Raw genomic sequence first — 288,358 nt, 5'->3', positions numbered from 1 at the left:
GAAGCAATACTCCAGAGAAGCTGCAGAATTTACTGGCTACGCTCTTCCAGTGTGTAACTTTTCACTCTGGCAAAGATACAGAAAGCGCATTCTGCACAAACTTAATGAAGGTCAGGCTAAAAAAGCTTACATCAGTCCCAGAGGGAAAATTCACAATGAAATATGAACAAAAATTGGTAAGTTACCCATCCATTCTGATTAGGAGTGCAGTGATTTTTCTAATCACACAGCTTATCATTCCAGAGGAACTCTATATTCAGGGCACGAAAACTAAGGTAGAAATTAGCAGAAACACAAGATTTGACGGTACTTGATTATCTGGACAGAAAGCACCAGAAACAAAACATTAGGAAACTGAAGCCATTTTGTGATTATAGCAGTTATTTAATGAAGATGCAAAAAGCAGCCATTACACACACCAAAAAAACCCCATCTATTTTTGGTTTCTTTTAAAGAAGTCCCTTGTTTAGTGCTAAACAGGAGTCCTCACTCAGCTCAAAATAGAATAGGAGCTTTGTAAAGAACCTTTGAACCAGGATTATTTCAACACCATCACACAATCCAGGTCCCCTCCCAGAAGAAAGCAGTTGCTTTTAACTCAGAAGCAAGTCCCTGTTGTCATCCTGCTACTCACTCCCAGTTCTGACCTGTGCAGGCATCCCACCACAGACCAGTGGGGGACTCAGGCTCAGCTGCACTGCATCCATACCTTACAGTCCCCAGCCTCACTTCCACTGAGAAGCCAGAGCATCCCCCTTCCAGCTCAGTTGCCATCAAGGTCCCATTCATATCCTCTTTTCTCAGGATCTTTCAACCACCTGAGCACTTCACCAGCCTCTCCCTGTGTGTGCTTACAGACCCCCATTTCCACACTCACATACTCTCTGAACTTCTGCTGCACTCATCAGTTGAACCCTCTGCTCTTCCCACTTGCCCTCCGCCTGTGCCGATTCCCTTTCAAGTTTCTCTCCCAAGCATACAGGCAGCCAGAACCACGCCGGATCACGATTCCTCCCGCCTTCCTGGAAGTGCCTTGCAAGAGGCACACCGAGATTTTAATTTGCCTTTGCGCTACCCACATCCCACCAGCAGAGCACAAGGCCTCTGCCATCAGGCGAGACACCCGACTCTCTCCATAGTGAGGCACTGCACTGCTGCTTTTTAAACCCTGCAGCCCAGCAGCGATCCAACAGGGCGCCTGCTGAAGCTGTAAGTGCTAGTGCCGGCAACCAAAAGCCTCCCCACAAAGACAGCAAGTTAACCCCACCAGCCTTACTTCTGCACGCTCATCCATGAAACTCAGTTGCCACTAACACGAGCCTTTCCATAGAGTTCAGAAAGCTTCGACAAAGCTGAAACTCCACCCTCTCAGCGGTTGCCGTTCTGTAACTCAGCACAGCACTGCTTTGAAAACATCTTTCTGGTGCTGTTGTCCTGCAAACAGCATAATGAAGAATAATAAGCAGGTGCTTCTGAACACAAACCCAGAACACCAGGAGTATAAAACTACTATAGATGAAGCAATTAAGAAACCACACTGTTCACTGTTTATTGACAATCTTTATTAGAGCTGACTTTGCACGTTTCCTAGTAAGTACAAATATGAATCAAAGTGCTACCCCCCACAGTAAGAAATCGTTATTTCCACAAAAAAGATAAAAACAACCAGTATTTCAAATTTTATGCTATTTAATACACATAATACCAAAGAGGCAAAAAATAAAAATGAAAGACTAGCAGCAAAAAAGAATTCTATTTCTCTTTCAACAGTCTGTGTGCTTCCACATTTCTCTAGCAAATAAAGAGAATTCAATCAATTTATATATGAAATACCCTGCCAAAAATATAACACTGTGTAAAGAAAGTTAACAGTAGAAAGTTGGGGGAGAAGGAGAAAAAAAAAAAAAAAAGGAAAAAATAGTAGCTGTAACATTAAAAATCTCAAGTGTAAACTTTGCTGCTACTTTAAAATCAAAAACAACAAAAGTCACATGAGTATTTCCGTTTGGCTTAGGAGCCAGGAAAATAAGAAAAGCTGATTTTTTTTTTTTAAAGTGCTTAACCACCATATCCAAAAGTAATGACTTCAGACCTACTTAACATGAATGTGCTCAAAAAGCCACTGCTTACAGTATAAAAGCTGTCATTCTGAAATGCTGCACATACAAACTGGCTTTATCTGCACGAATGAAAGATTCCTTTGAACAGCTCTCAATCATATGATGTCCCAAATCAATGTAATGCTATTAGAGCAGGCAGCTGAATAAGTACCAGAAAGTTGAAGTTAAACAATAATAGACGTAAAAAATAATTTTTTTTTCTTAAAAGGCAGCATGTGTCTCCCAGCCGAACGGAAGCACTGTTATGCAATAAGCGAGGGAAACACAGTTTTATACCATTGTTGTAAACTACCTAACACAAAGTGACTGCTGATCTAGTAATCCACATGTTAAACACAGGGACATAGATATTTCTTTCTGATAAAACACAAAAAGGCAATCATGTGGGTGGGACCAATTGCTAACACCGTATTTTACTTACTATTAAACATACTGTGTAATGAACTTGTTAAACTTGACTTCAAAACCAACAGTATGTCCCAACAGAAAAAAAAAAAACACAAGAAAACCAATGATTTGAAGAGCTTTAGGACTGTTTTGTTACACTGTTATATATTTATTTGAGCCTTAGTGCAAAGGAAAAATTCAACATTATAGGCTCCAAAGCAAATCCAATAATTACAACTATTTCATGGGATATTTTATGGACATCAGACACAGATTCCAAGAGAAATTTAATTTTTTTTAGCTGTAATGACCATTTTTTTATATCTCAAGGTTAGAAAATACATTTAAAAATTGGAGCAAAGACTCTGGCATTCATTAACTTCAGGTATAGCTACAAATAATTTCAACCCCACCACTCTCCCAAATCAGAAATACAATAAACAAACTGAACTGCCACTATTGCTACAGCCATTAAATTGTGCCCACAGCCTGACAGCAGCACCACCCATCCCCACAGTTATTGCACTAATTTCTCCATCAGCTTTGGAGTTCTGCAAGTTTGAATTTGTTTACATCCATCTATTTCACAGGAATAATATTTTTAAACTATTTCTTGGAAGTCATCAATTCCCAACACAGTATATTCATGTTCTTCAGAACAGTTTTTAAGTTAGTGAACCAGCACGTTCTCTTACTGCTAAAACACATTGCCTAGAAAACACAACTTTTACCATACAAAGTTCCTGTAAACACTGCATTAAGCCACAGCAAGCTCCAGACCAGGATATTCAGCATCTCCAGTGACTTGACTTTACCTCATTTCTCCTCTACAAAAACATAAAAACCCCCAAAACATTAGAATTAAAAAGGACAGGAAATGGCATAAATAAACAGGGAGTGAAACCTTGTTACCCAAGCAGACATGTAAAATTAGCCTCTGAAAATGTAAGATTTGAAAAGCAATTATTTTAGTGGTTAAAGTGTGGATAAGACTAAATAATAACAACAATACCAGTTTCAGAGAGAACAGAATACTGTAGCCATCAATGATTACTATTCAAGTCCAGCACTGGCAGTTGTGCTGCTTTTGTTGCCATTTTAAACACTATATATTACCACTTTCTCTGCATATTTCATGCCTCTTTTTTAACAGATGCCAGCAGCATGACTTTTCAGTGCTATAGGAAAGATGGGAACTTTTTTAAAGGGTTCCTTCCATCTCAAGTCTTAATATTATGTGGAATTAAAAATAATGTTTTAAGCAGAAACATCAAACATTATTTCAAATCTTGTCTATCAAAATCACCTCAAAAATACTCAAAATCTCAGGTTTTTGTGGAACAAATATAGGAAAATACCATGCAAGAAAAGTGTAGCTATTCTATTGATGTGAAGTACAAAAGCTTAGAAACAGAAAAACACCAGCTTCAGTCTGAGACTGGAAAAAAAACACCACAGATTTTTCAAAACCAGAGTCCATACAGTGTCACACAGCCCTGCCTTGTCATGTTTGTTAATATCCTCGCTTAGAAGTCAGACAGCATTTTGTTTAACTTGTGTTGCTCTGTATCATTACACTAAACCATAATTAACTCCTCTTTTGTGCCGGCCTCATTCCAACACAATTGTACCCACTGTATACCAGCAGCAGTTCTCAGGTTTTGTTTTGCAGCTCAGCTGTATTTTTCTTGGATGTTCACAAGACTGGCATTTGACTGGATGCGCTTGGCTAGAAAGGGAAAAATTATATGAAAATTAAACACAAAGAATTCCACAAAACTAGTCTCTCCACTCCCTCTATTTATCCGACACAGACTTGCAAACAGCTTTCTGTTCACGTCCAGAAACTTTAATGAAAAGATATGGCTGAAGCTCTTTACTACCCTTCTTCAGGGGACAGCAGCAGACTAATAGTTGCTATTAGCGCCGTCAGCACAGCTGCAGGCAGATCTGGCTGGGCCCCTCTCCCACAAGAGCCAAGCAAATCCCTGGCACCTCCCAACGCCAACAGTGAAATGCAAACACCACCACTTACGCAAAATGAGTATCCGTTTCTTCTGCTTTGAGTGAAGGAAGCTACTAAGATAAAAAACAATAGGTAGGAAGAGAATAAAGGATGAAACTGCAATCACTGGGACTGTATCACTGCAGGGAAGAGAACAGTTGAAAGTCCTGCTCCAAAGCTTCCGAGTGATGTTCATCTAAAAGGAAAACATAAGCAACCCATGAAAGCAAGCACGTGCATTTTTTCTGTGCAGCATGGCATGGCAAACACTCGGGCCTCAAGACATGCAAGTGTTCAAATATCACCTCAGGAAATTGCACTTGAACAGATCTCCCCCCAAAAGCAAGCAAATCCCTGGAAATGTTGAAACAGACTATTTAGATGGAGCCAAGATTTCACATCAAAACTTTTACAAGCTTCAAGAACATAACTATACTCAGATACATGTAGACATTGCCATATGCCTGTTTCCCAGAGAGCTCACTGACAGTCTGTGGAGACAGGGCTAATCCCATGCTTTTGACGAGCACTCCTTCAGCCCGGCCACTTAAACCCCACAATATACCAAAGCTTTTCCCAAACATATGTTGTCAATGCTGAGGATCCCTACAAACAGGATCCCTTATTCCTGCTGTAATAAGGAATCAATTAATACACCAGCTAGAACAATAGCAGTAAATCCTCACATTAAAAGCCAGAAGATTAAGAGATTTATTTTTTTTAAATCCATCTCCTTCACAGTAACAAGAAATGAAAGTGCAGCTACTCAAACTGGAATGCGCTCGGGAGATCAGGAGCTTCAGTCACGCTCCTGCGGCACTGTCTGAGGACAGGGCCCAGCAAGACAGCCCCACCAAGCACCTCCCACCACGGGACACCAGCCTGCCAAAGGCACGGCTGCCCCTACTGCCCCCTGCCCAAAGGAAAAGGCAATCCCTAGTAAGACAAGCACAAATGGCTCAGATTAATAAAGTGTATTAACAAACACTTACTGCATCTTCCACGTCGATACACAAATGTGCAGAGTGTGCAGATTCGCCACCTTGCCTGTTCATCCTCTGCAGGTGGTTATACAGATCATTCAATTTTGTGTAGGTTTCGTTGCAGTTTTTACACACTTCCGTGTAGTTATTTGGTGACAGATCAATGGCTTGCCCCTAGGGTTATAAAACTCTGAGTGAATGACAGTTTAAGGCATTACAAAAAAAAAAAAATTGGTTTGATTTGTTAGGCTGCTACTGCTGAGCTACATTGACAGGAACAGGCTGTACCATGCTAAGCAATCCTTTCCATTTGTGGCCTTCAGCACTCCATGAATGCAATACAGGACATCTGAAAACAAAACTACCATCTCTGAAGATATTTCAGCCCAGTAATGGCTGTACCAGCTACCCACTGACCACTGGGTTAAGTTCTAGTTTAATCACCCTAAGTTTTCAATAGATCAGTCCACACTGCTCCTGACCAAGGCCTATAAAGACACATTTCCTAGAAAGCATTAAGAAAGAAGCAGACAGTTTCCTCAGAGATTGTCCCATGCCCATTGAAGTAAACCCAATTTACTACTGAATGATCCTGAAATCTGACCAGTTTCTGACTGAAATGGAATATGCAGTTTCTTAGGCTATATAGGGCATTTTCTCTGAGGACAATTACTACATTTATTTCACTAAGGAAGTTATATTGTCTTTGCAATATGGCCAACCTTTAACTACAAGTAATTTTAACAGTCAAAAGAAATGTTACAAGAATTTAAGGCAGCTGGTCCTTCTGAGCTAGTCCATATTATCAAAAGGATATTTAAAGACTGAATTTCTATGTAAAAAAGACAACAATTCTACAAAGCAAGAGAGACCTACAGCATTCAGACATGCTGGTTTTTACTATGTAATTATCAACTATTGTGAATTCAGAAATTTTGATGTGAAGTAGCATTGCAATTACATACAAAATGAAGTCAAGGTGAGTATCAATTACAATTAATTTTAGGCACTCAGTCTGTAAACAACTGCATTTTACTGATCATGGATTTATCTGCCTACAATTCACAAACTCAGCAGCAGTTTATTTGCCTAGTCTGCATCTGCAGTTTATTCAACATAAATAAAATTTTTGTAGCAGTTAGAGGATTTAGTGCTTCTCTTAGGTACACAGCATAAATACCTGGAGGTTATGTTCAAAACATGTCAAAGATTTATTGAATAAATCCAGGAATTCTTCAGTAGAATTTGATAATCCCTCACTGTTATTCTTTAAACAATCTGTTGGAAAGAAAGAAATACATCAGGGTATTTTAATTTCTAACATTTCCACAGCCAGCAAGCCCCAGACACTCCACTCCTGCTAAAAGAGCTCTCAACTATAAAGGACAGGTCTAGTCAACACTGCAGTTTCCTTATCTGCCTGCCATTGATATCTCAGACCTGCTGACCTAATGCTTCATCGAGAACACATTTCAGAATTAATTGGCCTTGATTAAGTGAAAGATGAAGACTATCATCAAGTGCTTTCTGAAGAGGGGGACTGAATTATCTTTGGACTTCGAGATAAAACAAGACATTACTTTTATTTCCTAGCCCACAAATCTGGCTTTGCCCAGCAACAGTAACAGCCATTTTGTAGAAGCAGAAGCACCAGCAGAGGAGACGAAATGGAGAGCACCCAGGAAACAGCTAGACCATGAACACACCAGTAGAAATCACAGCGTAATTATTATTCTTTAAGAAAAGAGCTGAGCTTTTTACCAGCTTTGAGGGAACTCTGGAGCTTTCCTCCCAGTCATGGGCTCAACCCCATGTTACTGCTTCCATCCGTCCTACCCTACTTCAGGTGCTCTAATCAGACAGACCTTTAAAAACAACAGTATTTGGGGAATTTAGGAGCTCAGCAACAGCACTGTGAGAGCAAGCCAACATCCTATAAAATTCTCCTGAAAGTAGTAAGCACCGTCAGTAGTTTTCCAACAGACTACTGCCCTCAGATTTTGGCCCTTACAAAAGAAAACACTCTCAGGGTGGCTATAGTTCAGGATTTGTGTGTCATCTACTGGCTGCATTCAAATAAACACATACAATTCTGATCTGTGCACATTTTAGGGGCTACGTCATCACAGTAGCACGAGAGCTACAGAATGAGTCACGTACTTGCGCAGTTGGCTGCCTCCCAGGTTTCATTGAAGAACTCCGAAAGGGTCACAACTATCTGCAGCCTGTCTGAGGTCAAGATGCTTTTGGCACAATTGTGGCTCTCAGAGGAATTCTAGAAATAAAAGGAAACCAGAAAGGAAGCAAACAAGTGTTAAAAATACAAACGGAAATTTCTGAAATGTATTTTACACAAGCGCATCTAAAACAATCACAACACATCACATGGATATTTCTAGAAAAGGTAGAACAGAAGTGATGGAACAAAAATCTTTTGATCCTCCAATTCATACTGTGAGCAACGCAGCTTACTGCACATAATCTCTGCAGATCTACTAGGGCTACATGCAAGTCAGTCAAAAATACATGGCAAATAAAAAAAAACCAAAAAACCACCAAGCACACAGACAGGACTTTCTCTGCCAGGTGGCTTACATTCATCCATTCCTGGGCCTGGGAGCCAGCTCAAGGCATGTGCAGTCAGAGGAGAGGACAGAGTTGTTCTCATTAGACAGAAGGGATAGTAGAAGGAACTGAACCAGCAGACTGGCCTCAAACGAACCAAACCCAAGCAGAAACAGCCTCCAAAACCACTGCACCAACGTAGCCTATCAGCAGCAAACTTCCCCCCAGTGTAGCAACACCAGGAACAGAGTGCTCTGTGGAGCAGCGCCCATGCTCACTCTCCCAAGCATTTGACCAGGCCAGGCTCTCACCCTCCCCAGACACAGGTACCAAGCTCATCTGTCTTAGTGAGCCATTCAATGTACCCCATCCTCAAAGCAGGCTCTGCCACAACTCTTAGAGCAATTTTTTCTCTGGACCAAGCTCATAAAAAAATGCACAGTGACTGTAAAAGCAGTTGCAGAATCAACAGGAAGTATTCTGATCAGAATTCAGATACAGAACCATGACCTCCAGTCAGCTGACTCCTGTGCTCTAGCTCCTGGTGTCTGGCTGCCAAATTGACTTAAGCACTTCTCAAAATTGCCAAAGCTGCCAAAAGCCTCTTTGATAAGTGACGTGGGACATAGAAAAAAAAAATAATCTCTTTAATGAGAAACTTGTTCCTTACAGTGCTTTACAAGAGATCCAGTTTCTGCCTCTCTTTGTTAAAATAGGGAGAGGGGGTTAAATAAGAACTTTCCTTTGGAGGCTCAACTGCAGAAGTCAAATATTGCCACACCTGGTAACTCCCACGTTCATCCACTTTCATTTCTACTAAATTACAGATATGCAAGAATGTTGTTTATGCAGGAAACTCTGGTTGCTTTACAAAGGCTGTGACGCTTCCCCACCACCTGGGCTCATGAGTAGGAAAAAGCACTTTACCAAAACTCAATCACATAGACCTAAATCATTCCTTAAATAAAGTTTGCCTAATTGATTCTTTAATCAGCCTGGTGAGGAGGATTTTGTATTTCAGAGATGTCCAAAACTTAAACTGGCTGCTCCCATAACATTGCACTCTAACTAGTTAAGATAGAAACATCAGATACCTGATTAATTGTAATCATGGACTCAGGTTGCAAGAGGCCACCTCTTTATTTACCTAGTTAGTTAATCCACACACAGAAGTAAAGCCAACAGATGTGTCTTCCAGACCATATAGTGGACAAGTCCTCCCAGGCTGATAGTACTCAAGCACAGCAGCTGCAATGAGTTCATAAATATTCTAAGTACTGGAATATGTTTGGCAACCTAATCCTAGCCAAAATATCATGGCAAAAGTACCCAAGAGAATTACACACTCAGTTTTTCACTTTCACACTACCTAGTCACTGGTGTGAAATAGCTTCCATAATAGAAACAAACAGAACAGACTACAAGTTTGCCAGCTAAAACATGAGACCACTGGCTGCATGTTTGCCCTGGGGAGGACAATTACCAAGGGAACATGCATGCACTCTTCCAATACAAGCACTGGGGTGGTGAGGGGAAGTAGGAAAACAACCCAAAACACTACCCAAAAGCAATACTGATACTTCTCTAATGACAGGAAACTGTACAGTGAAATGGTCTGCAGGCCACTGTGGCCCCTGTTTATCGCCTGGGCTTGAAGAGCAACAGATTTTTCTTGTCCATGGCAATTCTAAATCCTGGAATTCAGAAATCCCAGGACTGAAAGCACAATCCAGGGTACACACTGCTATAAACTTGCGCTCTGCCTGTTCTTTTACCAGGGCACCCAATTTCAGCCCTCATCACAGAACAAAGGCACTTTGGTCTGATTCACTAATGTCATCCTCACATCATCCCAGGAACTAACTTTTACAAATGGATCAACTCCATGAGAACACACAGAACAAGCCAGGAACCATGTGCAACACTAAGAAAAGGAGGGGAAAAAAAAAACAAAACAAGGCACGATCAAAGTCTGGAGGATGTAAAACAGAAGACCCAGCTTCAGTCAAAGTTCTCCCAGCAGTAGGGTGCACTGACTCCAGACAGTGCTCAGGCTTTCTACACACACTCCCATCAGCTTTGGAGCCAAGAACACTGTGACACAGCTCCTCACAAGATGATGTGCATCACTTGCCACAGCTTCGCAGAGCATCAGTTTTCCGGGAAGTGCCAGGCAGCTAAGCTCTAGAGTCCCCCATCAGTGCTAGACAACCTGTGAGCCATTGCTACATCAGCAAGAACAACTCAAGTTTTTCCACTCGCATAGCTTTCTCTGTAAGTGGAGCTCCTTGCCCCCAGCCATGCCAGGAGGTGGCTGCACGGACCGTGCTACAACAGAGCAGAAGGAGGCGGCCGTCTCTGGCAGCAGCGCTTCCCAAACACTCCCCGCCTCTGCCAAACCGCCCTGCGCGCCCCGGCGAGGCTTTCAGCCGGCCTTCCCGAGGATGCCGCCGCCACCTGACGTGCTCCGGCACCGAACTCACAGGCCTGGAAGCCTAAAGGAAAGGGGCCAAGCCCCCAGCCCGCCCCGGCAGCCGCGCACCCCCCTCGCCCCCACGGACGCACCCCGACGGCGCGGGCGATGCTGCCGTACTGTGCGAGCAGGCGGCGGTAGTGGCCGTGGCAGCCCTGGCACAGCCGCACCGGGCGGGCGCGCCGGCCCAGGCAGCCCGTCAGCGCCGCGCTGCCCTCCGCGAAGGCGGCCAGGAGGCTGCGGCACTCGGGCTCCAGCTCGGGCAGGTCGCCGGGCAGCGCCGCGTCCCACAGCTCCTCCCACAGCTCTTCCGCCAGCTCCAGCGCCGGGGTCCGGCGCGGCCCCATGGCGGCGGCGAGGCCGAGGAGGGTGAGCGCCAGCGCCGGCAGCCGCACCCGGCAGAAACACCGCGGCGGCGCCATGGCGGCCGCGCCGAGGAACCGGAAGCGCCGTGCCGGGAAAGAGCCGGCCCCCGCCGCGGGGCGCCGCCGCTCATTGGCCGAGGTGGTTCAGGGGCGGGGCAAGGGGCGGGGCAAGAGGCGGGAGGGGGCGGGGCCAAGACGGGCGGGGCCGGGGCGGGGCGGGGACTCAGCCCGGGGGCTCCTCCCGGGGCAGGGCGAGGGTGGCCGCGGCTCGTCCCGGGACACGGGCTGTGCCTGTGGGCTGTACCTGCCTCGGACACATCCTGCTCCGTGGGGAGCGCGGTTTCTGTGCCGTGCGTTTCATCCAGGTAATACTCTCTTCATCCGAGAAGGGGTTTTAAGAGTATCTGTCTTGTGGAAGTGACTTTAAAACATGCTGAAATACAGCAACAATTTAAGGAAAAAATCCCCCAAACAGAGAAAAAAATTGTGATGGAGAAATAAACTGCAGCTTCTGCAAACAAAGTATTTCCCACGTCTTATCTGAAGCTGGACACCTTTGTTGGTACCTGGCTCCAAACTTCCCCGTGGCCAACTCGGAATAAAACCACAGCCACCAAGGCAAACTCTTCTCAGACCGGAAGGAGTGAGTACAGCAGTGGGTAGCCCCTCACCGGGGGTTGAAGTGCCAGGATATCTGATAACTCTGTCTGGCAGGACCTTGACCCCGTGCCCGTTCCTTCTGACTCAAGCTCTTTTCAGCCATTTCCATGGGCTTCTCACCGAGTCTGGGGGTTGTAGCGCTCTGGTATGACACACATCAGAGAAGCAAAGCGGGGCCCTGCAATTCCATAGCATGGTGCCTTCGGGAATGGCAGAGCCAAGCAGGAATGGCCCCATCCATTTTTTGCAGCCGATTCAGTGCTGCACACACGGCAGCGGTGATGGGACACAGTACTGGCCAACAGTGCTGTGACAGTCATGCCAGCTGCTGGGAATTCAGGACTGTTTGAAGTGGCTCCCACAGCAACTGGTTGTACCCACCAGCACCGTGTCACCTGGCCCACCTGGTGCTGGCTTGTGCCAGTCATGCCGTAAACGTCATAGCATGGAACTATCCAAGACAGATTTATGAAAACACAGAAGTAAATGTGGTGATAAAGATGCCATCAACAGGCAAAGAGCATCCAACGGAGAGCATCTGACTTCTCTGAGTGTCCTGAATGCCTCAGCTCTGAAGAACTGGCTTTCAAAGCAAGGAATGAAAGAAATGAAAACCACATCATGGGTACGACACAGACAAATGCGGGAGTGTGGTCAAAAATGTACCACGTTGCCTGTACTTGCCAATGACCAGGGCGAGGGCCCTGGTTTGGGTGCCGGACCTTCGCTGAGCCCTGCTGCCCAGTCTCCAGGCGGGTCCCACCGAGGTTTTGTCCAAGGCCAGGCAATACCTTCCCACACAGCGCCTGTTGGTTTGGAGATCGCGTCTAGCAAGGCTACTACGTGGAAGCCTGAGGCTGGTTAGCAGGATGCGTGTGCCCAGGTGGCCCTGGCACCAGAAGATTGTCACCCTTCCCTGGCTCCCTAGCAGGGGTGCCGCCAAAACACCGAGAAACCCTGGGGCGGCGGCGCTGCCTGCACCAAGCCAGCACCCGCAGCCCTACGACGGGGACAGGGACCGCTTGCCGCTCCTAAGCCACCCTCGGGCCAGCCGGCATCCACAGAGCCCCGTTTGCCCGAGCCGGGAGCGGGGTGTCCCTGCAGTGCGGGGTGTCCCTGCAGTGCGGGGCGGCCCGGGGCTGGACGGGGGCGGCACGGCCGGGCTGCCCGCATGCCCCCGGGAGAGGGCAGCAGCAGTCCCGCGCATCGCCCCACCGAGGGGCCGCGGGGGCTGCAAAGGGACCTCGGGCTGTCCCACACCGCCCCGACAGCAGCTGCACCCCGGGGGAGCGGTGGAAACACGCCCCAGGCCAAGCGCTCGGCATCCTCACCGGGGTTGTCCCTCCCGTGGGTCTGCGGGCCCCGGGAGGGACCGGCTGGAGGGGCAGAGCTGCCCCTTCATCTCACGGGGATGTGCTTTCCCACGTCTTGAGAGACTCTAATATTCTCCTACGAGAATATTCCTACGTATGGAAACTGGTCTCGGGGGGTGTGGAGAGGGAAAAAAATAAAGGGAAAAGGGAGAAAGAAATTTTTTTTTAAGTAAAAAGGGGAGGGGGAAGAATAAAGAAAAAAAAAGCTCAGGAGTTTCAGGTGAGATCTCTGAGGTGGAACCAGTTGCTGCAGACCTATAAAGAAGATGTCTGGTCACTAAGTGCTTCTCCTTTTTATCAGTAATAAACATGACACTACAAAGCAAATAATAGAAAGTCACTAACTTTTTCAGCGGTGGTTCAGAACCAGGGCTTGAAGGAGGCGTGGTCCTCTTCTCTGATAATAGATAAATTTGGTTACTGAGCAGAAATAGGCATTTACACTGAGAACTCAGCTGTCAAGCTCATTCAGTTAATTTTGTTATAGACATATTGCCATTACCTTCCTGCTAAACCCCATCAAAGGGCTTGTACTCACAAGCAGGATTTGGCCTTGGCCAGCAAATCTCAGAAATACTCAAGAATGTCATAAATCTTGTGTGGGTATACCCAACTATTCTTGAAAACACATCCAAGTGTTTCAGTACCTGTCCTGACTACAGGCAAGTCCATTATTTCACAGAAAGAAAAAATCTTACCTTTAAAGTGCAGAAACACAACACAGCAAATGAGTATTGATTTCCTATGCCATCTTGCTGGATCTGAGGAAATGGCAGTGTGAGCCAGAAAAAATGAACAGTTTGAAGCTGTGAGCCTGGTTTTCCCCTCTGATTGTCTGTCTCTCTGTTTCCTTCAGTGCTCTTTCTCCTGAGTTATGCCACTGTGAGCTGAAAAACAAACTCTTTTTTCAAGTTTTCTTGTTATCTTTGAAGGATGGCTTGGATAAAACCTTTACACCAGAGGCCTGAAAAAAGAGGAACAGACCAATGTCAAGGCAGTGCCAGAAAATTAACCGATGACTAAGAGTGAAAGGAGACAGGGGTGACTGGAAGGCTGGGTGCTTGGGGAGTGCAAGGGCCTCTGTAAGGGAGACTGGGGCAGGCAGCAGCTCAGAGGGCAGGAAGAAATGGAAAAAAAGTCTCTGCCTGCTAAGCCAAAACTGCTGCACAGAAGGCAGACTACCCATCATCTGAAATAGGGGCTGGCAAGAACAGGGAGGTGTGAGGGTTGTCCACAGAGAGGTGTTTCTGTCATTGTGGAAATGGAAAAATTTCTTAATCTTAACTAATTTCATTGCAAAGGTGACAAAGCTCAATATGAACACAGGATCATTATATCTACTCCCCGCTCACAGAAAGCTTTCTTCCCTGTCTCCATCACAGTCCTTTTAATTCATGGGGCCATTGTTGTCTCCTTCATGTGCTGGTTGTGGCTGATGTCAAAGCCTAACTGTGGGTCACCCAATTAAATGACTGTTTTCCAGATTCCACAGAGCATCAGAACGTGGTCCAGGAAACAGTAGCACGTATGTAATTTATAAAGAGCACACACACATCTTCATCACACCCTTGACAATGAACTCATGAGGAAATAAATATGTTAAATAAACTGTCAGTTTATTTATGCAGTGTTGAGGCATTTTTGGTTAGTTGCAAGTCAGAACTGCCCTGGCAATACCATAGAGTTGGTCTGAGCCAATATTTATTTTCAAAAGATTATGTGAGCTTCGTTTAAAAGCGATTGGCAAACACTTGTCTAGCTGCACTTTTTCTGGCCAGCCTGAGCCACTGTGCCTGCTAGCACTGTCCATTTGGAGCATTATTTGGAGCAAAGAATATGAAAACCTTCTCACTTAGGGCAAGAAGATAGAGTCACATCTGCATTAAACCATGAAGAATGAGCAAAAGGACTCAAAAGTCAGGAAAACAAAAAGCAAATTGATTCACAATCATTTTGGCCCTTAATTCAGAAACTCACAAAATTTATCCTTGTCTTTGCAAATCAGATGCCAAATCCTGCCTGGAGCTTTCAGGAGCAATAATGTTGCATCAGCTACTTGGAAGTCAAGGGAGATCAGATGCTTGAAAAGTGAAGACACACTCAGGAGCATCATTCTCTGGGTAAGTACAAGAAACTGCTATCGCCAACTATAACTTCATCAATGTTAGACTTAGAGAAAATGTGTATCAATGCCTCTTACAGAATGCCTTTTTTAGGAATGATCTGCAAGTTGGTTTGTTCCCTGAATTGCCAAAAGAAACAAGGAAACACTAATAGCATCACAGTTTTCCAAAGAGCTGTGACTAGGTCTATTGTGCCAGGCTGTCCAACTCAACTGCAATGTGTTTGTTTTGGGCAATTGTATGGCAAATTGTGAAACAGACTCTTAGCTCACCTAAGCCAAACCACCTCATTCCCATTTTGGAGAATCACAAACCTCCTTCCCTAAGGTTTAGGGTTAGATGACACCGAGTACACCAAACTCCTCCTTTTTGCCTGCTATTCACTTGGAGAGAGGCTGGACCTGCACTTAACATCCTCAAAGGACCAGTGGTTATTTTTCTGATTATCACTGTCCACAGAGACCTGCCCAGGACCCTTTTTCCATATCCACCTGCTCCTGAAGTCTATTGTTGTAGCCTCTGGTGGATACTCAAGCCACCTTCAGCTGGAACAAGCTGGGTGGAGGAGCCCTGGACACTGTCCTGTCCCTGGGGTTGGGGTATCGGAAGGCACAGAGGTGACCTGTGGTGGTAAGCCAGAAAGCCAGCAGTAATTTTTCCATTTCTAAACAGGTATAGAGAGAATACCGAGACAGGCCATCCGTCAACTAACCCTCTTCCCTATTTAGGACCAGCACAATTCTGAAGAGAGAAAACTACCTCACGTCTTTGTATGAAGGCTTTTTTTCTATAGGCATATAACAGCATAATAACTTCAGAAATTCTATGTAGTGCCATATGATCTTTGCTTAGACCTTAAATGTTTTCATATAATCCTCTCTATGAATCCAATGCACGAAGAAATGTCATTTCCATGCACCTGTCAGAGTTTTTATTGTGGAAAGGGAAAAAAAATAGGTACATAGTATTTTTAGAATAATGACTAGAAAAACAATAATTGCCAGTGGCAATCATGCCAGCCTGTAAAGATACAGCTAGAAGTAAGTTGATGGGAATATTTTTGTCTGGATTTTTTTTTCCAGGATTCTGCACTTGAGCAACCGAACGATACCACATTTAAGGTCCTGTGTGGCATTGCCATTTCCTTACTCATACGCGTCTAATTAAGTCTTAATTGTGCTGTTCGATATGAAATGAAAGAAGAGCTTTCATTTTTCATGTCAGTAAAACAGGATGATACCAAAGAAATAGCTAATGTATAGAAAAATAAAGTATGAAAAAAGACATCTGAAGATAATGTTCAAAACCCAGCAGAAAGATTAGAAGCAGCGTAACAGCAAAATTACCACAAATAACTTCTTGATCAACACAAATAATATGAAAGCTATATTCTTTTTATAGCTCACTGCAGTGTGGATGACTGTCCATGCTCAGAGATACCCAGAGAGCCAAGTTTTGCTCTTAGTTACCCTGGGGTCGGTGTGGTATCATCCCAGTCTCTTCTCCGGCAGGAAGCAATCCAAGACTGTTCTTCATTTTCGCACAGATTGTTTCCTGCTACTCGTATATCTCCATTGAATTTTATCAAGTTCCCAAAGCACAAGCCTAAAACATGGTATAAGGGAAAATGGCTGGGCTTTGACAGACATTGGATCCACTTGTACACCTGTGAAGTTTCACTCCTTGTGTTGCAGCCCCTCTGGGACAGGCCAGTGGAGGACGCCCTCCAGAAGCAGGAGTTCTTCCCTCCATATACACGTGACCAGGACTGAAGCAGTGATGCAGGAGCTGACATGAACATCTGAACGAATCCGCTAAGGGAGAAAGAGTATTTTGACAAGTGTCTCCAAATACATTTGTCCTGGTGAATTCTTTGCTTTACGTCTCTTCTTTGAAGTGTACCTAAGTACTTCCTCTTACACATGGTAGTAGAAAGTTATCTATTGACTAATATAACTTTCCAGAAAAAGTTTTTCTTTTCTTCTCTGAGTAAAGGATCACAGCAAGATGAGTGCTAACAGAAGATAGCATAAACCTGGCAGGTTTTTTCAGTAAATGTATCGAATGTAAGCATTGATTATCCTACAGAGTTGCAATCTTACCTGAAGTACTCCCCACGTATGTTAATTCTGAGAAAAGGGGGAAAAAATTAAAAAAGAGTATTCAGCACAGTTTTAGGTTATTGTAACAACAAAGTGCCTGCTGGCAGAGAGTTGGCGGAGACATCTGTGAAGCGGAAGTCCACCATGGCTGCATCCCACTGTGCCTCGGCCAGCTACAGCCACACTGTTGTGAGATGTGAGGAACTTAGGAAGAGCCAGGCATTGTTCCCACCTGAGGTAGGTCACCAGCACTGGTCCATTGTGGTTTCCACAAAGGGCCAAATTTTCTCATTTATGACTTTTCAAGTTTGTTCAACAAAGTTCACCGAGGCTGTGTGCCTGTGAGAAAGGGAGCATGTTTTGGTCGAGAGGCTGTAAACACAAGATTGAGTACCAGATGGATAGCAGGCACCAACAGGCACTTCGAAAAGGCTGCAGGCAGCTGAAGACTCGATGGAATTTTGTAAACAGTCGCCTTCACACCTTGCAGTGTTCATCACTATGTTTCAGTTCCAGTTTGCTGCTGTGACCTGAAAGTCACTTCCCCTCTTCCAAGGATTCACACAGAATTTATATTAAAAAAGCAAACAACAAATACTGTTTCAATTGTAAATATCACATGTAGTGCTGAGATTATATTTATGGATGCTTTATTTGTAATAGCTTCTTTTCAAAATTATTTTTTCCATTTAGAGTGTTTTTATTTTTAAAAATGGTCGGTTTGCCCCCCCCCCCCCCCCCAAAAAAAAAAAGCCTAAACAACTAACCAACAGATAAAAAACCCACAACCCACTTCCAGTCTTAAAACTGATCTAATACTGTGTACTCAATCTTTCTCTGCGAGGAGGAACTGTACAAACCTAGCTTCAGGGGCAGTGCAGGCAACCTGGCCATTCTGGCCACACCATGCCCCTGAAATCCCTGACTGGCAGAATTTAGCTGTAGTCTGTATTCAAGGGGACATTTACACTGGGTTCTTCCAGGGGCAAAGGACCCCAAGCAAATTTTCAAGAAGGGAAGTTTCAGGGACAGAGGAGAGGTCAGGCTGTGAGAATCCACAAAATAATAGAATTTGACTTTCTTACCTTTCTGCACTGTATTAATTGAAGTGTTTGAAAGAGAGGACTTAATTATTCAACAGGAACCTGTCAATTTTTCAGCAGCTTGGCCAAGCCTTTCCGAGCAGCACGGGTTTGTGAATGTCTGGGACTGTCTTACATGAATTGATGTCTCACCGTCTTCCAGCTATTCAGAGCCTGCGTACCTTTGTCCACAAATGATTAAAAAAAAAATAAGAAACGGGTTATCCCGGGAATTTCCCAAGGATTTTCAACATGTTCCCTCGCAGTGAAAGCGGGGACACACACAGACCGAAGAGTCCCCAGCACCGGCTGGGGCCGGCCCCCGCTCTGTGAGAGCTCCGTCCAACAGCCGGGCACCCGCTGTCGGAACTCTCCCTGCCCGGTTCCTTGTGCGCGGTGCTGGGCCCCGCGTCGCGCGTGGAGCCCCCGCCCGTGGGAGCGCAGGCGCTCCCCCCCCAAATCCCCCCGCAGCCCTCCCGCGCACTTCGGGCACCGTGGGGCAGGCGGGGGTGGTGAGGATAGATGAGTGTCCAGACGAGTGGACAGATGGATGGACAGACTCCAGGTGCGCCCTTCCACTTGCTCACGCCTCTGTCTCGGCGAGGACAGTGCTGGGGCAGCCCCCGGCGCTCACTCCCACGCAGACCTCTGGGGAGCAGCTGTGATTTTTTTTTTCCTTCGGGGCGCAGAAATACGGAGACCAAATTTGGGGCTTTTTTTCCAAGCCAGGTGTTCCCTTACTCACAACTCCTGAACTTGCCTTAGGGGAGGCTTACACGACTCTGCAGAGGAAAGGACAAGAGCCGGTGAAACCCAGCACCTACCCAGGGGCACACGGGGCCCCCCCGCAGCCTCACGCACACGGGAGCCGGGCACACTGCCCCTGTCACAGGTGAGGTGGACACCGAGGGGCGTGGGGCTGAGCGGCTGCAGCAACCTGTTGACACCAGCGACCGGACAGGCAACCTTCCCGGGGCCGGGGGCGGCTCCCCACTCCCCCTAAAACTTCCCACCCTTTTCTCCTGGGCAGAGTAGGGCTGCAGGCGGTGGCTGGGGAAAGCCCGCTCGGTGCTGCGTCGGGGATCCGGGATACGCCCAAGCTGTCCTGCGCCCCTTGGGTAGGGGGCTTGGGGGGGTGGGGGTCCGAGAGCCGGATACAAGCCAGGGTTTTTTGACATGGGGAAGGGGTTGTTTTGGGGAGCGGCCGTGGCTGCAGCCCCGGCGGTGGCGTTGGGAGCGATGCCACCCTCCCGCCCCGCTCCCCCGGGCCCCCCGGCCCTGCCGCCCCCAGCCCCCCGGCCCGCCCCACCGCCGCCGCCGGGGTCGCCTCCCCTGCCCGGGGCCGCTCTGGGACTCGGCTTTTTGTTATTTTCACGGAGAAGATATTAATTAAAAGAAATACATGATTAAAAAGTAATGAGTTGAATAAAAATTATCTCCGCTCATTTTCTGATTATGTTAATTGTTAAAAACCCTTCAATCACGCTGTTGCAGTCAATGGGTTTTAATGTGAAATTAGTGGGCTCTTGATAACTTACAGTCCAGAATAATCCTGGAGGTTTAGTCATCATTCCTAATAACGAGATGTTACTGAGAACGGAGATTTTACATGATTTTGCCACATTCAGCCCTTCCCCCATGGAAGGGTCTGCCTTTGTGGCACACAACTTCAATTTTCATGCCTACGACTACTTTGTTAGTCTTCCCCTGTGTACTGCTCCATTATACGCCAATTACATATTTTATGTGTCTGTGTGTCGTCTGAATATTTAGAAAAAAACACCATGTGTCCGATATAAGAAACGAAAAACAATTTTGTCCCTCATGGATTTCTAATTTTTTTTTTTATCCGTCCAACCCGTTTTGGATATTGTGACTCTTCCTTTGCTCTAATTAATTATCTCCCTAAGAGATAAGAACAGGTTTATACTGAAAATATTAAAAGTAATTAAACTCTTCAGGGGGGAAAGTGTTTTCTGCAGGCGTTGCTATTCTACAGGCTTAAAGACTACGGGGGGAAATAAATATGGAGAGTTTCTCCCATGGGTGATGGCAAAGAGCCGAGGATTTGCAAACTTCAGCCCCGGGGCTCGGAAATGCCGTGAAATCCGCCTCTCAGAGAGGGACGAAATGACGGCCCCCAGACCACTCATTAGAGCCAACGTGTTTCTGCCCTAGAAATCGGTTTAAGAAAGGTTTCATTTTCATGCAGAAAACTAAATGTATCCTTTTCTGTTCGACAGCCCTAAAAATTTTCACCTAAAAACCTCTCCTCGCACCCACCTAACAATTTAGCTAAAATATCGAGCACTGGCAGCAAACTGACTCCTCGCTGGAAGGAAAGAAGGAAGGAAGGAAAGGAGCGGGGCGGAACAGAGGAGCGGCTGCGGAGCAGCGATCCGTGCTGCCAGCCCGGGATGTGCCCGAATTCCTTCGCAGGGGCTGTACCCGCCGCGGGCGAGGAGCCGCCCGGGCCGCCGGGGAGCGGGCTCTGGGAGCCCTGGGGACCCACGGGCAGCCGCCGGGCCCGTTCAGTGCCACTCCTTGAGGTTCAAAAAGGGGAGGGGGAAGAAACGGGGGGGAAGAAAAGAGGGGGAGGAAAAGGCGGCAGCAAAATTGGCGCTCTCTGTTTGTGCCTGTGTGTGTGTGCGCGCAGACCCACGTATTCCTTCCCCCGAGACAAAGTGCTGGTGCCGTGCATCCCTCTGTCACTGCAAGGATATCTAATTATTGCTGACAGATAAGAAAAGACGTTTTCGGGCGGACCAAGGGGGCTGGCGAGGAGGGCGGCTGAGTGCGGGGCGCATTCCCCGCCGGCCCTGCACAGATCAGGCTGTGGAAAAGTCTCCGCCACGGCGACTTGGGCTGCCGCTGGTTTAATATTGATCCCCTATCACCGCGGGCGAGGAGCGGGTGTTTGATGACCTTGCGGGGAGGAGGGGGTTAGGGCCGCGTCCTGCACGCTGTTTCTGGCTCCTTTGGCGTTGGGAGAGGCAGGCCAGGAGCGGGCCCTCCGTGTGCTCCCTCCACGGGAAGCCGCGGGTCAGGGCCACCTTCCCGTTTCCCACCCGTGCCTGCCCTCTCCCCGCCCCCGCCCCGAGGCAGCTCCCGAAGGCATCGGGCCTCGGGGAGGAGGGGGAAGTTTATGTCCTAGTTTGTTGTGAAGGGGAGCGCTTGAGGGGTTGTGGTTTGGTTTGTTGTTGTTTTGGTTTGGGTTTATTTTTTTTTTTTTACTCGCGCTTCTGGTAAAAAAAAAAAAAAAAGAGCCATTTGTTTACAAAGCCCCACTGCCCCCATCTGAGCCCACCCGGCGGGGCTCCATCAAGGAGCGGGAGGGGGGATCCCTCCGTGCAGGGCCCCCTCGCCGGTTCATTTCCCTATTTGCATCCGCAGTTAGCTGAAGATCATTTTAATAAATAACAATGAAAGAGAAGCGCATCTAGAGGGCTTGTCGGCAACATTCAAAAGCCAATAGAGTTTATAATTTTACTCTATCATTTCTTATTGATTAGAGTAATCAAGATAAAAAGCTAGCCGGGCTCCGAGAAGTTCAGCGGCATATCATTAAAGATAAGAGTCAGTTAATTCTGGCGCAGGGGTAATGGTGCCGGCGATGAAGAGTTCATTTGCATGAGATGCTGAGCCCCGTAACAAGAGGACAAAAATCACTAATTAGGACTGCAGAGTGTCTCGAGTTCTTCAAGCACCCTTTCGAGATGAGGGATGATGCAAAGCGACCGCGCTTTTATGTAAATTCGGGCTAGGACACCGCGACCGGGGTGCTGCTCCCCGGCAGGGATTGCCGAGCGGGGACGGGTCGGGTCCCCGGGGCCTCTCCGGGCTCCGGTGCGCGCGGCCAGCGCGGCACCGAGCCTACAGGACGCCGGCAGCCCCGAGCAGCCCGGGCAACTCGGAGAAAACACGGCCGCAGCGAGCGGCGAGTTTGCACTGAAATCTGCGGGGTGGGGGAACAGGACAAGAAGGAAAAAACAGAGGAAAAAAAAATTAAAACAGAAACAAACCCTTTGCTGAAAGGTTTATTCGTCGAGTGAAAAAAAAAATGGAGTGAAAAAAAAATCAGCCTCACACCAATGAAAAATGAAAAGTCTACACTAAGGTACCCGTGAGCCTGCAGGTTGCTGAAAGGTAGGAGAGCTTCGCGGCAACCTGCGACCAGAGTCCACATCTCTGCGGGGAATGGGGAGCGCCCGTCGCCCCCCACCTTCCAAGAGACAAGCTTGGGATCAGCCACTCCCTCCCGCTGCCCGCGGGCTCCCGGACACCTCCTTCCCCACGGAGCACGAGTGAGACCATCGCCCCCTCCTTTCACCAGAGCTACTCTCTTCCTCCGTGTTCCCCCTCTTGTCTCTCCCCTTCTCTGATCTCACAGACAGACCCAAACCCGAGCAAAGCCCCTCAGCTTCGGGCAGCCCTCCGGAGAGGAAGGACACCACAGCCGTGGGGCTTTGGGGAAGCTCCCCCCAAAAGCCGGGGGGGCAGCAGCAGGCTGGTGACTATCGAGTTGTTTACTTGCCCGAAAGGTATCAGCCGCGGGAGGCTTGGCAGCTGGCTGTCAGCGCTAACTTTGCCCCTCGCTTGGCCGGGGAGTAAAGGATTCACGGCCTTCTTTGGGCTAATTGTAGGTGTCAGCGTGGAAAGCGGCAATGTTTGCCGCCTCTCAAAAGTCTCACTGTGTCTCTCGCCCCCCAGCAGCTCCCGGCCGGCCCCGCCGCTCACCGCCCTGCACGCAGGACCAGGTGTCCCGGCTACACGCACCCCGCACAGCCAGCTCCCGCTCCCTCCCGTGTTCACACCTTTCTGTCTCCACACGTGTCCGTCCTCAGGCGCGCACACCTCCCGCGCACGCCCACGATCCATGACCTCGCATCCATGGGCGGACATCCCTCTCCCGCTCCGTCCCGTGCACACTTGAGAGCCAGCGCTCACACCCGCGCGTCGCCATCTCGAGTGCACGGATTCCTCGCGTTCCCAAAATCCCTTCTCGCACACGTGCACCTCTCGGCACCCTAGCACACTCATAAGCACATAACCTCCACCTTCCCTGCAAGTTCACCTGCTCACACGCCCTCAGACAGACAGACAGTCAGACAGACACCCCGCTTCACAAACCTCCCCCCGCCCCCGACACCCCCCGTCCTCTCGCACACCCTCTGAGCCGGGGCCCGCGGCCGGTGCAGAGGAGGGCGGCCACCCTCCTCCCGCCTCGCCTCCCCGGTCCCCGGCTCTTTGGACTTTTGTCTGGCTATGTGGTTGAAGGCTCCTTTCCCCTTGTTCTTCCCATAGAGAATAAAGTCAGTCTGTATTTAATGGTTATGGCGGATGTGAGGAGGATTTGGCAAATGAAGAGGCCTTTTGCTCTAAAATATTGTTCCTTACGTCGTGTGAGTCTACCAACCCACCACGACCCCATATTCTTCTCTGGGTGTCTGACTCGAATGACAAACGAGCTGATTTTTTCAGTACATCGCTGGGAAATGTAGTGAGTGATAATAGAGATTTCTCTTTCATTTTTTACGCTTGACTTGGTTATTGTTGCTTTTCTTTTCCCGTGATTCCTTCTGAGGATTAGCTCTGACTTCCCCACTATTGGCGGTCAAAGTGGCCCAAACTCTGGATGACAATTGATGGGGATCAGGGGATTGCCCATTCTGTGCCTGTAAGAACTGATTTGTGCCAGAGAAACTCATCAAGTATAGGCGAAGAATAAAAAGCATTTGGGGGTAAATGTATTCATTGAGAAGGGTTCTTCCAAATTGCTTCTAAGTTTTCTTAATGAAAAGTAACGCTTGCAGCAATCAACGGCTTTTTGACGGATTACAAACCTGGGTAGGACTATGGGGCTGCATTTAAAAGTGCCCTAGCCTTAGCATGAGGGCAACTTGCTCACAAAAGTGTAGGAACGAGGGTCAGGCCGCGAAATACAAAGCTGAGGTTTGATGCGTGTAGGAGTAATGAAAGGTGCATTAATTTATTAACATGGTACGCACAGGAAAAGTGAAAGAACAGCCCGGTATAAGAAGAATCATTAACTCTCTACCCCAGGGACCCACCCAAGCCTCGCCATTTACATCAAAATAGTTATTGTATCTTTAGAGAGATTAAAAAAATCCCTCAGCAGCAACAGTCCGTGTAAAAGGTGGAGGACAGGACAAAAGGAAAAGGAAAGGAAAGGAAATTGAGAGAAGGTGGAGAAGAAGAAGAAGGAGGAGAAGGAGGTGGTGTCAGCGGAGATACAGAGCCGGCGAGAAGGTGCAAGGGTGCGACAGCCCGGCCCCGGCCCCGTCGCGGCCCCGCCGAGCCCCTTCGCCCCCGCTGCCGCCGGTCTCCCCGGGACGGTGGCCGTGGGGCGGGCGGGGCCGGTCCCGCCGCGGGGCTGCGGGCAGCAGCGGAGGGACCCCGGGGTCCGGCACCCTCAGTGCCCCTCCCCCTGAAGTGTGGCTTCGGGCGTTTAAACATCGATTTTGTTAATTAGTCTAATCATTAGGGGCCGGGGACAGCGCCCGGCGAGGGGAGCGGGAGGGAGGCGGCATCTGCGGGGGGTGCGGACTTTGTCCCGGGCCGGATCAGCGCTCGCCCAGCCCGGCCCGGCCCGGCCCGGGCTGCATTTCGCTTTTCGTGGGGCTTTTTGCTTTTTTTCTGTCGTGTTTTTCTTAAGCAGTCGAAGGACACAATGAGAACGGCCCCGAAGTGAAAAGGGTAAGGCCGGGAAAGGGAGCGGGGAGGAATCTCCAGTCCTTCCCCGCATTCCCTTCAAACCCGAAAGGCCAGAATATTAACTTTTTTCCCCCTACATCTTGTCAATGCTATCATGGCTTTGATGGGAGGGTCTTCAAGGTGGCACATTTCTGAACTTAACCCCTTTTCAAACTAACTCTCTACCTCCCTTGTTAGTGCCCAGCTCTGAACTTCTGAAGAGTATTTTTGTGTGAGTCAGGGTTCATTCACTCGGGGGCTTTTGTAGGACTTTCTTCCTTTCAGCCCTCAGTGTGTTACACCAATTAAAGGACGACGTGCTGTAAATGTAATGGGCCGAGCAGTGATTGTTTTTGACAAGCAACAAAACACATAGATCCACCCCTTAGATTAGGCCGTTGAAGGGAGGTTCATGCCGGTCAGTTTACTGAATAGTTCATGAACTGTAATTCTGAGGGCTTGTGTGAAAGAAAATGTCTCTCTCCCTTTCTTTTCTTTTTTTTTTTTTTTTCTTTTCCCCTCTAAAAGAAGAAACACCAAGCATCTAGGGGGAAGGGGATGGCTTGGGAGGGTGAGGGGAGTTGGAGGAGAGCAGAGGTGGCTTTGTCTTGTCATTTAGCAAGAAAAAAAAAAAAGAAGCTAACAGTCAAGCCACTTTATGTCACTAAACATGTCAGCCTCCTTTGCAGAGATGCACCTCTCCATACATCTTTATAGGCAGCCTCGAGCTAATAACCTGCTACCTGCTCCCATCCACTCAGTATTTTTATCTGGTTCAGAGCTCCCTCACAGCTGAATGAGAAGCCTGGATAATTCCAACTTCATTTCACAGGAGGAAGAAAATGTGGATTAGAGTTGAATCTTTGAGAAGGATAAAACACAAGAAAAATTGTATAATGGGCCTGATCCTCTTCAACGCAGTGGATGGAGGGGTGGGAGAAAAGAGAAAATCCTCCATAACCTGAACAGGACTGGAGTCAATGTGGTTTGGAAAATGGAAAATGATCCTTTCTCAAATGGCCAAGGGCCAAGGGGATGCTTGACTTTTTTATTTAAGTCAAAGCAACTTGGATATTCTCAGGGAAGGGGTAGACACAGCCATAGGTTGTGGAAAGAGTGGGAATAAAGAGGTGGATGCTTCTTCTTGAAAGTAAATGAATTTCTTCAGCCTTTCCTATGAAAGATTATCCTGGCCATGTCACATTCCCTTTAATCCCAGAGGCATCTGCAGTCTTGCAGCTGCACAGGTACCACGTGCAGGTTTGTGAACGGAACCAAAATAGTTCAACTCTGTGGAGATGGGTTGGGAGCAAATACAGCACAGAAATGCCTTCAGAGCCCCTGGAGAGAGTGATATACCTCTGCCTGTGACTCCAAAAGTCAGCCTGTGGGGCCATCCCTGAAAAGTAGTCTAACTTGGGAATTCCTGATGAAGAAACACAACATGATCTGCTCTCCACTTATGCCTGAGCATCATTTCACCCCTGAACTGATAAATTAAATAAATAATCCATCTTGCATTCAGATGTGTTGTTTCTCTAAGCATTTTTTAGTGACTCCCGTGTTTTGCTAAATTCCTGTTAATTCCTGTGGGGCCCCAGCAAAGCCCCATGACACTTCTGGAAATGATGTGGGCAACTCTCACTCTGAGATCCAGAATTATTGCCGTGCAGTAACCAGATTGGAGCCATCTGAGCCTAGGTAGCAGTGCATAGCATTTTTTTCTAACCCTTCCTTCCTTCAGCTCAATACAATGGGACCTAATTCCTGCAACACTTTTTTTGGATGCAGCAAGTTGTTTACACTCGTAATAAGCTCACTGTATGCGCTGTAAAATTTGTACTTGTTACTGCAGGAGATTAATGAATATGTGAATCACAGCTGAGGGGTTTAACTCTCATTGACTTCATTATGCAGAAGGTACCAGGAAACAAAAAGACACGTGTGCTAACTCATAAACAGAAGTACATCTCTAATTCCAGTCTGCAGGCCCCACTAGAGCAGACTTTACATCTGCTCCCCCAAAAGAGCAGTGTGCTGCTCATGCTGGCACACAGACCACAGTCATCTGAGGCCGCAAATGCCATAGGAGATGGCAACGCTGTGTGGACGATGGGCACATATCAAAAGGGAGACGTCTGACTTGGAGGTGTGAGATCTGTTCCTGAGGGAGGTGAATCAGAACAGGATGGAGGTCAGCAAGTGCCTTGGCAAAGGATGAGATCACCATCTGATCTGTGTGTTTGATTAATGACAGTGCAAAATGCTGCAAAATACTATGGCATATGCAGAAGTATGTAAAAAAGGACCCTCCTCTATTTCCCACCCTTCTCAGCAGTAGCAGGAGAAAGCTCCACCTGATAAAATTAAGTGGAGGTATTTCTGCAGACAGAGGCTTCCTGGAGAATTTATTCTTCTTGTTTCTTTCTAACCAGGTCTTTCGAAAGACTTAGCTCAGGAAAGCTAAGGAAATTTTATTTTTCAGGTTGGGAGAGAATATTCTATGTAGCCAAGCAAAACAAGTTATAAATCTGTAAACATTTCTGTCATGCAAATGGCCTGTTCTGGTTGCAGTAGGGCAACTCCAATTTGGGAGAGAAAGCATAACCTGCACAGGGCTTGCCAGTTGTACGTAATGTAGCCGTCCTAAGCCCGTGCCAAACAACCTTTCTGCTATGCCAAACCATCCCAGATTTTGTGTAAATTTATTACACCAAGTACACAGCAGCTGTTTAATTGCAGAGAATTTAGGACAGGAAGTGAAGAATAAATCTGCATCCAATTGAATCTGCAGCATGTAATTATCTGGAGCACAAATGGGTAAATAACTAAAACTAATGTGTCTAGGAAAATAAAAGCACACATATAGACACATATTTGTGTGGGGAATGGAAGTGTGTTTCATTCAAGTAAAATGACTCACTAGCAGCGTTCCCTTGATCCGGCTCCAAGTGTTTGCAGTGTGCCTCTGATTCTCTCCTGAAGAGTGCCACATGACTTCAAAGCATGGTAACTTTTTTCCAGGTGTTACAGAGTACTTTACAGCAGCAGATCTCATGACCTGATGGCTCAGAATAGTAGGCAGGAGGAAAACAGCCTGTAAATTCATCACGGAAATTAACAGAGATTTGTGCTGTATGAGGCTGGCTATACTCTCTTCCAAGGGATGAAGATGAATGAGAAAAAGCACCTACTTTCACCAGTGAAGAAATGACTGTGTTTGTGGCTTCCACAGAATCAGAGAAAATGAGGACTGGGAGGGATTAATTTCTATTTATCTCCTCTCAGACAGAAGTACAATATTTTCCACTCTTTCTGCAGTTCTGTACTTTTCTCAAGGAGAACAAAGAAGAAGGAGTGTGGGTGTGTTTTTTCCAAACAGGTTTTAATTTTTTCTGATTGCTGTGAAAATTCATGTTTGAAAACGAACCAGTGGAAAAGTACACATTCAGTGAAGGTGAACAGGCTGCAGTAAGCTGCCCCGCAACCCCCAAAATAGGGGGAAAGTTTTCTGTCTTGAAGAGAGATGATTGACAAGTAATGTAATCTCCTGGGGAGATGGTTTTCAGATCTCCTCCCCGAATAGATGTCGAAAGCATCGTCCTGCTTATCCAAGTTAATACAGTGTGAATACAGCACTGGATAGCTGCATGCAGGAGGATGGCAGTAGTCTGAAAAATCTGTAACCCACATTTAAATGTGGTATCCAGGAAGAGTGCTTACTAATCTGCTCCCTGCATTTTCCCTCTTCTCCTCCATGCAATTTTCCATGGCTTGCATAACCATTTGGACACTCATGTTAATGCTGTATACCCATTCCGGAAGCTATGAGCCACTTTTGCAATCTTCTTAGCTCTCAGGGTTTCTCAAACAACTCACTGAAGGGTAAAAAAAATCTACTGAACTAATCATACACATTCTTTGGGTGGAATAGTTTATTAAAGATTTTTTTTTTTTTTAATGGAGATAGTTTTTGGAGATGAAGCAAATGGAGAGGATCAAAGCAATTTTTCATTACTGGGTGGCTGAATGATGGTTAGTGAGACTAGAGGAGATTGACTGTTTTGTAGAGAGATTAGCAGAATTCACATTGCCACTGAATGAAAGGTGGAGGAGGCAGAAACCCTAAACAAGTGAATTCAATTACTTATGAAAGGAATAGGGTAAATGAGGATTCTCTCTTTGGGTTTGCTCCAGGAAATATTTCTGAAAAGTTTGTTGAAGAATACCAGTCATCCAAACCCTAATTTTGCTATTATGTAAAAACTTGTTGCTCCATGGCAGCTTGTGATTTGGAAACGCTTCCCTTGTTTTGTGTATGCTGTTGGCGCGTCACCTCTTCATTTAATTTCGTTCTCAAATTACACCACCCAGTGCAACTTGTTTGCACATGTGGCAAGGATTTCAAAAGGAATATAAACCTGATCTCAAGCCCACCGGAGTTAAAGAACACATCCTCCTCAGCTTCCCTGGATAATAGCCCCGGCGCAGGGAGCAGTGAGCCACCTTCACAGGCTGTGGGTGTAATCGCTGCTTCTGGGAGGTTTGCTGTGCCCTGAGCTCTGGCATGCCCTGGCACAGCCTGAGACAGCCTAGAGTTCATGACCTGGGAAGTTTAGAATTTCAGTTTATCTCCTGTGTGGCAATATTGTAAGCAATACGGCATGGTAGGATGTGGTATTTTTTCCATGGGCTATTAAAGCAAGTTCTGTTAAGAAGCAGCATGTTCTCAGTGCAAGCCTCTACCTCTTTTGAGCCTCCATGGAGCAGGACAGCCCTCTCAGGTATGCAACACTCTCCCCTCTCCCCAATACATTTGAGTGGGCTAAGCACAGAGAGATCCCAACTCTCCTAGGACCTCCAGGAACTCCAGATCAAGGACTAAGAGCTGAGGCAGTAACTCCTGCAGGGCTAGGTACGGAGAAGGTTTCCCAATGGCACTACTTCGCTCATCCTGATGTACCAGAAGACATTGCTGAACAGACTCAGCATGGTGAGACATTGACCTGCAGATGTTCCTTCCAAGCAGAGATTTCTCTTTTCCACACCTGCTGGGCCCCTGCCATCCCCAGAACTGTGTCTTACTCCTGCAAACCTGACATAACCTCACTGCCTTCCCACCTCCTACCCTGCCTCAATCTGTTCCCTCCCCTGTGGGTGCCTCTGCCCCTCCCAAATTCCCCCAGCTCAAGGGACACAGTTCCATATCTTTGGGCCTATCAAAACCCCCTCCATATTTTTGGATGCCATAGAAAAGCACCACAATCTCAGCAGTCAGAGTTATTGGGCGAGGTGCTGTACAGGATGCAGGGGACAAACTGTTCTCTGCCTTTTGTTGTCTGCTGAGTCATGTCCTCAGTTTATCCTGTCCGCTCCCAGTCTTCCCTCTCACCCATTCCACTGCAGCAGGGGGGGTTACATTTTGTTCACTCTACTCCTAAGTGTGTTTTGGCTATGGGTCTGCAGGTTTAGACAGGGACTTTGATTAGAACAAGGTAACTTTTGAGGATCCATCTCAGCTTTTTTTTTCACTCTCTGGAAAAGCAAACAAAATTTTCTTCTTCCCAAGATTGATATTAAGGTCTTACACACACTGCACAGCTGGCAGGAGTCAGGAAGGCAGGTTCCTCTCTGCAGCAGAGTGTAAGAGAACTACCCCAACCAAACATGCTGGGTTGACCTCAGGTGCAGGAGAAGTTGGCAAAGGGTGGCTGTGTAAGGAGTTATCTTTCCTACTATTTCCAAAGTCCACTCTTGAAGGACACCCTCTTCTCCCAATGCCCACAGCAAAAAGCAACACCCAGAAAACCAAGTTCCTCGGAAAAACTACTCCTTTAGTGGAGCAGAAGAACAGAGGATCTGAATCTGCAGCTGTGGGGAGTGGGTGCTGTTCCATGAAAGTAAATGAAGCTGTGCTGCTCTCTTCCAGCTGAAGATGTGACCTACAGTCCCCAGCTGTATAATACATGCCATGTACAACATGTAACAGACTGTCTTCCTCATTGGGGATGTTCTTGTTTGCAGGAGAAGTTCAGGAGACTGAAAGAAAGTCTTGGGTTCCCTTTCTGCATCCCTTCACTAATAAATTGTTAGCCAGCTTCTTCCTTCCTCTGTATATCTGTTCCATCCCAACAGCCTAATTATTGCAGAGTTAATTTCTGGCCCAATTTCTTATGCCTTTTACTGGTGTTTTACTGATCACAAATCCTCTAATAGTTTGTGTGAGATTTTTTGCATTCTCCAAATATCTGGCAGTTTCAAAATTAATGTAAAACTCAGGACTGAGCTGTGAGGTATTTAGGATCATCAGCTTGTACCAGAACCATTTTGGATAAGTTTTTCCACCTTGGACATACTTTTCTCTTTAATGAGACAATGACAGTTCTCCTGTACTCAGGGATGACAGCATTTGCCAATAGATTTTCTAGTTCCTCAACATGTTACATCCAAAGCAGAGCCTTTGGGAAGTATCTACATTTCTCCAGCATGTCTGATCCTGAAGTAGTTTTCAGGACACACGCTGGAAAACTTTGAACCATGTTATGGAAGCAGAGGAAGTTCTAGTGTGCCTCTCTTCAGCAATCTGACCCAAGGAAACATTTGAAACTGACTTCCAGCAGGCAGCTGGGGCAAGTTGTATGTAGCGCCTTCCTTATTCCAGGGAGTGGGGGTGTGACTATATATTCCACTACTTCTCCCACTTGTAAGCAACCTGCCCCTCTGAACTCCTCTTTATTAAGGGTCTGGATTACTTAGACCATTGTTGATATTAGATCTTTATAAATTAAATACTGAATCTTCACACTGACATAACCTGTATATTTTTGTTTCAGAGCAGCCTGACCTCTGCAGGGCCCTTCATCTGGGCCCAGAGGGGCTACAAACCCTCTATGGGGTTTTAAAATTGGATCTGCCAAGAAAAAGGAAACCCTAATTCTGAAGTGGTTAAATCTCTCATGGCACTGCAGTTGGTGCTTTCTTACCCAGTTTATATAGTGAGTCTGCAATATTGGCAAACCCACAAATAAGGTCTCCGTAGTAAATTCAGAGCCCCACAAAACTCTGCACATCTGTGACTGCCTGGGAAATTGCCCAGTCCTGTGCACAGCCATATTTTTCTTTTTGCTAGAGAAAACTCTCTCTTGCCAGGCTGTGTGTCCATGAGAAGGAGCCCCTTTTCAGAGCAACTCTCATTTCAGGAAGCTCAAGTTCAGTGGTAGCCTTGATCTGATCCCAGGCTAGTTGTAAATGCAGCCTTTCTTACCAGCAGTCTCTGAGTGTGCCCTGAGCCATCTCAGCAGAGCAGACAGGCTGAGAGGGACCTATTTTGCAGTGACTGCTTCCAAGATCACTCAGTGTCAGCCAGAAGCCGGCACTTTCAAGTGCTGCTTACTGACGCAGTAGAAATGCTGTCTCCTGCCCTTCACCGCTGCTCTTTGCTTCCACTGCCACTTGCCAACTCTTCTTAAAACTAAGTATGGAAAGCAGACTGCAATACCCAAGGTGTTACTCTCTCACGACAGTGGCTGCACCTACAATGATGTTATTTCTTTCAACATGTTCTGCTTTGTCCTGAGGCACGCAGTGCTGCCGCCCTTCACCAGACCTGTGGATGACATCCAAGTTACCGCTGAAGGCACCTTTAGGTCTTCAGTGGTCTGTACAATGCCTTCTCCCCAGACAGTGTGGGGCAGTTTAATGGGTCATTGCCTCTAAAGATGAGCCTTGAGTCTTCATTATGAAGTAGAACAAGTGACTTCAGGACTCAGAGGAACTATCCTTGATCCCTTACCAGAGGCAGAGCTTCACAGTTTTTTTCATTAACTAGAGTCACTAAAAAGACATCTGACACAGCACTCACACTCTCTCTGTTTGCTGCCCATAACTCACAACTGCACAATCACCATATGTTCTGGCTCTGTTGGTGTTAGCGAGAATTTTGGCTCAAAGAGGACTGCAACAATTACTGGCCTCCAAATCTACACTGCCTGCAGCCTGGGGGAGTTTCCTTCACATAACATTTAGTCAGCTTCTCTCTGGCCCAAAGAGCCCCCCCCACAAGTGCTGCTGCCTGAGTGGTGTTCTCTCCCAGGAGAAGAGCTCGTGTGCGCTTCAGGAGCTCTGTCACGGAGCCAGCCTGCAGCAAGTGAGGATCATCACAGCATTAGCTTCAAACCTGCACTTCTGCTCCAAAGCAACCTGCTTATGCAGGCACCACCCGTGATGCACAGCAGCATTCACTGCCAAGATATCCCATATCTCAAGGTGCATCTTGGATCCTCCTCAGCTTTCTTCTACTAGCTCTCCTTCTACTTCCTCCTACTTTGAGGTCAATAAGCTGCACCTTTTCCTCTTCAAAGCTGGGCAAGGGCTTTCACTGGGTACCACCACTTAGTCCATTTTGGCCACACTCCAGGCTATAGTTATTGTGGCATTTCTCTACCTGCTTCCCTTAAATGAACAGTTAAGAGGGTTTAGCAAATATGTTCCCCTTCACACAAACCAACTTTATCCTTCCTTCTAATCACTCAGAAGTGCTATCAGGAGGATTCCCATCCCGTGTGCAGACTCTTGCCCATACTCACTGTGTCTGCAGCACTGAGCTCCTCTCTCTCTGCCCTGCAGCAATGTTCCCTTTCAGAACACAGCTGCAGCTGAGCCCCGTGACAAATTCCAGCACCTCTCAGAACGGCTCTGGCCTCCTTTCTCTGGTCTTTGCAGGCCAGGCCAAGTCCAGCTGAGTCCCTCTAAACTGGTCCATTGCCAAAGCATCTTGGCAGCCTTTGCTGGAGGTGTGCCAGGAGGGAAGGTTCCTCAGGTTCTTCTTAGCTTGGGTAGATTCTCCCCTTCTCTTCCCTGAGATCCCAGTGAGCCCCAGTCTACTGGGATGGTTTCTGGCTTTGGAACGTGTGCCCCAGTTTGGAAACGAAGATTTTTCTTTTTTTTTTTGCTGCAGGTAATGTTTCAGACCTATTTGGTTCCTGGGAAACACTGTTGCTGTCCATCTTCCCTGACACAAGGGTTCTGGGCAAGCCTTCTCAGATCATTCATTGACCCGGTTTCTTATGTATTGGTACAGTTTGTTTGACTTCTTTCTTTCCTGTTTCTGCAGTTGTCACAGTGTTATAAAGCTAGGCAGTAGAATCCTCTGACAGCTTTAATTGTATATCAGGTTTCTGACTTTTACAACTTTCTGATTTCCTTGTGCTGTTGGTATTTTTAGCTTTTTTAATCCTCACTGCTGTCCTGCTCAGTTAGTAACCTCCAAGCTTGCCAAAGATTCCTTGGCCTCCCCTGTCCCCGGAAAAGCTGCTGGTCCTCAGCCATCTGGTTACTGGTTCCTTATTCATTTATTTTGAACTTGTTCCAGCTTCTGCTGCCCCTAAAAAAATTTACCTCCAGTCTCAGGCCATCTCCTAAGCCTTTCAGCAAAGCCTTCAGATGTTGCTTTAATCCCTTCTGCAAGGTCTCATGCTCTTTTCTTGGGTCTTTAGACCTTATTTTAGTCACTTGTGATAGCCTCCATTTCTGCAGGTTTTGTTCATAGAATTCCACAGGAAGTCCCAGTGCATGGCAGAGCACAGCATTCCTGTTTTCCTTTCTCTACTGGAAACAGCTCATTTGATATAAACTGGAATTGCATTTGCCTACTTGGCAACCCTATAACTTTGGAGTCTCATGGTCAGAATGTGGTGAGTAAGAGAAGGAGGTACTTTTCCCCCCCCCTTTTGCATTTCTATGTAATGAATTTCTGGCTTCAAGCAGACATGCTTCCGATTCACCTTTAAGAACATTTTGCACAATTACAAACCATTTCCATCATGTTTATAAACGCCATCATCTCTTCCTAAATAGTCCAGTCCTTCTCTTTATTGCTGATGCTGCTGTATTTTGCATCCAGCTATTTATTAAAAATAGAAATCTTCTTGAGGTATTCCAGGAGTGAAATTCCCTTGCAGCATATCCCCAGTATAGCCAACTGTCTTCTCTTCTCTAGCCAAATCCTTTTCCACCTCGTAGCTCTGCAGTGGTCCTTCATTCCTCCCACAAGGTGTTTTATGCTGGAGTCCCTTCACAAGAAAATGCTTCTGCTTTAGATGAAGCTCTCTGTTTCAAGAGTGAGCCTAACTCAGATGAAGCTGTTCTCTAGATCCTTTTTATACTCCAAGGAGGGGAGTAGGCATGTTCAGGACACAGTTCACCTTATCTTGACATGGGAATCTGAAACAGGTCAAAATAGTGAGATTTACAAGTGGTCCCCTGCCCACTGTGAATAGAAAAAGACACTCAGGACACGAAAATAGGAGCAGATGACTAAAGTTAAGTGGAATTATCTAACTTCTAGATACTCAGACTTGCCCTGAAATACTCTCCATGATGCTTTTAAATATGGCAGGGGGAGAAACTACACAAGCAGCCAAAACCAGCCTCCTGGACATCCAGAGAACTTCCTCCAGTTTTGGCTGCCTTCTGTTGACTTATCTCCTGTAACTAATTCCTTCCAGTGCCATTTTAAGAAATTTGAGTTAAAAAACTCAAAGCCACTTTTACCCTTCTCAGTCACTTATAAGTGTTGCTGTATAAATATAGTTAAAAAGTAATATTAGTGTACACCTTTTACTAGCCTTCTCAAAGCTGTACTAACTGTGAAATCACTGTAAAACTGTGTTTTCACTGACTTTTGTTTGCTTTGCTCCCAGTCACAGATACCAAGGGGAAGAAAAATCACATGAAAAATGTGGTAAAATTCCATACCAAGCATACAAATTTGGTCTGCAACTCCAGGAGCATCAGCTGATAAAAAACACCTGTAAGTCATCATTTTCTCTTGTTTGGTATGTTTCTTATAGCTATAGCTACAAGAAGCTTCTCCCATGCTTGAGATTTGATCCTGCCCATACACCTTCATTAGTAATGCACTGATTACCAGGGGTTTTGTACAAATGCTGTTCAGGAGTGCCAGAAAATTCATTGCAGGAGTGCTGAAGTTAACACTGACACCAGCTCTCCATATGGAAGATATAGTGGTACAAAAATATGTCTAACCAACCCTCTGTTGCCCTACCCAAAATGATTTCCAAAGCCTCCCAGGGATGCCACCTTAAATTTAGGAACCCGCCTCTAGTCGGAGTCCAAAGCACTCAAAGCCACAGGACTGCTACTAGAAGACAAAAGGAAGTAGGAAAACATATAAAAATCCAATGTAACTCTTGAACAGCCTCTGCTGCTCCCTAATAAAAGAATAATAGTGTGTGGTCCTCTTATAGCACTTTATCTGGGGATCTCAGTGGTTACACAATGGGTGAGTTAGTTTGTCTCTTAGTCTAAACCAGAAAAATGTCCAAAACAGAGCTGTGGGAACACAGTGCTTCTCCAGTTCAAATCACAAGTCTCTGGGAGCTCTTCAACACGTGGAGAAAGCCTTGCTCGTGGAATATACCTTGTTCCATCTCCATGACATAGTTTAACTCCAGCTGGCAACTAGTACCATGCAGCCACTTGCTCACACACGCACATCCCCCAGCGGGGTGGGGAGGAGAATAGGAAAAAAAGGTGAAACCTATGAAGTGAGATAAGAACAGTTTAATATTGGAAATAAAATAATAATAATACTAATAATAGTAATAATTAAAACAATATTGATAATGAAAAGGAAGACAACAAAAAGAGAGAGATAAAGCCCAAGAGAGGCACATTATACCCAACACAGTTGCTCACCATGCACTGACCAATGCCCAGCCTGCCCCTGAAGCACAATCGGTCCCTCCCAGACAACCCCCCCAGCTTATATACTGAGCATGATGTTCTGTGGTATGGGATATCCCTTTGGCTAGTTTGGGTCAGCTGTCCTGGCTACACTCCCTCCTGGCTTCTTCTGTGCCTCCTTGTTGGCAGAGCATGAGAAACTGGAAAGTCCTTGACTTTGGGTAATCACTACTTAGCAACAACTAAAACATCAGTGTGGTACTAACATTGCTCTCATGCTGAATCCAAAACACAGCACTGTACAAGATACCAGGAAGGAAACTAACTCTGTCTCAGTCAAACCAGGACACTCTCTTCAGGCCCAGGAAGGACGCAGAAAAGCTGAGGGTCGCATGGAGCATACCAGAAGCAGCTCAGCATTTCTTTGCTACTGTTTCCGTGCTGATACTTATGACATCTTCTGCATACTCAAAATACAAAGTAAACTTGAATTATTTTATAAGAGAGCTTGATTTAATATATCTATATATATATAACATATGCATACAAATAATACATTTATTATATATACATATAAATAACGCATTGTACAGGAATCAAGGCAGATGTCCGCCCTGTAAATATAAAAACTTGCTTTTTTTCTTGGCATTTCACATGCAAATTCTTTTTGGTAGAGAAATTCATGCTAACATGAAGAAGATTTTTACCAGAATTTGAGGTGCAGGAATAAGTGCCAGATATTTTTAATGGCTTGTTAGTCTTTAACAGCCTAGAATTGTTCATAATTTATCCTGAACACCAGTCAGTTAAAGTATTGCTCATCCAATTGTTTTATTTTTAAAATCTTCCTAAGACATTTTGTGCCACATGCTGCATAAGATATAGTCCTCTAGATATCCCAACAGCTCTTGATTCCTCGTGTTTAAAACCCTCAAACCAATGGCTCCAGGCAATAGTTTCCAGCACATTAGAGCTGGAACAGCACTGTTTAAATGTAAACATCCTAGACTGCAGTAGCCCGATGTCTTTGCCTTCCTCCCCTGGAAGGTGATGGCTTCCCATGTTCAAACAAAACACTTCTTCAATGCTAGGTCACTTTTTTGGTCTCAACAGTGAACAGGCTGGACTCGCTGTAGCCACTGTCCTTGACACAGCTTGTTTCAATGGGTAGGGAAAGTTGTCTAAACTAAACCAGTAAAAAACTCCTGTCAGCCAGTTTTCCCAGTAAGTTAAAAAATATACATGTTAAAATGCCAGGACTGTCTAACATTTCATTTGAAATTCTCCATAGCAACACCACTTTGGTACTGTAGTGGGAAAAGAGAGTATAAAAAATCTAAGATCTACAAAAAAGGCCCTTCAACTTTAAAGCGAACGTATTCTTGGAGAAGTGAAGGGTCTGTTGTGCAGATGGCTGTTTGCTCTCATTGCTGGAAGCAGACACTCTTCAGTGAGGAGGAAAGGGGAGTCAGATAGCGTATTACCATGCAAAAGCAGCGAGCTCTGCCCATGATGACTGCAATATTAACTCCCAGGGCTTCCTGCGGCTGAGAGGCAGCGGCGGCAGCGGCAGCAGCGAGTTTCACTTGCCCCCTGCCCCCCACCCCCAAGCTTCCAGGTTCAATAAAGATTACATCATGGAATAAGTATGCCATGTAAGCCTGAGAATCAAAGCCGTCACAATTGGCGGCTGTTTAACTGTAATGTCGCTGAAACACACACTCCCCCTATGTGCACACACACTTTCCCCCGCACCCCTCCCAGCCCATCCCGAGCCCTCCGCGGCTCCTACGATTAAGGGTAGTGTTATTGGGGAGAGGAAAATCTGATCAAAACTGTCGACCGCAAACTGACAATTTTCTATGGATTCAATAAAGGCCACCTTAACGATTTCCCTAATTAATGGATGACATCTTTGGCTGGAGGAGAGGCGCTGTATTCTACTCTGCCATAGTCTTTGTTAACCTTCTAATTAACTTTCGTAGGTCACCCAGGTCTCCCAAACCTAAAAGTGAAGAGAGCCATTGTGCTAGAAGCAGTAAACTTACTTTTTCTGCCTGGGTACTTAAAAGGGAGAACGATTATAGGCAGGGAAAAATAACTCCATTTAAACTCTTTGTGACTGCAGAGAATGCATAGGTCCCTGCCTTAGAAAATAATTGAAACACCTTTTATACCAATATTTGCATGCATATTACACCAAATTAGCAAATATATACATCTAAATTCAGCTGCAGTTCCAAATTGATTAGGGATTTGGAGGGGTTGTTTGGTCTCTCCCTTTTTTTTTTTCCTTTTTTTTTTTTTTTTTTTTGGAATGTGAACTTCAGTGGGTCAACAAAAGGAATTGGATCTCTTGAGCAAATTGCAACTGCAACAGCCACCAGCTTTTACACGGCATGATCTCCAGCAAAGAGCCTGGGCTAATAGTACACACACACATTCTAACACTATAATATTAGGCCAGATTAATGCCTGTGGTAAGACCATTGAAGTCAATGGAATTGTATCAGAGATGAATTTGGTTCATTGCCTTTTGTGGAATCTAATATGAATTGACCATTGAGCTGGAGGCATCAAAGATGATAAATGCAGCCCTCTTTCAAACAGTCTGATGCAACCCAAAAAAGGGCAGGCAGAAGGCATTTAGGATGGGTGGCCTTTTCTTCTGTCTACAGCTTTCTCAGGGAAATTCTGCCCTCATTCACGCCCATTGACTGAAGTCAATTAAATTATTTTAATAAATTGTAATTAAAATTCACAGTGTACAATGAAAGTTTGAAACTTCATAGCACAACTTGACTAATAAACCTGAAGTTAATTGCTTCTTGAAAGTAAAGATTTAGAGTGCTTCTTTGGCTTACAGAAGAGACATGAAATTAATTGTTCCTAGTTTTCTCTACTCAGCAGAGGACAACAGGGCAGGGTAGAAGAGAGTAATAATTGTTCCCCAGTATAAACATACAGATGTACATCCCTGCACAAATATCTGACTATGCAACCCATATTCTTGGACAGAATGAACTGAGCTTAAAATTTACATTGAAAAGAAAAATATGAAACAGCATGTTTTGGAGAAATTTTTGGATTAACTGAGGAAGAAGCCTGGTATAGTGATTAAAACAGGTCTGAAAATCAGGCTATCTCCAGGCTTATCTTTCGCTGCCATTGGTTCACAGTGGAAAATGTCAGCTTTGTCCGTGATGCAATTTCTCCCTCTTTAGAGAAGTTATGTCAGTGAAGCATCATTAAAAAAAAACCAAAAGGCCTTGAACTAATCAGGTGTGAAAGCTGCAGTCATGCAAAATGCAACATGCCTGACCAAGAGTCTGAGTTCTTGAAATTCTTATTTTTATGGTTTGATTCTGCCACCATGTACATTTTTTCTAGCAGAATAATTGGCACGTACATTGACATCTACTGCTCTTTACTCTACAAACAAGTGGCACAAAGTATATTAATCATCCTCCCAAGGGTCCCTTGATTGCCCTAGAAACATCGTGGCAGTGGATAAGTAAGACCCAAATCTCTGAGGAGATTTGAATCGTTCACCTTTCAAAAATATCCTCAGTGGGACACACCTTGTATGTTTCTGCCTGCAATGACCTGAAGGAGGTTAGGCATCATGTGGGACTGATTGATGAGGAAAGACAATCAAATTACATGTATGGGATCAAGATACAGAAAAGAAGCAGTTCACCTTTCCCTCCCTCTGGAAACCTCATCTCTGGACAGCTGGAGGACTAATGGAGGCCCAGGGCTCTTCCCTGCTCCCACTGAACACCACAACCGGGCAGCATTTTACCTGACCATTCAGAGGAGAGACAAGTGATTCCACATCAATGGTTATGTATTGCCCTTTATAGCTAATGAAAACTTTCAGGGTCCCCAGCATCAGGCTCTCCATCAGGAGTGCTGGTACTAAAGCAGAGGTCTTCAGAGAAGGGGATGGTTGTTAAGGTGCTCAGGAAAACTGGGTTCGTTCTCAGACACCAACACAAACCTCCCATGTGACAGGGAGCTGGGGAAATTTATCTCACCTGACTTTTAATATACATGTGGAGTTATCTGCACCTGAGCCTTGTGAGACCAGATGCCTTGAGAGTCAATGGAAGGAAAGACATCATACAACTACTAACCAAGAAGTGCTTATTTTGGACGTCTGGTACAGCAAGGATGAACTGTCCTCCAGAAGAGTTTTCTCACAATTTAATATGAAAAGTCCACATACAAAAATTGAACATTTGCAGCTAGTAATGCAAATGTCTGTGTGTGGGCATGTGAATCCCACCTTCAGTCTCTCTACCCTTCGGTTCCCCATTTGTGAGAAGGAGATAATGATATTTCCATTTGTTAATTTTCTGCCCTTTTTTCCCTCTTAAACAGTAAGGCCCTTAAAGACCTGTCTAGGATTCACCTGGCAGGAAGTGTACAGCTACTTTTAGGGGATCTACTAAACTGGTGTCTTTATGAAGTAATAAGTTTCATCCAAATTCAAAATCTTAAACAGATCTGAGAAGTGCATCACAATTTTTTTTTTCTCAGCACAAAGGGAGATGAACATAACCAAGTCTGCAATTTGGATTTTTAAAGTCGAGTAAAATTAATCTCTTCTGTTTGTTTATACAATACCAATCACAACAGAGGGCTCTGATAAAAATAGTTTCAATTTCTTGTAACACTGTTTTAACTGCCCTTGCATCTTAAATAATCCAATGACTAATTAATTGTGAAAACCTAGTTAACACTCAGTAGAATAAAACGTAAGATGTTTTTCTCAGTGTCATAGTTTAACCCCAGCTGGCAACCACACAGCTGCTTTCACCCACAGATACACACATACACCCCTCCCATGAGTGGGATTGGGAAGCAGAATCAGAAAGAAGTTAAAACCCATGGATTGAGATAAGAGCAGTTTAATGATTGAAACAAAATATTATAATAACACTAGGATAACAACTGTAAAGAAAAGGGAGACAACAAAAAGAGAAAGAAAAATAAAACCCAAGAAAGACAAGTGATGCACAACACAATTGTTTACTCCTGCTGACCGAATCCCAACCCATTCTGGAACTATTACCAGCCCCTCCCAGACAATTTCTCCCAATTTGTATACTGAGCATGACGTTCTATGGCCTGGAATATCCCTTTGGCTGGTTCAAGTCCCCTGTCCTGGCTACACTCCCTCCCAGCTTCTTACGCACCTCCTCTTGGCAGAGCATGAGAAAGTGAAAAGTCCTTGACTTTGGGTAAGCACTACTTAGGAACAACTAAAACATCAGTGTGTTATCAGCATTATTCTCAAACTGAATCCAAACCACAGCACTGTACCAGCTGCTAGGAAGAAAATTAACTCTGTAACAGCCAAAACCCGGACACTCAGTAATGAACACAACAATTAAGACTTTTTTCAAACTAAATTAATGATCTGTGGAAATATTTCACTGCAATTGGGACACTTATTATTTACCTTCTTGACACAACACACTGGATTATGTGTACCTAGAACTGGAATTAGCTATCTGACTCTGACATTAAAGTCATTTTTCACAGTCTGTGAAAGATGCCTCCCTGCAGTTCAGCCTATCATTTTCCAGAGGAAATCAATTCTTTTTATCAGATAGTGTAGATCCTAGTAGTATGCAGGTAAATTAAGTTATGCTCAGATGTCATCTAGAAATAACAATGTCATACAAACAACCATAAAAAGGATTTACAGACAGAGAGTGTAAACCAGGGCACCTAAAGTGCATTTAATTTGTCTGTCACATCAGAAACATGATCCTTTTTAGGTCAAACTGCTAGAGAAGTCCAACATAGCTCATTGAATCCACTGCCTTGGCAAGAGTGGACCTGAGTTGAACCTGAGTTGCTGTAAATGTTCCAACTCCAGTACTGTTGCCTGGACTAGAAACTCCATCTTGCCACCTTCTCAGCCCTGAGGAGTGTGATGAGCTGGCTTCCCGGACCAGGAGGCCTGCTTGGGCTTTCTCCATCCTCTGAACTTTTCTGTGGGTGAAAAGCCCATGGACTCAACAGAAACAGAGATGTCAGTCCTTGTCCTTTGCAACTTTAGAGTGAGCTCAACTCTCAAAAGTGACCTTACACAAAGCACAGCCAGGCTGCACATTTGCTGCTTCTTGACAGTTTTCATACCAAATATGTTTCATCTACAGGAAAAAAATAATGTTTCTTTCCCTGCTTGGTGCTCTGGCAGAAACAGCCTGGGCTCTGAGAGGCAGAAGGCTCAAAAAATGTATAAAAACTCAACTCTACCCTGTTGCGTAACTTATGCCAGCAAAAACAGTGCCCATGCAGAGATCACCTTAGTAAAGTTTCAATACAGTAAGTCTGCTTCTCTTAGGAGACAATGCCCATCTATAAAGCTCTTAAGACAGAAGAAAGCACAACTCTCATTTTTATTTCTCCACAGGCCCCTGTACGGTGACAGAACTTTGTGCATGAGCTGCACTAGACTTAAATCTGAGACATAGAAAGGGTGACTGAGCTGCTCAGCATTGTCCAATAGTAGATATGTAGAAAAAGTAAAGACTTTATCCCTAAAATAAGGTTTCTTAAGTGCCTCCTGATTGATATAGGCACCTGTATGTTGATCTTGGGCACTGAAGAGAAAATGTGGAGTGAAGGGAAAACACTTTGCTCAGTCCTAATGCAAGAGCCCATTGCTGAACACTAGACTCTCTAAGTAGGAAGCAAAAATGACTGGCTCAGAAGACAGGTCCCTCTGTCCAAGATGCAAATCCAAATACCTGACAAGTTCAGAGGATTCCAAGGGTTTTATATGGATGAAAAGTAAAAAAGAGAATCCATAGAATCTTCCCTATCTGCTGCTGTTTCATTTTAAGAGTGACCTTTTTACTTCCCAACTACACCAACTGAATCAGGACCATGGGCTTTGGAAACGTTTATGGCCATACCACAGACTAGGTAAATATGCCAAAATCCCTTGTACATAATGGCACTACTGTGGCCCCAGCTCTCTTTGCCTCACTGTGAACTCCATTATGTCTGCCAGCTGTGGTACCAGTCCCTTTCTCCTGTTCTCTTATCTGCTGCCTTACACTGTAGTGTGTTCCTCGTAACCATTCCTTTTCCTCTTCACTGTTGCTGATTTGGTTTCTCCTACTGATTTTTGCAGCTCAACTTCTACATTAAGAACTCCAGGTTTCAGCTGCCAGCTCAACAGAGAGTCGCTGATGTCACTGCATAGCTGTTTCTTCTTTTAACACCTTGTGCATTCTCCAGTTACCTTTTGGCTACTCTGATTGTCATTTTTTCCCCTCCTTTTCGTCACTCCTGGTGCTAGTTATCCCCAACTCTTCTCTCAGCTTCCATTGTTGCCCTTCCCCATGCACTAACTGCTAACTCTTCTAGCCTCTACCCTGCCTTATTTCATCCAGGCACGTGGTCTGGTGAATGTCTCTAGACCCTTATGTTCATCCTTTGCATCTTTGCATTTATCCTTGGAAAAAAATCCTTTCTTCAGCCACTCCTTGCTGGGGTCCCTTCAGCCTCTCCCATTTCTACTCATTCTTTGATTAGCACTTTCTTTCCCCAGACTCACCAGCAGACTCTTTCTATGGATCACCCTCTTCGTCTGTTTTCAAATAAGCCTCTGAAGTCTCTGCAAAAACAACCCTCCTCCACATACCATTATGCCTTTCTCATCTCCTTACCTCTTATCCTTTCAAATGACCAGTTTACTCCCATTCTCTTGAACTCACCTCTCTGACACTCAGCAGTCTGGTTTCCAGCCACTTCACTCTGCAGGAATTGCGCTCTCTAAAATCACTAATGATGTCCTTCTAGTCAATTCTAACCACCTCTTCTCCAGCCCCTTTCCCTTTGATTTTTCCAACACCTTTGACATATCAGACCATTCCTTCCCTTGGAAGTTCCCCACAACTCAGCTGCTGTGCTGAAAATTGCCGCCTTTAGTTTCAGAGCTTGGTAGTTGACAGCCAGAATAGGAGCACAATGAAAAGGATAATTCTTTGTGTTTTCTTCTGCACACTAATGAAGCTCCTCTTAGGAAACCATGAAAATTTTAAGGGCATACCCAACAGTAGGGAAAACTCCAGCACAGGATCCCTTTGATTCCTATAGACCTCCATGCCATATTTAATATAATACAAGAAATTTCACTTTCATATCTTTGGAGTTTCCTCGATGGATTTTTGTAAGGAGGAAGAAAAAGGAGAATAATGCAACTAATCATTTCACCTTTCTACAGATTTGTTGATTCGTGTCTCTCTCTGTTCAGTGACAAAATGAGAGATGGATTAATTCAGAGCTATATACAGATACATAAAACAGACCAAAAGAGGATCAGCCTGGGAAGATAGTGGAGTCTTTCCAGTGTCAGGTTAGCCAAAAGTCAAAGAACGTCTAGAGGGTAAAAGCAAATGCAGTGGCATAGAGAAGGTCACAGTCAAAGGTTTGGGGGAGGGGAGTGTGTGGTGTGGTGTTAAATCCTTCAGCTCAGTAGTGAAGCCAGAGTCTCTTTTCAAGTTAAGCTATACTTGCAGAGCTACACGGATAACATGAGCAGATGTTCCTAATGTTTGGCTCTTGCTGTACCCACTTTTGCAAAGATAGTTCTACTTAAAACATAGACTGAATATAACCTGTAATCACTTTATGTGGACCTTAAAATATCAGAAGTTCATGAGCAAAGGGTACAGAGATACAACACACAAGAATTATCATTGACTTCAGATAAAACTGCTGCACTCTGTACTCCTCTACTCCAAGTTCTGTTTGCCTCCTTATAGTCTGTAGCAAAGTCCTGGATGATAAATCACACTGTGTTTTCCATTAAAGTAAGAATAAGTTGCAGAAAAGAGTGTGTAAAAAATCAAGGGAATTAACTTTAACTGTTGGATGCCCTACACCCTCCCATGTGTCAAAACAATTAGTGAGAGTTAGATCAAAGGATCCACTCTACAGAAAAGGGAGAAGTAGAATCCAGTGTGAACTATCTCCCAGCAAAGACAGAATATATGCAAGTAAATTGCAGGTAACCTGGAGATCTGATACTATACCACCTCCAGGAGGAGAGGGTCAGCAGTTACATCTGATAATAGCCTCTCTCTTTTATGTGGGATCACTATATTCCAAAAGAAAAGCTAAATATTGATTAAGTGATACCTTAAATACCACAAGATTATCAACCAATTACAGGGATTAACTTCCCAAAATGCTTCAGTATAACCTCAGCTGCAGAAACTGTGCCAGCTTGGTAATGGCTATTAAGATCTGTAAGCACAAGAGTAATCCCCTAGTTTTCTTTCTTTTTCCTCTCTCTCTCTCTCTCTGATTACTCCTATATATATTATAGTTTTTCTGAGTGCATGGGATATATCTCCTTGGAACCTCATTCTACATTTCCTTGTTTGACGTTCTTAGAGTCAGAGGAAGTCAAAGGTTATTCAAGGAGGAAACAAGAGATCTATTTGTGTTGCCCACTTCCACATGAGAAAATCTTCCCTGACAGGAGAAGGCAGGAGACTTTGCCAGTCATGAAGTCCCATATGGTCCCATATGCTGACTTTGACCATGCTGACTCAGTCTCATTCCCTGACAGGACTGTCTACCTAAGGACTGAATGTTCTGCAGACACCTTTCAGAACAGCATCTGATGGCTGAAGAAGTTTAACTCCACTAAAGAAGAGCTCCTGTTTGGTTCCCAGAGTTCAGGGTCCTTGGTAGCTTTCTATTCCCAGAGCCCACTCTCATGCTCACATTGATACGAATGGCTCACTTTTGCTTCCATTTTCCCCTCTTCACTCTTCTCTTAGGGGGAGAAGCAACTTTAAAGCATGGGAGAGACAGACAGAGAGAGCATGACGCCCTATAATCCAACAAGTCAACTTCCCGAGCTCAAACATGAACTGATTTTTTTTTCTTCCCTCGCCTTATAAAAAAGAAATTGACTTTTGTTTGGAGTTTGTGAAAAGTGGGACTCGGGGCCCAGTCAATGGGGCTCCCCGCAGCGCGGGCTGAGTGGAGCCATCTCGAACCAGTCAGCCGCGGCACCAATTAATCCGCTCTTTGTCACAGCCCCGGCCTCAGCAGCAGCGGCAGCAGTAGCAGCAACACATTTGGCCATTGTTCAGACCTTCATGCAACGGGATTTACCCTTTCAAAGAGGCAGTTTTGTCCCAAAGAGTTCGAGCGGAAGTTTCTCACTGACAATTTGCCCCAAATAGATAGATTTGTCAGCAGCAACCTTTAAAAGCAAAAAGCCATGGAAGAAAAAGGGGAGAAAAAGAAGTGTGGGGGAAGAGCAAGTGCATCCTTGTCTGTCTGTCTGTCTGGAAGCCTGTCCTGAGCAGGTGGGGTGGGCGCCAGGCTTGAGGTACAGAAGGGCGAAATGGCATTGATGGGGGCTCTTGTTCATCTCAAGGCAGATGTAGCAAGGGGAGCTAACAAGCTCCCAGGCTGTTGTATAGCAGCTCTGACTTCTGAAAGCCTTTCAGGGAACTTCTTTTACATGGCATTGCCATGCCTGCTACACAGCAATGTGCTAGGCTGGTCAGGGTTTCTCAGCCTCAAATGCTCCAACAGCAGCTCAACCCTGAGAGGGGCAGGCCTTGTTCTCTATGCTCTTGCCACCAAAATCTGCATTTAAGCCAATTCAAGATTTTTTTTGCAAACAGGCTTGTGTACATTTTGCTATGCCCAGTGCAGTGGGGCTCATATTCCAGGCAGGAAAAGGATAAACAAACACATGCGTGTTTCCCACAGTGATGCTGCTGTGCTCTTTAAGGGGCACCCTTCTTTGCACTTCAAGGCCTGTTTGCATGGACAGAGAGTCAAACCTGCTCTGCTGTAAACTGTAGCTATTCACAGGCACTGCTCTTGCTCCCATCCTCAGAGCACTGCCCAGTATCCCTGGCTCAGACATTGAACCTGCCCTTCCCCACAAAACTTCCTCCCATACTCCAAAACCAGAACAGGAAAATGTGCAGGAAACTCTCTCCACAGCTTGGATTCCAGCAGATCCACACCCATATACGGACAGCCTCTTCCAGCCTTGCTCTCACACTGGAGAGCAGCAACTGGGAAGTTCCCACTCCTGTCAGACCGATCTCTCTTAATAGCACAGTTTTGGGGCAAAATGGAAAAAATATGCCTACTCTCACCTATGACTTCACCTTCTGTTACACTGGCTGGGCAGTTGTGAGGTGGGGACTAGTAGATTCCTGTGAGCACCATGGTGCTGAAAACTAGAGCCCTGTTTTTCCCTAGGAAGGGTTGGGAAAGGTTGTTCAGCTGGACATGAATTGTCCTTTGCATGCAAGAAACCATCATCTAATCACCTAGACAGCAAGTATAGTCTGCTCTTCCCCAGAGGCCTTTGCATGGCAAAGGAGCCAAATTCACAGGAGAGCAAGTGGTTCTGCTGCAGTGTTAGTGCTTATCTGCTGCCACTCAGGCAGTTTGGCTTCCCAAAATAAGCTGAAGAAATCCAGTTCACTCATGTAGATCTGCTGCAGCCATCTGACTAAAAGGAGGGCATGAGAAATGGATGCCAGGAAGCTATGTAGCCCTAAAACTTCGAAACAAACTCTGGAAACTCCATTGCTGGGTAACAGCATGTGCAGCACCTCTGTCAGACTATTTTGTCTCACTGTATCTGAAATGGGGTTTATCTACGTTACGCAAAGAACCTCATTGTTTGAGTATTGCCCAGCCCACTGGCCTTCCCAAGGCATTTCCTGAAAGACAGAGAGAAATGAAGACCAAATTCAAACTGATGTCAAAAATGTCACCAGCCTGCTTTTTACTCACCAAGTTCCCCAAGCCTGCTTACACCTGCTCTTGGAAAGGGAAAAGGGCACAAGTAGCTGCAACCTAATCATAAATCAGCCTGAAGCAGGGGTTGTTCACCATTTGATTAGGTCTATTCCAAGTGATTTGGTTTCCAAGAGAACTAGAACTCTTTGACTTAAAACTGAAACTGAGTTAAAAGTCTTAGTTAAAACTGAAACACTGGGCTCCACACTTCAAGATACACCCACACCAGTGGGTGCCATATGTTCTAGGTGGCCTTCACCACAGGGGACAAATAGTTGCAGAGCAGCAGTGTCCTCAGCCCCAGAAGGCAGATGTAGAACCTAAGACCTTCCCCATTTGCAGAGGAGTTTTCAGAAACCATAAGGGCAGGCAAGTAAGGTTGGACACACCTTGCAAAGGCACAATGCACTGAAATGAGCTGAAGGTCAAGCAGTGAAATCGCAAATACATTCAAACACAGCTTTCTCCATATGGCATCTCTTCAGGGGAGGCCTCACTTCTTCAACTCTCCTGGAAATGCACATGTAAATCAGCATTTGTTCTTTTCTGGCATGGGAGGAACATCGATACCAGGGACAATGGTACTCCTGAGGAAGCTTAGCTGTCCCACCCTTTATTCCCTTAGCATGATTGGCCCTGGTTATCAGTCAAATTGGTGGGATTCCCAAGACCAAAACTCTTCTTCCTTTAGTAGTAATTTTGCTTATGATTTTCAATAGAAGAAAAGCTACTGGATGTGATGGAAAGTATTCTACCAGCTACAGTGTGCTTACCAGGTGCACAGTAAAAAGAACAGAAGAAGATCACATTTCCTCTGTTTGTCTGTCAGGTTGTGAATCACATCAACCTTATGCTAGCAAAAGGGCTATCTGGATTTGGGCAACATCAGGCAACACTGACTGTAATGGCAATATATAGAAAATTTAAATAAGAGTCAAACAAATGCTCCTGACATTGCAACACTGCTTTATCAAACACACAGTACATTTGAAGTAACTTCCCATGTGTATTCGCAGCCAAATTACAGTACTTGGATCACTCTTGGGATTTCCTAAGCGTCATGATTTATTATGGAGAATAATCTCTGCACTTGTAGTTGGAATAAAAACATTGTTGAACAATAATCTGTACGTTGGATTTCTACTGCTTTTGCTAAGTGGTCTGCCACACTGCTTTTCTTACCAGAGTCAGCTTCTCTACAGAAGAGAGTAATTATGAAAAGCAGTTAAGGTAAGCATTACTAGCTATTATTAATCCACAATTATCATTCCATGGTGGATTGGCATCCATGCCAATCCTCAGTGTTTTTGATTCAGTGCTTCAATACTTTGTGCTCTGTATTGCAGCATGAAGAATGAAGTCACAAGATAAAACTCTGTCCTGGGATACCCATAACACATTCCCTTGATTTATATTTCTTTAAAAGAGACATGCTTCATGAAAAAGAGGGACATAGAGATAATGGATCACATCTCACCAGAGAGATATCATCTCCTATATACAAGCACATCATTCCCTAATATTTATGGTGATAAAATGTTTTTTGTGACAATTGCAGCAAAATAGTATCTGGCAAAATCATGTGAGGGCACGAGTAAAAACATCTGAAGTCTCTTTTAAGAGGACTTAGAGCTCAGAATCCCTGGGTTGGTAGTATCTGAGTGCCCCACGCTGCAGAAAGCACTCCAGGCACCAAAATGAGTAAACCACCAAAAATGAGAGCAAACCACCAAAATGCATTGCAAGTTCAAGGATATGCATTGAATTTTAATGGTGAAATCTTAGTTGACGACTCTTCCAGTCAGATAGGCTGCCTAAAACTTTGATTGTTCACGTCATATTTTTAGCTCTTATGCATCCCAGCAATCCTGTCAAAGTTGGTTAAACTACTACTTATTTCATATTCATGAGGGAAGACTGCCGGATCAGAATCTGGCTCAGTGGTATGTTTTCACTGGACTACATTTTCTGTTCAGGCAGGACAAGTGTAAATAGCTGCTGGATTGATTCATTTTCCAAAGGAACATGGCAGACCTCTTCTTTCCACTTTTCTGAGAGGTAAGAGTGCTGGATTTTGTTACACAGGCTCAGGCCACTGTTTTCACAAGCTCACCATCTTGTTCTCATCAATGTCTGAAATCTCAAAAGGCAGAAAACCCCAACCAACCTCATAATACATTTAGCTAATTGCAGAGTGATGGATATTATGCTCTCCTCTTCTTGGACTTGCCACTAATTGCTCTACCTGCAAGGATACTTCTATGACCTATATTTTATGAAGCAAGAGATAAAGCAAGCCTGTCTATAAATTTCTTAGTCAGTCATCGAACTGTACTTATTAAAATCTCTCTGCACCAACTGACTCAATACTTTCAAGCAGCACTGAATGTGATATGCTGATTCAGTGCTGCATCTGGAAGTATTTATTTTTGTTGTTTCTAAATTCATTTCCCAAAATAGATACCATAGATCTGGTCTCCAGCCCAAATCAAGAGATATAGATAAATTGAAATCAATGGAGCTGAGCCATTACATTGCCAACCAGAAATACAGCCCTTTGTGAGAGCATTCTTTGCTGCCACTAACAGTACTTTTTGCAATTGCCTCAAAGGTCAGCTTGTTAAGAGGCTTCTGCAGCAAAATTTGGGAGGCCAGTCTACCACAGAAATTATTACATTCAAAGGACAATCAGGGTCATAGCTGAGGCAATTCTTTCCTATGCACACACAAGTACTTAGGATGTAGCCAGAGCTATTTGTTTACTACACTGATAAAATTGTTTTTAAATGTCACAGCATAGCTCCAAGATATATTTATTCCTTGTAGTCAGAATTCTTTTGCTGACAAATTAAAACTGTTAAAGTATAGACCAATCTTATTTAAAGTTTTCTTATATTTATTTGCCCTCTTATTTGGACCTTTCACTTGTTTTATACAGCTGTGTCTCTGCCGGCTTCAGTATTGATACTGTCTTTTGTGTTTGTGTCAGGAAAACTAAAATGAGGCTGTCTCTCTCTAAATTAGATTGCAGCTGTTGCTACATCATTGGCTTATTACGACACTTTGATTTATATCTAACTAGCAAACTAACAAATAAGTCAAGTTACTAACTAGAGCCTCTTTGTTAAGTGCTTGTCTGGCATTGTCTAGATGGGATCAGGTACCAATGTAGGCGTATAAGCCAAGCCTGACATATCCCTTTCAAAGGCATACGTGATTAATGGGGCATTTCATTGCTGCAAGTGAACTCAGGCTTGTTCCACCCATACAAGTACAATACAAGCATTGAGGAGAAGTGCCATGACTTACAGCAATACTCTTTCCCCAGTTATCTTTCTTAGGTATAATTTTCCCTGCTATTCTGCACAACGCTGGTGTGCAGTTATCAGACACACACGTGGAAACAGAGCTACATGGTTGCTGTTGCTTGCAGCCATTAACTAACTTAACCAAGCATGCCCACGCACAAGGGAGAAACTCACCACTTTTTCACTGGCATCTGCAGGGAACATGGGTCTTCCCCAAAGCTTTGCTGGATAAATCACCCCACATGAAGGATGGGCTGGGATCTGCTCAAGCCCAAAAGCCACTAGAGGTAACTGGTACATTCACTGTGGGACAACCCAGCATGCAGAGAGGGATCATACAGTGCCAGCAGCTCAGGGAAAGTTATCCCCAGCTGCAGCCAGAAGCTGGTTTTGCTTTACAGATGATACATGAGCACGAGGAAATCCCTCTTGCACCAGCAGAGAGAGAGTGCTCACAGGACAGACTTCACCAGGTCATCTTTCTGTGCCTTGGATTTCCACATTTTGGGAAAAAAGCCTTTTCTTGATTCACCTGGAGAAAATTCACAGCACAAAACTGTGATGTATTTTTGTTTTATTGTGGATTTTTTTAGTTGACTGGGGCTCTCAGCATGGTCCTGCAGCCCTGGAAGGTACCTGGCCCTTTGGCATCCATGGTGGCTGCCAGGGCAGCTGCCGCAAAGTATCCTCAGCCATCGGGATCAGCTACGGTGGGTGTGTGGGGAGGTTTAGCCCCAGTCAGCATCTCAGCCCCACGCAGCCACTTGCCCACTCCCACACAGTGGAACACAGGTGGGAATGGGAAGAGTAAAACTGAGAAAATTCATGGGCTGAGATAAAGACAGTTTAATAGGTGAAGCAAAAGCCATGCACGTGAGCAAAGCAAAACAAGGGATTCATTCTCTGCTTCCCATGGGCAGGCAGGTGTTCAGCCATCCCCAGGAGAGCAGGGCCGCATCACACGTAACAGTGACTTGGGAAGGCAAACGCCATCACTCCAAACATCCTCCCCTTCCTCCTTCTTTCCCAGCTTTGTGTGATGCCATATGGTCTGGAATATCCCTTTAGTCTGTTGGGGTCAACTGTCCCAGCTGTGCCCCCTCCCAACTCCTCCCACACCCCCTCTCTGGTGGGGTGGGGTGTGAGGCTGAAAAGGCCTTGACTTTGTGTAAACGCTGCTCAGCAGTAATGAAAACATCCCTGTGTTATCAACACTGTTTCCAGCACAAATCCAAAACACACATCTATGCCAGCTCCCATGAAGAAAATTACCTACCAAAACCAGCACAGTGAGATGGCCCAGGCAGGACAAGAGGAAGGCCTATGCCACTACTGCTGGTTGTACAGTGCAGGGCCCTCCCAGGAACACATCCATGGGGCAAGGGCTTTGCACGGAAAACTCAATACCACAAAGGAGCTTGTTAAGTACATTTCCAGCCAGGGAGCAGGCCGAGCTGGGCACCAAGCACAGCCATGTCACAGACTGGGAGTGTGGTGGGACAGCCAAGGAGCAGCATGGTCCCTTCAGCAGCTTTCACAGTGATGCTGCCCATCCAGCTGCCTGCAGAGGGATACAGAAAGGGATTTGTGGTGGGGCCACAAAAACATGGACTGTGACCTACAAAGAAGGGAAGGCACTTTAGATTTCTGGGGTGATTTGAAAGAACTAAACCCTGGATGTATTTATGCTGCAAGGGTGCTGCTGTACTTAGCTCCCTGCATAGGCTGCCTAGGGCACAAAGCGACATCTCTGGATCTCACCTGGCACATGCACCAAAGGAGGGGAGTGGAGATAGCTTCTCAAGTATCCCAAAGCAAGAGCAACTCCTCCTTCCAGGAGAAAATAGCTCCATCCTTTCCTTCCTTATCACATTTCCAAGAAGACAGATATGTCAGATTTTCCTGATCTTACCCACATGCTTCCCATTGAGAGAAACAGATGAAAACTTCATTTCCATATAATCTGCTGCTGTATCTGTACACCTCTGGCAGCTTAAATTTTTTCCTCACCTGACCTTCTTCACTTTTTTCTTTTGTTCACTGAAGATCTTTTGGCTCCCTATGCAAAGAGCAGAGGAGACAAGCAAGATAAAGGCAGAAGGAGTGCTGTACTTGGAGATGGGTCACACATTGAATTTTTATTGCTGCTAAGACTCCAAAAAAAGATACCTGGCAAGAGACCACGGCACAATGCTGAGAAATGTCACCATGTAACAGCAATCAGAGTCCAGAGTCGTGAAGGAGATACACTTGAAAGGGAACACGTGCCATTTCCTGTAGCAGGATTGACAACTATTTGTACTTCCAAGGCAGTACAAGGAGATGGTAAATTTCATTGCTGTATTAGCATCTTCTGTAGATGCAGGACTGCTTAATAAACAAAATCTGTTTAACCCAACAGATAGCTAAACACCATACAGCCGTTCATTCGGTGCCAGCACAGTGGAGTTGGGGAGAGAATCAAAACAAAGGGTAAAACTTGTGGCCTGAGATAAAGGCATCTAAAAGAAACAGAAAATGAAGGGAAAATAATATAATGATAGAAGAATATACAGTGAAAGGCCAATCCTCCAGCCATCTCCCCCCAGCTTTTTTGTTCAGCATGATGCCAGATGATATGGGATATACCTATGGCCAGTTTGGGTCAGTTGTCCCAGCAGCATTTCCTCCCAACTTCTTGCACATCCCCAGCCTACTCTCTGGCAGGGCAGTATGAGAAGCTGAAAAATCCTGACTTAGTGTAAGCACTGCTCAGCAACAACTAAAACATCAGTGTGTTATCAACATTATTCTCATCCTAAATCCCAAACACAGCACTATACCAGATACTATGAAGAAAATTAACTCTACTCCATCAAAACCCAGGATAATAATGGTAAATGTTAAAAGGTAATAATGGTAATCATTACAAATACTAAATGATAACTATAATTTCCCACCTTTTGGGAGCTGAACTACTTTTCCACCAAATGACCATGGAAACAGCTTTGATAGAACCTGCAGTGAAAAGCTGGAGGAGGGAGAGAACTCTTCCCTGTACTCTTGTAAGATGTATCCTGCCTTCTCTTTCAGGGCTGAGATATCTGTGTCCATCACTGAAAACACAGAAAAGGCTCTGAAGAGACAGAGGACAAACCTCAGCCAGTACAGGTTAACAAAGCAACACCAGGCACAGCCCGAGGAACAAGGAAGGGCTGATGGTTTGTTCTCTCCTCAGCAACGGCAGCCCTAGCCCTCATGCAGAGCCAGCTTTGGGTATCTGGGTTATGTTAGTGGAGTTGTGGGTGGAGAGGTGGGTTGTTTGAGCTCCTCTCTTTTTTTCTCTTGGCAGAGCCTGATGCTGTACATGGGAGGGAAAGCCCTGTTCACATTGAGAGCAGCCTCTCTCAGGTGCATCTGAAACCTGTGGATGCAGTCTGATGAGCCTTTGCAGTGTTTTTGAGGTGACTTGGAGTTTGCAACACAAACAACTGTGGCTGCTGCAGGGCCAGAGATCTGCCTCTCTAGAGCAGGTAATGCCTGGGGCCAGATTTGGGCCCTGCTGCCATTTAATCCTCTTTCTTTTGGCCTTCAGACCTTGCTAATGTAGCATCTCCTTCCCTGTTGCTTTCCACATTGCTCAAGGAGGTGAACTTTTCCCTGCCTCCCTGGAAGCAGATTTGGAGTGAATTTGTCTGCATTCCCTGATCCACCAGTTTCTTTGCTTTCTGAGATCTCCCTGAGCAACTTCCCAGTCCTCTGGACAGTGTCCCTCGGTGTTAGGCAGGACCAGGCTTGTCCTGATTCAAGGCTTCCTTCTGTGTTGTGGATGCACCGCTCTCATGGGGAGAAAAGAGCAGAAAGTCACTGGGATTCCAATGCTGCCAAGAGTCATGAAGCCCTGCAACACGGTTCGGCACAAGAGGAATTATTGGCACAAGAGGAATCACCCATAACCTGAGATAGAAAGACGCAAGGATGAAATATGAAGTGCAGGAGGACGGGCACAGTGTGTTTGGGACTGGGCTGAACACCACGTTCCCCTAGGATCACAACCAAAAAGGGGGAAGTCAGCTGTGGCGCATCAACACCTCATCCGAGCGACAGACGAAAAGAGCAGAGACCGAAGGACAGCACCTGCCGCCCCTGCTCTCTGGTGCCACTGCCCGCCCCAGCTTGCATAGGCAGGAGAAATAGTCTTTCCCTCCTCCCCAGATGCGCACCTCTCACCATTCTTCGGCTGCTCTAGCAGCTCTCACCTCACAGTTCCCAACAGGAGTGGGAGAGCTCAGCAGCCTCTCGGTGAAACGGGAGTTGAGAAAATGTCCCACCTCTGTCCCCTCGCCGCCCCTCTGCACCCTGGCTCTGGCAGCGCTCCTGGGACGCTCGGGGACGGCGAGCTGCAGAGGGGCGGCGAAGGTCGGCGGTGCCCGGGGGTCGGAGCAACTCCGCGGGGCAAGGGCGGGCTCCTCGCACGGCCGCCGTGCAACAAGTCCCGGCGCCGGGAGCGGGAGCACAGCCTGCCGTGCGCCTCCCGGAGCCGGCCGGCCCTGCTCCCCCCGACCCAGCCTCCGGCTCCGGCGGCAGGACGGCGGTCCGGCTGCCCGGCGGGAAGGCTGGAAGCTCGGCCCGGCTCGGCTCGGCCCGGCCTGGCCCGGCTCGCAGCCCCGGCTGGCCCCGCCGGCTGCCAGCACAGCCGCTGCCCGGGCCGGGGCAAGGGCAAGGGCAGGGGCGAACCGCAGGCGGGCTCCACCTCAGCACGGGAAAATGCAAAAGAAACGGGATCTTGATCCGTTCTTTCTGCTTTCCTTTTGTCTCCTGTTTTTTCTTTTCTTTTCTTTTTTTTTTTTTTTTTTTTTTTTTTTTTTTTTTTTGCGGGGGGGCGGTTGTCCCTTTTTATGACAGCGAGGGCACAAGGCGAGTGAGGAGGCGGAATCGTCTCGGCAGCCGCTGCATTTTGTGTGGAAGCCGCTCGGGGGTTCATTAATATCATTAGCATTTAACCCCCTCCCTGCCCCCTCCCCTTCCCAGCGCGGGGTGACGTCACGCGGCGGCAGGAGTTGGGGGGAACGCGAGGGAAGCTCAGTGGGCAAGGGGCGTCCCTCTCCCCTCCCCGCCGCTGCCTGTCACAGCCTCTCTGCCGATATTATAGGGGCCGAAGCCTGGAGCTCAAAGCGCGAAGTCAGCCAGTGTAATGAACTTCTGGAAACCTTTCCCTTTTTATACCATTCAGTTTCTGAGAGGCAGAGACTGCCTCCTCTGACGCCTTTTCCCCCTTTCCATTATTTTTCCAGGCTCTGATCTCCCTGCTCGCTGCACCAAGGCGCTCGGCGCAGAGCCCCGCTCCCTATCCTACCTTCTCCTTCGTCTCATTGTTGTCCTGGCTGCTGTGGCTGTCGCTTGCCTTCCAGGAGTGCGGTGGCGAGTACAGTCGCACCCCCAGCACCCTCCCAGGGTCCCGAGAGCATCTACTCGCAGAGAGGCAGCCAGGGGCTTCCGACTTTGGGTCACTTCGTTGGTTTTTTTTTTTCTTTTTTCCTTCTTTTTTTTTTTTTTTTCATTTTGCTCCACTTTTTTTTTTTCTTTTCCCCCCTTTCCGCGTCCCCGCAGCTTGCCCCCGTCCCTCGGGAGGACATCGCTGGGGGAGCGGGGCTGCGGCGAGGATGTGCCGGCCCCCGCGGCGGAGCCAGCAGTGAGCACCCAAGGGAAGCACCTGCCCCGCGGAGCAGGGGGGCCCCCGGGGGGGCCGCACCGCCTCGCCCCGGCGCCGACACTTCGCCCCGAGTTTAACGACTCACGGGGGCTTCGAGCATGAGCAAGCCGGCGGGATCAACAAGTGGGTAATAACGCGGTGGAGGCTTCGAGCAGCCTTCCCGAGGCCGGCTGCAGCCTGGCCTGGGGGGCGGGAGGTGTAGGGGAGGGAGAGGAAGGGGAGGGGGGGTTGTGGCTTGGGATTGCACCCCCCCACACCCCGCGCCCAATTGAAAAAGAAGTGTATATTTCCAACCGGAGTGGCAACGAATATATAGGCTCGGAGTTGCCCCGATGGAGTTTGGGCCTGGGGCTTACAAACAGCCTCTTTCCAGCTGCGTGCCGCGGCTTTCCGCGCTGGGAACCGGGGCAGAAGCCCGTAGGCAGCGAGCCCCCGGGAAGGCGGCTCCGCCGACGGCGGGGAGGGGGCTGGTTCCGCCGGGACGCGGGCGGTTGCGTGCGGGTCTCCGGTACTGGGGCGGAGGGGGGAAGGTTTGGGTTTAAAAGGCATTTCGGCGTTGAAATGTGCTGGTTTTCTCACGGACTTTATGCAACCTTCTGCGACATAATAATTTCTTTTTAGGAGTTTGAAACTCCGATCACTCAATTACACGGAATCGCGTAAGCAACTCAGTCGAAGGAGGATTTAAATGCAATACTTTGCACACCATTCCCAGTTACAACAAATAATCCTGCAACGAGGAAAGCAGAAACAACTTAAAAGTCACATTTTCCTTAATCCTAAATCCATGCACCTCATAACTGGGGAATTTAAAGCATGACTAACCGCTCTTACAGAATGGCTCAATCCGTATAATCCCAATGGGACTTTCGGAGTTTGTAATATGGATGGAGTCAGTAACAAAGGGGGAAAAAATACCCAATCCAATTTAATGTCTGACAAGTGATGGATCGGACAGCTATTTCCTCTGCGCTCCGACAGGCTCCCGGGGTTGCGGAGCGGCGGCAAAGGGAAGCAAAGCCGGGAGGGACCCGCTGCGGTACCTGCCACCGGCCGCCCCCCGTCAGCCCCGCGGCCTTCTCCTCGCCGCTGCCCTCCATTATTTTGACCCGAGTCCGCCCTTTGTCCGCGGGGGCCGGGAAGCCGGGGGGAGGGAGGGGGCGCGGCGGCGGGGCCCAGGGGCAGTCGGGGGCCGCGGCGCGGAGGTCGCGCGTGGAGGAGGCGGGCGGCGCGGAGCCCCCGGTGCTGCGGCCGAGCTGACGCCGCTCGGGCGTCGTTGGTTTGTCCTCCTTCCTCCGTGGGGCTGAGCGCGGCATCTTTCTGCCCCAGCCCCGCGAGGCGGGAAATAAAATTGTAGTCGATGTAATAAGGTACTAACCGGGGAAGGGGACGGGGCCAGCGGCTAAAAAACTGCGGCGGCCGGGGCTGCTTCCGCCGGCTGCGCTCCCCAGGCTGCCCGAGAAGCGCGAGGCAGCCGGAGCGGGATCGGGCCCGTGGGCAGCCGTGCCGGGACGTTATCGGGGCTCCTGGCAGGTTTCTGAGTGATAAGGAAGGGACAGGAAGGACCGGGGAGTCTTGTTCCCAAAGGACGGCGGAGCTTCTGCCGGAGACATTTTGCGGAGGTGAAAACCCGCCAGGCTGGACCGCGCCTCCGGTCTCACGGCGCTGAGCGACCCCCGGCCACTGCCGCCGCTTCCACTGATGACCCCCTGACCTCTGGGGACCTCCCGAAAGGGACCCCCAGGCCCGACTCAGTCAAATCCCACAGGGATGGGGACATGCTGCGTCTCCTCAGCGCTGGGGCCCGAGCCCAGCCGGCCTCGGCAGCGCACGCAAAAGCCCGACCAGCTGTTCCAGGGCCTGGGCGCTCCTCCCGGGGGTCCTGAGGGGCTCCCGGGAAAGGGGGCTGCATCTTGGCTTTTCTGCCCGCCGGTGGGCGCCCGGCGATGTCAGCTGCGATTTCTGCCTGGGTGGTAACAAGACCCCATCCTGCCGTCCTCCGAGCCCAGACTAACTTCTTTCAACAGCCTCTGATGGTAATTACAGTAATCGGGGCTGCCATATATCCTTTAAGCAATTATGACACACAAAAAAAGCCCCCAATGACCCCCTGTCGTGGGATGTTCAAAACGGTTTCCCTGCTGAACAGAAATCCCATTTTCTTAGCGTTAAAACTTCTGAGACGAAGCGGTACCTCGGGGAACCGGAGCGCTTTTAAACAGAGTTAATCAGTTATCGCATGACCCCGTGTCAAGCTTACATTTTTCCCTTCCCACCCCCCGCCCTGCCTCTTACCCGTCTACTTATTTCATATTTTGCCCTGCACAAAAGTTTTCTCATAACACCCCCCGCGGGGCAGGGATGGGGGTTTGGGGGGTGGAGGGGGGTGGGCAGAGCACGGCCGGGCGGACGGCGGGACGGGGCGGCCCCGCAAACGCGCAACGTGGGGGGCTCCAGCCGCTCCCTCCGCCGTGTCCCCCATCCCCGTCCACCGCCTCGCCGGGGGCCACGGAACTGAGCAGACCGGCCACGCTGCTCCGGCGGCTGGAAACGTGGTTATGTGGGTTTGGCGAGGTGCTCCAGGTGCTCGCGATTCATAGGAGAAATATAGAGACGTGTAAAGAATATATGCGCCAGATGTTTACATGCGTGCTGTGGATATGTACGTACATAGTGCATAGGGTTTTTTTTCAAAGCGGTTCCCAAACTCAAAATCCGTGTGGGAAAAACTAACACAAGTTTCTTCCGTCTCCACTGGCCGACTTTAGCACCGGAGGAGCCGAGCCGGCTGCCCCGCACCGCAGGCCGGCCGGGGAAGCGGGGACCCCGTGGCTGCCTGGTGGCCCGGGGGGTGGCGGTCACACGGCGGGCCCGGGTGGGCGGCCGCGGCCGGGGCCCGCTGCCGAGGGAAGGGGAGCGGACGTGGGTCCTGACGCCGGGAGCCGCGGCGGGACGGGGTGCGCGGGGGCAGCGCAGCAGTGCCGGGCTCAGCACCGGGATGCACCACCGCTGCACGTACCGCTTCAGTGTCTCTCCCCCCACCCCCAGCCTGCCCCTCCTCCTCCTCCTCCTCCTCCTTTGTGTGCGTGCGTGTGGATCCTCTCTCTCCCCGTGGATGCTAAGGACTGGAGAGGGAAGTCGGGCGCTTTCCCCCGTTTGCATTGTGCGATATCCGAATTCCCATGCTACACTTTTTGACGGGTCACTGGTGCCCCAATAGGCAGGTGGCAAGGAGGGCTTGTAATTACACACTCCCAGAAACCATGCCTTGGCCTCAGCCCTCTTCACGGGCACCTACCTGCACCTCCAAAGCCGCGGTTTGCTCGCAGGCAGTGGGGCGGGGGGGGCATCCTTCAGCTGCGCTCCTTATTAATTGCGCAAAAGTTTTCTATTCTTTAACCTCTCCCCCCCCCCCCCCCCGCACCTTCCCTCCCTCCGCCACCCCTCCCTCTCGCAGTCCCTAACCTAATCCCCGTCCCTCTCGCCGTGTTGTGTATAGCAGCTGTCGGGTTTCATTTAGGGGAGAAGCTGGCAGCTTGTGCTCATTGGAGGCAGTCAAACGAGTTTCAATGGGCAAAATCATTAAGTTAACACTTTATCTAATGTCCCTATTGTCTGCCAGCAGGCATTGTCTTAGAGCCTTAGCGCAGACATGTCTGAAAGTATCTCGGACTCCTAAATTCTCTAGGGAGCGAGAGGAGCCCCTGCGGCCTGTTTCCATTGCCCCCCTTCTGCCCCCCAGCACCGCTCCGCACGCTGCCACTTTTCCCCCTCCAGCCTTCATCCTCACCCACCCGTAGCCGGGGCTCTCCCTGAACTAATTCCAAACAAATATAGTGGCTCAGAGACCTGTCCATCGGAGTTTGGAGACCAAGGTTTGGTGAGAGGGACCGAATTTCTAACTTAAGTTCTGGTACGAGAGAAGGCTGTTTGAGGCAGAGGGAAGAAGAGAAGGAGAAGGAGAAGGAGAAGGAGAAGGAGAAGGAGAAGGAGAAGGAGAAGGAGAAGGAGAAGGAGAAGGAGAAGGAGAAGGAGAAGGAGAAGGAGAAGGAGAAGGAGAAGGAGAAGGAGAAGGAGAAGGAGAAGGAGAAGGAGAAGGAGAAGGAGAAGGAGAAGGAGAAGGAGAAGGAGAAGGAGAAGGAGAAGGAGAAGGAGAAGGAGAAGGAGAAGGTAGGGAAAGGAAAATGGAAATAAAAAGAAAAAATAATTAAAGGAAAAAGAAAAAGAAACAAGGTAAAGGAAAATAAAAATGAAAAGAAATAAAAAGAAAAAAATAAAGGAAAAATAAAAATGAAGGAAAAGAAAAAGAAAAAGAAAAAGAAAAAGAAAAAGAAAAAGAAAAAGAAAAAGAAAAAGAAAAAGAAAAAGAAAAAGAAAAAGAAAAAGAAAAAGAAAAAGAAAAAGAAAAAGAAAAAGAAAAAGAAAAAGAAAAAGAAAAAGAAAAAAGAAGAGAAAAAGTAAAAGAAGGAAAGAGAGAAAAATAAAAGAAAAGAGACAGCAGAGCAGAGAAGAAATAAACCAGAGAAAAGGCAGAAGCCGAGCGGGGTTTTGGCGGGTTTCTTGAGCTGGGCTGCAACAGTCTCTGTACGAGTTTTTACATCTCCCTGAGAGCGTTTGCAATTCTAGTCGAAGCGGGTGCGAAAGCAGCGCCCGGCAGAGCGGGGGCTGTGGGCGAGGCGGAGCGGAGCAGAGGGGCACTGCCCGCCAGCCAGGCTCCCGGCCCGCTGACTCCTCCGCGCACAAAACGGAGATGGAAAGTTTTGCTGCAGGTTTTGGGGTGAAGAAAATGGCACGCCTTCCCTGCGGAGGAAATCAGCCCCCTTTCACCAGGGTTGCTAGCGGGGAGAGGAGGTTACTTGGCTTCGCGGTCATTTTATTTTGTTTTGGTTTGGTTTATTCTGTCCATCGGTCTCCTGACTGCTCTCCTGCCCAGGGAAAGTGCCGTCCTCTGTTTGCCGAGCGCCAGAAAGCGAGGGAAACACACCCCCGCCTCACCAAACCCCCCGAATTCCGTCCCCTTCCCCCTCATCCTCACTTCTAGCAGGCAACACTGCTGCTCCCGCTGCTGTAATCTTCCCTTCCAAAATGGGTCTTGGCGATTATAGAAGATCCAAATAAACGTAGCGGGGCATGAATAATGCTCATTGTAGAAAACTGACACTTGCTCAAGGAAAAGAAAGTTGGCTATAAAATCACTTCATTATTTGCTTGTACTGCGGTTCTGGGGCTAATCCCTCCGGAGGTCAGATTGCTGAGCGCTCTCTCTCTCCCTCTTTCCCTTCTCTGCTTTCAGGTCGCATTTTAGACATCCCTTGCAAAGTGTGTGGGGACCGCAGCTCCGGGAAGCACTATGGGGTTTATGCCTGCGATGGGTGCTCGGGATTTTTCAAGCGGAGCATCAGGAGGAATAGGACTTATGTTTGCAAATCAGGAAATCAGGTACCAGACGCAGGCCAGCCCCCTCACCGCCTGCACCCCCTACCCTGCATTTCCCCAGGGGTCCGCATTGCCCTTGCCCCACCCACAGAGAGACACCCGCAGCAAGATGTAGCAGCCACGCAGCCTCACCTCCCTTCCCAGGGGGTCCCGGGCCGAGGCCGGGAGGTGGGTGCCCCAGCCCGCCTCCCCACGGCACTTCCCCCCGCCCCAGCCCACCCGAGAGGATGGGGGAGATGAGCAGGGAGAAGGAGGGATGCGGGCAGGGGGAGGGCACAGCCAGCACACCGCCTGGTTGTGGGCGGACAGAGAGGGGCAGCCTCTCGGTAAGCCTCAGCACTGCCAGGCGATGGACAACCGTGGGTTTACACTCCGGCGTGTCGTGCCCTCGCCCAGGCGGAGGCAGCTCCGCTTTTCCCCTTCCTGCTCCGGCCGCTCTCCCTTCCACTCCCGCACCGTCCCCGCGGGGACGTGGGGCTGGGAACGCGGAGGGATGCGCGGTGCACCCGGGCTCCCCGAGGGGGCGGCGCCGCCGTCGCTGTCTCGGGTGCTGAAGGCGGCCCGGCCCGCCCCGCCCGGCCCGCCCTGTCCCCGGGCCGAGCACCTGGCACGGCCCGGGACGGCGCACGCACGGGCGGCCCCTCCGCGCCTCCCGCAGCCGCGGGCCCGGCGCCTGCGGCCGGCGGGGTGGGCGCGCTGCTGCCCCCGGCCCGACGGCTAGCTGTGTTGCAGGGAGGTTGCCCGGTGGACAAGACGCACAGGAACCAGTGCCGAGCCTGCCGGCTGAAGAAGTGCTTGGAGGTCAACATGAACAAAGATGGTACCTGCTCCCCCTCTCCCGGGGCTGGGGTGGCGGGGCAGCAGGTGGGAGCTGCTCGGAACCGAGGAGCGCCGTGTCACTCCAGTATCTCCTTGCCCTGGCCACTAATGACCCTCCCATCCTGCGGCAGCCTCAGACACTTCTCCCCAGACGCGTCTTGGGCGGGGGGACACCGGGCTGGCCTCAGAAAATTGCAGGGAGGGAGGGAAGCCCGGTCGAGCAGTGCAGGACACCCAGTGCAGATCCCCGAGGTGACCCCCTCGTCTCTCTTTGATGCCCCACAGCGGTGCAGCACGAGCGGGGCCCTCGGACGTCGACGATACGGAAGCAGGTGGCCCTCTACTTCCGCGGGCACAAGGAGGAGAGCGGCGGAGCCCCGCACTTCCCTGCTGCCGCCCTGCCGGCACCCGCGTTCTTCACGGCCGTCTCCCAGCTGGAGCCCCATGGCCTGGAACTGGCTGCTGTCACTGGCACCCCGGAGAGACAGGCTCTCGTGGGCCTGGCACAGCCCACCCCAAAGGTCAGCCACTGCCCTGGCCCCCGGCGGGCTGCAAACCCTGCTGCTGAGGTGCCTGCAACCTGTCGGCTCCTTCCTGCCTCTGGGGTAGACACGGCAAACAACAAGGCTTAAAGCTTTGTGGGTTGTGGTGGGGACTTTTGTTACATCCCTAAAAGCTCTGAGGATATGAGGTGCAACACCCTCTGGAGAAGGGGTATGCAGCAGGACCAACTGATAACCTGGTCCACACAAACCCTGTCTCTCACACTTTCTTATACCTTCATGGCTGCAGAAATGCTCCTCCTGCCTGGAGCCTGTCCACAAGTCAGTTTTAAACCTTGTTTCACAAGGAATACAATCCCTGTGAATGAGTTTTCTTCAGCAAAATGCCAACCTCCACAGTGGTGCAGTTCAGAAAGTACTTTGTGTACTGACCAAAGCCTGCAACTTGTCCCCACAGACACAAAACCCAAACTTGGCTAAGCTGGCTCTCTGCACTTCTTGGTTGTGATATTTCCTAAGCAGCCCAGTGGAAGCACTACTGTGGCCTCGACTGCACAGGAATTAGCTGCAAGGCGATGTTTTTCATTAGCCCATTTGCAATGGCATTTTGTGTCTTCACAGCATCTAGAAAATCACAGAAGAAACTACTTAAATAGTTCTGCATTTTCAGAGCTGGTATCTTGGCAGAACCCATCATAAACGTGGTCACAACATATAGTTTTACGTGGTAATTTTGAAAAATGTTGAATCAGAAATTATTTGGCAAGAAAATGTAGCACACACTTGAAAACAATTCCATTCAAACCCTACACAGCCTCTAGATAGTTATGCTTAGCTCTATGCATCTCCTTACGCCTGTTGCAGTCAGGGAGCAAGATGAATGTTTAGGCTAAATGAATATTTACTGCTTTGCTGAGCAGGGCTGGAATGCTAAATCAGCTTCCGAAGCAAGGTTACAAACTACATACTGCTAATCAAATTTTTATTCTTGTAACTCTGCTATCAGAGGTGTGGTGTTGTGTAACCCAGTAAAGCATGACACATAATTTTGGTACATTTCACACACCCCCTCCCCTGCCCCTCGATGTAATAATTTCTCCTTTCAACCTCCTGCTCTGAACAGTTTCTTTAGCACAGCTCATCCACACGGATAAGCAGCAAAGAGAAGTTTGGAGTGAGCCCACTGCAAGCAATGCCCTCTGCTTGCAGAACAAGAGAGTGCACACTCTGTTATGGGCATGAGCAGGAGCACTGAATGTAGGGGAGAGGAAGACCAGGCTGCCTTGGTGACACTGTATGAAATGGCTTTATTTTCTTTTTGACATTAGTACCCACATGAAGTCAACGGTACCCCTATGTATCTCTATGAAGTGGCCACTGAATCCGTCTGTGAGTCAGCAGCCAGACTTCTGTTCATGAGCATCAAGTGGGCCAAAAGTGTCCCAGCCTTCTCCACCTTGTCCTTGCAAGACCAGGTAAGGCACTGGCAGTGGGAGTGGCATCAGCCTGGCCTGCCTGTTAAAGAAGGCTCAGACATCACATTGGGTCCTGAACTTACAGCCCTAGACCTTGAAATCCATAAATGGACTTCAGCAGCTCTGAAGTTCAGTGCAGAGTTTCAGTCTGTCCCTGAAAACCAGGCAGTGGTTTAGAAACTGCTTTCCTCTAACTTTTATCTCATGAAGCAAGTGAAAATCAAGCCAGGAAAAAGAAATCTAATATAAAATGAATATTATGGAAGGACAAGTGCAAAAGGAATTACCAGGCTGCAGACCAAGCTTAGCAGGCCAAAACTACTTCTTTACTTGTAGGACAATTTTCCTTCCATAAAATGGGGAACAGCATCTTACTTTGCTTTTTTGGGATGAGAAATGCTTAGTTAAACTTACGGTCTCAGGATATGGCTGAGGTGGTTTCTGAAGACCAATTCTCCTCTTCCTCCTTTACCAGCTCTTTCTCATCCTCCCCCTACCCTCCTCCTCCTCCCTCTCCTCCTGCTCCTCTTCTTCTCCTCTCCTCTCAGCTGTTTACACAGCCAACATTTTTTCCTTATTCACCTTGGCTTACAATTACATCAATATGGTGGAAACAGTATTTGGCCAGCTCCCAATATTTTTTACCATTAATTAAAATCTTCCCTAATGTGTTTTGTTTTCCTCTATGATAATTCACCTTTGCCTCAAGTAAATCATATGTAAACCATACAAGATGAAACAATTTCTTGATGACTTGATTCTTGATGAGGACTCAGTGTGCTTTGTATAATGCACCAATTTTTTAAAAAGTAATCAGATAATTGTAAAATTGAAGGGTGGATATCTACACAAAGCTCCAATCACAAAAGACATCTAATACTTTGATATGATTGAGCTAATTTACCAAAATGTTAACTAGAAAAACTGTGCCATAGACATTACATGGCAGGCATCAGAGGAACTAGTTCCTCTCCCTAGAAGCACATTGCAAGTGTTGCAGTTGATATGCAAATACGTATTTTGAACTAAAAGAAAAGAGCTTCTTGGAAAACCAATACTGTTTTCTACCTAAAGGTAAATCATGATGGCCACAATGTGTTATAAAGTATATAAAAATGTTCTATTCCTAGCACCAAACCCAAGTTTTGAAATCTTTGTTGTGAAATTAGACAAAGAGGAATGCTGCTCAGCTCCACCTGCAGTCCTGCTATACAGTGACGATGAAGGGAGCAATGAGACAGGACCTGGGAGATCACATATGCCAGGAGGAAGACAACAATCCCAGTGTGGCATCCTGCTGCTCTCTAATCCTGTCTTCTGCTGCCACTAATCCAGCAGAGCACTGGTTCTGTCACAGTGAGCAACCAAAGAAACAGGCCCAAGAGTCAGGGACAAGAAGCAGGTGTGCTGCTCCAGCAGCAGCCACAGCACACGGGAGGAGACGGGGTCTATTTCTAGACCAGTGATGTCCACAGGAGGCTCCCTAGGCAAAGGCTTTATTTGACATGATAGGGAGTGTAGTGGTTTGGTCCAAAATACTCATTACTGCTTATCTTCTGTGAGATAAGGATTAGGAGAAATGCAAAGCAGGCACCAAACTTGAAAGACTATAAAGAAGTTTATTAACAGACCTAAAAGAAGGACAAAAATTATACCACACCTTCAGAACTCTCCTCCTCCTGCCACCTTCCTCCCTTCTCCCACTGACAATGTAAAAAGACAACCCTTAAGATGTTCAGTCTGTTTACCACTTCCATAATAACCTTGTTCAGTCCATTTAGAAAGAGAAGTCTCTTCTTGCTCGTGCTATGAAAACATTATCACAATGAGACAGCCACCCACTTCCAAATATTGTTCAGTCCATTTAGGAAGAGGAGTCTCTCTGCTTGCAATGTGAGTCCCTTCCCCCGACTTGCAGCTTTTCCCGCAACTGCTTTTGAGGGTCCACTCTTGAAGTTTTTTGGGGTACAATTTTAAGGTTGAGTCGTTCAGAAACAAAAAACAGAGGCCCTTCTCCTTCCCTGGGAGCAAAGGGTCTTCCTCATCTTCATCGTTAGGACTATCTCTGGGAGCATCTCTAGGAACTGAGGTTTTCTCCTTTCCCATTTGGAGCAAAAGTCCTCATCTGGTTCATCTGGTTCATCTCTCCCTGTCCAAACTTCTCATGAAATTACAGCTGCGTCAGCATCTGCCTATCTCAGCGCAGGTGCTTCTGCTTGCGAGCTGAACACTCCACCCCCCATATCTTCATGAAATTACAATGAGATACTCTGATATATCATAGCTTCACAACAGACTTTCAGCTTTAAGCATCTCCTCTCTCTCTTCCCTCAGGTTTCCAGCTCTTCACAGCACTAAGAGGGTTAATCTCACCTCGGCCTTGCAGCTGTGTGGCTTATCGCTGTTGGTCACCTGGCCTCTGCCGGACAGCGGTGCCGCTTTGCTGAAATCTTGGCCGCAGTGGAAAGGGGAGGGGGGGTTCCGAGCCGCTCTGGCTGCCCACAGCCCTGCTGGGGGGGTCATCCTGGAGCTGTGGCCTGGCCCGGCCTGGCCCAAGCAGGGCATGGCCGGGCCCGCTGGCTCCCGCACGGGGCCTGCAGCCACCTGTCCCAGCGCCGGAAACGAGAGAGAGCTTGGGGGGGAGTTTGTCTATTCTTAAGTGTGCATCACAGAGGCGGTCACAACTTTAAGTGGCTTAAAGAATGGTCCATATTCAAACTGGCCAGCTGATAGGTTCTATCAGGTCCCAGAGGAAACTGTAAGCACCCCTTAGCAAGGACATCCCTTCCGGGACTAGGCTTGCTAACCTATAACAGGGAGGCATTTCCCACAACATCATCTCTGTTAGTGTGCAGAGGAGGAGGCAGCAGGATCTGGGAGCAGGGGAAATCTCCATGGCATGTGACCAAGTATGCCTCAAACAGCAAGGCCTGCTTATTTTACCATAGATACCACAGCGCTCCCATTAAATAACCCACTACCTCTTTCACTTTCATAGCAAGGACTAATGTTAGTGAATAACATACTAAAAACGCAACCTTTCTTTTACATCACTCTCGCTGTACCTCATTGTGAGTCAGCTTCCTCAAAACTCAGCTCAAAAGCTTTGACTTGGGTCTCTTTCTGAATGATTCCCCTGTCATATTTAGGAGAGCTGGAGAAGAAATAACTCTGATTTTAATCACCTTATTTCATGAATAATCATACAGTTGATTTTTATAACATTGCTATTGCATTATTTAATTTGACAATGGCCCAGCTGTAAATGTCTGCATTTCTCTTTTTGTATCCCTGACATCTGGCTGAGGAGAGTCTAAAATCTTTTCCTGAATTTTTCTTTTTTTTTTTTTTTGTGCTCTTCTAAAGAGGCGAGTGCACTGTTAATTTCAGGACTCTGGGACAGTTTTATCTTGAAGGCAAGGAAATAAATAGAAACCAATTTGCTGATAAAACACAAGTCTGAGCATTGCTGCATCATTTACCTCTGGTAAACCAGAGGCTGTGTCCCTTCCCTAGATTCATACCCATCTTGAACTGGAAACCACATAGCAAAAAATGTCATGCCTCTAGTTCTGCTGGCCTGCACACCTGCCCACTTTATCTGTGAGACAGGTTGGCCCAATGCAGGTGACCAACAAAAGGTCACACTAAGGATGGGGTTGATTAAGAAGCAAAACCCAGTTGTTCAGAAAGCCTGGTATTTGTTGTTTCTTTGAAGAAGAAGGGCTGAGTATGACTTCACTATGAGTTATTTTAATTGGTGGTTTTACAGACTTATGCATAGGCATGAAGAAAGCTTTAGCTATTGGAATAGTCTCTTATTTCTAAAGTCTTCTGACTTTAAAGACTTGGTGGGAAAGAAAATATGAAATTGATATCTTCCAGGAACCACCAGTCATTACCATTGTATCTGCATGAATGAATGACAAAAAAAGTTTTACAAAAGCAAATGAAAGGCTGGCCAATCATTTCCTATGTCATACAGACACCTGCACATCCATCAGGTGGGATTATCCAGAGGAGGGACTGGGTTTGCAAGCTGCAGTGGTTAGGAAACTTAAGAGCAGATTCATCTGCTCTCAGAAGAAAGCTGAGATGGGCATCACACTCTAGACACAACACCCCCTCCATGTCTCCATTTCAGACAATAATCTGGGCAGTTTTTGGTACTGTAGAATCCAATGTAAGTGTTTTGAACAGCAACTGTATGCAGAGACACAAATACGTTCCTGTCACAATTTCCTGAGGTTATGCAGAAGTTCTGCAAAGCACACAGGGCAAAAAGGCATAAAATGGACATAACCCTACAGTGACAAGTTGAGGGCAGAGACTCTGAGAATTCTTCCTTCCCTTCAGATTAGAACAGTTTAAAACTTGCAGTCATGGAATCACAGGAGGGGTCAGGTTGGAAGGGATCATATCTGATCCAACCTCCCTGCTTAAGCAGGGTCATCCTAGAGCTCATTGCACAGGATTGTGTCCAGGCAGTTCTTGAATACCTCCAGTGAGAGGTAGGTACCCCAACACAACTTCTCTGTGCAACCTGTTCCAGTGCTCAATGCACAGTAAAGAAGTTTTTCCTCTTATTCAGGTGGAATTTCCTGTGCATCAGTTTCTGCCAATTGCCTCATGTCCTAGTGGCTGGCAACAAGTAACACTGTTCTCAACAGCAATATTGTTAAGAGTTTGCACATAGATGAAGGATTCACTTGTACTGATGCTTTCTGTATCACCTACTACTTTCACATGTCTGATTCCAAGGAAATCATCATTAACTTGGTACAGCATCTTTTTTTACTTTGTTCTTCCTTACAGACTCTTTACATACTTAAAATACCCTCTTTCCTCTTTTCCTAAGAAGCTAAGCTGCTGATAGTTTCAGGGACCATAGCAACATTAATAATTGCAGGTTTGGGGGGTTTGGTTTGGTGGCTTTGTTTTTTTTCTGCCTGAGTTTTGGGCAATCTGTTTTTACTGCATGGAGCTGCTAGAAGATACCTCCTGAGCCCACTACAGTTCTCACCCCTTCAAACCTCTGCCACCCTATTGTGTGACATGAGGTCCCAGCAAGGTGTACACACCACCACATGCCCTTTGGCCATGAACTTCAGCTGAACCAGAGGTCCTCCAAACCTCTCGTAAGAGTTGGTCTGGGCTAACAATCCATAGATGCCCTCAAGCTTAAACACGTCTGTTCTGCTTGGCTTTGCCAGTCTGCATTTCCAGAAGTTTCGTCTCCTCTTCAGATGCATCACTGCCTTTTCAGGGAAATCTTAAGCATTGCCTCAGAGAAAACAGAGAAAAACACAATCTCTATATAGACATGCAGTGTGCAAAAATTGCAGAGAACTAGCAATGCTGTCAGCGTAGGTGCGTGGATATTTGCATCTCTGAAAGGCAACAGCTCTTAGTGCCTGGAATTTCTGAGTGATTTTAAGCAAAAAAAGCAGAAAAACAGGTGACACTGAGGAACTCTGCGTGTGTCCAGATGCGGTGCTTGACAGATCTGAAGACTTGCTTAGTAAGGAAGGGGTTATAAGGTGCATGTGTGCTCTAAAGCAGTGCTCCCTACACTGATGCAGGATGTTGTCCAGGCTTTCCTTCACAAAATTCTGCCTTCCCGAGGGAAATGAGTGTAATCCCCAGAGAGCAAGAGGAAAGCACTCATCCAACCTGCCCTAGAACAGTTATAAAAGTACTGAAGGAGAGGAGAAGAGAACCCATAATATGCTGAGAAAGCAAGTGTGTTCATGTTGTGAGCAAATGCTCTGGGGAAAGAGTTCTCACTCTCTCCTCCTTTTTGGTCCACAACACGGTGCACAGTGAGCCAACCCTCAGTGTTTTTCTGCAATGCATAGACTTATTTCTAGACACCTTCTCAAAAGGCTAAGAGAAGAGCTAATGAATGCTGTGGGGGAAATACCATGACAGGCATTTAAAGTAGTTTTTAAAATAACAGAAATTTACATATTTAAATTGTTTATAAATCTATAAATTATACACTATGTTATATTGTACATCTATTGTATGACAGCTGATGCTTTTGGAAGATGCTTGGAGAGAACTGTTTGTTCTAGGAATAGCACAATGGGCCATTCCAGTTGATGCTAACACTCTACTGGCTGTATCTGGTAAGAATTGCACAATTTAATGACTTTGTTACAAAAATTACCATAAAAATACATTACTGAAAAAAGAACAACATGTAAAGAATAACAAATTCCTACTGAACAATAGAGCATACCTGTCATTTATAAATCTATATTTAAATGCAAATAATGTTGTTTTGTTGTATTCATGACTGCTTGCATTGTCATTTAAATGCAAATTACTGTGTTTGTTATCATCCAAGAGAAGATTTTATATTAACTTTCATACAATATAGTCAGTTTACATGGAACCAGATAGACAAGTGTGACAATAGAGAGGACATTGATACAGAGGATTTTGTCAGAAATCAATATAAAATAAAGCAAATGCCTTTAATATTATTTATTTCATCTGTTTCTGTTTCAGGCATGAATGGTGACAATACAGATTCTCAGAAGCTGAATAAAATTATTTCAGAAATACAGGCTTTACAGGAGGTTGTGGCTAGATTTAGACAACTTCGGCTAGATGCTACTGAATTTGCCTGTCTCAAATGCATTGTCACTTTTAAAGCTGGTAAGCAGAAAGGCTCTCTTGCTCGTCTGCTCTGATAACTACGAGGTCGCTGCTTTAAAGTGCAAATGGTGTTTTAAACTAGGCATAGCTTTGTATCACCCAGTAGTTTTCCCGGTATTGAATTCCAATTCATTGCTGCATTTTGAAAGGCTGACAGTGGAGTGCTGGGGAACTAATGGGAACATTTAATTTTCATTGATAGCACTAGCTGAACTGTTTTGACCCACCCAAGAGTCAAGCTGAACTAGTAACTGATCTGCTTTCCAGTGCCCACACACAGTGGTTCTGAACTGAGGAGTTTCCGAAATGCGGCCGCCATAGCAGCCCTTCAAGACGAAGCCCAGCTCACCCTGAACAGCTACATTCATACCAGGTCAGTGGTGTCTTCTATCAGTACTTCTGGCAGGTGGAGGGGTGAAATCCTGCTCTCATTGCACAGAAGGTGGCAGTTGCACTGACTGAAATGGGGACCAGGCTGCTACAGAGTATACATTGGCTGTCAGCCTGCTGGGACTTGGCATTTCCTGATGAAATAGAACCATAGAAAATGTTGGAAAGGACCCTTAAAATCATCCAGTTCAACCATTAACACTGCCAAGTCCTTCATTAAATCATGTTCCCAAGTGCTACATCTACACGTCTTTTAAATACCTTCAGGGATGATGACTCCACCACTTCCCTGTGCAGTCTGCTCCAATGCTTGACAACATTTTTGGGAAAGAAGTTTTTCCTAGTATCCAAACTAAACCTCCATTGGTGCAACTTGAGGCTATTTCCTTTTGTCCTATTGCTTTTAACTGGGAAAAGGGACCAAAACCCACATGACTACAATTTCCTTTCAGGTAGAGAGTGATAAAGTCTCCCCTCAGCCTCCTTTTCTTCAGACTAAACAACCCCAGCTCCCTCAGCTGTTGCTCTAGACCCTTAACCAGGACTCGAGCTCGAGACCCTTACCAGCTTTGCTGCTCCTCTTTGGGTGTGCTCCAGCACTTTGGTGTTTTTAAACAAATAGAAAAGTGCTAAAAGGAGAGCTCTTCCTCTGGGAAGTGATACCAGCTGTGCAACACTTTACAGTTCAGAGGGCTACATTTTCCTCTACACTTTAATCAATCAAATACCACTAAAAGTCATGCTCAAAACATTCCATCTCAGACCAGTATGAGCTCTTTTCACCCATGATCTCCAGTTCCCATATAATCTCCTCCATTTTGCAGACATGGAAATCAGGACACAAGGAACTTAAGCGGCTCTTCCAAGATGCTGCCCTGAGTTTGTTCTCAGGTTGAAATGAAAACCCCAGAATTTGTGAATCCCATTGTGGTGCTGCAGCAAAGTCCTTTAGTTGCAGTGGAGGTCCATGAGACTTAAACAGTGGGAGATGGAGCAGTGGAAGAGGAACTTTTGTAGTATTTTTTCCTTCTGAAACTTTGATTTGCTGTCATAGTATCTCTGTCAGGCAGAAGTTCTATCAGTATCAGAGATTAGATGGTAGCAGTCTCTGAAACACTTCTATTAGTCTACAGAGAATGGCCTGCACTAGGGATGGAAGTAAAAATGCAAATTCCATCCAGTTATGGCTGCTTCGGAGCAAAAAGAGTAACTGCTGCATAGCAGCCTCTTCCTGTTCTTAGGGAAGGCCTTTTCCATGAAGATTGCTCCCTGGAGACCCTAGGTGAGACAGGGCCTTGGAGAGAGAAGCCAGGGAGGAATACATAGCCACAACTTCCCTTCCAAGCATGACAACTTTTCCACAGCATTTCTGTGTTGCTGGAAGTATTTAGATACTGTGCTACTCAGTATATGTTGTAAACAATATCCTTTTACAAGGGAAAAGTGCAGTCCACTGACAGGACTCTCACTCAGACTCCATTGTGAGGGGGCTTTCAGCCTGTGTGTTTCATCCCCAGGCTTGAATTTACCCTCCTGCCAGTGTCACAGCAGTATCACCCCTTTGATCTCAGTGGAGTCGCTCGCAACAGGATGCAGTCTGGAGAAGCAGCGTGTTTCTCCAAACAACCTACACTTTCCTGTATGGAGGTCACTGTAAGCAGAAGTTTGAGAATCACTGGTGTGTAAAGCCAGTATAAGCACAGCTAGACATGCACGTCCTATGCTGTGCTAGCTTCAAAAGCTGAGAGAAAGGATGGAAAATATCCTATACACAAACACATTACCTGGGGAAAAACACAGCTTCTTTAACAAAAACTTTCCATACAAATGTCAGTTGGTATTCGATATATCTGCCAACCAAAAGGGGGTAAAGTGATTACCATGACAATCTGGCTGGTTTTAAACTGTACTTCAAATGACAGGGTAGTTATTACAAGTCAAGCTCTTCCCTGAACTGCATCAAGAACACTGTTGTATGAGGGACACAGCAGGTCCAGTCTCAGTATTGCTATTACTCTAGGGGAATAAACAAAGGAGCTAAACAAAACTCAGAAACCTTGTCCTATATTCTGCTGATTGCCACAGAGAGTTTTCCTTGGAGTCAACCTTCTTGCTCACACAAGTACAAAACACAGGGTTTTGGCACAGGAAGCATCACCCCTGCAATTTAGAAAATACTGGTCTTTTTCTATAAAATAAAGTTCTTCCTTTGAAAAAATATTTTAAAACTTCAACAAAATTCTTTTTCTCTCTGTCTCCCAGGTATCCCACACAACCCTGTCGTTTCGGAAAACTTCTATTGCTCTTACCAGCTTTACGTTCAATTAGTCCATCCACAATAGAAGAAGTGTTTTTCAAAAAGACCATTGGGAATGTACCAATTACAAGACTGCTTTCAGATATGTACAAATCCAGTGACATATAAATTACCTTAAAATAAACAATCAGGATGGACAGTTTGAGAAGAACTTCTATCTATGGAGAATAAGCCTCAACTAACAAAATCTACAGGAAGCATAAGCCTGGGAATGTTTAGTCCTTAAACTCATTGACAAAAAATACCCCAGTAGATATGATTCTGCTGCTCTGAACAGAGTGATTTAGATCATGGAGAGAATGCTTTGTTCTACAGAAAAAGTGAAAGTGGTTGGAATTTGGCTGCTATTCCTGTTACTACAGGATGGAGGCAATTCAGATGCCAGTCATAGTTAACAAAGACTCTGCTATTCTCTCATTTAACTGGCAGATCTGAGACAAAATGTGAAAGAAGGTACTTTAGTTTGTTCAGTATTTGGAACCGGGTGACCAAACTTGGCTTCTGTTGTAACACAAGATGTGGTGGCCTTCAGAATTGTTTTAAAAGTAGCCTATGTTGGGAAAATGTTTTTAATACGATAGGCAACATTTGAGACCAAGTTACCAAAACATTGCTTCTGCTATAATAATACATCATGAAGTGGCCTTCAGAACTGATTAAAAGGTAGCTTATGACGGCAGCTCCATTCTTCCTACAAAATGAACTGGTGATCTTTGATGCGGATGTCACCACAATTTGTTCGGTTAACATCTTAAAGACAGAAAAGCTTTATACATTTCCTCCCCGACCTTCCCTCCTTCTTCTTCCACACACACAGACATACATTCACACACACACCCACCCACCCACACACACACACCTGAAAAGAGACAACACAAGAAAGGAAGACTAAAACAGCAAAACCAAATACAATGGAGATGACCGCTTCAGTGACCTGCTGGCTGTCCCGTTGGCACAGTGCTGAAACCAAAGGCAACGGTGGCCAAACTCTTTGTCGATGAGATGTGCAGAGAAATGAAATGACTATTAAAAAAAAATCAATGGAAGGAATTTTATTTCAAAGAAATAAAGGTTGTTGACTGATACAATGCTAACAATTTCCAAAAGTCTCCAATGCCTTTTTAGGAAACTCCAGGTTCTAATTTTGAAGCCTTGTTCACCTACACCCTCTCACACACAAAAACATTATAAGCTGCTTATTTGATGTATGAAAAATGTAGGAAAAAAAAAAACATTTAAAGATAGCTGCTGTACTTTTCAAAATTTGATTTGTTATTAGGAACTAGCACTGAGAAAGATCAGCACTTGGACTATCATAGAATGAGTAAAACTTTTCCTGTACAAAGTGGATTAACCGATTTGTGAAGTAAAAAAGTTGTACTCATTGTATTTACAAAGAATAAAAATATATTGAATTTAAATTACTTTCCATTGTTCTTTTAACTGTTGTCCTTTATCAGCTTCTTTCACTGTCCCCTACTTACCAGGGAACAGAAATATTCTTTACTAAAATGGATTGCCTTAGATCCTGTGGAGTGTCCATCACTGGAGGTTTTTAAAAACAGATTAGACAAACATTAAAGGAGTAGCTTAGGTGATCCTGCCTTATGAGATCCTGCATAGAGCTATTTTCTGTAATCCAAGTAAATTCCAGTTCCAACATTTCTTTCTCAAGAAGGTGACATGTAGCTTTTTCTAGGATAAAACACTAAGTGCATCCGAGGTCTACCCCAGTATGTGCATTCTGTTGCAAGTTACTGCAATTTTTAATATCGGTGAACCGTGCAGCTAACAAAAGGTGATGAGTGCAAAAGTACTGATTCAATAAAATAGACTGAGGTTTTATTAAGGTGTCTAACTGCATAATCACACCAAAGAAAGAGGGAGACAACTCCCAATCAACAGAACAAGTTGGCAATAGTAGGAGGGAAATGTATTGTTCAGATGGCAATGAGTAACCCAAGAACCATGCATGCTAAAATGACAGGTGGAAATATACTGTGTGTATTGATGGCTCACTGGTTTGCAGTGTCAAGGAATACAGGTCACAAGTGAAATCCTAGCTCTGTTGACTTCCAAGCTCAAAAATCTCACATGTTTCAGAGGTCAAACTTTTAACCCCAGCTCTCTTCCATTTGCAGTCTGTTGGGTCTCACATTCTATCTTTTCCAAGACAGCCAGACCATAAATACACAGGATGAGTCACAGGCTATGGGACCTCAAAACATCTTCTATACAAACTAGCTCAGAGCACTTAAGAATGCACTTACCACAGGACACAGCACATTCTTAGAAAGAAACCAACAAACTCTTTATAATCCATTCTTCCTGCACCTGTAAAAATCTTCAACCATTTTCTGCTCTCTACACTGAAAATAACCTGATAGGGCAGAAAAAGCAATTGTGGTTCTCCACTCTGTGACAATTCAGTTTATGAGCTAAAGAAGTAGAACTCAGTGCTGCACAGAACCCATGACAGAATATTCATTCCAGTAAGATTCATGCTGCTGTCCCAGAGCAGCAATAAACATGAACTGCATCCACCCTGCTAGGCAACCAGGCAATCACACCCTGCAGTTTGCTGTAGTCCCAGTCCCTACATCACCCAGGCTAGAGGACAAAACAGAGCGCACTGGCAAAGCAGGCAGGGCAATGGGACCACACCCATATCTCATCCTCTTACCTGCAAGAAGTAGCCCAGCTGCAGAGCAGACTCACAAGCTGGGAACAATGCACAGATCCCTATGGTTTAGGCACAGCTAATCTCAGACTACGTCCTGCTCCCACTGCTGCAGATGGCACAGAAGCAGAACCAGTTACACTACATTAGAATTAGGGTCTCTAGCTAGCCTTGAAGGACTAAAGGCCAGGTCAGATCCCACAGCCCTGTAATTCTAAGAGACTAATGCTCCAAAATCCTCACTTTGGAAATAGGAATACTTTGACATCAAGCATGCAGCTTTTCCCTCTTCAGCTTAAATATTTTGGGGTTTTTTCATGGCAAATGCTAGAGATTGTGTCATCATCTTTCAGTACAAGATGTGGCATTTACTTTGATTTCTGAAAGAAGCTTCTCTCAGAAAATAACATTTGAGAAAAGAAAAACAACAACTGACTGTATCTAAACCTACATAACAAAACTTCAATACATTTAACCCTTCTTTCCCCCTTTTCAAGAATAACTCAACTTTTAGGGGTGATGCAACAAGGACAGGGAAATTTGGAAATTATTTACATTATAAAAAACATCTTGAAAAGTGACAGCCCTGGGCTGCAAATGGACTGTCAGTTTTGGTCCTTGGTTTTGTGAATAGAATGGTTAGAGAGAATCAGCACAATCTCAGTTAAGTATGAGGTGGAAAGAGCAATTATTCAAACATCTATCTATTCAGTGTAGCTAATCACCAGTACTTTGTGTAATCCAGCCAGCCACAACTGCCTTGCCAGTTCAGTCTTTTACATTCAGATTTCCATAAGTGAGGTTAATGGTTTTAGTTAAAAGAAGCTACTAACTTTGCCAACAAGTTTGTAGGATGCTCTTTACAGAGATACCTGTCATAAGAAGGAAAAAAGCGGCAGAGCTGAGTCTAAGTCAACATGTAACTACCAAATAGCACAAAACACTAGAGCAGATTGCTACTAGAGTGTTTTGGAATCTGCTTACAAGAGCATTTGGATAGGTAACTTCCATGTCATATTTGGAAGACTAAGCTTCTCTAGCTCACTTCCTTCTTATGTAAAAGACAACTTCAGCAGTGCTGCTTGTGAATTCCCGTTCAGCCGTCCTGCACCTGCTTTGCAGAAGTGGTAAAACCAGCACAACACTACAGCTCACCCCTCCTTTAGTGTTCAGGGAAGTGGTCTATGATCACATCTTACAGCAGACTTGTATGACTTCATGTTCCCAATTCTATTTATAGAGCAGAGGTACTTTAATCTAGGACTGATGTTATAGGTTATGTAAACATTACCTTCTCTATAGGATGGCATTGTTTTCACTAGCTATTTGAAGCTAGATTGACACTTCTCATGCCAAGTAGAAAGGTACTCTTTCCCCAAAGTTATTAAAGTCACAGATCTGTTGACTGTCTACCATGAGTAGTATGCCAGCTTTGGCTCCACAGCACACAAACAGCCTTTAATACCTTTATATGTACTTTAACACTTGCAGAGTGAGTGCCAGTATCTAAGGATACTTAGTGCTGGCTGTTAGTAATACAAAACTACCTTGTGGAAGAGCATCACAGCAAGGCTGTAACACCAATTCACTTAGCATAGTCAAGCCCCTCCTCCTCAGAAAGCATGAGACACTCCACACTCAATGTCAACAGTGACAAAATATTTGAAGTGTATTTTCACTTTTATTTCAAAACTTTAGACAAGTTACTTTAGTATATAAATTCGATTTTTTTCCTCTTACAGAATATAAAGATAATTCCCTCATTACTTCAGTATAAAGTGTTTTACAAGCTTGAAGACCATTGCATAAGTGTTTCTCATACAGGATATCAGAAATAAAGCAATCTTTCTACAGATGTTCAGACAGGTGACTACCTCAGAAACAGCAGAGCAGTTTAGTCAAATACAAGTGAACACGTGACACTACAGTTGTGAAAGTTCAAGTAAGGCCAAGTCAGTAAACATTGTTAAGTCATTGCAAATAATAGTGGAAAGGTTTGTGAGACATTGCAAGGGGTGGATGGTTTCATAGCATAATACTCTTAAATCAAGGATTCAGAGGGATTTAGCTAGAAGACAAGTGAGTTCTTAAATGCTATAAAGCATATGCAAAGACCAAGCAGTGTACTGGTGTTAGTGGAGACTTTGTGCCTGTTCATCCTCAGCATGCTAAGACAAACTACAACCTCTTAAAACCAAGCATAAGGACCACTAATATTTGAGAAGATGCTTTTAGAATTCAAGTATGCCTTATTTTGGATGGTGTGTAGTTTTTATCTATTACTTCATCTTGTAAGAACATGTGAAGACAACGCTCGTTCTGTGCCAGTGGGTGGCCTGCAACCCTGGAGAGGAAAAAAACAAGCATTAGTGTGAACCAGTTGAGCCTAATTGCAGCTATCCTGCAGACCAAGGTTTTGTACCAAAAACCTATTGTTCTGCACTTGGGCATAGATTCCACTTTCACTTCACTGTTGGTGACTAGAATGCAGTGTAGCAGCAAGATTTGTCACGCTCCCCCAGATGCAGTTAGTCCATAGGAACCCTGAGGTACCTCTGATCACTTGGAAGCATGTTACATCATCATCTGTCACCTGCAATTGATGGGACTATCCAAGTAAGTGATCATTCTAGCATTAGGAAATCTAGAGCTAAGAAAGGCAAGTGGAGTTTTTTCAAAGGTCTTGACACCTTTGCCACAGGACACCCTTTTAGAGGCCACTTATCCCCTCAGTTGTCAGTGTCACTGAGCAGGGGCTCGTGCCAGCACAGCTGAAGCCTGGCTCCAGCAGGGGATGCGAAGGCTTTCCGAAGGCTCGGCACTGCTCCGGGCAGCGACTCCCCAGGGTCCGTGCCCCTGGCCTGTATGGGCAGCACTGCACACAGCCGGGGGTACCGGCCCTTCTGCTCATTGCACATGTGGTAGCTTTCAAACACAGGAGACAGAGCTTGCCTGTTCTAGCAGACACCAGCATATCTACTGTAGATTTAATTCTGTTCCACAAATAAACTGAAAAACCATCATTTTAACAGTAAAGGAGCTGAAATTAAATTAGGAGACACAAACTTGGAATAAAATCACAAGGTACTGCATTTGAACCCTTAAAATACCATGCAGACTCCTGTGTAGGTAAAAATCCAAAAGAATCAGATACCTGAAAGTTCATCACTTACAGACACAAATACCTAATGCAGTTTGGTTTGAAAAAAACTACATCCAGTTTGGTCAATTGAGACAGATTTCTTCCTTTAGGAGAGACAGTCCCCCACCATCCCAAGGGCAGCTTGTGTAAGCCTTGCAGCCTCCGTATCTGTCAGAACATTTCTACCCGAAATGAAGGCATCTGGTTGAACACATGCAATATGTACTCATCTCCAATAGCTCAGCACCATTTCCAAGCACTTCTGTGCATCTTCTCCAAATTTACCTATTAGTGTTTATTTCACCACAGAACATACTCATCACTGAGGGTGACCTATAATGAGGAAGCTGAGCTCTCCTATTCAATATTGATGGATTATTTCACGTGCAGTTATAAAACCTATCCATCTTGCCAGGTCCTAGTAAAAGGCCGACAGTCTCAAGCAGTAGTTCACAAGGATGACAGTCTAGTCATCCTAGAGTAACTAGTCATCAACTAGAGTAACTAGCTTGAGTTTCTTACCCCATCAGAATGAAGTTACTGGTGTTAAACTTCAAGGAAAAGATATATACGAGAGGAAAAGGCAGCAACGTATTTCTTCTCCCTTTCAGGAAGGCTTGAAAATTGAGTGTCTGAATTGCAAGACTAGATCTGATCTCTGATTCAGCTCTTCACAGGAATACCTCATTACACATTGGCTTTCCCTTAATATTTTTCACCAAGGTGACCCTTACACATAGCAGCTGCTACTTCAAGTATTTTTATGTGTCTCAAAATCAGGTTGAGGCAGACAAGAGTGTTGAGACGTAACCACCCTTGTGAATGTCACTGTATGTAGTACTGATGGTGGTGCCAGCAAACTGGCCCAAGAGAGCTGACTCAAGTAAGCTGCACTGTTGTGATTCAGATTTTACATCTAGAGGGACAAAGCTTCTCAACAACATCCATCTCACATTTCCAGATATCAAGAACTGGCATTGGTGCACCAAGATTTGTTTGTTCCAGTGGTATCAGTTATCTGAGGGACTCTTTAATTCTAGAAGCATAGATCAGCTTTGATTATGCAATAATGTGAATGTACAGGGCAAAGGACCTTCAGGTCTAAGTTCACTGGTGCCCAGAGTACTTGGTAGAAGCTTTAAAGCTTCTACATGGTTCAAAACTTTAGTAATACTTGCTTAATGAGTTGGTCATGCCATTAGAACTCATGAGTTAAATTGCTATGATTTGTGCCTGGAAAGCCTTATTCCAGATGTACTCAACTCTGCCACTACATCAATATCTACATTATTCTCCTTTTATTTTTCAAAGGAGGAAAAATTAACCAAGAAATTTTACACTTCCACAAAGTCAATTTATTACTCGCAGAAGGATTGGAAAATGGATATCCATAAACTGGCCATTCCATTTCTGTCAGCTATACAGAGTTTATCAGAGTTAAGGTAAAGATGACTGTGTTTCACATCAGCTGCTTCAGAACATCAAAAGCCCTCTTCCATGCTAGACTCAGCATACAAAACTTTCAGTAAGTGCACTTCTTCCCCATTTACCATAGAGTTCCAAGTCTGCATGGATAAAGGTTGTACTTTACAGTCATGACTGCCTTGATTTTACAGCATTAAAAAAACCCAAACACATTCCATCTTACTATTAGATGCCTTGGAAGTTCATTCCACTTGTCTCTGAATAGCAAAAAAAGCAATCTGAAGCATTTTACCTATTCAGAACCATGAGCAATACTTCTAAGTTGAGCTAAGAAGCAACTACATGAAGAAAAACTTCAGAGATTTCATATGGTCACGCTTAGTTGTTCAAGACAGTTTTAGTGAACTCCAAGACACATGCCTGAACTAACAGCAACTGATAAGTACATTTTCGTAAGTTCTGGCATAACTCACAGGCATCCTCTGTTCCTGTTAAACAGCATTACTATTGAACAAGATTAGAATGCCAGTGGAACTGACAGGCTTGAATTCTCTGAGGGAGCAGTCCCAAGTCCAGTTGGTCTCAACAGAACTATAGAGACCAGAAGAGCTGGTTAACTGACAACACTCCTTACCCACTGTGTGGATCCATGCTGTTAAAGAAATTAAACCAGCTATTCAGGTCAGTGTACAGACAGTGGTTAGTAGTGTCAAATGATGGAAAAAGAATTGTAACACTTTGTTACTATAATTTCTGCTCACCCTTTGAAGGCAGCAACAAAATCCAAAGTGTCTATTTCAAACTACACGTGCATGCCTCAAATAGTGTTTTTACATCTTCAGAAAGATTCTCAGGATGATTAGAGAAAATATGCATAATTACACAAACTGATAATACCTCATATCTGCAATCAAAGTAAACTGCTGTAAGCCCACTGCAAGCTCTACTGTTCACCCAACTGGAGGATACCTTTCTAGAAATTATAAAGTAGAACTATTTTGAACACTATAATTTTAGTAGCAATTTGCATAAATTAATGACAACAGTAACAGTCGTTTCAGCTGTTCAGGTAAGCACTAAGATATCCAAACTAAACACGGGATGAGTAATGTTAGTACGTCCTACTGCAAGATTTTGTGAAAGTTAGTATTCTGAACCTAGTGCAGTTACCATCCTTAAGAGGATGAGTAGCTTTAATTCAGTTTTCCAGAGCTGAGCTCCAGGTTTGTCTCTAAATAACTAGACCCAACACTTACTTGTTTATGAATTGTTCAAGAGCCTGCTTCCTTTCCTCTATAAAGGAATCATCAAATATACCATCATCTCCTCGGAAGGGGAGCTGACGGAGAAGAGCTTTTCCTGGTAGAGGTGGTACCACAACCTGAAAGATTTACAGAAGTGTCCTTAAGAGCAGCCTGTAAGCAAGTTCATCCACCTCTTCCTCCTAGAAGACCCAACTCATCAGTCACATTCCTAGTGAAGTAATAAAACAAAAGCAGAGAAGAACAGTACCTGCCCACACAGGTAAGCTGAAATCAAGTAGTTCAACTCTGAATTAACCCAAAACCATTAAAACTAAAAGCCTCTGGCACTGCAGCACTGAGGTTTGATAAAAAGACTGACACACTGGTTTATTTCTGGGCATTTTCAACCACAGTAACTGCTTGATATGATACATGCTTTATAACATAATGAAAACATTTCAGCATCATGACTCTTTGTATGTCTATGAAGACTTGTATTTACCTTTCACTTTACTCACCTTGCTTTCTCTTTCTAGTTCATTCCTTAGCCATTCAAAGTCACTATATCTTCTTCTGACTGTAGATTCTTTCAGTTTGAAGATAGGTAGATTTGTCTGAAAACAAGAACACAAGCTATTGGTTAGACAGATTAGAAGTTTTGATAAGCAGAACCAAGAACCAAGCTGTTAATTTACACATTAGTTCCATTTAAGCAACAACAGCAGTATTAAGAAACACTCAAGATACAGAAATAGAAATAAGGTTCTAAGCTAGATGAGTAAGCTGTGCCTTGAACTGCATGGCTATGAGCCTCATTTATATGGTATCCCAATCACCAGTATTTTGTCATCATATCACCCAGCAGAATATCTGATTTGCTGGCCACTTGAGATGTTTCTAAGGTTGAAGAAGCATCTGCTATTCTTACTGTCTCAGGAGCTGGATTCCCAATATACACAAAATTGGAGGTGGGGAGGGAAGGGGGAAGAAAGTCTTATTCCACACAGGCTTCTCTTACTGCATTCAAGGGAATGTTTCAGATATTAGCACAGGACATTAATCAAATCCTGTACTTTTCTACTCCCTGATACAGCAAGGCCTCCAACATCTTCAAAAGCAAAACCTTTAAGTCTTACAGTGAATCCATTCAGGACTGATGAAGATTTGGTAGCACAAGCTGCCAAGTTTGGGTAGCTCCAAAGAAGCCAACAAGGCTGAGATGCATTACAACATTCAGTGCTGAGGAGATCAGAGTGTCTGACTACAGAGCTAAACCAAGCAGAGCATGATTAGGGAGAGCTTTGCTGCACAAGGCTAGAAGGCAGCACCGAACCCCAACATCCTTGAAAGGGACATAAAATAGGAGTAAGCTATAATGCTGCACAAGACCATGTTAAATACACAGGCACCCTGATACAAGTCCTTATACTAACTTGTGTCAGAGCCTGCCTTAACTTCTGTTCATTCTTGGGGTGCCACTTTTGCAACCCAACTTGCATGTTATTTTAAAAGTAGACACTGAGAGAGTCCTCTCCTAATGACACCTTGGCTAGAACACTACAAAATTGTTTCTAGGAGTTATGACCTCCTAAAAGTAAGACCATGAGCCTGTAATTACCATACACAACCAGAAGTCACAGAATAATGCCTACTGTTGTCAGACTGCCCATTCACTAACAGTCTTCGTATACTTTTTAAGAAGACTCTCAAGGAGTACCCTAGGAAGCTGATGTTCACATGGGACTACAGTTACATCCAGCTTTCCTGTTGGCAGATGCACAGTAATCATTCTCAGCTACTGCCTTTTACGTTTTTGTTGTTTTGTTTTAATCTCATAGGCCATCTAACTCAGGATCTGGTCACAGTTTGAATGGATACCCCTGTACAATATCATTTGCAGGATGTTATGCTTAAGCTACCACTGGGGAATACTTTTGGCAGCTCAAAACAGGTTTAATTGCAGAGATATTTTCCTGCACTAGGCAGGTCTGTGACTATGGGTCATTGTATTGCTGCCAAGCCAGTAACAAGTTTCTGGCTGTCACACTAAAGTACTTGATAAGTTAGTTGTGTACTTTCACATTATGCAAGTTAGTTCATAATTTTACAAGTGATAAAGCATAGAACAGTATTTTGTTATGGTGTCTTATTGCTAAATGTTTAGAAGCATTCAAGCTCTCTTTCCCAGGTAAAATACTGTTGATTGTGCTAGCAACTAATAATAAAATTGCATTTAAGACGTACATCAGAAGTCAGGCTTTATAAATAAATACTCTTGTCTTGATGATAAGAATACTCAAGAGTGAATATAGTTAGGTCCCCCAGAGTGCATGAAGGAGATTCCCAGAAGTACTGGATTATTTTCCTCTGATTTCAGCTGTTGTTTTTTAACAAAGTTTGCCATTACACATTACAACATCAACTCTTTGTCAGTGTCTTAGGTAGAAAGCCCTTTAAAATATTTAGAATATAGGTTCTCACCTGCAGAAAATATTAATTTCTCCTCTCAAGTTACTAAAAACAGGATTAGAACTGGATAAAAGCAGCTAAAAACCAGTAAGTTCCCAGGTCTTCAGGAACTCTTTTCATTTTCTAGGCATGAAGTCTATAAAGTTAATCTCTAAACAACAGATCAGGCTTACAGATACAATGTGTGGGTAGAAGTGCCAGTCAAGATCACTTTACCTTCTACATTCCCTTTTGAACTTTTGACACGCTAGCCCAGCTAGCAAGTAGGAGAAAAGGACAGAGTCCTTTGCTTTCCCTGTGAGTTGAAAAATCTTCTCCAGTTTGATTGTAAGCACTGGAAATGTTCAGATTGAAAAGTATGTCAAAAGGCATCCACTAAATTAAGTGTTTCACGAGTCACAATTTGACAACTATTTTCTAAAACAGAGTACATGTTCACTGTCCTTTGGTCTGGATATGAACTAGAGCTATCTATAGAGATGAATTTCTAAACTTCATGTTTCTTAAAACCCAGAAACTGCAGCAATTCTCCTTCCTCTAGAAGTACATACTGATAGAGCAGTGCTCTTCAGGTAAGGAAGGATCTATTTAAAAATGCAAATTGAGAGTCCTGTTTTATACTGCTTAACCTATTTACATCTTAGGTTCCTATTTTTAATTCAGGCTACATTCACATCTAAAGTTTCTGTATGGACCTTTGTCACTAAGGATTATTGCTCTGTTTGAGCAGACCACCCTTTCCTTCAGTAGGACGGGCTTCTGCATGCCCTACTGCCTCCATCTCCCATGGATAGACAGTTTTCATTACGCAAGTCAGACAGCTCCTGAAGCATGGGCTTTCATTGGACAAGAATTTGGTAAAAGGAGACAATCCTGAAGAGTCAACAGAAACTTTCATTTTCCATTACAGTGTCATTTCAAGACCATGCAGGCTATCAAAAATGTTATTCTCCCCTTGACCTTTTACATTGAGTTATCCTTGTTTTCTAAGTCACTAAGGTGCCAACAGATATTCTGGGCACTGCCAGTGCTTTGTTTGTCTGCTAGAACAGAGACAACAGTAAGATGCAAAACTTGAAGTCAGGCTAGTTTCATTTTTATGAGCATTTCTGCCCATGCTCATTCAGCATTATAATATCAACTTTCTGGCCTGCTGAGCTGCAAAGTCTACTTTCACAAAACTCATGACCCAGCTTGGAACAGCCCCTGGAGCACAGCTCATTCCTGTGATAATTTCAGCATAATTTCTCCAGCAATTCTTTCTTCAGCAGTGTAATAATTATACCATTTATTGAAAAAAAAAAAATTCAACAGCTTCCTAGTCCAAAATCATGCTGCTTAGGAGTTGGAATGCAAGCCCTCAACCTGAAAGATTACACATCATCCAAGGCATTAGACAAGTGAAAGTCACTAGTCAGAATTGCAGATGGAGCTTTGTTGCAGAAGGACAAACAAACCAGTTCTGCAGAAGTCCCACACAGCCCAAAATCCTAAGCCATAGAAAGATACTAAGTCAAGACAGATTTTGTGTAGCACTGTCACTTTATTAGAGTCTGTGTAGACACCATTAGGCTTTCTCTGAGTACTGTCAAACAGTCTGTATTCTGCTGGGGCAGTTAATAGCCAGCCAGTACACTGGAATAAATATTGTCAAAACTGGTGCCAAGTTACATTACATAATTAAACAACAGGTGACAAACCCAGATCCTTAAGTCACTCCTGCATTTCTCCACTCAGATGCCAAACAAGTTTCTACAGTCATTTGGCTAGTGCTCAACAAACTAGTAATGGGAAGCAGTGGTTCCTTGCTAACAGACTTCAGGGCAAAATCTGTGTTCACAGTAAGCATGTTTCTTCAGCATCATTTATGTCACCATAACATACTCAACTTTGAGTCCGACTCTAAGCTCAGGAGATTCCCAGTTCACCTCAGAAGCAAATGACAGTCCTAAGACAGTAGCTTAGATAACCAGGTAACAGTCTTCCAGCTCTTACTACAATCACTCCCCGAGCTACACCCAGTTAGAAGTTGAAAAATTGTTTTTGTATGCAAGTGAAGATAATCTCACAAGCAGAATGCAAGTAGTTTGAGTACTAGTCATTACTGTCCACTCAGCTTCGGATACAGTTATCCAATGCAGCCACTCCAGTAAACAAATTACCTTAAATGCAGGAGGAAAACTAGAGTAATTTATTAGTTTATAATTAGCTTTACGTTAATAAAATAATTCTAAGTCTTAGTTTTTAGACTAGCTTATTCACTGAGTGGAAGAAGTCTTGCAAATAGTCAGACTTGCTCCTAAAAATTTATTTCCAGACATAAATCAAATGCAAATAGCATTTGAGTTCCTTCAAAGAACATGCTGACACTCCACAAGATTGTATGACACTGCAGCCGAGTCCATCCCCGCAACAGCAGAAACTCTCCAGATGTTGTTGTTCAGCATACTTTGAGGTAAATTTGGTTTATTTCTTCATCTGCCACCATAACACTCAGCAGCAGCACTGCACTGCCCATGTCTCCCATTCCTAACAGACTGAGAATAAAGCTGCACTGTTGCCACAGCACCTACTTTGATGTCATCTTTTCAATTAGGTTATGGTAGCCTTGAGAGAACTCAATTTCCATTAAAATAGAGTGAAAGAAAGCACATAGCTCACTTTTGATAAAAGTTTGTGGCTTTGACTCTCAGAAGCTAAATTCAATGATCTTGACTGTCTCATACAAGCTGTAATCTTTGTCAAGAGCCTACACCCTTTGGCTACATTTACATTCAATGGGAGCTGTGGGCTATCACAGTAAGTAGCATTCATGGTGGATTAAAAAAAGTATTACAATTTTCTTAAGGCAAGAGCCTGCTGTCCTTTAGTACAAGAAACTGGCTCCAGCAGTCCACTGTTATTGCAGAAACCTTGCCAGTGGTTTGTTTCCTTCCCGACTTGACATAAGCAGTTACCTCTCAATTTCCTACAATTATAAAAAGCAAGAAAGAAGGAAAACATGCTTTGAACTTCAGTTTGTAGAAGTTTAGACTTTTGCTGGGTATATTACTGAAGGAAAGCTTCTTTCCCTGCTGCAAAATGTCAGACTAGAGATTGTTATTTTTCTAAGTTTCAGTCCTTTTCATCAAAACAGAGTTCTACCTCCCCTTTTCTCCACTTGGTGTCCAGATCTACTGAAGGTATGTCATATTAAAAAAATAAAAAGTTAAGAGTACACTTAAAAATCTGACCATGCAAGTTTTAAACAATGCTGACTTAAACTATACCAAGAACTTTTGAACTTCCCACTCCACAGTACTGGAGCTATGGAGCCAGGATGTTACTACCTTAAAGACTAAGGCAGTGAAATACTAATAGCAATACAGTGTCAGAGACTATCAGTCTTTAGACAAGAATTAACCTTTGCAAAATCCAGTGCTTTGAGTCCAGAGTTGCTCTCTGAAAAATGAGCAAAGGGATACCTGTATTTTTGCCAAAAAGCATCTATCATCACCTGATCAAGTTCAACAACATCCTAAACAGCTGAATTATGGTGTGCCATGGTCAAAAGACTCTAAATAGGGTGAGTCAAGAGAAAGAGATTGCTCAGTGATGCTTTATTCTTCAGGTTCCACACTCAGAAGCCAAAGATAAAAACAGGAGCCTGCTTTAAGGACTCATCTGGACAAAGACTTTTACAACACCCAGACAGAACTAGTAACTAGATCAGGGTTAGCAAGACAAAGTCTCCTGTGAAATATCAAATATTCATTTGAAAGAGAAGGGATTGTTACTTTTACACAATTCAATGTATAACAGCTCTGATTAGACCTACTGTAATGTTCATATTCATTCCTCATTAGGAATGACTGAAGAGGGATCACATTAAGTTGATGCTTTAGCATCATTACTGACATCCATCAGCTACAGTCAAAAGAGCATAAAAAATTTCAGTGAATTGCTGCAGTTGCTAATTTTTTATCAGAAACGAAATGTTTGATATGCTTTGTGAGCTAGAGACAGTCCAGTATCCCTATACTTCAAATATGCAAGAAAAAAAGCAGTAAGTTAACTAGTTTAAAAGTGTGTCCACTAAGTAACAAAAACCTCTCTTCATATTTCCAGTTTTACTGGAGCAGTAACACTCACATTCTTAAGTAGCCACTAAAAGCTATAGAAAGGCTTATAATTCCTGTTCATTAATTTGCAGCATATCTTACCACTTAGAGGGTGCTACAGCTTAAGCCCATAAGAAATAATCTCCAAAGTTTTTTTTCCAGGTCTAGAGATGGCTTTAAACCACTTAATATATAGCTTCATTTTCTTCCGGATTTTAGAGTTAAGCTGCTATACACTAGCTTATAGTTACACTTTCAAATAGGCTTTGTGGCCAACACAAACGATACTGTCATATGCAAGAATCTTCTGGGGCAGAACACAGATTTTGAATTGGATTCTCAAGAAATAGCCACAGAAAGAACATTTCAAGAACCTGTCTTCAGTTGGTAAAACACTCGTTTTTATACCTTGAGTAGAAGGTTAGGGCTTCTCCATCATTCTTACGTTAGAAGTTACAGCAACAATAGCACTTTCAGACCCTTCACTCAGTTCTACAGCTTCACAGGGTATTTGGATTATGTACCTGTTAAAACAGCCTCCAGTAGTGCAACTGGCATTGCTTCATCAAGTGAAAAAACTTTAAATAAAATGCTTCCCTTACTGTTAGAAGACATAAACCTCCGCTGCATCATTTACTTCTCCAGACGAAAAGCAGCAGAGACTGGACTGCTCTAAAGTTCAAGCTGACACTTTTGCACCAAGCCATCTAAAAATAAGCACGTATCAAAACTCCCTGGCATCATATGCCTACCTGGATCACAGCCATCTGTCCTACAAAGATTACTCATTGTTCCCTTTGATTTGGTCTGTTCTGTACTGTACTGGAGTGCAATCTTAAAACATGACAATCAAGGCCTGCACTGTATACACTGAAATAAAAGGAGTGCAAGTCACCAGTTAAACTAATATACTAATAAGAAGCACTATTCAGAGACTTGGTTATTTTATTTACACAGTAACAGGTATCAATGCTAAACTAGTTCAATACCTTTGGACCAGCCTCTTGAACCTAGCTTAATTACAAACCTCTACAGAAAAAAACAGCTACTCAAGAGTAAATCCACTTTCCCGGCTTTGGAAGTTTCTTTCATCCAAGCCATTCTACTTCTCTGTTTCCCTAGTCAGTGCCATTGGAAATTCTTAGCCTTCCAGTTATCCTTTTCTGAATTACTGCTTGAAGGAACAGTTAATGTTTGTAAAGGTGCAGTACCTGGGCTGTAGAACAGAAAAATGGTCACCTGAATCACTGCATTTTTATTCTTTGTAGAGGAGTCTGAAAATATGTAACGGGTAGCAGTGTCTAGAATGGGTTCTAAAAGCATAATTTACTACAATTAGAGCAGACTTGCAGTGTTATGCAAGATTTGTAGTAGTAGAGAAATAGAGAATTACTGCTGATTATGCATCCCTAAACACATACACACTGAGTCAGTGTTTAGTCATGACTCCACCACAAGCTTCAACTATTAAACTGTACAATGCTGAAGTCAACTACAGGAAGGGCAGATTTGATTCTTTTCATGGTGGGGGAAGAATCTGCAGCTTCAAACCCTGCCAAACACGAAGGACAGGAGATTTGGAACTGATCAAGGACAAAACATTTCAAAAACACATCCATCAGTTCAAGAGCACCACTTTGCAAAACATGGCACAAGAAAAGTGCTTTCTGAGCAAGTTATACTTTCAGTTCATTTTCTGTCTTACTCTAACTTGATTTGATCACAGCTGTCAGATTCCAATCAGTAAGTCACAAGTCAGACTATTATAAACGTGCTCAAATGTAAATACTGTATCCAAACTAGGTCTTGAAAAAATTGGTTAAGGGGAGAATAGGACTTTTAAAAGCAGCTTGAGTTCAGCAGTACTCAGATAAACTTCCCCAATGCCTTGAAACCAATACTATTCTTAACACTGCAGGCACTTCACAGCCTGTGTATTCATTTCCTTCCCTACACAGGACCTACACAGTCAAGCACCTCTGCAGGTCTACAGAAATCTTTCTGCAGAAGATACAGAAAACCTGACTGGTGCCCTAAAGAGCATTGGTACCACCCAACTATTGCATTTCACAATATCTGGAAGCACAGCAATGTATTCCCTTTCTACACCCCAAGACAAGCCACTGCACTGTGGAATCTCAGAAAGCTAAGATATACCTTAGTGCCAAGTTTAATAACACTGATTAGAGGCAACAGGAGCTTCAACCTTAAAGAACAGAACTAAGATGACAAAAGCTTTTAGTTTGGTTTTGCTTTGACAAAAAAGAATTCTTTAACTACTTGGACTAACAGCTCCTGTAACAGGTATTTTATTATAGCTCTAACTGTCAGTTTGAATATCAATGACCTCTCTACAAGTTCTCACTAACCATAAACAGATGATTTAACCTTTTAGTCTAGGTGACAAACCCAACCAAAATGGGCAGCACAGAAGTCACTCTTACTTCTACAGAAACAAAACCAGACAAAATAGTGTTAACAGTTTATTTGCAGATCACTGAATATTCTGAGTTCTAAGGGATTCACAAGTATCATGAAGTCCAACTCCTAAGTGAACAGTCCACACAGGGATTGAACCCACAAGCCTGGTGTTATTAGCACCATGCTCTAACCAACTGATATTCTCAGGGCTGCCAAGGGGATATTTCCTTTTTTGTAGCAAGTTCCTGGATACCCATATGCTTCGCTGACAGTATTCTAACCAAAGTGCTTATCTCCTATGGCACTGACTTTACACTGGGTGTATGGCTCTGATGTGTGTCACCAGTCACTGGATCAGCGTTAGCTTGTAAAGCTTAAGTCTTGTCTCCTTAAAGGATTTAACAGCTGAAGCTATTGCACGGAATCTGCTTGAGCAAAGACCTTCCTTTTGACCCATTTATCAAGAAAACTATTTCTCAACTACAGTAGAAGATAAATGATACCTGGAACTGGATTGAGGACTAAATACATGCTGTAGGATGATAATATGACAATTGTAATTTGTTCTATGTTTGCTTCCTGGAATTCAGAGAGAGGACTGGCTTTTAGCCCATAAATAGTAACAGTATTCGCATGCCCTCATTCAAAAGCGTTGACTTGAACAAGCCCAGCCTGAAAAGGTTTAGTAAGAAGGAGAAAAGAGCTAATAAAGACTTGTGAGAAACAGCATGAAAGAGTATTTACACTTAAAATGTGACTTTTGGTTCACATTCTTCCTCAAGAGGTAAGGACAATGAAGTAGTTTACTGTATTACTTTAGTAGGCAGTCTAGTTAATTATGCTAGTTTTAAATGCTGCACAGTCACCATATTGTGATCATCTAGATACCTTCAGATGAGATGAGTACTTTATCAAGGTTTATTTTGCTAGAAGAAGCACTTGGAGCTTTATACCCTACTGCATTATTCCCAGTTTAGCTCACCCTCAGCCTTCACACACAAAGGACACCTCAGAATGGAACAAACAGACTGCCTGATGCTGCTGATGGAAAGCAAATTCTCAAGTACCCTGTCAAAAACATGACCCATTCGAATTTGCTATTTTAGCACAGCAGGGTGGCATTTTCTATCACTTATTTCTGAACAAGATTTTTGACTTTCATTGCTAGGCTGCACTGTAGTGGCACACTGCCACATTGTGTGCCTTACAGTGGTTGCTACAGTGGAAAGCTTTCTGTCATCACCTTGTCCAGCTTGCCAAGAACAGACTGTTATTTAATGTACAGACTCAGGCTCAGAAAGTCAATACTTTGGCCAACTGTCCATCTGTGAAGTAAGCTGCCCAGCCAGGACTGCTGCATAGGGTCTACCTGCAGCACTCCTCTCAAAACTCCTCAAAGGCCTGTCAAAGCACCATGCATTTACCCCAGCACACAGCCACCCCTGTGACAAACCTTCCTAAGTTCCAAAATACTACTGACTTGCTTACGCAGTAACGTACTGCTGAGCAGTCTACCCAAAACTTTAGAGTTCCCCAATAAGCTTTCTGACTTCCACCAGAACTTGATGAGTACAGCATTACAAGAACTAAAGCATGAAGTTGTTCCACTTGCTGCTTTCCAGACAACAGATATGCTTCAACTGCAGTACCAGCAGAAAGCTTGCCAATAAAAGCTTTGGGGAAACTCTGCAGTATTTCACATATATTTTGCAAGATACTTTTTATCAAGTATCAGTTCAAGAGTCTGCTAGCAAGTTCAGTCTTTCCAAAAGACCGCAAAAGCTAAGCTTTGAGATTTAGACAAAGATAGAATTACAGAGTCTGTAAACACCATGACAGTGGTACAAATCTAATTGTCTCAACGCAAACTTGAATTTCAGTGTCCTCTCTGACAATGTTTCTGGCTTAGAATGATCTCCACCTGTAACGTGAGGCTGCTGTCCTGTAGCTTTCACCACAATTTGGCAGCAGTTAAGCCATCCATTTCTGCACACTTAACATTTTACTGTTGGTGTTACTTGAAGAGGTAGCTCCCCAGATACAACATAGGTAACTCACACCATCTTCTCAGGTTTGTTCTGCTACTACTACCAGCACTGCTGGGGGAAACTGCACATCAACTGCTACTTTCTTACTTTCTGTAACCACAAGCAGTTGTCGAACCACAGAAGCCAGCTGGTGGCCATTGTCACCCACACTCCAACAAGCAGCTTATCCTACTAAGCCTATCTTTCACAAATACAATACCACAGCAAATCATGTTCAAATTCTTCCTCTGCGCTGAAACCTGCATATTAGCGACATGGTCCGTGTTCTGCTGTGAAGCAGTTAACTGATACAAGTTTAGACAGTGAACATAATTCTGCATGACTTGTATTACCTGCTCTGTAGCCTTCCAGCACACAGAGACATAAAACTCAATTTTACAGTTCATGGTAGCTATGAACTATGTGTACAGCAGTGCACAACTGGAAAGGGCATGATCAAAGAGACGGTCCTGTATACAGGCATGTACAGATGCAAGCAAGGAGGGTGGAGGATGCAATGTTTACATAGTATCAGTCTGGAAGGAGGAACAGAGGAAGGTCACAGCACTATCACAGTGTACATTTGTTCAAATCATTCTTGGTCTTCATTACAACAGGAATCTAGAATTTTCTACCCCAAACAGCAGGTGGGCTAAGACTAACCTGTCTCAAAACCTGTTTTTCTGCTTTCCTTTCTGATGAAGAACTTCAGTTGAGTATTTTTAAAAACTGTTATTTTTTTAATCACAGGAAATTTGACCTAATTCCCAAGGCCATATCACAGCCAAGTCCCTTTTGTATCATCTTCCCTGGATCCAGCCATTCCAAATGCTCAGTCTCATGGAAAGAAACATCATCAGGAACTTAAAGGGCAAATACTTTCCAGCAAGGTAGAATTACATCTTTCTTCTAAGTGGATTGCTAGAGTTCTGATAAGGGCGGTGCAATGCAACACAAATCTGCAAGTTCTAGTTTGACCTCACACAGAGGCCAAATATAGGCTGAAAGCGTGTTAGTTTATTCCTCCTGGCCCACTGACACATCCTGAAACACAGGAATAGCTACTGAACACGACAATTTATAAGCATCAGAAATAAAGAAGTATCCTCCCTAGTAGCTTTAGATTTCACCTGATTTTGCTTTTTTAAGTAAGGTTACACTAAGCTGGGGACTTAGACCTTTAAAACCAGAAAATCCTCACAAGGTTAAGTCTTGTCCAGTGAATTTTAGTGACCAAGGCAGCAGCCCCTCAGCTGTATCCTTCCCTGCTGTGAAGAACTCATATTGCAGAGAATGTGTGCAGGGAGTCAATGAAGCTTCACCCTTTATTACTGACTATAACAACTGACCAGGTTCCATCAGCTGTAACAGAGTACAGCTATACAAGGTAGCAGACTCAACCGCAAGCTATAAAAAACCCCCATCTATAAGACATCAGCTTTCTCAACCCAGCTTACTTCTGGCAATGCAGACCAAAAAGGACTCCCTGCTTCAAGTCCCTACCAGCCACAGCAAGGACTGTGCTGTAGACATTGCATTTTTTGACCATTCCTCTGGGCCCCGTTTATGAAACTAGAAAGGCCAGGGAACACAGTAATGACTTCACATAGCCTTTCTCAAGCTCAAGACTACTAGCCTTTGGGGCAAGTCAGTGAACACAGCCCTTCCAGCTAGGAAGGATTCTAGTGTTACTAAGAAGAAGTATTTGACAGCAGCACATCGCGAGAAACAGCCCTGTTTATTAGGCACCACAGTTTTATTTCAGGTACAAAAGAAAACAGGAAGCCCTCCCCCATACACACGCACCTTATCACTTTAGCTGGCTCTGATCTAGCGCGTGTGCCCACTAGACTTATTTACACCTTCTCTATGTACTTTTTGAGGCCGCTGGAATCCTGAACTTGACCTCCTCCTCGGGGCAGATCCACCCATATTACTCCATCGCAGAGAGCTGAGTTTGCCCTCCTCTATTTACCTGGAGACAGACAAGCAATTGCTCACAGTACAGCGTTATTTCAGTCTGAGGACAAGCTGTACGCAGCAGAGCCGAAAGAGCACTTGTCCTTTAGTTATCTGAACCGAGCTGCATCGCCTTAGCTACCAGGAGCCCGTCACAGAGTTATCAACCCCAGGCCGAGGATGGAGAGTCCACTGCGGCTCTGCCACCGCCTCCGGGCGCCGCGCACCGCAGTAGCCGTGACACGGGTCCTGAAGGACACGGCGGCGGGAGCCCGTCACCGCCACCCCGGCCAGCCCCGGGCGACACGAGGGCCCGACACCGCCAACCCGGCTCCCGGGCCGGGCCGGCGCTGCCTCACCTTGACGCGGATCTCGTAGGTGGTGAAGCGGCCGCGGCCCACCCCCACCGTCTGCGGGTTGCCCACGTCGATCTCCAGGAAGTTGCTGGGCGGCCCGTAGGCGTCGTTGAGGTTCTGCGGCTTGCTGATCAGCCGCCGGGTGTCCGCGATCGTCTCGGCCATGGCGGAGCGGGCGCCTTCTCCCCTGAGCCAGCGACCGAACCCCGAACGCCGCTGCCGCCGTCACCCGCACCGCCCGACCGCCCGCTCCGCGCCCAGCTGACTGCCCGGCAACGCGCACCCGCGCCCACCGCCCGCGCGCGGGCAAGGCACGCTGGGCAATGTAGTTCTCGAGGGCCGCATCTCTCCCTAACGCCTGGCGCGGTCGCCCGGGTTCTGAACTACACATCCCGGCGGGCACTGGGGGCGCGGCGCTCTGGCCGGGAGAGCTGGTTTGTCGGGCCCGCCCGCCCCCTCGGCCGGGTGTGGGGGTGGTGGTGGAGTTGCGGGGAGTTCTTCCCACAGATTCCCATCCTTCGGGGAATGAAAAGGCTGGGTAGGAAATGCTGTATATGCAAGGTGTTAAGCAAAAGGAATCAGCCCCGTGCAAATGTAGGCTGGAGGAGATGCCCACCAAAAGATCTGTGTTGAAAACAAAGTCTTAAGTCACTAACCCAAGCTGCAATCAAGGTGACGGTGTTGCTTGTAGTAGTCTTACCCTTTTAAAACTTACTGCAATTTTAACAAATGATACACATTTAATAATAATATTACTAACGGGACCAGATTTTATGTCCCCATAGCTTGCAAAGCTGAAGAGTTCATAAAGGATAGGAAAGGAAAATTGTGTTTACAGAGTGAGTTATTAAAATAACGAAAGAAAGAAAGAAAAGAAAGAAAAGAAAAGAAAGAAAAGAAAAAGAAAGAAAGAAAGAAAGAAAGAAAGAAAGAAAGAAAGAAAGAAAGAAAGAAAGAAAGAAAGAAAGAAAGAAAGAAAATGAGAGAAAGGGAGAAGCAGAGGTGACAGAATTGTCCCCTTCCAAGACATAAGGTCTTTATTTCTCATTATCTGATTAAGTAGGTTGTGTGTTAACAATAAAAGAAACATTTCCCAAAGTAGTGCAGTATTTGCCCTCTTGATGCACCTAAAACCTCAGTGAATAGAAATTATATTAATCCATTATTATTTATAAATTACTCTTACATCTTGGAGGACTTCCAGAATTTTTAATACCTGTTAAAAGTACCCCTCCAGTGATTAAATGCATGTATCATTTTCCTTCCTTCTTTTCTTATGAAAGAGTTCTAGTGAAGTTCCTTCACTATCCAGGTAGAATGAGACTGTGTGAAAACTATTGATATTTTTTCCAAAAATCTGTGTGGGCAATGGGTAAAATGGCAGGCTGCCCACAAATCATATCTGAGAGACACAAAGTTAACTCTGGCAAATTTAGTTAGCTGTTGTCTATGTTAATAAAAAGGTAATCAGAAAGTAGAGATGATCCCAAGGTACAAAAATAGTTCATCCATGTAACCAGTATATGATGGGTGGTTTGCTTGGTAACTTTCCTGTGAATTTCTTTGTCATCACTCCTTCAGTGTTATTTCTCCCACTTACTAGTGCACCTTCCTTTCTTTCCACTAATAGCTGCCAACTTTATAATTTGCTTTATAATTATAAACAGAAATTAAGCTGACAAGAGTTTTACAAAGCAGGAGTGAAGGGGAGCTTTACCTGAGTTATACTAGTTATTAAACTGGTCGTGCAGCAAGGCAAGAAAAAACTCATTAATTCTACTGAGACCACATATGCATCTGGAAAAGCTTTTGTTTGTTACACAACCTGTGCTGCCACATCTCACTGCAACTGTGAAAAAGAAACTGAGCACTGGTGTTGTCTTAACTATAATACGTTGTCTGTCTCCTGGCCAAGCCTGGTTTCATTATCTGTTCAAAGCAACAAAAATATGTCCACTGCTGTGCATTTGGGAAGTTGCTGAGTCTGTGATGAATAAAGAACATGTTCTCAAGCTGGGTAGATACTAAGAGTGAGGCTTAAGTTGAATGCTTTTCTCACAGCACACCATCTCAGCACCACTGTTTTGTCGGCTTTTCCTATCACGGATGACTGGTGGTGGAGAGCCTTGTGGAGGCTACAGAGAATGACTGTTTTAGTGCCCACTTGTCAACAGCATTGGTATATAAAGGTATATAAAGATATATAAAAGTGATTTGATAAGGTGTCCCCTCTCTGTTTTTTCCACTGAAGTAGAATATAACTCGTCTGACCTGGGAGACAAAGGGGAAGACGTCCAGCTTCATGACTAGCGCCCCCCGTACATCACGTGAAAGCATAAATGCCACACTGGCTAATGAGGCACGGAGAAGGAATGAAGGTAGGGGAAAAGCAGGGTCCTGTGGGCCTCTTTGTTTCCTTCCAGCCCTCAGAAAATACATTTGTTTGCTTTGAATCGTGTTCCAGATTTTTTTTTGTGATCATGAGACTTGAGTTACGCTGTCTGTAGTTGTTTCTTCTTGCTAGAAAGGTTCTTTTCTCAGCATGAAGGTGAGCATAAACTCAGAAAAGAAATGTTTAATTCTGTTTCTGACATGCACTTTGGGCCAAATTTCAAATCTGGAGGGAGAGAGGTCAGCTGTGTTTATAGGTTCAAAGATTAGATCAAGCATTTAGAGTTGAACTCGATGATCCTTCTGAGTCCCTTCCAAGTCAGCATATTCTGTGACATCACCAAAAATCCTAGTGAACCTAAATTCTTTAACAATCAGATACTCACTGATTTGTTACTATACCTTGTTTATTCAACTATGACACAAAGATTTTCTGGCATAACTTCAAGTGGCAAAATGGATACCCGAGTCTCACAGCAAGGACCCACAGAAGCAGTATTAATGGATGATTACTTCTGGAATTCTGTATAGTAATATTTCTCCAGTAGTTTTTGGTTATTTTCTTTGTTTTTCAAAAGAAAGAGTCACATTTAACAGGAAAAGAAACAGAATCTCTCCATTATCCAGTCAGGACTCTCCAGCCTTTCTGACAAGTGCTCAGGTTAGCACATTTTCAAAAGCACAGGCATATTTTGTCAACTTGTGGGGAATGCTGACTCAGGATAAGGCAAAACCCACAAGGCACTGAACTAATTGTGAAATGCCTTGTGTGGAAAAATGACTTCCTGATCCCTGCAGTAGCTGCCAGCGCTTTGATATATGATGTTTAAATGTCTGCATTGTGCTCCTGCCTGCAAGATAATATTAAGCTTCTAAACATAATTTGTAATATCTACATTTATATATATATACATATACTGTGAACCCCTATTCTAAGAGATACTGAGTAGTGCCTGGGTAGCTGAAATACTGCAGTGAATTTCTAACACATTGAGCTATTTGAGCTGACTGAGATGCAAACTGTAAACAGATAGTGAAAATGGCTGTAAGTCCATAATTTTGGGAACATTTATGTGGCTTTATTAACCTGAGGCTTTATAAGCAATGTAGATTTTTAACAGCATATTTCACTGTCTCAAAATAGATGAGGTTAATATCAAGACTACCCCCAAGTGCTTTGACATAATCCCAGGAAAATGAGTTTTGATGGAAACTGCGTTGATGAAAACTACCTGCAAAATCCATTTTTGTAGAGTAGGCTGAATGGTCAGTTCTATATCAAAAGTACCTTTGTGTTTGAGAACCAAAGATATTTCCCATGGTGGGAATATCCTGGAGCCTTGCAGTCAGGGAAATCCAGCCCTCCTCGTGCAGAAACTCAGAGTGGTTCTGGCAGAGACCCAAAGACTCTTGGACACATTCATCCCCATAGGGTTCAGCACATCCAAATTTCTAAAAGCAGTGCAGTCATACCACTAGAAGCCAGAGGAGACATCTGGAGTGCTTTGATTTTACCCCTCATTTTTATTCCTGTTTTATTCCTGTTACGGACCACTTTTGGCTAGCTGGCAGAGTAATAATGCAGCAGGGTTGAACAAGTGCCAAATTAATTCCTATACAGTTTCAATGCCACATTTTTGAAGGTGAGCAAAGGCACAGGTACAGGAAATGAAGGGTACAAATGTACCACAGAATGGATCTGTACCTGTTACAGGACATAAACCATGGTAATCTACAGAAACGTACTTGTAGGTCCTGTTTGTTTTGGTTAACACCAAACCTTGGTTTTGCCAAGTGCTTACAGCCGAAGGACAGTGAGTTCCTGGGATGTGCAATCCAGTGCATGGTGACATTTTAGTTGGCCAGTGTAGAGAAGGTTCATAGCATTGCAGAGGGCTTATTCATTTAGATAGGAGATGTCCGAATAGATCCAAATGAGAAGTTTTTCTATGCTGCCTTGCATAGCAAGGTTAAGAAAAAAAACAGTGACAGTTTAAATAAATCAGATGTTTTTGCTGAAGATTATACTGTCATTTTCTTCAATTATTCTTGACATTTCACCCGTTCATATTGTGATCTGAGTTAATAATGGAAGAAAACCCAGCTCTTGTTGCCTTGTTTATTCTTTGTTCTCAAGGAGATAAGCTGTTTATAAAGATAACTTATTTGTTATTTAAATCACTTTTACAGAATTTGTTTGTTTCCTTGTTTGAGTTTCTAAATATATTGCAACAATTGTGATGCATCTTTGAGATGTCTATTCAATTCACTATGATTTGTACTGGAATTCATTCCTAAATGGGCACAGGTGTTGATAGCTATAATATGCTGGAATGAGTCAAAACCAATAAATGCCCAATAGAGGAAAGATGAAAGAAAATGCACTGAAAACAGCTCTTTTAGGATGTGATAAATAGGCACTTTAATTCACTACTTAATTAGGTATATAGTGCTGAAGATGTGTCTGGAGAAACTACGTATTTTAAACAGCTGAACGTGTTAGAGTGTAACTTCAATCACTGCTAATATTTTCGAGATCATAAACATTATTTTTAGAATTAGCAATACTATTCAGGATATAATCAACTTTTGTTTGCAAGCTGTTCTATAGTTCCCTAAAGCAACATTTTCCAATACTTTTGTAAAAAAAAAGTTCATTGATAGTCTGTGAAACCTACTTGCTCACTTTCCCATGTTGCACAGAAATTTAATGCTAGAATAAGAGATAGGAATCCTGACATTGCAAAACCAAAAGTCAGTTTAAGCACTTCCTTTGTACTTTACCAGGAACAGGCACTTTGTTACCTATTTCTTGCACAATACACTCTTCAAGCAACATCTCCTGAAGCCTCATCCTGACCTTTGGGTGCATTTCTGATAGGAATGACAGGCCGGCCAATGAAGAGGTGAGTGTTATGGTTAGGGATTCCCGAGTGCCAGTGCCCTTCCCTTGGAGTGAAGATTTTTTGTATTGTGCTTTTCTGTCAAAAGAACTTTGTAGTTGCATTGGAGGTGCTTGGATAAGGCAGTCAGGTACCAAAGGAGGAAGGTGGTCAGCATTCTCCCGAGGAGTTCTCAGGAATTGCACGTGGGCATGTGAACTGATACCAAAGACAGGGTTTGCTGTGTGCTAAGCAGACACCGAGACTAAATCAGCCTCTAGGGTTTGCATTATCTCCAGAGAAATCTGCCTTTATGTTAATATATCTTGTTGTTGCATTTCAACATAAAAGTGATACTGATAGACATAAAACTGATACTGCTGATGTACAGATAGGTTGTAACTCTGGCCAGGGATATTTGTCCTTAATATTTTACAAATATCTGTCCTTAGTATTTTATGGTCCATGTTTTTAGAGATAAAAGCAAATAGCACAAGATAGAAATTATCAACAAAGGCAAATTCAGTTGCCAAAACTCCCTGAGGACAGCTGTGGCACTCAATAGTGCAAGGTGCAGCACAATACAAATGACAGAATCACTGAATAGTTAGGGTTGGAAGGGACCTCTGGAGATCACTTAGTCCACCTAGTCTAGGTCACTTAGAGCAGGTGACACAGGAACGTGTCCAGGTAGGTTTTGAATGCCTCCAGGGAGGGAGAATCCACAACCTTGCTGAGCAGCCTGTTCCAGTGCTCTGCCACCCGCAGTGTAAAGAAGCTCTTCCTCATGTTGACGTGGACAAGGAAGTTGTTTGGGAACTGGAGTGCACGGGTAGGGCAGTAAGGTGTTGTGTGAGGCTCCAGGTGGGTCTGGAAAGTGGATTTTTACCGAGTGGCTGGAGCAGCTGTGTAGGGAGTGCGGCCCTTAGAGGTGGGCTCCTCAGGGGCTCCCCCGCAGCGCAGTTTGGGGGACAAAGAGAGGGGGAAGGAGCCAAGGACCAGCAAAGGACCTGGGGGTGCTGGTCGACAGCAGCTGAACATGAGCCAGTGTGTGTGTCCAGGTGGCCAAGATGGACAATGGCATGCTGGCCTGTATCAGCAGTAGTGCGGCCAGCAGGACCAGGGGCAGTGATTGTCCCTGTACCGGTGTACTTGTACAGTCTGTCACCTGCGGCCCTGGCGATGCTGCATATCAAATCCTGTGTCCAGTTCTGGGCCCCTCGCTACAAGAAGGACATTGAGGGGCTGGAGCGAGTCCAGAGAAGGGCAATGAAGCTGGTGAAGGGTCAGGAGCAGAAGTCCTGTGAGCCGCAGCTGAGGGATCTGGGGTTGTTTAGCCTGGAGAAAAGGAGGCTCAGGCTCCTTTCTATAACTTCCCGAAAGGAGGTTTTAGCCAGCTGAGGGTCGGCCTCTTCTCCCAGGCAACCAGTGACAGGATGAGAAGACACAGTCCCAAGCTGTGCTAGGGGAGGTTTAAGTTGGACATCAGGAGGGATTTCTCCACAGAAATAGGGATTAGATATTGGAATGTGATGCCGAGGGAGGTAGTGGAGTCACCGTCCCTGGAGGTTTTTGAGAAAGACTGGACGTGGCACTTAGTGCCATGGTCTAGTCGACATGGTGATGTTAGGTCATAGGTTGGACTTGATGATCTCCGAGGTTTTTTCCAATCGAATGGATTCTGTTGATATGCGGAAAAGACTCCACTACTGAAATAGGTAGTAAAGTAGGTATGTTTATTCCAGCGCTGGGACGCATGGGGGATAATTCCTCCAAAGTCATGCGTGCTGACAGCTGCATTCAGCTTGGTATATATCGGGTTACAAGCTCCATAGTCATTGTTTCCCAATACGGCTATACATATTCATTGCCTAGCCCCGCCTAGGCTCGCCTCATATTATAATGAGCCCAAATGTCACTTACATCTGCGTTGCGTCTGGTGGTCGTGGGCAGGGGTCTCCGGGACGAAGTAAGTCCTCAGATGAAGTAGACAGTCTCATTCTGACTTTTCACCTTGCTTCCCTGCGCATGCTCTTTATGTCCCTGGCCCAACTCCAAACTTCAAGGCTGGTTTAACTTAGTTTTAGGTTCGAAAACAGGATTTTTGATCAAGATTCCTTCTCTTTATCAATAGTCTTAAATCTTCTCATTCTGCTTTGGTAGGCACAATAAGTGTTGAGCAAGCTGTATGCATTGTTTTTAACCAACAGCTTCTTAGCAAATCATTTAACCTCCGCCGCCCCTTCCTCTCCCTGATTCACTGTGATTCCGTGACCCAGGCGGGAGCGGCTCGCTCAGCACCGACCGCGCCAGGGCTCCCCCAGCTCCGCGGGACTCCATTTCCCAGCGCGCCCCGCGCCCACGCCGCCACCGCCCCCGGGCCGGGAAGATGGCGGTCCTTGAGTCGCCCTTGGCTACTGCGTGCTGCCTGCTGCGGGCTCTGGGGCGCCGCGCCCGCCTGCTCCCGCTGCACAGAGGTCAGTGCCGCCGCCGCGGCTCTCCGGGGCTCACTGGCCCCGGGCGGGCTACAGGCTGCCGGGGCACCGCGCAGGGAGGGCACCGAGGAGCGGTCGCCGGAGCCGGTGCGTGCTTCCCCTCCCCGTCGTGCCGCGGGTCTGTCCCCGGCGGAGGGGAGGTGGGTGCCGGTGCCGGGCGGGGCAGGCGGCAACCGCTGGGACACGCACAGGCCCCGCCGCTCTGCCGTGACCTGTCGGTGTCCTCTGATTCCCCGGCCTGGGCTTGTCCGCGACCCAGCCCTGGAGGAGATCCGCCTGCCGGGGTGGCACCGGGAGTCGCCCCCGGTCCCCTGGGGGACCCGCGAAGGGGGCCCCTGCCTTCCCGAGTTGGTGATGCCGCTTCCCCCCGGGACACAGGCTTCGGTGCGGTGCCTGGTTAAAGTCTTGCGGCTGCACCGGGTGCTCGGCGAGTGCGCCGGTGGCTGCCAGCGCTTTGGCCGGGCTTTAGGGTGTCTAAGGGATTGTTCTCCCTCGAGGATCCTCCGGTGTATAACGAACGGCAGCTGTGCTCTGTCTTCGCAGCCTTGCTTTGAAACTCGGCTCAGTACACAAATTTACGGGGTTTTGTTAACTCGAGGCTTAGGTTAGGAGCAGAGGTCTTTTCTCTTTAGTGAGAGCTCTTCGTCCTCTGTTAGTCTGTCAAAAGTGTGAGAATTCGGGTGGTGACTGGTGGCTCCCAGGATTGATAAATGTTCACATCCACACATCATGTTGTGATTGTACAATATTTATGCATCCTAAGAAAAATAGACAAGCACTGCAGTTAGTACTGTGGTTGCATGTGTTTTATTAGTTATTGGTCTAACACTTGGACTCTGTGTAGTTTGTTTTTTATAACCACCATACTAGAATTTAGAAGAAGTTGTCAGAGCAAATCCAGTGGCTTTAGGCACAGTTTGTCAGCTTCCATGTTAAGGGGAAGGTAGTCCTTGCGTATGTTGTTTGAGGACATCAGGCTGCAGGGATGGGCTGCCATCATGGAATTGATTTATCCATCATGGAATTGATTTATAATCTTGTTTTCATGACTAGTTTATAGTCTTTTCTTTGTTTTTGTGATTTGCCTTCCACAGTTTTTTACCTTTCTCTTGATTAAAATACTTGACTAGTAGTATCTGTGTAAAGTTCTAATTTCACTGATACACTTCTCTTGTCTTTCCCTACTTAAGTCTATAGGTCAGGTTGTGAAATGGGATGTGCATGAAAAAAATGCAAGTAATCTTCTTTCAGAAACGTATCAGGCATGTATACAAAAAGCAGAATTCCAGTTCCAACTCACATTTCTCTAGAAGATACTGTTTCATATGCTGCCCGAATGAATGGCCTTCAGTGATTCATCTAAGGTCATATGAGACAAAAGTGCGAGTCCTTGTCCTTATGTCTTAGCTGCAAACTGCTGCTTCTGGTTTGAACTACTAATTTCAGCAAGGGTGGGACTTTTATGAATTTTACATGATATTGGCCTAAAATTTTCAATTTGTGCAGATAACTTAGTGTGTATATACCCCCTCCCAATATGATTGGTTGGATTTTGATTTTTTTTTAAGCTTGCTTTTAAGCTCTGGAAAGTAAATAATTTTTTCAGTTTACCTTCTCTTACATTCTTGTCATTGATCATTGTTCAATATTTTGAAAGGAGCATTTGTTTATTATAGGACTATAAATGTATTTTTAGCTTTATACCTAGCACATGATCTCTTTCCCAGAAAGCTTACATGACAAGTCTTTGTTCTTCTGCAGGTTTATTCATGTGTTTAACTTTAATACATGTGTTTAATTTATCCACGTCCTTGTACATCATGGGGTAATTTACCTGTTTGAGACAGATTCTGAAAAACTTGCATATATATTTAATAAAAGATGAGATGAGGACTTTATTATTGTTTACAGGTAGTAGCATGGAAAAAAGAATAATTTCTGATCTTTTGCTACCTTTGCTCCTATTTTCACACAGGAAAATAACCTTTGGAGCTATAAGACTGTACCATTGCCCTTCCTCCTCACTGTGGTGTCATCTGCTTAATCTTGCGTTTAGGAAGGTCTCTGAAACCACCATCTGCCTGTTGATGAAAAGTGCCCTCTGACTTCCAAGTCCTTTTTTTCTGTCATGGCAGTTGTGTTTCATAGGCAGTTTTAGCAGCTTTACACTAAGAGTTTCAAGGTTTGAAGCAGTTTGGCTTCATTGTGACCCAAACTAATATTCTGAACTTCAGCTTGGATTATTGAAAACATGACAGCTTTTAAAAGTTGGTTTCTATTACTTTTTTTTTTTCTTCTCTCCACACAAATTCCAGGGTTTGTGAAAAGCTCTCAAAGCAGATTGTGCTGGCAGAGCAGTAATGACACAGATGTGGTCCTTGTACTTTGTATTAACACTGCTTTAGTAGAAGCTATTTCAGCTTCTTGATTATGACTGCCAGCAAAGGTGGCACTTAGGTGATTTTGGGGTACTTAATATTGGTGCAGTTGCAACCTACATGAGTTTGGTTTAGATGCAGTTCTCGCACAACTCTAGGTTGGAAATATTCTTTATTTTTAAGACCATGGTTAAGTAATTAACCATTAGGGAAAGTGGAAGGGGAAAGTGTTAATTCTCTATCTCTTACTTTGATTACCCTCCTGTGCTCTCAACCTCTTGGCTGCTGTCAGGATCAGTTTTGGTATGCCACAACCCAACTTCCATTTCAGTTTGTCTTCTTGCGTAAATAACTCCAGTGCCTGCCTCAGAAGTGACTGTTAGTTTCATAAGCTGTGTCATTGAAACTCACATGCCTTTTTCTGTGTCATCTCAGACATCAGTTCTAAGTGGGAGTAGAAAAACTCAACAACACACTGATCAGTGTTCCAATTTGCTGCTCTTTTCTAGAGCAGAAGGTGCCTGGAGTTCAGAACACTTTTTGTATTTTTATGTAGGCATTCATTATCTTTGCTCTGGTAAATTAATGTCAGTTTACTGAATATGTCTTAACTCCCCTGCATGAAAGAAATTTTTTATAATTCCAGATTGGCATTTTTTTTAATAAGTTTTATTTGCCTTGGTGAGATTTTCCCCTCCGATTTCTTTCTTTTTTTTGGGTGTATCACAGTAGGTCTTCACTCAGGTGTGTCTGTGATCCTTGTATGGGCAAGCAGAAAGGCAAATGCAAAGAGCTAATTATATGGTTTGAAATAAAGTGAGATTATGCTTACATATGTATGTTTTGGGAACAGGAATTTAAGAAAAAGTTGCACCTTGGTGTCAAATCTGAAGAAGCAGGGAATGTCAGGTTAAATGTGGTAACATTCAACACTGTCCTGAACCCTGAAGGTGGGAAAGATAGGTTATGGATAACCACATGTCTAGTTTTACCCTGTTCTATGTAAAACTAAGTGAACAGTGAACTGATGCTGTGCTTTTCTATAGTTGTATCTAGAACACTTCATATGTATAGAAGATAGGTATATACTTTTTCTGTGTGTGACATTTAAAGATTTCAGAAGGGAACTAATAAAAATTGAGTTGCAGTTTCTGTAATACAAAGATTAGATAATAAAACAGTAAGAGATAAATAAAAACCCATATTTTCAATGTGGAGAAGAGGACTGTAGGACTACAGTTAGTGCACTGAATCATAGGTGATTCGTGTAGTTGAGTAATTGATTTTTCAATCTGTTCCACAAAATGCAGGTTAGAATGGAAGGTGTATGCTTTTTTCTGTGTCTTAGAATAGTTTATCACTTGTATAGCTGCTTCTGTTGACTTATCTCTAAAACCCCCACATGCTCTTCAGTAGTGTCTGCCTTTGTTTTGCAGCTACAGGTGTGAGGTTATCACTTAACCAGTTACTGGGTGTCTCCTGGCAGTGTACTATAGCATGCCCCCATCATATTTAAATCCCAGCGTTCAATATTATTTTAGGAGAACAGTGAGTGATTTGTGCCAGGACACCCTCTGTGGCTATTTGGGCATAGCCTCCATCTCTGTCATCTGTTAATGACAGAGTATTTCTTCCACTCCCAGGATGGTTAGCTGTGAGTACACGTAATCTCAGACAAACCCCATACTTCTGGGGAGTCCTACTGGTGTGCTTTGTCCATGGCCAGGAAGGTCATGAGCCACAAACCCTTTCTTATTCCTAAATCAACTTTATTTTTTTTTTTTTCCTTCAATTCTGTCATAAGAAGTAAGAGCTCGTGGACTTACAGGTACGAGGGGGCACACTGGAGCTCTTGGAGCCATCAACTTCTACGTATTGCAAAAGCACAGATAGTTCAGAGGTATGGATCACAGGAATGAGGTTGGCTTTTTTTTGGCAGTGGAATGGTGGAAAGCAAGATGAAAAAATTTTGACAGATCATCTGAGCAGCCTGGTCTAGTGGAAGGTGTCCCTGCCCATGGCAGGAGTGCTGGATCTAGGTGATACTTCAGCTCCCTTCCAACCCAAGCCATTCCATAATTGTGTGATCTATGCCTTTTCCCCTTCCCTTCAGAGGCAGGTCAGGTTTTGCTGACCTGTTTCTGACAGATTTCCATCAAACTTATTTTTAAAATTCACTCCACATCATTGGAAGTTTTACAACTTCTAGACTATTAATCTATTTCACTACCTTAATTATAGTTATTAAGATATCTGTATAAATACAATTTCCTTTTTTTTTCTCAGTATCCTGTTGTACATATCTGGAGACAGCTATATGTTTTTCTTCTCTACAGGTTTTACTCAAAGTTTTGCAATAACAGACTTTGAACTCAACTTTCTTTATGTGATCTCTTTAGATAAGGATGAGCTAATTACTCTTAATTCAAAGCAGTAACTCAGTTCCTTCAGGAACGAGAATTTGGTTCAATTATTGGCTGCAGATATAAACAGTGACTGTCTTTTTATGTAGAAACTGTTACTTGCAATAAATATAATTTGATCTAATAGTTCAGTTTTATCCTTCTCTTTTCTATCTTTCTACTTAAATTTTTTTTTGTGCCTTTTATGGCATCTTTATGGCTTGTGACCCATATTTTAAAAAATAATCCTTTAAATCTCCACTTACTCTCCTATTTGGTTCATGCTCTTATAACGTACGATGTGAAAATTGAAAAGTGTCTTCCAGGGCAGACTATACCAGTATTGAATAGAACAGGTTTGGGGTTTTTTTCCCCATGTGTATTTATATTGGAGTACTTGTGTTTATTTTATTTTAGTTTATTTTTCGTCTAATAGTGTTATGATATTGTCTCACTATCAGTTTGTGATCCAGTGTAGCCTTGGATCCTTTTTTGCAGAGGTACTCTTTAGCAGGTCATTCCCCATCTCCTGAGATAGTTATTTCCTCTAAACAACATGCTTTGTCCCTGGTGAATTACATCCTATTTGCATTAGATTATTTGTCTAGTTTGTCAGCATTTACTTGCCTTCCAGAGTGTCTGCAGCCCTCTCCTGATTTTCTGTTATTTGCATTCCCAGGCTGTGTACTTTATCTTGCCGTATATGGCATAGATGGAGATTCAGGGTTGCACCAGGATGAGATCCTGAGCCCTCTCTGAAACTCCGCTGCAGATATACACCTAGTTTAACTGTAGTAATTATTCATTACATATCCTTTTTCCAGCTGTTTTGTACCTGCTCAAAAGTACTTTCACTTGCAACTTTCCTACTTTATAGATGGCAATGCTATGTGACAAAAGCAGTACTGCAATTAACGTGCTTTTCCTTCACCCATTAAGCATGATGCCTGATCAGAGAGGACAATTTGTTGGTCTGCTATTGTTTCTGGGGAGCTAATGTTGCCTTTTATTCATGTTGTTACCATGTTAAGTACTTTATTAAAAGAAAAAAAAATCTTGTAGTTGTTGCAGTATTTTTGGGTGTTCTGAAGTTGTGTTGATTGACCTATAAACTTCTGGACTTACCTTTCCCTCTTTCATAAAGACAATCTTTTTTTTCATTTTCCTAGTGTTTTTGAATCTTACCTGCCTTCAGTGAGACCTCAAAGAAAACTGTTAGAGGCCATTGTGTTGCTCGGGAAACTTACCTAAAGTATTTAGGAATGGATTTCCTTAGAGCTTAGGTTAAAAATACCTAACTATGTAGTCGTTGACACGTGTTTTTCCTACACTCAAATTTATTTCTTTTATCATTGCTAAAAATCATGTTTTTCTTTATTATACTTAACCTGTTAAATTGCAGTGGAAGCAGAGAAGACATTTAACAGCTTTTCAGTGTCTGCCGTTGTTTCTGAGCTTAATGATTTGGCAAGCCTTCTTTGTAAACTTATGCATTCTTTCTTTTCCTAGTTATGTCTTGTTTTATGTCTAGAAATTCTGACTTTTTTCTTTTTAACATCTTGTTTCTGACAATATTACTACCTGGGCTTGTCCCTGTCTTTTCTAGGCAGAAGATAATGCCAGTAGATCAGGCTGTGGCATTTTAGGGCTTCACAACTATTGCCTTGCTTAGTGTGGTGTTTGAGTCTTTCAGCTTCCTTACAGAACTCCTGATTTGGTGTCTTGTTTGTTGACTTTTAAATACTTCCTGAAGTTTTACCTAAAGGATTATCTATTTAGAGAAATGCACTTTGGAATTTTTAAGTGGTTTTACCCCAATTTGGGAAAAACAAGGTCCAAGCTTTCCTTGCAACAGCTCATCCAAATATTACCAACTCTCTAGCTGGACATCTTAGAATGTGTGCTTGTTAATAAAAAAAAAAGGAATGTTAAAACATACTATTAGAGTAAAGTTAGAAATTGAGTTAATGAGAAATGAAGGGGTAACCAGTGGTTATATAGGTAAGTCATTGTGTATGTCTTTGTGTAAACTGTTAGGAATGTGTGTTGTTTATAAGGAGATGCTTTTCAAAACTTCTCTGTTAATTGGGTACTTCTGTTTTTCCAGCCTACACAGCTCAGGCAGATGAGAAGACAGGCCCTGGTACTCCTACAGATGCTCATGCCAGAGCCTTATTGGTTTGCAATGGACCTTTAGAACATTATGACTTTCTGATTAAGCAGGAAGAGCTGAAGAATGATGAGCAACAAAGAAGAGTTGTGCAGCACCTGCAGAAATTGCATGAGAGCCTTAAAGGCTACAGCATTGATTCAAAAAATATCCTTTCAAAGGTGAGGTTTATAATAATAAAAATATTTTGCATTTATGTTTGCTCATATGAATGTGCTTAAAATGCATACATTTCTGTCAAGAGCTCAAATCTTATTTTTGCAAATAGATCTTTCCAGATAGATTATTCTTCATGTTTCAATCTTTCTTCTTTCTTTTTTGATTTTTAAAGTCCAGTGGCACTCCAGAAGTAACCAAATTAAATATTGTTGAAATAATTCTGTAAGAAAATCTGATATGGTTTTAGTTATATCCACTGCCTGCCTTTCCAAAAATGTCATTTGGCTGTAGGAGAGAGGGGCCTAAACCAGGCTTTAATTCTCAAGCGCTGGTATTATACTCGTGTGTCTGAATTGCATAAACTGAACACTGATGTTTTGTGCTCTAACAGATATTCCACAAATAATTCCATACCATAATATTTATCAGACATGACTTTTAAAAACAATTCTTCTCCACCTTGCTAGTTTCCAGGTGAGGTAAGGAAAGAAGCTGTAGGGATAATCTGCACCCTTGTTGTGTTTTTGGGAGCATCACAGTTTCTTTTCAAAGGGTTTACAAAAGTTTAGACATATCCCTGTTGCACATTGCCTTAACATAGTGCCTCAGTATTCATAATGCTGTTAGCCTGCTGTTGCATCTCTGTAACTTTTCCCTGAAGCTCTTGACACAATGCTTTCCAGACTTTCTTTGACAGTATTTTCCGTGTTTCTTGTTTTCATGCTCTTGTTCTCAGATTGCTGCTCTGGTGGCCTTGTGCCTGCAAATATTGATAGCACTGGTATGGCACATTCTCATGGGAAGCAACTAGAACTGGGGTGGGAACTCCCTCCTCAGCTTTCCTTGCCTCTTGTTTTGTAGATTTGAGTTTATATCCCAGAAAACCAAATGCAGCACTCAGCAAAGCAGATAAGACATTTAATTCCTTGCTAAATACTGGGCAATCATAGATATGCACAAAAGCTGAATGCCCAGTGAATGTGCTTCATTTGTACCCGATTAATGTATTTCAGTCAGCACAGTTGTAAGATATGGTCAGGGGAAACAACAAGAGCAGGATGTTTGATGAAGTCTGATGATAAAAGTATAGTGCTGGGAAAGAGCACGGCAAAACATACACTGTTTTCTCATCTGCACTTTCCCTGCCTGCACTGGAGAGACCTCCCTGTCCCTAGGAGGGGGGAAACTGTCAGTGTTTTCCCCAGCTAGACTCTGAGTGTTTTTCTTTTGCATTCTCTCTTTCTCTTGCACCACTTTTGGGTTTTTTCTTTTCCATCAGAATTAACTAACATTTATGGTCAATGTTTACCGTCATTTGCAGTCCTTGCTAACAAATCTCCATGACAGCCTTTCTCAGCATTCCTTACACAACACTCCTCATCTCATGGGCATAAATCTAAATATGCAACTCTGTTGAACTTGTTACCTAACCATACCAAATTGTTCTCTTAGCTGGCACAAATACTGTGTTTTGTTTGCAGGGCAAGACTAAATGATGTAGCATGAGATGAGGGGAGCTGAAGCCTAGAGGGCTCAAGTGCCTTTAAATAGCACGCTGTCCTCTGGCCTTCAGGCAACAAATGACAAGTTAACCATTCTGAGGTTCTTGTGATGGGTACTAGCTTCAAGGTGTGAAAAAGCAGAGAACAGGACAAGTATTATACCTGTAAATGGGGCTGTTTCAAATAGGCAGGAGTAGCAGGGTGCAGAGCATTGGGAGAGACACCTGCCTATCAGTCTGCCTGCAACATCCCCTGAGTGCCTTAAACTCGGTTATGTAGCTGCAGATCATGTATTTTCTATTCATATGCTTGACTGGAAATGCCATAAATATCTTCCTGCCTCCTGATGGAAGGAAGCCGACTAAGCACCTAGGAAAGAGGTTTTTATTAAGAAGAAACCTGGATGGGAAATAATGCCATGAAGTAAAAGTCAGGCATTCCAGAAGAAAACTCACAAATACAGGAAGCAACCTAAGGGAAGACTGTTCCTAAAGGGCAATGAATGTCTCTTTGGAAGTTCTGTTCTGGAAGCAGTTGATGCTATCATCCTCATGGGTCCCTTTCAAATCAGCTTTAAACAGGGTGTTTGGCCATGTGTTCCCGTGAAATCCCTGCCAATCCAAATCATTCAGTGATTCTAACTCTGATGTGGGAATTGGTTTGGGGTGTATTTCTGCCTTTCCTCGCAGTTGGGTCAGGTCATCACATTATTTACCTTTTTGCTTTAGGGATTACTTTAGTTAAAATTATTAAAAACATACAAGCAGTGTAAAAATGATAGCTGGAGCCTGAAAACTGTATGTTTATTTTAAAACACTTGTTTGTGTTGTGTGTGGGTGTATGCCTAAGGATTCATGTTGTCTTGATGGATTTGTGGGCTAACTCTTGAGTCTAAACCCAATCTCCTGACTCAGTCTGGGCAAGTACCAAATGAAAACTAGAAAGTTCCTTTTTTCAAAAATGCTTGTTTCTTGTCTTTGGTATGTAGAGCAGTGTGGCAGCATGCCTGAATGCAAACATTTTTTGCTTAAATGTAAGGAGACCAAGCTGGATTCAGCTTGCTAAACTACTTCTTTAATTTGAATCTTAAGCTGCTGACCAGTGTCTTGTATCTTGTGAGGATCCTGGGTGTGAAAAGCTGTGGGGTTAGGTGTTGTATTTTTTTCATGTCTGGGTTTCTTTTTAGTCTTTGGTGTTGGTCTTACAATCTTTTAACTTGCCTATCTCAGAATTGTCTTACTGTACCTGGACTGTAAAAGAAGTCATTCGAAAGGGAGCCAATTATCAGATTTGCTCTTGGTTGGGGTTTTTTTGTTTTGTTTTTTTTTTTTTTTTGACATAAATGCCAGACTTTTATTAATTTTCATTTTTTAGAAAAAAATGTTATGATGAAGGCACTGTCTTTCCTGTCAAACCTGAGGATCAGTAGGCTAGAGCATTTTGATCTTTTCTGGCAAGATATTGTGGGTATTTGAATATTAAGTTCTAAAAGCACTGTCCTGGAGAATAATTTTGAGAGCTGACTTGTGTGAACTGGAGTGCCCCAAATCATTGTTAGTTGCTAGAGCAGGTGTTTTGTAATAACTTTGTAGATCAAGCATTATGTGGGCTTGTTATTTACTGATTCTTTGATTGGGAAGTGTGAATAGGGAAGAAAGCTTGTATTACAGAGAACAAATACCAATCTTATTCTATTTAGGAGATGCGATGCTACTTTGTCCCTACGAAACACAGCTAATTGCAGTAAAGCCAGACTGACACTTTCTCACTTAAATGCCATTTTTTTACTTGAGAATGTTTTTCACTACTTCCTTTAGAACATTCCACTTCTTCATTTAACACTGCTTTAATTTTAAACCAACTTGAAAAAATTGTTGCATGGCTCACTGATGGAACTAATGAGTCAGTGAGAAGCAGCTGAAGAACTACTTGCTACTGGGGATGGTGTTTCTGCAGTTCGAGGTTTTTCTTCTAGAGTTCGATATTTCTATGGAAATCTCAAGATTGATAACCAGGTTGAGCACTGTAGGGCTGTGCCATACATCAAAACCCCAGAAAAGGAGGAGAGCAGTGACTTTTGCATAAATCTGTCAAAGCTTCCTAGCTTGTGTAATTAAATGAAATCATTACTCAGGGAGAAGAAGTCACAACAGCTTTGTTTCTCTTCTACTATCTTTGAGGAAGCAATTTGCCAGTTCACACAGAGTTTCTTTTGAGATAAAATGAAGCCAAACAGATTATAGTTTAAATTCTAGTGAAGGCCAGGTTTCACTTCAGCAAAGTTGTAATCAACATCTTAATGAAGGTTTCCCCAGAATAAGTCACAAATGTGAGTAGATAGTTGGTAAAATCATACGTTTGCATCTGTTGAGGAGTTTCCTAAGTAAGCAAAATACTTGGTTTTTTATTATGGACTTCCAGCGCAGCGTTGCTGCTGCAGACTTGGTTCAGTTAGAGCTAAGGCTTTTCATGCCAAGAAGAGGTGGTGATGAGTACTGCTGTCTGGAGTTGGCCTGGGTTGAACAGGATTTTTGTAGGTTTATGGGTGGAATTCATTCCTGTGACCAGTAGAAGGCTTCTCTAGGAAATGCTAAGGGTACAGGGCACAGGTAAATCCTGTATTCATGAAAAGCTCGTTGGCATTCTCCTCTCAGGGAGGCTGGGTACTTAGTAACTTTGAATACTCTCATGTTTTTGTTTTGATAAAACCATTGGATTTCCTTTCTGTTTTGTACTTAGTGAGTTTTAATAGATCTTAACGAAACAACTTGATGTATTTTAAATTAATTAGAGATTTAATTTGAAAAATTAAAATACTTTATCAGTTATACTAAGTATTTTGTAGGTTGACCTCCTGCTTTTTCAGGAGATTTCCAGCAACTTGAATAGCCCACCTTTAGTATGAAATCTCCTGTATTGAGAAGAAGTTAATCTACTGGCAGCTTTTTCAAAATAAAAAAAATAGTGGTGCTTGGCATTTCAAGTGTGCTTATTTTTCCTGGCTCTGTCATTGAAGAGAATGTGGTTGAGAGGTTGCAGTGAAGAAAAAGGGGCAGTGGAAGAGAAGCCTTGCTCTACCAGCCTCTTCTGTAGTCTGATATTGCTTATTTTATTGCCTGATTACTTCTGTGTTAGAATTGCAGAAGCCTTTTCCAAAATAGCAGTTCTTCCAGAAATAGAAACTTCTTGCACTTCTGAACCATTACTAGAATGGTCTACTTTTGTTTTAGCTCTGTTCTTCTTTTGTCACTTTTTATCTAAATAGTTTTATTCACTAAAATATGGTAAAAGCAGGATTAGGGAGCAAATATTTATATCAGATACAATAGAGGCCTTTCAGTTTTTTTATCCAAAACACTTGTATTACCTTACAGGCCAAAGCTTTCTGAAGTGAGTAGTTTGGGGCACACACACGCACACACAGACACACCATGACACCAGCCATTTTCTTCATGGTAATAAAACTCTACTTTGTTATGATGTAGGTTTTTTGGGGCATCAGTTTAGAATGAATCTCAGGGGAAAAAATAATTAGTCTTGCTGCCAACCAAGTAGGCTTCTGTTTTTCAAAATTACTCCTCAAATTTGAACAGGGACTTTGATCTTCAACTTGGTGAAAGCATGGCCTTGTATGTTGAGATATTCTGAGATCCTCTGAATTGAAGTTCAAGGCTGTGAGAGTTTGCATAGACATTTCAGATCTCCAGCTTTTCAAAATACCAATTGGGACATCTTAAGAGTTGTTGAGTTGCTGTACTAATGACTTGAAATAAGCTCAATTATAAGTGAGGTCATGTTTCGAAAAGAGGTATGAACAATAGTAAACACCATTCAAGACCTTGAAAATGTTTTCAGCTACAACAGCAGCCAAAAAGGAGGCCTGAAAGAGTGGGAGAAAGAGGCAGTTTTGTTAGCGTTTAAAAAAAAAAAACCTGCTGTTGGGAGACTTGTCTCCTGAATTTTGCATATTTTAATTAACCATCTTAGTATTGACATGCATTTTCACTTAAAAGTTTTTCCAATCAGGGTGTAAATATTCCCAGGAAATGAGTTCCTTGCTTCTGGTGTCTGAGCATGGGAGAAGGTGGGAAGATGTTGTGCGTTACTAAAGATATTCTCCCCTTCAAACTCAAATTTTGTGCATCACGTAATATCTTTGGGTTAGTACCTTTTAAATATTAACTTTAACATCCTTACATCATACCATTGTTGCCAAAGAAAACATATTTAACAAATTTAACATTATTTTACCGAGACCCCAAATGTACCTTGGGATACTATGGAAATGAGCAAGCAGAAGCTTATTAATTCAGTTTGTCTTCCTATGTTTCCTACTTTTTTCCTTTTCCTTCCTGAAATAAAGTAGGCTATCCTCATTTGAGGGTGACTGGAGGATCTTCTGCAATAGGTCTCCCCCCTCCTTGCAGAATGTGTGTTTGAATAGAACCAAGATCAGTCTTTTGCTTTCTTTGCCCCCACATACCATTGACTTTCCTGACTGCTTGCTGTGCTTTACATTGAATCAAGAACATGGATGGGATTTTATTAGCAATCCTAGTGGAAGTTGCCCTTTTTCTTAGACAACTTCCAGACTTCAGAAGATGCATTAGAATAATTAAAAAAAAAAAAAAAATCCATTTTATGGTCATGCAAAATAGCTTGAGAGTGGTAGGTCTGAGTTTTCAGTATTAAAAATCTACTGATCAAGTTTTACTTTTTTGAAATATAATGTATGTTAAGAAAAAAACCAAACCAACCCAAGAATATAAAACCAGATTTTTAGAATTATACAGTATCTGACAGGAATGAGGGAATCATTATCCTAAAGCTGTCAATAGTGTGATGTTTAGAAATATATGTAAAATATTTCCTACAAATTTCTTTAATTGCTGAAAGAGGACAAGGTTTTCTGACATTTGATTTGTTTTTAGAGATGGTCAGCTTCAGCAAGTGTTTGGGTCTGCCACAGTATTCATCTTTTTTAGCAATCAGATATCACTCAAAAATTGATGTCTTCAAAGGGAAACTAATTTCATTTTTTAAATCAACCAGAAAGTTGATTTACACTTTTGCAGAGCCCAAGCCATTATATTTGTTTCCTTTAGTCAAAACTCCCTTTTTCTGTAACAGGTTATCTAAAAATAAGTATGCCTAAAAAGACAAATATTAAGATAGTTAAATGTAATTAATAAGAACTTTACAATGAAAAAATTGGTATAAAAATGTAGGCATTAATATTTGTTCTGGTTATATAACCTTTGCAAAAACAGGTAAAGCTGTACTCTACACATTGATTTGTTTTTCTAGCTCTCTGTCATTCCTTATGAAGCTGCAAATCACGTTAATACATCCTTCCTGTATAACAAACTGAATGTGATAGTCTTTTATATTGTTAAAATGATTGTTGTTAATATAAAATTAAGCCCAAAGAAATTCCTTTGGAAGTCTCTCATTCGGATTTTTGTCTGTTTCTCCTTTTCTCCTGTAACTTTGAGCATCTTATTGAGTGCAAGCTCTTAAAAAGTACCCACTGAAAAATATTCAACAATTAAATTGTCTTACAATGCTTTCAAAGTACTAGCAAATAGTTGCAGCCTTGTCCATTAATGGAATAATTTCCAAACATCTGAAACCCTTTCCAGCCACAGACTGATGATACAAATTTTTGATTACCCTATTAGTAGAGATCTAAATTAAATCTAAAAGGGACCCTTATGTAAGAGCCATGCTTGCATATTTTCTGAGTGAGCTTGTACTACAGACCCGAGATATGACCCTTCTACTTTTTGGTCGTGCATGTTCTTTCATATTTAATTAGTGTTTTGTACTGACTCCTCTATTTCTTTAACATGGCACTGTATTTTGAAAAAGTGCTTTAGATTCAAGTTGTTTAGCAATTACCCAGCTCCAAATGAGACCACAGGGTTGCAAGTTTAATTTTCTTCTGTCTTGGCTCAGGCCATAGAGGTCTGAAAGTGGAGCACTTTGAAATAAGCAAATACTCTTCTGCAGTGTTTTTTGTGGATGTCAGTTCAGTTTCATGGATTTGATTGAATTTTGTTAAGATCTCCAGTTTTTTAGAAATTGTTTCTTTTTAGAATTACACTTGGAAGTGGCTATGCGCAATACTGGGGGAAAGTGAAAGAGGACTATTTCAAATTGAAAGTCTTGGCATTACTGGAAGTTTTTCCATAAAAATATATACTTGAGTAAAATAGAATAAGCCATCAGCTGTCATAATATATGTCCTGAATAATATTAAGAAATTTAAAATTCTTAAGCAGTATTCATTCCAGATAGAAGTAACTCACTTGAAAAAATGGTTAATAAAAGGCATACTTTGAAAATACATTTTTTAGATGTTTATATATTTATACATATACAGACATGCATGTGTATATAGGTACATATTTTTACTGTTACTCCATTGATTTTAATAATATTTAAACCAGAGATGATTCTGCATTTAATATTCAAAGCTGAGAGAAAGAGGACATACAATGTTCATGGGCTTTGCAGTCCTGATTTTCTAAATCCTAATAGTTTATCTCTTTAGCAGACCTGCTCTAATAGGTATTTAGTGCATATATCTATGAACAGTACAATACTCCTTAACTTTATATCCTTTTTTTCTAGGACTGTTTGCTCAAAGGGCTTAATGAGGGAAAGGATTTGATGATGGTGGCTTTGGAAACATTGAATCATTTTATGTGTTCTGATTAAAAAGCACTTATGCTATGACTGGGGATAGGGATATTTTCATAATGATCTAAAAAAAACCCCAAAAATCCAAATCCCAAGCCCTGTGTGTATGTTTTGCTGCTTATATAGAATTTGTACAACTGTAACATTAGTTGCAAATTCTGAGCTAATGACTTATTCAAGGTTACACTTTGCTACCTAGTGCTACTGTTGTGGTTAAGTGTAGCTACCTTCTTACTTCATCACAGCCATGTGCTTGCTTTTATTTTACCCCATATCTGTATTTACTCTTTTTCTCTTGACTTGCAGCTCTTTGCCAAAGCCAAACCCCCAAAAGGTCTTTATGTCTATGGAGATGTTGGTAAGTTTCATTTGCATCCAAAGGATTTTTTCTAGATGCATGTCTATTCAAATTCTGAAGTGTCTAAAAGCTTTATGTAGCCTTATTGGTTTAATGAATTTTACAGGGTTCGTTTTCTTCCACATTATGATGTTATTTAATATAATTACATCCTGAATGCTGGAAGCTGTGTGATTGGACCACATTACTGTGTGTCATTGTTTTCAGCACTACCTATTCACTAATATTTAAGAATGCAATTTAAGAATTTGGGAAGTAGTTGTGGGAGAAAATTCATATATTCTAATTGCAACAGTGCAGCATGAAAACATACTTGCTTTCCAAAGGAAATACTAACATGTTTTATGGATATATGGGAAGTAATCTGTGCAACTTTTGGGCCATCTCTGTATGAATCAAATTTTTAAAGCAGAAAAATAAAAATGCAGTTGTTCCAAGTTTTTGAACAGAAAACATAGCTGTTCCTCGCAGCAGTCTGGTCTTGTACTTATTCTGTGGAAAATTATAGTTTCATTAGTGCCAAGCTAACAAGCAATAATCTGTAATCAGTACATACTGCTCTTAAATTAACTACCTGTTGAGTGTGTTTTGTTGTTCTTATTTGAAGGCACAGGAAAGACAATGGTGATGGACATGTTCTATTCTCACTTAGAAGTCGAAAGGAAGAAGAGAGTCCATTTTCATGGCTTCATGTTGGATGTACACCAGAGTAAGTGCAGACACAGGTATTGACAAGAATTTTATGAAATACAGTCTATTAAAAGTCTGTCTCATATTTATATTAATCACTGTAATTTTATTTAAATATTTAAGTATAAAGAAAAGTAAGAAAAATAGGAGAAAAGTTAAAGCATTTTAGCATTGTCTATCATACCAGCATAGATACTAACTACATATTATTTCTCAAGTATCTTTTCTGAAAGAAAAATATATATACCTGACTGTATATATACCTCAAGTGTATTGTTTAGAATGAAATCCTTAACTAAATGTTTTCCAGGTACCAATCAGCTTTTTATGAAATCTGAAAAAGGCAATTGATGAAACTGAAAATGTAAAGGTTAAACTCAATCTGTATTTTGAATAAGCAATCACTAAATCAGATATAAATGCCAAAGGAGAATGGGAACTATTCTGATTGACTAACTTAGTAAAACTGTCAGTAATTTAGAGAAAAAAAGTAATAGAAAGAAGTGCATCCTAAATTTCAGAAAATTTTCAGATCAGCTGAATAAAGTGCTTTGTTTTGACAGAGGTGCTGCTCTAGATATTTTAAAACTTGCTTCTGTTTCTAAATGCTATGACCTTATTATACTGTCAAATTGTTAACTACTGCTGTATTTTACAAGTGTTGTGACAGCTGCATTTTTCCTGGGAAGCATTCACTGGTGTAAATAACTCAAGCCACTTTTTACTGCCCACTTTCCTATCATTGCTGGGTCACTCTTGAGATTTTATGTTTTCATTTCTTGTCATTTGTGCTTAATCTTAACAAAGGTAGCTTCCTTCTGCAGGATCTTTTTTTTCCTGAGTGTTTGTTTATAGTCAGATGCAATACAATCCATGAGACAGTAAAGTATGGATTTGTTAATCTTACCTTGTGCCAGTATTATCATCTTCACATGTTGAAGTATAACTGTGTCGCTACACCTGCATTCTTTTAGCTAAATGCATTCTAAGAATACCTTCAGAGCAAGATAAAACTGCAGTTTGTATAAGTTTATAGAAAATAAAGTATAGGTGCAAACCACATAGTTTTTGATTTTTGATTTTTGTTTTACTTATTTCTAAACAAAATACGAATCACAAAATCTTTGAGCTTTTAGCTCCACTGTTGTGTAGATATGGTTAAAAAGTGTTTTATCCTCTTGAAACTGGATTAAGTTTGAAGCTTTCTTATTTTTACTGGACCAGTTTACTTTTTATTTGTTAGCTAAATAATTTTGTTCTTCCTATCTTAGAAAAAGAAATAAGAAATATTTTTTTCTTTTCTGTTTTATCATGTAAGGAATACATCGCCTTAAGCAGAACTTGCCAAAGAGAAAGGCAGGATTTATGGCCAAATCATATGACCCAATAGCACCAGTGGCAGAGGAAATAAGCAAAGAGGCTGCTCTCCTGTGTTTTGATGAGTTTCAGGTAAGAGGTCATAAATTACTCCTTCACTTCAAGGGAAACTTCATAAAATTACTTTTGGTCTTAAAATATAATACTTGTTACTGTTAATATAGTATTTGATTCACTGGCTGGTAGTGACCTGCAGAAGTTAAAGAGTAGAAGTCACTTCATAGTTTTGAAGATGGTGGGGTTTGGGTTTTTTTCCACAGTAGATAAGATGCAAGTTAGCAGTGTAAATCCCCTTACAGTGCCTTTGTTTACCAGTCTAGTCACTGATCATACCAGGAGGTGTTAGAGTTTGTCTAGAGGCTCATGAATACTTCAGGGCAGGGACCATCCTGTGCTGAGTCTGTACAGTGCCACCTGATACTTGCTTGCCACTGATCTTTGCTTTTGTAGTTCATATAATGCAACAAACACTCTCAATGTGATTAAGGATTTTAAGAAACTCCTATTGAATTAGATGTGAAAATTAAAAATAAACTTATAAAATGATCTTTGCCCAAGCTAACTTGATTATTTCATTTGTTTGACACAGCTTGTGAATTTTGTTTTAAGGACATGTCACAAACTTAAATGTAAAATTCTTTATAAAAATGTTTAATTAAAAAATGAGAGCTATTTGGCAGTTTTAACCAGCTGAATTTTTTTTTTAGTTCAGAGAGAAAGTGCAGAGCAAGATAAAGACAGATTTATGTTAGTTCTCAAATCACCAGCAGTAAAATAACCTATTGATTGTAAATTGTCTGTTATGGTCTGAAATGAATACATTTCTGAAATGGATGGAGCAGTTTATATCTCCTAGCCATTATTTTGCAAACCTGCACACTTGAGGAAATAACTGTTCTATGGTCGGCTTCCATGAAGGGAATTCTGGTCAAGTCACAGTTGTTCTTGTTTTAAGTTTCTCTTGCATTTTTCAAGCAGGGATGGTCCTCTGATCTGTAGTTTCAGAATGCATGGGGTCATTGCAATTGCTGCTGTTTGATCATTTAATCTGTGCTCTGTCTAGTGAATATGATTATGCTGGGCTTCTGAAACTTGAGTGTAAAATCTAAATACAATTGTACTTAACACTGTGAAGAGATGGGAAGGTTTGGAGAGGGAGGTGTTAACTGTCATGGTGTTAAGTGCTCAAATGGTAGAAAGAGGCTGTACCTTGTCTTAGTGTAAATACCTGCTTTTCTGTATAAATGCTCACTGCTTTCATGTTCCAGTATTGCGGTGTTTCCAGACTGTCATGTTTTCACATTTTAAAGGGAGAGACTGTGGTATTTTTGGTTCCCAAGTCGATTGCCTGCTCCCCCTGCTGACTTGCTGGAGGAACACCAATGACTTCAGTTGTAAAAATCACCTGTTTTGTTGGACTGTCACAGTTGGGAAATTATTACAAGAACTATTCTTTAAAATGTGTTTCCAAGACTTTGTATTAATATGTGAATTTTTTAAATCTACTTGTTCTGGGTGTACTAATTTTCTAAATTCACAGATTTCTGATTGGCTGGGTTTCTTGCCTGATTTTTTGTAACGTGGAACTCTACACAGGTTTTGCCTATTCAAGAGGAGTTCCAGCTTTCTGAAATTTTGCAGAAGGTACTGAATTTGGGATAAGAAACCCTATGCTTAAATAATCATAAAGTAGTGCAGTGACTGGAAGAGCAGCTCACATGGTGACACAGTTAATAATAAGCAGTTAATAATTCAGGATGTTTGCAGTTCATTTCTGCAGTGGAGATCATGGCTTTATTTCCCTGCAGTTTGATTTACTCGTAATTTAAAAAATTGCTAGATTAAAATGAAACTGGAAAGAGCTGCAGGCTCAGAATATACACTGCTCTGACTTGTGGACAAAGCAACTCTCTGTTTTGACAGATGAGAAGTGGGGTTGCTTTTGCAAAATAATTGTGTGTGGAGGCAACATCAAAAAACTATTGAGATTTGCTTTAAACACTTCAAGTTGCTTTCAGATGCCTGCTGAACAAAAAAAAAGGAGAATAAGTTGAAATTATTCATTTTAGAACAAAATGCATTAGCGATTTTTTAAACAGGGAGAGCAAAACATTGTTAATGCTCATATTTCAGAGGAAACCAAATTCAGAAGACAAAAGCATTGCTGAGGTTTCATTTTCCTCATTGACAATGGGCTAAAGCAAAACAGAAGTCTTCTGAAGTGAGTCTTCCTGCAAAGCCCAGAGAACTGTTAAGCAAGTGGAGAATTGACTAATTGATCTAGAAAAATATTTACGTACTTCTTTTGAAAGTAATTTTCTGTGTTCCAAAGTATTGTTGCATTTAAAAAAAAATTATGCTTTAATGTTGCTTTGTGCAAATACTGTGTGGTGGCCAGGACCTCAGTGATGGCACTATGCTTCTGTGTTTGTCCATTTTGAAGCAGGATTTTGTCAGCATTTGCCTGAGCCCCAGGCTGTCAGGTTATTAAAGCATTGTTGTGTCTTGTTGATCTTTGTCATACAGTTTACTGGAAATATTAAAAGTCTTTTTTTAATCACAGAAGTCTTAAGCCATTCTAAAAATGTCTTCATTTTGAAGAAAACCCCTAAAACGAAGCCATTTGTAACTATGATGTCTCAGAACACAGGGGTGGCTAGCCATGACCAAATAGCTATACACAGGTAATTAGAAGCTCTAATTTTGGCACAGGACTCTAACCTATATTAGTATTAATAATGAAACCAGAGTCTCTCCTTCTCAGGAAGCTGAGTGATAGTGCAGAGTTAGCCTTAAGGTACCAGTGGTACCATTTGGATTACAAAAGTGAAGTAACAATTTAGGGAGTTTTTACTAACCTGCATTCTATTAAAAGCCTCTAATAAAAATTAGGCCCTTATTTTTGTGCTAGTACTAATTGCTGATAATACATGCTTATGTTTGTCATTCATTACATGGAACTGTACCAATCAGTGGCTGACTGAGTCTCAGGCACTTACACATGTAAATTAACTATTAGTCTAGTGTCTTTCCTTTTTTTTTCTTTTTTCTCTTAAATGCTAATGAAATTTCTCCATTCTCTCCCCTAGCAGGCTCTCCTTATTGGTAATTTGTAGCCTTTGCTTTTATTATCACTTGCAATAAATGCTGGATACAGTAAAAACCATGAGAACTTAAGATCCTATAGTTACTGTCTTCTACCTGCTTTACCTTGTTGAAATCTTTTTGTTTTTCCTAAAGTGTATTAGATAAAAAGAGCTCATATTTGCATCCTGGTCCTCAAAATGGCTCTTGCTTTTTGTCAGAACTTTCAAGAGGGTTTTTTGTTGATTTCTGTTATTGTTGTTTTGGTTTGGTTTGTGGTTTTGTTTTCCTTTTTTTGTAATGGAGCTTATAATTCTGCATCAAATAACAGTTGTCATTAATAAGAGAATGTTTTTATTTTGTTTTATGCAAGCATTAACATTCTTTCATTCCCTGTTTTCTAAAGGTAGCATGCTTTGTAGTACTATTAAACAAAAAGGTTTGTAACAAAATGGCTTCTGTAATAGATTTTTAAAACTTGGCTTTTAGGTGTGCTTTGTGGTATAAGAAATTCAGTCACCCCTAAGATGCACATTTATAGTGATTCCTTGTGTGTCTTGGGTTTTTAGGAATGGGAGAAGTTCCTAAATTTTAGTATCCAGAAGAAATAAATTATTGATAAGTGAAACATAAGCAGGTATATTAAACATATAGTACAATAGTGAATTACTGCTTTTTTCTAATATCAGCTCTTAGGGAGCAGAGATATGCACATCTGAGGTGTCTGTTACAGATTGTGTAAAAGTTTGGTTTTTAAAAAGGAAAAAAAATCCTATTAAGGCATTCCTAGAACAAAGTGGAAGGAATCTTTGGAAGAAGGAAACCAGTGCATATATATAGTTCATTAACAAAATTATTGCTTCGAAACTAGCTGCCAGAAATGTAACCTAAGTCTTTTACCTAAGTCTCTAGTGTAGAATTATCTTTTTTTCTGCCCAGAAAAGTAATTTAGTAATGGGAGAATTATTGGGGCTGGAGGGGTGTGGAGTAGAAAAAAAATTATGCTGGTTAAAATCTTTCTGCACATGTATTGCCATCACAGCATACACATCTAAGGTGGTGAAAACACAGCAATCTCTTGTGTAATGGGTGTGTATAACTCCCAGCATGCCACCACTGGTTTATTTCCTCAGAACTGGGGTCTCTTTTGGTAAGTCAAAATGCAACAAGTGTCTTTATAATAACCACAGGGACTGTAGGAGAATCAAGTGTAACGATCATAAAGGTGGTTTACAAACTAAGGTGGAGAATTCTTGTAAAATATGAATTGCTGTTTTTTCAGAAAAAATTCTTTTTTTTGTTGTTTTTACAGCATTATTATTGGTAATTTTCTTTATTTATTTCTTGGTACTATAAAGCAAATTTGTTAAGCTAAAATTAAGATACTTAAAGAAATTTTACTTAATGGCTTATCTTTTAGTCATTTTTTCTTCCTTACCCCTCCCCAGTATCACTTGTCCTACCCATTTTTATTTTTCATTCGTGTTGTGTGCCTGAAGGTTAGAAGAGGCTGACTGTGCTGGAAGTGACTGCCTGCCTTTTGATTATTCATGGACAGTAATAGAAGGCACTTAAAAAGAACAATGAAATTGCTTATTTTTGTGATGGGCCATCTGTTGAATTGTTTTTTGCAACAATCACACAATAGTATCTATGTCATATCATTCTATTTTCAACAGCAGCTGATTATGTATAGTTGGCTACTTGTCTTTATTTCTGAAGTCTCATGACCATTTTAAATTCACCTCTGCAAACCTTTGCCTCAAAGGTAATAGAAATGTAAAACAGCCGGTGTGTATCTCTTTCTATCTTCTGTTTTTTTTCATGTTGTTCCTAATTAAGTAGGCTCTTAAATGTTTAGGTCTGTTTTCTGTGTCTCCCACCTGTAGTTTTATAATAGAAGTTAACACGGAATCATTTAGCAATTGGTAAAGAAATGGTGGAGTTCTGCAATAAAGAGTGGGCAAGTTTTGAAAGACTGTGGTACATTCACTGCTTATTAATTATCCCTTTTATTTTTTTCTCACCAAGCAATAATTAGAATCTTTTTCCATGGCTTTCACTAACAAGCATTTTCCTAGCTACAAAGCCACTTGCAGATCTATTGCAGCAGAAGCTGAAAGCAAGATAAAACAAATGTGTTGTCTTCTCAGGTCACTGACATTGCTGATGCCATGATTCTGAAGCAGCTTTTTGAAAATCTCTTCCAAAATGGGGTTGTCGTTGTGGCAACATCTAACAGGCCGCCAGAAGGTAAAAACAAACATTCTACCAGCATTACCCAAATTCAATGAATCTCAGTATCTTACAAAACAATTGTATTTATACCATACAGTATTTAATACTAATGAACTCTCTAGTCTGCGAGAACCAGAGACAACTCCAGCTTCTCCTCTGCTTTTTCTTGTTCTTAAGGAAGAAAGGTTTTTCACTAAATCTTACTCCTCTTTTATCTCAAACTCAAAGTGTTCCTTCCTCCACTACCCTCAAAACGTTCTGTGTCTTCTGATCATCTCTATCCAAACCAGTGAGAGGGTATTTGGGGACAGGGTGGTTGAGGAGGGTTAAAATACCGCCTGTTTTGAATGTGTTTAAGGATAGGAAAAGATAATATCCTGCAGAAGAGAGGGCAAATGAGATCACATTCCTTCCCAGTTTCTAACTCAGAAATTTGCAGATGTGATCCACCAGCTTGAGGAAGAGTCATTTATCAAGATGCCATTTTTACATTCTTACAAGCTGGTTTGAGGGAATTACTTAAGTGAAGAGTTGTTTCCATTCCTACCTCTTTTCTTAGGGTGACTAGTCACTTGTAGTGACTAGCTAAGTAGGTCTTTCTATGAAGTCCTCAAATCTGTATGGGTTTTAATCAAGCAGTAACTGTAATTTTTTGTAGAGAAGAAAAATGTTTGTATTGTATGGCATTAGCAGTTAGCACAATGCATAAACTTTTACGACACTTTGGACTGATCCATTTCAAATACTGAAGTTAATTGTTAACTATAAATACCATTTATTTTCCTACCCAAATTAATTGAGTAAAAGACAATCACTAACAACGTGCAATTCTACAGTGAACTTTATCTTAGCAAAAAAAACCAAAACCAAACAAAAAAAACCAACCAAAAAACCCCACCCAAATGTTTTTATTAGGGGAGAAAATAATTTCCCATTGGCTTATTTTGCTTTTTTGACCAAACAAGATGAAATCATACCTACTGTAGATGGGTTGACTACAGACAGACTGAATGCTGGTGCTTTACTCACTTGAGAGCCATCCTTGGGTTTTTTGAAGCACTGCTCTTTAAAGCTCAGGAGAATTTTTTTATCATAACTTGAGGATTGTAGCCAACATTTTAAATCGACCTTTTTTGTTACATGGGTGTATATTAAGTCACTGTATCAACATGAAAAACATCCACCTGTATTAACTACCCCAGAGAATGTCAAGAACAGCATCTCCAGAACTGTGCTGTGTTTCAGTCCAGGTGTTGGCCGATGCCTCTCTCTTCTCTGGTCACTGTTTCTGCAATGCTCACGGTGTGTCTGACATCCCACTGCAGGAAAGAGAGCTGGGTTAGTGTAAAATGCCACATTGAGGTTTAAGACTAAACGGAGAGATTTGTTTCTTGTGGACACAGAGGGAAAGAGTGGTTTTTTCGTTAGAGAGCAGATGTGCCCAGCTGCTGACTGTTAGTGATACATGTAACTGTGTTGAGCTCCTGCCCCAGGGGAATATACTGAGATTGTATTTGAGGAGTCCTGGGTTTTTTTCTGATCCTCACGAAACACATGGTACAAAGCTCACAGCCATATTAGCCAGAAGAACTAATGGGAGTAGCTGTCTTACACTACTGTTACATGTTCACTAGTTTTTGCAAGTAAATATGCAATTGATTGCTATATATTTTAACAAATGTATAACCATCCTGATTTGCTGAGTTGGGAATGAGCATGATACATGGCTTCCTAGAACTTTGTTAGTAATTAGGGTATGGAATTGCCTTTACTGATAATTTTTCTAAATGTTTCTGTGTACATATACAATTTTGTGAAACCACTCTGTAGGTGCCCTGCTGGTGTCTCATGCATGCAGCATCTTCTGTCCACCATCAGGTGTTGGTAAAGCATAAAAGCTTTAGTGTAGCTGTAGCCTTCAGGCCTTATGGGCAATATAAATGATAATCATAACCTGGCACGTTCTTTGTGTGGCATTTTGGTGATATCTCTGCCAGCTGTCTGTGTTCTCTTATTCATTCCTTCCATCATTCCAGTTATAGGTGCTATACTGCCTTTTTATAAGGCTTCAGAATATTAATGAAACAGAGCAGCTCATCATACAGTTTTAAGTGACTGTGTTTTCAAAGAAGAAGTCATTCTGTTATGAACTTGTTGGGCAGTTGGATAATTTCCAGAGAAGAAAAGTTTATGTTGTTTAAATATATAGAGATACGTCAGGTGAAAAATTCTGCTTTGGAGTTTGTTTTTGTTAATTTGTATTTTTTGTTTGATGATGCAGATCTGCATTTTGTTACATGACATACTATTTTTTTTTCTTTAATCAGTTATATTTTTAGCAACTTTGCCTAAGTTTACGTATTAATTTAATTTTCAATTTTTTGGCCTTAGGGTTGATCCTTTTTCTTGCTTTTGAACAGGAGGTGTACCTGGCAGAATTGCTAGAAGATAAAATGTACCACAGTGCACTGAGCAAGAACGATGCTGACTTTGTAAAGAAAAATTGTGTATTTTTAGTTTATGTGGGGTTTTTGCCCTCTGCCCAATACTTGGGTTTAGCAGTTGCATAGTTTTGCCTTACAATCTGTACCAACGTATACCCAGCATTACAAATATTTTTTTATACCCTTACTTTAAAAGAGATGCTACTCTAATTTCTTCTGCTAGAATTAGTTATATGTCATTAGAGGTCTAAGTAATTTTTTGCTCCCTGCCTTTTCCACACTTCCTCAGGATGTTCCTTTCTTCCTTAAGATTGTACTGAATTTTCATACAGTAAACAAAGAGAAATGGATTTTAGCTCTCCTTTTCTGCCTTTTGTTCCTCCTCCTGTCTCTAGCAATACTGAGTTTTGTTTGCTAGACTAGAAGACAAGCTGATGTTGTTAAGACTAAGTAGCAAAATGGTACTGATTTCCTTTCTTTCAGATCTCTATAAAAATGGTCTTCAGAGGGCTAATTTTGTACCATTCATTGCTGTGCTGAAGGTAAGGAGAGTCGCTTGTTCAATGCTTTTCAGTTTTGCCTGCTTTATTAATAAATTTGTAGAAGATTTGTAGAGGATTGCTTTGATGCAAGTTTCCTGATTATATATTTATCTGTTTTAACTATTTAGAACAAAACTAATTGAAGGTAAGGCAAGAAGGAACTTTTTCCTTCTGGAATTAACATGTTTTTAAAGCTGGACATTTTTAGCATGACAAAAAGTTATCTTTTTGATTAAGGCAGTAGAATGTGTTTGTTTGGATAAGACTTTCCTGCTGGTGTGTAACACAGTGTCCCTCTAACATTTATACTGTGTTGTACTTGCGGCTATCTTACATTTATGATGTTAGAATAGCTTGCTATTTCTTTGATGCAAGGAAAGTAGGGTTTGTCCTGTACCCCTCAATTACCATGTTCCTGGGTCTTTCTCATGTGTAAGTAGTTTTTTGAATGGCTGTTTGTGAGACTTCACATAATGTTCAACAAGCAGCAGCTCTGAAGCAAGCTTCCCTCGTTGTCCAAGTTGTGTTCTGGCAGGTCAAATAATTGCTTCAATTAAATTAAAAAATGGAGGATCTTTCCTCTGTGTGAATAACACGGTGCTTATTTTGCTGTAAAAGGAACATACGCTGAAATGATACTTTTGAGTTCTGGACAAGTTGGAGATACTTTTCATTCACGAGCTACAGTTGTGTTGTTACATTCTTGAGGGCTAAAATACGGCTGTGGTATCCTGCTCTGCCTGGATTGACGTGACATGTAAAATGGAAATAACAGCATTTCCCTACATCACAGAAATATTGCTAGAATAAATACATAAATAATGTTAACTGTATTGGTATCTAGGATAAAAGACTTGTAAGGCAGAGTTTAGGTAGCTTTGGCTTTGTGATAGGAGATTTGGAATTGCTGAGTCGATGCATTGATTGGGTGTTTCTGCTCAGGTGGTCAGCAGTAAAGCAGCTGACAGTGCCTTGCATTTTCAGTGGGCCCTTTCAGATTCAAAAGATTGCTTAATTGCCTAAGCACCTTTGCAAATACTATCTAATGTTGACATTTGTACAATTACCAGCTTTCCAAGTTAATATGCCATAGACATGCTTGTGGCACTCCTGTGCATTTTGGAATGGCTGTGTATGAAGTCAGGGAGGTTACCAGTGAGAGTGGTTTTTACCTGGATGGCTTTAGAAAAGTGAGGAACATAAAAATAAATTAACAACTACTTCCATTTCAAATTCTTGAAAAGGGTATGTTTTGTAGCTGGCTGCATTGGATGAGAGCTCCCAATCATAGAGTATTTTCAAGAATAGAAATAGTTTCATATGCATTTGCTTTTTGAAATGCAGCAACCATGACAAATCATTCTTTTCTATATGTTTTTCTTTGTTGACTCTTAGTTTTCTCCCTGATACACATAGGGCTCTTTCATTTCACTGATTTTCAGACTTTATGAATACCTATCATGTGCACTTATTTATAGTTTCCTTTTTTCTCTTTTTAGCTAGCTGAATTTAAAAAATGTGAAATGTAGTTTATGCGCCAGAACACCTCACCAGGACTGGGAAAGTAATCAAAATTTTTTAGAAGGGAGTGTATGGAATGCTGAGAGAAGTAGTAAAGGTGGCTTAGTCTAGAGAATGGTGTACTGCAGAAAGAAACAAGTACCACAACCCAGACTAGAGGTAGATGAATATTATTGTCATAATAAATGAAGGGAGAAGCAAATTTTAACATAATTCACAAGGGCCTTTCTAAAATTCTGGATTTCCTATCGTTGTTCTTTTTCCCAGCACCTTGGTGTTTTAACACTGCTCTAAATATATGTGCCTTCAATGCCACTTTCATAAATATTACCAATGTAACACTACTCTTTCCCAAAGACATAATAACCAAAAGGAAGCTTGTCCACAAAATGCTTCTCTGATCCTAGCTGGAAAGTGGAAGGGTAAGGGCATGGTATTAAAACTATTAATTAAAAAAATGTCGAAATCTACATTTTTAGTTTAACACAGCAGAAGTCAGCATTTAAAAAGCACATTGGAACGTATTCTAGAGTAAGATTTTAACAAGTGACCTTTATGTTACAAAGGTGTGGATAGAACTACATTGATACCCTGGCTTTGGTGGTTTGAGAAATGCAGATAGAGGCCTCCCTGATGTGTGTAGAATCTGTGTGATGGCATTAGTGTAAATGGATAAAGTAGCTTCTGCCTCAGCTACGCATAATTCCGTGACTAGGAAATGTAAATATGATTTCTTCTAGGATTTTGTGTGAAAATACAAAGGAAAGCACTGCATTGGTTGCTTGCAAATGTTTGGTTTCCTGTCTTCTCAACCTTTCCCTCACTCTAAGCCATGTGTGTCTGTGTCAATGTTGGTCTCATCTGACCTGTCCCCTGGTACTGGCTTTGACAGCTGGGACTAACTCCTGTCCTAGTTTTCTCTGGGCTCAGAGCCTCCCAGAGGGCTTTTGTTTGGGGTTTAGTGGGAGTGAATAGGTAGGTTAGTTTTGTTTGTTTTTTTCAGTAATTAACTTTTATGATCATAAATCTTAAAATAAGACTTGAGCACTAAAAGTAGTTCTATTATAACACAGGAGTTTCAGATTCCTCTAAAAGTTCTTGGGAAAGTGGAATGAATGGAAAATATCGGCAGTATATTTCTGTGAGAGATGTTTCACTTGAAATAGATTTCAGGTTCTTTTCATTCCTCTTAAGTGGAACACAATTTCTAGATACCTGGGTAACTGTTACACAGATATCTTTTCTTGTCTTCAAATAATCAAAAGTAATAGTTTCTTCCCTAGATCTAGAGTTACCCATGTTCATCCTCAATTTTGTTTGTATTTTCTTCAGTCTATGTAATTCCAGTATCTGTGTTTGAGTTCCTATTTCTTGCAAAGATAACTGCAAACCAGTTTCTGTGGAATAAGCAAAAGGGTGAAATAGCACTCTAGGGAAGATACAGTTATCTTCCACAGTTTGTCCATATTGTCTTTCCAGGTGGTAGATTACTGGGCACAAGTGATTGTTGTGTGAGGTTGCAATAGAAAAGTTCCAATTTTTAGAGCCACATGAAAGCTTCAGGTCCTACAGCTCGTGGCCACATAAAAGCCCCAGGTTTGTGTCATTGAGCAGGTCAGTAACACCATTGGCAGCTTTTTCTGCCCTGTGTGTGTTCCCTGTTCAATTCTGATCTTATTCCAGTGTTCTCTTCTTTTGAAATACTAAATAATTTGAGATGTATTTTTTTCAGTGATTCTTTAGTCCCGTAACTCAAAGGGGTAATTTTTATAAACAGGGGAAAACTCTGAATTGATCAGTTTGTTGTTGTGGCTATGATTCTTTGGGACGCAGTATTCCTTATGAAAGGGTTTAGTTTCTGCAGCAGATAAGAGTGCTTCTTCAATCCATGAAATTTTACAAAGATAGAGCTTTACAGAGATAAGAAATATTAAGAAGAAAAATCTTTTAATTCTGTAATGTAATTAGATTCAGTCCTTTCTGATTGAGCTTTTAATCTCGCAGGATCTCTTGCTGAGCATTTTAAAGTGTGTGGAACTCCTATGTGATTTTTTTCTTTTTTTAAAGACAGTTCTTGAAAAAAACATTCATTGCTCACAGTTACTTTGCTCAAATGCTTAAAGCAGAAATACTCCAAAAATTATTACTCTCAACCTAAAAGAAATATACAAAGTTTCTAAATGCTTTAATGCTGATTTACAAATAAAGCTATGTATCTTGAAATCACAGAATTTTTAAGACTGGAAATGACCTTGAAGACTGTTGAGTCCAACCATTAACCCATCACTGCCAAGTCCACCAGTAAACCATGTCCCCAAGTGCCACATCTGCACATCTTTCCTCTGGGAATGGTGTCTCAGTCACTTCCTTGCGCTGTCTGTTCCAATGCATGACAAACCCTTTTGGTGAAGAAATTTTAATCCCAGGTCCTTCTTTGCTGTGGAGCTTTCCAGCCATTCTGTCTCCAGCCTGTGGCACTGCCTGGGGTGGTTGTGGTCCAGGGGCAGGACCCAGCACTTGGCCTTGTAGAACCTCATACAATTGGCCTCAGCCCATTGATCCAGCCTGTCTAGATCCCTCTGCAGAGCCTTCCTGCCCTCCAGCAGAACAACATTGCACTAATCTTTAACAATGTAATGTAGGGTATTATGTGAGGCTCTTGGGGGAAAAAAAAAAAGAGAAAGGGTGCTTTAATTTACTATTTTGGCAGTAAGTTTGGCAACATTTTAAGTTTTGCAGACATTTAATGAAGACATGTGCATCAACCCTTAACTGTTCTGGAATCCTAACTCTTAATTCAGGGGCTAGTTCAGTGCTTCATTCTCTGGAAAATCAGGAAGGAAAGCTTCTCAAATAATTTGTTGTGTAGAGTCTGTAATCTGAGTGAGCAGTTCTTGAGATTCCAAAGGTTTCCTGGAAGCGTAGCATGACGCTTCAAAATGTCAAGCTGTGTTGAAATACCACATATGTAACCTCCGCCTTTTGTCAGGTTTTCTTCACGCAATAGACTTGCACTACAGTAAATTTTAACTGAAAGTCAAAACGTTTTAAGGCCTTTCATAGTCTGAGTATACCTTTAAAAGGTACAATTTTAGAAAAAAATGTTTGGCTTTGGCTACCTGCATTTTGCTTTGAGAAAAGAGGCGGAATTGGCTGGAAATCTATTGCCAGTAGGACATGAAATTACTTTCAGCGTCTTTTTTTCCCCTCTTTGTTTTTTTCTTCTACTATTAGGGACCAAATAATTATTTATTTTAAAACTGTTTGGTTAAAATGACTTTTAACAGTAAGCATTTTACACTCCTCAAATAGAAAGCAATGCATTATTTATACACTGTATTGCCCTGTCTTTCTTGAAATCAGTTAATGGTTATGTATTTAGAATGTTGCTGACTGTGGTTTTAATTAAAATACACCCTTTCCTACAAAGCACAAAACTGAGGAATTTAAAAGCTTTTTCACTTTTCTGTAGTTTAGTTTGAGAATGTGAAAAATATTTGTTTAAAAAACCTTTACAGCTGTCCCTAAGGAAATTGTGGGAGTTAGTTTTGTACAAAGGCATTTGGTAGATATAAAATGTCTTTGATGGTGCAGTCAGCTTTTGTCCAACCACCTGTGTGAGAAATGCAGGGATTTGTTGAGTGGCGGATCTGCCTCTCTCCTCCCCCCTCTCCCAAAAAAGTCATCTCCTTGATGAAATTGATTTGTCAGTTTGTTCCAGTCTAATGGTGTGATAGCCCAGCAGCTTTCAGTATGTTGAATAGTTAAAACCTGCTTTTGAGGTCAGTGTCAGCCACTCTGACCCCTGTGAACTGTCACCTGAGTCAGAATTGCAGGGATTAGGCCTTTGATATTGTGATGGCTTCGCCTATCAATTGACTTTTTCATTACTGAAGATGTTGGGCCTTTTGTTTCCCTTCTTAGTATGTAACCAAGCAAACTCCTAAGTAGAAGGAGCATTTGTTCTTGTTCTCTCTCTGTGCAAGTAATAGAAGTACTCATCTTTTGTGAAGTGTACCTAATTAAACATAGAAAAAATGAAAAAAGGAAATACAGCATGATTGCAAGTATTTCGTGCTGCAAGTATTTTTGAACATCAGTATAATTTCTGGGTAATTTTAGTTTGATAAATTTGTGAGCCTGTCAAGTCATAAAATGTTGTATATAGAAAGCAAGGTGTCAGATTAGAAGCTACCAATCCCTTTTGCATTCAGCTTTCTAAGCCTGTGTGTGTGTTAAATTTAAACAAAAGGGTTATTTGAATTCTGTAGGTCAGAGCATGTAACTGTTACAATATTTTATAATGTACCTATCGCTGTATTGTGTTCTCAAGGGATAAACTTCATTTGTTTACCTTTTATGTCTGTCTTAGACACTTTCTCCTAGACAGTTTATTTAGATGCAGATCAAAACTTCATCTTAGGATGAAATAGTTGCTACTGTAGCTCTGTGCCAGGCTTCCTGCCTTCCCCCTTTCTTTAATTGTTAGGATTTCCTGAGCTGTGGCTTGGTTTGTTTGCTCCTTGATTAAAATGAGTAAATGAAAGCATATCGTAGATATGGAATAGTTGATTCCTGCTGTATCAGGGTAAATTAGTCTACTTACACGTGGCAGTTCTGTTTGCTTGTGATGTAATGTGAAATGAGGTCCTGCCTCCCCCTAAAAAGCCCGAGCCAATTAATAAAGCTTTTAAGCTCTTTGTCACAGGCCACCGTGGAGGTCTGCAGAGAAGAACTTTAATCCAATAAACATTTCATTTAGATCATGAAAAGAAAGCATGAGGAGAAGCTCCTACAAGAGAGGGTGTTACCAGCAATTCTAGTTGTGAAGAGATGTGAAGAATTTGCCAAATTAACCAAGAGGCCTTCATATTTAACACATAAATGTGTCAAAACTAATAATAGAATAATTTAATTTGAGTTGAACCTTATATTGTTAAAATTCTAAGAAGCCACGACTGTTTTCTTCAAAGACTTTGCTGCTGAGTTGGATGGACAGGGCAAGGGGAGGTTGTGAGAAACCCAGATAGCAAATAGCACTGGCCGAAGCTGGTGGAAAGGGGAAAAAAAAGGAATAGATAATTAGGTGTAATTAGCGTGTATGAATTGTTGTCTCCTTGCCCCTGGCTTGAATAAATTTCAGAGAAAAAAAACCCTAGTGGCCAAAACCCTTTGATGTAAGAAGAGTCATTGTGGTTTGGCAGCATAAAGGCAGTGTTTTATACTTCTTACATAATGGTTGTGATACAGAAAGAGTGAATGGACCCTGCACCCCCCAGCCTGCTTTACAGCAAGGACTTTTGGATTCCCTTGAAACAAAATGCATCAGAAGTTTTCAGTTGTTGGGTAATGAGGTAGTGGACCTCATCAGAGCTAAGCGTAAGCCATCTTTAGCCTTTGTTTAGATCTTAATCGCTTTTTTAAAATTATTATTCTGGGAAATTCAGTTTCGTAAATCAAGACTACTTTTTTTTTCTTTCTTTTTTTTTTTTTTTTTTTTCCTGCCTGCCAACAGTTCTGGCAGGAGCAAAGGCTAATACTGGGAAAAGAAATACAAATCAAATGTTAAAAAGAAAAACAACAGTGTAAAAGAAATCTAGACAAATAACTTCATCCAGGGTATAATTCCAGTGAAGTGCGTGTATTGGGGTGAATTTGACCCTTAGCTTATGAAACATCATGTTATAAATTCAGTGTGAACTCTTGGCATTTGTTTTTCACAGAACACCACAGCTTGCTTATTAGGAGATTGAAAGTTACAGTCATTACTGGTCCTTTAGCAAAACTGGGTGTTATGCAGTGATTTGTAGTTTGCAGGTGGGTTTTTTTCCTTTTGTATTTATTCTTATTCTGCAAGGAAGATTTTTTTTCCTAAGTGATGTGAAATGGGGAGCGCTGTTCAGTGTAATTCTTAGTGCGTGGAAGTTTACTCTGCCATTCTTCAGTTCTCTGACTGGAAAAAGGAGAGGCTACTTGTCTCTGAGCCGGCACAGCCACATCTGTACCTCCTGAATTCTTTCACTTTTGTTTGAATATCTGAAATACTATTCACTGAACAGTACATTTTAAGAGTCTCTCTTTTTATTCATGCACCATTATTTTACAAGTTAATTGTCTATTTTTTCCTCTTCTTAGGGGGTAGCTGATTTGTAGCGAGACATTAAAATAAGTTATTGAAAAGTTGTACAATAGATCGTATGTTCCTTGTGGTAGCAAGAATAGTGGGGTTTCTTAGTTGTTAAAGTTTTGAAGGCTGTAATGTAAACTTGTGCAACTTCCACTGAATGTATTTTGCCTCTCAGTTTATCTCTGCTAAACTCTTCAGTTTAAAGTTTAAATGTAATTGTCACAAGTGTAAGAAAAGGATTGATAGAAAAAGTTATATTTGGCAGTATTTCTTTTCCCAGATCTTTATGCTCTAGGTCCACTGAAAAATAATTCACAAGTAATATGCTTGTTATCCCAAATCAACTTGAGAGTGATTGCTTTCCTTGATATTGTGCAGAATTCTTGGATGACATTTAGAAAGTTTTCCTCAAAATTTGTTCATGTGGTTCTTTGGGGTTTCTTTGTTTCGTTTTGTTAGTGTTTGCAACTGGGATAAGAATAAAGTAGCTGAGGCTATTGTAACAATTTCCCAGATTTCATTATTGCAGAAGAATATAGGGGAAAAGACTGTTAAAAAAACCGTAGTTAACCCTGTAAAGCATTGCACTGTTTTGTAGAACAAATAGCCTTTTCTACTTGAAGTTAATTTGGTCTGTGAAAGGCAATACCTGAATACCATGCAAGATAAGTAATTATTCCTGATTGTAATATTGGGGTTTTTTTTCAGGTATAGGTCACAGGAAATTCAGTTAGGGTAGGGTATGCAAAAAGCTAAGAAATATGCAGATTTTCTGTTGTAAGATTGTGTAAAAATTATTTACAGTTAATACTTGCACAAAGGTTAGAAAGGTTGATGAAGTGATACTTAGTTTTGCTTTACTATTCACTGCATGTCAGAATGTAATTATGACTGATTCATGAAACTGTCTTAGCAATAAACCTTCTTTATTAAAATGCTGATCAAGAAAAGAGCTGACAGTAATAAAGAATAGAACACTTTAGTCTTGTTGCTTTTGAATGATTGCTAATTACCCCAGAGGTCATGTATAGTGCTTATGAGGATTCATTGACGTTTTCTTTAAAGTCTACTGTTTCAACAACATCTGAACAAGAAGACAAAAACTATATGTACATCCAACAATGCTTGAACCAAGGTTTTCTCCACCACCAAATACCTGGTGATTCCCTTTGTCCTTCCTCCTCACTCCCATGGATTAGTGTAGCACAAAGTTAGGAGTGTTACAAACTTGATTAATTTCCTTTTTTTTGTTTGTGCTTTTTTTTGTTTTCAAGTAAGGCAAAAGGATACAAGGAGCAGCCCTTTGAAGGTCCCGCACCTGTACGGTGAGTGCTCATGACTGACTGTCTGGTTGATCTTGTAGAGCTGCACCAGAGAGGAAACTGCACTTACCCTTGTACACTTCTCTCAGCAAGCTGTGGACAGACCTGTCCAGCTCATGAGTCCCAGGTGGACCAGATTCACATTCCAAAATTTCACATTCGGGTGACTGTCACATGCTGGTGACTTTGAGAGTACACTGAAGTTAAAAACTGTGGGTGTGCTTTGTCTGTCAGCAATAATTTTTTCATTACATACGACATTTTTGCTTAAGATGATTCTTGTTCTACCATAGTTATGGAAAATGCCAGTTGTAGTGGTATCCTTTGGATGGAGAAACCTTTTCTTGAAATTGCTTAAGGAAGAATTTTAAGGAAGAAGAAACAATATTCTAGTTGATAATCTAACACTATATGGAGTCAAATAATGAAAAATAAAAATGGTTAAGTATAGTGAGCTTTGTTTACCTGGGGAACTCTGTTGGCTAGTGACTCTCATCACGTCTGCATGTTGTGTGATGTGGGAGAGTTTTTCCCTCTTAGGCTGAATGTAAATATATGAGAAGAATGATTGCAAATGAACAATCTAATTATTTTCTGATTTGCTGGAGGAAAGGAATATTACTGATCCTGTGTATTGTTAATGGAGACCAAATCAGAGGATGCATTTGAAAAGGAGGATGAGACCTATGTGAAAATTATGGTTCCTTTTCCTCAGAAAGAGTGGCCAGCAAGTTTCACTTCTTAGGCATGGTTACCAATAGTTGGTGTTCTAATGCGCTTGTTCAGAGGCCAAGAGTATTAATTGTGAAGCTTTGCCTACTTGGAGATAGGACTATACTCTTCTTTGCTCATATGGAAAATGAGCATTTGATACTGCAGATGCAGTGCTGCCACTCCATTTCCATTTGACCCAGGTGTGAAAGGCAGTGGAAACTCAGCAGGTGTGGGAATTAAGGTGATGATCCTCCTAAATTGTAGCACTCTTGTGTCTCTGTTCCCGTACACCTTCTCTGGAGGTCCTCAGATGGGTGGGTTTGATGGCTCAGTGCTAATCTGAGCACTCCTGTTAGTTCTTTGGCTGTTGATGAGGGTTCTGTGGTGATTAGTTTGTCTATTCTTGTGGTCTGACAGGATCATTTGTATGTTGGTTTTTTTTTTGTTTTTTTGTTTTAAAACCATTAAAATTCAGAGCAGAGAATGGTAATTGGGTTGACTTATGGTGACCTTCAATAAGGTTAAGAAATACCTACTCACCTGTATTATCAAGTGTTACCAGCTGATCACAATATTTGAGCTCAGAGGGGCACATGATACTTAGTATGGTGTTTAATGTGGGCCACAAGGCCATCTATAGCATTTCAGGGCTTTTTGTGACACAGGGGAGACACCTCTTGAGAACTTGCAGGTTATTCAGCTAACTTGGATTGCCTTTTGAAATTTTCTGAAGTTTCTTTCTTCATAACAATCTATCCTGTTGTGTGCTTTAATTTCTTGAGCAGTTAAACATTTTAATAGCTACCATTCTTGATTGAAGCAATAAAGGAACGTCAGAGGTGCTTATTGGAAAAAAAATGTATTTGTTAGTCTGTATTTAATAACTTTCTAGAGTAGGTCTATCGACAGTCTAATTTTATCTATTCTGTCTAAAGGTTTTAGGTGGTGTGTCTTGAATTGAGCCTTGAGGCTTTATCTTTTTTTCCTTCTGGAATAAAGTGTTTATGCCACTCAGTGGGAATGAGTGCATGCTTACACTGCATTTTTAACTTACTAATTGCATTTTCAATTCTGTAATTGTATTTGTTCTTTGTATACATAAATACATAAATGACTTCAAAATAAATTGTATGACTAATTAATTTTACGCATTTGAATTGAATAGGGTAAGTCAGACTTTAAATATCTCAATAGAAGAGAAAATCTGTTGGAAACTGTGGATGGTTTCACTAGACTGACTGTAGCTTCAATATTAAGTATTTATTTCAAAAGAAGTTTAGCCCCAAATAAAATTTGAAAATTTAAAACTCCATCTTAGGAAATGGAAACCAGTTGTTATAGTTATGGGTTTCACAATTAAGTGCTAATGACCTGAGCACTCCAGTTAGTTCTTTGGCTGTTGATTAGGATTCCATGGTGATTAGTGAGTATGAGAATGCAATCACATCCACAAATCAGTCCAGTGCTGGATGAGGTGGTCCAAAGATGGAGAAATAGAACATTTATATGTAGTCTTAGTAGGGGTTTTCCCCATGCTGTAAGAAGCTGAAGGATAAAATGTAGAGAAGCCTATCTTTCCATCCCTCTCCAAACTTCCATGATTATTAAATTATAGTACTGATTTTTTAGTACCATGATGCAGGAGAATAATGTTGCTGATACCTGTGAAGGGCAGACAAGATGCATGGTGATACTCACATAGGCACCCTCTCTGATGTTCAGTATTTCCTTCTTATACTTGTGAGCAGGATTTGTTCTTCCATACCATGCAACCATGTATCTGGTTTTCCTTTTTGTAAATCTAGTATTTTAAGTGTTTAGCTTGGACATCTACATTATTTTGGTGTGCTTTATTTTCTTTTGTTACATGTTCTGATTATACACTGTCTTTTTAACATTTAAAGCATTTATCTTAAAAAAAAAAAATTATAAATATGAATATTTTTCCCTCTGCCTTCCTGTGAAGCAGATAACTGAATGTTTATGTGTGCAGAAACAAAGAACTATGGTGGTACCCTTGTTGACAAAGGAAACCCCAAAAAGAAGAACTTTAGGATCTCTGCTCAGCACATAACTTTTCTGTGACCTTTCTGACTGAGCAAAGGTGACCATGTGCTGCATCTCCCTTTAGAACTATCTCCAAGGGTACATTCTTAACTCAGAGAAGAAATGCTGCTGTTTTTGTCTGGCAGTGCAAGCAATCCTCCTACTACTGCCCTTCGGTTTGCTGCTGCTGCTCACACACCTTTTTTCTCCTCTACTGTGCAGAGGTCATTTTGTGAAAATAACATTGCCCACTTCTGTTTGGAGGTTTGGGGGTTTTTTTTTGTTACTTTCCATTAGCACCTATGGATCTGTACTTGTCATCTATTCACATAAGGAAAGGTTTTTCCTACTCTGCAAACCTTACAATCTAACTGCAGGAATCATGTCTTAAAGGACTGTTTTCTGAGAGCATGTTGTGATGCAGATGATGATGTTTGCGTTTAATGGCAGGAGCCGTTCATTTTATGTATATTCATACAGTGTCTTACCACAATAGACGTGGGTGAGCTTTGAAGTGTCTCAGTGAAAATAATTAGCAACAAGCATGGATAGACACCTGAACCTGTAGAAGGGCTAGGAAATTCCTGTGGCTCTTTATTTGCATTTAGAATATTGTCTCTAAATGGTCAGATTACCTTCCTGAACTGACCATCAGTCTGGAGAGGCCAGACCTGTCAATGAATTAGGAACATCCAAGGAGTAAAATGCCAAGTGTTTTCAAAAGGACTAAGTATTTCTCGGTTCCTGTTAGCTGTCCCCTGCTTTTTTTGCTTACACTGTGTATTACAGAAAACTGCTGTACATCAGAATTCTGTTTTTTCATTTTGTCTATATGTGACTTTTGCCTCCTAAGGAAGCAAAATATTCACTAGGACTATATTGTATTTTATAGATCTCTGAACAGGATTCTGCTATTGCCTTTCTGGCAGAAAAGTCTTGTATCTAACAGGTTTTTTTAAAATAAACTATATAATATTATATTAGAATCAAAAATAATACATCATTACATCATTACAAGCAAAGTTTATAGGGAAAGAAATATCTCTGTTAGGCAATGTTTGTAGCTTAGAAGGGGCCCAAAAACATAAATAATTTTTTGAACACACAAGCTCTTTTTAGCTAGAGTCACTAATGATAGTGTTTTTTCATGAATAGTGATAATACTAATTACTTCAAAGACAGAGAAAAGAGAAGGAAGGGGAAAAAAAAAAAGGTGTCTTCTTTATAGCTGTATTAGTAATATTTACATCTTCAGTTCCATGGTTCTTACCTCCAAAACTCATTCAGTGTAATGTTAAATCATGGAGTCATAAAAGGCTGGCAGTGCATTTAAGGAGTGACAACTTTGTAAGTAGAACACAAGTGGACTAAAACAGTGTAGCACTGGGCACCCATTTCTGTTTTATCAAGCTGCAATGACCTGCACAGTATAGCCCAGTACAAGTCTGTATCTGAGTGCACAGGACACCTGCTTGTCATTAGCAGCTGAGCCTCCTGCACCACTGTAAATATCAGGGAACAAATTTATACCTGCTACAGTGTTCAGGTGTGCTTTTTCTCTTTCAGCCCTGCCATAACCATGGAATACTCTCAAGTATATGTGATTCTGTGTTCACTTTCCACTATGTGCAACACAACACCCTGAGGGAGCAGTAGAGTTTATAAATCTGACTTGAAGGCTAGAGATGAGGCTGAATTCATGTAAAATTGCCCCTCTCTTGTTTCCAGGATAAAAACAAACCATAATGATTAACAGCATTACTATATATGCAAGTATCTAAAGTTAATCTAAGTAATCTCATAGTCCTCAAAGCTGTAGTAGTAATCTGCGGGGTTTTCCCCTACTAACGTAAAGAAAATATTATTTAAGCTAACCTACTACTTTGGAAAAATATACCATTAGGTGGAAAGATGCTGGCAAAGAAAAGCTAAGTGCACTAGCTTGGCTGTGAAATTTCAGTAATCTTCCCTCTAGCCTTGGCTGCCAGACTGATGTTGAAGAAAAGCTTAAACATCCTCCCTCCCTTGTGCATATTATTACATGCCTCTGGAACTTTTTTCTTCTGCTCTGTTATTCTCTTTCTTTGTAAGCTCTCATGAAAAGAAAGGGAATAGATTATAATAATATTGTAGCACCAATGCTATTGTGTTTGCAGTAGCCTTAGTCCAAGATAATGATTTGATTAGCATGGCTTTTTCACTTACTGGAATTAAAGATACATGGATTTTCCTGGGATTCTGTGCTTTCAGGATGATTTTTTTCACCTTTTTTCTTCAGCTGTATGTCTTTGCAGAGAAGTTGGAGGTTTAAAGTAGGTATAGAGCCTTCACTAACAGCCAAGGGCAAAAAATTAATGCAATGAGTTATCACAGTAATTCCTGCAGATATTTGTGATCTTTGTGTCCTGTGCAATGCATTTGTTCAAAAGGGCCATTGTTCCTTAAATCACTGATGATAGTTCTTCTAATTTTTTTCCCTACAATGTAGTTGCTATGAATGAGGTTTGACATTTCCAATTTTGTTATTTGAATGGCCTCAAGGAGCGTTTGAAAAATTCGAACATGCAGAATATGAAACGCTTAACAAGAATATGAAAGACAAACTAATAGTTCATAGTGCAGTGAAGAAGCAGAGTGATTTAGTGCATTCTAGCAAACTGAAGAATTTTAGTGGTGTTGAATTACATTAAAAAAAAGTTTTATGGCTTTAATTAAATTGTTGATAGAGCTATATTTTCTAAAATACTAAAACTTTTCATATCTTTCTTCTATAGCTTCTTTTGCTTCTTGCTATATATAACGCCCAGAAGTTGTGTGTGTTGGAAGTAGTCATAACAGATAAGCAGAGCAATTCCCTTTGCCAGGGGGGTAAAATCTTGATCCCACTGATACTAGTGAGAATTCTGCTCTCAGCCTCAGGCCTTGAATCAAAAAAAGCACCCTTTAGTACAACTGGGTTTGAGTTTTCTAACAGAAGCAGTTATTGTAACTACTCAGAGACATCTGTATCACACTTAGAATCTTACAGGTTGTTTAAAGAGGAACAAAAAAGATCCTTTTCTGAGTTAATTCAGACATTGCAAAAATGAAATAAAATCTTTTTGGAACAGAGCTTTGTTTATTCACCCCTTCTCCATTTTGCAGCAAAATTTGTTGTGGTTCATATATTTGATATTTGTATGATAAAATCTTTACTATTCTTAGTAGAAGGAAAAGATAAGATTATTTTTCGCTTACAAAATAGAAGTAGTTTCACTTGTTTCTAGAATTTGGTTGTGTTCTGTTAAACTTCTAGTGCTCCTAATTTTGTGTTTTGAAACATATATATTTTAACGTGGAAATAATTATTTTTGCAACAAAGCAGTGCCTAGAGAGAATGAGTAATATCCACCCTCATTTCATTCCGTGTGCTTCTAATCGATATTAACTTTTTTAGTTGATAGACTTGTGATAGCCTTTTTTGTTTTGAATATGTGAATGATTTTCAGCTTATTTCTTTGCTTCAATAATTGCGAATGAGACTTCAGCTTTTAGATCTTGAATTTCAGTTTTGCAGATGATATTCATGCTGATGATTTATCTCAGCAGTGTGTCTTCTCTGTAGCACAGACAATAGTAAATACAGCTTTGGCTCGAGGAAAGCTATTCTTTTTTTTTTTTGTCCTTGTCTCTGTAGAAATACTGCAGCACAGTCCAGCTTGATTCTGGAATAGACTACAGGAAACGAGTGCTTCCAGCTGCTGGAAAACTTTACTACCTGTAAGTTTATCTATGATATTGTATTTGCTCTCTTTTTCCTTCTTATTAGCCAATAATTTCCTAGTCAATGGGAAATGAAAAATGCATAGTAGAATTAGCAGGGTGTGACTTTTCCTTTCTTTGCCTTCTGGTCCATTTTGTTCAGCAAACCGCCTTCCATTATGCCTTGATATTAACTTCATTAAACTACATTTTCAGTACCCACACTAGCATCATTTATAATGTGTGACTGAATAAAAACTAATTAGATTTTTTGGGGAGGTGTGGTGTTTGGAGAACTGAAGTGACAGATGGTTAGAAAGTAATGAATATCCTCTTGTAAGAGATTGCACAATTCTCTTATAATAGAAGAACATCCTTATTGTATTTAAGTAATTAAGTATTTATAGAAGTCCAATGACAAGGATTCATTTAATTTTGGGTGTTTCCAATGCTGTGGATTAAAAAATCCAACACCCTTCTGTTTTGACAGATTGTTTGTGTTTATCATGACAAAATTTCTTTAGCACTTTATATTTGCAAATCAATATATTTTAAAATATATTCACAGTTGTGTTTATGGTTGCAGTATAAATCTGCCTAATAGGAACATCCTCTTTAATGCTTTGAAACCTTTGCAGTGCAAACATTTTTCTGTCTTATATTTTCTCTTGTAATATTATTTAATGCGTGGCAACCTGAACAAAGCAGACTACAATAACTTAATATTAGATTTATAACAGTTGTACCTTTAAAATACTGATTTAAAAATCTTGTTTCCATTAAGAAAGGTGGGGTAATTTTATCTCTGTAACAGGTGTTTGAAACCAAGTATGTCCATGCTACTTTTTAATGAAGTTAGGTGTTGTAGTTGTTTGTCTGGAAGGAGGATTACTGCTTGGTAGAATTAGAACTGGTAACTCTTCCTGCTTCTGAAAGGAAATGACTGAATTTTATATATGGAAAACAGGTCCAATGCAATCCTTAAACTGTGACTGTATGAACTTGAGAAAAGTAGCTCTTGTTCTATATTCTTGCCTGGCTTCACTTTCTCTGTGCTTTGCCATGTCTGCTCAGAAGTACTTTTTGAAGCCACTGTTGATGCCCGTGTGTTGCTCATCATGGCCCTTGTTCTGATTGCTGCTCTCTATGCCTTGGTGCTGCTTCCTGTGCCTGCTGCCCTCTGTTACTCTGTTGGACACTTGTGGAGAGCACCTGCCATGTTCTTTTCTCACTGTCCATACTCTGAAGAAAGGAAAAGGATGTTTGTGGTTTCTAGCAGGTAATAGGCTAAACATGGTGCCTGTGTCATCAGCTCTCAGAGGAGAAGCAAAACAAACAAGTTCCAGGGAGTAGTACCCAGCCAAAATAGTTGTGTTCTGCTGTAAAACTTGTGATCAAGTGAATGGCAGAGATTGGCAATAATTCTGTTTTATGTTCTCTTACTGGAAGGATGGTGGTTGCCCTCAGAACTTGATGTGTAAATCATTTGGAAGCAGTGGGGTGGGAAATTATTAAAAAACCCCCATAGCTGCCAATGGAATTCGGTACTTATTTCCTTGTCCTTTCTTCTTTTGAGGGAACCTCATTCATTTTTCTATCCAAACTGGTTATTGGAGCTTTCAGCCCTGTAGAACTAGCTTAGTATGTGGGGATACCTTTTGTTTGGTTTGTTTTAAAATTAGATACTGTACAGTATTTTGCTACAGATTTTTGAAATTTAATTAGCAGTCTTGCCCCCCAAAGCGAAAGTTCTTTTCCAACATGTATATGTTCTTCTATTAATAGCTATAGTATCATTGCCACATTTTTTTAAGAATTCTCTTGATGCTTCATATTTTGTGTAGTCTTATCTTCATTTAAAATATGTAACTGAGGGTTACTTAAAGCTGTTTCATACTCATCTGGGAGCAATCAGTGTAACAATTACAAGATGCCTGATGAAAGCAACTTCATCGGTCTCAGGTGTTTATTTTCAAAACAAACTTTCTTGGCAATTAGGTACAAATATCCACCTTAGCATCATATTCTCCTATTTTTTCTGGTAGCCTTTCCATCGAAATTTCTCATACTGATATGCATGCACATGCACATACTTTCTGACATACATACACACACACATATATATACACACATACACTCTTTACCCCCTTTTATGGCCTTTTTTTTCTGGTGGTGTCTGTTCTTTTTCATTTATCATTTTGTCAGAGGAAAGCGTCACACCAATATCAATGTTGAGAGAAACTTCTAGAATTTTATGTAACCAGAAAAAGTTTTTTAAAGTCTTTGAAATTGTGGGTGTTTTTTTTTTCTCCCAAATTCTTTGTATCTACAAGATTTGTTATTATTAAGCTTTAGCTAAAAAGTAGTTACTCAGTTCTGCTGTTAACATTTTTAAGGTGCTTAAGGCCTAACGAACAGGAGAATATTTGTTTAACAAGCTGATCTTCATTTGTCATTTCAGGGGATGTCTAGAACTGTGTGAAGCAGTGTGACTTTAGTGCATCAAGATCTATAAAATAAGACTTTTCACACTGAAAGAGTTTACACAAACTTCAGTGAAACATCATATATCCTAGTTCTAGTTTGTTGTCTACCATAACATTAATTTACTATTCTCAGCTAGAAATCTTATCTATCTATCTATCTATTCATCTTTAAGAATAAAACATTGAAAGGTTGGCTCTCTAACCTATTCAGTGATTTTAAAAAGTTCTCTGATTGGACTGATTTTTTAATTCTTGTGGCCCAGAGGATGAATGTAAACTTTACTTCCGCTATCAGCACAGATACTTTGCATTTTCACCATCTGTGGTTGATTTTTTTCCCAAGTAGTATTAGGAACAGAGGCTGGGAAACTGCTAAAACTGCTGATGCAGAGATCATACTGGTATTTTTAATTTCACAGTTTAATTTTGCAAATTGTTTGATCAATACAATCAGTTGACTTGACACAGTCCCTGTCCCCCCCCCACCCCCCCCAAAAAAATCTGCTTCAACATTTAATTTCACAAAGTCTCCTGTCAGAAATTTCAAAGGATATTTCTTTGGGTGCTTGACTGCCTTGCCTTGCCTTGTCTATTTGCTCTTATTTTGCATGCAAGATAGAGCCAGAAGCCTTTTTTCTCATTGTGTACACATAGTGTTAATGGATCTGCTCTGCCTGTTCTGCCTCATTACTGGAAACAGCTCAAAACACAGAAGTCTTTCAGTGTATGCAAATAAGGCAGAATCATCTACCTGAGAGTTAATATTCTCTACTTTTAAGTGTATTCTAAATGTAATGTTTGTATTTAGAGCATAACATCCTGTTCTCTTTTTTTTATGGGCAAAAAGCTAAGCAGGCTCAGGCAGCTGTTTGATGTTGGCTTCAAGTGTTATTAATTTCATATTCTATTATTCTTTTCACTGTAGCACAAGTGAAGCTGATGTGGAGGCTGTCATGGATAAGTTGTTTGATGAGCTGGCTCAGAAACAAAATGATTGTACGTAAGTTAATTTCTCTTGAAAGAGAATACATTTAGAACACAATGCCCAATCTCCACTGACCAATTAATAAGTTCCATTGCTGTATATGGGTTGATGCCACACTCAAGTGGCAGTCATTGTATCAGCATTTTGTCTAATTTATGTGTTGAATCATGTGCTATTATTCATGAAGCTATGCATTTCCTATCTGTAAGAGATGAATTTTATAGTAATTATCCAGAGAAGATTGAGTCTTTGTTCATGTTCCCATAGTAACTAGACCAAGGATTCTAAAAGTGCAAGGCAGAGAGCTGAGGCTGAATAAAGCGTGTGGAACCATTGCAGACTTCACGTTTGAAGAGCTGTGCGACAGAGTGAGTACCCAGTCCAATCTAGATCAGTTAATGCTCAAAAAAAATTCAAACTGCACAAACTTGCTATTTTCCCAAGTTGCAGTAAATTAAAGAAGCCTTTTTAAAAATCTTGGATAACAGAAATAGTTTGAACTTAATGGGAAAAAAACCCCTTCCTCAAAAGAACCATACTAATTTTCTTTTTAATGATATAATAAATTCACTCTTAGGTGTATCACAGATTGTCTTCAAAAATCCTACTACAATATATGCCTGGCCTAACATCACTGCTGGTGTATGAGTGGTGGTAGCATATCAATATGTAAATAGCAGTCAAATGCTGTTTTTATAATCTAGGGTTTCAGTTTGACACTCAAGCAAAGGAGTAGTGATCCTGGCACCACTAGGGTAACACTGCTGTTCCATGCTTTGGTTTCAACTGTGTGTACAAGGAATGTTTAATCCTAGGCCTTCTCAAAATATGTCAGATTTTGCTAAATGCTGCCACATTCTCTGCTTAAACATGTGAGATGTGAATCTTGAAAAGTTCTCCTTGTATTTGACCTCCAGTGGGTTGGAAGGCAATTCCCCAGGAGTTGCATTGTACTTCAGTGATCACTGTACTGATGTCTGAAGTTATTGTTAAATGATCACAATCCTAAACTGGGCCAACAGCACTTTTGATTCAGGATGGTGACCTGTCTTTTGGTGATAACATTATGCTTTCACTTCCTTGCAGCTACCAAGTTGATAACAATTTGGATAAAAATTTCACTGGTTGTGTTTCAGACTGTAGGTTTTAGACTGTTGGTTTTCAGTTTGAGACAACCAATAAGCCATTTCTAAGAGTGGAGTTGTGTCATGGGTAGAATAGCTTGCTTTTCACTAGAGATTTTGAGACTTCTTCTGCCTTGTGCCTCTTAAAGTATTGGAAGCTAAGCTGTCAGCAAATACTGGTCCAATTCTTTAGTCCAGTAAATGCCTTATGTACTTAAATGGGATGATAAATTGCTTCTAAGTTGAAGTGCTCTGATTAGCTCATGTCAGTGGCCTGAAGGGTCTCATTCTGGATGAGAATTATTTGGGGTTCAGATCATCTTGGCGTAATGGAGCTGAGGGTCTTGGTTTGAACTCAGAGCAAGTAAAGAGAATCCTTCTGAAATGTTAATTGTTGTTTAACAGTATTGTTCTTACATGGATTGCCCAGGCCTTAGGGAGCCTTGCTGTCTCATTTCAGATGCCTTCTGCAGATGTATTGTGGTAATCTCTTACAGCAAAATCACATGCTTAAAACAAAAACAACATGGCAGACAGTAAATGGTTTTCTTTTGACAACTTCCTCAGTCATCGCTGATTTTTCTCTTCAGATCACTGATGTATCTTCATAAATATTACATTAGCATGTTGGTATGGGGTATCAGTGTGCTTCCTTCATAGGTAGAAAAGTGTAGTCATGAACTCCAGAATTGTCCACTAAATTTGGATGAATGGCCAGAGTTGCCTCCACTGTGATTTTTTTCACGACTATAAACTTTTGCAGTGATTCATAGCAATGGTAGAAAATTTCCCTTGGTGTAAGCTGCATTTAGGACCTTGCCTGCCCTGCTGCCATTAAAATCTGCTAAAAGGCAAAATTCAAAAAAGGAAAAATTCAGCTGTCAAGCCATGAAACCATGTTCCTGTTTTTCATAAATTCTTTTAAATTTTGATGGAAAAACTTAAACGTTCAGTGTCTTTTTTAAACAATCAGAGTGGGAAATTGCTCCCACTCATGTCACAGAAGACATAGGCAGGATCCAGAAGAGTGCACTGGTGGTTTATAGCAAAAAATGACCCAAAATGAGGAGACATTCAACATGACAGGAAGTATAAAGTAATTTTTATATATTCCAGTAAGCTGGCTAACAGTGGGAATGATTTGTGGAGGTATGAAGCAGAAAACTGTAGGGTTAGCAACAAGGTATTGTCTACCTCTTGTGAAGCCAAATGGTAGGTAAGTTGACAGGCATCGTAAGTGCTACTATTAAAAAAAGGGAAGTAGAAAGCTGAAAAAGACATAATGAAAAGCAAGATGGGCAAAAGAAAATACTGGAGGGGAATTTTTTTGTATTTGCATGGAGTGAATCTGCAGGTTTCTTTGTGCAGGGCATGGGGACAAAATCCCGTGGGAAGGCAGATTGTATGAAGGGACATGGGGCAGGAAATCATCTTCACAGGAGCCTGTTGCAACCAGGGAGGAGCTTAATGGACAGCTCAAGCAAAGCCTCCAGGTAGATAAATGAAATTTAAAGTGGTGTTGTAGGAGCTCATTAAACTTCTAACAGAATTGAAAACAAGATTTGCAGTTGGTTTTATATCAGTTTTCAGACATGGTGACAAGCATGATAAATGGGAAGTACTCATTAATGGGGAAAAATGAGAGATAATTGCTATTATCGAAACCTTGTGGGACAATTCATAAAATAATAATACAGAACGGGTGCTTACAGCCTACTTAAAGACAGAGTGGCTAAAAGAGGTGGAGAACAGTGTGCAACACTGAAGGTACTGGTACTTGCCTTAAAGTTAATTAATACAAAGTTCTTGAGTACGTATCAGTCTACTAATTAACAACCCCAGAAGGATAGTACTCATAGGGATCTGTTGCAAATGGAGCATGAGGTGTATTGCTCCTTGAGCACTTGGCTATAAAAAGCATATAAAGAAAATACACTGTTGTATGTTATGCTGTAGATGAAACACAGGAGAAGGTGAAATGTAGTTAGCCAGAAAATTGCAAATGATAATTTTCTAGCATAAAATGTACTAAATCCAGTACAAGGTCATTTGATGGGAGCTTACAGTGATGAATTCATCTAGAATTTTGTGTTGTGTAGGAACAATCTTCATTTTCTAACATTTAATGAAACCAAAAGTTATTCCAAACAGTGAAGTTGCATATGTGAATGTTCAGGAAGAGTAGTTTTCAAAAGCAAATGGGAAATGTGACTAACTGTAAAGGGAACTGTAAACAACAACAAAAAGAGCAACACAAAAAAACCCAAGAAGGACTCTTTGAGGAGGAAGATAGTAGAAGTATTTCCTGCGTCACTGTTGAGACAGAATCAAATAATATGGAATGAATGGCAACTAGTTATGAAGTGCAGGAAAATTATAAAGATCATGGGCAAATATGTCCATTCAGATAAAAAACTTCTTAAGTAAAATTGGAGTTTTGATGCTTTATATTATCTGAATGCTACTGGCTTATTCTTAGCTGGAGATGGACTTTTAATAATGATGTGGAAAAAGGAAAAGGTTTTGCAAAAATTAAGTGTTCTAGGTGAAGCAGAGTGAAATATTCATTTCACTAAAGGATGGTGAAATAATTTTCAGTCTGTAAATAGTTAACATTGTTAAAAATAGCCTGCAAATACAATGTGTACCATTGGAGTCCTGGAAAACTAGGCTGAGATCTCTGACTAGCTTTTTATTTTTGATAAATGTTGGAGTGCAAGAGACATGCCATGTCACTAGAAGAATGCTCTATGTGTCAGTATTAAAAACCAAACAAGTAAAATTCACACATGCCTATGATGATGGGGGGAACTGCAGGCTGTTGGTCAGATTTTAGTCCAGAAAGGGTAATGGAGAAGCTGATTCTGGATGCATACAGTGGATAACTAAAGAATGGAAATTAAATTAATTCTCTGGTCTCCCTGACTTTGTAGGAAGGGTTTAGTTTTGAAGATGCTGTTCTTACTAGGAAAGTGGCATTATGCAGTCTCAAGAAAGTATTTTTTAAATGGATGGCTAATTTAGTTAACTAACCTATAAAAAGAAATATTGCTGAAGGTTTGTTGTTTGTAGCATTTCTAATGAGCACATTTTTATACTAAGCCCAGTATAACAGGTTTTTTCTCCAGGAGTTTTGAATATAACATAAATGCTAATGCAAACTTGCTGTAAATACAGAGTACTGTGTGTATGGGGGAGGAGCAATAAAGACAAGAATGCTGTGTGCAATTTATTTCTTACCAGAACTGGTATTTTGAGGAAAGAGTTGGTGGTTTTTTTGAGAGTTTGTTTTGTTTTGCCTTTTTTACATCTAAGCAGACACAGAGCTTCCTTTTATTGTGTATTGAGTCAAAACTGGATGCCATTTTAGGAGGTAGTTTTTGTGTTTGAGCTGCATACTAGTTTTTAGGCTTAGCCATCTCTAAAATGCAGGAGCTTGAAGTACCCCATGATCTTTCCTGGTTTTAAAGTGCCTAGAACTAGGGATGTGAGGGAGTCAGGGTCCCTGCTCCCTGTTGACAGCTCTCACTGCCCCTGCACATGCAGTGAACAAGTTCAGCAAGCTAGCAGGGGAATGTGCTCAGTCCATTTTGAGGGAATAACCAGCTCTTATCCCCCTCATACTTCTGGGAGTAGGCAATACTTCTCAGTTCATGATCAATCTGTGCAGTCAGTTCAGACTGAGTTTTTCCAAGGCTTATAACTTCCTTGGATTTGAGGGGGGTTTCACGGGACATGTATAGGAGATTTCCCTCATACCAAGCAACCTTTCTTTCAAATTTGACATGCCTGGTCCACATCATGGAAGTACCTACAACTTACAGTATTATCCTGGAGTTGCAGTATTATTTTTTGAGTTTTCTGAAACTGTTGTGTACCACTGCTCACGTGGGTGTCGGTAATCGTCGCAGCATGAGTGGACAACATTGTACTCAAAACTTGGTTAATTGATTTCCTTTGGCTATCCATTACCCTGAAGTGTCCAGAAAAAACAGTTAAGTTTTGCAAGAATCAACATGTGAAAGGATCGTTGTGTTGGCAAAATAGCTTATCACTCAAGTGACTCTGCTCTCACTTCGTTGCCACAATCTGTCTTCTAGTCTGGTCTTGGGTAACTGTTGCATTCCAGGGGATAAATATCCAGACCTAAAAATGTACATTTGTTGGTGTAGGATTAAGGAAATGTGTTTGAAATTTCTCAGGTAATTACTTAGTGATTTTTGTAATAGAATATTTCATATGAACAGCCTGTAAAACCTCTTCAGTTTCGTTGATGTTTCCTTCAAAATAAAATCAAAATTCTAAGGGGAAGTATTGAAACATTTTCCACTTTGATATCACACAATTTCCTGAGATGTCAGTTAATACATAATAGATGAAAATAAGAAAGCAGGAATTGGTAACCTGATAGTATTTGTAACATCTCCTAGCTTAAGTAGAATTTTTGTAATAGCTTTTAAATTAATACCTGGAGACCTTGGGAGTTAGAGTTGATAACCTTTCTGGTATTACAGTATTTCATTTCTTGTTTCATATGTTAGCATCAAACTTTTTCATGTCAAGAATATAAAGAGTTATTTCTGTCTAAAATAATGCATCAGATACTGGTAATTACTGATTGTCCATTAATGTTTATAAAAATAAAATACAGAGAATATATTGTATGCAATGCTGATAGGATATGCAGTTGACTTGTTAAGCTGTTGTGTCCACCAATTTGTAAATCATCGTTTCCCAGCTGAGGATTATCCCAAGTTTTAGCTAACTTAGTTAATATCAAATTCATACACTTTGCTTTTTTTTCTTTACTAGCTATGTGAACATGTGGAAAACCAACAAAAACCTGGATGAGAGGATACTGATCTATTTTGGTTGCTTTAAAGCAAAGGAGAAGCAGTTTTTCAGACCTGACATGCCAGGGTTTACGTGGCAGTGTGGCACGTGGTGGTCTTTGTCATGGGCATGAAGCAGTTACCCAGTACTAGAATGGAGCCCTGTGAATGTGCTTCTCCAAGTGTAATCAGCCAGGAGGTTTTCATGGTTTTCATCAAAATGTTTTTTATCATACCACCTTTTCTAAGGCCCCATAAAATGTAGCCCCAGGAGGCTGGGACAGGCACCAGGCAGAGTAGGGACATACAGTTCCCAAATTTTAATGCTAACATTGACTTCTCCCATTCTTTGGGGCCTTTAATTTCTTTCTTCCAGTTTCTCCATCTATACAATGAGGAAAACACTACCAGTGGTGTTAGATTCTTGCAAAACATAATTAGTTTATTTGTTAATTGAGTTAAATGTGTGAATGAAAGATCACCAGATACCTTTTAAAATAAAATGTATATATTAACTTGGTTTTTAAATCCCGATATATATATATATGCAATTGTGCAAATATAAGTCTCATCCCATTTTAGTGTGTTCACACATGACGAACAGGGTTCATTGCACCTTAGAAAAAATCACCCTCTGCCAGTCCCCTTTCTTCACTTCCCTTTTAAATTCTTCCTTGAAAACTGGCAATTGTGGCAGTTTGATCTGGTATAAATAACACGGACAACAGTGTGCCGGCTGTGTAATGTTTGACGGAGCTGAGGGAGTCGGGAGATCCGGAGTGCTCTCGGTGCTGCCCTGGCTTGTGCGCAGCAGCTGCTGCCCTCTGCCGGGAACGCCGGCTGCGGACCGCTCAAGCGTGGGAGCCTGCTCCTCACAGAGCTGCTTTGGTTCATGGATCCTGTAGGCTTTCCACTAAGTAACCTAATAAAGCCTTTCATCCCGCTGCCCAGTACCAATGAATGTAGTGTCTTAGCATAATGCTAACCATTAGCAAACATATGGTAGCGTAAAAACTCTGAAAATACATTTAATATCAGTATTTATGTTGTAAAAGGTTATCCTACTGTGAATTTTTTTTCCTAGTAGTTACTTAGTGCTTCTGAAATTGACAAAACAGAATTTTTGTGTAGATTAGCACAACAAATAAGTGGTGAACAGTTTCTGTTAGGTTGTAGTTCTATTGCAATAGGCATGCTGTGCAGACCAGGAGGAAGATGTAGTTCTTAACTTGAATAGCTTGCGCTTCAACAGGAAAGATGTACTTAAGCTTTAAAAAAAAAGTAAAGAAAAACTCACCATTTTCAAATACATCAAATTATTTAGAAATGCAAGTGTCTGTTTTTGTCAGCTGAAAGTCTGCTCTATGTGATGACATAACTCAGCTGCATTTGCAGTTTAATGATTCTGAATAATTTTGAGGCGACTATCTTTATTAAAAGCTGCTGAATGTATCCACAGTATAATTTGGTGTCATCTTTAGGATTGTAGGATTGTCAGGTATAGGTGTCAACAAACATACCACAAGCAAGCACTATTTTCAGTAACCTTTTAGAAATCATAGTTTTCCTTAGTTTGTGATCTTAGTTCTATTCCTAAGAGATTAGCTTTTGCAGCTTAAGCTCTAGACTGAGAGTCTGTCGTTCATTAGCTACATTTGCTTTAAGGATTTAATCAGCTTCTCTACCTCCCCCAAAAGTTTGCCTTATCTTATTCAGGAGTATGTTTTATAAAATAAACTCAAGAAACTTATTTCAGGTAGAAATATTGTAATACAGTAGTATTGTAATAACCTCCTTTCTGTTTTATGTGCCTCAGAGATTAATTTTTACAGAGCACTCCCTTCAGTGAAAGCTGCATAAACCTCAAGGGTTTAGATCCTGTACTTTATAGACCAGGGAATACAAGATTTTTGAAGCTGATTGTAGTTTTAAGGGTTTGCCTTTTTAATTTAATTTTTTGTTCCTTGAATTCTTGAATGTACTTCTCTCTCTTTCTTTAAAGCTTTGTTGGTCATGGTTTTGAAATCTTAACAGTAAGTGTAAATATTTAAATAGACCTATAAATTTTTTAAGGCTTAACTATTTTTGGAGACCATTTAATTGATAATGCTATACTTTGGAGTTGGAACTGGAAATTTAGCAGTGAGAGCTTTTAGAGCAGAAACATGCCTTTTGCATTCTTCTAGTATTCAGCCAGCTTTGACTGTATTGTTTAAATAAATACATAAATAAATAAAAAGAACTGGAAATTGCAAGCATCTTCTAAAGCAGAAGAGCAAAGACCTGAAACAACTTTCCAGTATGAGAAATGTGACTAAAAAACTTTTGCTGTAAGAACAAGCAAAATTACTTCTTAACAGAATGCTGTGGTGAGATAACTTGAGATAACAAGGGGCTGTGCTTGATCCAGAAAATATCTTCAACTCCAGGGTTTACAGATCTTAGATTCTTGCTCTCCTGGTTGGAACTAGGTATCTTTAAGGTGTCTTCCAACCCAAACTGTTCTATGGTTCTATGATTTGCACTGCCATCAGTATCTTTAAATTTTTTAAACTGAGTTAGCCATGCTCTAATGACTAACTGCACCTCTTCCCATTTTTATTTAAACTCCAGCATGCTGTGGCATCATATATCATGCCTTGGGTTTTTCTGTTCCTTTCTTGGAGTTAGGATTTTGACATATTATCTCAGTGCACTGTTTTATGAGCTTCATTAGAGATAATGTGTTGTTTGTTTGGAAACAACAGAGCTTTATATTTTTTTTAAGTTTATACTTAATGATTAAGTTGTAAATATTATCTGGTTTTAAACTGTGTGTTGGTTATAGGAAGTGTTAAGTTGTTATTGGAGTGTTAAGAGTGTCTGCACAAAATTATAATTACTGTCAATCATGAGTCTGGAATATCTTGCAACATCAACAAAATATATACATTCTCTTGAGATGACATATCCTTTTCTATCATATGTAAAACATTCTGTATTCTTCAGACAATCTCTAAAAGGTGATATACTGGGCCGCTGATGAGTCAAAAAAGAAAGAAGATGCTTTATACTATAATTAAATGGATTATATAATAGAAACAGGAGACGACTAACTCTTAGAACAGCCCACAGAGAGCTCCAAATAATAAACATCCTACTTGAACTGAGATGATGATAGCTGAAAATGCATTAAGTAGACAGAGAAACAAAAACAAATGAAGGTGAGAACTCAGTCAAGCAGGCTGAAGTGGAGTAAACACTTTGTCAGGAGTGTAGCCCATGTTAGTGCTGATGTGTTTTGCATTAGTGTGATGCCTGTAAAATACTGACTCTTGACATCAGAGCTAATGACAAAAATCCACAACAGTTTTACAATATATACACATTCAGGAACAATAATACCATAAGAAAGACTCTTACCTGTCAATGTTTTGAGTTTTTAAAAATAATAATATAAGCATGTGAAAGAACTAGTAACAAATGGTGAGTGACAGTCATTACATAAATGTCTTACTGTTCTGCAGTTGAGTTTTGATCAATAATTGATGAAACAAAAGAGATCAGACAGTACCAGAAACACACACCAAATGAAGTTATTTTTAGAATATTATTCAGAGGAGACTAATCAGGCTAAACTTTTAGTAAGAGGATTACATATATATGTATCAATATTAGGAGGATTTGTGGCTTCATTAGCAACTTCAGAGGAAGAAATACCTTCATGTATGCTCCTAACTAAAGCAAAATACTTTCTGTGACTGGTTGAGATTCAGAAAATAAATTTCAGCCCTGGAAGGTTATACAGAGGACAGTGCTTATGTGTCTAAAATTGTGTTCCTCTAGCCTTGTTGCCTGTCTGAGCTGGTGGTGTTGGCAGTCGGGACCCAGCCAGTGCTTGCTGCAAGATGAGGGAAAAAGGGCCTGAAGACAGTAAGGCAGTCCTGTGAAGGTGAGGGGGAGGGCTGTGGGCTGCTGGAACATCAGAAATTTGCTCCTTGGTGGTGCTTCTGTATATGAACTGTACAGCCAGAGCCTCTAGCAATGGCACAATCTGGCCTTGAACTCATTTCGCCATCTGTGTTCCTGTGTGGCAGAGGTGGTGCATGGGTGCTTGTGCCAGCCCCATGCCAGGTTTAGGGGGCAGCAGGCCAGTAAGAATGTGAGTTGAGAAGCTGTCAGGGTATCCCTGCATCATGGTCTCTTATGTTCAGAACATTTCGAGTTAGCTGGTGGGTTAGACCAGCTTTGAAGCAACTACAGGCAGCACGGAAACTGGACCAATAGCCAGGTTGGAGGTATAAAAAAAAGGCCTTTAATCAGTCACCAGAGCATTTGTAAATTTGCTGGTGGTTCCTTCTTTTTACACTGAGTAAGGCAGAAGGAAATTAGAGGACTTCCCGAGACGAGAGTAAGTCATGCTGGGAACGAGATGAAAAGCTTTGTCTTTCATCTCCGGGACTGTCTCTAAACTCCAAAAGAAGAGCGTTTGAGAACTCCTCTATGTCAGGGACTACAGCTGATATCAGCTGGGCCATTTGTAACAGCAGAATGGATGACTCAGCATTTCAGTTGGGTCTTGCCAGACCTGAGTCTTGTCAGGGAGGTACCGAATTTAATAAAGTACTCATATGCTGCTAGGCTCAGATCTTTCTAAGTGTAAGATTTTGGAGTCTCCAAAGGCACATTTCTGCCAACATTTACAGAATATTATCACTTAGTGTTGGTGTAGATGTTTCAGAAGTCTTGTTAAAGCTTGAAATGATCTGCCTTTATGCCGTTAATAAGAGGAATTCTTGAATTGTTTGCTTTTTGCACTGCTGAAGTAGATTGAATTCCTGTTTGACTGTGATAAAGATGCATATTGTAACCTTCTATGAACCATGATTTTATGTCTGTATGAAAAGTAATATAAGTATTACATCTTCCATTCTTCCCATTTGAAATGCATTAGCCTTATTTTTGTCTTCCATCTGTTTCGTCCCTCTGACTGCCCAGGTTTTTCATTCTCCTGTTTGGATATCCACCAAGGTACCCACCAAGTTCTTAGCTGTATAGCTCAGTTGTTGGGCTCTTCAGTTTGCCCACTTTGCAAAAGTTTGGACACTTTAATTTTTAGTTATATATGTATTTATTTTAGGAATCAGCTTTTAGTATTTGATACTTTGAGATGAAGAGGGTGTATTGGTATGGTCTGGGTGAGAAAGTGTGTCACACTGGGGCAGGGCAGAATAATTCCTCAGGGTTTTGGGTTTCAGCAGATGACTGCTTATGCTCTTCATGTGATAAAAGAATGAATCAGCATAGCAGTGATGTCTGTAATTTCTTACCTAAGGGGAGATACGAGAAATTCTTACCTTTCTCATGTACAATGAGACCACTGCTGTTCTCCCTCACAGGTACTCATCACAGAGGCATACTTGATCTCCTCTGTGTTTAACAGTACTCCAGTCCTAAGTATGGAATAAAATTACCCTTACCTAAACTATTTGTTTATCACTAATCTTAAAATCTCCAGCAGCATCCTGGTTGTGTTGCTTTTAGTGCTCCCATTGTTTTCTTTTTCATTTGATACTCTGGCTGTTCAGATGTATCACTTGTATCTAGTGGCAAGGTGTCCAGTGAGTTAGCTCTGTGTTGTTTCCATCCATCAGTTCCTTTCGCTTTCTTGAACCTTTTCCTGCTTTATTTCATCAGAACTTTTTGAGTTCAGCTACTGTGGTTTATCCAGATGGGATTGTGGTTTTTCAGAGGTGTTGAATGAAGCTTTGCTGGTGGCCCTTGGGATGATGAGGTTTTGGTTTCTGATGAGTAAGTCCATAGTAGTAACTAGGGGACTGAAATGGAGGGAGAAAATAAGCAGTATATATAATCCTGAGGGGAGAATATAGCATGTACTGCTCTTAAACACTGCTCAAAAGAATTGGAAGTTTTTGTAATAATTCTTTTCCATAGATGCTACAGGCAAGTTGGGTGCTTGGGAATGGGAAAGCAGGGATTGATTCATGAGACTGCAAGTGGGAGAGCTGGCAGAGAGTGAGAAGCTTTAATACCTGCCTGGAAGGTTAGCTTATTCCCATTAATTTTCAGAAGAATTTTTGGAATGCCATCAGGGCTTCTCTCTCCCATGCTTGTGTAGAGACCATTTCTACAAGTTTTTTATTCTAGCATCTGAACAAAACCCAAAGTCCTGTTCATGGGCAGCTTAAAATTGCTTAAAATAACTTCTTGTGGAAGAGCTCTAGTTAAGAAGTTACATGTGGCCTACAACAAATTTGTCTAACAATTTCAGTTCCAGAAAATATTTTGTATTTATTGGTTTTAAGATAATAGCAGTATTGCAGTCCTTTATAACAGTATTAAACTGTTGGTACAGCACATGGTAGACTTCATTAGCTGGGAAGGGAGTTGTGACCATGCAAAATGCTGCTGAACTTGCTCTCTGCAGTACTTGCAGACAAGATTCTGAAGTATTTGCACAAGTAAAACTGATGGAATGAGTTCAGGAGTATGAATTTTAATAGCTCATGATAAAGTACTGCCTGTGGTACTGATAGGATAAATCTTGCAGAAAAAAATACCTTCCATGTAATGAAAAAGTAATTTTAGAGGAGTGTACTTGAATGAGCTACTACTATTTGTGATTATTTTCTGTTGATGGTTAAGATACAGAAAGAGAAACTAATGAGTTCTTCTTGAAGATTTTAATTTCATCATTACAGGAGAAACCATGAACAAAAGAACTGCTGCAAAGTTGTATTTTTGTCTGTTTCCTCTTGCTTTCAGTACTTGAAACATATGATATTTATTCAGTCTGGGTTAGTCCTGGGTGAACTAAATGCAGGTCTACTTAGGATTTAGTAACTAGCCTATAACCCTTTGCATTTCAAAATATTGCTGCTGGAAAGTATCCTAATAGCTATTCAAATTATTTGTGCTTCAGGTTCAAATCTTCTATAGATTATGGTTTATAGTGATTATTTTATTTGAGGTTGTTAGAAGAGATCATAATGTCTGGGTGCAGAAGAGCCACACTTTCACTGTTCAAGTAAAGCCAACAGTATGAACACCCCCATGTACCTATGTCCCTACGGGCAATTGAGCATTCCTCAAGCGAGATCCAGTGGAATAAAAATAAGAATATGATCAGGACTTTACAGCTCTCTTCTGTTACTGAAGTGTGCCAAGATACAGTGTTTATGTGTCATTCTTTCATGGGTTTCCATTTCTTATGGTTTGTTTTGTTTCAGCCTCTTGGAGCCAGCGACTATTTGGAAATATCAAAGCATTTTGACACAGTGTTTGTTCGTGACATACCACTTCTTACAATAGCAAAAAGGACACAAACTCGTCGTTTCATTACTCTTATTGATACCTTTTATGAGCATAAGGTGAGAACCAAGCCTTTCCTGTATGCAGAGGAATAATCTTGGGAGTCCTAAAACTGACTGTTACAATTGTATTGAAGTAAGGCTTTCTGTAGTAATGGTTTGGAAAACATAAGCAGAATGAACTAGGACTGCAAAGAAACATCATTCCAGCCTCACAAAAAAAATTGGTCCCATTGCAGTAAAGGCAAATAAACAAGGGGTTTTTTTGTTTTCTGTGAGTATTAAGCATGAGCATAAATATAAGCCTGAGCTCATTTGCCTTTCTTGAATGGGAATGTTCTTTCCTAACCCAGGAAAACAACAGAAGCCATGTCATTATTTTAATAATGAAAGATTGTGCTGCCAACTGTGCTGGAGTGAATTAAGTTTTTTAGATTTTAATCTGTATGGGCAGTTGTTCAGGAATCAGTGCCTTTTTGATCAGGAAGGAGGAGTTAGTAGCACAGTTACATCATAAAGTTTAAGGAAACAGTCACTACTACAGTAGCCTTTACATTAGATTGCAGAATTGCTCATGGAATAATAGTGATAAATGCAGCACTTCATGTGGATTAACAGAGATTTCAATCATGGAAGCAAAATCGGCGTAACTAAACCAAAGGGAAGTTCCTGTTTACGGTGATTTTTTAAAAAGTGATGCCAGATATGAAACACTGTCTTATATGTGATAATATTTGCACACACTTAAACATTTATGCAGTTGGGAAATGTCAGTTGAGGTTGGTTCTTACCAAGAATGTTCTGGCATTGGCTGTTGATCAGAAAGGCCCCAACTCAGCCAGGTACTGAACTAACTCAGTGTATGAGTAGTCTCATTCAAATCAGCCAGATTCTTTTATGATTTGAAAATGGACATTTGCTAAGACAATATGCTAATATTACACTAATCTGTTAGAAATAGGGGGATGGTCTGCTCTGTATTTGTGCTGTCATTAAGAATTGCAAGCAGTCACTTTCCTCCACCGGAAAAACACAAGTGTTAAACTCCCATCAAAAGTAGTTGGGAAAAATACCTGAGTATATTTGTGGATGCCTGTCCACAATGCAAGCATCTTGCCTACATGCTCTCAACAAGAGTCTTCTTCTGTAGTATTATTTCAGTCTGTCTTCATTGCAGCCCCCCAGAGATACCATCTCTCACTGCACATGTATCTCATCCCAGCAGACATGAAAACAGCATCATTATTGTTACTAGCAAACAACTTTTACTGGAGTAGCACAGATGAAGACAAGAAAGGCTTCACACAGCCTTCTGGGAAATTTGGAATTTAAGTGTTCTTTAAATAGTGTAGTGTATCTACCCACTGAGAGGACTCACTATGGGTGCAAAGTAAGCATTGGTTACTATACAGCTGTTATTTTAGAAAGTAAACTTTATGGTGAACTCATTGCCTGTGTAGCAGATATCTGAGTATTTGATAGCACAGTTCTTCTGTTCTCTGAGTAGAAGTTACATCAGTTGTTATTGTGAAAAAGATCCTGTAAGGTTAATATGCCATCTGACCAAGTCAGGTAAATCTGTAACAGCAGTGCTAGTAAGAGAAAGGAAAAAACACTGAGGTTTTAATTTGAAGTTTGCTTTTCATAGACCATGTATTTTATCCCGTTCCTGTAAAGCCCAAGTGATGATACTGTTGCCTGTTTTCCTCCTCTCAGGTACGTATTATCTGTTCTGCGGCAGCTCCTCTCCAAAGCTTGTTCCTGGTGGAACTTGACAGTGGTGAGCTGCAGGACAGCAGAGTGTTGATGGATGATTTGGACTTGAGCCAGGTACATGATTTTAACATCGTCTCCCTTTTGTAACAAAATTGGGTTTAGTCTCAGAATTGCAGCAGCATTTTAGGAGGGGGAATCAAGAAAACATTTAACTAATGATCTGCTGCTTTTCCTGCACTGTATCTGTCACTCTGATAATTACATGTTGTGCTACTTACTCATAGTCAAAGAAAATGTCACAATATATAGAACCATTTTGTGTAAGTTTTAGGGTAATTTTGAATATTAATCATTGTATCTGTTCAGTCATATATGAAAATGCTGATTTAAGTTTAGCTCCTACATTTAAATACAGAAATAAAAGATGGTTTGTTCTTCATCTTCCTAGACTGCAGAACAGCCTCACAAGTCCTCACAAACAGTACTACTTTGCATGTTACTTATTCTGTTTTTCTTTTTCCCTATAGCTCAGTTCTTGCTAATGACTTTTTAAATAATTTGTTTAAATTGGTATACAGCGAGTCAAAAAAAAAGAGAGAATAGATGGTTAACCTGTCATTGTGTTGTTTTAAAACCAAATTATTTTTTCCCGAGGATTGCCTAGCTGAAATAGGTGCTTTTCTTTAATTTTTGGACATTAGTTTTAAATTTTTGGTGCCATGCTGCTGTCTTATTTTGTCAAAGCCTGTAAAGCACTGAGCCTTAGGAGTTGGCTGTACTGAAGTGCATCCTGTCTATGTGTCTCACAGGTCTCTGGTACTGTTTTTGTGTCTTGATGTAGGATTCTGCCAAAGGACTCTCCATGTTTACAGGAGAAGAGGAAATCTTTGCCTTTCAGCGTACTCTCTCACGGCTCACAGAAATGCAAACTGAACAGTACTGGAATGATGGGGACAGAAGCAAAAAAACATAATTAAAAGTTGAATGAAATCACCAAGAAGTAAAATTACAGCATGAAATCACCAAGAAGGAAAATTGGAAAAGCTTTGGAAAAGCACTGGAAAGCCTTTTAGCACATCTTGAATAATAATTGCACTTTATCATCTGGACCATGTTTTCTTTCATCAGTAGGTTTTTGAGTTTAAGACATGAGGTCTCAGTTATTTTTCTGTACAACGTGTGTGTGGATATGTGAAATTTTGCCTTCATTTGTTCTTCTTCAAACCCCTCTGGATGTCTGGGTTCATACAGGGGTCATGAATGGAGTTACATCCAGCTGGTGACTGGACACCAGTGGGGTTCCCCAGGGCTCAGTGTTGGGACCAGCCCTCTTTAATGTCTTTATCTGTGATATGGACAAGGGGATCAAAGTGCACTCTCAGTAAGTTCACAGATGATGCCAAGTTGGGTGGGGGTGTTGTTCTGCTGGAGGGCAGGAAGGCTCTGCAGAGGGATCTGGACAGGCTGGATCAATGGGCTGAGGCCAATTGTATGAGATTCAACAAGGCCAAGCACTGGGTCCTGCCCTTGGGTCACAACCACCCCAGGCAGTGCCACAGGCTGGGGCAGAGTGGCTCCAAAGCTGCCCAGGGGAAAAGGACCTGGGGGTGCTGGTCAACAGCAGCTGAACATGAGCCAGCTGTGCCCAGGTGGCCAAGAAGGACAACGGCATCTTGGCCTGGATCAGCAGTAGAGTGGTCAGCAGGAGTGGGCAGGGATTGTCCTCCTGTGCCTGGCACTGGTGAGGCCACACTTCAAATGCTGTGTCCAGTTCTGGGTCCCTCACTACAAGAAGGACATTGAGGTGCCAGAGTGTGTCCAGAGAAGGGCAATGAAGCTGGTGAAGGGTCTGGAGCACAAGTCCTGTGAGCTGCAGCTGAGGGAACTTGGGATGTTTAGCCTGAAGAAGAGAAGGCTCAGGGGTCCTTATTGCTCTCTACAACCACCTGAAATGAGGTTGTGTTGAGGTGAGGGTCAGTCTCTTCTCCCAGGTAATCAGTGACAGGATGAGAGGACACAGCCTCAAGGTGCTCCAGGGAAGGTTCAGGTTGGACATGAGGAAGAATTTCTTCAGTGAAAGGGTTGTCCAGTATTGGAACAGGCTGCCCAGGGAGGTGGTGGAGTCACCATCCCTGGCAGTGTTAAAGAAATTCCTGGACATGGGACTTAGTGCTGTGGTTTATTTGATAGGGTGATGTTTGGACAAAAGTTGAACTTGATGATCTTGGAGGTTTTTTCCAACGTTAATGATTCTCTAAAATATAACTTTGATGTTCAGGAAGTTTATTTGGGATTAGAATTTTTCTGGAGACCTGGTCTACAGACAAAGTTAATGGGCTATGCAGAGTCATTTATGATGTCACATGAAGTGGGTACTTCATTGTTTAAGCACTGCTTCTGTCATGTACAATGCTGCTTGTACAAAAGAAAAATCAAATGCTTTTTTTAAGAAACTCCTGATATTGTCTGTGCTAGAATCCTGGAACTCCTATGTAGTGTGTTCTGGTTTGGTTTTGTTTTTTTGTTTTTTGTTTTTTTTTCTATTCTCTGAGTCTGGCTATCTGCTGACTTTCAGGCTCTAGGACTTTTTTGTAATGCAGACTGTTGCTCAGTCTGGTTCACTGAAAGCTAATGGTTTGAACCAAGAGAGAACCCTGAGGAGGAATTTTAAGGTATTTGAAGCTGCACAGGATTAAGATCTCAGTAATGGATGGGAAAAGAGACCTTGATAAGACAGAGTATGTTGTTAACAAATAAGTGCAAGTTCGTAGTCTTCCTAAATTTTGTGGTTCTTGCAAGCTTGGATATGCTGCCTCTACACCAGTGACATCTCTTCCCTGAATTTTCTTAGGCTTCTTTTATACAAGCCTTCCAGTGCTGCTAACACACCTGCCCTGATCTGGGCAGAGCAGTACTCAGTACTACTGAGGCAATTCATCATGTTACCAATAGGAATGTGTTTTATGGAAAAGATAGGATAGTAACTGATACCTCAAGACACATGACCCATCGTCATGTTTGTAGTTGGAAACTATTTTAGTTAAAGATGCAGTGGTGTCATTCTTGGTTTTTATCTAACTGAAACAAAACATGGTATTACTTGTATTGGCTTATCATGTATTTTTATAAACAGTCATTTAAGAGCTTATGTAGAAACTATGAGTAGGAAAAACATGTAGATGGACTGACTCCCTCACTTCTTAGGGAGGAGATACATAACACACTGTCCCCAACTATGAGAGGTTTTCTTGGATTTTGCAACGTGACCTTTTTCTATTACCAAATTGTCTCCCATCACAATTACAAAAAGCTTCTAAAAGGGCCTTCTGGGCAGCAGGGAGGGCTGGAGAGGTCCTGTGCACTTACTTTTGTTATGGAGCCACATGCTCAAGTCTGGCTTTCTGTTCTGATCCCTTCTGTTTGTCCTGGAAGTTACTTACACTGGCTATACCAGTTCTTAAATTAATTTTTAAAACCTGTATTTATAGTTTGGAACTATGGAACTATATTATTATTCCCACAAGGGTGACTACCATGGACTGCCATTTTAATGCATATTTATGAAAACTCCAATCAGAATACATTGCTGATACTTAAGAATATCCAAATAATTTGTGTATGCTTTCAGAGATTTGGATTAGGTTCTCAACAGAAGGGACTATTGACATTGATGCATGTGTCTGTATACACAAACACACATGTATATTTAATTTATTCATGCATATATAAATCTAGATAAAACTAATATATATAATTTAAGTGTGTGTGTTTCTGTATTTATACATGGCACTCTATACTTATCAGCCTGGGACTGTTCTGATAACTCTCCTGAAGCTTCAGCCTTGAATTTTTTTGAGTAGCATTCAAATGCCTCCTGCCTTGTTTGAACCAGAATGTGTTGTGGGAAAATGGGAGATGGTGGTAGATAACCTAAGGCACTTTGCATCTGGATATTTATTTACATTCTTTTAAAAACTTTATATGTTTAGCCTGTATGTCTTCTCTGCCAGGTGGTATGGGGGAAATGTGCAGTCTTGCAGAACACAGATTACATGTCTGGGACATGTGAGAGAGGAGGTCCTGGCAGGTTTGGCATTCCCACAGAGACTGCCTTGGGCCAGGGAAATGAGGTGTTTCCCCAGGGTCTGTGTGGGTGATGACCAAGCTCCCTTAACCAGGGGATCCCTGTTTGTGTTCAAACTGGTGCTGCTTTGCCCATTGGTATTTGAGGCTTTTCTGCAGTCTGAGTGCACACCCCAAACTCAGATACCCCAGGTTTTTGGAAGCTCCTAAATGCAGTGGGACTGATGTACCATTGAAAGCCTCTGAGGCTGTAGCTGAGCGCTGTCAAAACTCGGGGAAGGAAGTTCCCAAAAGCTTCCAGAGCCAGCACCACTTCTGGGATGTACTGCTAAATAAAACCATAGTGCAGTCTTTCCTAGGCCCGCAAGGAAGCTGTCTGCTGGGAGTCACTGGTAGGTACCAGCAATAATCAAGGAAAAGAAATGAGGAAGATTTCAGAAGTGTTTTGAGGCCGAAAATAAGAAAAGTTGCCTAAATCACTGTGCTGTATTTGTGACTGTGCTGCAGAGGGAGGTTTGCCACGTTTGGGTCAGGTCCACAAGGAGAGATTGATTGGACCAGTTTGTCAGCCAGCCCAGATGCCAGGGCAGAGGGCCCCCCAGTAACCACAGAAGCAGCACATGGTTGCCCATCTACCTCCCTGAAGAAAGTGAGGCCCTGTTTGATTATTTTATGATGCTGTAGCAAGTATAAAGTCTTTTTCCAGTGCTGAGTTGGGAGTGCTGCTTCTGGGGTCAGACACCTTCCAGGCAACTGGTGCCAGCCAGAATCTCACTGGACACCATGGACAACAGTGGTCACGTCGTGCCCCAGGGTGCTGGGCCACCTGTGCTCCCAGCTGTCCTGTCCCCTGCTCCTGCTGCTGTGAGACAGCAACAGTCCATGACCTTTTATTCCCACATTAGGCTGTTGGATTTGCCAAAACATAAACAGTGAGATGCCTGTGAGTAAATTATGCACACTCCATAATGGCTTTAAAAATTGCTGGATTTATGCTGGATGCTTCTATCCCAAGTTCAAGTCCTGGCTTCTTAGGTTTTTCTTTACTTGTGAATTCATGTCATCTCAGATCTGCAACAAGTTTTTATTTCCTTTAGTCGTTCAGCAAACATTATTGACAAGTTATTTTTAAAGATCTTTTCAAGTGACCTTTATTGACGTGGTATGATATTTTGCTGTCATAGGAAGTAAAATCCTCAGGATTATGGACCATGTGAAACACTTTGTGTTTTCTAAAGGTCACGTCCTGGCTGAGAATCTCTCAACTAACTTCTTTCAAATACTTGATTGACCAAGGAATGTTCACAATGCCCAAAAAATTAACTGCTTTTTTTTTTTTTTAATAATAATAAATAGTGCAATTCTGTCTTTCAGAGTTACTGTTTTTCAGTATTTGTTACTGTGCAGATTAAGGGAACAATTGCAGTATTTTGGGGAGAACAAGACAGCCTTCCAAAGGCTTTGGAGGGATTGAAGATGCACTTTTTGCTGTTGCTGGGTTTTGATCTGAAAAGGAAAACCATTAATGGCTTTTCTTTTAGTAAAGGTGTTTGTGATGACACTATAGCTGGATAGATATCACCTATTTTGCAGCAATCTAAATATGAAAAAAAGCAACTGACCAGGTTTCAAACAGTGCCCAGCACGGTCACCAGCCATCTAACAAGGAGGAAGAACAGTCTCTCCGTCAAGACTCAGCTAACAGAATTAAGATTCAGGATTTTTCTTTCTGCAGTTGCCTGGCTCTGAATACACTTGGTGCCTCAGTTTCCCTGTTGATAAAATGGGAATGATATTACTTTCTTATTTGCTAACTCTGGAGTGCTGCCAGACTTTCCTCATTAATATTCTAAGATGCTTGCTGAAGCTCTGGGATGAAAATACTTCAGTAAAGTATGTAAATAGTGCAAAAAAATAATTTAGCTACTCAGAGTGGATTAGTCTCCTTGTTTGGGTTACGGAATTAATGTCATCCACTAAACACCACATGCCTCTTCGTAGTGATTTTGTTTTAATTAATGCCATCTATTTTAAGAATCTATTTAAAGAAAAAAAAATTGAGGTTTGTGATTAAAACCATAAACTATTTGTGGTAGTCTTTCTTTTACTTGTAATGACAAAATTCCTATATGATTTGTAACAACCTCAGATCCTATACATGTGAAATACAGTGGCTTTGTAAATTCTGTTGGCACTTTCCTTGTATATGGTGAATATTTTTTAAAAGATGTCATTTTGAATCTAATATATTACAAACTGAACAACATAAATCCTTTTCTTATTTGAGAAGAATTTATCTTGTAATAAAGAAAAATTAATAAAACCAGATTTTATAAACATGTCACTCATGCTATTTTCAGGTATGTGTTCTGGATAGACAGACCTACTGTTAATGAGAATAATAAAACATTAAGGGGTTGGAATGGACCTTTAAGATCATGCAGTCCCAATCTCCCCTGCCATGGGCAGGGACACCTCCCACTAGATCAGGTTGCTCAAGGCCTTATCCAACCTGTCTGGGAACACTGCCAGGGATGGGGCATCCACAGCTGCTCTGGGAAACCTATTCCAGTGCCCCACCACCTTCACAGTAAAGAATTTATTCCTAATCGCCACTCTAAGCCCTTCCTCTTTCAGTTTAAAGCCATTCTACCTTGTCCTGTCACTACATACCCTTGTAAAAAGTCCCTCCCTGGGTCTCTTACAGCTGCCTTTAGGTACTGGAAGGCTTCTGTAAGATCTCCCTGGAGCCTTCTCCAGGCTGAACAATCCCACCTCTCTCAGCCTGTCTCCATAGGAGAGGTGCTCCAGCCCTTTGATCTTCATGACTCAGTGTGATTGTTTTTTCTTAAATCTCTCTCTCCAGGGGGCAAACCTGGACTGGCAGCACTGCCAGTTTCTGGGCACATGGTTGTCTGTGTGAGCTGTAGCCGTTGCCCTACACATGGTTCAGCTTTTGGGTAGGGATACTCAGGGCTTGTCAGAAAGATCCTCCTCCAGAAGTAGTTTAGACTTGTCTGCTTCAGTTACTGCTGCCAGCAGCCATAATTTTTGGGTTTGGAACCCTTTTTCCACCTCTCTGGCTCTTTTCTCCAACAACTTGAGGGTGAGACAAAATAGCTGTGTGCAAACCACAATTAAAGTACTTTTTCTCCCCCTGTAATTTGGGATTCTTCCTGCTCAAGATGTGCTTTTGCTGTCAGCCAATTACTTCTGTGGTTAGTTGTTACAGGTTTTGCACAGCTTGGAAAATTGCCCTGGGAAGCAGTTAGTTAACATGTAGGCTGGCAGAGAGCCCCAACACCGAAGGGCTGGGAAGGTCTGAGGATCACTGCAGCTCCCCAGTGCAAGGGCCCTGAAGGAGCACATCCTAGTGTTGAGAATGGGAGAATGCTGCAGCATGGCATGTCTCCATGGATGCCAGTGGCAGACAGGCAGTTCTTGCTGGCAGATGGCAAGCAGTGTTTCACAGTTTGGACATGAGAAACCGGTGGTGTAAAATTTTCAGGCGGGGTTACACTTTGGGCCTATTTCTATACCTTCTACTGCGAACATTGTATTTTCCCATTTCTTGAAGAGGGATGTTGTAATACTGGAAGTCAAGCAACCAACTTGCTCCAGAATCTTGCTTGCAGCATTGTGGTATCCAGTGTTTGAGAAGAGCATCCACAATGGGATGTCTGACTCTCCCATTACAGATTCAGACAGGTTTGTGAAGGAAGAGGCTGTACCCTCAACAATAGTTGCATGCCTTGTCATTCATGTAAACATAGGGCCCTTCTCCAGATCAATTTAAGATCCTGTTTTTCCTTCAAATGTCCTGCAGCAGTGAGTTGTCAGAGTTTAATTAGAAATTTTGCTAAAATCAGTTTGCTTTGCTGCCTCTTCTGAAATAATTCAAGAATAGTTGCTGCCAATCTGCCTTTGCAGCTTTGTTTTTCCAGTGGATGTTTCTCTTGTGTCGCCTGCTCCATTTCCTCTCAGCGATGAGCAATCCCCAGCATGTCCACCTCTTGTCAGTGAAGATTGCTGCTCATCCTGGGATTCTTAATCTTCTCTTGTTCTGTATCCTCATTTCTGATGTAGAAGCACAGGTTTTTGTGTCTCAGCTTCCCTAAGACCCCTGGGCTTAGAGTTTCCTGCTGCTTGGCTTTGGGCCTCAGGAGCTCTGGCACATATGAAACACAGGGTATGGGGTCTGGGAGTGCACTCATGCCCCTGCAGAATGGGAGACATTTCTGACCCTTGGGTTTGGGGCACTGCCTGCTTTTGCCTCTGTGTCTGCCCAGAAGGAGGACTGGCAGTAGCAGTCCCTAGTGAGACAGGAGAGGGAGGATGGAGCAGATGGAGGATGCAGGCCACTTGCTCCCTCTCCAGCCTTCTGCATTCTCCACATATTTGTAAAACAACTTTTGTTTTAAATTGAAATGATTTCTAAGAGAGCCATTAAAATACAGAAATGCTTCTCACTGACCTAGTACTCTGCATTCATGTTGGTAAAATTTTGGATGTGTTTCTATAGTCCTCCCGCCAGTTCTTTGTCAGGGTGAAGGGTTTATTTGGCTCTGTTAATCCACTCTCTAGCTGAAATTGTTCATTTAAATCATTATAAAAAATCTACTCTTTTCCAATGCGAATCCTATATTCCCAGATTTGAGTACTGCTGCCAGTGCAAAAGACTTCAAATTCTCTGAGTGCAACCACACTATGTCAGTCCAAAGCCAAATTACAAACACTTATCCACAATTCCCCTTACTCAGCTTCAAGCTAATTTTTCCAGCAGGCAACAATAGCCATAAAAGTACTGGGGAAGATTATTACAAGAGCTCAAGAAATGGTTAACCAATTTCTTCACAAGCTGTGGGATAATTCTACTACATTCACTTATTGCAAGGAGCAAAACCTTCAGTTCTGTTACTTAATATATTTTTAGCACGTGGTTCTTAGTGTCACAGTAATTAAGAGCAATCACAGCCACTGAAAGATGAAGCATGGAACAAAAGATCAAGTGATTGTTTGAGCTGAAGTCAACCGAACCAGGAAAAGTAAGCTCACCGACATGAAGAAAAAAGTTTTGAGTGCTCTGGTCTTTTACAATTAGCAAATGCAAACACGCTTGTGTAATTTTTCTACATGCAGTGATGGATAATGTTCAGGTCACAACAGGATGTGTTGGGTGGTGAGGTTTGTTTCTGCAGGCCTGTTAAGAGCATCACTCAAGTCAGGTCTTTCCTGTAGCTGAGGTACAATGTGCCCAGCAACACTTCACTGCTAATCAAGGTTCGCACACTGTAAACAGCTACCAAAGTTCCGCAGGGGGCAGGAGAAGCAAAGTTGGTTGAAAACACAGGCAGAGGACCAGTCTCCTCCAGTTGCAGTTGATATCTTCCAAAAAGTAACATTTCAGAGGCCAGTGGGGAGAGGAGCAATTAATGTCCAGCAAAATTACAATGTGAATGGGCTGCCATTTTCAGTGCTTCGCTAGGATGGCTGTGATTGCTATAGAAACTTCTGAAAGTGAGACAGAGAGGTTTTCCAGCACTGGAAATTGCGAATGGAGAAGGTTAGACTGGGTGCAAAGCCCATTCAGTCAGGCAGCTGCCAATTGAGCCTCTTTGCCAAGTAGATTGTAGGAAATGCTGATTAAAATGTCCATGGAATGCACCAGGCAAATTAAATTTCAGTCACAGCCGGCTGGGCAGTTTTGGTGGGCAGACAGCTCCAGCCTGTGGTGCACCTGGGCTCACTCTCCCCCTGTGGCCTCTCCCACGGCCACCTGCCCCTTGTGCACAGGTACTGCAGTGATGCTGCAGCAGTGATACTGCAGCCATGGCAGCCTAAGGAACACAGGTGAGATGAGGTTTGTGGGGAAAGGTGGTAGTGACTGGTCTAGTAAAGGATGTCTGTGCGGGAAAAAATAGCCAGACATCATTCCAGGTGAGGAAGCAGTGTCCCTCCCCACTCCAGCTGTGAAATTTCTCCCAGGGCACAAGCCCAGAGATGAGGGCTGCTGCCACATTAACCTCCCTGTGACTAGGCTGGCACCCCTGTCTATCTTCCCCACCCTCCTCCCTGTGTTGGCATATAAACAGGACTGCTGTCTTTGAACATTGCCTGCCAACCCCTTCCCCTCCAAACAGCCTGCAGTGGACAGCTGAAACTGTCCCTTTGGGGCAGAACAGCTGGCAGTACAGCGAAAAGCCTGCCACAAACCAGGAGACAGGGCTAAGCCTGAGGGAGGTGTTGGTACTTGGGACTTCCCCTTTTCCATCTCTTCAGCAGCTTAGACAAGCCCCTGAAATCCCCTCCCACAGTCCATCGTCCCCAGCTTTGGTTGGACACCCAGGCGCAGCTGCAAGTCCAGTAATGTTTCTTCTTAAGAAGCTGCTCTGACCTCCTTTCCATATCCCCAGTCCCCAGCTCTTTGATCTGTGCTGGGGGAGAGTTTAATACTGTTTTGTGTTCATTGCTGGCCTTGGTAAAACAGCTTGTCACCCTTCTGGCAGCAGGCTGGCAGCAGTTATTCCAGTGTCTCGCTCCGCACCAATCCCCTAAAGGAATGTTGGTATTAGTAGGCTTTATCACCATCATAGTTTCATTTCCTTCTCTTTCCTGTCTCTCCTCAGTCTCCTTTGGTTTAACTCCAGGCAGTCAGACAGAAGAGTCTCAGGCAGGTAAGTGCAGATAAGGTAATGCTGTGACACAGTCACACGGCCATTTCCCTCCTCCTCTACGAGCTGGGTGCAGCTGGTGTGCCAGGCTCAGGCAGCTTCAGCCCTGTGCCCTGCTGTGTCCCTTCACAACAGCTCCACTTACGATAGTTGCTTTTCCAGTCGTGCTTGGCTTTGAGGCAAAACAATAAAACCACTTTGTGAAGCAAAAGGATTTCTTACCTACCTATACCTTTCCAAAGGTTCTTCATAGGCTGTGCTTGGAGAAAAATGTTTGCATTTAAGTACACAAAATTATATGGCAAGCATAAATAAAAGCAGTGAGATTTGTCTTGCAGCGTAAGGGTAAACAATGTAAAAAGTCACACTTATCAAATCCATGAAATGTTTGCTGTACGGATGGTTTTTTCCCAAAAAAAAAACCAAACCCAACCCTTTTGGTAGTGAGTATAATGGGTATTTTGGTTTGGTTGGGATTCTGTTCATTTACAATCCCTCAATACACAGTTCTTTAAAAGTCAGAGTGACTTCATCCTGTGCTCTCAGAGCACCTGAGGACAAACATCAAGACATCTGCTCAAGCCAGTGCCTGTCACTGCCTGCCCAGCCTTTTCAGATACATTGGTTATTTGTTTTACTAACACCAAGCTGCTGCAGTACATGCAGTCCATGTATATATATTACGTGTGCTCAAGGAGCTACTGAAGAATGGGTTCTTCAGTCCTTGTGGCCTCTAACTGCTCCCATAGCCATAAGTTAAGACTTGGTTAATGGATGCTAATCTGTCAATTCTTGAACAATTCAGGAAATTAGTTATTGAAATAATGAGGAAATTATCTGAGTGTATCACAGCAACCCATACTTGAGGACACCTCTGTCTGCTAGGGTTGACCTTAATAATTAAAAGCCTTACCCAGTGCCCCAGAGGTGCTTTATAAGGCAGGAGGCTGAAGGTTAAATAGCTTCTGTGCATTAGATGTGCTCATTATACCAGTATGTCTATAATGGCTATTCTGAAGCCACAGCAGCTTCTTAATTGATTGTTCTCACTTCACGGTCTTTCCGGGGGTCCCCTGTATCATTACAAAACTGCACCCTTGTCCTTGTCAAATTCCCTTTTCCTGTTCAGACTAACTAGTGTGCCCTCTCTGAAGGGGGACCACCTTCCATCCCTTTGCTTGCCCTTGGTTGGCTGTGTGGTGCTGCTTGGGCACCCTCCATCCCACTCCTCCACCTCAGCTCCTCCTTCTGTCACACTCTGTCACACAATAGCCACCTGCTATTTAACCACCTGCCTCCACAGCAGAGCATTCAGGCAGCGCTGCAGTTCTCCTTGGTTTGCTCCAGCATTTATTTAAGTTTTCCAAAATGAGGCAACAATGATGAATCCAAAGCTAAGTGTCAAGTGTGGAAGAGGAACAAGGTTTGCAAGGAGAGCATGACCAACTGGGAAACCACCATTCATTGGTCACAGCCAGCATGGCTTCCTGATGGGAAGGGCCTGCTTGTCAAACTTCATTTTACAACAAGGGAACCCACCTTACTGATCCAGGGAAGCCAGTTGATGTAATCTTTTTGAATTTCAGTAAAGCTTGCAACACTCTCTCACAGGATCCTTCTGGACAAAATGTCTGGCAGAGAGCTGGATAAACACATCATGCCATGGGTGTGCAACTGGCTCACCAGCCAGGCACAAAGGCTTATAGGGAATGGGATGACATCAGACCAGTGACCTGTCACTAGTGGGGTTCCACAGGGCTCTATCTTAGGCCCTGTGCTCTTCAACATCTTCATAAATGCACTTGGATGCAGAATTTGAAGGGATGCTGGGTAACTTTGTTGATGATACTAAATTGGGATGAGCTGTTGAAGCCCTCCAGGGCAGGCAGGCCCTGCAGAGAAACCTCGACAAATCAGAGGGCTGGGCAATCACCCATATGAGATGCAACAAGTGAAAGTGATGGGTTCTGCACCTGGGATGGGGCAACCCTGGATGTATGGACAGACTGGGGAATGAGAGGCTGGAAAGCAGTGCTGCAAAAAGGGGAAGAGGAGGGGCAGACACTGATCTCTTCTCTGTGGTGACCAGTGACAGGACCCGGAGAGGGAATGGCCTGAAGTTGTGCCAGGGGGGTTAGGTTGGACATTAGGAAAAGGTTCTTCACCTAGAGGGTGGTTGGGCACTGGAACAGGCTCTCCAGGGAAGTGGTCACAGCACCAGCCTGACAGAGTTCACGAAACCTTTGCACAATGCTCTCAAGTGCAAGGTGTGATTCTTGGGGTGGTGCTGTGCAGGGCCAGGAGTTGGAGGATCCTGAGGGATCCTTCCAACTCAGCATATTCTATGATTCTGTGATTCTATGACCTGCTTCTCTGATCAACTGCTAAAGCTGGAAATAGAACTTTCTGGGCTGAGAATACCTTTGCCGCTCATTTAGAGCTGAAGCCATTGAGCCATTAATGCCACAAGCTCCTGCCTATGTCCCAAGTAAAAATGAGCTTCAGAAGTCTCAGCCTTTGAGTCAAAATCCTCCAATGTATTCAGGTATTTGACTAGGATGGAAGATGGGTCCCTACAAAAGAGGAGACAGATTCTAGTACTTCCTGTCTTTCAAAGAGAAAGATGACTGAATTTTTGTTTTGCATATTAACAGGGTAAACAGATGGCAAAAGCAGGGCAAAGTGGGTTTCAAGCAGAGCTTCCCATTTCTTGGCTTAAAACAGACACAAGCTCCCATCTTCCTATTAATTTATTCCACAGCTCTCTCATGGAAGGGGGGATCCCCCCTTGCATGGGGGGATGTACAAAGCCCTGTTGTGCTACAGGTTCTGGGGACATTTTACTGTTTCACTTGGGCTGAGATGCTCCTGATGAAAGGAGAGTTCAGGGAAGCTGTCAGGACCTGGGGGTCCCTCTCCTCTAACTTTGATGCATCTACCATCAGTGACAACAGACATGTTCAATGCTGTATTTTAAGTGAACTAAGATGCCACTGTTCCATTATCCAGGCAAAACAGAGAGGCCGGGCTAAGGCAGGATAAACATCAAATTATCGTGGAAAACTGACTGAGAAGGGAAAGCTAGCCCCTAGCTTTGTAGGAATACTTTTGTACTTGGGGACATCATACGCCATCATCTGGCTCCACCGTGTGTTGGGATCTCTCCTCTTGCCTCAGGGGAGGAAAAATTTTGTTCCTCACCCTTTCCTAGAGGAGAGTGCAAGCACTTGCATCACTCTCTCTTCGGCAGACTGTTGTAGTAGTGCCAAGGAGGCAATTTCTCATCAACCACTCTCATTGTTTCTGCAATTCAGAGGCACTTCCAGTCGAAATGCATTCCGTGTTCTTTGCTCGTCTTCTCCAAAGTGTGCACACGCTGGCCTCTCTGATGGTAAAACGTTAACAGGCTGGGGCTATTAAATCCTCGACTGGCAAGGATTTGCGGGGATACCTGTCCTTAGGATAACAGGAGCCACCCAGATAGCCTCAGTTCCCCACAAGACTTGCACCTGCTGGAGCTCTGGAAACACATCCACTCACGGAATGCCTGCCTTGGGACAGAGCTTTCAGCTTTCTCCTACTCTTGTTTGCAAAAGCACAGAATCAGAATTATAGAAAAGCTTGGGGTAGAAGGGACCTTAAAATTCCTACCCGCCCCCCCCGCCATGGGCAGGGACACCTTCCACTGGACCAGGTTGTTTAGAGCCCCATTCAACCTGGCCTTGAACACTTCCGGGGATGGGGCATCCGCAACTTCTCTGGGCAACCTGTTCCAGTGCCAACTATCTTCAGTACTCTAAATCTGCTCTGGAAAACTCGCGTTAAAGCCCCGAGCGCCGCCGGGGTTGGACTGAGGGCGGCCTGCAAGGCGGGCAGAGCCCACAAGATGGCGGGCGCGCTCCGCGGCCCGGCGGCGGCGCGGCCTGGCAAGGAGAGGGTAAAAATACAGCCCAGATTGCCACCGCCAGGCTGAGAACAAAGTCAAGCAAAAACACCGTGCTAGCCTGGGCTGAGATCCGTTTCAGGAAGTTTAGTTTGGAGTCGACAAGACTGAGACGGGATTCCATTAATGCATATATATCGATCTCTATATATCTATATCTCAAAGGTAGGTGCCAAGAGGATGGTGCCAGACTACTTTTGGTGGTGTGCAGCGACAGGATGAGGAGCAATGGACATGAACTAAAACACTGTAAGTTCCACCTCAACATGAGGTAGAACTTCTTTATGTTACTGGAATAGGCTGCCTGTGGAGGTTGTGGAGTGTCCTTCTCTGGAGAGATTCCAAATCCACCTGAACACATTCCTGTGTTGCCTGCTCTAGGTGACCCTGCTTTGGCAGAGGGCTCAGACTGGATGATCTCCAGAGGCCCCCTCCAACCCGAAAAATTCTGTGAAGTGCTTAAAAAAAAAAAAGGGAGACATCAAACACCCACACGCCCAGCATGGGATACAGCTCTGTGTCCCATGTCAGGCAGGGCAGAAACAAAAATGGGGGGCAGAGGGATCGTGAGGGGCTGCAGGGTGGCTGCTGGACAGGGAAGTGTGGGCCAGATGGGCAGCAGAGCCTCCCACAGGACAGGGATGACCCAATCTTCACCATGATACAGATTTATATTTTTAATACACAACCAGTCAATTATAACTTGGTTTTGGGAAGCAAGGGCTTCCTTGAAATTGGGGCCGCCTTACGTCACAGAATCACAGCATAAGCTAAGTTGGAAGGGACCCACAAGGATCATCAAGACCAGCTCCTGGCCCTGCACAGGACCATCCCCAAGAGTCACATCATGTATCCAAAAATACTGTCCAAACACTTCTTGAACTCTCTTGGTGGTGTGACCCCTTTCACGTTGCTTGATCCTATCCCAGCCTTCTCCCCATGGCCAGATACTGCCTTGCAGTGGCTCAAACTGAATCCTCCTGGTCACAGCACCAGCAGGATCCTTTGGTGCAGGGTACAGGACATGTGTGCTCCTGAGCAAAGCCACAGGCAAGCTCCCAAAAAGCCTTTGGAAAGTTCTGCATGGCTACCTTGTGACTTTTTAGACAGGCATAGCCCCACCTGGATCCCTGTCTCCAGCCTATCATTTTTAGCATATATTTGGCAGTATGTTGCCTGGGTGATAGAAGGCTGTCTCCACCCTGGGGTGCAGAACTTCTTGGTGGGGTTCATTGCTGCCCCTGCATGTGGGGACTTTTTGACAAGTGAAGCTGGTAGTGCCACCTATTCCTGGGATTTAAGTAATTCTGGGATGCTCATTGCACATACAGGTGGTCTTATGAGAAGGGGCGACTCACAGCTTCAGGCGCAGCTGTGAATTCCCCACATTCAAGGGTAGCTGTGTTGATGAGTTGCTCTCTGAATCTCAGTGAAGAAACCTCTCTATTGTGGTTGTCTTCTGCTGGGATCCTGTTCTCAAAAAATCACAGTATTTGGAACAGACTTAGAGGAGTCTGGCTTTTGAACAAGCCTGAAACCCCAATGCTCTGAAATCCAGAGCACTTGTAGGATTTGGCTTGTGATGGGCTCCTCAAAAAAAGACCCCCATGACTATGCCTTTATAAAAAAAGATGGCCCTTGCTTGGGCTTACTGTGGTTAAGAGCTTCGAGAAGCTCCCTAGTCCTGTCCTGACACCCTTTCATCATCACTGTCTCCACTTCTTCTCCTCCTCCTCCTCCTCCACCCCCTCCCACAGGGTTCAGCTTGCAGAAATCCTATCCACTGACAACATCCTAGGAGAATGTACAGACTGTATCCTCTCCAAAAAACATGAGCAAAGAAACTAGAAGGTACTAGAGGGTCAACCTCTGTTTAACATTTCATGGGTTGTTGTTTGGTTTGGGTTTTTAAAAATGATTTTGTTGTTTGTTTTTCTCATGAGAGCAGCTCTTGTCTGCTTGGTCTTCCCCATGTGATTTCCCCTTACAGGCTCATACCTCTGTTGATTGGTGCAAGCAGCTCCTTGTGCAGTCAGGTTTTGTTCTTCTGAGGCACCAAACATTCCCCTCATGAAGTGCAAGCACCCCACGTGGCACTCAGGGAGTCAGGCATTTCAATGCTCAGTGTTCTTGCATACTTAAGTACCTTTTAGGCTCTACTTCTTAATCCTCAAGCTTTAAAAAATGCTAAATTCAAGTGGAAAATATAGACGAACTTGTTAAACATTGGTCCCTCTGTGGCTTGCCTAAAGGAAGACATTATATTGAGATTTTTTCAAGTCAAACTATTGCACAGACACACTGAAGGGAGGTACATAAGAAGAGACTTTTCCTGGAAAACTTCACCCCTGTAGAGAATCTGCTAGAACAGAAGTCTGGTGATAAGCAGAAAAATTACCTCAGTGTTTCAAGATACAAGAAAGATTAGTGGTCCATCTAGAATGAAGAAGAAACAAGGAAAAAAAATCAGCTCTAATCAAGCATGCCAGAGCATAACCCTCTCTGCAGATCTCTTCTCATAACAGTCCAAGCCCATGAAAGAACTGGCATCAATAGATGCTGAAGCCTACTGAAGGCCTTTAATGTAGCAAGTCAATGAACTTTGATGGAGCTGGCTTTTCTGGAAAGTCAGCTGGATTGCCAGGGTAACTACATCACAAAAGGATGCAGTATGGAAGGATACAGACATTTGCTAAAAAGTTCTATGGGCATGACAAAATTAAATGAAACTGGATGTCCTAGAAAACAGTTTTCACATTCATCATGTCTCTTGGCTGGATTCCACAACATTACAGAAACATTTCTACAAGAATTTATTAATTTTCACATTCTGGGCCCTGGAGAGCTTCCCATGCTGCTCAGAATAGGTAGGTTTTTTTGAGTACAGGCTTAGAGGTGAGATCTAAGCCAGCTGGGCAGGGCCAACATCCTTCAGTTACACATTACCATGCATATGACTGAATCCTGCATCAACAAGCTGAAAGAAAAGAGAGTAAATGGACTATCTGCTTATTTCATCCACATTTAGCAGCAGGATATGAATATAAAAGCAGATGAACTGTGGGGACAACAGTAAGCTAATCTGAGACAGAGCAAAGGTAAATCTTTTTTCTGAGACAAAGAATAGCCTTCATCTGGCCAATGAATAAACAAACGGATGCAAGCTACAGGGTAAGGTTAGAAGCAACATTCCTCCAGAGTTCTGAAGAAGTTTTAAACTCATGGGTTCAGTTCAGACTAAAACATGGGTTCTTAAGTTCTAAAACAAAATGTTTCTTAAAGTCTGGGTCAGCTCCTGCTTGGGTCTGTTTGCAGCTGCAGTCTTTGCAAAAAAGCCTACCAGTGGCTGCAGGACTTCACCTGGTGCCTGACTAAGCCATTTCCATCTCTCCAGCCAAAGCTTACATTCTCTGTACTTCTTCTTACATCCTTCTTCTCACGTCCTCTATACTTTCCTTTGCTGGAGCTCTTCACCGAGGCAGATACTTCTACTGCTTTCCAGAGGTATGGGGGCTTCAGGAAAACTGGTTGGAAAACTGCTTGCATGTCCTCCAAAAAAACCCCAAACCTAAAACAAATACCCACCCCCCAACGTTTCTTATTCTTCAAAGGTTTTTTTTTTCCCCCCACATAAAAATAAGTTCAGGACTCTCACTATTTGGAGATCTCAGTTCAAAACCCTGCTCTACCTCTAACTTCCCTGTTCTAGAGAGCCTGTGAACCAGGCTAGTGGTTTGTGGGTATTGACAACAACTGCATGACAACTGGATGACAACTACACCCCTTCATTTCATACAATCATAGAATGGTTTAGGTTGGAAGGAGCCTTAAAGATCATCTAGTTCAAAGTCTGTCCAGCCTGACCTTGAACACTTCCAGAGATGGGACATCCTCTACTTCTCTCGGCAATACACAGAAAAGAATTTCTCCCTAACATCTAATCTAGACCTATCCTCTTTGAGCTTAAAACTGTTCCCCCTTGTCTTACCATTACATGGAAAAAGCCTCTCTCCCTCATTTTTATAAGCCCACTTTAAGTACTGGAAGGATGCAGTGAGGTCTTCCTGTAGCCTTCTCTTCTCCATCAAGAGAAGAGCAATTGCAGCTCACTCAGCCTGTCTGGGCAGGAGAGGTGCTCCATCCCTCTTATCTTTGTGGCCTCCTCTGGACTCACTCTACTCTTGTGCTGGGAACCCCAGAGCTGGATGCAGTGCTCCAGGTGGAGACTCAGAGGGCAGAGTAAAGGGGCAGAATCACCTCCCTTGACCTGCTGGCCACACCTCTTGATGCTGCTCAGGATGTGTTTGGCTTTCTGGGCTGCGAGTGTACACTGTTGGCTCATGTCCAGCTTTTCATCCACAAGAACCCCAAAGTCCTTCTCCACAGGGCTGACCTCCATGAGTTCTTCTTCCAGTCTGTACTCACGTCTGGGATTGCCCTGACGCAGCTGCAGCACCTTGCACTTGTTGAACCTCATGAGGCTCTCACAGGCCCATTTCTCCAGTTTGTCCAGGTTCCTCTAGATGGCATCCCTTTCCTCTGTTGTGTCATCTGCAAACTTGCTGAGGGTGTACTTGGTCCTACTGTCATTAATAAAGATACTGAGGAGACAGAGCCTCAAGGGACACCACTCAGCACCAGCTGCTACCTAGACATAGAGCCTTTGACCACAGCTCTCTGGCTGCATCCATCCAGTCAATGCCTTATCCACAAAACAGTCCACCTTTCAAATCCATGCCTCTCCATTTGAAGATAGGGATGCTGTGTGGAAATCATTTGCCTTGTTTCAGCTCTTTGTACATAAATGCCCTTCGAAACAAGGAGACGCGAGCAAACTTGTCTTAGGGTGTATTGGTTTGGCACGGCCTGGTTTTAGGTAGCAGGGGGGCCATGGAGATGGCTCCTGTGAGGAAGCTGCTGGAAGCTTCCCACCGTGTCCAGCAGAGCCAATGGCTGATGGCTCTGAAGATGGACATGCTGCTGGCCAAAACGGGGCCAGTGAGAGAGGTTGGTAACGCCTTTGTGATGACATATTTAATAAGAAAATCAAAACAAAGTCACGAGATTTTGGATTCTAGCCAGAGAAGAGGAGGAGGTGTGAACATGTGAGAGAAAGCAACACGGCGACACCAAGGTCAGTGAAGAAGGAGGGGCAGGAGGTGCTCCAGTGCCAGAGCTGAGGTTCCTGAGGTCTTCAGGCCATGGTGAAGACCATGGTGAAGCAGGTTGTCCCCCTGCAGCCCATGGGGATCCATGAGGAATGCAGAGATCCACCTGCAGCCCATGGGAGAAGTGCCCATGCCAGAGCGGGTAGATGCCTGGAGGAGGCTGTGATCCAGTGCAAGACCCAGTGGAGAGGGGGGCCCCCTGCTTCCAGGCTGGAGCAGCCTGTCCTTGGAGGGCTGCACCCCATGGAAAGAGAGAGCCCCGGCGCAGCAGTTTGGGAGGGCTGTGTGCCCGTGGGAGGGGCTCACGCCGCAGCAGGGGCGGTGGGGCTGCTGCTCTGAGGGTGGACCCACGCCAGGAAGTTCAGGAGAACTGTCTCCCGTGGGAGGGACCCACGGCCTCACAGGGGAAGACTCCTCTCCCAGAGCAGTGGAAGGAATTCTCACTGATAGACTGATCAAACCCCCATGCCCTGTCTCCTTGCACTGTCAGTGGGAAGGAAGGAGGGGCGGGGGGGGAAGGTGTTCTAAGGGCTTATTTTACTTCTCATTATCCTCCTCTGATTCTGTTAGTGATAAATTCACTTTGCAAGTTAAGTTGAGCCTGTTTCACCCTTGAAGTGTTTCTCCCAGTCCTTACCTCAGTCATGAAGTGTTTGTTGATTTTTTTTCCTTTTCCCTCCTCTGCCCAGCTGTGGCAGGGCAGGGTGAGCAAGTGGCTCTTGTGGGTGCCTGGCATTGGGCTGGTGTCAAACCATGACATAGGGCTTGAGAGAATAAAATACTTGCATCATCCCTGGCAGATGGGGAATAAGGAAGAAAGCACTGGTACCCCAGAAAAGGCAACAGGAGATAAGAAATTATTGATTTCCACTACCATTTGGTTTTCTGGAAAAGAAGCCTTGTTTTTAAAATTAGATTAGAGCACTTCTCTAGATACAATCTGCAGGTATTTTCCAAAGATACCTTAGTGTGTTTCCATCAATAGCTACAGCAGCTACAAATTTGTACTTCTGGATGAAAGATACTTTATCAAAAAGTTCCTGACAAGCTCTTATCTACACAGCACATCAGTGACATACCCATCCTGTGTGAAATCTGTGCAAGAAAGACAGGGTTTATTTTGTCAAATTATAAGTAAGAAGCACCCTGCAAGACATCCTGCACCACAGATTACCAATGCAGCAAAATACCTGGTGGCAAAGGCAATACACTGAAATGGATACTAGGGAAACTAGGAGGCATGAAGAACAGGCAGGTGAAAAGGCAAGTCCAAAGCTTAAGAAGATAGAATTTAAAAAAATGAAGAAGGAAACTACTTATCTGAGCTACCACATGAGCCACTGAGCATCACAAATTTTTACTCATGCTCTCCTAAAATGAAAGGTGCTGACGCCAATCTGTACCGAGAGTTCATGCACTGGGGAAAGGTTGTTCTTATGTTGGGTGTAGAGCAAACATTAGCAAAGCCCCAAGCAGGTGGAAGACACAGTCCTTCAAGAACGAGAGGTCACAGGACTGTGCCATCGATGAGGCTGTCATTCTGATTCCTCCCTTCCACTTTCTGCTAAGTGCTGTTTTTTTCAGTCTCTCAGAGGTTAAGGACAGATGGGAACCATTAGATCTTCACAGCTCCTTTGGGAGCTGTTAGTCAGACCTGTCACACATCACAGTCCTTCAAACCTCACCTGCTTACCTTGCCTGAGATTTGACTGCAGTGACTCATGCTTTTAACTGTGGTTAGTGTGCACCCTTCAGAAACAGGCCTGTCCTGGCTTGGACACATCTGGAAAATGTTCCAACTACCCTGACAGATTGTTATGGTGATTAACCACCTTCATTCCAATAAATTTGTGCCCAGTTTTTCACATGAATGTATCTGATTTCAGCTTGCTGAAACACATTCCCATAATTTACTAGATTAAAGAGCCTTCAATACCTGGTATTTTTTTTCCAAGGAAGTTCCTTCACCATCATAATCAATTCTCTGCTCGGCCTTTTTTTGATAAACTAAAGAGACAAAGTGCCTCATGTCTCCCATTGCGAAGTATCTTCTTCAGGCTCTGAATCATTTTGTGTGGCTCTAATGTTCCACCACCCATTTTTCAACATCAATTTATAACATGCAGGCTATCCCAGAGCTGGTCTCACAAATACAGTACGTGCTTATATCCATTTGCTTGTCCCTTAGGACTCTTAAAAATAAAAAAGAAATCTATTCAGAGTCTGAGGCAGATGCAAGCCAGCTTCCTTCTGTCTGGCATTTGGAGCAACCAAAAACCAGCCATCAGTCACCTGCACTGGTGCTGCCATCTCAGGTAAAGGGAAAGCATGACAAGACTGTCTCTTCACCATGATGTAATTCAACACTCTAAAGCAAGGCTGCCCTTGTGCAGGGTTCTGCTCTGAACACAGATCACCCTAAGCATACCCAGACCACATCCATAGGGATAAACTAGCCAATGGGCAAAGGGTAGCCATGTACAGGCTGTTAAACCCTCTTACCCATCAAAGTGTAGTGACTGCAGACTTTTTAGGCCCATACCTGGGAATTGTTTGGGGACATGCTTACAGCTTGAGGCCAACGCTGTGCCAGGGACCAGTCTCTCCATGGACCCTGCTGAGCTCCACTATCTGGGAGTGCTCGCCACCACTGCCACCTCCTTTACCAAGAGAAGAGATAAATGCCATCTTAACACAGAACCAAGGAGGGAGAAGGATGAAACGGCTCACTCACTTTCCCCTTCCAAATAGGTCAGCAGCATTTCTCAGACCAGAGAGGCAGCAACAGGCTGGGGCATCCGGCAGGTGCATCAGACCTGTCAATGCAACCTCATGCAACTCAGCAAGGGAAAGGGCACAGGACGAAAAGGCAAGCAGGAAGAAAAGGCAGTAAAGGGACTTTTGCATAAGCTCAGAAAGGAGAGCTTGTCTCTAGATCTTGCATCACCCTGCAGCTGGGATCAAACCCAGTCTGGAAAACTCACCCAAGCTGATGCTTTAGCCCTGGGGGACCCCCGACCTGCCTGTCCTGCACCAAACATTCACTCGGCACCAGCACCCTGGAGCTTTCTCATCACAGGCCTGTCCTACAGTTGCTTGTCAGAGCCAAAACAGCAATCACTCAGGAATCCAATGCCAACAAAGCTGCAGGCACTTCACACACATTATAGGTAAAAAGGTGCCCAGCCTGTGCCTAAATAAAACTTTGTCTTCAATTCCAGGGTTCTCAGATCAGGAGGCTGAGGGGAGAGTGATTTTGGAAAAATATAATCTCAACCCCAGCTCATCAGAAGGGAACAAAAATATCTGATGGCTAATATTTTATTAGGTTTTGATAAGAACAATAGGGATTTTCTTTTTTGCTACAGAATTTTCCCCTTTCTTGTATCTCTCAGGGGCAGAAAATGCTGAATCACAAACCTGGAGCTTTAAAAAAAAAAAAGTATTTCATATGCAGAAGAAACATATCTTACATCATTTCATGGTTCCTGCTCTGCTCTCTAGTGCCACGTTCCTCATTTTCAGGCTGTTTTAAAGGTCAGCTTCACAGAACAAATCCTGACCTCAGACATGGGAAATATGCTGCCTCATCACTCCAGGATCTTTTCTCATATGATTAGTCCCAACATTCCTGCAAGTAGAACAGTCCCCATTGCCACTGCCACAGACATTAAAAAAAAAAAAAAAAACCAAAACCAAAACAAACCAAAAAACCAGAACAGAAAAGAAAAGGGCAAGATTTTTTTCTCTCCATTCTCAAAGTTAATGCTCACCAGCATCACAGCCTCATTTCACAGGCTGGGGGCTACTTCAGCACTGTAATGCTATTGCCATCTACGGACAAGCAATCGCCTTACCAAACATACATACAAGTTAAAGTAGGAATACATGCCTAAACTGACAACAGTTCTTGAAAAAGTTTGAAAGGACTTTAAAGAGGATTTTATTTAAGATTTCCCAGTGGCTAAGATATAGGATCTAGGCAAAAGTTAATTGAAGACAGCAATTAGTCCTCGTGGTATTGGTTTTAATACTGGTTATGTATTCATTCAACTAGCTTCATTTTGTCTGAAGATTTTTATTTTCATACTATAATTTGAGCAGACAGGAGAGGTCACATTAAGGTGCTGATCCAGAAGACACATGCATACTCTGTTTATTTTGAATGCAAGATCTGAACTTATTTGAAATTACTACTATCAATTACCAAAGATTTAAAGAATGATGAAAGGCACAGCTGTGATGAACAAGTTCCAGTGCTACAGGAAAGCTGAAGATTAATTTACTTGCTTAATAATGCTGCTAAAAATGTAAGATTTCAAAATTAATAAAAGAACCAGTCAATTAATCTACTGGTTATAAATGACAAATATAGACTGAAAAATATTTTGACTGAAGTATTAAAATTACTGCAAACTCTTTTTAGTGTGCTTAGGCCTCTAAGGAGGAATATGGCTCTTTTTCAGTAACCTGGTGACTAGTTTTTGTCAGTATCTGTAAAAAATACAAAGCAAAACTGAAGCTCCCACTCACTGGGAGACTCTACAGATGACATGTAAAAGAAAGCACCACCACAGTGAGATGAAAAATGGGGTTTCTGTTAAATTATAACTAGCCAGACGGTTACACTGCTCTCAGGTTCATGATAAAGGCAGAAAGATTGCCTCCCATGCCTGCAGAGTTCATTGCCAGGTGGCTCAAACCATGCATGGTTAACTCGTCAGACTCAGCCTCTTCTTGTTGATCCCTGCTGAACCAGCAAAAGGGAAATGCCCAGGCCCTGAGAGCAAAGATTGCCCCACAGCTTGTCACTTGGGGAGGAGAGCAAAAGCAAAAAAAAAAAAAAGCAGCGAAGGCATCAGACCCATCTCAGTCCCTTGCCAGAGGAAGGATACTGTAAGACTGAACCCTGAACAAGTCATATGAAAAGAACCAAAGCACAAAGTCCTCCTCTAACAAAGTCAGAACAAAAACGTTTGGATAGGATTTCTGGAAGAAGGAGCCAGAGGTGTTTGTGAATAAGCACAAGAATAGGCACTTCCAGTGACCACAGAACTACAAACAAAAGCACTTTTGTGCACTCCTGGATTACTTGCTCTTAATTTCTCTTACAATCACATGCTTATGTAGGCCTGTACTGTTTGAAAACATGATTTATTAAGATGCCTTAAATTGCAACCAAGTGTTGTACTATTAATACTGACTTTATTTTAACTTTCCTGTTACTTAATATAAATTTACATAATTTTAATCTCTTACGCAGCCAAATCCCCACTGAATCCTTTAAAAGTTTTTGTTGATATGTGCACTATATTTCCAAAGTGTTTCAGATTTATGGGCTTCCCCTCCCCCCCCACTTCTCCATCATTGTTTCATTGGTTTGGGGACAACCCCTTCTTTTCAGCAGATTGAAACATCCAGTAATGTGAAACAGATCTGGTGACCCTATAGCATTAAATCGTGCTTTGTCGTGCTTTATTCGTGCTCCAAAAGACTTTATGCATTAGTGAGTACATCAAATTGCACCAGAGACTGAATGCATATTGAAAAGTAATAAATGATTCCATATGGTCTTAATTTTTCAAAGCAGTGCACCACTGTTTTAAAGCAATAGTGTTTAATTTTCCAATTAGGAAGATTTTTAAATAGCCCTTCTAACCCACAGATACAGGAACACTCTCACATTGGATATTCTCTCCAGCTGAGAGATTTGGGTGCACCAACAATTTTCACAGTCAAATGGTGTCCTTGGTTAGCAAGCTAGCAAGGGTGCAATTAGCCAAGGCAGTTAATTTCTTCCTTTTATTCAAAAAAGCTTGTGTCATCATTACTGTGAAGACACAGGTCACAAAGGCTCCGTGAGCAAACTGAATAGCACACGTTCCTCTTTAAGCTTCACGTACTTGAACATCTGTCAGACCTCAGCTACTCAGTTCCTCCCCATTTTTCCCTGTTTACTTCCAAGGAAAAAAAACCCATTTTGGTTAAACAAGGTTTATAATACCTCTACCTACGTTTTAAACTAGACATGCCTATTATGAAGAGTAGCTACTGTATTTAGAAGCAGTAGGCTCTTTAGCAGATCAGTTCCCAGCATGTATTCAATTACATGGGCTCACCTAAATGGTACCCCCAAACCATAAATTTAAAAAATAATAAAATCAGATCTCGCTCTTGCTGTCCTTGCCTCTCCATAGGTAAACTGGCAATGAACGACTTCAGATGCAGTTTTGGTCTGCTAAACCGAAGGAAATGATTTTGCAAGGCAGGCAAGGGTGTGTGCAAATGGAAGAATTCCACTTTTCAGATTCCAGGAGGAGTTTTCAGGGCAGTTGCTGTAACTGCATGCCCTGAGCATATTTGGGTGACATTCACATGAGCTGCAAGGAATGTAAGGTCCTTAATACTAGAAGAGGACCAGGGCAGAACCGAGGCCTTAAAGTTCAGAACTGCCCTCCCAAAATCCCCTGCTCAACTGATGCCAAATCCTGGAGGCAATGAAGTTCTATTTTTAGGTTGTCAGCATCTCAAGATACAGGACATTCTGCCTTTCACATACCCACAACCACCCCGTGTTGGACAGCTCTGTGCCTGTCTTCCCCCTGGACCCAGTGCTGGAATTCGGAGCTCGGACACGTTTCCATGCAAGACGAGACCCATGACCCCGGCTGCCTGGCCTGCTCAGAGCACATCCAACACGTACTAATAGGCTCTGGCTTCTTAGAGCACTCTGCTGTGATCGCTCTTCCAAGACGGGACAGCAGGTAGGAGGTGCCCGGCGCTATCCCATCACTCTGCGGCGTGTACAAGCACTCAGGAAACATGACCCCCTTCCTGCCACTTGATGCAGCTCCTGAGTCAGCAGTTACCCGGTTCCTCCGGGGTAGGAGAGAAAACCAGCTGCAAATGCTTATAATCGACTTCCCCACCATGGCCTAAGCCGCTGACTGCTTTTGCTTAACACTTCACCAGCCCCTCCGAACCCTTCCTCAACTCCCCAGGGGGGACTTCCCCCTGCGTGCCTTGCAGTGCCTCTCACACCAGGAGACACAAGGTCATTTTCTCCTCCTTCTGCCCGCCGGGGTTCAGATGCCTCGCTCTGACCTTCCCGAAGAGTATCTTTACCAGGAAAGCAAGCAAGCTAGCCTAACACGCACTCCATTTCCAACCAGCCTGTTGAACCCGTACTGCTGCTTGGGGGAGAGGGTGGGGTTTCGGGATTCACGGGAGCAATCAAGGAGAGGCCATGACCTAGCAATAATAACATTGCCATGGGGAAGGGAGGGAAGCAGCCTTGGATTTCAGTACCCTTTTGAAAGTGTGCGCTATGTACTTTACATCAAACATCTGTCAGAAATGTTTTTTGTCAGAAAACAAAACACAAAGTTCTGGGAAAAGGACCAGGAGCCACATCTTCAGCTCCTGAAGAAGTGCTCTGATCACTGGAAATACAAGAATACAACACGAGGGAGGGGCTTAGACTTCTTCCTCCAAGGGCCAGAAACAGGAGAAAATAATTAATTCTTTGGAGGAAGTGAAATAGGCCGTATTGGGCACCTGCTGTCAAAAGGAGAGGCCAGGCTGCGAGCCTGAGAAAAGGTAAATCCTTTCCTGCAGCCCTCATTCTCGTCACCTGATCCCCGATTAAATCCCCTGCTGTACAAGCGTGCCTTCTGTTTGCAGGTAGAGGGAAGCAGGGCTGTGAAAGGTAGTTATTTTAGGGCTGTGCTGTGTAAGCACCACTACAACAAGCAAGGACCGAGAATGCATCTCTCTGCACAGCACCATGCAGACAGGACAGACACCTCGGGGACGTTTTTTGTCCCATGAAGACAACCAACACTGACACAGTTTCAGAGGTGTGGCTTCCAGGTCTCCCTGTCGGTGCCCTACCTCTAGGCATTTAGCACACAGGATTGGCACAGCTGGCTGCCAGACATGTACCCACCCAGTCCCTTCCCCTCCCACCACGCACAGATCTCCACTGCCTGGAAGCTTACATCTGGAGGGTGCCTGCAGCCTGGCACAACTTATCTCTGAGACAAGGGCATCGGGAAAAGCCGAGAGACGGCTTTGCTTGGTCCTTAGTGCAGCAGTAGCTTCTGGCTGAAGGCAACTTTCCGTGCGAGCGCCACGGCACCTTCAGGAAAGGCTTTTCTGGCGGCAGGGCTGCAGGCAGGGCTGCAGACAGCGCCCTCAGCCCCGCCACGCCGCCCCGAAGCGAGGGGCAGCTCCAGGGGAGGGGGCGCGGAGCCTGCCCAGGCCCCCGCCCCGCGCCGCATTTTACTCGATTGTTTATTATTTTCCGAGGGGCGGCGGCGGGGCGGAGGCGCCGGCCAATGGGAGGCGCCGCTGGCCTGACGGGCGACGGGAGGCGACCAATGGGTGGCGAGGGCGGGCCCCGACGGTCACGCGCGGCCCCGGAGCATGACATCATTCAGTTCGCACGGCGCAGCCTAGCTTGGTGGGGGCGGGGCCGCGGCGGGGGCGGGGCTGGCGCGGGGGCGGGCCCGGGGCAGGGCCAGCGCCGCCGCTCCCCCTCCCCGCGCTGTGTGGGCGCAGGAAGGTGTTAAGTTATAATGACGGAGCAATTAAGCGATAAGTGGGTATAATTAACCCCACGTGGGGTAACCGAGACGGGCTTAAGTGGACACGGCCGCGTTGCACAACGAGTCAGTCGTGGGGCAGAACGGTGTTTGGCCACTCGGACCAGCCCAAGCTAAGGGGGACAGCTGTCTGTCTTCACAGGTCAAAATTCTGTCATATAATCCAAGATAAATAATAATGATAAAAGTGGAATTTCCTGCTGTATCTCAGCAGTTTGGCTGCACCCTAACGATATAAACTCAATAACTGCATGTGCCCCATAGTATTTAAAAATTATGAAGAAAGCTTTTGAGCAATGTCAGCCTAAAGAGTAGGCTTTTTAAAAAGGGTTTAAAATATGCAATTAGTTTTTGGATTTCCCATCCCCCCCCATACCTTTCTTCCTGGTCCTCAAAGTATATTTGGGTCACATCCATGGTGCATCAAGAACTTGGCTATTGGTTTAAAATGGAAGCTGAGATGCTCCTTCAATAGGACATTAAGATGAGGGATTTCAGGGAAATACCAGTATTGCAAGCCTCATAAATAAAGCTGAGAGAGTCCAACTTGAAGTGATCTTCAAGTTGCTGTCCATCACTTCGAGGAAAATTTTATAGTTAGAAATCTGCTGCCATCTTTGGCAAACCCATCAAGTTCCATGGCACAATTTGGACCCTTGCTCTGTCTGCCAGTCAGCCAATCTTTTCACAATGACTGTGAAACCCATTAGCCAGTTTTAGCCAAACTGGGCCACAAAGTTAAAGTCTCAGGGTATGAAGTTAGCTGGTTTATAAATGACATTTCTTTCTAATCATCAGCATCCAGGTTGCTCTGAATCAGCCATAAAACCTATTGTGTGCTGCCCAGTCTATGTTTAAAGGACAGAGTAGGGAACTGTGGGAGAACAAAAAACACTAATGGAGCTGCTTTCTCACGGGGTGAATGGGAGGGGTAGATAGGGTTATTGCAGGGGACACAAACTGCTCAGAGACCAGGCTGCAGGTGCCTTACAAAACAACCCATGATATACTTGTTTGTGTGAGGTCCACATACACAATGCAGCAGTTGTTTAACGTAACTGCAATATAACATCCGTTTATTGCGCAGCAGTACACTTCACAGGAGATGTCCGTAATGCTGGACTGACAAGAAGTTCAAGGTCTCCCACCCGCCATGAGACTAACTCCAACTGTGCTTCTGCAGTTAAGATATTTGTGTGAGACATGAAGCCAGAAATGTCACCTGCACTTCTCTAGTTGCCATGTGACTGTTACCCTGCCAGATCCATATAATCCAGATACCGTGATAGCCACACGTGTTCCCTACATCAGCTTGAGCAGCCATAGTAGATAAAAGAAGATGCAGAGGAAGACACAGCCCTGCCCTAAAACATGCGCAGTCTAAGTAGGCAAAGTAAGTGAGCTGGCTTTCAAATGGCCTGAGGGCTGGCCTAACTTTATTCCTGTTGAAGTCAGTGATAAAACTCCCATAAATGGAGCCTTTGTGAAAATCCCACCCTTGGGGCATTAAAGTACTTAAAGGAAGAGACTGAAAATTGTGCAGGCTTTAGATTCAATTTTGATCAGTTTTTATGTGTATTTCAGTGGGCCCAGCCATGGAACGACAATAAGCAGAGCTCCTGTTCTTTCTGTTTTGCTCACACACCTTTTGTAAGTAAAATGTGTAGGAACAATTATACTGTGGTTTTAATTGCGCCCCTAAACTACATTATCATGGGCACACAGATGCTGCATGCAGCTGTGAAGAACTGGTACCATGATGTGTGATAAAAGTCATGTGGCTGATATACCAGTGAATTCTGAAGAGGATGCATAATCTAGCTCAAGGCTGGCACTCAGGTGATCCAGTTTTATTTCTCAGTTCTGGCATGGGCTTCCTGTATGACCTCAGTACAGTCATGTAATTGTTCAGTGCCTCAGTCCATCATCTTTTTAATAGGGTTACTACTTACTTATTTCCTTTCTCCCGCCCTCTTCTGCCTCACTTAGACTGCAATTCTGCCAGGGAGTGGAGCATTTCTTACCACGTGCAGGGCCTTCATCCAGTACAATGAGACTTAATAGCAATGCCTGTAGAGTAATGTAATGCCAATTAAATAAATAAATGAAGATGATAGTATCATTTAGGACTAGATTTGCAGCTTGTAACCCAGCCCAAGGTCAAAGTGCTATGCTTCCCTGGAACCTCAGGATGTGCTCCACGTGGAGGTTTCTGCAGTGGTCAAAATCAGCCCCAAGCAGTAGCTAGTTTTGGGCAAAGGCTGAGTCCCAGTCCCAGTTTCACAGCCAGCCTTTTCTGGCTAACTGCTGAAAGCCACAAGGAAAGGCTCCTCAGAGATGTGGTGTTGGACTAAGCATCTTCTGACCACGCCTTCTTGTCTGAACTTGGTTGCTGGCTCTTCAATGCCACTGCGGTTTTCCTCCCTACCAACTGCTAAATCGTACACACGAATGCCAGTGTCACAATTGCAGAGTGGCTGGTGTCTTTTTGAGCTGCCTTGCATTCCTGTAGGGGCCATGTTACAACAAAAGCCATGGCAGGGCACAACATTGTGACCCAAAATGGAGTTGCAGTGAAAATTATTTCCATTACTCAAACCTGCATTCATTCTGATTAATTCAGTGTCTCCTACTATATTTAGATAACCAGGGATTAATTGTATGCATGTTGAAATGCTGCCCCTTGTAATAAAATCACACTAAACTATTCCTAACTTTAGTGCCACTTGATTTCAAAACCTAGCTAGACCCTTAGGGCCTTAGGCCTTACTTAGAACGTGTAAGGATCAGGGCCTTGCTGTTTTCTAATCAAACAGAATGGTTTCCAAATCTCTCTATTTGTCTATAATGGAATATATCAGGAATAGTTTAATTGTTTGCTAATTCTATACAGCAAAGCTTCAGAAGCACACCTGCTTCTCAATTCATGCAATTGTCCGTATCTCGTATCAAAGACAATGCTACAGTTGGTCTAAATCTAGCCCACAGTCCAGGTTGATACCAAACTGGGTGAGAACTGATACATATAAGTTGCCATGTGATGTATTTATAACTCCATCCATATTAATAGCTTTTATGTTCCTTGGCTTTATGGGTCACCCCTTTATTCAACCCATAATTAACTACATCTTCAAGTGAGCTACTTTAGAGGCCTTTCTGCTAGGGCATGGCCTCCAAGGAGGAAGTACAGCGGGATTGTAGTCACGTGTAGACACGTCTGAACATGTTCCTGGCATCACTCACGGGCAGAGTGAAAGTTTTCAAAGAATTACTAAATTAGACTGTAAAGTTTAAAGTTTACAAGAACAGCTTGTGCACCAATAATTTATGACGAGCGGAAACAAGTACAGAAAAGAAACAGGGCTAATACAACCCTTGGAAAGATTTACCGGGTACTTGGAGAGGCTTGAGTGCTTTCCACCGGGCCGGCCGGACAGGGCTCCGGAGCCGCAGAGACGAGGAGCACAGAAACGCAGCCCTCACCAGGTACCAGCACCTTCTCCAGCCCGCCCAGCTCCGGCAACGCCCCCCATCCCGGCGCTCCCGCCCCGTCGGGGCGGCTCCTACGCGGCGCCGCCCGCCCTCCGCCTGCCTGTGGGCGGGCCGTGCCGAGCCGTGCGGTTTGGTTGAAGCTCCCTGCGTGTGTCTATAACTTTGTGTTGCTGCCGGTGGTTGTTAGGAGGAGGGATGTGGAAGTCGGCGGTGAGCAGGGTGACAGGCTGCTCGGGCGGGCTGCGGCGGCGGACGGGCTGGGCGCGGGCGGATCGCTTGCCTCTCACCGGCTGCTCGCAGGGGGAGCGGGCGCTCTGCCGTTTTCCCATCCTTCGCCTTTAAAGGGAAGGCTCTCCCGAGCTGAAGGCGCAGGAGCAGCAGGAACCATGCAGCAGCGCTGCTTCTTCCTCCCGTGAATTCGGATCTCGATTGCTGCCGGTGTGGAGGTGGCTGTCGATCCAGCACCCCCCCGCCGCCTCCCGCCCCTCCCGATGTGGCTTTCCCTGCCTCGTCTGCCTGCGCTTTTTAAATGACTTAAGTGAAGGGGGAAAAAACTGTCAAGATGGCAGCAGCAGGAGCAAGGAGGTTATGAATGTGGTGTTGATGCTGGAACAAAACCTATTCTCTTTGGCAGCCCTAGGGAGGGCTTAAAGCTACTGGACCTGTTGGAAGACTGGCGATTTGATTTGTTCCCGTTGTGTTTGCTTTTTCCCTGCAAGAAGGAGGATTTATCACTATTTTTTTTTAACCGACCGGCCCCCGGGGTGGCCTTCTCCTGCCCCCTGCTCCGTCGGCTGTGAGATTTTGGGGGGTTGCTTGCGTGTGGCTTGGGGGCACTGCAAAGTGACAGGTTTACGCTAGTGTGCAGTTGGATGTATGCTAAGACTTCGGCTCCCTTTAGGGCGTTTTGAAGAAGGAAAAAGTCTTCGGCGTAACCCAGAGGATCCCTCTCCCTGCCCTCCTGCCGACGGAGGGCGCAAAGGACCACCCCCCCCTCCCGAAGGCAAGATATCCGCGGAAGCGGCGAGGAGCGAGCTCGGGGGCGTGGGGGGCTCGTCTCCCGGCTGGATACAGCTCGGTTCCTGCTGGAGCTACTTCTGCATCCGCATGGAGTGAAACATAAACAAACGCACACACGCACCGCGGGAGCGGCCGCCGCTCCGCCGGCGCGGAGGGCAGCGCCGCGGGCACCTCCGGCACCGCCCGACCCGCGCTGCCCGTCCTGCGCGGACGCTCCGGCTCCTAATCTGATTTTTTTTTTTTTCCTCCCTCCCTCCCCTTCATCCCCCGCCTCCCAGCTCCGGCGTGCGCATCGCCCGCGGGGAGCGGGGCTCCGGGCGCAGCGGAGAGCCGGCCAGCCCTTAGCGGAGCGCGGCATGCCCGTCCGGCGGCCCCCTGCCTACTAGGCTCCCGTGGGCACCGAGGAGGCGGCGGAGGAGGAGTGGGGTCGGCGGCCGCCCGCCCCGTCGCAGCGCCCCGCAGCCGCCCGCGGGGGAGGCCAAGATGGCAGAGGCGTCGCCCCCCGCCCCGCTCTCGCCCCTGGACGTGGAGCTGGACCCCGAGTTCGAGCCGCAGAGCCGCCCCCGCTCCTGCACCTGGCCCCTGCAGAGGCCCGAGCTGCAGGCCAGCCCAGCCAAGCCCGCCGGCGAGCCGACCGCCGACGCCGCCTCCATGATCCCCGAGGAGGAGGACGACGAGGAGGAGGGGGGCGGCTCGGCCATGACCGTCGGCAGCGCGGCTCCCGCGGGCGGAGAAGCGGCGGCGGTAGCGACCATCGCCGTGCCGGAGGAGGCGGCGCGGCTGCTGGCCCCGCTGCCCGGCGGCGGCCCGGAGGGGCCGAGCCTCTCGCCGGGGGGAGCGGCGGCGGCAGGCGGCGGGGGGCTGAGCGGGGGCCCGGCGGCGGCGCCGAGGAAGTGCTCGTCGCGGCGCAACGCGTGGGGCAACCTCTCCTACGCCGACCTCATCACCCGCGCCATCGAGAGCTCGCCGGAGAAGCGCCTCACTCTCTCCCAGATCTACGACTGGATGGTCCGCTGCGTGCCCTACTTCAAGGACAAGGGCGACAGCAACAGCTCGGCCGGGTGGAAGGTGAGGCGGGATCCCGGGGCCGCGGCGCTCCCGCCGCGCCGCCCCGACGGGCGGGCTGCCCGTGGAGAGCGCGGCCGCGGAGCGGGGTGCTGGCGGCTGGCCCCGACAGCAACCCGCCGGGCGCTGGTGCCGGTTGTGCTGCTGGTGGTCGCCCTGTCGGCTTTGCTTTTTTAAACGGAGAGATTAAGAAAGTTTTGTCTCTTTCCTGTTGCTGTGTGCAAGCGGTGAGGGCTATTGACTCTGGGGGCAGAGGACAGGCTGGAGCGGAGCTGGCTTTTCTGATGCACAAGCACATAAGCAGGGAAAGAGAAGGAAAGAGAGAAAGAAAAAGGAAAAAATAGTTATAAGGTGTGTGGGTTTTGTTTTGCCTTTTTTTTTTTTTTTTAAGTTGTAGTAACACCAGAGGTAACTCATGGTGGAAATGAGTAGAGTTGCTTTTATGCATGGTCAGTCTGAGTCTCAAAGTCCAAATACAGAATGACTTTATTATTTTTGTCAAGAAATGCCCCAGTTTTTTGCCCATGTGTTCCTCAAAGGCAGTAGAGGGAAACTGGGGTTTTGACACTTCTTCATGAAGTTAATCAAAGCATGGAGTTATTGGCTGTTCAGCCACGGGAATGCTTGCTTTGCGATTCCTGCGGTGCCAGTGTATGAGAGCACCGTCTACTGATAGCCCAGCATTTTCTGTCCAGCACTGCGACAGCGAGCAGCTAAGAGTACTACCGTTTTAATAAGTGAGGGGGAAAAAAAATCTGGTTTTGTGGCTTGTTTACTCAGCGCGTGCAAAAGCACGTTGCAGGCAGGCAGGGTTTTACCCTCAAGACAGAGGCTAATAAGGCCTACCAGGAGCCAGAAGTGCACGTAAAGCACATTTGAAGTGATTTCCAGAACTGCTTTTTTTTCCTCCTCGTTTTCTGTGTTCATCTGTCAGCGTCTGTGCGATGCCGAAATGTCACATAGTTGCAGCTATACAGAAATGCAGGTGCTGCTTGATGCCGATACTGTTTGCAGAAGGAAATCCCGGCAAGGTTCAGTTGCTGTTGAGGGCCGATACTACCGGCATCTGACACTGAGTTTTTGAATGGATGGCTGAAGGTGAATTTGCCAGGAAGTTCAACGCTTCTACAGAGAAATTAAATTTTCTCTTTGAATCTATCTAGGTTTGGGTCAGCTGATAACTTTAAGTATACAAATTGGTTAGAAATACTGTATAGATTAAACATTTCTGGCAGTTTCTCTTCTACCAACCCTGTCTCATATTTTGGTGCCTGAGTAGGACTTGCTGGTAGGAATTGAAGTGCAGCTGTATGATTTTTACCTTCCAAATGGAGCACGGTAGAGGAAGCATTTAATTGACAGACTTGTTTCAGGCTGGGGAAAATACAAACACAAAGTTTATCGGTGGCATAGCTAGTTGAAGACAAGGCTTTTAAAACCACACATCCTTTTTACAGCTTTTGTGTCTGTATTAGGTGTTGAATTTTGATCTGATTTTACAAGTGTGATGCAGAATGTGATAAAGGGTTGCATCTTCCAATGACAGCCTGTGCCTTCATAAGTTGTTTGGTTTCACACAGAAGCAGTGGCATTAGATGTCAGCTGCTATGACAAATCCAGCATTTTTATCTGGTACTTTGAATTTTCAGTAAATTCTCAATATCTGATTTAAACGAAGACTTACCTAACAATGGGGCTGACACTGTTTTGGCTGAATTTGGTGACAAAACTCCTTTTCACTTCAGCAGAAACAGAATCTGGGCCATAACATGAAGTGCTTACATTGATTAGTATCCTTAATACCATCACAATTTTTCTGAAAATTTATACTGTTAATTTGATATTGATTCCTTTGCTGAGCAGCATTAACTGGTACTTGGAGCTAATTAAAATGTTAAAAACTTGGATCCCTTGAGATTCTTCTGTTATAATTTAGTTCAGAAGTTTCTCACAAGCCTTTAGGATGACCTTTCTCAGAAGATGCAGGACACACTGGTAGCAGAAAATTCTGCCTCTAATGATTGTGAACTGTCTCTGAAGTTAGGGTAAGGCATTCGATCGTGTTAACGGTGGGTGCAGTTGTGCGTGGGTGGTAGGGGCATGCTGGAAGGGGCAAAGGGGAGGTCATGAGCTAATAATTTGCCAGGCATCTAAAACTGCAAAATGTAATTCCTTAGCAAGGCTAGGGTTTCTTTTTCGAGTGCATATACATTCAGAAAGGGACTACTTCAGTTTCTTGGCTGGAACGTAGCTCAGTCTGTGTAGAGACAACACTCTTATACAGAGACTCCATCTTAGTCTCCTGATGCTAAAACACATTATATGTTATTATCATCTTTGTTTCCCTCACAGGTAATAAGTACAACTCTTCAGGAACTAATATCAGCTTTTCACATTAGACTTTTTCGGATTGCTAGTTACACCGAGACTTTAAATGAACAGAAGATAGTTCTGTGTTGGAAGGCTTTTATCTTAATTTAGAATATTTTTACACAGCTAAATTCATCGTTGAAGGCAGCAAGCTCATTTAGCAATATTCTGCTCTGCCACTGAGTGGGAAAATTGTTACTTTAAACAAAGGGAAGAAGAGAGCTTAGTTTTATTACCTTATGTATTATTATATATGAAATATTAATACTGTTTCCAGTGAGATGTGCCGAATACCATAATCCGTAAACATAGCTGGGATTATGCTCCTCAAAACAATTATTTTAAGAGCTATAAATTAAAGTTACAACTATCACTTTTTTTTTTTTCCTGCCTAGGGCATTAAAGCAGAAGTGAATATTTCAGATGTGGTTAGGAAGGCGTATATTACGTTTCCGCTAATTCGGATAAGGTTTGCCCAATACACCCCCCAACAATCTCCTTTGCTTCCCCCTCCCCCTGGCCTTGGCGGGACATTGGCGAACCTAATACTGCTGAAGCTAGGGCAGTAGTGTATGGTGCAGTGCTGCAGAGGTGCCACGCTCTGGACACTCCTGTGTGCCACAGGCAGCCCGGGTTGGTACAATCCTGTACACTTCCAAACCACTGGAGAGGGTTTCCGTGCATGTTCCAATATCTCTGTCTTAAATACCTAGGGAAGGTTGGTATTTATGTTCGTCGTCCCTGGATGGGGGGAAGAGATCCCAGGGTGAGCTGGTTTCACCCTTGTGAAATGCAGTGTGCCAGGTGACTCTTTTAGGTACTTTTACAGAGCTCCTCGATGACTAGGTCTTTCCTAATTCAGGTATCTGTTACCTGATCGAAGTCCTGCAGTCACAAAACTAGGGTGTTGACTTAAAAACCAAGTTTTACCTCACGAGTATTTAGGGTGCAGCACTCACTTCGCTCAATAATCTTGATATAGGAAACTGAAGCACCTTTTTGTCCATGTACGTAGTAGAGGTGCCCAGTTTCACTTCAGTTTAAGTAATTCCATATCTCTTCCCACAATGTTATTTTGTAATTTCTTGCAGCACTATCTTGTGAAACAGTCTTTTCTACATGAAGAGTACACTAGGGGGACTATTTTCCTCTTTCTTAAGCGGTATGGCAAGACTATGAATCTTGTCCTTTATACAGAGATACCAGCAATTCCCAAATTTAAATTCAGCTGATTTGCTTTGATTTGTTTTTCATATCAAAAGCCTATTGTGTTTTACACCTGTTGTATTCATCTTCCCCATAAAAGATAAACACTGGCTGCTGGGGTATTTACTTTGAAGGGGAGGTTTTTGTAAACTTTGTACATGGACATTCCATCATTCCTTGCCATGTTTTATTGGCCAGTATGTACAAAAGGGCTGCAGTCCCTTCAGTGTAGCAAATGCATGAGTCTCTTCTCTAATTATTGAGACTTGAAAAGGCTTGAGAAATTTGCCAGTGATGTAGACAGATGTCTAAATCTGTTAGCCAGATGCTGATATGCAAGATGTGTCAGACTCTTCTTATCATCTTCTTGCAAAGGATGTGAGAAGGAAGTAACACCACTCTCTTTCTTCTTATTTCTCCTTCTTCGGACTCACACACAATGTCTTTATCAGTAGTGGCAACGTAAAACTGGAGTCTGTATCTGTTTCTTTCTTTCCTCTGCTGACTTTTAAACTTTTTTTCTTTTTACTTCTTTAAAGGTTCTGTTTCCCAGTTAACTGCTAGCAAGAATATTTTTTCCAGCCTTCTGTTATATTTTTTTTAAATATATTTTTGAGTTGCCTTGTTAATCTGTACAGAATGGTTTGAGTTCCAAGCTGTAGCCTGATTATTTTAAGTTTTGATCTACCAAAGACGGCATGGATTTAAGCACGTGAATGGATCCTTGGGACTTCACTGGGATTACTTGTGTGCTTAAACTTGCTGCTTAAGCATCTTACCTGATCAAAGCCTTACTATGTTGTGCTTTAACAAAATAGTCAGAAACATTTGTAAGTGACTTTTGTGCTGAGCAGTGTAAAGAGATGTGTGGTTCCAGCGGTTGAAACCACTAGATAACAAGCGTCTTGCATCAAAGAGGAGTATACTTTAGTATCACAGGAACAAATGACTTTTCAAACTTTCCAGTAGAAACCATATGTAGATATTAGTGCACATTGTTATTTCATATCTGTAATATACATCAAAGATCTCATCCCCAGCTCATGCAAGCAGGTGACAGCTGTTAGAGCACGGAGAGAGAGACCAAGTAGCTCTCCCAGAATCACTGACATTGTTTGATCCACAGTGTGACAGGACTTGTTAAATGCAGACATAAACACATCACCTTGGTGAATGTCTTCAGCTGCAAAGAATCACAAGCTCTGATACACTTAACTTTTGATGTGAATGGGACACTTCCAGTAAATGATGGCATGGTATTGCTGGATAGTATCACCATCAGGTAAACCTGCATGATAAATGCTGGAATCAATGTCCCTCTGTTGTTCAGAGACAGAAGGTAACCTAAAACATTCACGCAACAATTGACATTGTCTGTAATAGGTTTATTAGTGTCAATATTTGTACGTATTTAAAATCTGAGCATATTTTAAATAGGAAGCTTGAGAGTCAGAGGTTGGCTTCTACTCTTACCTGTGTGTTTGAAAGCACACAGTTAATGCTAATAGAAATTAAATCACCTTAGTGGCAGTTATATCTGATGTATTGTATTGGCTTGAACAAACACTGTCTGAGACTTATCAGGCTGGGGAGGAGGCACGTCCTGGCACTGCTGCCCTGGGACATCCTGCCTCTGCTTGGTGTTGTCCTGGTGAAGTGAGCAGTGTCTTACTCGCGAGGCCATTTTGTATTCGGGTCATTTTGGTGGTGCTACACTACTTTGCTGTAATCCTGGGAGATTAGGGGAGGCTGGGCACGTGCTGGTGCATTTAGAAAGGCGAGTGATTAGGGTTAGCTGGGTGGTTTTGTGAAAGCTCTTTGTGCTGACGTGGACAAAGTAGCAGCCCAGAGTGGAAGGTAGGCAGCTCTGGGGCAGCCCCCCTGCACCCTCCTGCAGCGGCTGGGTGGGTTTCAGCCAGCTCACCTGGAGTGGATGGGATGAACAAGCATGAAACCACCGCAGAAAATTACAGTGGGTGTGCTGGCTTCAAAGGGAGGCCAAAGGGATTGCCTTGGAGATAAGGGAAAACTGAGGATAAGCAGCCAAAGCATTTCTCTAGGTGGCAGCCTCCTAAAGGTGCCCTGCTAGATTTTGGCAGCCAGCTATTTTGCGTGGAAGTATGGAAAATCTTTTGTGAGGATTGTTCCTTATTTGCAATGCAATTAAAGTGGGTCTTGGTGTAGTGGCGGTTTGCCAAAGGAGAAACTGAAAGTGTTTCCTAATGCAAGTTGCTACTTAGACTAAAGTCTCTGCACGTTCTTGTTTCTCTCCCACTTTTTTAAAAAGCCTTATTACTGTGTCTGTCGCACAAAATGTGCCCAAGGGCAGGGTTACAAAATGGCAATATTATTTTGTTTTAAAGACAGGAGGCCCTCCGCGTTTGGAAGTACTCTATCTGGAGAAGGGCAAGCTGTGAGCACCCTCCAGCTGCTGATTTGTTCCCCTTGCCATGGAAAACTGAGATTATCAAGTTGGTTCTGGAAAGGGCCACAGCCTGGCCAGGTCCTGGAACAGGAGGTGCATCCAGGTCCCGCAGCACATAGTGACGATCCTGATAAAGGCCTGCCTGATAACACAGCACTCAGGGAGCTGCAGGGTTTTTTGATGTGGTTTTTCTTGGGACTGACAATATGTGCATAGCGCAGCGGTTCAGGAGCAAAATGAAGTGTTCAAATAATGTGCGTAGTCATGCAGTTTTCTGTACTGCTGGCTCAGCACACCATGAGTTAAGTGAAGATTATGCTTAACCTTTTATTTGCTCTTTTTTTGTGCTTCTACAAACTTAGATTGTTCTGTTACAATTTCCTGAGTGTTGCCACACACCAAGCTTGGAAAACGAGGTGCATTTAGCCAATTTATGGCCTGACATATGTTAATTAACATTAATTACCTGCTTGAATAGTCCATTTAGCACTTATTATTAAAAAGTGGCTTGTCTACAGAAGGGGATTTTCCTTCAGAGTGAGATGTTTTGTTCTAACTTCTTCAGATGAAGTCAGGATGGGGTATCCTGTGCTTCTCTGCATGGCTCTACCAGTTTCCTGATGTTCCAGTTGTGCATGTGGGATACAGCTGTACCACTGGCAGGCATCAACTCTTTACCCATGTATATTTGGCATTTATTTGACAACAGCTTAGCTTCCCAAGCAGAGTAGCATGTTTCCAAGCATTTTTTGCTAGTTGTGGGTACAGCTCTTGCTTGTCTGCTTAAGGCAGCAGAGAAAGAGCCGTGCTTCTCAGCCTGCTAGGAAATGGACGGGCATCTGGAGTCCTGTGGTGATGTGACTCCAGCCCCTTTGGGCAGGAGGCATAGAAAAAGCTCAGGTGTGCAGGGCTGGAGAGGGGATGTAGGGGTTGCTGGGGCACACTGTGGTGCCCTGCAGGGAGTTCAGTTCTATGTGGATGAGGATTATGGACCTCAGGGCTTCTGCAGTCATTGAGAGCAGGCCACCACTGGAGCAGAGCGTGATCTCCAACAACAGTAGGATATGTCTTGCTGTATTCATCAGCTACATTACCTAAGTTATCTCCTAGGCAGTGTGTTGGGTAACGGTTGTCACAGATCATGTGTCTAAAACCTGTGAGGGGAGTAAGAGCCAGAGAGGACTTGTTTGATTTCCAAATACCAATATTTAAAAAAACCCCATCTGTTTCTCAATTCCCCATCCCCCAGTTTCTCGTTCCTGTCTTGGGAGACTCCAGGGACATTATGTCCTACTTCACCTTCTCCATTCTTCCCACTTGTAACACCAGCCGAGGGTAGCATGGTGCACTTCCATGGAAGATGCAGGGCTGGCTCGTAGCTGTGCAGGGTGTGTTGTGCAGTTTTGGCTGGGGATACAGCATGGAGATGATGAGGCTACAGGACTGATAAAAAGCAGTGCCAGGGTAATGTGAGGAGTTGGGATCAAGTGAGTGATTGCGTTAGTGCTCTGCCTCATCCCTGGTGTGAAATTGCAAGGGAGATGCCTTCCAGTAGGGCTAGAGAAGAGCATTGCCTTTTGCCAGAGTGGTTTCTCCTAGTGCTGTGCCTGGCTGTGAAGTCCAGGAGGAGCCTCTCTTGCCCTGCAAAGCCAGAGTCCTTTCTTTGGGCCATCCACCTTGAGCATTTGCTCAAGGGTTGATATGCTCATAATGCTGCTTTGCAGGGAATTTGAGGCAGGTTGGGAGTGACTTTGCTTACTGGGGCAATTTTCTTTATCTGTATGCTGGTATCTATTAAAAATAAAGGCTATTTAAATACTTTTCCAAATACCTTTTTAAGATTTCACAGACAGAGAAATGCCCTTCTGGGGATTTGTATTAGTAAAGAAATGCCTTGTAAAAATTAGCTCTTATAGCAGACTTGTGCTAACAAATTGAGTGGATTGCTTGCTCTATCATAACGTGCTGCATACTTTAGAGTGGAATTATGGAATGCTGGGTTCTCACATGAACATGTTTATTTGGCAAGGTATTATTTTGCTTTTCTTTGTTATTTTTCCCCTGATGGTGAAGTTTCTACTTCAGAGAAGTGTGAGGATGGTGCATGCTGGGACAGAAGGGTAGATGCAGCCCATGGATCGTTGTTGGAGGAACTGGTGGAAGAAGGTCCACTTGAAGCAAGGACAGTGGTGTGTGGCACTGACAGCTTATTGTCAGGGCCTTTGCAGTGTGTGCCTCCAGTTTTGGGGGGCAGGAGACTGTGGGTGCGGAGCTCTGCCTGTGCTGGAGCTGCTGTACACCTGAGTGCTGCCCGTGGTCAGGTGCACTTCCGTGGGGTGAGTCACTGGATCACGCCGCTTCTGCGTCCCTTCACCCACTGCCTGTGCTGAGGTGAAGGGTGGGTCTGTGCTGACGTCTCCATGCCAAAATCCAGTTGAGAACTCTGGAATGAGGGCAGGAGGCAGGAGTGCTGCGGAAGAAGCCATTTTTCTCCTTTGTCACCTACCTCTCAGGCTGCCTTCACACTCTGTGTTGTGCTGTGGGTTTGCCTGGGGACTCCTCATAACCCAGCCCTCAGCCTTGCAGTGTCTTCAGGCCAGCCTGCCTCCCCATCCCTGGCCTTCCAAGATCTTCCTCTGTTTCTAGGGAGCAATGGAGGCCATGGCACTCCCGGGATTGTGATCAATGGGTGAGACTCAGTCCTAGGAAAGAGTTTGCTGTAGGTTTGCTGGCTCCTGAGTTGCGTGAGCAGAAAAGGGCAGGTCTGGGCTGCTTGCCAGCACTTTAACAGGGAGGTAACATCTGCTTATCCCAAACCCAGAGGAATGGGAGACAACAGATAAGTTGGAAGAGTGATGAGGACAGACGGCAGTCTGCTGTGGGAGGACAGATAGAGGAACACCCAAAAACATCAGGATGTGTCCACTGGGGCTTCCCTCTGAGTCCTACCTAGCTGCTCTGACTGCTCAGTTTGGAGTGGTAATGAAGGAGTTTGCATGGATGTAGCCCGGTTTATGACAGTGCAACTTCCGTGGGTAGATGAAGTAAAGAGGGCAGGTCTGAGTCTCATCCCTGCTAAAGGCCATGTTAAGGCAGCAGCACGCATTTGACTCAAGCCAGCAGTGCCTAAAATCCTGATTGCAGCTGAGCCTGAGCTCTGTGTGAGGATCAAGTATGACCAGGGAACATAAGTAACAGTGTCATACTTAAGCAAACAAAGCTTTGTTTAAAAATGTATTAATTACCTAGAAATATCTAATACAAGCTGCTCTCCTGGTCTAGACAGCCCGCACCTCTGACTTTGGAGACAATTTGCCCTTATAACTTACTGTTTTCTCATGCTGTATCATGTTGGTTTCTATGCTTTTTCCGAAATAGGACGCAGAAGAATAGATGTATTATTCTAAAGAAATGGTTTTAGGACATGGGCTGAATTCCAGGGCCATATTTGTTTTATCTAAAATGTGGACTGAATTATCTTGATAGGTACTCACATAGCAGTGCTTTTAAATGCTTCTGTATCTGTTTTTTTTTCTCTCCACACTATGTCTTCAAACACCTATTGCAGCTCTCTAAAGACACATTGTGACCAAGGTTAACCCCACTTTCTTACATGAAATTTGCAGTGTAAACATGCTTTTAAATGCGAGACTTAATCCAGATCAAAAGTTTCTGATTTTGTGTGAACCCAAATCTTGTGTAAATATATTTGCTAATACTTAATGAAGGATTTATCAATTTCATGTATTAAGTTCTAGATACGCTTTAGTACATAAAATTTGGTGTCTGACAAGTGAGAACAGTGCTCAAGAAAGAATGTCTTATTGTGAGTGTTTCACAGGCTCCCACATTATCAGCTTTTTTGCTGATTGGTTTTGTTCAGAGAGCAGTGGTGTGGTTTCCTGAAAGCCTATAACTTACTGTTTGTTCTGCACAACTGCTCTGGACCTTGACTAATTTTCAGAGAATTTTTTTTTTCCAAGAATTTGTACAAGAAGGTGACGCCAGTTCAAGTCATGTCCTGAGATGCTTGTAAGCTGAGACATGCAGAGCTGCTGTCCCTGTTTTTGTGCAACACAATCTATTGTGTCTAAGAGTTTCACTGTATGGGGGAACTCAAAACCATTTGTTGGAGATGTCAGGTTTCAGGGTGAATGGTGCTTCTTTAAGTATGCATCAAGACCTACAATGGGAGGCTGCTGACCCTTCTATGCCTTTGTAAGAGAAGAACTTTGGCACTGATAATGATGCTGCCACTGAGGAGCTGTAAAAACTCTGAAGCATTTTTTGAATTCGTAGCCTCAGCCATATATGTGTCCCAGATAAGTGGGCTACATTTAAAATCTTTGATTTGCAAATGGAAGTCATGTCAGAGCTCTGCATGAATTGGGCCAGAGGTTTCCAGCCTAGTTTGTGCAGCAGCCAAAAGCTCCAACCTAGTATTATGTTCATCATGATATTGACAGTGTGATTTTCACTTCCCATGGCATGTTGAGATTTATTTCTTGCCCCAGTGCTCTTGCATCCTGATTCATGCACGGAAAAAATACTTCTGATTAAGATGTGCTAGAAGGTTTGAATGCTTGGGGTAGGAGAGAAATCTTTCATGAGGAACTGTTCTATATAAAGCTATGGGGAAGGGAGCTGTGTGCTTAGGAAGGTATTTGAAAATCAATAGTGAGGCCATTTTCCATACAAAAAAGAGGGGAAGTGTGTAGTCCATAAGGTGGGACTGGGAGGAGGAAGGATTCTGTGAGCTAGAGGTAGGGAGTAAATCAACCTGATGTATGTTCATAGACATCTGATGTCTCCTGGGCCTGGTTAGCTCAAAGCAGGTGGAAGAAGCATACTGTTTACCTAATTAGAAACATAAATAAAATCTTTCCAACATTCTTCTAAATTAAAATGCATTTGAAGCATATGTCAGACTTCTCACATCCAGGAAAGATCTCTTAAAACCCTGCGGTTCCTCATGACGGCTGTTTCTAGCCCACTTTCTTCAGGATTCTGCCAGGTAACAAGTCTTCTTGGTTGGAAGATGGAGTGGGATGTGTGTTAGCAGCTGGAGATGCTGGGGTTCTTCCTGAGCGCACCTGTACTCCTTTATAATCAGAGGGAAAAGGCCTATTGTTTGAGATGATAGACCAGGGAATTGGAATTACAAAAGAAAATTATCATTGTTGAAATCACTGAAGACAGGATTTCATCTCTGTATTTATTGAGGAGTTGGTGGGAAGCAGGGCCTGGGCTGCAGTACAGTCAGAACAGCTTCATATCTCCAGTGTATTTTAGACACCAAGGAGACAAAGATGATGCTAATTGCAAGAGAAACTACTTAACTGCTTTGTATTATGTGTGAAATGAAGGGGGAATAACGCTGATTGAATGACCTATTTTGACTTTCTCAGTATAATATGTTTAATGTTTTAGTCTCTTTCTGGACAGTGAATTATAATTTTATCAAATCCTGCTGGAAATTAATATGTTGCTGGGCAAAGTTATTTTGTCCTCACAGTTTTAACTGCAAAGTTACATCTTGCCACTTGACTCGGTGGCAGGAGTTTTCTCTTTCGGCTGGAAAGGGCTTTTGCCATGCAACACAGTGACAGTAGTACTTTTTGTTTTATATGAAATAGGGACCTGTCAGGAAGAATATAAAATAGGGCACTGAAGGAGTCTAATTTAGAAGGAGAAAGGGCATAAATCTCCACCTCCCTCTGATGACAGAAGGCCAAAGTACAGCAGAAATGTTTCCCTGCGTGTAAAATGCCAGATGCCTAATGTAAAATACCAGCGAGGTTGTGCTGTTAAAGGCACAGCTGTATCTAGCCTCCTTACAAGTTTTTTCAGCTTTATTTTCGGTATGTAAGAGAGTTCTTGGACAATGAAGCAGCTCTCTTAGGGTCTTCTCTGCTTATTGTGCCGTTACAGAAATTGTTTGCTGTTTTGGACCAGAGTCAGGCAGAATAATACTGAATAAGTCCCAGATGAATGTGGGTGGTGAAAGGAGAAAAATAATTTCAAATAAAGAGGGGTATTATCAGCTGAGCAGCCAGTGTTGATCCTACGGTGTTGAAAAATGAAAGCAGGAAAAGCACTTTTTTTTTTTTTTTTTTTAAGATGGGCAATTTTAGCTGAAAAACCTGTTCTGACCAGAGTTTGGTATTTCACTTAAACTTGCAGCAGACTGGCATTGTTGCAGCAGTGCTGTGAAGCACTGAGAGGGAGGACAGAAGTAGAAACAAGACTCCAAAACTTGAGACGATCTTCAGATTCCTTGTCCATTTTGGACAACATGGCCTGTAGTGTCACTTGCAGCTGCTGGATCCAAGAGTATAAATAGTGAAAGAACACTGATTTGGCCAGGATAAAATGTTCGTTTTGGGTTTTTCCAACAGCTGTGTCAGGACTTAACTCTGGCAAAAGCTTCTCACGTGTCATTTCTATTCAGGCTTGTACTAAGCATGTGGAATGACAATGTTCTCTAATTGAAAGAAAGAAAAGGAAAAAAAAAGTAGTAAATTGAGAAATAGTGTGTATTTGGTGTCTTCTCAGCCTGAAGGAAAAACACTGCTTGAACAGTATGATAGCAGTTGTTTGAGAAATTAAGTATGGATTTCCTTCAATTGTAGTTGAATCATGACATCTTACTAAATTTATCCCATTTTGAGTGCCTGCTTTCGGGTTTGACATTTTTGTTGGATGGCTGTTGGTTGTGTTTGGTTAAAAAAAAAATGTTTTTCATGGTCTGAGAGATGACATTTTCCCTTTTTTTACAGGAAACTGTATCAGGTATCAGACCACCAATTCTTCCAGGTGGTTTCAGGCTTGTGAGGGCCAGCAGCTTCCTCCCTAGAAGTACCATGATACCATGATACAGTGGGTGGGTTTGAGCAATGCCAGTGATGGGTTTTCCCCATTTTCTAGGAGCTGCCAGGGAGATTTTGCGTGGCTTGACCACTGACTGTAGATCACCGGAGTATCTCTGTGGATAGTTCTCATTGTTCAGTGAAGCACCAAGCAGAAGTACTAAATAAGAGCATTCTTTATTTACCCAAAAATCTACACTGAAGAAATGTTTCAATGTAAAAGTCAAGTGCTTGGGAAGTACAAAATGTCAGACATAAAGTTGCCTCTAACACTTGAAATTACTTCTTATGCTGGCTATGGCACTGTGAGCAAGGAGCTCACAGGCTCTATCCACCCCCAGCATCAACTCTCCTTGTTGGGATGGATCCTTCAAGGGGTACTCAGGGATTCAGCTGATGTCCTGTGCTCTGTATGTGGGCCCTGTGCCATAGCTGTGTCACTTGGCTCTGAGTAAAGAAATACACCCTTCCCGGCGTGCTTGTGTGTGCCATTTGCCTCCTCAGTATCCATAGGCTTCCCTGGTAAGCAGTGTCCCAGCCCCATATCGTCTTCTCCCCTCCCCAAGCTCCTTACTATGTTCTTTCATCCTAGTCTCTTTTTCTGTGATTCCCAGTCTTGCTTCATGCATCCCTCCTTCCTTTTCCTGTGGTCTTCCACACCTCTGCCTGCCCCCACTGGTTTTCATATCTGTTCTGCTTGTCCAGCTCCCCATTCCACACTTCTCCCCTGCCCCAGGATTGTGTATTTCCTGTGTCTTGCTTGCCTATCTTGGATCACTTATCCTGTTTCTAATCCCAGTTTCAGTTCAGGTTTGCAAAGTTATTAGTGCTGAGGAACAAACAGGGTTTTATAGTAGGAAATGTTGGACAATACAAGGTGTAGGTGGGGCTCACAGCACGACCTATAATTTAGAACACTGTTTATATTTTTAACTGTTCCACCCTTAGGTAAGCAGTCCTGGTGCTGTCAGCGTGCAAATCCTCAGTAATTTGGATAATCCTGTTCCTTCTGCTGATACTGGATACTAAGAGGTTGCTCATTTCTGTAAGAGATGAAGGGTCCTGCCTCAGAGAGACTTGGATGTCTTATTTCTCTGTGGCCTGACCTAGACACCAAACAGCATCTGAGATTCTACAATTCATAGAGCTGGTATAGGTAGTAAGTGCTCTTACTTCCATGGTGAGGGGCTGTTCCTTTTGCCTTCCTTATCTGTGAAAAGAGAGGAGACATACAAGTTCCTCACTGAAAAGACAGAAGGCATGAAAGTGTACAGTCCATAGTCACAGCATATTCTGTGTCCTCCAGTAAGGACCCTCTGATTTGGTGTATTTTGACTTGAAAATATAATGATATAGCTGACTTTTTTTGATATAGCTTCATGGTTTTTTTGTACCTTCTGCCTCTGCTGCTAACTTCGTGCCTGGTCTTTAATGGTTCTGGTAAAATGCCTTCACATCTAGGGAAGCTGATGACAGTGTTTTTGTTATCAGAATTAGATTGAGAAACTCATACTGAATTGTGGTGCTAGCTAGAGCAAGTCATTTATTGGTGTGAATAACCTTGTACTGACCCATCAAAGAGCTTGGGCATAGAGTGTGTCATCTATGAGTCCCTTGTTCCTTCATGATAAAGTTCAAAACTCCAATCAGGTAACAGGGTGGCCTGTCCTCTTTCCGTTGCAATAAAGTGCATGCAAACACACATTGCAGCAAATAGTGCAAAGGCAAATCTAGCACGTCCTGCTTTTTGCCCTGCAAGAAAAACCTGCAGTTTGTTCTCTGCCCCTTCTCTCTGAGCCACTCTGGTAGTGTGGTTGGTAGAGGGGTTTACTTGTGGTGGCTGATGCCTTTCAGGTGAGGTGCTTCAGTTTCCCAGGCTATTATTGATAACAGCTGTTTAGACACAGCTTTCTAGGTCATGATGTATGGGGATTTTCTGATGGTTGTGGTGACCTTGGGAGGAGAATTAGAGTGGATGTAATGTTTCCAAGAATTGGAGACGCCTGTGCCATCGAACTGGTGCACATTGCTGAATCAATTACTAGCATTTGCAGGATTTTGCTTTAGGGGAACCTCACAGCTACATCACAGTCTTGTTATTAGTAGATTATTGTTAATTGGTTTTAATACAGAGCTGGATATTTGCAGGGAGAAGGAACCTCAGTAGTTGGTTTCTGTGAAGTATTTTCTCTATATGCAGCACTGTTGCAGTGTGTACTCCAGCACTCACTGGGGTTTTTAGTCTCTCACTTTGGTTTTTAGGAAATTTTTATTAGCTCTTGTGTGGAAATACTTTTGGTATAAGAGGTCATCCTCAGGTGAGGAACTGCAGCATGATGCCCCTACCTCTTCCAAAGCCATTGAGGACAACTAAAACTCTCAACATGAAGATTTTCTAACTTTTTTGTAATGTGTCACTTTGGTGACTCAGTCTACTATGGTGTAGGCTCCTAGTGAGCTTTTGCAGAAGGCCTTGCCAATGAACTTGTGCAGCCCTTGATCTATATCCATGTCACCAGCCTCTCCTGCACCCATTGCTGTCAGTTTGCTGTGTTTGTAACTGATTGTCAAAGTGTTGCATTTAATTCAAGTGCTGGTAGAGTTTTCCTCGAAATGCCTGTGTAGTGTTAAGCCAGTTAGGAGTTACAAATGTAAATATGTTTACACAGAAAAGAGGAATGCATGAAAGCTGGCATTGCCTAAACAGCCAAAAGCAGTATGGTTTTATGCTAGAGGGACACTGAAAATGTAGGTTGCTGGAGTGTGCTCCCAGAAGTAAATCCCAACCAGAAGTGCTTGCAGTCCCTGCCTTCAAATGCACTGCCTGTCTGCTATAGCTTCTGAGGCGACATGGGGGAGAGGGCTCAGGCGTCCGTGGGCATCCTTGTGGAGCTTTGTAGGGAAGTTTGAAATGCCAGAGAGAAGTGTCAGCTGTATCTGAAGGGCTCTTTGTTTTAGATTTTCCCAGGCAGGAGCAATACAGCTGGCAATAAAGTGACTCCTAACGCTGGTGTTTCATAACTGAAAGTTCAGCATTTTTCACAAGCTGTCTTATTTGGGGTTGTGTGCACAGGCACACTCACACCCCCCGCACACCCCCCCAGCACATTGTTTGCTTCCTCTGTAAGTTCTGGGACATTCAGTACTAAGGAGCATGATACGCTTGCATAAACACCCCAGCCAGATTTATCTCTCAAGCCTATCTTTCCTTTCCCGTCTTGGAAAGTGATTAATCTGCAGCACACATTTTGTTCTTTGATTGCAGGGCATTATTCTGTAATCATTTACAGTTTTGCAGAGCCGTAGCACTGGCTTGATGGAGCATTTCTGTCATGTAGCCGGTGCTGTCGGCTGAAGCTTTAGCTGCGTGATGCGGAGAGAGCATTACCCTGTGTCTCTGTGTCATGTTAAAACTGTTTCCTATTTACATTGCCTGGTTTCTGCGCATTTGAAAACATTCAAATGTACACATTTAAAGTGCAGATAAGTGTCTGCAGCAACACTTGCTGGGGACTGGTTTGTAGGTTTCAGGAACAGCATCAGTACTGCGGTGTGCTGGCTGCCAGCTGAGGTTTTCCTTTGCATTTCTGGAGAGTGGAGGAGTTTAAGTAACTTTTGTTTTCCATGCTGCAGGTCATCTATTGAGGCCTGCATCAGTTAGAAATGGGCAACTTATGTAGATACAAGAATTGTACATATTTCTTACTGTCTGCAGAAAACAAAAAAGTGAAGACATTGAAGTTGAATCAGAAAATCTGTCCTATCTGTACTGCAGTGAGGCTTTTCCATGTGCCCTTTGTGTATTTTGTTTGTTTTCCAGTGTGCAAGGAAAGGAGGTGGAAGAGGTTACAACCTTGAGTTAACATGCTGTGGTGCTGAGATAAGGCTGTTGAGCAGAGTTTTGTTTGATGCAACTCTCCATGCTCTTCTTTCAGTAGAAAGGTATGAAAAGTAGGTGGAAAAAATTCAAAGAAAACCATGTAACTTTGGGTTCTGACATGGTGGTAATTTTCTTTTCTGCAATATATGTGCACCTTTCTGGCCTACAAAGGGCCTAAAGTGGATGGGCCTGATCTAGTCACCTATGCCAATGAGCATCTTTTTCCTAAGTCTCTCAGAAATCTGGCGCACAGCACGTCAGACAAAGCATTTTTCTATCACCTTATGACAAAGCAAAGTCCTGTAGTTAAAAGACAGAGACTACAGCAGTAATGTACTGCATGCAGAGACCAGGAAAACCTGAAGGCATTGCAGGTGCAGCGTGTCTGTTGAATGAAATATCTAGAGGATCCCACGTCAGAAGTGAAGACAAAAAAATCTTCCAACAGTCTCCCTTGTTTGTCTGATCTTGAAGTCAGGGCAGAGGAGGGGGTTTTTCTCTAACTGCAAATCCAGCAGTTGTTTTAAATGGGCAGGTGTCAAGAAGAGTACCCTGCTCTGCCTCAGGGATCTGAGAGTGCCAGACCGGGAAGAGCAGCAGCTTCACTTCTCCAGAAATGGGCTTTGGAGCAGGAAGAACAGGCATCACAGACCAGTAGTACCATGGTATTTTAGTTCAAGCCCCTGTCCCCTCATTTCTGATGTGTAGGGGTGTCTAGAACATCTGATCACAAATGTCCTTCTTCCATCCTAGTATTGTAAATGCCTGAATTCTAAATAAAAGGGAACTTAAAAACAAGGAGAAGGAAAACTAAGGTTCTTTTGAAGCAGCAGCTGTTTAGGAAAACTACCAAATTGTTTATGGAAATGACAGGTTCTGAGTGTGTGCATGTATGGAGGTGTCTAACTGCTTGGTTGTGCTAAAACCCAGGATTAAGGTTCAGTTGGTGCAGCCAACTTTAAGCACTGGTAGGTGAGGGGAAGCAACTCCAAACAGGAGGCAGAATGGAGTGCAGTGCTGCCAAAATGCAGCCTTGCAGTGCTAGCGCTTCTGCCCTTCTGGGATGGGTTGTGGCTCAGCTTCAGGACCACTGGGAGCTTCGTCTTACTGTGCTTGGATGCATGCCATGGGGTTGTGGAGTCAGGGTTCAGCTTCGCTCATCCCAAATCCCTTATCACCTCAAAATGATTTGTAACAGTTGTATTTGTTTGTCTTTAACAGCAAGAGATGAACCCCTTTAATCTCTGTTGTTTATATTACTGTTTATACAGAGTACAGCTCCCCACAGAAAGATTTCTAGGACATACTGGTTTAGTACAAAGGATCTTCACACTGAAAACTTGAGGCCCCATTCCATGAGGCAGAAAGGAGCCTTTGCCTCAGTGTGGGTTAATTATTTAATAGTCGGCTGAGTAGGCAGGATGGCTGTGGACAAGGAATGAGGCTGGTCAATTATGTCCAGAGTAATGTTTCAGGGAGTAGGAGGGGATTTTACTTAGCCCTCCAGAAGTGTCAGAGCTAATGTCATACTGAAGTTTCGAATTGTGCAAAAGCTTTGGGAGGAAAAGAAGCTTTGGGCTTCAGCACATTCAATTATGGAAGAGTACATGCACTGAGAGCAGGGTCCTCTTGAGTGGAACACATGCTCTAAGGTAGGATTTGGATAAGAACTAGGTGCTGAGAACATCTGTCAGAACATCCCAACCACTTGCAGAGCTTCTGCTTGTAGCTCAGTAAAAGCCTAGTGTGACCAGGGAGGTGTCTGCTTCTGTTGTACAGTCCCCTCTGCACTGTAACTGCGGTGTTAATGCTTTGCCTCCACTCTTGCCTGGTGCAAGGGTGGATGAAAACAAGGTGTGTTTGCTTGAGGAAGACCCTTCTGCAATCTCTATGGGTGAGTTTAGAAGGTGATGCTGTGGGTTTCAGTGCAGAGAGACCATCTTCTAGATGCAGAGGAGCCACTGGCTCTTTTTCTTGCATCACATCAGCAGAGAACCCCTGAACTGTGGAAGTGTCCCAGAAGGGTGGAAAAGTGTGCTAAATTGTGCGCTACGATTTTATCCTCTTTCAGTGCAACTGAAAAGCATGTGTGGCGTTCTCCACCCAAGAAGCTTGTCTTTAGACAGAGTAAGATCCACCATTGCTAAGTGTCGCTGTTGTGCACCTGCACAATTTTTGACAGTGATGGCTGCAGTTGGGGCAGATCTTTAGAGAGGACTTGTGCTGTGCAAGCCTCAGTAAGATACATAACAAACCCAGCAGAGACTGGAATGGACACTGGTCATAATCTGAGGGACCAGCAGATGACAGGCAGCTCCTCTTTACCACCAGTCCCTAGCTCATTGCTGACTTTCAGTCCTTTCTTTTCCCTAAACTGTGAGGCATCAGAGATAAGTCCTGCTTATAGGTCACCCACTAGGGAAACTGGTCCATTAAATTCTAAACTTCTGACTAGGGTAACATTTTACTTCTTTATTTCATGCTAGAGGCTAGTTCTGGTCTTGAAAGCAGCTCCTGTGCAATGTAAAACAGGGCCCAGAGAAAGGAAATGAAATCAGAAATGGAGAAAAGTTATTTTAATCATAAATAGGTGTGGTAGGAAAGTAGATGTTTATATGTGCAATAGTACAGTACCTGCTGTGTGTATTTTGGGAGAACCTGAGAATAGCAGCTGCGCTGAAATACTTGACAGTGAAGTCAAATATAGTTTAGGTTAAAAAATAAAAAAAAAGTGGCTGGGGAGGGTGGATTTGCAGCATGAAGCCTGTCGGCGTTATCTCTGCCGCGTGGCACAGAACAGCCTGTGACTCTGGCGCTTGTTTGTGAACGCGCAGTTCCTGTAATGGGATACGTCCCGCTCCTATCACTGTGGTATTGTGCCTGGGTAAATGCTCCCCGCCGCCCAAATTTCCCCGAGAGCCACAGTAAGATGACAGCTTTGTTTCTCCAAAGGCTGCCTTTTCTGAAGTGTTGCTGGTTTTGCAGCCAGGGAACCTGTTGAGCTTTATATCTATAGAGCTCAGAAAAAGTGAAGCTGCAGGCACCAAAACTAGAGCTTTTGCTAATGTGTCAAGGTCAAAAGGATCAAAACCTAAATTAAACTTTTCCCTGAAATTTGGCTGTGAATCACAAATTCAGGAAGTTGTACATGAAAATCTGTCTGGGCACTGTTTCTTTCTTAAGAGTCCCTTAGCTAAAAATAATGTATTGCGCTATAGTTATAAATAATACGGGTTTTTTTTTTTCTTCCCCTGTCTAATTAAATTGTTACTCTTGCCAAACGAAAGGAAAGGGAAAAGATAATAACATGAATCTGGTTGAACAAGTACGTAGCTTGCAGGTTTCAGCTAGAGTGTTTGCAGCTGCAGACGATGCTGAACCATACACTCGTGTTTAATTGTCAAAATGAAAAGAGGGTGCTCTGGAGGGATCAGCAGTGTTTTCTGTGTGTCCATCGTTTGGGAACCCTTTTGAAACCTCACACAAAGTGGGTTTTTCTTGCACTGTCAAAATACAGAAAAAGGAATTTTTTAATTTTTCTTTTTAATTATTTTTTGTGTGTGGCTAACTGCAGTGGATTTTGTAAAATTGTGGTTGAACCATATGGTAGAATGTTTTGATGGACTGTGGTGTCCTACTAAAAGGACAAGCAATGGCCACAGATAGCCCTGGCATTATAAAGTGTGACACTTTGGCAGGTTTGCTGTGGGTAAGTAATGGATAAAGCCGTAAAAATGAACTTTTCTGCATCCTGGTTATGGCACTGAGGTGCTCTTTGAAAGCTATATGGGCAACCTGGCCGTGGCCTCCTGCCTGCTGCACAGTAGTGAAGGCCAGCAGCCTGGTAAGACGTTACTTATCACACCTATTGCTCCTGCTGTGTTTACTCCAGGAAAGTTTTGTGAATTTTGCTGCTGAGATTTGTCGGTGGCTTCTGGGGCCTTTTAGCAGTGTTCAGATTTGTGGTGGGTTGTGGGGATTATTGGAGAAACCATCTAACTCACGTGCTTCTGGGAGAACAACGATAATGGCCAATGAAAGCAGTAATCCCAGAAGCCTAAGGGACAACGACAGGCAGTAACATGGCTGCCAAACTTTAAGTTTAATCACGACATCTTTCAGGTGGGTGAGAGTGTTATTTTCCTCAAATGAGGCCATGCTGAGGGAGAAGGAAGGGTCCTACAAAGCAGAGAAGCTGGCCTGAGTGAGCAGGAGAGCTGGGTACAGGCTTGGAGATTTATTGCGCTAAAATTTGCTGTCACTTAAAAAAAAAGAAAAAAAAGCAGCGAGGCAGCCACGTTATTTCACTGATGCAATCACCAGGACGGGAGGGACTAGCACGCTCTGTGACAGCACAGTGTGTACATGGTGTCACCTGAGAGTGCCCTACCAGCCAACAGCTCCAACCAAGTGCCAACACGTTGTCTAGGGCTTCATTTTCAAGCCAATATTTATATATAACAGCTGCAAGTATGTTTTTGGAAGTAACACATCGTGACTGCACATGTACAATTTCCAAAACACCCCCTTTGCCACTCCTATATTCTGTGCTTTAGGGGGTTTTAGGCTTTTTTTCTAAATTTATTTTATTGCAGTTCAATCAAGGCATTTCCTAATTTTTCATTCACATGTCAGCTGTGGGAAAGAGTGAAAATCTCACAGGAAAGCACCATGCTCTGATAAGGTTGTCAACAGAAAGCAGAAACCTTGGTATTAATGTTTAGTGCATCATCCTGAGGATTTCTGCTGCCCCCCAAAAGTTAGTGATGGCACAGTCAAAAAAGAATATTGTAGTATTGAAAAGACAGACCCCAAAAGAAGAAACATAACCATTTTTTGAAGAAACAAATGCAAGAGGGGTGAGGAAGAAAGCTGCTGGTGTATAAGTGTGTGTGTTTGGTTAAGGAATTGAATGAGTAGCAAATACTTTTCCATGTGTGTGGAAAATATGAGTTGGCTTTTGCAATAGCATTTTATGGGAAGAAAGATCAAGGGTTCAGGAGCTGAAATACTTATTCATAAAATGTAGGGAGCAAAGACAAGCTACTTGTTGTGCTTCTGCCCATTTGCTGTAAGTCCAATCTAACTGAATCATTTCTAGGAATGGAGTGGGTAACTGGATTTCCAGCCTCCTCTCTGTCCTTGGCTTCTCTCCTGCATGGCTGCTCCTGATTAGTACTTGTTGTACTGAGTTTTATGTGAAGGGTATGTTCCTGTCCACTTCATTGCTAAAGCTTTTACCACCTTGGGATCTAAGCACAGTCCACTTGAAACTGGATTAAAACAGCCAGCTTGTTTCACAGAGGCTTTTCAACAGCTATCAGACAGATAGCTGTTAAAATCCTGACCTGGGTAGGATTTTGGTCTGACACTGAGGAAACAAAAGGCCTTTCCCCATCACTGGTCCATTGCCACACTTTGTGGGTGGTTTCTGACAAAATCAAACCCAACCCCAAGCATTTCCCCTGGTGCTTGAGGTCTTCCGAAAGGCTGAAGGTGGATGATCTGCCACATGCAGCCAAGCTTGCTGCAGGTGTAGCTCTTATTTGTTTAGTGAATGTGATTTTTTATTTGTGTATCTGAAGAAATTAGGGGTTAGATTGCACAGACTGGTTGCCTGAAAGTTTTTGCTGTCTGCTGCCTGCACCCTGCAATGCCCAGATGATTTGAGCCCCACTCAGCTGCCAGGGTATGTAGATAGATGTGTGCCAGGTCAGCACAGCAACCTGGGCTCAGCCCCAGCACTGTCCTGTGCTTGCCTTTGTTTAATCTAGCACCTTCCCAGCTCACCTTAGACATTGCTGTATGCCTCGGGTTGGTGTGGCTAGGCAAGGTTGTGCTGCACAGGGTGGTGATTTTCCCCTTTCCAGTAAGTTTAATGGGAGGGAGAATTAAAACTGCTGTTTTTAAGAACACTTTCAAGAATTTCTGAGAGCCTCTGTGCTTTCCATGGTTTTCAGACAGGTTGGTGCTGCATTTGAAGGCTGAAGTTTGTCTGCCTGTCAGGAGGCAAAGGGGCTGGCCTGGTGCCACAGGGGGTGAATTTGGATTGCTTTGGTTAGGAAAAGAAGCTGTGGTTGTCTTGGTGATGAGTATAAACCCTTTTGGTTGTTAAATAGTGAGTTTTAGTATTCTGTATTTTTGAACTTTGGTTCTGAAAGAGGCACAATTTGGAGCCTGTGGTCTTTTCCTCCCAAAAGACAGAAGTGTTTTCTAGTGGTGGTCTTGATCCAAGGTGCAAATTGTTTTTTAGCAGCAAGTGAAGTTTTCGTCTAGCTTCCTAGATGAAAAAGGTTCTAGGTAAGACTGTCACCTCTGTGTCCTGCAGTTGCCTTGCATTTAATGAATGTCTTCTGAGAGCTAACAAAATTAATTAAAAGCATTTGTTTACCTAAAGAGAACTTACGTGAAGATGCCATGTCTGAAGGAATTCAAAGCCCCCTTAATGGTTTTGTGGGGAGGAAAGAAAGTTTTTTCATTTTTGTTGTTGTTTTTAATCTTAAGCATGTTTTCCTTTCACCCCTGACTTTTCTAGCTCTGCACCCATTTGTGTGTGTGCACTTGCATGGTTATCAGCCCATGTGTGGTTCCAGGTCCCTCAGGGCAGCAGCCTTTCCCTGCCTAATGGCTCTGAAAGAGTTCCACGGAGCCAGAAAGATCCCGAGGATTTACAGTTACCACCCTGTTTTTAATACATGCCTCTCGCAGGCCCCTCTGCCGAGGCAGTGCTGTGCCAGATAAGACACTGCTCTGCTGGTTTGGAGCAGCTGATGTACCTCGGGGGTGACCCTGCTGCCAGTGGCTGTGGGGGAGGATGCTGCCAGGCTGGGTGGAGCAGCTCTAGTCAGGATGCTGCCAAGTTTCCATCCCTACTGCTGGGGTCTCCCCACTTCTGCTAGGGGCAACCAAAAGAAAAGGATATGTACCCCCCAGCATGCTGTTGCAAACACAAATAGGAGCACACAGAGGGCCAGCTCACTCCTGTATGCAGTGCTCCATGGTGGTGGTGTATGAAATATCCACCCCCATTACTAGTTCCATAGCTCTTGCTTCCCTTGCTGGCTGCCTCCTGGCTAACCCTCTCGTACGGGTATTTTGGCAGTCATAGGTTCAGCAAGGTTAGGGGAGCACTCACTAAGGCTGAAGGTCTAGCTGTCTCTTGCTGCAGGGGGGGGTTGAATTGTAAGGAGGAGATGATGATCAGCCTTTAGGGTGTGAGGACAGAGGCATCTTGGGCTGGCACGCTCCCCATGCAGTTTGTTGTGAAGCCAGGTTTCTTCTTCAAAGCCAAGAAAACACTTTTCCCTGCTCTTACTGCTCACCATGGTGAACTTGAGTCTTTCCATGTTTAAAACATGCATTAATTTTAAAATTAGCCAAATCAGTGCCAGAATATTTATGATGGCAAAATGATAATTGGTGTCTGATATCTCTTTCCTTTTCATGGGCAAAGGCACCCCACCCTGAGCTGCCAGGACAGCCTGGCCCCAGTGTGTGAAACAGCCTGGCCCCAGTGCTGCTTTGCTGGAGTTAAGGTGGATTCTTAGGATGTGAGTGCTCTGGTCCCCCAGGACTTCTGCAGCCATTTGGGGGATCCAGTGGTGGCGACTTCCCATCTTCCTCAGGACTCCCATTATCCTGTGAAGAGATGTCCAAGTCAGGAACTAGAGAACCATAAAGGGAAGATTGTAAATGCATGTGATATTTCAATCTGATAGCATGTCTGTGTTTAAATACCTTTTGGCTGCAACAACTTGTCTTTCATACCTCATGCTGTCACTTAAAGAAATAAATAGCAAGAGATGGGACTGAATTGTTTTTTAAGTATCCTAAAGCTAGCCAAGATATAGATGTTTCCAAGACCTCTGGCAGAAGGAAATGAAATTGTTTTAATCTAGTGTATTAAGAGGATCAGAGGCAACCTGTCTTTAGGAACCTTCTGCCTCTTCTCCCCCAACCACCTGGGAAAGCAAGCCTCTTTCTTTAGAGTAAACAGTTCTTTACAATGCTGGGACGCAGTTGTCCAGCTTTCCCATCTTTGCCGTCTCCAGTCAGTACTTTACTGAGGGAGTTGTGTTTATTCTTTTCGGCATGACACTTTATTTCGAATTACTGCTGTGTTTCCACATAGAGTCAACTCAGATCCTTTGTTATTATCTCTAATACATGAAGCAATTAAGATTGTTCAGTATTTTGCAAGATGAACAAAATCCAAAGATGTTTCTCTCTCTTCCAGCCTCTTCCACATTGTGCAAGTGGTTTTGCTCAGAGGCTGCATGTTTCGGGAGCTTTTCTGACTTCCTTGCATGTTGGGCCAGCAAAATTTTAATCCTAAAGGTTGTGAGGCAACTGCTTATGTGCTCCTGAAAGTGTTGCCAGGTGTGGGGTAATCCTACGAGGCCATGTGAAGATGGAGGGTGTTGACATGGTCTCACGGGGTGTGATACACGGCTGTCTTCCCTCAGGCGGGAGGTACCAGGGACAATCAAAGCCATGTGACCCAAAGACTGTTCATTGCAGAGTGCAGGGAGGTAACTCACAAACCTGAACGTTTCCTTTGCAAGATCTTAAAAATTTCATTCTGTTGTAGGCAGTTAGGTGTATTCAGAACAAATGAACAATAGACTGGGCATTTTCTGCATCGTTTTCCTATAGCAAATATTAGTAGGTTGCAGTTATCATGGGATCATTGTTTTTGTCAGGATACTTTTCAGATGCTCCTCCATACCAGTATGAAGATGTATTGATAATTATATTGGTGCATAATATGCTAGGTGAACTAATTCCTGCTCAACAGAAATAATTTCAGAATCCAGATTTAATGGAATAGTCTTGAGAACAGTTCTGTAATCCTTTGCTTATTTTAGGTACTTTTGAGTGTTTAGGTTTATTTACCCTCCAAAAACCTCTCTTTCTTTGTCTCCAGTGATTATTTTGGGGGGGGTTGTTTCATTAGCCCAGTGTGTGTGGTAGCCATAGGAAAAAGGGAAAATTAATTTGTAATTTCATACTTGTCATTTTTATTTTATCCAAATACAGCTGCAGGATTATGCCAGAGAAGTCTTATATGTAGCTGATACTCCATATTTTTTTGGTTTAATGCAGGATGTTCTTCTGTGTCTTCTGACTCAGAAAGGAGAGAATGAAACTTTGAGTTAATGTCATAATGTGACATTAGTTTTGGACTACAATTCTGTTTTTTCACAGAACAGTGAAAAGTTCTTAAGGAACAGTGGGAACAACTTTCCCAGACAATAAAAGTACATACTGAGATTTTTTTTTTTCCATTTACCACATTTAGGCATCATTTTACAAACTCTTGCTTTAGCATGATAATTGCTCCTTTAGAGTCAGTGTGGCTGGGCATGGGGAGTGGGTTTGGGCTGTGCTTAAGCAAGTTCTGTTGAGGATGTTAAACACCTTCCCAAAAGCATCCTCTTCTTGAGACAGGAAGGGGCAAGATGAGAGGACCATCACTGTGACATAGGATGGTTCTGCAACCAAGCCGGACACGTCTGTGTGTGGCCAATGTTTGTGTTAAGGCAACACAAGAGCTGGCTCCTTTGGTGTCAGAAGGCTCTGCTGCCTGCCTCTCTGTGTTGGGAGCTGCTGGGCTCAAAAAGAATGTCACTTGGGAGTTGGACTTCTATTATTATAGTTTTCAGTCTAGCTTGGCAGGCTGCTGAAAAGTGGCTCAGACCTTCAGTGAGTTATGACAAGCCAACTGAAATTAATACCATATTTTACATTGTTTTAGAGAGTGACCTTTCCTCACTTGGGAAGCATAAAGGAGCTCATCTTATTTCCCCAGCACTTCTTTCTGAGTCTGTGTTAATTTCCCCTTGGTTGGGCTGAATTTATAATGCTGAAAACAAAGACAAATGCAGAAGATTTAAAAGAGCTTGTTCTTGAACTTTAGAAGTTCCCTTGAATAGACTGGGCACTTCTAAATGTCTCCTTATTTACAGTTGGTTTCTGTTTTCTTTTTTTCTTTTTTTTTTTTTTCTCTTTCCCTCTTCAGAATTCCTGACTCAGATGAAAGAGATTTCCAGTATTACTGTACTAGAAAATGCTGGAAATTTTTCTGTGCTTTCCACAGCGCTTTAACAAAAAGTATTACAAAAAACCACCCCTATATCAAAGCTGTATTTCTTTCCTATTGCATTTCCAATGTAATAACTTAAGTGTAATCTTAAAACGCCTGATAATCAGAAAGAATACACAAACTCACTTTGTTGAATTTTTTTTAATTGCAGTGGATTTCTCAGTCACTGGCACCTGAATAAAGACAAAAGGGCAGACACCAGAGCAATCATCTTCCACCTTCCTTTGCATGAAGGATGGGTGGCAGCTGTAACCTCATATGCTGAACCCTCTTCTCTAGGGACTTGTTATGATAGATTTGCAAGGTGCTCTTTATTTTATAAGGTTTGGTTTTGTTTTTTGTTTTTTTTTAGAAACTGGAAGCAGGGAAGTAGAACTAAGATCTGGTACATTTTATCAGAGTTACTACGTGTGGATTTAAATGTGTTAAACAGAGATGAAGGAGATTCTTTTGTTCACCACTCAGTTGCCTCTCTCAGAGCTTTGATCAAAAGTTTTAGGGAGCAAGTTAGTAGATTTTCCTTAGCAAAAGCACATTGTATCCTTGCACGTGTAACCTGGTATCTTTTCTCATCAGCAATGTTTCTCAGTTAGAATTTGTAAAGGATTGGATAATTGCATTTTTTTCTCTAACAAGGTTGACACAGTGGAGGTGATAACTTGGAGTTTTTTTTCCAGAGCAGTCCAAGCCTTTGGATCCACATCCTCTTGATATGGATGTGCTTTCTGGGAATCAAAGTCTCGGTTCTATGAGGCTTTCAGGATCCCTGACATCTGCTGGAGACCTCAGCTGTCTTTCTGATGGGCATGCCCCATATAGTGTTGTACCCATATTTACCGGTCTGTAAGCACTGTGATTCCCAACTCTGATGGACAGAAGGGTGAACTCTTCACTGATTTATGCAAGCCAGCTTTAGCTGTGGTCTTCAAGGGAAGTGTTCAGTGGAGAGTTGAGATCTCCTTGTAGCTGGTCTAGCAGTTTTTTGAACACAGTCAACCTTTGCCTTTATTAGCAGATTAGTAGGTGTCTCCTTACAGTAGCTTTCACATTTTATTTTGTAATTCACTTTTGGTAGGAGGAGCTGTTAGGCACGGCCCAACTTTGCCATTTTCTCTCTGTACCGATTGCATATAGCTGGGGACAGCCTGGGCCGCGTGCTCTGACACATTCCTTCTAGCTCCAGGGTCTTCTCCAGTGACTTCAAGTGACTGGACTCATTACTGTTTTACCTTTTTTCTGATGTTCCTGAAATTTTCTGGCTTCCAGGGCTTTTACTTTTCCCCATCTTTCAGTAATTCATATTGGAGGTAAGAGAGCAGTGATTGTTGTAGATTGTGGACCCAGGCTTCTAGTCTCAAAAAGAGTCCCATTGGTCAAACAAAACAAAAGCTGTGCTTCTCTTGCAGGACAGCAAAATGGCTGAGCAGAGCAATTCTGCTCATTAGGTCTGTGACTTGCTTCATCTCCCTCCCATACAATTATTCACAGAGAGAAAAACTCCCATTGCATATTTTCGTTCACATCAAGCAAGCTTGAGGACTTGGTCTAGAAAGATTAAACTCGTGTTCTGTGTTTCCTGCCAAGATGCTGCAATCCACTGGAGATAAAATTAATTCCTTTTTGCTGAGTGAGAATCCAAAGCTATTTATTAATAAGGAAAAGAAAGTGCCAAATCTTTCTCCTTCTTGTCTCGTATGTGTGAGCATGTGAAGGGTACTCATCCTGCTTTTGACCCTCCATTCTCCCTTTCCAGGGGACATTTTGTACAAATCAGCATTAGAATCATCAGGTTTCTGAAACCAGGTGTGACAGAATAGGCTTTAGTTTAAATGCCTTTTAATTTAAAGTCATTCGTGCTTTCCAGTTTTCAATTTGAACAGTAACGAGGAGATTTTCAGGTACACCAGAAGAGTTCGTCTCTCAACTCCTGTTGGCTTTTACTGGTGAGATATGAAGAGAAAGCTGTGCTGTTGTCCTTGAAAGATCTCTCTGTAAATGTCTAGCATTTTGTGATGAGTTGGTGTTTCTCTCCAGGAGTCTTTGAAGCTAGTATTTTCCTGGAGTCTTCTTACCAGAATTGCCAAGCAAAGCTTTATATTCAAATATTTAAAAGATTGTAATTGCTTTAATTAAAAAAAAACATGCACGTACCTGCATTTGATTTATATTACAAATACCTGTATTATCAGGTTGTATTTGCCAGAGTAAATACCTGAAAGGTTTTAAGAACCTCATTACATTGAAGCTTGTGGACTGAGCTGGCCTGTTTCACAGGTTTCACAAGGTTTTGTCCTATCTCCCTATGTGTGTGCATGTTTATATGGGTGTATATATGTCCTTGTGTTTACCCTACCAAAAAGCTAGCAGCCTGAAGAGCTATAGTCTTCTGTGGTGGGGATAAATAACCATTGCCATGTTTTCTGGAACTCCTGCAAACACTGATGAAATTGCCTTGAATTGCAGGAAAAGGTTTGGTCTGCTCCTATGGATGCAGTCTCAGTCTCTTCCATCCAAACTAAAGCAAAGTGGAAAACTTCACTACAAATAAGAGCCAGGTTTGGAGTCACCATCCCTTTCTTCCCAGGCATGTGTGTTCCCCCTGGTAATGTCACATGCTGTCACCTGAGAATCGCTGGCTTGACTAAGTGATATGCTGGTGATCTTCTGCTACCTTGAAATGTAGTTTTATTTTTTTCCCCTTTCTGGGGTTGTATTGGTTTCTTACATTCCCACTTAAAAAATGCATGTTGGGAGAAAACACAAGGTAGGTGACAGCATTTTCTAACCTGTTCTGTAAGGGATTTTATGCACACTATTCTGTAAGGGTTGTAATGCACACTTTCGAACAACATATTGTATCACCTATACACTTTAGCATTTATTTGTACAGTCATATATAATGGTTCATCAAAATGCATCATGTTCGGGGAGTTTCTACTTGTGTCACCACATGAGTTGGGGACCAGTGTGAGCCAAACTCATTTCAGGAGCCGAGGTCAAGGCAGGCACTCTTGAACTAAGCCTAACTTAGTTAAAATAGTTAGTTTCTTAGTTGGAAAATCTTGGGAATTCAGAAGTTAAATTTCACTGAGAAGTAAGTTAAGTAAATTTAATAAAGGGCAAATACTTTTTTCCCCAGTATAATACAACAATCCAGCTGTATGTGCCTTCAATGTGAAAATAGCAGGGGAGGCTCTAAATAGCAGGGGTGACAGATAAAGCTGGCAGGAGAGGAAAGGGAGTGGGAAGGTGGGAGCCTCTTTTTCCTCACCTTTGTCCAAGGAATGGTGCAGTAGTGGAGGGTCTCACTGGATGTGTGATGGGGGTTGGAAGATACATGTGTAAAATCTGGAAAGAGCCTTCAGCTTTGAGCACAAAAAAGCCATCTTTGTTTGAAAGTGGTCTTGGGAAGAAGCAGAGCAAACAACACTATCATAATGCATCTTCTCTTCCTTGGCGTGCAGTTGTCACGAGAGATTTGTAACTCTTTTCTTGGTTCATTGTTCCCCAGCTAGTGTGTATTCTCCATTCAGTAGTGCCAGAATTAAGATGAAGCCTGCCTGTTTCAATAAGGCAGCTTTGTTGTCCAAATGGCAGCACTTGTATAGAAATTGGATTGACTCCAGCAGAGCTTGCACGATACACTGCAAAACTGTTGTCATATGATCCTTTTTATTACTAAGAAAAAGCCTGTTCTCAAAAAAATGGACTAGACCTCTTCTTTTTCTGTTTTGTTAGGGAAGAGAAAAAAAACACCATGAAATTCTTTCTGTTAATAATAGAAAACAAATTTGAAAACTATGCCTAATGTTTGACTGAAACAAAGAGATTGGATTAAGTAAAGTGGCATTAATGTAGAAATATGATAGAGCCCTATCTACTTCATTTTATGTATCAGGAGCTGTGATTAATCTACTCATAGGTCTAAGCAAGCATGTACTGTTCAACCTTAACAAGAGGGGATGGATGGGAGGTGATGGCACAACGGGGAAGGGAGAGATGTTGGAGTGATACAAAGTACAGCTGCAGTTTCCAAAAAGTACGGTTCTCTCACCTACCTTCTGCGTTTTCTCGAGATGTGGAAAAAAAGCAGCTTGCTCTAAACAAACTGTTTGAAAGAGCAAGCATTTCTTGGTACTCATGAACTTGGTGTTCATGTAGCACCCAGCACTGTGAGTCTCTCATCCAGGCCAGCCACTAGGGAGGATGCATCCTTATGAGAAAGACATTAACTGCTAATGTCTTCTAGTGCTAATAATGGAAATTGCTGTTCCAACTCAAAGTATTTTATTCTCTAAGAATTTTTTTTCTCCATTCTGGAATGAAGCATCTGTAAAGAGATCACTTCTTATCAACTAGGGTCCAGGTGTTGGATTTTAAAGGAAAGTTTTCCTCCCTTTATTCTTGTTTTTTTTCCAGTCAAGCAGCAGAAAATAGGTGAACACATTTTGTTATGATTATTGATACTATTTGTTAACCATGAAAGTTAAAAAATTGTGGTTTAACAGTAGGGTAATGTGAGGAGGAATTGCCTCAGGTCTAGATGAGTTTTATAAAGTGTCTTTTAAAAAATTTTTAATTTATTAGTGCACTTTTGTCGTGATAAGAAGCCTCTTTTGCAATGCTTTATGATTTATGAACTGTTTCTTCTTGAGCTTGTCTTTTGCAGCAATGTGATAATATTTGAATAGGTTTTGATGGTTACAAAATGTAATTGAGTTCCTAGCACATATAGAGTTGAATTAATAGATTTTAAAGCAGGAGGGACCCATTATGCTCATGGTCTGATGTTTGTGTGACATACAGGACATTGAATTTCATTTAATAATTCCTGCATAAAGAATTCTGGCTGAGCTTGAGGCTACTGTTAAGGCATCCAGTTCTGATTTAAAGACTTAAGATGATAAAGCTCTCGGAATTCTTTTTCCCAGTGGTTAATTACCCATTTGTTTTTTTTGTTGTTGTTGTTGTAAGAAGTTTGATGCTTCTTTTCCTCTCTGAATTTGTCAAGCTACTGTTTGGGTTTTTTGGTATTCCATTTTTGTGTGCTAACATCAGCTGATGTCTGATATCAGACACCTTTGCACAGGGAAGGTACAAATGACCAGGTGTTCTCTTAGATAACCTGAATCCTTAGGCTCCTCCTGCTCCTCCTGAAAGTTGTATCTTTTAGGGCTTTATTCTTGTAGTCCTTTACTTTTCTTAATAAAATTTATATAGGTATTGCTACTTCAGTACATCCTGAAATGTGCTTGAAAGCGCACTTCATAGCATTTGAGTCTCTTCACTTGCTCCACAGCATCTAACTGGAGTCTCCATTAACGTTCACTTCTATTAGAAGCTTTCTTTACTAATAAATTTTTAGTCAATATCAAGGTTTGTGAGCTTTTTGATTTTTTTTCTTCTTTAAATTGAATTTAGTTTGTGGATTTTTGTTTGTTTGACATTGCAATTGAATATATTTCTGATGCCAGAGTTCCAAAATCCCCACTTCCCTCTCTAGACCTCTTTGTTGGGAAAGATAGCTTTCTTTACCTACCCAGATAGGTTAAGTGTTTTGTTTTAAGTAAATAATGTGGGTCTTCCATTCTGTATTCTTGATCCATTTCCCTATTTTGTTCTGCATGTGATGAAGAATTTGCCTTTTTGTAGATGCAGGAGCTGCAGCTCTTCTGAAGCCACTGGAGCTCAAGTCTCTGTTTTCTGCTGCTTTTTGTTTGCCTGTTACCTTGCACGGCAATTTGCAGGGAGAAGCAGCACTGAAGCTGCTACTTCTTGAAGGGAAAAAGGGAAACGGTGAGTTCCAGCATTGCAGAGCCACTGGCAGGAGGCTAAAAGTCCTTTTACCACAGAGATCAGCAGCATTTTGGGAACCTTTTCTGCCTGCATGAGGGTGTAAAAAAAGGTAATACAATGTGACTTTTTTTCAGACATTGAAAAGGGAGCTGCTATTTGTGTTGTACGTGGTTTCTGTTCTTTGAAGGTTAGCCATGGAGAGGGAGGTGCTTGTATCCACAGGTGGTTACGGCGCTGTCTCCACGCAGGGAAAGGCACAGATGTCTTCTCTCAGTGGCAGGCCGCTGGAAGCTCCATGACAATTTTGGTTTGCTTCTGTGTAAGTCCAAATCCACAGCTTTCCAAGTACGTGGCACAGGGGAGGTTACTATGGGTCACTTAGCAGTTTACAAGTTCGGTGAAGCTGCTGTGTGGTGCTTATTAAGGGAATGGGACTATAACAGGTAAGCCAAGTAAATGGATTAGCTGTAAGCAGTCCTATTGTTGGCACTGCCTGGAGATAGGTTGTGAACCAGGCAGGCATGTCTTGCAAGCGATATTCTTTCATCCCCCGATTACAGAAGAGCAGCATAAATAGAATGGCCTACATTGAAATGATTCCTGAGGAAAGAGGTGTTTAAAGCCAAGGATGGTTACGGGTACTCGGAGCAAACTGTTCAACCAGAATACCATTTCCAAGAAGGAGGGGAGAGGGAAAGGGGAAGGAGCATTAAGCCAAGTGTCTCTCTGTCCATCTCTGTCTGAATGCCTGAAATGATAGGGACAAATTATTCCTTCGAGGCATGCAGCACTGCTGTCATCTTTAGAACCTTCATGGAGCAGCTTTTACCTTTATTTTTAGTGGTTGGCTACTGTTGGCTTGAGGGGGAGTTAAAAGAGGAAGGTCACTAAAGATGATGCCTTTGTATTTTATCTACAAGAATGGTTGGGGGGGGTAGAAGTGGAGGGGTAGAAGCATTGTTCGCTTCCAGTGGTGCATATCGACATGTTTAGAGAAAGCATTTGCTCCAGCACAGGGATTGCTAATAAAAGTCATGGTTTGTGCTTTTGTGCCTGCAGTCCCTGTCCAAGAAGGGTATTTGACTTTGAGTCTCCTTACCCCAAGCACAAGAGAACATGGCTTGCCTGTGCCGGCTGGGCGGGCAGGATGCCCACCCCAGCTGTGGAGTGGCAGCTGGGGGGTGCATAGAATGGGAATGCCGGCTGGTGTTTGTCCACAGGCAGAGCCCCAGCTCTGGAGGATGAGCTCTCCTTTCCCCTGCTCTGGGGCTTCCTTTTCAGCAAAGTGGCCAGCACTGATTAGTTCTCACTGAGGCATCGTATTCTTGGTGGTGGTGTTTTCGGTGTCTCTCGCCACCATCCTGGCAAGGTTTACAGCATTGTAAGTGCTTGACAGCGTGGTTTGTTGGGATCAAAGGAGTTCAGGAGGCTTAAGGTTGTATATTTATGTGGTTTTTTTATTACCTACTATTGTCACTCATATTATCTAAGATTACTCAAACTGAAAAGCTCGGGCAAAATAGTTGCCTCCGCAGTTTGCCTTATTGTGCCTGCTGCACTCCAGGCTTCTTTCAGGGTGAAGCAGTGTTACCTGGGGCTGCCTCCCACTATCAGCTCCTCCAGGTGTTACTGCACTGGCTTTGTGTGTCCAAGGTGCTCTCTGCAGGCAAGGAGAGCTCACAACACAGCTCATACCTGCTGGGTTGAATCTTTCTCTTGAGGAAACTCACTCTACTCCGCATCTTTCCATTATGGCATTTAGGTACCACAGGTATTTAAACTTGGTCTCTTTAGGTCAGAGAAAGACACTTTCCCAATCCTAGCATCAGTCTAGTCTTTCTACCTTGGTATAAGCAAGCTCTTTCAGGTGGGCTGAAGGGGACTTCAGATACAGAAGAGGTTCTGGGCAGTTCCTGTCCTACCCTTGTTCTTGCCAACCTCATTCTGTCCTTTTTTCTCTTTTTTTCCCTCCTTCTATTTTATTAAGCTACTTGGAATTTGAACTAATGGCAAATCTTTGATGAAGATAGAAGGACATTTTCTATTGTGTGTATTAAAGTCACCTGTAAGGTAAATGTCTTACATGCAGACTACATTGTTTAAAGTGTCCTGCTGTTTCTGCCAGGTGGAGTTGGAGGAATTAACACAGTTTTATCACTTAGAAACAATCTTTCACTATCTGCAGGCAAAAAAAAAATACACTGGGAGCTAGAATGAAAAGTAGGTGGTTTCTATCTGTAGACTAAGTCTGTTGATAGAACATTCTTCCTCTGTACTTGGCACTGGCAAGGCCACACCTCAAGTCCCGTGTTTGGTTCTGGGTCCCCCTCTACAAGAAGGACATTGAAGTTCTGGAATGAGTCCAGAGAAGGGCTGGAGCTGGTGAAGAGTCTGGAGCACAAGTCCTGTGAGCAGCAGCTGAGGGATCTGGGGTTGTTTGGCCTGGAGAAAGGGAGGCTCAGGGGTAACCTTAGTGCTCTCTACAACTCCCTGAAAGGAGATGGTAGCCAGGTGGAGGCTGGTCTCTTCCCCCAGGCAACCAGAGATAGTATGAGAGGAAATCGCCTCAAGCTGTGCCAGGGGAGGTTTAGTTTGGACATCAGGAGGAATTTCTTCACAGAAATGGTGATTAGATACTGGACTGGGCTGCCCAAGGAGGTGGTGGAGTCACCGTCCCTGGAGGTGCGTAAGGAAAGACTGGATGTAGCACTTAGTGCCATGATCTAGTTTACAAGGTGGTGTTAGGTCATAGGTTGGACTCGATGATCTCAAAGGTCTTTTCCAACCTAATGGATTCTGTGATTCTGTGTAACATGTTAAATGTTAAAAGATTGCAGGGACAGCTTCCCTCTGGGACTTGTCATCTCTGCTATATCAGATCAGTATGTGTTGGAAATACAGCAGTCTTTTAGAAAAAAGTTTAAGCAATTGGTCTAAATAGCAATACTCATTTTCTGATGTGTTTGATTTTAAATCTTTGTAATTCTCCTCATGGATCATTTCCCCCTCAAAAGTGATGGGTTTTTTTCTGTGTGAAATAGTCTGCAGTTATACCAAACAGCATTAATATTTAGCATAGCATGGAGATCATGCAATTTGAGTATGTCCAATATTCACTTGAGTTTTTTATTTAAAGGATTTCTATTAATGCAGATGTTCAAATATCAGCAACACTGTCTGCAAATAGAGGCATGAAATGACTGTCATGGAGAGATCCCTGTAATTCTCCAGTGAGGCTGAAGAGCTTTCTTGGTGCCTTGCAGCAGGTCAGAGCAAACTACTTCAGCTGCATTCTTCTGCTGCCATTTCTGTGATTGCTTCCACTGTAGGAATGATAAAGTGATATTTCACATAACTTTGTTGTTTTGGCAGTTCTTCACAGAGAACTTTGCAAAGCAGCAATGATCCATTTGAGCTCCACTTCAAGCACTGAGGGTGTCAAAGGGTGTGTGCATGCCATCATTTTTGGTCTCATTTTATGTGAAGAATTGATGAGTTTCATTTCAGGAATGTTAATTGAGCCATTTGAGTTCAGGTATGAACTCTTTGCATAACTGCCCTCCATCGAGGGAGTGAATTCACGTGACTCTTGCCTGTCCCTCCTGCCTGGTGTTGTTTCATTTTTTCACCACAGCTCTGCTCTTAGTTTATTCCATAGTCTAGATTATGGCCAAAGGCAAGACCTACATAAGCATATGGTGCACATTGCACGTTGCATTATCTGAAGTCATGAGGGTGTGATTAATGGGCTTAGGGTTTTAATTTGGCGTGTCTTAATCTCGTGTCTCTTTCCAGTGAGGTTGCAAAGCCTGACCAGTGACTGCAGCTGTGGGATGCCTGCACCAAGGGGTGAGGTGATACTTACTTCCTTGAAGTGCTGGACAGCTGCTGGGGGTAAACCTCTGCTGCCAGGAGCCAGGGTGAGCCTGCTTTAAACTGGCCGACCTGGTTTGGATGGCACTGCTTTGCCAGATCCAAGTGTCTCAGGGCAATTTGGTCTCAGCCGTCTGAGCGCCACTGGGAAGAGTGGGTGATCTTATTCATGGGTCACATCAAATGATATTTCAGGTGTTTCTTGGCCTTGTGGAGTGGTATAGATGCCTCAGGTTTGTAGTGGGCAGCTGCTTCTGGTGTACTTCCTATGATGGGGTTCAACAGATGTGTGGGTCATGTCAGAGAAGAGCTCATACAAGCTTGACCAGAACTCTTTTCTGCCTTGTGAATTTGTGATCTGGAGTGTGAAGGTTGTGCCTTCATCCTCAAATGTAGTGCATAAAGTGGTTTGTTAGCGCAATACTTGTCTGTCCAGAAAAAATATGTTGGGTGTCTGTCCTGCACACATGGCAAGAGGCACTGGCTGGCCTCAGCTCACCATGCTAGATAGCCAGGGGCTTCACCTGCTGTGTGGTGCAGTGGGAGAGAGTGAGTAGATCAAAGCAGCAGGTGCAGAGGCTCCTGTATCTACACTATATTCAAACTGAGCATTTTATTCCAGACTAGATTTTGTCTCATCCCTTGGACCAAATGTCCTCATTGCATGTGTGGGCTCAATCTGCCTAAAGGACTACTTGTTTTATATACTTCAGTCTCAATTATATGAGTATATTATTGTTATCTCAAAAGATATGAAGGCATTTGTTGCATCCCTGGACCTGAATTTCCTTTTTAGTTTATTTCTGAAAGGAATTTCATTTGGGCCCAGCAGAGCCACCCTGTGAACGAAGCCAGGTTGCAGTGGAAGAGATGGCTACAGGGGTTGCTTCAGACCACCCACTCATGTGGACACAGCCAGGGTGATCCTAGCTGGAGGTTTAAGAAACCCAGGTTTCCTTTGCATCTGTGGTACCAAAGGGAGCCATGTGGCTTATGGGAAGCCACTACACCTCAGGCTGCCCCATCTGCTTCAGGTAGGGTGATGTGAGCTCTCCAGGTGAGACCTGCTTCGTCACAGCTGAACACATCCCAGCTGCTGGGGTTCTCATAAACACTGCATGTGCCTTTGGTAGGAGTTGGAAACCTTGCACTGCATCTTGCCTGTTGTTGCCTTTGCTACTTTTGCAGCAAACCCCACACTTCATTCATAGAATAATCTTGAATGTGTAGCAGTGGGACATGGTTGTCAGCCTTGATGATATTTCAAAGACTTGTATTTACTTGTAATACCGCATCTTAGAAGGAAAATGATGTGAAGCTTCAGTTTACAGCCAGCTTGCTTAAGGTAGTGAAATTAACTTAGAGACACAAAAATTGAAGTTGTATCTCTTATCCATGCTGTGGTGTTCAAGCAAACTAAATTAGAAGCTTTGTTTGTGGAGTGATAGTCAGAATTCTAAGTTTTTTATTTATCTTGGAAAGATCTAACAGTTTGTTTTTAGTAATAACAATTTTGCTAATTTTTATGTTAGACAGTCAAACGTTGTTGGCTTAGATATCCGTGTCCTTTAGAACTGGTGTTTTTAATTTTTGAATTTGGAACAAACCCAGCATCCTAAGTTAAAAGCAAAACTTTTCTTAGCAGGTTGAGACAAAAAAGAAAGCGATTGTATCACAGAATATATGCACTTAACAGCCGAGGGTTTTGATTCCATGGTTACAACAACAAAACAAAAAAGCCTCACACATATAGCCAGTTGGTGATTTTATTGTTCAAGTCAGATGGCCTTTCTTAAAATGAATTTTAATGGACAACAAAGAAAGAATGTATTGCTGTACTTGTGCAACTGAAGTTTATGAAATAGGATTGGAAAAATACACAGAATAACTGGGCACATCCTGTACTTAGTGAATCACCAAGCTAGTGCAATAAACATTGCTGCATTTGGGAATGTAGATCTATACCCTGCTTTTGCCAAGAACAATGGGAATTGCTTGGGATCACAGGCTACCTGAACTATTTCTTGTGAAAAGTTGTTTTTTTCTTGGGGTATTTCTTGTTCTGATGTAATTTCTGGTTTCATAAAATAGGTGTTAGTCCAGTTCTGTGACACTTTGGACTGACTCAGTGGAACCTAGGAGACAAACTAGGAGCTGTATGTGGCTAGACCTCCACAGACATTGGTATTGGTAAAGGAAAAAAATTCCTGAGTAGTAAACTATGCAGTCTAACCAACATCTTCCTTCAGAGAAACAGTCTTTTGTCTTCAAAAATAAAAACAAAAGCTACAGACATTTGATAGTTTCAGTCTTGTTTGCCAGATGAGAGGGATAAACCTGTGAACATGTTTAAGAAATTACTAAGTTTCCAGAAAACAGGCTGTTACTTAAGGGGCATGAGAACCATTATGAAGCCAGAAAGAAATACAGCATCCAGATCTGCTCTTGAGTACACACGTGACTCTTGCAGATTGAAAGCTGCACATGCACAGGCTTAATGGAATCCTGATGGAAACCATCCAGGGCTGGAGTCTGGCTCCTGGTGAAATTAGGACTGCTGTCTGGCTAGGACTGAAGTTCGGGTCTTAGGCAAACTGATGGGGATGTTTTCTTCCCTTAAGGAAGTATGTGTTTAGTCGTCAGCCAGAAGGACAGGATGGTTTGTATGCAAGGCTTTTGTAGCATTGCTTAGTGTGAGCTCTGGACTTCTTCCATCTTCTTTACTTACCCAAAACATGATCATCCTTCCAAGGAGAAACTTTACTGTTTTTCCCAGTAGCAGAGGGAGTGAACCAAGTGTACGCTGAACACTGTACTCCCGTTGTTTCACCCTCTGAGGACAACAGCCATCCAGGAGATTCAAACATCCTGCATTTCCGATACCACTGAGCTGAATGGCAGAATTTATGTTTTCAGCCAAACCAACCAGTAGTTTCTTCAAGTGTCTGCAAATATGCATTGATAAGTCCCCAAAAGGTCTTTTACAGCTCTGTTTCATCTGAGGGACAAGAGCCAAGAAAGTAGGAATAGACTGGAAAAGTCTCAATAGCCTCAGAATAGTATTTCTGAGTAGTATTTGAAGTAGTGGGACAGAGAGAAAGAAATGGTGTTACTGAAATTTCTATGTCAGCACAATTTATGGATGTTAAACTTTAAAAGCATAGCCTTTTTTGTTAAAGATGTAGCTTCTCTTGGGGGAAGAGAGAAATGGGTTCAACCAGCAGAAAGTGTTCCCTGGTCTTCTCGCCCTCCTGGATAAACAGCATTAAAGGTTCAGGACATTTCTCGGGAGGGCAAATCAATTTTCTGCACTCCTCAGTTCAATGCAGATGCAGCTGTGGCCATACAGTAAGTGACTCACTCTGTGGCCATCTTTTTAATGATGAAACTATTATGTGCTACACTGCCCATTCAGGCATTTTGGTTTCTAGTTCTCTGCCCCTGGCTCCCAGAAATCTGAATAATTATGCTTTTACTGGAGAGGTGGAAATGCTCCCTGAGACACACCACCAGGGCAGGACATGCTGTTGATTGACGCCGTGGATAGTATTAGGGATATGGGAGCGTAATTGGCTTGAACTTTTCCTCACCCCTAGACGTAAATCCAAAGCCTTTTTGTCAAGTTCAGATAAGGTCCCTACCTCTATTTGACTCCCATTAGAGCTCTGTTCTTCTGTGTAGTTCCTGGTGGTGTGTCCTCCATTCTGTTGGGGGTTTCAGGTGGGAATGCCAGCGTGTTGTGAATGCAGTAGTTGAACCCTGGCCTACAAACCCCAGCCAGCTCAGATGATAAGGAAAGACAGCTTATTACTCCAAGAGCTGCCTTTCCCACATCAGGTAGATTTGCATCAGGCAATTGCATGAATCAGATGTTGATCTTCATAACCACAAAATACAGCAAGGAAAGTCCCCATTTCTGAAAGTCTTCCTACTGTACACAGATCCAGATGTATAGCGCTGCTCTGTGCTCAGCAAACGGGACTGGTATGTATTTTATTAATGTAAGTGTAATGTAATTATTCTCTCATCCATCTGGCAGGTGGTGTTTTCATTAAGAAGTGAATAATCTAAGCTATAGGCTCTGTAGAGGGGGATGAGTATGGAGGAGATTCAGGTCATCTGCTGTGGGACCATAAATAGAAGCTAACAAGGGAGCCTTTGCTGTCCTTGTCCACTAAAACTGAAAATCTGTTGCTTTTATTTTTCCTTTAGCAGACTGCTTGCAGGCTTAGAAGCTGGTTTATTAGTGAAAACTTTTCACCATTGTGCAGTTTAATTCCTTGTTTATGGTAGTGGCTGGAGGCACAGTGTGAAAAAACAGGTGTTATATAAGAGAAAAAAACCTAAGTCCTTATATAAACCACTATGCATAGGAAGATAAGATTAAAATCACACTTGTGGAGGTGCCTGGTGTGTCTCTGGGCGTGATGTACTGATTGAAAAAGAAACTTAGATTACTTAAGGGTTTTTGTTCATGTAGAAGGTCCTGATTAAAAAAAAAAGCAAACCAAAACACACACGGAAGAGTAACGAGCCTGAGCCAACCGCCAAAAAAAAAAAGTTTTGAGAAGAGTGGTGTGTGTGTGTAGCTTTCTAAAGGAAATCTGGTTGCTCTCTGACCATCTGTGTGGCATCTCCTGTTTTCCAGACAAAGTTTTCTGATGTCCACATGGAAACGGGAGCAATTTCCTCTTTCCATGTCCTAGCAAGACTTTTCTTGGCACAGCACAAGGCCTAGTTTGAGTTTTGCCCTGGAAAGATATAAATATCCTGGCCCTGTCCCAGGAACATTCAAGCAAGGATTAGGTTTTATTTTTTTATCTGGTAACATTCAGAGAAACCTATCAGGTTGACCAGGCTGGGAGGGGTTTTCATTTGGTAAAGCTTGTAAATAAAGAGGAATACTGAGCTTTTAAAAAATTACTACTGTTTTTAATGTATAATTTTAAATTTAGAAGGGGATCCTGAAATGGTGCTGGGCATCATTCCTTCATGTGTGGTGTAGGCATCACCAGGCAGAAGGTTAGAGATTGTTGTTGCCCTTTTCCGAGGGTGCAGATTTCCATTCTGACGGACTCGTTCTGTTGCAGAGCATCCTGCCTATTTTCCTTCCCAGTAAAACTCAGGTTCAGTTGCTGTTCAGCCAGGGTGGAACATGGGGGCTGTTGCACCACCACTTCCAAGTAAACACCTCCTAGGGTGTTCGTTACCCTGGCTGTAGATAATGGGAAACTAAAAACAAACCTGAGCAACAGCCCCTTGAAAACAGCTTTAGAGGCTGGGTGCCAAACTGTTTAGCACTGTCTGGAGGTACTAGTGTGTCTTTTCTCCTTAGGGGTGCTGCTGAGCCTCTTTCTTTCGTGTGGGCACTGACAATACTTGAAAGGAGATACTGAACTACTGCACAACTTACTCAGTACAAGGAGCAATGGGAGTAGGGACAGTAAATACAGCATCGCAGGCAAATGGTGAGCTAGAGCTTTTCCAGGCTGTAATAAAGCATGGGTAAGCCTTTGCCAGACATGCTTTTTTCTCTCTATTTAAAGATGTTGTTTATCCCCCTGACTTCATGAAGTGTTATCTGGAAAGGTTTGCTGTGCAGATCAGTCTTTACCCTAAGCCTCCTTTGATACACTCTGCTTAGAGGGGGTTCCTTGGGTTCTGCAGGAGTCAGTGATCTCAATGTTTTGTGGTTTCAAGCGAGAATTTGCTTCTCTGAATGCATCAAGCCTCAGTCATTTGTATATGTGTGTGAAGGTCAGTGGGCTTGTCAGATACCCGATTGTAAATCCTGTCACTAAATCAATTTCTTTTAATTAAAAAAATGTGCTGCTCTTCAGAAGAAGTGCACCCTTTCATCTGGAAAAAGCCCATTATATCCCAACACAAATATGATAGCTGTAAGCTCTCTGCTTGTCTCGTGTTGGCTGCTTGTCTCAGCTGGTACATTGGAGGTTTGGAAATCTTGGTGGTCAGAGGAGGGTTGTGTTTTCCCTTCCTCTGAAGGAAAGGACTGTTGTTACTACTCTGACATCATCTAACTTAGCAGCCTTAGAAGCAAATGAGAAAATAGAAAATGTTAACATCAGAAAACAAGTAGGCATGCCAACAGGTGAAAAACGTTCAAGCCCTGTTCTTGCTCTCTGTGGCACCTGCGCCAGAAGCACGGAGAAGTCTGTCACAAGGGCTAAGAGCAGGACAGGATTTCACATTCATTTAATAATTCCCTTGGTGTTATACTCTTAGATGACTTAATGAGTTAGTGTATAGCCCGTCTGGAAGATAAGCAGGCGTAATTCATTGCAGGCAGGTCGTTCATCCTTTGAGATAACCAGGAACTACACACCATAGGGGGAGCAGGGAGATAAAGACACTGCATCAGCAGCTGTAGTTCAAGGTTTCAATCCTTCCACCTCCTTCTGTGACCCGGAAGTCATTTACAGTTGATAATTCAGTCATTTGCTTTCTTTGGAGAGAAATACACCGACAGTGGTTGGCTGAAGTGAGTGCATTTTCCATTCTGCCCATGCCTTTCAACACAGCCACAGCATAGCTCTACCTGGAAGTAGGCATTCTTGTGTCGCTTAGAGGCTTTAGGGCTGTGTTAAATGCTGGTTCTGAAAACTTGCTGTAAATTGATTCCAGTTTTTCTGGTGTTACTTAAATGGTGACTGTTGTTCACGTACTGCTTGGGATGCTTGCACATTGTTATTTTCAGTTTCAGTGCAAGTGAAGCTTTGAGAGGTCCAGTTTATTTGTTAGGTCCAAACTGAGGCATAAAGAGAGAGAGTGTGTATATTACATAATATACTGTATTTGTTGATTTTCTTGTAAAAAGAAATTTACTTTCAGTTTCAACAGGTATATTTTAAAATTGAACAAGTCCCACAAAACCATGCTGCTCCTAAGCCAACAAATACTAGGATCAAACATATGACATGACTTCTCCCTACTTAATATTCCCTCCTCCAAAAAATCTGTAGTCCGTAAACAGCAATCTACATCTTGAGATCCCTTGCATGCAAAGATAAATGATTGTCTCAGTGGATACTTTATGATGATTAGCTCTCAGTAAAACATTTTTATCTTGTCTGCGTGCACAGCAAAAGAAATAACAAATACAAGGGTTTTGATATGGTCATACGATGGCCACAATGTGATTCACAGTCTGTGATGTTGCTTTATTTAAGGAGGAAGGGAGGGACAGAAGGAAAAGTCTATTTTTGTTTGTTTGTTTTCTAATTACGTGGGCTGTTTTTTCTTTGACTCAGCAACTCTGAAGAGTACATACTGTACTACAGTAACCAGCAGTCAGGGCTGGGAAGTGGAACGATGGTGATAATAAAAGTAAATATCCTTCATTCTCAGAGGGATTAGGGGGAGATGGAGGAATTAGTCTTGTTATGGTTTGGTGTGGTGTCACAATCCCTCTGCATCAATGCTGTCCTGTATTTAATCTTTCAATCTGTATTTCTCAAATGAAGTACTGAGAACAACCAAGTAATCAGAATAGTTTTATTTTCACTTTATTTTTTTTTCCTTTATGAAACCCATGTGTTTAGATGATGAAAGCATTCACCTTGCACAAGAAACCATGCAGCAAACAAAAAGGGAGTCCTGTTTTAGTACTTCACTTGACAAATGTGGTGCTTATGGCCTGTCTGGCGTGTATCTTAAGAACAGAGAGGAGAATGATTTTGACTGACATAAAATAATTTGATAATTGACATGAAAAATTGTGGTTGACATGGAATACCCCCTACCTTGTGATGTTTTCCTGTCAGTCTGCATGCTACACAGCAAGAGTTGTACTCATCATGGCACACCATGTCACTGAAAATGGTTTGAATCCCAACTTCCAAGGTGAGCCCTTACTACTTTTAAAGGGGTTAAATTACATTTGTGGTTTCAGATAATGAAAACACTCAAGGCTGTAATGGATTGCAGGTGATTCTGTCTGCAAGGGGAAGAAGTGCAGCCTGTGGACTGCTTAGTGCAGGAAGGGATCCTCACTAAAGCACTTGCCATCTTTGTGTCCTGTGTCAACGTGCTCCGTTAATGCAGGATATTCACATGTCAGGATATGTTAAATACAAGACTTTCTGGCTCCTTAGGGGAACAGCCTTGCTTTAGTGAGAGCTGTTCATTAAAGTTAGTTGGGTGTAAATTTTAAGCAGGATGTGAATTTTAAGCAGGATATCCAGGCAGAAGAGCTGGCGTTGATGGTCACTGGGGAGAAAATTCCAGAGACAGTCTTTCAAAGATGCATGGCCTCTCAAGAAATGGGAGCTGAAAACTACTTTTTACTCATGGGCTAAAAGCCCTGCAAAGTGCATTCTTCCCCTTTGCAACATGCTCTTCTGAGACGTCACAAGTGATGTGGAGGCTTTGTGGGAAGGCAGTGGGCTTCTTGCACAGGTAGCAGCTCCTATCTGGTTCATTTCCAGAGGCTGCTGTTACAGATTTTTAATGCTTTATTCCATGCTCTTGCTTCCAATATTCATCACAGTACTGAAAAACCTAAATATGCCCTCTTGCAGCCTTTAATTATGTGATAAAAACCATGTCCAATTTAAAACCTGCTCTTTTACCAGAGAGGGTGACCTGAGAATGGCATTCTCTTGTGAAGAAACAGGACTTCACGCTTGCTGTTAATGGCCTCCTTCTTTGTTCTTTACTGTATTTTTTTCATTTCTCTGGTGATTGTAATTGCACTAAATACATTTGATAATGCAGAAGTGACCTATTTTGTACACAGTTCAGCTGATTCTGCAGTTGCCTGTAGGGTTTCCTAGCAATGTTCTTCAGCTGCTCCTTGGCTTACAAAAGCCTGATAAGTTAGGCATGGCCAGCACAACATACTTGAGGCAAGGAATGTTCCAGGTAACGGAGGAGGATGAGCCATACAGGTGTGAGCGCGTTGGACCAAGTGTTAGTAAGGCAAGCTGGAGGAACAGATTGGGATGACTAGAATTGATGTCACTAAACATATTAAACTGTTGGAGACCCTTTGTACAAGTTTGTTAAAAGCCAGTGGCATGGCCAAACATTGTGCCCCTGTAGGCTCAGCAGTTAATGTATGGTACCTCTGGCATCTGTGGTACCTACTGAACTATAAAAAAAATAGATGAGCTGGGACCCATTACCATAAACACTGTCTGCAGCACTAACCCTGGTAACAGATTGTTCTGTGCCTCATTAAAAGGGAGATAGCGCTGTCAGAGGAGTCAGGGCTTCATTTTGCCGTGTTTGCTACATAATCACTTAATTTTGCTTAATAGTGCATTGCATCGCAGATGTGCAAAAGGGCAGAGCCGCTTCTTTTTCTGCATAAAACCTCCACTCTGGTGCAGCTGCAATTTTAACAGACTGTGTTACAGCCAGTGAGCTGACCTTAGTCACTGTCCCTGCCTTACCCTGTCCTGGGTTCTCCCAACAGCCCTCTGGACAAGTGGTGTGCTTGTACAAGTTCAAGGTACAAGTTCCTCAGATGAGAAGTTAGACACAGATGTGTATGAGAGTGGTCATTCAATGTCTGCTGTGCTTCTGCCTTTTTTTTTTTTTTAAATCTTACATAAGGCACTGTCAAGGACTTCCACACATTTCATTGGAAAGTACTTAGTGCCTGTCTTTCATCTCAACATTACTTAGAATGTGAAAGTTAGCATTACTGATTTCCAACGCAGTGAATCCAGATATGCCTATCTTAACGTGGATCTCTACATTTTACTTTCCTTTGAGTGCAGCTTTTGGGCAGACAATTAACAAGTCAAATACAGTAAGACAAAATATGTGGAGAAGCCAAGTTTAGACCACTGTTTAGGGACAGATTATTAAACATTACAATTCAAGGTTTTAGAAGATCAGTGTATTACACAGTAATACAGCATATCCAGCAATTAGTGCTAATTGTATACTGCTTAAATTTATAGTGAAACTGGGTGCATGTAAATGGTTTTCTTCAGATGAAAATTAAAGCATTCCAAATATGTAAGTATATTCTGTACTCACATATCCCAGTCTGAGAATATTATAAGGATATAACTGAGTTTATAAACTCTCTAGTGTGGTGTGAACATCTTGATTAAAAACAAAAAACCTGCAAAAAGTAATACTAGATGTCTGAAGGGCCCTTGTTTAGAAGAATAGGTAGACATGTAATTAAGTTCATCTGCCTTCAGAAAAGCAGGCAAGCACTTACTTAAATCTAAATGAGCTTAAGTTGTGTTTACTTCAAGAAATACTTAAGTATGTCTGTAGTTAATCATCCACATAAAAGATTTTCCCCAATAAAGACTTGCATGCACACAAAAGGAGAAAGGTGTTTCAAAACCTAGGTATGATTATAGGTGTAAGCAATGGGTTTGATTTTAGAAGAACCTGAAGGAAGTAAGCGCATGAGTCTAATGGAAATTCTGTGAGACTGTCTTGGGTCCCTCTGTAAGCCGTGGCCTCTTCTAAATGCTGACAACTGAGGGAAGTGCTGGCCCTTACAAACTGATTTTACATTAGCCCACCCAACACCTTGCTGGATGTTTCTCCCCAGATGCTCAGTGTGAGAATGGAACCTTCTGTGTGTGATTTTCCCAGTATTGCCAAGTGTGCGTTGCTTTGAGTATTTTTGAACTGAAAATCCACATCAAAATGCCAGTGTGTTTACAAACTTCACTATTTATTACCCAGGGAGACTTGAAGAAGATAAAGGGCAGGGTGGAAGGGATGACTCTTCAATTGCAGTGCTATGAAGTGACGAGCAGAAGAGCCTTTTGGAAGCTAGCAGGGTCAGGTGAGAACTTTAATTCATAGATGCCTGACTTGGCTCCTACCTTAGTCCAGGCATCCTATATAGGAAAATTTGATCTAAATGTTGAATTGTGCTCTTTCTCTGTTTTTGAAAGATGAACCAAAACTTTTTAAAAAACTACTTGAATTTGCAGTGCTTGGTTGATTTCATCTGAAGCCATGGCTGTAAATTCCTAAGGTGCTCTCATGCTCACTGAGGCACAATGCAGAGCACAGGGAGGAGTGAAGAAGAATAAAAAAGAGACAAGAGAACTCTGGGAGCCCTGTTTGGAGCAGTGCCCCCCAACATGAGCCTGCACTCACATTGTGGTGGTGAAGCTGTGTGTAGGCAGGCAGCTCCCTAGACAGAGGAGCTGCTGTGGGTGGAAAACTATACACTCATGCAATCACCTAATCATCTCCAGAAAATCCACAGCAACAGTCCAGGGGCAGTCCTGGGTGCAGGTCTGCGTTTGTTTCACAGCTGTAGCCATGGAGTTGCCATGCTGCTCTAAACAGATGCGTTGGGACATGAAGGTAAATGCCTTTCAAGAAAAGGAGGAAGGTTTGGGGTTGACTGGCATTAGCTCTTAGGATAGTAGGCTGGAAGTCTTGTTGGTGCACTGTGCCTGGCAAGGCCAGCCCTTATGATTGAGCTGTGTGGCCCATGGGTTCCATGGCCATGGGCAGGCAGTGGTGCATGCTGTTTTCAGATTGCAGGTTGCTCAAATCAAGTGGTCTTGCATAATGGGGCCTACAGACTCTCTGGGATGCTACTTTATTTTACTTTATTTTACTTTATTTTACTTTATTTTACTTTATTTTACTTTATTTTACTTTATTTTACTTTATTTTACTTTATTTTATTTTTTATTAAAAATGACTGGCAGCAATATGCCCTTCTGAAGCTGGCATACTTCTCCATTAGCTCTTCCACTTGCATGTAGACACATACAGTCAAACTTGTGCAGCAGCCTGTCACATGCAGTTTGTATTCTTTGTTTGAGGAGCAGCCTATAGACAAAACTCGTTTGCTTCTCCCTTTTGTGGCATTAAGCTATTACTGAGGGGATTTCGGAGGTGCGGATGGGTTAGGCACCTGATTTCTGCTGACTTGAGTAGGAATCAAGGCATGTGCTACTGCCTCTGGTGACTGAAAATCTCCCCACAGGTCTTGGCTCGCTGAAAACTTCTTCATTTTGTTTAGAAAAGGATGAATAAGTCTTAAAATAAGAAGTGTGTGCTCTTTGGGGGTGAAGGCATTGTCTTGTTAAAGCTTTTAGGATTGTACCGCTTTCCTTTTTTTTTTTTTTTTTTTTTTTTTTTTTAATAGCTGCTTGTTTTCTGAGGTGCAACTTTGGCTTTGCCAGTGTTGACGGGGAGATTAATGGTCAGGATCCCAGTTGGTGCTGGGCAGCTGTTTCTGTACCCGCTGCCTGGGGTGCTGGGGCGGGAACAGTAGGTTCTGCCTGCTTTGCTCCCTCACAACACCTTCAAAGTTAATCTGCTTTTAGGCTTGTTTGCACTCCCTTCTTGAACAATGGATGCTGTGTGCATTGTTTGCTTTTCAGGCTTTTAGTCAAGCAGAAAGGCAACTTTTGCACTTACTTTGTGCCAAAAGCGATGGAAGTATTTTCCCCGTGTTCATAATTGGACTCAGTAATGAGCTTAACTGTTTAGTAACTGCTGTAAAATAAGCTCAGGGAAAGAGTTTAAAAATTATCATAGCTTAGGCATGCACTGAAATGTACTTCTGCCTTACTGGGAGGTGGGCAGGTGTTCTGTAGGAAAGGGCAGTATGAAGGCTCTTTCACTGGGATTGCTAATGACAGGACACAATTGCCTCACTGCTGCCTTATTAGCTCAGTATTACAAACATGTTTCATGGAGTCTCCATCAATAGCATTGCCAGCTTTCAATATGTGGCAGGAGAAGCAAGGTCACCATTAAGGCCTTGACTCACGGAGCTGTGGGGCAAAGCTCGCACCATCTGCAGGCCGGGCAGGCAGCCGTGCCGTGCCTGTGGAGGAGGCTCACCCTGGAGCGAAGGCAGGCAGCGTTGGTCCCACAACCCTGAGGGCTGTGTTGGGGATAGACAGCTTCATCTTGTGGATAAGGCAGGGGACACAGCCTGATCCTGTGGGTGGGGATTAGAGCCAGAGGCTGACAACGGAGCGTACTGGATGAGTTTATATCTTGGCCATGCACCTTGCTGGATGGTGGCACCCTTTTGGGAAGTGCTGGTGAACCTCCCATCCTGACAGTCCTGGGCTACACCTGTGGGGTGCTGTCTGCCCCCTCCGGGCTGGCTTTTCATGCCCTCTGGGCACAACTGGTGCTGCTGGACCGGGGTCTTCCCTCAGCCTGTCCTCTTTTGGAAGCACTGGCACGGTGCTTTCTTTCCCTTCGATCCTGCTAGACAGACAAGTTTCAGCATCCCCCTCTCCTGCTGCAGCAGCCTGGGGAGTGAGTCCTTTGGGGAACTGGAGTACCACCAGGGTGGTGGGTGCACAGCCTGAGCCCTGGCCCCTTGGACAGCCCCCTGACCTGGCGTGAGCACGGTCAGGTGACTCTGTTGTGGCTTGAACACTCGCTCACATCCCCTTGGGTCTGGGCTCTAATCCTGGCTTGAAATTTTATATTGACAGAGTTAATTCCTGACTGCTTCAGACTGCAGAAACTGGTCTCTGATAAGGCTGTGTTTAATAAGGATATTTGTGGTAAAGAGCTTTGTTGGCTAGACAGAGCTTTACCTTGCTGAGCTCTGCTCTGGCAGATGAGAAAGAGAAGGTCCCCTCCCAGCACGCTCCCTCCTTGCAGCCTGGCAGTGTGGTGGAGTAGGAGATGTGGTGGGGGTTGGGGGGTGATACCTCTTTCTTCCAGTCAAGAAAATAGCCACAAAATATCTTTACACAGTTGGCTGCAAGCAGCACACAGAGCCAGAGTAAATGTACTGCTGCAATAAGCCTAAACTCTTAAGTAAATGCCAAAAATAAAGCAGCCTGCCTTACTTTTTCCACCTTACATAGCAGTTTCCAACCACATCAAGTGAAAAGTCTAGGTGGGTGTATGGTGTTTATCATCACTGAGTAATACACATTGCATTAGCTGGGACGTTTGTTTTGTACCTGACTACTGGTTTTAAAATAGTTTCATTGAAGGCAGGAAAGAATATTTAAGTTTATATTGCCACCTAAGAAATAGGAGTGTGTTCCTGATTTGGGGAGGAAAGCTGGGAACGTAAGGAATACTTTATATTTTTTCCTTTCTCTTTCCACTACAACTGTAAGTGGGTTGAAAGGCAGACTGTGGAAGTGCAGTATCCAGCAGTGCAGTCTTACTTTCTGTGAGATTGTGTCAGAGTGGTTTCTGGGCCTGCATTCATCTGCATGGCATTCTCCCATATTTGAAAGTTCTTTACATAGGTGGTAGCAAAATTTTATGTCCAGAGCAATGAAAAATTGTAAACAGTTTCACATCCAAGACTATAAGATCACTGGTACATGGCCAGAGATGGATTGAGGAGGTCCATGAAAGTGAGAGGCACATTTCAAGTCTAGCCTTTCTTTTACAGCCTCTGAAAGTCAGAAATATACCAATCACAGACCTGGAGGATATGTGAGAGCTAGCATAAGGAGAATGCTGGTGCATCTGGAGGTGCTGGACAAAGAAAACCTTGTTACCTTGCGGTGCCTTAGCCTTTGATGCATTAATTTCAGTCACAGGATGTTCAAGTTTAGCCAGGAGTTGGCAGCCAGATGGACCGCGAGGCAGTTCACAGAGTGACTCAGTCTAGGCGAGCATGAAGACTCATTCACATAAAGGTAACCTATTACAGTATTTTCATAGAATTTTTTTTTCGCTGGGTTTTCATGTTTTTGTGGTAGTGCTTGGGTTTTGGTCATGGTAGTTTTCCAGTTGATCACTACTTCCTGCCTTCTCTCCTACTTGGTGATGCCTCCACCTCAGCGGAGTGGAGATAGAGGGCTTTTGTTTGCCTGATCCAGTGCCTGGCTGTTGTTGGTGAACAGGAGGACTTGCCTTTTCCAGGAGCCATCAGGCAAAAGTATGGTCAACGTAAAAATTGTGACTGCATCCCTGTATTTCCTGCCCACCTCCCCACTCCTTTGTTGTCCGTGTTGGCATCATGGAGGATGGAGAAGCACCTGAGGTGTGTGATTTAAGGCACTCATTCTGCTGCTCATTGCTTGGTGTGATGCTGTTTCTGCAGTCAGACAAACTCTTCAGGAACAACTGTTTCACTTGACCTTTCTTTCTAGAAAGCTGTGGTCTTGAGGCTGTGTCACATGGTGGTGATGGTGTTTTTTTCCTAAATGAGGAAGGTAGGAAAAGCTGTATTTATTTTTGCCAGCTTTTCTCAAGAGGGAGTTGAACAGGAAAGTTTCTCCTCTGAGTCAGGGTAGATGGATTTCTCTGGATTGAGATTTATCAGTTTCTTATTTTGTAATTTGATGCCTGCTAAATTGCTGTGGAAGCACCAGAGTGAGGAGCTAGTGATCTTTTTTAGAAGTAAAAGAAATTAAAAAAATGAAGGATTAAATGGTTTATTCTCTGAGGCTGAAATTACAGATATTAAGTGCTTTGTCTGTTTTATTGTTAGACAAACCTTTATTGTTTGTTACAAGTCATTTATTTGAGGAGGGCAAGAAGAAAGTCTGTAGCACTTTTTTGTTGGTAGAGATGAATTATGTTGTTTCTAGTACTAATTCCTTTTCCCATACCTTTCTGCGTGCCTGCCTTCCCCCTCATTTGGGGCATAAGTGTTTGCCTCCAGTCACCTTAATAAAAACACCATGATCTTGAGATAAATTTCTGCTTTTTCATATGCTATTATTATGATTTGGTTTATTTCTCTGGGTATGCAAAGATGAGAACAGCTTGCACAGAGCTTGTAAACCTAGCGATGAAAAGGGAGAAACTCAAAGAAAAAATATCTTCAGGAAGAGAGAAGAGGAGAAAATCATTATGGTCCAGCTTCAGATACCTCTGTGCCTCACATGAGCAGCAGGACAGTTTTGATCTTGGGGGCTCTGAAAGAAGCCTTGGGTTGTCAGGATGCCTCAGGATCCTCAACCCCCAGCTTGGACATCCAGTATGCCTAAAGATGGGCAGTGGGGATTGTCCCTCTCTTCCTTGCCCTCTTTCCCCAGCATGGCATGCATCTCCTGCTGGGGATGGAGAGGATGTGTGCCCCAGTACTGGGATGGTTGCTTCAGGGATGTGTGTAGTTAGTTTAATGTCAAAGTAGTTTTAAAAGCAACCAGGCAGGCAAGACAGCAGCTGCTGGTAAAATAACTTTGGGAAGGTGCCTCGGGAGGGATTAAGATACAATGCCAAAGCTATTAACTGGGAGGATGCTACCTCCTCAGCTTCAGGTTTTTTTGCCAGTGTTAAGGAGGAACAGATCAAAGGAACTGCCAAGAGTTAAAAACTCTTCAGGCAGAAAGTAGGCCGTTGTTCGAGAGCCACTCACCAGGATCAGACACCTGGCTGTAAGTTTGCAGGAATCTCACCTTCTCAGCAGTTCCTGGAACATGTATTGGTACAGGACCGAGCTAGGAGAGACAAATATCCTCTTTTGAGTCCATTTTGTAAAACATTACGCTGCCTACCTTCTGTTAGTAGTAAACTGTATTTTGATTTGAGAAAACTGTTTCATGGGGCCACTGGCGTCAGCAGCCAACTGGACTTGAGGTCCTTGAGTGCTTCTCCTCAGAGCTGTAGTCACTGAGCCTCGGTGGGTATTTTTGGAGAGGGAGAAAGGATGCAGCCACACTGGGGAGCATGTCTGTTGCAGCTTGATGCTCTGTTGTACACTTTTTGTTCACTGGAAGGCTGGTCAGACTGCCCAGGAAAGTGGTGGAATCACCACCCCTGGAAGCCTTAAACGTGTGGATGTGGCACTTAGGGACGTGGTGTAGTGTTGAACACACTGGCTTTAGGTTAGTGGTTGGACCTGATGATCTTAGGCCTTTTCCAGCCTTAAGGATTCTGTGATTCTATGACCCTTGCATACCCCAGGGGAAGCAGTAAATCCTTGCTGGCCCTTGAGAAGGAGGGTGCAATGAGGCTTGGGCAGGTAAGGTCAGGCACCTCCCAGCCCTCCAGCAGCAGTGCTGCATCTTTTGTCCAAGGCAGTTATGGCCACAGGTACCTGCACAGCCTTCAACTTAAGGCATGTAGCTCCAGGGAGCCTGAGCTTTTGCAGTCTCCTTTCAAGTCTATCCTGCCTTCTGTGAGGGTTTTAAATATCTGCTTTTCCAGTGAACAACAGTCTCAGTCTTTGCCCTTCTGCTTCCTCTCCTATCCCACTCCAAAAAAAAAAAAGAGTTACTTGGCCTCACTGGAAGACAGTCTCTCATAAATCTCTATGGGCCTGATGGTTCATAATTTATTGCCCACTTTACCCCACTAAATATTTTCACATTACTCCTGTTACTTGCTGGTCTGATTTTGCTATCCATTTTCCCATTCTGACCCAAATATTTATCTAAGGCCTTTCACACATAAAAAAATTTTCAATTTAGATGCATCAGTTTTGAAGAAGTCCATATCCTCTGCTTTGGGTATGGTTTGTCCCTCTTGACTTTGACTTCTCCCTAATAGAAATCTGTGTTGCAGAGGAATCTGTGGCTATTGGGTTGCCTCTTGCCTCTGCTCTTTTACTTGAAGCAGCAGCCTCTGAATTTAGGAGGCTTAAACTGTGTCCTTTCCTGGATCTCTCCTGCACGTGTCATTTCTTGTATGTGAAGTTGTTTATTTGGCTAAGTGGTGGCAGTCTCTGGCTTTTGCTATCTCTGCAGACACATATGGTCCTGCTGATAGAGTCGTGTGTGTCTGCCTCAGATTTGTGGGCGACAGTGGTATGTGTAGAAAGAAATGGGTGGAGTTGGCCTCACTGTACGGCGTGCAAGGCTCTGCAAAATCCCTATCTGTGGGAATTGCTAGTCAGCTCTTATCAGTCACGTCCCAATGCAGTGAGTTGTAGAAATCAAATTAGCAGACAAGTCAATTGCTTACGTCAGTCAGAAGTTTTGCAGTGGGGGTGATGTGATAGCCCAGGGCCCCTCACTGGGTAGCCTTCCTGGGTTTGATTACAGGGGCTCTGACAGAGTGAAAACCTGACAGTGCAGTTTCGTTTCTGTTCTGCTTTTTGGTTTTCCTTCTTTCTTGCCCAGAACACTTTTTCTCACTGTTATTTGGGGCAAGCAGAGTAGAAACTCTGTCCTTGCTATAAAAGTGAGAAAGCTCTGCCTTGTTATTTTATAAAACAAGTTGTGGCATACCACATGGTTCCTCACATCACTCAGTAGCTCATTAGTCTGTCACTGTCCAAGCATACTTAATGACAAGCTAAAAAACAGAAGACTGTACAACAGTCCATTAAAATTCATATAGGATATCAAATATTCAATGTAAGGGATGTAAAAAGAAGCTGCTTGCTGTAAATACTAATACCTGTAGTTGCATAAACATAATGAAGAAGTGCTGTGCACCACCACACAGTGGACTGCTGCTGACGATTCCACAACTGCCTGGGAATCCCTGTAGTTATTTATTTCCAGAGAGCTGCTACCACTTCAGGGGAATGTCTCCTTCAGAAGCTCCAGCCTGTCATGTGAGCCTCTTCTCCTAAACAAACACTGTGGATAGCTTGAAATTGGAGGCAAGATCAATTACTTTCAAGCTCTCCGTGTCATGGAGTAATGAGACATGATGTTATTCATTTCTTGTGTCCAGGGCGAAAGCAATGAACCTCAGGCTTAACATTTTGGAGAGCTTTTGTTTTATTTTTTCCTGTACTGCTTTCTCTGGGGTGTTAACATCATATGTCATGATATCCTCTAGTAATTCTTAACTTTCTTTGAAACTGCAAATGCCTGTATTAGCAAAATGGGACTGAACTTCCCAAGCATGAGCAACAGGCAAGCTTTTAGATTTTAAGGGCAGGACTTCTGAGTAAAAGCATCACAGCTCCCATCAGATCTTTCAACAACAAATCCCAAATTCAATTTCGGCTTCATCCCACCTTTTGGAAGAATATTTAGCCTTAAATGCAGAAACTTAAGGCAATGAAGAATCCACCCCACACTTCAAGTGTGTTTTTTTAGAAGGTTAATTACCTTCGCTGTTAATATGTGCACGCTATTCCTGCTGTGATTTTGGGTTCCAGATACTTGGGCCTTGTTAAGGCTTTGTCTGCTATTAATATAGTCCCCAGCCTCCTCTACCCAAATCTGTAATAAGTCAGTTTTCAAGGCTTTTGTCTGTAGCAATTCTAAAAATAGTTTCTTATTGGAATCCAATTGAATCCAAGGGAAGCAAGGTGATAATCAAATGATGTCACCCTCACGTCTTGCACTGCATCTCGCTGCCTGCCAAAACTAGCAACTGTTGCTATGTACCCAGGGGAAGGTGATACTCCCAGCCTTTTCTTGGTACTGGAAAGCTCTCCTTTCCAATGCGTGTCAGGCCTATGGGAGCTGTTGATGTCTGTTCCAGGCTTTTCATTTTACCCTTATGTGCTGGGATAGTCATGGAGAAACATGGATTGTGTCCTGTAGGATGCTTGGAATTTTTCCTGTTCCTGAAGAAGACCATTTCTATAAACCACTGCAAATCTGGAGGACTGATGTGATTTGGCCCGTTAAGTGCCTGTATTGCAGTGCTTGGGCTGTGGGGTAGAAACCTTGCTGCAGCATGTGTGGTAATGTCCAAAAATCCATCCAACAGGACAACAGCGTGACACCATGACATTTCCCAGACAGTTTACTTCTTTTTCTCAGTAGCTCTCCTGAAAACTTGGCTCATGGGCCTCATCCCCCAGCTTTTCTCTAGGTACTTCCCAAAGTTAAAAATACCTCACCAGAAGAGCAGAGGTCATTGTCATTTGACACATGGGGCTCTGGAAGTTCTTCGATAACAAACCCAATCCTGTTGTCAGCAGCAGGAATGTGATGTAGCAGGTTTCTTCTCTCTCAAGTAAGGATCAGCCTGAACTGGGGGATTCCGTATGTAGCAGATGACATTCAGCACATCACAGGGACTGGTTGTCAACAAGACTAGAGTTTTGGATGTTTTTTCTTATGGTCTCCTAGCAAAATATGCTGTTGGGGTGTCCCAGATCTGCTGTTGAGAAGACTTCTTACTGGCAGTGTGTGCTCAAGAAAGGGTAGGTGCTCCTTCTGATGAGCATGTGGTGACTATTAATACTCGAAGGATTTCCACTCTGGTGACGTTACCTCCTTCCCACTGGTGCCTCTCCTCTGCCAGACAGAGTCCCAGGTTTGCAGAGGCCTCTCCAGTGTCACAGTGTCACACTGACCTGGTCCTCTTTTGGTCCAGGATTGCCCTTACTCCCCTGTATTGGCCTTGTAGTTTGTGTGGAGTCACCAAGTGTTGTGCCATCTTCTGGCTCTGCCAGCTAGCCCCTTCCCCAGTGGGAGGGGAGCTGCAGAGGCAAGGCCTCTCCATGCCTGCTTGTGTCCCCAGATGACTTCCGTGCATGTGGGACTCAGGGTGGAAACCTGGGAGTGGAACAAGTCAAATGTTCTTAAGACTCCATCGGGTTAGTGCCAGTGCAGTCACTCCCTGCTCTGTCTGCATTTAAAAGTGATTGCTTACAGTTTTTGTCTTCATTTTGCTATAGTTGTTATCTAAACATGCAAGCTCTGCCTTTGTGGTTTTGGGCAGCAGAAGGCAGCTGAATCTCAGGCAGCCTGAGATACAATCTTGGACTTCATTTTTATTTCAAACATGCATGGCTGCAAATAGCATTGTGCTGAGTTCCAGAAATGTCCTAATTCTGTGGAGGGAGTGGGGGACAGAGAGGGGCACAGCAGAAGAAAGCACTCTGTGTTCACTGGCTGGTCTACCAGAAAGATGGGGTAGGGTTGAAGCACCAAGGCGTTTTATGGCATTAAAATTCCCAGGGACATTTTCCCAAGCATGTACACTGTCCCAATATATAGCAGCAATCCAGAGCTAATTGACATGTAAGTGCCACAGGAGAGTAAAGTTATTTGAAGTTACTAACGTTATTTTGTCTTTCACCAAGTGAGAAAAAAAACAAAGTTATCTAGGTGGAAAAAGGAGAGGAGGAAAAATCCAGCAGACTACCAAAATGTGACTCGTTCAGACTAGCTTGTGAAACTATCTTGAGGTCATCTATCCTGAAAGCCTTTGAAATTTGAAGACTGTGGACTCGTCTCTTGGCATTCAGCCGATTCCTTCTCCTCCTCCTAGCAGATTCTGCCTAACAGTTGCCCTTTTTTTCCACTTTTAAATACCCTGAATCGCAGAGTTTGCTCATTTTCTTCATTCAGATCTAAGGCCTTAAGGACTGTGTTGAAGTAGTGAAGAGGACAGCATGTACTGGTTGTTGGAGCCAAGGGAGAGGGGGTGTGGGCAGAGGGAAGAGATGACCCTGCTTCCAGGCTTTGGTCCTAATCCTGCAAACTTTTTCTCATGTGAAGAGTCTTACAGAGGTCAGCCAGACATTTTGCACGAACAGCGACTTATTTGCGATTTGGCATCATGCTCAAATTATGCTTAAAGTAGTCATAAAAACATGGTCAGAGTTTGTGATAAGGTGTGGAAGGGGTGCTTTAAGCTAACTCAACAGGGAGTCTCTGAAGACATGCATGGGATTAATTAAATAGAAATTTTGTGTGTTTGGCAAGCATGGCTAGGTTTGGCTAAAGTCTAGGACTCAGAGAAAGTGTCTCCCTAAAAAGAGTATGTAAATGCAGTGCCACCAGTGTCCAACATGCACTCCCTGGCATTGCCCTCAAGGAGGAAGGTTAGTCCAAGCACATATAATCTTGCCAGGAATTATCTGCCCAGGTGGCCTAGTTCCCTGCATGCCAGTATCTTGTGCACTCCCATGTTTGGCTATCAGATCAGGAGGCAGTGCTCCGAACCACCTTGTTCGTGATCGTGTTGCATTTGTGATTACATTGTTGGCTCTTTGCAGTGGGAACCATTTGTTGGGGGCTGAAGGCACAAAGCAGCTCCCCGGTGCAGCCCTGGCCAGGGCTATTGCTGACAAACATGACCTTGAGTAAACAAGCAAAAATGTCACCTGTTGTGCTCTAATACCTTACGACTACATACAGGGTCTCCTAATACAGAAGGCCTTGTCAGGTATCTGGAGTTGATTTCCTGGAGAATCAGCTTCAGTCCTTACTTTTCTGCTGGACAGATATTTTTTAGAGTCTGCATGTATTTCTTAGATACTTCACTAAAATGTAACTTACTAAAATGCAACCTGTGACATGGAGTCCAAAGTGCCCAACACTTCTGCAGTGCTGGAAAAAAGATGCTCCTCTGTACACAGAGCTTTAAGGTTTCTTGCCATCCTGACTTTAATTGCTTTTGACACCTTCATTTAAGGGTAGTGGGGTGGGGAAGGGACACAGTTCTTCAGTGTGAGTGAAAGAAGAGGAACCCAAGTGCTGCCTGCTCCAGCTCGTGCAGGCAGAGTGCCATGGGGGCAACAGCTGACGAAGATGGCAGCTGCTGCAGATGCAGTAAGAGACAAGTAGCCAGCTGCTCCCTCCTGCCACCTTCCCCCTGTGTTGACAGCATAGCTGATTGTCCTGCTGAATCCTTGTGTGGCTATCACAACCTGTCTCCCTGAAGACCCAGAGTATGGTGAAAGGCTGAGCTGCCTCCCAACCTCTTCCTCCTTATTTATGTGTCACAGGTGGAAAAAACCTAGATGGAGATAGGCTGTTCAGGGTCATCCTGTTGTAGTTATGATGGCAACAATTCACAGCTGAAGTATTTGATTTGTTAACCTTAAAAAAAGATGCCATTAAATACTGTATTTAGCTCCTCAGGGGAAGTAGCCTAGTTTCTTTTTCATTTTCCTTTTCTCATCCCTGTTTTAGTATTAGTGACTCAGCTGTCACTCTCCTGCGGAAGGGCTGCTGGTGTTATAGCTGTGATTGGATGGCACCAAAAACCCGTTTCTGCTGAAAATAATTAATATGGTACATTTTCACCTCTAAAAAGAGCCTGTTACAAAACTACTAGAAGGTATTCATTAACTTTTGCAAGCTTTGAAACTTGCCTGTTAACAAAATTGGAAATTTCTTATGTCTCCTCCTGTTTATTCTTGTCAACAAGGCAAAGTCTGGCAAAGGCTGGTGCATATCTACCCTACACAATGAGGGAATTCATGTTCAAGCACACAAAGTAGTTCACATGCATTTAGATGCATGCAAAAAAAGCCCTTGCAGGTGAGAGTCTCACTTTGCAACAGGCACATGAGCAGATCCTCATGAACAGAATTAGTTTCCACTAGCTCTGAAAAAAGTCGAACTAGAAATGTGTGGACTCTTCCATCTCATTATTTTTTTCATTTCCCCTTTTCTAACCTTAACCAGAAAGTAGCCTGCTTCATTTCTTTTTTTCTAGATAAATCATCTCCTCTGAACTTCAGTCACGGGGGTGGGTATGGGAAAACTGAAGAAGGAAATGAAAAGCACATAGCTAGTTAGCCCATTTTATATTTTGCATATCATCTCATACAGCAAAAGTATTAGCAGACCTGTCATAATGTATGTACATCTCAGGGTGCTTGGTGTAGTGGGTCCTTTTTCTTTCTGAAGGAGGGAAAATATCCCCATGAGTATTTGCCATTGCTCGCTCTTTTTGCCCTCATGTATTCAACTGCAACTTAAAGGTGCTTGTTTCTTGTGTACTTTGGTTATGAAAATGATACCTGGCATACTTAGGAGGCCTTGCATTCTTGAGCTATGAATGCTGTGAACAGTGTCCTAAGAAAGAGATGATGTACAAAGGCATCATCATTCTTGGCATTGTCCTTTAAAATTTGCCCTGTGTCTTGAACATGTAGGTGTTGAAAAAGGGCTTAGTTTGAGCAGTGTAGTTCCACTAATAAAACTCAGTAGTCTTCCCCTAAAAACCAAATGTGGCCTGTGTCCACCCAACCCATGTGGGATCTGGATAGTTTCTCTAAGAAGCAGAAAGTTACCTGAGAGAGAATGTATCTGGAGGAATTGTAGGGCTATCTGAGTCCATACAGCTACTGCAACCCCAAAACACATAGATTTTGATTCAGCAAGTAAAAACTTTGAATTTTCCATAGTATAGGATGGTGTCTGTGAAGTCGCCTTGAGGCCTGTCCTGAACAGCAGGGAAGACAAGGCTGGCTTGTGCTAGAAAATAAAACCAAAACAAGTCTCTTGATTTTATTTTCTGGATTGTCTTTATTGAGTTAGTGCTTCTTTGTCTGCCTGTTGAGGCTGTAAACTTTCAGATGCAAGTGTCTTCTACTGGTGCAGTCCTTCCCACGCTTGGAGCTCAACCAGACTGTGTCCTACAGGGTAGATAATTCTTGTCATAGTACCTGCTGACGACTCTTGCTGTTGACACAGTCAAGGTCCTAAAACCCATTGCCCTGTGGCTCCACAGCTGCTTCTGAAAAAGGCATGTATGGAGCAATACAAGGACCCCATCATGGCCTGAGTGCTGGCCTCAGGAGGGATTACTCATGTGTACAGGTTCAAATCCAGAACATGAAAAGGCTCTTCCACTCATCATTCTGCTATTCAGGCTCTGGTGTTGGGGTGGGCTTGAACAAAGCATCAAGTGCTGAAGCATTTTGATACAGTCTAGCTTTAGGCTCAACATTCAGCACTTGTGATTATGATTGTATTGATGACCATGGTCTTATTTTCTCCATTTAGGTAAACAGCTTTAAAAAAACAAAAGATTACTTTCATACTTGTGTGTTTACCTGGACTGTGAAGTTTCTGGGATGGTGCTGCTTCCAGTTACATGTGAAACAGGAATAGCCTGCTTGCTGTAGCAAAGGGCTGATTCATTGGCATTGTAATAGGTGTCATATTCCCTTTTGTCAGCTCCTGGGGTATATTTTGCCCCTGCAGTAAACAAAAAATAAATTTAAAAAATCCAGTAGAACCAGTAACATGCAGGTTGTCTGAGTGACGTGAGGTGAGGTTCAATGAAAACTAAAACAACTCATAAGTGGGGTTAAGTGAGGCCAGGATGAATGCAGAGAGGTAGAGTTTGGTTTGAGTGTGGAGGAGTTCTCTGAAGCTGCCATACCCTGGGATGCACTGGGAGTAACCATCCCAAAACCTTCCTGCCAGAGGATGAGATCTACCCCCACCAGCAGAGAGGGTCAGGTGCTCTCAGACGAGAATGGGCAGACAGGCTGGTGGGCTTGTTTGGTGGAGGTGCCCATTTCTGCCCATGACTCCCAAGGGTGGCCGGTGTCACTAGCTCCAGGTCTGACCTGGAGCTTCCCAGATTTTAAGTCTGCAGAAGAGCTTTTTCCATAGGGAGGGAAAAAAGAATCAAATGCTGTCACCTTGGAGATTACATCCAGGGCATCACAGCATGGAAACTAAAGCCACGTGCCTTGGTAGTGAGTTTTTGGGCAGGCCTGATTTTGGGACTGAGTGCCCTGATGCAGAGCATGAGTGGAAGTCAGATCAAAGAATGGGCTAGGGAAAGACTTCTGAAACAAACCCACCTTGCTACTGTTCTTGTAGAAATGGTGTGGAGGTGGATATTTTTGTCCTCCCATGTCATCTGGCATGGCATGAGCTTCGTTTGTGTATACAGAATGCAAGCCTGTATGATTCTTGAAATATACTCCTAAGTGCACTGTTTAAAATATGTTCCCCAGTGCAGAGGGAAAGTACAGGAATCTATGTAACCCAGAGGCCAGGGAGGACCCACGTGTTATTCTCAGGACAAAAGCAGAATGCTCATCAGAATATGTCAAAAGGAAAACCGATCACTTTCTACTTTCAAAAGGCATTAATATTTTACAGCTGCCATTACGTTTGGAAGAGTGCTCAGGTATTTATTGGTAGCTATCCAGTCCAGAGTTGTGAAGGAGGAGATACCTGTTTTTCAAGTTGTTCTGTTCACTTACCCTCATCTCCTAACTCACCCTTGGCCACACCAGTGCTGCAGTAACTCGGTGAGTATCTGGAGTTGCAGTTGCGTGTTCCCACACCCGCTGCCCTTTGTGAGGCTCCCAAGGGTTTTTTACCTGTAAAAGTCAGCAGGTCAGACCCACTGAGAGCCACGCTTAGGTGCATCCCCGGCTTCCCCCAGAGCTCAGGTCTGTGGAGCAGGACCATTCCCTTTGCCATCTCAGCTGCCAGCTGAAGCACATTGTATTTTAAAACGCTGTTGGTTTTTTTTTTTTAGATCAGATAATATCTTCTGGTTCAATAATAAAGTAATTATGTGCTTAAAATAGCACAGAGAGGGGTCCTGTTTCAGATTAGTTGACATAGCAGAAATGCTGGGGGCTGGTTTGGAGGTTGCTTGTAGTATTGCTCACGAGAAGGTCTCGGGTGCCTGTGCTGGCTTTTGAAGGTCTTGCTCAGGCCTGATCAAACTCAGTCAGGTGACACTGTATCAGATCTATTCCTCTCATCAGTCACATGTTTGCTGTAACTGTCACCAGACTCACAATTTAGTGTGTGCAGCTCAACACTTCCAATTAATCCAGGCCGGGTGTATCATTTCAGAGCTAGCACTTTGCAGAGCCATGTGCAGGGCAGCCTTGAGCTTGGGTTCCAGGAGCCCTGGAACGCTCTCTCCACGCACACAGATTTTACTCTTTCCCTGCTACCATGTGGTGAGAGTTATTGCTGGTTTAGTTGCATTTCATAGGCTTAGAAAGTGTTAAATAAAATCAACACATGACTGCAAAAGATTTAAAAAAATAAAGATTTATAATAGGTGATTCAGCAGTGAGAGGCTTTTGTGATCTTCCATGGGAAGCTACTATTTTTAGTGAATTATTATAAGCAGTAGCATCACTCACATTTATTTTTAAAGGCATGAAAGAACGCCCATACGTGTTTCTAAATAGTCAATGTATAGTAACAGCCATATGCTGAGAATGAGCAAAAATAGAATTGAGCACTCTGGCTTCCACAATGCTGTGTGAGAGTTGCGCTGGGATCTTTGCATCTAAGAAATAAAAAACAGAGGCTTTTTTTTTTTTTCCTAGATCTTCTTTCTAGCAATACTAACCCAAAGCCTTCATGGTGAAAGTCTGCTTTGCAGTAAATTGCATTGTTTTCATTGAGGTCTAACTGGGTGACCACTGAGGTTTGGGAGGACTCTTCCAGTAGCTTCAGCAGCTGGTGGATTGGAGCTGTGCTGACAGGAGTAGCTGTTTTTGTGGGAGTTACTGTCATGTACAGTGTTCAGGTTCATTAGTTGTGTGTGCCTGCACTTCTCTTGGGACTCTGTGGCATGGAGGAGAAATGCAGCGATGCTGTGCTGAAGGAGCTCCACAAATAAAGCATGGTGTTATTTCTAAAGTTCCTACAGTGAAAACGTTTCAAATGCTGGGGCTTGCCGTTGAGAAACAATAGGAAAAAAGAAAGTTATCTGCTGGTGATACTACTGGTGATACCAGTTATCTGCTGGTGATACTACTCCTGAACAGAAATTACAACTGTTTTGATCTGGCTCTGCAGAGACCCAGCCATGTGTGTCCACTGCAGCCTTTTTGTATGCAACTCCTTGGGTTTAAGTTTGGTAAGGGGCAACATCTCCCATTTTCTCGCTGACTCTGTTCATGTCCCAGTCAAGCCTACGATGAGTTGCCTTGGGATTTCACCTTACAACAGCAATGCCTCAAAGTAAATTCCTGCTCTTAATGAAGTTAAATCCTTTTATTTAAGTCAGCTGTGGTTTTGAGTTTTGGGCAGCCACAATATGAAGCGGGTGGAAGGGACTGAGAAAGGTGCCTCTTGACAAGGTGCCCTAGCGACCTCTCAGTGACGGTGCCTGCCTCCTGATTCCCAAATCCTATTCTAATGTGGAAAAGCATCGCCACAGCATGCAGATGATAACATTTGATTTTTTAGAGGACTTCCTATAGCAAAGGGTGCTGAGGTACATGGCTCCTGACACTGGGAGGGGTTGCTGGAGAGCCTGACCTTCTTGCTCCTCAGCTGCATTAAAGTATCAGCACTTTCCTTGCACTCTGCTTTCCATCTCCCAACACCCAGTGTAAACGACAGCCAGCATGCTCTACTCACAGCAAAACAAATGTTATTTATTAGAGTCCTCATGTGGTCAGAGCATGTCTGACTGTAAAATAACTGGAGATTTTTCTGCTAACTGGAAGCGTGGTGCTCTGAGGCAATTTCCAGGCAGTGTATATTTTCAGCTAAGTTTTATTTACGTCAGTGTAGCAATTTGCAATATCACTGTTTGCAAAGAGTGAGGCAGTGATTGTTTTAACTAGAATTATTTTTTTTACATTTATTACTATTATTTTTTTTTTTTAGGAAAAACTTTTATGACTCAATTCCCATAGGTCCATGCTTTGAGATGCTTTCCTTTTCAAAGACTATGGCATAAACCCCCTTGGTGGGCAGGTCGCTCGCTGCCTGCCCTCATGGCCAGCGCAGCTGGGGAAGCGTGGTGTGCGTGTCGGGGAGGGTTTGTTTTCCCTGTGCTGATCACTTTCTCCTGTCGTAATTTGGCACAGCGCGGTGCCCTGTGTGCGGGATGGAGGCAGATCCATATACTGCTCTCCTGTCCAAGCCAGCACATTTCAGGGGATAAACCTTTGCTGGACTTACTGTTCTCCCAAGGAGCTTAAATCCCTCAAGGCTCTACTCTTCTGGCGTGGGGAACAATGGGCAGAGGTGCAGGCAAAGCTAATCACAGCAGAGGCCTCTTCTAGTGTTCCCCTACCACCGAGGTCAGAAAACTCCTTTGAAGAGAGGATGAGGAGAGGAAACCACAAAGCTGCCTTTCAGATGCTGAGCTGACTTTCTTAAATTTGTGGGATTTTTTTTTTTTTTCCTTTTCCTGCAGGAGAGCATGCTTGGGTAGGGCTGAGCCTGTGTCACCCTACATACCCAGGAGTGTGAGGATGGTGGCCTTTGCCAGCTGGGTGTGAAGGGGTGTACCCTGTAGGACTCTGGTGTGCTCTGACTGCCTGGTTCTGCTGAACAACTGGTGGGATTTTTGGGAGCTGCCTTGGGAACATGCAGATGATACCAAACATCAGGCATCAAAAACATTTTGGGTGTCAGAAAATATTTCTTTTTCTGTGTGTAATTTTCTTAATGCTTTTTTTGTCCCTGGAGCTTTCATAATTTAGGGAAAACATAACAATCTGGAGCACATAGTGTTTGCTTTAATATGGAAAAAGAGGTATATCAGGACAACATGGCTGGATAGATATTGTGGGAGAACTCTCTATGTTTTAGTTCTTGCTTTTTCTGTATCTGCAGAGCACCCTCACTACTTTGTTAAATTATATACATTTTTCTGGTTTGCAAAAACTCATGGGAAAGAGGAAAAATTCTGAGACCTCTCTGGATTTGGAATTTCAGAGTTCTTTGAGAAGGGTAACACTTCAGCCTTATGGGGCTAGGCAAAAAGGGACGGTATGGAACCAATAGATTGGTACTTCCTAAAGATCAGCTTGCCTGGGCTTGGAAATCCCTCTCACCAGGAATTCCCCCATAGATGCACAGAACTGGCACCTTTAATTATTTATAAGTTTGAAGTCACTGCATCTGTTTTCTTGTTTAGTTGCAACTGAATCTCCTTGGGGACTTTAAAGCAAACAAAATGTAAAACATGTGAAATGTAAAATGTGATTGTCCCACTCTGCTCTGCACTGGTGCAGCATCCCCTTTGGTCCTGTGTGCAGTTTTGGGCATCACAGTATAAAAAAGACGTTGAACTATTAGAGAGTGTCCAAAGGAGGGCCACAAGGATGGTGAAGGGCCTTGAGGGGAAGCCATATGAGGAGCAGCTGAGGGCACTTGGTCTGTTCAGCTTGGAGAAGAGGAGACTGAGGGGAGACCTCCTTGCAGTCTACAGCTTCCTCTTGAGGGGAAGAGGAGGAAAGGGTATTGGTATCTTCTCTGTGGTGACCAGTGACAGGACCCAAGAGAATGGCATGAAGCTGTGGCAGAGGAGGGTTAGGCTGGATATCTGGAAAAGGTTCTTCACTCACAAAGGGTGGTTGAGCTCCCCAGGGAAGTGGTCACAGCATCACTTGTCTGAGTTCAAGTTCAAGAGCTCTCAGGCACATGGTGTGACTCTTGGGTGTCCTATGCAGGGCTGGGTATTGGACTGGGTGTTGGATGATTCGGATATGTCCCTTCCAACTCAGCACATGCTGTGATTCTATGATTCTGTGAAAACTGAGCTGAAGCAAGTTTTGAGTTACTTCATGAGAAGGCACAGACACTGGTCTGGACAGGTGTTGAATGTGTTGAATTATTCACAGACTCCAGTTTCATCAACCACTAAATGCAAAAAAAAAGTAGTTTTATTTTGGTTTTCTTAAAGAAATAATTTTTGGTGAACACTGTCTCTAGGGGTGTTCATCCCAAATGAGATTTGTGTGACAACATTTTGAGCAAGATGGCGTAAGCTGAAAACTGAAATTCAAGTGAGCAAGCAGAGCCATGGAGAAGCTGGACTCCCTCTGTTCAGCTGGAGGCTGATAAGCTGGAGTTATTTTCATGGCTTATTTTCAGTGGTATTAGATCTGATGCCTTTCTCTACTGCATGGCTACCAGACAACTTCATATGGTGAAGGTAAAACATAATATATGTTAATACAGGATAACATAAAGTATAATTCTCCCAAGTGAGCATTAGCGGCATTTATGGGTCTGCAGGTAGTGTTTGTTTTTCTCCCACCATGTCCTAATATCCCACTTGTTAAACTACTGCTTTTGATTTGTAGCCCTAACTTTAGTTTAGGAGCCCATATCTGAAATAGCAAATTCACTACTCACTACAAAACACTGAAAGAAAAACAGACCAGTGTGTAACTTGGACTCCTCAGCCAGCAGCTGCACCTCATCTTGCTAATCTTTAGGCTTTTTTTTTTTTTTTTTTTAAAAGCAGGGACTTTTAAGAGTTAAGTTACACAACTCTCATTTTATTTTTAAAGCGAGTGGATTCCTTGTTGCGTTGTCGAGGATGATAAATTGATACCACATGTTGCTTCCAGACAAAAAAGACTCTGTACTGCAGTGGAAGCACTTGCAGCTGGTGTCTGAGTTAGTGGACAGGCTCCACAAGGTAAACACGGCTTGGAAGAGGCTGAAACAGGCATAGGGAGGGGGAATTTTCTCCATTTTAAAGGCTCAGGCATTTGCTGCTGTTGTCTGACTGGGTCTGAGTGTTGAAATAACATGCAGTCCCACCCTCCTTGGGAGACTCATTCAGTTGTTTGTATCAAATGAGGGATACAGCACTTTGGAAATGTTTGAGCGTCCTTTCTCTCAGCTTGCCCGTTTTCAGACTTACCAAAATAGAGAGAGATTTGTGTAATGAGCACATGGTAGCTGATCTCAGGGGTTTTTCTTGCAAGCAAAACGTAGCTGGATCCCTTGAGGAGTATTAACTGAATAAAACACAGTGCAGTGGATCAACATTTTTTGAAGTGGAGAGCATGGCCCTGAGTTTGGGGAAAGTGCTGTAAGCCCTGGTATTGCTGCCCTGGCTGTTACGGGCATCCAGCTCACCCCTTCTCCTGGTACCATCAGCCTAAGCCAAGGTAGGACAGTGGCACTGCATCACCCTCTGCTCACACCAGTTCTGCCCAGTCTCCTGTGTTCCTCTGCCCTGAGTCTTCCTTGTCTCCAGGGACAGTCCCTCCTCCCTGCAGGACCACTTTCAAAGGGGACTTCAACCCAGCTGGTCTGGCCTCAGGGGACTCATGATGGTCTAGATGTTATCTGCAGAAGCCTCAGTCTTCTGGCTTTCAGTAGAGCACACGACATTCTTCAAGTCCAATATAAATAGTAACACTAATAAGGGGAGGAGCTCATCATATTTCTCTTTGGTCCGCTCGAGTACAGTCCGTATGTTGTACCCATCGGTGGTATGTGAGCTGTCTGCAGCCTGGCTAGCATCTATCCCATCTACATATGGTCTCCAGGACAGATGATGGAAGTTCCTTTATATATCTTTTAAAAGTTTCTCATTGCATTTTGGCATGGAAAAATGTGTTAAGTTTGGCCTAATTAAAATGGCCTAATTCATCTCTTGCATAAGTCAAAGACAAATCCCCATTAATTTCATCAGCAGTGGGTTCAAGTGATAAACTGTATTTTCTTTGCTTCCCCATCTCCTTTGTGGTTTGTTGCATGGTCATATATGTGTAACGCATGTGGTTGTGAGCAACAATTGTCCCCATATACTTTCCTATATTTTAAGCAGATGGGAATATTTTTTGACAGCTCAGAAAACAGGTAGAAAATACAGTTGTTTCCATCCAGATTGCTGCCTGGTAGCGCAGTGCAACAGCCTTCACTGATGTGAGTTGTCAATCCTGGTGGCTTCTGTAGCAAAACTTGCAGGAGAAAGGATAATAGGATCCAGCCCTAATTTGATTTGGCCAGGCATCCAACAGAAGGAGAAACCAAAAAACTCGGATACGGTTGCTGAAGAGGTTAGTGGGGGAGGTTACATGAAAGAAGTGGGTTTCAAGGCAGTGTTTGAACAGAGGGTGGAGATGGGGTACACAAAAATAAAATAGCCCATAATTATGCTTAAGAAAATCTTCCTACAGAAGAAAAGCAAAGAAAAACAGAAGCAGGATTATAAGTGGCATAGTGCTTAACGTAAAGGAAAACAAACTGCTTGGATTTTTTATAACCACCAATTTTCAATGCAGAAAGATTATTACATTCTTTTATTATTTGTGTAAAACTGACACTGAGCAAAAAGATATAATAAAAAGAAAATTACACATGTGCACATACATATCCACACATGCAGGAGTCCTCATCCTGAAAGGCGCCTCAGTCTCACAATTTCACCTTTTAGGATTTTTCATGGGTTTAGGCCAAATAGTTTCATACTATGGATACCACCAGCAGAAATAAGCCCTTTCATGAGAATACTATAGGCTGAAAACTGTTAGCTGCTGGCACTTTGGCTGAGTGTTTTTATATCTGAAGCTGTGCATGGCACCTCGGGTGTTTCTCCTCTGTGTTTTCTAAGATGTATTTTTCGTTAGCAAGAGTCACGATGCCGTATATTCTTATACCCAGCCTTTTTATGTGGGGAACAGCATGGTTTGTATGGCTTTTGAAGCCTGGCTTGGTCTTTGCGTGGAGAAATCCCGATGCAGATGTTCTCACAAGTGGCTGTCCATGGAAGTTACAGGGAATGAGGGTAAGAGCTATTTGCAGAGATGCAATACAAGCTGGAATATCAACAAAGGTTATTTTAAAAAAACCCATCAGTTCTCCAGCCAGTTTTACAGGGAGAAACCTGAGGAAGTAAGGAGTGGTGCCTAGTTATTAGAAGTTAAACTGTTGCCAGACTCAAAATATGGTTAAAATGTCATCAGTTATACAATATAAAGCTCTTTCTCTCCTTAGACTGAAGAACGATTACGGTGCAACTCAATCCACCGTATTTTGATGGCATGATAGTCTCTCAGAAATGGATGTGCTTGAAGCTGAGGCACTGACCCAAACTTGCCTTGAGCATGTCAGCAAAGTCTGATCAGCTGCTTTGTGTAAATTGTTTAAAACATAACAGTTGCTGTTTTGGAGCATGGTCCATATGATTTCTCTTTTCATTAAGTGATAATCACAACCACGTCTGCTGTCTGCGTGCGAGAACTTCAGGCATGTTTTCCATTTCACAATCTGACAAAAACCACAATGCTCAACAGTGGGGAAAGAAAGGCATTTTGTACTGAAAAGAATTGTTTTTTAAAAAGCTGGGCTGTACTTCTTTATATGTATCTCAGTTTATTTATGTCAAGCATTCATTTATCCTAAGGATGCAAATGTTGAGGTACTGATGAATGATTTGTTGATTGATTCATTCTTTGCCCATTTATATCTGGAGTTTCTTCAGTGTTTTGTAAATGAAGGACACTTGTTCTGAATGGTTTGATTGTGTTATGGTCTTACTATGTGTTTTTAAAAGATGTTGATAGGACAAATGTGATTTTATCCTTTTCATAGATACACCTGGTAATTGCCAAAATTTAAGAAGAAAGAACTCTGCAACTCTTTAAGCTTAGAGGAATAGCACAAGGGGTTTTCAAAGGAATATGGGATAGTTCCAAAAATCTTCTGACTGCCACATGGGAAAAAAATGTTGGTTTACTAAACCTGGAAGCATTCACATTAACAAATACTATTTGCTTTTCCTTTCTTTTATCCATATTTTAAGCACAAGATCAGCAGGATGAGTGGAGTGGGATTTTCATCTCAGTTATTTTGGTTTAAATCTGGTGCCATTTCTCTGGGGGTACCATGGGCTGGTTTTCTCAGGCTCTTTCTGATTCTGATCATCATCGGGTTGAGCCAACATGTATTTTGGGCAGTTTGATGTTGCTGACTGTTGCAAGCAGGTACGATGCAAGAGTAGACTGTGTGCCGGCTCCCCTGAGAGCACAGTATTTCATAGCATCCTGTACAGCACGGAGTATCTGGCTGCGTTCAGCAGCTTTATAGAGCTCTGTGTCCAGCAGCTTACAGGGACAGGGATATCGTTGCATACTGTGTCACATCATGTTTTGAAGACCGTGAGGATACCATAGCGAGGGGACAGCTGGCCAGCTACTGCTGTACGGGCGTAATTCTGGTGCCTCTAATCAAGAGAGAAGGTACAGCTTAGTCATTCACAGAGTGCCTGTGGGAGAGGAGCAACAGCACTTGCAGTTTTCTCAAGAATTATTATAACAAATATACAGCACACGTGCCCATGAAGAATTAAAAAGACATTTGCAGAGGCTGCGATGAGTGTGACTACCCTTCCAGCCAGATTTTTGCTGCGCCTTTGCAGTTTTTATTTCAAGGAACTGATGGCAAGATTGCTGATAGTAATAATTTGTCCTGAGTCAAAAGTCAGGGAGAAACATCTAGCTCCTTTCTAGCAGGAATGTCACACTCCTTTTCTTAGGGTGAAGATTTTAGGGGTGTAGAGATGGGCACAAGGAATGCACAGCTCGAGCAAGCTCAGGGCTTGCTTTACAGCAGCACTCCAGCATGCCACAGTTACGCTCCAGCCCTCCCATATCCAGCACCAGAGAAACCTACAGAGATATCCAGGAGGGTCCAATGATTTTATTCATGTTGCTGTTATAATGAGACATTGGTTTAATGATTGAGATTTGGGTTGTAAAAGAAGTGGGGTGCCAGTCTTGATGTTTTGTTTTGTTCCTTTCTTGCAGAATTCGATCCGGCACAACTTGTCACTCCACAGCCGATTTGTCAGGGTGCAGAATGAAGGCACTGGGAAAAGCTCTTGGTGGATGATCAATCCAGATGGTGGAAAAGGCGGCAAGGCGCCCCGGAGACGTGCTGTGTCAATGGACAACAGCAACAAGTACACCAAGAGCCGAGGGCGGGCAGCAAAGAAAAAGGCGGCTCTGCAGACTGCCCAGGAGACGAGTGAGGAGAGCCCTTCCCAGCTCTCCAAGTGGCCAGGGAGTCCCACCTCCCGCAGCAGCGACGAGCTGGATGCATGGACAGATTTTCGCTCCCGTACAAATTCGAACGCCAGTACGATCAGTGGCCGCTTGTCACCAATATTGGCAAGCACTGAGCTCGATGATGTTCAAGATGACGATGCTCCACTTTCTCCCATGCTGTACAGTAGTCCATCGAGCTTGTCCCCATCGGTAAACAAACCATGTACTGTGGAGTTGCCTAGGTTGACTGATATGGCTGGGACAATGAACTTGAATGATGGACTGACAGATAACCTCATGGATGATCTCTTGGACAATATAACACTCCCTCCCTCCCAGCAGTCACCCACAGGAGGGATAATGCAGAGAAGCTCCAGTTTTCCTTATGGTTCCAAAGGTTCAGGACTGGGCTCCCCGTCAAGTAGTTTCAACAATGCTGTGTTTGGGCCGTCATCCCTGAATTCCCTCCGCCAGTCACCCATGCAGACAATTCAGGAGAACAAGCAGGCCACTTTCTCTTCCATTTCTCATTACAACAATCAGACGCTGCAGGATCTTCTCACCTCTGATGCACTTAGTCACAGCGATGTCATGATGACACAGTCTGACCCACTCATGTCACAAGCCAGCACAGCTGTGTCCGCCCACAATTCCCGGCGGAATATAATGCTCCGCAACGACCCCATGATGTCGTTTGCTGCGCAGTCCAGCCAGGGCGGTCTGGTCAATCAGAACCTGTCTCATCACCAGCACCAGTCCCACAACTCCTCTCTTAGTGGCAGCCGTGCCTTGTCCAATTCCATCAGTAACATAGGCTTGAGTGACTCCAGCAGCTTGGGATCCACCAAACATCAGCAGTCACCTGTCAATCAGTCTATGCAAACGCTTTCTGACCCGCTGTCAGGCTCCTCTTTGTACTCCTCTAGCGTGAACCTCCCGGTCATGGGACATGAGAAATTCCCAAGTGACTTGGACCTGGATATTTTCAATGGGAGCCTGGAGTGTGACATGGAGTCCATTATCCGCAGTGAACTCATGGATGCCGATGGGCTGGATTTTAACTTTGATTCCCTCATCTCAGCTCAGAACGTTGTCAGTCTGAATGTGGGGAACTTCACTGGTGCTAAACAGGCTTCATCACAGAGTTGGGTACCAGGCTGAAGGATCTTTGAGAACAGGGAAAATGGGCAAACAGGTCAGTGCCCCATAGATGTGGTAAAATAATTGGTTCCTTAGTTTTATTAGAGTTTGCAGCAAACCCCTAATAGTTCGCACTAATAATAGTAATTTGGCTTGTGATGGCTTGCTGTATGTTGGTATGCAACAGGCACAACCAAGAAACGTGGAGGTGTGGAGGGAAACGAGGCTAAACTATAAAAGCTGTTCGACTGCAACACTGTCAGCACGCATCTGGTGCTCAGCGTCCTTCTTAATTTAGGCATGAGAAATGTTAATGACAAATCAGGCAAACCAAGGTGGAATATTTGTGGGTTTTAGGAATCGCAGAGCTCTAACTCGTCTTCTTTGAAGTTGCAACAGATGGATTCTTTCTTGCAGTCGATGCCACATGTATCCAAGCTGTGTTACACAGGGACGGGGCCAGGGGCTCTGCAGTGAGTGGAGCAGTGTTGCTGTGGGGGAGGAGGAAGAGTGTCTTTGCAAGATCAGAGCACTCGCTGGGGATCAGGTGTGTGGGACAGATCTGGACAGAATCAGAGTTGTGCTGCTGCTGTGGTACAGCAACACTAGCAAAGTTGTTTGGGTTTGCTTTTTCTCAAAACTGTATCTCTTGGCCAAAAAAAAGGTATCAAATGGAGGATATATATATTGGTGGGATCCTGGTCTCAGGAATGTCCTGGCCTATTTAATGTTTTAAGTATACAATAATTGTTGTCCTCCTCCCCCCACCCCTGACTGGGGTAGATATATTTTTCTTTTGGACTCCTCCAAGAGAATGTCTGTAGGTTTAGATTCTGACATAGGTGTTTTTTAAATGTTAGCTTCTTCAGATTAATTTTTTTCAAGTTTAATATGTTTTTTTCTGCTGCTTATTTTCCACAGCTGGGAACTTGTAATCATTGTTTCTCTCATCCTTTTGTGATTCTGCAGGCTCCTGCCCATACCTCTGTCTGCTCGCACATACATATTCCCTGACTCATAGGGCAGATGCCACACAAGTGCCCTTTCTCCTTTGTTTATTTATTAGTATAAGGGAGTAAATTTCAAAATATAGTAGGATAAAAGGTTAGCTATAAATTATTGAAAGTGTTCTATTAACTTCAGAATAGTATGTAGAGCATCTCAGTGGTGAGGTTAAATGAGGCATTCATTCAGTTAACAGCTTACTTCCAGCTTTCTTATTTTCCAGGTGAAGGATGGAAAGAAGGAGTCAGTGTCCTTTGACTTTACAGTGCATAATTTGCCCCTTCCATCTTTAATTGCATTTTCATTCACTGTTTCACAGTTAGATGTTCAAGGGGAAGCTTTGTGGTAGGTGAGCAGCAGTGGTGAACCTCCAGAATGTTTTCCTGTTTCCTCTGTATATGGAGCACCTCGGGAGACCTGCTGTTATCTGCTATCTGTGAGGGAGAACAAGGCTGCCCAGCCATCCTCCTTCCAGTCAATCTGCAAAACCGCTGTGCTCCAATGGAGTGGTTGGTGTGCACACTCCTTTCTCTGTTAGTGGAAGGATTTCCTCTGGTTCTTGCACATCTTCTCCCTCTTGGCAAGAGCATTGCAATGCACAGGAAGGAGATGGGCTGCGGAGATGGGCTGTAGAGGACTCTGCGTCCCACTGACCTGAGCAAGGTGGCAACTTGGCAAGGCCAGGGCCACAGATGAATTTTGGGGTTTCTTCAGTTCCAGTACTGGAGAATTTAGGAAAATAAAGGGGGGAAAAAAGAGAATTGACTCAAGGATGGGGAGGCAAAAATTTGCAGAAGGTCATGCTTGCTGACCAGTTCTCTCTTCCTTCAGGTGCATGAGCTGCTTGGATTTAAAAAACTTCTTTGTCTGATACAAAAAAAAAGGCTGTAGGAACCTTATTGCTGTGCAACATCCAGCAGTACAATCTGTCAAATGGGGCCTGAAAAATAGATGTTATTGACAGTTTTGCTTGACACAGGCAAATAGGGCAGCCTCCAGCTTCCATAGCTTTGCGTGCTGCGTGTAGGTAGCAGCCGCCGCAGGGGGACTTGTGTGGGCAGCGTGGAGGAGACACAGCATCCCACCTCCTCACTGATGTTCCCTGCTGCCTCTTCACCCCAGCCTCTGGCATCCTCAGAAAGCAGAGCTGCCGTGATCTTTTTCAGGCTGCTCCCTCCGAATAAAGGAACTGACACATCTGTGTGAGCAGAGTCTCATTGCAGAGGACAGATTTATTAACGAGACAGCTCTCCTCGGCGGATTACTGTCCAGTCATCTGTGGAAACCTCTCTCCCTCTCCCTGACAAGTGGACCGGCTGCTGCAGGGTGCCTCCGGTATCAGGTGCAAATGCAGATGATTTCTGCTGAGCTGGTTCATCATGCACCCTTCCTCATCTGTTAAGCAGCGCTGTTTGAGAGTTTGCCTCCCTATGAACATCTCATGTTTTGAGAGGGGCTTCTCGCATGACATCAGATGCAATTGTTCTGAATTGCTTTTCTCGGTTACTTCTCCACTGTAGCAATAAGGATCCCTCAATTAAAATCTTCTCTCATGACCCCAGTAATGAATCTTTACAAGCCCAAAGACTGGGGAACGCTTTTGCTGGAACAGCCTGGCACTTGCTTATGCTAAATCTGTTTCACAAGGGTGGCCAGGTGTGTTTCGTAGGCAGGCAGAAGCAGTTACAATGGATTACTGGCATGCCCAGGAATAGTGAGTGCTGTATTTTCTATTAAAAATAAGAGAAACATTGGAGTCAGTTTTCAGGAAGAAAAGAAAGAAGGCAAATACGTAGATATTTAATTTATACGTACTTAGGTATGGAGGGAGGTTTACTTTGGAAGAAAATCAACTACAATTTCTTCATAGGGAAATAAAAAAATGCCTGCAGGGGATGCCACTGTCGCAGGTTTAGTGGCTGTGCATGTTTGCTGCACACAAGCCTGTGCCTGGTCCCTCCAAAGAGCCCTGCCCAATCCCACTAACCTGTGCCCACAAGGCTGCCCATGCCCAACCTTTCAGAGGGCCCTTATTGAGGCATATAAATGAATTTGGGTTTGCTTTGGGTTTTTTTCTCTTACAAGAAGGAATGGAAAAAATGTTGGGTTTTTTTTCTTGCTTTATTCACTCAGCCGTAACTTTTTCCGCTTATACTGCCTGGGGCCTCTGTTCCTCTACCTCTACCTGCTTTCCAAAAGCACTGGATAATGCCCTCCACCCACTCATAATCATCACCTTGGCATTTCAGTGGGTTTATCAATAAATAAAGACATCACTGTTCCCTCACCTGTCTCTAGAATACCTTTTATTTTGAAATTAATGGGTCCTTCTCTTGTGGGATTCCCACAACTCTGCACTTTGCTCTGGGGTCCATCTCATGTGGCAAGTTCAAAGGGACTTGGCTTTTGCCAAAGAGCCACCCCAAACCAGAGCATCAGAGAAGACTATTTGGGACATTTGCTGTTGCCTGGAAGGTCGGGAGCTGGGGAACAGTTGCTGCACAGGCAAACATTTTCTCCAGCATCAAAACCCATCCAAGAAGTTGCTTTTGACTGGATTGTTTCAGTGATCCAGTTTACAATGACATCATGCAGGCAGCAATGCTGGCATGAGTGGGCATGGGGTGGAGAAGGCTCAGCACAAGCAAGGCAGGAACTTCTTGCGCTGGTGGCATAGTCCGAAGAACTTATCTAAGCTGCATCTTCTGAAAGAGATGTCGATGTGTCGTTCATCAGGGTGCCTCTGGGCTCTGTAACAGAGCTGGGCTGGACTCATGTTGACTTGTTTGAAAATTACATATAAAATACTTGACAGATCAGTTAAAGTCACTCATTTTCCACTAGTATCATCTAGGTCCCATATCTTCTTATTGCAGAGTACACAAGCTGCAAATAGCAATGCCATGTAATGTTCACACTTGATGATTAACATCTCTGATGAAAAAAAATCTTAGGAAACCTAACAAAATTTCTGTTAGTCTTACATTAGTCCATATCATCTTGGACTACTTGCCAGTTTGTTAATTGATATTCAGTCTGTTTCTGTTTACAATTCATACCAAAGACAAATAGGTCTGAGTGTGACTTCATGTTTACAGCACCATCTTAAAAGTGAAAATAGGTAGTCAAAGATCTCCATTTGGATAGATTTTGAATCAGAGAGTTCTGTACAGTTTGCTGCAAAGATTATTTTTGTTTTCTACCAGAAATCTTCCGCCCATGAAAGCTGAGTTGGTGGACCTCTTACCTGAGGACATTGACTGCCTCAGGACCATAGCTGCACTTCCTTCTCTCTTATTTTCAAAAATGAGGTCTTATGGATAGGTCTGTCAGGTTTCTTACACAGAGCTAAGTTAGGGCTGTCTGCCTTTAAAAAATCTAAAGGAAAGTCAAGAGCAGCAAGCACATTCTTCTGCTCCATTTCTAGTAGGCTAGTGGTTAAGGTCGTGGCACTTGTAACAATTAAATGTTGTTTCTGCCAGCCCAAGTTTTGAAAGGTGGTTTAGTGACTAGCTGAACACCACACATGCCAAGTTTAGTCTTTGAACAAAAATATCTATGTAGAAAATGTATTTTATGGGGAACAGGGATCCCTTCAACTCCAAGGAGGGCCTGCCCTGAGCAGGCTCCTTGGTGGCTGGGGAACACATCGGTGGCGCAGGAGCAAACTCTGTTCTCATGGCTGCTGGGGAGGAGGAGAGGAGAAAGCTGGGAAAACTCCACTGGGACTGCCCCCCATGAAGTCCCACTGAAGCTCATCAAAGCCCCTTGCATACAGGGGCCAGTCCTGGGCTTGCAGGGATGCTGTGGCTCTTGCTGTGTGAAGACAGCAGGAGCTGACACACAAACACAATGAATTTCTCACTCCTTCTGGGAGTATGGCTTTTTTGTTCTGGTATGTTTTTAATCTGGGTTTATTGTTTGGGGTTTTATTAACCCAGGGAAAAGATCTGTAAAAACCAGGATTGCCTCCACAGGCTTGTGTTGTGAGTGTAAAGCAGCTGAAGCCAGGACAGTGGTCTTGCCCTGTGGTTTGGGTGTTCTTCTGTTGGTGTTTTATATAGCTGTATTTTTTAGTACCTCATGCTTTGTCATGTGATTCAGCAGCAATAATTAGGCAGAAACTTGCTGTCCCTGCAGATGCTAAGATTACAGGATGACATACTCTCACCAGATGACAGCACAAACTGGTATTTTTAGAACAGCCAGCATCAACTGGTCTCCCCAGTGCTTTCCTCCTTGGATCAGCAGTGCACAGGTTTTGTTACAGAATGAGTCTTTGCAAATCGTCTTTCTCATGTGAATGAGCCATAATGATTGTTTAGAGCTGCAGATCAGTGTTGGTCCCTCGATATGTGGTTTGCCTGATAGCTGGGCTGGTTACAGGTGGCTTTTCTTTGTTCATTCCTTCCTTTGAGCCAGACTTTTAAATAGCCCCCATGAAAGCATATTTGCTTGAAGAAGTGCGTAATAAGAGCTCCTTTTTAGAAACATAGCGTCATGCAGCTGAGGAAAGGACAGGATCTTTTTTTCATAGCAATTGGGCACTCAGCCCAGGTGATGAACTGACAGCTGGAGAGGTTTAAGTCTTGTGTTGATGACAGCCCAAAAGCACAGGTACGGCATAGGCAGTGGGAGTGCATGTTTGAGTAGTACTGTGTGCCAATAGCCAGCCTTTCTGTCCTGGCCTGGGGAAGGGGGATGAAGGAAGGAGCCACCCTGGGCTCCTGGTGCTGATGGTGAAGGATTTCCAGCAGGATGTTCCCATCAGCACTGTCCCTGATCAAGTCCCTAGCGGTGTGTGGGGACGCTGACCCCGTTAAATCAGATACCTGTGGCTGGGTGCTGGGAATGCCCCGCTCTGCTCCAGTCTGCCAGAGCTGTTTAATCAGCTTTTCCACTCAGATTACTGCACGGGGTGGCAGTTATTGGAGTCTGGCAGAGGGGACATCTGCTGAGCAGTAATCGGACGGGGATGCAGCTCCACTAGTGGAAGCTGCTGTGCAGCCACGGCTGTCTGCCATTACTCCAGGAAAAAGGCCACTTTTCCCAGATGATGCTGTGGAGAATGCCTTGTGTTTATGCACTTCTGCAGCTGAGCTCGATGTCTTGCCCATTGTTTTTCCCTCACACTGCCTACATCTCCTGGCTTTTATAGGTAATTCCATACACATGTAGATAAAATCTGGTTTTGAGGTAGGACCTTTCCTCTCTTGCCTTTTCTGCCACTTGTAAGTCATGATAGAAGATGTCCTGCCTTTTATCAACACTGTATTGGCCTCTCATTTCCAACTTACTGCAGAGGAAAATGAGAAGATTCCATAGCAGGGAGGGTGTTTTTAAAATAGACTTGGTACCTGGCAAAGGAAAAGAAGTTCTCTATGAGCACATTCAGAATAACAGGTACATAGCATGTTTCCATAGCACTGTAAACCCATAATTCAGGATGTTTCTAGCCATGCAGGTACCTATCACTCCAAAATGTGACTTTTTCTTCAGATTCAAAAATGCAAGCAAAATCCTTCTCTGGTCTTATACAGATGCAGTAGTTACACATCCTTTTGTGATCCACAGTAGACATCTCCTTCCCAGTGCTGCCAAGTGCCAAAGAAAGCACAGTTATTTCAGCTGATGGGCTTTACCCCTAACAAAAGATGTATTTTGCAAGCATTTTTTGCCTTCTTCCTCTAATCCAGCAGCATCCTGCCTAAAAGTGGCTGTGTTGAACACCTGGGCTGAAGTCTCTCAGTCAATGGCAGTGTCACCCATAACTGGCAGGATTTTCACCCTGCTCCTCAGGCTCCTGAACAAAATGCAGGGGATAAAATTATCTAAAAGGTTGTCAAGTAAGAAACCTGATGACTTTATGGAGAGAAGTTGTCCTGTACCTAAGCTCTCCTGTGTTGGCCAGGGCAGAGGGTTAAACCCAGCCAGATGTGATGGTTCTCAACAGTGCTTGGGCTTGGTGTTTCCTTTTCAACGGTAAAATGGCTAAAAGGGACCTTACCCACCTTTGTGGGTAAAATGAGCTGCCCGGAGGAGTAGTGGATTCTCCCGTGCTGGAAGTACTCCATACGTGACAGGATCCTAAATAACCTAACCTAAGGTTCTGTCTTGAACAGCAAGTTGGACCAGATGATGCTGATCTGTTCCCGCCTGGACTTTTCTATGATTCTGTAGACCAGTGGGATATCAGAATAACCTGCTTATAAATAGTTGTGGCAGCTCACTACAGTTCTGGCCTTCTTTCCCAGGGAGCTGATACAGGATGAGAGAATGATCTGCTGTCTTTAATTACATATACTTCCAAAATACTTGGTTGTCTCCTATAGTTTGCAGTGTTTCTTGGAAGAGCAGCAACAGAAGGAAAAGAGAGACTTTTGTTCTTTACATGCTTATGCAGCTACAAGCACTTCAACGTTTTAGGTCCCATAAGTCCTGGTCCTGTGCTGGCATTCTTCCTCTTTCCATCCTTCTCTCTTACCCTCTGCCCCCAGTTCTGAGCTGGGAAAGATCTATTTTTACAACTAGAATTTAAAGAGAAAAAGTGAAGTTGCAACATGCCTGAAAGTTCAGGAAATAAAGCCACATTAAGTTGACAACTCTTGTTTTTTGTTGCTGGGCTGTGTCCCCTGACCTCAGGGTTGTCCCTCAGCATAGGGCCATCCGAGTGCAGTGTGTGCTAAGCCTGCAGGGTCTCACTGTGGCATACCTGCTGTGGCATTGAGATTTCCAATTTAAATAAAAATATCATGCTGTAATTTTGTCATTATGGAAAGACTGGCCACAGTAGTCATCTTCCTTACTTGTTTTTAAACAAATTCTGTTCATTTTTTCGTCTTTAGCTGTGAAACCTCAGGCAGAATATTAACTTGTAACCACACAAAATCAAGTCTTGCTTTTTGAGCCTACCCCCACTTTGGAGTAGAAGCTCTATTGTTGGAGGCGATGACAAATCGAAGGGCAGAGGCACCAGAACGAATGCACATCTGTCACTAAAGGACACAAGTTTCCTTGAAAATGTTTGCATCCCAAGTGTCTAGACAGCAAAAGTAGTTACTGGGATTTCCTGTCCCTGGAGAGTTGTTGCCAAGTGGTACCCAGGGAGAACACTTGTTTTACAGACCTCTAAATGGTGATATTTTCCAAGATGAGATCCACTCATTTGGCCTTCCAGCCAAATCAGGAGCCCCATGTTAGGCTGCCATGCAGAGAAGCTGTGTGTTGGTAGTGCAGATTCTCATACCATAATTGTGTAAAGGAGCACACAGCTTTTCTTCCAACAGAAAGCTTCATGTGCTGATTGCTATGTTGGCTCACTGATAAACCAGGGCACGTTATCTATGCCCCGCTCTGGGGAGCATCACTGTGTCACCCTTCTGTTCTGAAAAAATTTCCAGTGCTGCATAATTGGCACCATTTGGAATCAAAGGGAGAAAGCAATAGGTGGCAGATGATTCTTCAGAGCTGCTCTGATGGTGCTCAAGCTGGCATGGGGCTTGGGAGATGGCCATCAGGTTAAGTGGTGGAATGATGTGAGACAGAGGTGAAGAAATGTTGTTGCTGGAGGGAAATCAAAACCAGTCAGCTTGGCCGCAGAGTAAAGTGAGAGTAGCATTTGTAACTGGTCAGTAGCAAAGTAGAGGATGGGAGGGCAGAGAATCGGGCAGAAGAAGGGGAAATCTCATCTCCTGTGTGGCTGTTTGCAAAGCTTTTAGCAGGGCCTGTTGCAATAGGACAAGGGATAATGGTTTTAAACCAAAGAGGGTAGATTTAGATAAAATATAAGGAAGTTTTTTACAATGAGGGTGGTGAAACACCACAACAGGTTGCCCAGTGAGGTGGTAGATGACCCATCCTTGGAAGTGTTCAAGGCCAGCTTGGATGGGCCTCTGAGCAACCTGATGTAGTTGAAGATGTTCTTGCTCACTTCAGGGGGATTGGACTAGACAATCTTTAAGGTCCCTTCCAGCTCAAATCCTTCTATGGTTTTGTGGCAAATGGAGATATACTTGCTTCCCTGCCTTGATAGAGTTTTCATTGCTATGGGGCAGCAGGCTGCTAACTCAAGGTAAACAGAGGCTTTTTGTGATGAGACAAAAAGCAAGACTGTGGGTCTATTACAGATTTTAACAGGGTCATTTGAAGGCAGGCGGGTTAAGACTTTGATCTACCTCTTTGCAATTTTCAATCCATTTCCAAAGTCTGGGTAAGCACAGCTGTGAAAATGGAGCATGGTTTGGTTCTGCTATATATTGGTTCTCAGCTGTGCATCTCTCTCCAAAATGCTGGCACTGTCTGAAGTACAGGTCCCTCAAGAAAAATATCGAGCAGTGCCACTTCCACAAAAGATGCTAGTCTTCATCCATCCTCCAGTTTTTTTCATGTCACTTGGTTTCATAGAATAATATTTCACATAGATTTTTAATTTAAATGTTTAGCAATAATCTGGTACCTCATTGGGAGTTTCTGTACTCTTTTACTTTTAATCAATAGCTTTATTCAAAGTCAGCAGGACTTCTCACACATACCACAGTTAAGGCCACGCTCAGCATAACTGGCAGCTGCCTGAGAGGGAGCTGTCTTGCTGGGCTGTGGCGTTTGGGACCCGCCTTGCCTTCAGAGGATGTTGCACTTCGGGAAGTCACTCACTTCCAGCCTCCTCTGGTGCTCAGGCTTTATGAAGTAGAGAAATGGGCTTGCACTTGTTTGAGCTGCATGCGAGCCACTAGCCAGATTTTACTGGGGGCTACCAGGCCTGTCTGGGCATCTTCTGCTAACTTTGTTATGGCCATCGGGGCTCACCAAATGGAGTCATTGCCAGGCAGTCACATTAACGAATGGCCAGCATTAATTTGCCCTTTGAAAATAAAGAAATCAATATGTTGATCCAGTCGGAAATCCCTTTATTCACAAAACAGTCTACCCCAAACCCCTCCACATAATTAAGGCTAAAGCCAAATTTTGTTTGGGTGAAATGCACAATCTGTCTGCTCCCTAAGCTGTGCTGAATGAAGTTCTCCCCTAATGGCGCAGGGAGCAGCTGTCACGCTGTTGCTCTAATAACCATGAGACAAAATGATTAAATTTCCATCAATCATTTAGCATTATCAGAATAGGTCATTTTAATAAATTGTTATCATAGGATCAGTGCCTGGCACCTTAGACAGGAGACAGTCTTTGAGTGATCCTCCTTGCAGGAGATGCCCGTCTTGATTAAACCAGCAGTTCCACTAAATCCGCCATTTTTTGTGAGGGTGCCTGCTAGCAGGGTCTTTTGGAAGTAAAGACATTCCTGTAATAAGCTCAATGGCTTTTTGGTTTCAACCAGTGTCCCCTTGTTCTTGCACTGTATAAAAAATCATCAATCTTTCATCTTGGGGAAAACCCTCAAAAGATAATAAGTGGTGTGAGGGGACTAAGCCCCATTTTCAGAAGCCATTTCAGAGCCAGAAGCCATGTGCCCAGCAACACGGATGTCTACTGAGTGGACTTTCTGAAGATGTGAGAGGATTTCATGGGAATGTTTAAATGTACATACTTTCCAAAACCCTATGTGGTGCCTGCCTATACCTTTAAGCCATTGAGTGCCTTTAAAAAACTGTCCCCTTGGTTGAAATGTTCATCTGTTTTCAGTGTTTTACCTACTTATCATGTCTCTTCATAGTCATCTCCATGCTGTATCCAAGGTGTCTTCCCCATGCTTCTCTCTCACAGAGAAGTTTCTTGGCTACAGAATAAGATGGACCCTAACCCAGTTTTTAAAGCCAGGTGGACCCTGTCTGTTGCTGGTGTGTTGTGTGAGCAGGAAAGTGGAAAACTCCAAAGTCCACACTGAAATTCATGGCTCCTTGCTGTTTGTCTTGAGCAGCCTCTTTGTCTGTCCTTCGAGGGTGGTGGTGGATGTCAAACACTTACAGAAGATTTATTCAGCTTTTTGGTGATGCTGAGAAAGGGTGATCATGAAAAATGGAGAAAAGCTGGAGGATCCTTCATTGCTTCTACCTGGAAATATGCTTAACAAATAGACAGTGCACTGGGTTTCTGTAAATCAGACTTGACCATCATTTTTCATTGTAGAGAGGGTTTTTTCTGTCCTGCTTGGGAGCAGCTAAGCCAGCAAAGAAACACTTTTCAAGGGAAAAGTGTTATCAGGCAGGGTCAACTTATTCGTTGCTATATGTTTGAAGCTCCTGGGTGCAAACATATGTCTTACACTGAATTGCTCCTCAGTGTAAGTTGTTGTTTTGTTCGGAGGTTTGCTTGGTTGCCTTTTTTGTTGTGTTTTTTTCTATGTGCAGTAATCTCACTGTCTTTTCTTCTTTTTCTTCTTCCTCTCCAGGCCCTCAAACTGACACGAGATGTAGAGAGAGAACCCTTTGCCAAATCTGCTGTCAGCAAGTGGACAGTGATACTGTTTACAGCTTACGACCTTTGTGAACCCTGCATTATTTTCCTAATGAAGCAGACTGTTAATAGGCCCCTTACCGGAGTGAAGAACCTACTTTTTTTCCCTCCCTCTTTTTTTTTTTTTTCCTCTTTTTGTTGGAAATTGAACTCATTCTGAAGTATGCAAAATCTTCCTTTTCTGGGATGGCCAAGCACCTGCTGTGGAGACAATGTTCAGCACCATCCTGTTGAGAACACACTGTGTAGCCTTTACAGTAGTTACTTGTCAATGAGTATGTGGTGTTTCAATATATTAATGGTTTATGGGATATTTTAAGTTGGCTTTTCTTTTTGGAGGTTTTCCCTATCTGCCCACCCTCCCCCATACAACCTCCAGTTTGATTTCCATAGATTTTTAACCATTTTTACTTTCTCTCCCTGGGGAATCTGAGGCACTGTGCACATGCAAGGAAATGACCATAACCCAACACTGCTCAGGTGTCAGGGTTTTCTTAATATACAGCGTTTGTTAGTCCTATCAACTGTCTGAATTCCAGAGGGGGGATGTGCGTGGTCTGTTTGTTTGTTGGGTTGGTTGGTTGGTTTCTTTCTTACTCTTCCTTAAATTTAATGGTACACCCCTGTTTTCTGTAAGGGTCAACCCAGAGTTGGTTGCAGAACAAGGGAAGCCGTCGAGTTTGCCTCTTGGCTCATGAGGACGGACTGACAGCGGGTGCCATTGCCCTCACATGTACCGAGGCAGGAGCCCCTTTCCTGCCCACTGGAGCAGGCTCCCCTCCTGCCTTAGGTTAGCAAAGGTGCCCCCGTTGCCGCAGTGAGCTGGTAAGGAGTTATGGGCTGGGCTGCCACACAAGGTGAACATAGTCACCTGCAGAGATGTGTTTGAAAATGCAGAAATTAAGGGAAACCTAGTGGCTGGGCATCGGCAGGTGACTTGCAGTGACAATGCCAGGAGCTGAGGCACAGGTCACTGCAGCGTGTATTACAGCTTCAGTGATCCTGTTTATTTTTGTTGTTGTTGTTTTGGACATATCCTTGATGATTTTTTCCTTCTCATTATGTATAATCCATTGTGGCAGAAGAAGCAGGAGTGGGAATGGCAAGGTCACAGTATCATACAAATGGCTTTTCATATGAGCGTAGATTGTAGCAGGATAAACGACACTGAAAGACAAGGCAGTTTCATATATTTTGCTTCTAAGATTTTCTCTTGTAAAATAAATAATAATTAATAATAATAATGAATAAAAGGTATGGTGCTGTATAGATCCTCTCTATAATCTGGAAAGTTTGATTACTTTTTATTAGTATCTTGGGGGGGAGGGATACAAAAAAAGAGGGGAAAACACCAGTGGTACATAGGAACTCGGTATGAAGAGGTTCTGAATAGGACAGTGTATACACAATTCTCCAAAGCGATATATGAAGTTTTTTTTCCATTGCATAAAAGCATTATGCATATAAATATATAAATATATTTTATTATGTACAGAAATGGATCATTATGCATGGATGTTAGGAAAACAAAACTAGCATTTTAACCCAAAGTCTCAGTGCATGAGTTCCCACCGACCCGTGTCCCATGCAATGTGGAGTGACTCCCTCTCGCCACTGCCACTGCACATGCACAGTCATGCACCAACACACACATGCATTCGTGGGCCCTTCCTCACTCCTTACTTTGCAGGTCCCTGAGGTGATTTTGGTGAAACAACAGCTCCTAATGTGATGGAAATTTTGGTTTTGTAGTGTAGCCCCCATGCTGTTCCCTCATAAAGATGCACCTCTTGGTTTCTCCTCCCAGTTATGACTGTATAGGCTCTGTGCAGTTGTGGTTAGCATAGCCCTGTAGCATATCAACTCTTCCAAGCAGCCAAGGGTTTATCATTTGCCTTTTATAAAAACTTCTCTTTTCTTTTTACACTGAGGGGTTCTACTAGTTGGCATGTGGCCTAGTTCATTGCATTCACTGGAGCTGGGTGGCACTCACTGCCCGTGTGTGTCAGCAGCCATCTTCCCAGGATGCTTGTGGCACAGCTGGGCATCTGGCTTACCTGAGTCCAGCTGCAGGCATCTTTTATTGAAATTGGTCAAGAGTTCATCACTGGCCTCCTCTGAGCATGTGCCATGAGCTCTTAGCTTCCTGGCACACCCCAAAATGTGTGTGTATGCTGAAGGACTTCCCTCTGGTGTTTCTTTCTCTGAGGCTTCTCTGCAGCTGCTGCCCCATGGCTGGACTTGTGCTCCAGCCTCACATTTTGGCTGTCAGCAGAGCTCACTTGGTGGCTCCCTGTGCTGAGGTGCAGCTTTTGATCCCTACATGGATGAGCCTCCAGTGAGACCTGTGGTGCTGCCCAAAGACCCACCATCAGTGACAGATCCAGTAAGGCCTGACTCGATGGTATGGCCAAAGTGACCAAACCCCATAATTAATTTTTTGTCTTGGTGCAAATTCAGTTCTTGTCAAAGGCAAGGGAAGGCCTGTTGAAAGCTTAAAGCAAATGCGGGGGCAAATTCTGCTCTGTTCCAGCAACTGAACGTGCTTGGGTTCAGAGGAACTGCTTTCCACTGGCAGAAATGAGAGACAAAACTATGGCCCACTCTGTTCAGAAAATGGAGAAAAAACATTTGGTTTAAAGATAGCCCATCAATGGCAGAGAAGTTTTTTTAAAAGAAGTAATAAAAGCATTAGTGGCTGACAGGCTTAACCTGCCTTCCAGCAATGTCAAAGGGAGAATTTCCATTGGCATGGCTGGGACAGCTTGGGCCCCTGCTTTGGGGAACATCCTAGCACTCTATAAAGAGGGATGGACTTGGCCAGCCTCTTCAGTTTGGTTTGGTTTCTGTTGCTTAGTTTTGGGGTCAAAATTTTCAAGCAGAAGTGCCTACTGTCAGGCACCAAACATCGGGGACTCCAGCATGGTCGCAGGGGGCGAGCTGCTCTGCCCTCATGGCTTCTTGAAGGAGGGGGAGGTGACAGGTCCCCCCCAGGCCCAGGGGAAGGTCATCACCCTCTACACCTGCTGAGGTGCCCAGCAAAGGCCCTTCACTCCAGAGGTGCTAAACAAATCTCCCTGAATTCAAAGCGCCAGTTATTTAGGTGTCAAAATTAAGACTTGAATAGCTAGTTTGGGGAACCTGCTTTTTGAAAATTTGGCCTTTGAGTCTTTGAACATGTTTATGCCTAGAAGTTTTCCTTGTGAAATCATGTAAAACAGATGAAGGTCAAGGTCACAATTACATGGGTATCATTTGAACACTTGGTCTAAACAAAAGGTCCAAAATGGTGTTATTTATGCAGTTTCTAGTCACAGGTTGGGGCTTGATTTAATGATTTTGTAAAAAAAAAATTTCTCTTAAGAGTAATTGCATAGTTAAACACTGCTTTACTCCAGAAATTTTTGTGCCACTGCTTAAAAAAGTTACCTTTTAGGTCATGTATTTCTCTAAAATTATATCATTGCTTGGCAATTGGTGTCCTGTAATTGTTTCAAGTACACAATATACCTTTGGAATTGCCAACAGATGCGAAGGGGGACCAGATACATTTCGTAACTATGGGTTGGAAAAAATGGATTGTACATTTGGCTTCACATGTTTAACTTTTTTTTTAAAAAGTTGCATGATTGGAAAAAATATGTATACAGTATCTGTAAAACTGTTTTATCTGTTTCTGTTTCAAGCCATGTAAATTGGAAGAATATTAAATCCACAGCCTTATCGCGCATGGCCGTCTTTACATACCGAAGAGCTGAACAGTTTATACTTTTCATTTGGGCTATCTTGTACTTTCATTTGAAAGCAGATACTCTCACGTTGCAGTCTTACTGAGGATTTTATATTAAAAAAAAAAAAAAAAAACAAAAAAAGAAAAAAGATGCTGCCCTGGAGGAATATATTACCTTACTACTCAGAGGTTGGAAGGAAGTTTGTTTTGGAGCAAAACCTGCCCCTTTCCAAATGAAGTAGAGATGCAGTGCTTACTCCACTTGGTGTTAGTAGATATTGCCTTGTGTATTCCATTTTAAATTGTAATCTAGTTTGTAAAAGAGATGGTGACGCATGTAAATAAAGCATAATGGATCTCTACATTGCACATTTGCTTTGGCTCTGTGTTTATTGTGTCATAGACAGACATGTAAATGCAGGACCTGGAGAAGGAGTGACTTTCAAGCAGCAGGTGAAAATGGCTGGTGGGGGGCCTGGGGGTGGGGAAGGGGTCCTGAGCCTGCATCCACTAATACCTGTCAACGCATATTGACATGGGCTTCGGCCTTTCAATCCTTCAGCCCAGCCAGCATAGTTTTGGTGGCCAAATAATCCCAGGGGAATCATCTTCTGCTGGTAAGAAATCAGAAAGTTCACTTGATTCTGGAGGCAGAGGGGGGTTGTCCCCAGGGGTGGCAGCTGCTCTCTGCAGCTGCAGACCAGCTCACCTGACCTGGGAGAGAACCAGTCAAACTGCAGACCTGTTGGGAAAAGGGTTACACCCCCCACCATGGGCTTGGCTGGGTTTCAGACTGTCTTTGAAAAATGCCTGGAGTACTTGAAACCACCCGTCTGGGATTTGGGATAATAAAACCAGGAGCCTGACTCAGCAGAAAGTTAGACAGAGGGCTCTGGCCAAAGCACTGGAGAGCATGCTCAGAAATGAGAGACATGTCGACAAAAAGCTGTTCTCCCACCCTGATGGGAAGCCACAGAGGTATATGATCTTTTGGAGTCGTTTTTCAGGAAGAAATTGTATTTTCAAGAAAGGGGAGCCTTTCCTCACTGGAGGGAGGGGGTTCTTGTGACTCCGAGGGTACAAACCACGATGTTGTCCGTGCAGAGTCCACAGGAATGTTACACTGAAACAGTGCAGCAATAAAGAGCAGTTTGGGGATAAGGCTTGTTTAATATAGCAAGAGCTGTTCAAGTTTTGTCCTAGAGACAACCTGAAACATGACAAGATCCAGACAGAGAATAGCCTTTGACCAGGAGAAAGTGTGCATTAAACTTCCCAGGGTGAGAGTGCACTTGTCCTGCATCTACTACAGCTTCCCCTCAGAAAGAGAGCTGTTTTGCTGGTTTTTTTCAGAAGGCTTCTCCAACAAGGCTCTGCCAGGGAAGGACTCGTGCCTTCTGCCTTGGCATTGCCCACTGGTATTTGGAACAAACTGTGTGGTTGTTTGGACCGGTGAGGTGCCAGTTTGAAGGGACTCAGCTTTAACGTGAATTTAGGCAGGGGCAGCAGCAGCAATGAAGATGAGCTGATCAAATCCTGAGCGAGTTTTGTGCTGAACCTACTTGGTTCTGTTGTGCAATGCCTTAG

The 288,358-nt window shown here is 43.2% G+C and overlaps 5 protein-coding genes across 8 annotated transcripts; 3 read left to right on the top strand and 2 right to left on the bottom strand.

Annotated features, from left to right (window-relative positions):
- Positions 1-1,804: 1,804 nt before the first annotated feature.
- On the bottom strand, positions 1,805-10,974 carry OSTM1 (osteoclastogenesis associated transmembrane protein 1). The gene is made up of 6 exons (XM_069011028.1): positions 10,626-10,974; positions 7,656-7,770; positions 6,676-6,773; positions 5,505-5,669; positions 4,543-4,708; positions 1,805-4,236 (listed from the first exon to the last, which is right to left on the bottom strand). The coding sequence occupies exons 1-6, from the start codon at positions 10,953-10,955 to the stop codon at positions 4,181-4,183; spliced, it is 930 nt and encodes a 309-aa protein (XP_068867129.1). The 5' UTR covers positions 10,956-10,974; the 3' UTR covers positions 1,805-4,180.
- Positions 10,975-57,538: 46,564 nt separating this feature from the next.
- Positions 57,539-79,339, top strand: NR2E1 (nuclear receptor subfamily 2 group E member 1). Its single transcript, XM_069011024.1, has 9 exons — positions 57,539-57,604; positions 62,775-62,920; positions 63,650-63,737; positions 64,022-64,257; positions 65,568-65,714; positions 71,749-71,845; positions 72,231-72,380; positions 72,648-72,753; positions 75,033-79,339. Exons 1-9 carry the CDS (start codon positions 57,580-57,582, stop codon positions 75,193-75,195), a joined length of 1,158 nt encoding a protein of 385 aa, XP_068867125.1. The 5' UTR covers positions 57,539-57,579; the 3' UTR covers positions 75,196-79,339.
- An 89-nt stretch (positions 79,340-79,428) lies between these two features.
- Positions 79,429-97,204, bottom strand: SNX3 (sorting nexin 3). Of its 2 annotated transcripts, XM_069011025.1 has the most exons (4): positions 96,914-97,198; positions 84,097-84,192; positions 83,591-83,715; positions 79,429-80,111 (listed from the first exon to the last, which is right to left on the bottom strand). In XM_069011025.1, the coding sequence occupies exons 1-4, from the start codon at positions 97,073-97,075 to the stop codon at positions 80,006-80,008; spliced, it is 489 nt and encodes a 162-aa protein (XP_068867126.1). In that variant the 5' UTR covers positions 97,076-97,198; the 3' UTR covers positions 79,429-80,005. The 2 variants fall into 2 exon arrangements, with proteins under 2 accessions (XP_068867126.1, XP_068867128.1); XM_069011027.1 differs by lacking the exon at positions 83,591-83,715 and having other exon boundaries at positions 96,914-97,204.
- A 7,276-nt stretch (positions 97,205-104,480) lies between these two features.
- Positions 104,481-167,128, top strand: AFG1L (AFG1 like ATPase). Of its 3 annotated transcripts, none has more exons than XM_069011022.1 (13): positions 104,481-104,660; positions 111,566-111,789; positions 120,301-120,352; positions 121,005-121,061; positions 122,361-122,491; positions 127,657-127,756; positions 130,669-130,727; positions 146,134-146,216; positions 149,610-149,680; positions 149,937-150,037; positions 162,855-162,995; positions 164,652-164,765; positions 165,493-167,128. In XM_069011022.1, the coding sequence occupies exons 1-13, from the start codon at positions 104,573-104,575 to the stop codon at positions 165,622-165,624; spliced, it is 1,353 nt and encodes a 450-aa protein (XP_068867123.1). In that variant the 5' UTR covers positions 104,481-104,572; the 3' UTR covers positions 165,625-167,128. The 3 variants fall into 3 exon arrangements, with proteins under 3 accessions (XP_068867123.1, XP_068867122.1, XP_068867124.1); XM_069011021.1 differs by having other exon boundaries at positions 120,960-121,061; XM_069011023.1 differs by lacking the exon at positions 104,481-104,660 and having other exon boundaries at positions 111,599-111,789; positions 121,005-121,077.
- Positions 167,129-196,735: 29,607 nt separating this feature from the next.
- Positions 196,736-287,140, top strand: FOXO3 (forkhead box O3). The gene is made up of 3 exons (XM_069011020.1): positions 196,736-198,702; positions 270,250-271,684; positions 282,977-287,140. Exons 1-2 carry the CDS (start codon positions 198,118-198,120, stop codon positions 271,648-271,650), a joined length of 1,986 nt encoding a protein of 661 aa, XP_068867121.1. The 5' UTR covers positions 196,736-198,117; the 3' UTR covers positions 271,651-271,684; positions 282,977-287,140.
- The last annotated feature ends 1,218 nt before the right edge of the window (positions 287,141-288,358 follow it).

Source organism: Aphelocoma coerulescens, chromosome 3 (assembly GCF_041296385.1).
Source record: "Aphelocoma coerulescens isolate FSJ_1873_10779 chromosome 3, UR_Acoe_1.0, whole genome shotgun sequence".
NCBI classification, from domain to species: domain Eukaryota; kingdom Metazoa; phylum Chordata; class Aves; order Passeriformes; family Corvidae; genus Aphelocoma; species Aphelocoma coerulescens.
The sequence above is the reverse complement of the archived record's forward strand: the minus strand, read 5'-3'. Positions and strand labels throughout refer to the sequence as shown.

Bases quoted from the DNA above. Each gene is read 5' to 3' on its own strand.
- OSTM1 (XM_069011028.1), bottom strand. From the start codon at position 10,955: ATGGCGCCGCCGCGGTGTTTCTGCCGGGTGCGGCTGCCGGCGCTGGCG. The intron at 6,774-7,655 runs GTACGTGACTCA...TCTTTCCAACAG, and splicing joins GGAGGCAGCCAACTGCGCAA to ATTGTTTAAAGAATAACAGT. The intron at 4,237-4,542 runs GTAAGTGGTGGT...TTCCCTTTCTAG, and splicing joins GAAACGGATACTCATTTTGC to CCAAGCGCATCCAGTCAAAT.
- SNX3 (XM_069011025.1), bottom strand. From the start codon at position 97,075: ATGGCCGAGACGATCGCGGACACCCGGCGGCTGATCAGCAAGCCGCAG. The intron at 84,193-96,913 runs GTGAGGCAGCGC...TCTTGTTTTCAG, and splicing joins CCTACGAGATCCGCGTCAAG to ACAAATCTACCTATCTTCAA. The intron at 83,716-84,096 runs GTGAGTAAAGTG...TAAATCTTTCAG, and splicing joins AACTAGAAAGAGAAAGCAAG to GTTGTGGTACCACCTCTACC.
- NR2E1 (XM_069011024.1), top strand. From the start codon at position 57,580: ATGAGCAAGCCGGCGGGATCAACAA. The intron at 64,258-65,567 runs GTCAGCCACTGC...TTTTGACATTAG, and splicing joins TGGCACAGCCCACCCCAAAG to TACCCACATGAAGTCAACGG. The intron at 72,754-75,032 runs GTCAGTGGTGTC...TCTGTCTCCCAG, and splicing joins AACAGCTACATTCATACCAG to GTATCCCACACAACCCTGTC.
- FOXO3 (XM_069011020.1), top strand. From the start codon at position 198,118: ATGGCAGAGGCGTCGCCCCCCGCCCCGCTCTCGCCCCTGGACGTGGAG. The intron at 198,703-270,249 runs GTGAGGCGGGAT...CCTTTCTTGCAG, and splicing joins ACAGCTCGGCCGGGTGGAAG to AATTCGATCCGGCACAACTT.
- AFG1L (XM_069011021.1), top strand. From the start codon at position 104,573: ATGGCGGTCCTTGAGTCGCCCTTGGCTACTGCGTGCTGCCTGCTGCGG. The intron at 104,661-111,565 runs GTCAGTGCCGCC...CTGTTTTTCCAG, and splicing joins CCTGCTCCCGCTGCACAGAG to CCTACACAGCTCAGGCAGAT. The intron at 150,038-162,854 runs GTGAGTACCCAG...GTTTTGTTTCAG, and splicing joins TTGAAGAGCTGTGCGACAGA to CCTCTTGGAGCCAGCGACTA.